Source organism: Panthera onca, chromosome B4 (assembly GCF_046562875.1).
Source record: "Panthera onca isolate mPanOnc1 chromosome B4, mPanOnc1 haplotype 2, whole genome shotgun sequence".
Taxonomy (NCBI): domain Eukaryota; kingdom Metazoa; phylum Chordata; class Mammalia; order Carnivora; family Felidae; genus Panthera; species Panthera onca.
In genome coordinates, this window is record NC_138345.1 from 10427280 (window position 1) to 10715637 (window position 288358).

At 41.7% G+C, this 288358-nt stretch overlaps 1 protein-coding gene, 2 long non-coding RNA genes and 1 other non-coding gene across 9 annotated transcripts; 3 read left to right on the plus strand and 1 right to left on the minus strand.

The window, feature by feature from the left end:
* Positions 1 to 17870: 17870 nt before the first annotated feature.
* Positions 17871 to 198273, minus strand: USP6NL (USP6 N-terminal like). Of its 6 annotated transcripts, none has more exons than XM_060659332.3 (15): positions 198160 to 198273; positions 180175 to 180261; positions 97403 to 97470; positions 95326 to 95408; positions 84409 to 84448; positions 71751 to 71831; positions 64249 to 64356; positions 58762 to 58871; positions 56525 to 56573; positions 54879 to 54999; positions 51669 to 51763; positions 50727 to 50792; positions 50533 to 50632; positions 47452 to 47604; positions 17871 to 23027 (listed from the first exon to the last, which is right to left on the minus strand). In XM_060659332.3, exons 2-15 carry the CDS (start codon positions 180176 to 180178, stop codon positions 21646 to 21648), a joined length of 2460 nt encoding a protein of 819 aa, XP_060515315.1. In that variant the 5' UTR covers positions 180179 to 180261; positions 198160 to 198273; the 3' UTR covers positions 17871 to 21645. The 6 variants fall into 6 exon arrangements, with proteins under 6 accessions (XP_060515315.1, XP_060515318.1, XP_060515313.1 ...); XM_060659335.3 differs by lacking the exons at positions 180175 to 180261; positions 198160 to 198273 and adding exons at positions 106615 to 106679; positions 112776 to 113262; XM_060659330.3 differs by lacking the exons at positions 180175 to 180261; positions 198160 to 198273 and adding an exon at positions 153524 to 155960.
* On the plus strand, positions 72239 to 89105 carry LOC132695096 (uncharacterized). The gene is made up of 3 exons (XR_009617718.3): positions 72239 to 72584; positions 73271 to 73370; positions 88820 to 89105. It is a non-coding gene; the product is annotated as an uncharacterized LOC132695096 (long non-coding RNA).
* LOC132660466 (U6 spliceosomal RNA) lies at positions 108642 to 108748 on the plus strand. Its single transcript, XR_009601811.2, has one exon. It is a non-coding gene; the product is annotated as a U6 spliceosomal RNA (small nuclear RNA).
* LOC132695097 (uncharacterized) lies at positions 147819 to 153544 on the plus strand. The gene is made up of 3 exons (XR_009617720.3): positions 147819 to 148512; positions 152201 to 152284; positions 153453 to 153544. It is a non-coding gene; the product is annotated as an uncharacterized LOC132695097 (long non-coding RNA).
* Positions 198274 to 288358: the final 90085 nt, after the last annotated feature.

The window sequence follows — 288358 nt, forward strand, 5'->3', positions numbered from 1 at the left end:
ATGAAAACCACAGAAGGCAAATCACTTGCTTTGCTCCCCACGATCCAGAAGGAGTTGCAGAGGCAGAGTTCAAGGCTTCCCGGGCTTCCTCTGCCCCAGGTGTGTGTGATGGAGACATATCAAAGCAGTTGCACCCAACACCAACCAGGAGGTCACAATGCAACATGAACCAGAAGTCTGAGAGCCACAGGGTCGGCCCATTCCTGTCCGGTAGGTCACAGGAAAGGCGTTATGCAGGGGAAGTCATCCAGAAGAGGCCTGAGGGAAGCTGGACATTGCTAGTGTCACCATAGCCATGGGGTTCCTTCAGGACGGTGCCTCTGCCCTTCACCCGCTTCCTACAGAACAGGAAGGGTATGATATTTGGCCTGCTTCCTGAGGGCATATCAAGCAGCCCACACAACTATTCTAAAGAATGTGGCTATTTGGGGATAAAAGTCCCTACGTAGGGCTAACTAATGTCACTGCATAACCACACAAGGCCTCCGGAAACATGTCAGCCAAGTAGAGCAGGAGAGGGCTTTTGTGACCAAATGGAACCCCATGGGGCGTTAAGAGTTCTAATCTTCTGTGAAAGGCCTAACTAGGGGAGCCCAGCCATATGCAATGTGTGTATTTTTCTACACATAAAGCTGATTATCTACCATTACCTGGAAACAAGGAGAAATTACTTGTAATTATTCTAGACTAAAAAATAGCAAGTTTTGGAAGTTTCTTTGACTCCCCCCCCCCCCCCCCCCCCCCCCCGCCACACCATGCCCTTTAATAGGTCTGAAGAGGAAATAATACCGCGTTGACTTGGAGTGACGCAATGGATGACAGCGTGCCTCACATCTTAAGACGAGGTGGGCGAGAAGGATCTACCTTTAAAGAACTCCAATTAAAGTAATTACCACTGTTACCAAAATTACTGTTTTTAAAAGACCGGAGTCCTCTATCGGAGAACACTTCAGAAAGCTGTGGAAAAAACCCACATGACCAGCACGATTAGGGAGAACAAAAGCCAAACATTGTTTAAAGCCAGCTGCTTAAATCCTCCCATGCCTCCTGTTCCATGGTGGGAAGTCACTGTTCCTGAAAGCCTGTCATACTTTCTTAAGTTTTCAAAGAGCTGTCAGCAGTATTCCCGGGGTGGGAGGGTGACACACACGTGAGCGGGGCTGCATGTGGCGGGTCACGCAGGGTGACGGCTGTCGCCTTCTGTCCCCTCAACTTCTCTCCAGACAAGGCACAACCTGTGGTTCCTTGTTCTGGGCCGAGGGGTGGATGGACCACTCTGGGCACCTGGGCCTGAGACTCCAAAATTGCAGGGGTGTGAGGAAATGATACCAGGCAGGGACGGCCACCCTGCAGTGGCAGAGGGTGCCAGAAGGTAGTCCAGAGCCCATCTGGGCTAACCTTTGTGCTCTTGAACTGATGCTAGAAAGACCTAGATGTTGGTAGGGATGCTCTCAGATTATGAGGGTAAGGACTGATATTTTCTGTAAAATACCCTAAAAATGAACTAGTAGGAACATAAAATTAATAAAACAAAGAAATGCAAAAAGTAAACCCCACAACATTGTTATTAGGCTCAACAGACAATAAAAATTACTCACTGCACTTGCTATAAAAGTTTCTAAAAGCTTGCTCTCAATTTCTGTACTTCCCCTACTGCAGTCCGGGCCCATCCTTTCATCAGCTCTGGTCCAGGACAGCATATCCCAAAGTCGTCGCTGGAATATTGTGTCACCCAAGGTGATCTCAGGAAGACAGTTCCACTGGTCAAATAAGGTGTGGAAAATACTACATCTCCTTTTGGACAGTCACAATGGGCATATTAAAGCCTCTGAGAAATCCTGTTTCTTTTTTAATGTGTATTGACATATTTTGAGTGGGGGAGGGTGAGGGGCAGAGAGAGAGGCCCACCTGGTCACTGTCAGTGCAGCCCAATGTGAGACTCAAACCTACAAACTGAGATCGTGACCTGAGCTGAAATCAAGTGTCGGATGCTTAACTGACTGAGCCACCCAGGTGCCCCTATCCTGTTTCAAAAGAAGCAAAAACAACTTGCATTGAGCCCAGTTTTCCAAGTTTATTTGCTTACTTTCTTTCTCTCTCCTTTTATTTGTCTACCGATTAACTCATTTTCGCATAACACACGCAATATTTGCCTAACAACATCCTACCAATCACATGCTAAGAAATACTTGCCTGGGGGTCCGGCCTCAGCAACGGCCCAGCCTCGGGCAAGTGGGTCAGGAATGCCGGACTCCAAAGTGGAAGATCCCAGGGGTCAGCAAGTCTTTATCTCAGCCCAAGGGGACTCCACAGTGGTGACGTCTGGACCCATTTGCAAACGATGCCAAACTGTCCAACGAATTGCTCTTGGTGAAACTCAGGTTCCTCTTAATTGTTCAGCGGAGGCAGATAAGAAGCCTGGCTGTTACTGCTACTGCACTTTGGAAATTGCCTGACATATTGGGACAGGGCGGCCTTTAGCGAAAGTCTGTGCACAGAATAAGCTCGATCAAGTGTAAAGGGACTGTGGGTTACGCTGGGGACCTGCAACGCACCAGCTACAGCGACACTGTTTATCCTTCCCTGGGTTCACTCAAGCTAGGCCCAGGATGGGTTTTCCTAATTAGCTGGCATCAGGCAAACATCGCATGGTGCAATCAGTGTCCTTACAGGAGGCTTTCGAACACCGCTTGGAAACACACTGGAATGCGCTCAGCCTCCCAGCCCCCCTCTAACAAATCAATTATCTACAGTCCAGTTTCCGCACACGGAACCCCAAGTGCCACTCACACCGGGGTCAGTGGCACGAGAGTCTGGTGGTGCCGGGACTCGACTGCTATCGGTTTTAGCAGTCACAGAGACAACTGGTGGCCAGCATTCTAGTACCCAGACCGCCGTCTTTCAAAGACAGGACTTCTCCGCTGTGGCATTACACATCAAAGGCACACCAAAGTCAAGTCCCCTTGCTGGTCTCCTGCTCAATCTCTTCAGTTTCCTGCTCCCCTAACACTGTCTTGTACCCCTGTGGCATCACCACTTTACCATCTACTCTCATATAAGCCATCCCGAGTCACAGAAAAGTGTTTCTAGGCACGGAAGGTTTCCTGGTAACCACACAGGCGTAGTATTTAGTCTCAGAACATTGAGCCACCTGTCCGCGTGTCACATCACCCCTCCACACATGAACGGCCAGCCACTGCACACAGCAAGAGACTTCTCGTTGACGCTGGCGTGATTGGGAAGACCCCAGATGACGTCGCAGGCTCCTGCGTGGTTATGAAACATGCCAGAAGATTCTTAGCTATGCCTCCCAGCAAAAGGTGGATGCCGACTCCCTCCCTGTGAATGAGGGCCAGGTGGGGGCACTCGCTCCTGACAGACTGCAGCAGGAGAGACGGCTCAGAAAAGGGGTACAGCTTCCTCCTGGCTGTCCCTGTCTCTGGGGACACCTGAGCTGCCACATGGGCAGTCCCACTAACTGGAAGACACCATGCTGGACAGACCGTGAGTGGAGACCACATAGAGAAATGCCTGAGGAGACAGAGCTCCCCTGTGCCACACGTGGGAGTGAAGATGCCCTCTGAGATGCCCTCAGCGGTTCCTAAACTGTGTGAGATAATACACGTTCATGGTTGTTTTAAGCCATGAAGTTTGGGGTGATTTGCTACTCGGCCATAGATAACTGACACACTCCTCGACTGGGCCACAACCGGTGCCCTTTCTACTTCTCTTTTCGCACCACACACTGTTGGCCTGTTGAAGACTCCCCCAGATGGAGGAGCCCAGGGACAAAGGAACATCTGAGCACACCTGGTCTCACAGACTTAGCCTTGAACTGCTCCTCCCCACTGCACACACTCTCTTCATGCTGCTCCCCTCCTCAGTGCTCACTCCTATTTTCTACTTGAGACACCTGTAATTATGAAGCCTCTCTACTTGAGACACCTGTAATTATGGTCACTTGCTTGCTAACTTTAACACTATGTTCCCCTGACCCGTCAAGCTTCGCTCTCTCACGCGCCTGCCATGCACCTGCTGGACTGATGTACCCCGTCCCGCACAAGCGAGGAGCACTGGCCGGTCCAGGCGTGGCTGGCTGGTGCCTACAGGGTCCACATGCTTCCTTGCTCGCTCAGTCTGGTGTTTCTGCAGCATCCACGAGCCTCCAGGAGCAGAACAAAGCTGATAATCTCTCACTGTTCAGTACAAGCAAGGAGAGAAAACTCTTATCTTCATTAACGGGGTGATGAGCCGATACCAACCAGGACGTCGTGCAGTTGAGACAGAAAGTATAAACAGAAAAGATCTGCTTTGTTGTGGTGGTGGTTGCACGAGGTCTTGTAAGGCTGTGAATGGGCACGGTTACCAATTTTCTTCTCTCTAAGATAGAGATGATAATAGTGCTGTCGTAAGGAGTAAACCAGACCATGTGTGTGAGATGCTTCGCCCAGTGCCTGACACACAGGAAGAGTTCAATAAATGTAGGCTTCTCTTACTCTCATTACATATGATCTCGAGTTTAACATGCCCAGTACTGAGCTCTTCACACTCCCTCAGCACCTCCCACGTCTTCCCCAACTTTCAACTTAGGCAAAAAAAACCCCCAAACCCTAGGTTTCATCCTGTCCCCTTTCCTTCTTTCAAATTCCGCACGCAGCCAAATGGCAGTGCATTTTGGTTCTATCTCCAAAATAGATTCACAACTGACCACTTCTCACCACTGCATGCTCTTACCTCATCCAAGCTCTCGTCACCTCCCCTTAGTTCATGGCCAAGATGTGCTGCCACCCCCTCACCCCCCTCAGCACCCGCCTGACTGGCTTTTTGACCAGCTGCAGGGAGAAGCGTGTTTCAACAGAAGTCACATCAACATTTTTTCCCCCTCAAAATCCACTGGTTTCTGATCATTCTCAGATTAAAACCAAGTCCTAACAACCTTAGGATCTAATTATAATTATCTGGCCCCTGTTCTGGACTTCTCTAGCCCATCTACCTCTCACCCCCTCCAACATTGTTGGATTTGAAGCCTCCAACATTGAAGGCTTTACTGGCCTTCCTTTGGTTCCTCAAACATGCCGTGCCCGCTCCTTCTTCAGAACATACAAACTCACTGTTGCTTCTGTCTGAGACTCTTAAAGAATATCTCAGTAGCTTCCTTCCTCAGCTTCTTTCAGTCAACTTCTCCCGGAGGTCTTTGCCAACCATCCTGATTACTATTGTAACCCCTCCCAATGCTCTCTATCCCTCCCCCGTGCTTTCATTTTCACCGTAGCCTTCCTCACTCTCTACCATACTATGTATTGACTTTGCCTTGTTTCCCTCCTGGGATGGAATGTAAGCTCCCGGAGGGTGTGTGGTCTGTGGTACACTGCTGCGTTCCCAGCACCTAGAAACACCGCCTAACACATGGCAAATGCTCAATTAATGTTCAATGGAGGAGGTGTGGGGAGGGAATACAGCATACCATTTCTCAAGTGATCTAGACAAAATCCAAGCTGATCATGTGGATCCTCGCGTGGTTTCTAAACTAAAATAGAAAGACCTTTTGTACTTCTTCGGTAGGCAAGGGAAAGTTGGTGGCCCCTTGGGTACCTTTCTCTTCATCTTTCACTTGGTGCAGGTACAGTGGAGTCACCATTAGTGTGTGGCTCCCACTCCTGCTGGTCTTAGGCATCATGCTCATTTGCATATGGGGCAGAGTTAACCTCTGTAGGTAAAGACGTTCACTCAAGGTGAAGAACAGAGGTAGAGGTCAGGTCTTACTACTGGGATTCCAGTGCTTAGGGAGGCCCTTTGGCAGATCAGTGGAAGGTCTCGGAGTTAAGGACTGCTACTACTCACGGTGGAGTAAACATTTCCTGCGTGTGTCAACAGATCGATAAATCAGAAAGCTTGTTGAGTTGGGGGTCACAGCTTATGGGTTTTAGTCCAGGCTCTGATAGGGACCAGATCCAGAAGCTCTATGACCTGAAGGAGACCCTACAGCTGAGGGACTTGCCAAGACCCCATGAACCGAGCTATGATTGTTCCCTTCTCAGGAGGAGACATCCGCACATGTCTCAGAGGCCCCCTGCTATTTAGGACAAGAGCCATACACGTAACTGGTGGGAAAACAGGAAAACCACCGTGCTTCATGCACAACAGCCTTTTCATTCTTGCTTTTATTTTCACCCACTTATTCTCTCAGCAAATGCCCATTTAACATCAAGGTTACAGAAGTTTGCAATGGATCTTACCTTCAGAGGACCCTCATTTTCTCTGTGTCTTTGACTCTTTTTTTTCCCTCCTGAATTGTATTCTCCATCCCTTTCCCTGGGGTGAAGCTCAGGGCCTCTACGGCGAGAAAGGTGATTGGCTCCCTGCCAAGGGGTCAACAGAAAGGTTGCAGAAGCTATAGCCTTCAAAAGGCCCAGCTGAAACCTGCTGGCAAAGTTCAACATTCTGCAATCCCATATGCGTGACAAATGGGTTGGGCAACCTACCTCAAGGTGAGCTTCCAAAACCACTTCAGGAAAAAGCAATGGGGGAAGGCAGGAGAGCAACGACTAAAGATTTCCCGGGAACGAACATGTCAGGAGTTCTGGGTTCTGTAGGGATGGGTCTGTCGGAGTTGGCATCCACCACATGGCACGAGGCCCAGGCATAGCAGGTGGCATAGACACAGATTTAATTGATAGCTTAATTAAGGAATTAGGTAGGTTAGAACTTGCAACCATAGCTCAGTTTAGCTAAATTTTATCATCTTCCTTTTCCATAGAAACACAAGTATAGAAGTGAGGGGTGGCTGCCGCATACCCAAGAACTTGTGCTCAAATGGTCTGGCCTATCTGTATGTATGAAAGGAAGAAAACATATGTGGAAGGGAGGAAATGTCAACAGGCACTTCCTCCACATGCTGGAAGCTCCTCCAGGAAACCCCAAGAGGCAACGGTTTCCCCCTTCTCCTCAAGAACTTGCCGAGTTGCCTTCTATTGATGAGAAGCAACATCTCCAACAGCCAGACCAGAACCTCCAAGGGGTTTGCTCTGTAAAATGAATGAAGTTTGCAAAGACGTGCACAGAGAAGACATAAAGTCATCTTGTTTACGTCCATTAGCTCTTCAGAGGCAAACGACTACGTACTTTAAGAGCCACACTGGCCAGCTGCCTCTGGTCCCGGGAAAATGCTGGGCCCTCCAGGGTGGGTGTGTTGGGGCTCAGGAACTTGAACGTCTTCCTGACTGCTTTTCAAGCCTTGATCCTTACAGTGTGGTCCCCAGTCTAGCTGCATCAACATCCGGGAGTTCACTGGGGATAGAGAACCTCGGAGCAAATTGCAGAAGTGTAGAACCAAGTCTGCATTTGGCAAGATTCCTACGTGATTTCTACGCACGTGAAAATTAAAAATTTAAGAAGCAGTGGCTTGGGCAATAGATGGTGTGGTCCAACTTCCAGTTAAAACTAATTCTTTCCTAAAAAGTTTCTAACTTGGGGGCACCTGGGTGGCTCAGTCGGTTGAACGTCCGACTTCGGCCCAGGTCATGATCTCGTGGTCCGTGAGTTCGAGCCCCGCATCGGGCTCTGTGCTGGCAGCTCAGAGCCTGGAGCCTGCTTTCGATTCTGTGTCTCCCTCTCTCTCTGCCCCTCCCCTGCTCATGCTCTGTCTCTCTCTGTCAAAAATAAATAAACATTAAAAAAAAATTAAAAAAAAAAAGTTTCTAACTTGAAACTGTAAGAAAAGCAAGGTCTATGAAAAATCTAAGCCACCGGCTAGATACCCATGACTGAGAGATGTGACACCCTTATTTGAACATAAATACGATAAAGTTTGCAGGAGAAGTGATACCAGGTGGTGAGAGTCTTTGACGTGGGAAGGGGGTACAAAGCACTAGAAAATAGACAGGAAGTGTGCGGAGGACATGAAAGGCAGACCATGCTTTGTAATTTCGCCAATAGCCTGGTGGGTGTTGGGCACCGTGGAAGGTGGCCTTCCCACTACAGGGTGCTGTGGAGTTTGGCGCATTGACCAACCAGCAATCCACGAAGCTAAGAGCCCGGCTGTGTACCTCCTCGCTGATCTTATGCCAACCAGGCCCCTTGCTTCTTCTCACACAAACATCCAACTTTGCTTTCCCCAAACCCACCACTGTGTGAATCCTGTCCAGGAAGGTCTGGGGATCCAGAAGGCACAGACAGGAAAACCCTGCTGAAAGGAAGCCGACAGCACGTCATGGACCACCATGAAGGCCAGGCTGAGGGACGCATATTCAGGGCGATGGTCATGGGGAGCCTCTTAAAGCAGGAGGACATAATCCAAGTGGGCTTGAAAGATACCATTTGAGATCGTGCGGTTGAGTAGACAGTTATTACAATAATCCAGTCAAATGTACTGAAGACTTCAAATAGGGTGTTACTGTTTTTGTTTTTTTAATTGGAAGTGCAGTAAACAAAATGTAACTTTATTCTAATGGACACTCATTTATTCCAAGGGACACACAGCAGCATCCGATAACATTGTATTGAATGAATGTAGAGTGACTTAGGACATGATTACACAGACCAATCTACATAGTAATGCAGTTAAGCTTTAAATGTTAAGATCTTTTCACCCAGATTCAATGGGCCAAAATACCGTCCCTTGAATATTTGTGCCCGGACTTATTGGTTGGTTTTACACATGACTGGGTTTCCTTCCTCTTCGTGGTCGGCCTGAGGCCTCTCTGGCAGCAGGCAAGGCACGCACAGCCCACCTTTGAGTGGTGCCGGCTTCCCTCTGCTGTGGGACGGAGCTGGATTGGGGAAAGGCGAGTTCCGGTCTTTTGCCCAAGGTCAAACCACTGGACGATTCTGGGCTCGTTTCTTCAGCTGTAAACTGCCCAACGCAAAATAGGAAGAGCTTTAGGGGTTGCCTGGCTTGAGCCTGCTGGGGATAAACAGGCCTCCCGGGCACTGGGGTGGTCCATCATCCTGAGAGGTGCCCTGACAGGCACAGGGGTTCAGCCTTGTCACTCAAAATGGGGGACATCTGCTTGCTGAGGCCAGGTTCCTGTTGGCCTCTTGTGCTCAGGTAAAGCTGCCAGGTGACCAGATTCTAGGTACCTTGTCCCCGCTTGTCACCAACATACTTCATTGTAAAAGAACACCTGCTTTTCTTTGCATGAGTTATAATTTCCGGTATCAGCTTCAATTAGGTTCTACTTTTCTATGCTTCTCTCAGCATATCTCAGACTTAACTCCTAGATCACAGTGGATTTTTAAAACACACTGTGCAGACCCCTTTTCAGGACTCTGATTAGACTTGCATACTCCATCTGGTGTTCCCAAAGCTGTTTCAAGCCTGGATTCCTTCTCTGAGGTTATTTGCCAACAACCTATCCATAAATTAATAGTTATGGTATGTTTATTAGTTTCCGGGACTTCTAATAGCATATTGATTCTGGGCAGAAGCTTAGCATCTGGTTTGGCTAAAGAATTTAATTTTCTACCAACCACACAATCTAATCATATCATCTGGGACTGAAACAAACACTAATTCAGTGGCCTTTAAATGCTGGTGTGTGCACCAGAGCTGAGCCACTGAGTTTTCACCCGCCTGCAATGAGGTGTTAAAAAAAAAAAGTCAATATATTAAAAGGGTAAGTATATTCAACGTGAAGAACTGTCGTTTTTTCTGAGTTTATACTTTATCATGTGCGTTACAATATTAACATGTTTTTAATAAACGTATTTGAAAAATACAATGGACAACTCTATGGCAGTGCCTCAAATCATGGGGAAGATTTTACTGATCCCCTGGAAGCCAAAGGAATAGCCTACCCTGGACTAATGCAGCATCCAGGGATATTTTAAAATATGGGACACATCCAGGCTGAAAACCCTCTCCACATCCTCCTGAGACACTTGCCATGGTTTCCATCAGGGATGAAAAGACGGGCTTTTAAATAGAAGCCTTTAAACCCAACATTGGCTTATGCAGCAGGAAGAGGAGAGGAGACATCTGACTCTCTCCCTATTTCCAGGTCTTCTTACTTCTAAGATTTCTGCCTTTTGCTCACTGGGCATCACTTCAGCTTTGAAGGCAGAAACAAGAGGGCACCCTTTCATCCCCAGGCCATACCAGCCTCAGCCAGTTAGGGTGCGGCTTCTACTTAGTGTTCTGGTTGCAGGCTTCCTGGCCTGGGACCACCTGTGCCTTTCAGGGCTACCCCCAGGGACCTGTCTTCTCCCCCCTCCTTCTCCCCTTCCTCACCCCTCCCCCAGTGAAAGACCAGTACGGGAGCGAACAGTGTTCAAAGGGAAGGATCGGCAGTCTGAGAGCCTCTCTGTTGAGGACAGGCACTTAGTATATTCCACCCAAAGCCCTGTCATGTTCATTTTTGGTGAAGGCTGAAACGGTGACCCCAGCTGGGAGTGTATGTTCTGCTTTGCTCCCATCTCCTATTCCCACCTACCTGGGATGAACCCCTCCCCCTCTCAGGGGTGTCTGCCCGCCTCACCTCCCTGTCTTGCTTCCACGTGGCTGATTTCTTACATCCGAGGTGCCTGCTCATTAGTTCTTCCCTGTTTGTCCTAAAAGTCCCCGAAGGCTTCATGCAAACCAAACCTCCATGGCCCTCCCAAAGAGCCCACCGTCCTAGACTGACAGGGAACAGCCCCCACTGCCAACGTACCACGGCCTTCAACACCGCCAGGCTGATCTGAGGCGAAGCCAGAAGCTGGAAAGCCAACCAAGGTACGTGAACACTGTCTGTAGCTTTTTTCAATGAGCAATAAACACGTGTCCATGTCGATGCATGTAAAGCTGCAGCAGAGATACCTGTCTATGTCCGTAGATGGGTGAACAACGTTCTTTCATATGGTCACACCACAATTTAACCTCTCCCTTATTAATGGACATTCAAGTTATTTCCAATTTTTCTCTATTGCAAATACTGTGAAATCCTTTCACATATATGTTTTCCACTTGTATTTCTGCTCATAGAAGTAGAATTGCTGGACCAAAGAATACAACATAGAAATGCAGGTACTGGAAAGCGGCCTATTTGGGGGCTGCAACTTTCCTGTCACTAGCAGGGCACGGGCATTCTTCCTGCTGTCCTTGCCAATCTCTCTTTCAGGTTCGATTTCCCTCATTAATGGGGATACAGAACATGTTTAAAAGCTTTGGACTTCTTTATCTGTACGTGCTCTTTTAATACTCTTTGCCCATATTCCATTTGGGGCTACTTTACAAGTCTAAAAGGAAAGAAAAGCTCTTTATAAGTAAGAGTATCAGCCCTTTCCCTATACTAATGCTTACAGTCATCACAGAGCCTTATAAAGCATCTATGTTCCAGGCACTGTGTGACGCGTGCCTTATCGGAATGACTCCTTGGAACAACCTTGTAGGGAACGCCTCATTTTTCCTATTTTGTTCACGAGACGGGTCCAGCAAGGCTGGTGGAAACACTGACACGGCTCCACGTGTGTTGTTGAGCCATCGCACCATTCAAAGCCTCTAAATAAAAACGCCTCAATGTAATTTTCAGGGGGGTTTTCTGGTAGCAGTAGAATGACATGCGAGCTAGAAGAATGAAGAAACACGGGGCGAGGGAGTGGGCTCTCCTTTCTCTGTGGTCAAACTTCACACGTCTTGTTGTGTATCCTCGGCAGTCATGTTGTGGAGCTGCAGGCGTTCAACCCTGAGCCCTGGGCCCCGCCCGGACACTGCTCTGGGGCTGGGACGCAATGGCTCTGGGCCGGAGGGCCTGGGGCTCATTTTCTTGCAGCTTCCCTGTCATTCTTACGTGCGGCCATGGCTGGGCTCCACGGTCTCGGGCCACCTCCACTCACCTTTCTAGCGTTCCTGCCCCCATTTTCTAGCTGAGGGAAGCGAGGCCCAGAAAGGGAATAGGACTCACCTAAGATCACGCTGCTGATGAGCAGCAAGCTCAGACTGCGGTGCAGACTTGGTGGCCTCCGGTCCTTTCTGCCACACTGCGAATGTACAGGGTCCCCGTCGTCCCTCCTTCTCAAAGGTAACTCCACAGAGGGTGTTATTAATGGGTGCAGACATGGCTGATAAAACTGTCCTCACGTTAGTGGCTGTTTCAGTATTTGCTGCTCTGCTTTCCCTACTCCCAGGCTGCACCGCGAGAACAGGGGCACGGTCCACGGCAGTGTGCCGGCATTCCTCCACGTGTCCAACTCAAGCCACGGTTCCTCGTGGCCATCATCTTTATGCCTTCGTGACCACAGGCCCTCAGTGCACTGGGGTCTCCTTCCTGGTCGTTGCCACACAGGGGGTCATCACCACATAATGAACGTGGGTCTTCCCCCCAAGACCATGGGCTCCGTGAGTAGTGGTCTCCGGGCCTTGATCACTGTCACTGTGCCCAGCATGAAGCAGGCAGGTGGGCCTTGGGTCGGGCACTCTCCCCTTAGAGTTCGGGGCAGGACCTTTTTCAAACTCCCCTTCCCCACCTCCAGGGTCTACAGATCAGAAAACCGAGTCCCAGAGAGGACCCGTGACCTTCCCAAATTTCCCACACCGTGAATTTACGGCAGAGCTTATGAGCCCGTTCAACAGTGACGTGGTTTTGGAGAAGCCACGTTCACTGCTGACTCACACTGAGCTTACAAGGAGGCGAACCTCTCCATCTTCGGCAGGTGCCCACCCCTGCATCGCGTCTCCTGTTACGACACAGCGCAACATACACATGAGCTCTACCAAGTCACCGATCTTCATGGGCAGTGCTCGAGCTTTCTCGATACAGCCTGCCTCATATGGAGTATGCTGATTTTCCTCCAAATTCAAGTGACAACTCTGAGTTACAGGAAGTTTAAGGGCTGGGATTTCAATACGCATGAACACATTACGTAGCAAGCTGGAATAAAACCAAGGGCCGCCTTGGAGAAGTACTGGACTGAGTCTGAATGGTCAGAACTGATTTCCAATTAGCTTATTTTTTCCCTGTAAAGACATTTCCCCCCGCCCCCCAGCCCCTACCTTTCCCACCAGTCCCCCTGGCTCTGATTCAGCAACCACCCTTCCCTTATGTGAGCTCCGCCGAGAGCCGCATCGCCTCTCATTCCCGCTCCAGGAGTGACAGCAGGGGGACAGCAGGGAACTCCTCGGTGTCAGATCCAAGTTCTCTTCATTCCCGATCACAGGGCCGTCCTGCCGACGGTTTCCTTCTGGGAACCCCGCTCCCAGCTGTGGCCGTTCCTCACACCTCCCTTTGTGCGTTCCCCCTTCTATGTCACCTGTAACCTCTGAGCTCCTCACCGAACTCTCAGCTCCGGGACCTCAAAGCCCACGCTCTCCTGTCACTAAACCTTGCACAGTGGTGGCACGTGAGTCCAGGGGACATTCGAAATTATTACTGTGTGACGAGGCCGTGCTGATCGATCACTTTACACAAAGCAACCCATTCAACTCACAGCTCCATGAAATAAATACCAGTCTTCATTTACAGAGGAGGGACTGGATCGGAACAGCGGCTCCACGACATCGAGGACTTGGTTGCTTCATTACGTCAGAATTTCTGATGCAAAGTCCAAACTCGAGCCAGTCCGGCTCCAAAGCTCCACAGCCAGTCCCTGGGCATTCAGCTCCCGCAGAACCAGACCACGGCTGCTCGGAGTCCTTCGCGCACTCCTGTCTTGCTGGCAACCCTTAAATGTCAGCGACCCCCCGGGTCTCCCCATCCTTCGCTTGCTCATCTTCTCCCTAGACAAGTACTCTCTCACAGCTTTACCTCCTACGTGCTGGCAAGCAAGCCCCAAGTCTCTCTGGAACGGTCAGCTGTCTGTCAGACAACACCATCTGTCAACCCCCTATTCCTCCAATTCTACATGTCAAAACATGTCATTTTCTCACTCAACCTAAGCCTGCTCCAGCTTCTGAATTCTATCAGATGGCGGCCCCACCAGCCACCCTACCACCCATTTCTGCACTGCAGAATCAACCTTCTCACTTGCTCTCCCCTCAACAGTACAGAATGAGGTGAAAACACACAGGGTCTGAAGAAAACCCATTCACAAGAGCAAGAAAAATAAAACATGTAGGAAAAATTTTAACAAAAATAGTGCAAAATGTCACCAAAGAGAAATTAAAGAAGATCAAAATAAATGTAGAGACGATCTAGGTTTATGGACTGGTGACTCAACATTGTTAAGATGGCATTTCTTCCCAAACTGATCCATAGATTCAAAGTAACACCTATCAAAAATCCTAGGTCTTGGGGCGCCTGGGTGGCGTAGTCGGTTAAGCGTCCGACTTCAGCCAGGTCACGATCTCGCGGTCCGTGAGTTCGAGCCCCGCGTCGGGCTCTGGGCTGATGGCTCGGAGCCTGGAGCCTGTTTCCGATTCTGTGTCTCCCTCTCTCTCTGCCCCTCCCCCGTCCATGCTCTGTCTCTCTCTGTCCCAAAAAATAAAAAAATCCTAGGTCTTGTTTAAAAAAAAAAAACAAGTGTCTTCTGCAGACACTGACAAGCTGATCTTAAAATATATGTAGAAATGCAAAGGACCCAGGATAGCCAAAAGCATTTGAACAAGAACAAAGTTGAAGGATGTACACTTTCTGATTTCAAAACTTAAACACACACACACACACACAGTCAGTTGAGTTCTAACAGAGGTGCCAAGGTCCCCAATTCAGCTGGAGAAAGCAGTCTTTTTAACATGTAGTGCTAAGACCACTGGATAGCCACGTGAATTTAGCTCCTTACCTCACACCATACTCAAAACTTAATTCAAAATGGCTCATACACTCACATGCAAAAGCTGCAACTATAAAACTTCTAGAATAAAACAAAGGAGAAAATCCTTTGTGACCTTGGGTTAGGCAGACAGATAAAATTCTAAAAGCATGATTCATAAAGAAAAAAAAAAAAAACAGAAAAAATGGAACTTCATTCGAATTAAAAGCATTTGTAACACAAAAGACACCATAAGACAGACTGGGAAAAAATACTGCAAATCATGTCTTATAAAGGACTTGTATCCAGAATATATTAAGAATTCCTACTATTCAATAATATGAAAATAACCCAATCAAAAAGTGAGCAAAAGATCTGGACAGACACTCCACCCAAGAAGATATATGAATGGCCCAGAAGCACAAGAAAAGGTGTTCACCATCATTGGCTATTATAGAAATGCAAATCAAAGCCACAATGAGATATCACTAGAATGGCTACAATAAAAAAAAAAAAAATACAAAACAACAAGTGTTGGTGAGGATGTGGAGAAATTTGAACCCTCACACAATGCTGATGCTAATCTAAAATGGTGTAAACACTTTGGAAGAGAGTCTGGCACTTTCTTAGAAAGTTAACCATAAATTTGCCACAAAGGTCAGCAATAGCACTCCCAAGGGAAATGGAAACTTATTCACACAAAGATTTGCACACAAATGCTCATAGCAGCATATGAAAACAATGCAAATGTCTACACCTGGTGAGTAAACAAAATGTGATAGAGTCACACAATGGGCTACTGTTCAGCAATAAAAAGGAATCACTAATACATGCTATGACATGGGTGAAACTCCACATCATTATGCAAAAAGCCACATATTGTCTGATCCCATTTATATGACAAACCAGAAAGTGGATTAGTGGTTGCCTGAGGCGGGGGGGGGGGGGGGGGGGGGGGGCAGGAATGGAGACTGACTGCAAATGGGTACAAGAGATCTTTTTGAGGTAATGGAAATGTTCTAAAATTGTGTTTGTTTCAGTGGTTGTGTAACTGTGTAAATTTACTAAAAAAAACCCTTTGATGTGTACATTTATATGGGTGAATTCTATGGCAGGTAAAATACACCTTCTTGGGGTACCTGCGTGGCTCGGTCAGTTGAATGGCCAACTCTTGATTTCAGCTTACGTCATGATGCCAACAGTTCTTGAGTTTGAATCCCACATTTGGGATTCTTTCTCTCTGCTCCTCCCCCATTCATGTGCGCACATGCTCTCTCTCTCTCTCTCTCTCAAAATACACACACTTAAAAAAAAAAGTGACACCTTCTTAAAACTGTTCAGTTGGGGTACGCACAGGCTCTAGATTCAGTCTGCGTGGATTCATGTCCTGGCTCTGTGACTTGAACCGGCCGTCACTTGGAGCAAAGTTACATCAACTCCCTGTGCCTTCATTTTCCCATCTGTAAACAGGGACTTAGAGGGAACACACTTCACAGAGTTATTGTGAGAAGTATATAGGTTAACACAGGTTGAATTCGTAAGCACAGGGCCAGACACACAGCAAGCGTTCAGGAAAGTGCGCTAGTTTTCTTACGATTATTATAATTACATTCAGACAATTATTAAGTCTGGCCAACTTTACTTGGTAGTTAGCTCTCAGATCAATCACCTTTTCTTTGAAAGTGCTTCCCTGGTCTTACACTGTACTACTTTTAGACTGACCATTTGGGGCAGTCTTCCTAACCTTCTCCAGGCTCGCTTGCTCACTGCCACGTAGCCTCTAGAGACCACACAGGAAATATGAATATGCCCAAGGCAAAACTGGCTTCCAGGATCCAGTTCAATGGCATAGAAGGCCCCCATCATCTGGTCTCTCTGTGGAACACTCCACCCCACCCCCCACATCACCAAGGCGTCAGACGCCCCCCAAGTAACCCTCATGCCATATCCCCTCTGCAAAGTCTACTCTACTAGTCCTCAGGTTCAGCAATGGAGGCAACCCCACCCCCATTAGCCTCCCCTGACCCTCCTGAGCCGTGCGTGGCCTTTCTACGTCTGTATTAATCACCTGTGCACATCTCCCACACTGGATGGAGGCACAGAGATTAAAAACCATGTCTCCTACCTTGCAGCGTGAGCCTAGCATGGTCCCAAGGACAATACTACACTGTAGGCGCTCAATAAAATATTGACTGGCCAAGCGAATGACCAGACTGTGCACATTTTCTCAGCTCCTCACATAGGGAAAATGCACTTAGGTTTGCAAATGCAGCTTAGGCCTATTTTTAGCATGTCCACTTAAGGAAAACGACAGAGGTTGTCCAGGAAAATGGAAACCTTACTATGACTCTACCTATTTTGAAGAACTACTGTAAAGTATAATGAGAGAAGGTCCAGGGTCATGCCGCCTTCCATTTGAAGCCATTTATACTTTCCACAACTGCCAGTAGTTCATCAAAATTTACAGAGATGGCTGGAAAGTTAATCCTTCCAGTAGAATTTTTCCTAACTTACCTGAAATCAGAGTTTCTAAACCCTAAAACCGATCTGTTAAGAACTTTTGAGACAGTTCATGGTGAGAATATAAGACAATCAAATTTAGAGAGATTTTTATTTATTTTTATTATTAGTATTAATTAATTAATTAAGTTATTTATTTATTTATTGATTGATTGATTGATTAAGAGCTTAGCTGAGGAGTGCCTGGGTGGCTCAGTCGGTTAAGCACCCGACTTCGGCTCAGGTCATGATCTCAAGGTTCATGGGTTCGAGCCCCACATTGGGCTCTGTGCTGACAGCTCAGAGCCTGAAGCCTGTTTCAGATTCTGTGTCTCTCTCTCTCTCTGCCCCTCCCCAACTCGCGCCCTGTTTCCCTCGGTCTCACAAATAAATAAACATTTAAAAAAAAAAAAAAAAAGAGCTTAGCTGACTGAACGGGTGAAAAATACCATTACCTGATCCCTGGGTTTCACCCCAGGTTCTGATTGAAGTGGCCTAGGGTAGAAACCAAGAAGAACATTTTTTTGTTAAGTTCCCCCAGATAATTCTAAAGAGTAGCAAGGGTCAAGATACACTCCTATGAAATCTAAAATTTGTTCCTTTATGCCTCAGTGCTCTTATGGATAAAATGGTGGCAATTAGGCTTAGATTTTCAGATAAATGAAAATCCTTCTGAAAGAACAATTCATAACTAAATGTTAAGTGGAATTCTTTCTTTTTAGTCTCACTACCTTGGGTCACTGAAAAAATAAAGTTTAGCTTATTAAAACCGCTTGATCAATAAGCATTAATATCCGTATTACAGAGGGACATATAAAATCCATTAAAGGACAATCAAACAAAGATCCCCAAACTGAAATTATAATTAATCCACAATCAAATGCATACTAAAAGGGGTGAATCAAAAGACAACTTAGAATGATAACATTCCCAGAAGACGGAGCTGTATGTCCTCTGTGAATAAATCCCTATTTGTGGGCAGAGCATGTGTTTCTCCAGAAAGCAATCCCAGCAAAGTACTGAAAAGTCACTGTTTCTGTGCTCGCACCTCAATGGGCCCTGAGGGAGAGACCCGAAATGACACAAAGGAAACCTCGCTGTTAAGATTACACGGAGTATGACATAAACTTTAGTATTAGAATCTCCTTAAAGTGAAAAAGGCGAAAGCAGTCACACCACCATCTATTTTTCTTCTCCAGAAACGTCCTGTTCTATCTCTTTTCGTTCTTTCAGGAGACACTCTATCATGGCCACTGAGGGGGATCAGGACACGTCACCCCAAAAGACACCACTCTCGCAAAAGAAGGACTCTGAGCCAGAGGCATCTCAGTTCCTGCAGTCGCTTATCTGCCCGAGAGTCTCCCCAAAAGTCTCAACTGTCACAACTCCCATCTCCAGGCCACTCTGCTCTCTCCAGCACCACACCCCGACACCACCGCGCACTTCCCATCACCCATCACTTCTCTCAGGGCCACTTGTCTTCCCGGGAGTATCTTTCTTTCCTCCCTCTCCCTGCTAAGTTAGCTGCACACACCCCAAGTCCAGCCCTCCGTTGAGTGACTCAGGACTGGGCACCGTGTGAACGCACGATGCACCTGTGAGAACGCTTCTGTCTTTCTCTTGTTGATCTGCTTCTGTCAGACCAAGGTATAGGCTGTGGCTGGAGAACCCGGCAGGGTGGAAGAAAAAATAACTTTTCTTCCCCTTTAGTACTTTGAAATCTGACTTTACATTTATGTATACACATCTCTCTCAGCTTTAAAAAGCTGTCTATTTTTTAAAAATCCAATAAAAAGTGTAAGTAACTGAAAGAGTCAAAGTTTTAAAACCCTTTGAGACTCCGGGTCCAGTCTCTTTAACTTTTCAAACTAGATATTGAAACAATATACCAAAGTGCTTATTGTGAGGCAAGACTGCTGTAAGGAAAAGAGTGGATAATGGCAAGATATTTACAGCGTGTGCAGCTGTAAGGATCAGCCTCTGCTCTGTGAGGACCCTCACCAAATACAGTTTCACGATTATATTTAACCCACTTTACTAATATTACTTCATCTTTTATCATTATTCCATTATTTATCTTTTATTACAAGATAAATATGAAAGACTAAAATGCTACGGTAGCAAAATAACTTCAAATTAAAGTTTACTACTTGAAAAACTAATGGAGAGAGAGCTACATTTTATAGTGGGGAAGACTGGAAATACCTTATTGCTATTAATAATGGCAGACAAAGTAAAGCAAAGGTGATGTAGTTCTAAATACAGTACTCCTGGAAATTAATAAAGTATTTAACATACGACTGTGATATATATATACATATATATATATATATATATATATATATATATATATATAGTCATGTAGGCAAACACTGAGTAGTATATCTCCTCAATGAAAAGAAAATTAGCTTCAGAAGCATCAGAGACGCAGCACTTTTATCATATGAAAAAAGCACGTGAAAGACACAAAACAAAATATACTTATTACTTTTAGCATGTTAAAAACAATCACATCAAAAAAAGTATACAGATAAAAATGTCATAGATGACATAAGAAAATAGTGTATATATATATTCTGCATATATATATATATGTATATATATATATATATATATATAAATCTACAGTATTTACCACTGTTGACATATATATTTTGGAACAGCTCAGATGCTGCCATCATACCCTAAATTGTACAGCTTGGTTTATTACAAGTCACAGAATCATGGTTTAAAAATTCGAACTAATATCCTTAGCTGCATTTCGTTATATACATGTCTTTCTAAGCCTCCACATGATCCGAATCAAGAGCCCAGGGACAGCAGGGTTTTGTCTGTGCTCCAGCGTAGTGCTTAGCTGCTAACACACTGCATTTGTTTTGCCATTTAATAACATCATTACTGAGTTGATTAAAATTACATTAGACTCATTATATACATAAAAAATATTGTCACATTCACTAGCTAAACAAATGGTACTCTCATTTGAAAAGATATACTTCGGTACCTTGAAAGTTTAAAGCTCCAACTTGGGACAAGAAGAGCCACGGACGTTAGGTTTATCCTACTCTCTTCATTATTCAAACACCAGGCAAGTATGCTGAAAACGAGCTCTCCCGTTAAACACAAAGTCATACTTTCTGGGAGTGCCCAAAACTTTGCCAGCATTTTGGTAATTGTAGTGTAATAGAGTATTTTAAAAGACATTGCTCATTTTTAAACCATGAACCTGAATTTTTTTCACTGAGAAAGAAAAAAAGGAGATTTTTGAAAGTATGAAAGTCACACTCGTTTTTAAAAAAGACTAAAATCTTAAGACTCCTATTAATAATTAGGACCATTGTTTACAATTTTACACAGTGATAATTTAGTGGCCCAAGGGCAGTGATACCCACTAGAGCCTTTAAAGAAAGAGTGCCAGGAAAAGATCGTGTAAATGAAAGGCCTGGGCCTGCAGGAATCGAAGGGGCAGAAGTGAGAAGTCACCATACTGCTGATCAGCTTTCGCATGAACTCCACAGGAGGCTGCTCTGCTGCCCCACGTGAGCGCGCACTCATCAGTAACTCCTCCTGCTGGCATCCACTGGAGAGCAGGACCTCGGCACTTCCTTTGCGTCTGGCAAGGAGCATTCTGCTCTGAGCTTTGCAAGAGTCAGACCAGAACAAAGGGCGCCGAACGCACTAAAGCTGCTCTGACACTGATCTCAGGGTGCGTGGATGCAACGGGCAGCGCGGCCGCGCCTTTGGCCATAAACTTACTTTGAGTGCCCCGATGTTTAAGCACCATTAAGTGGTGAGCCTTGCTCTCCAGTGTCTTTAATTTTCAGATGGAAAGAAAATGGCTGCAATGGCAGAGAAGCTGAATCAAGTCGGGGCAGACCCTTACATCACTTTAGGACCTGGGTGAAAAACAGATTGGGGGGGGGGTGGGGGAGGAACTTGAGTGGAAGATAAGTTAAGGAAAGGAAGAACAGTAAATTATCCCATGGCTATATATTAAAATTAGTTTTTTTAACGTTTCTTTAGTTTTGTGTTCAAATGTGTGTGCACGGAGCCTTTTGGTATCTATTAAAAGATACGTACACTACATCTAGCCTTCAAAATGTCTATTCTATGCAGTTTTTCAGTGCTTTATAATGTTTCTCAAAATAGCATAGGCTAATGGAGTAAAAATGCTCAGGTTTTGGAGAAAGATATAAATGAAACTGAGTGATGAATTATCATCATGTGTGCATCCCTCAACACCACTGCTATGTTTCCATGTTAAATTCTTTTGAGCAGATTCAGTGATGATGCAATTTAAAAACTCATCTTAAGCAGCATCTACATGGGGATGAAACGTTTCTACATATTCTTATTACTAGCATACACTGGAATTGTGCGAGATGTTTACAGTAGTAGGAAATACTGCTTTGGCAATTATAAACATAGCAATGTAGGTTTCAAATGGTTTCTATTCTCTTGTCTTTACCAAGTATAGATAAATTCTCACAGCAATACTGATTCTTGAATAGAAAGTCCATCCCGATTTCTGTAGTGATATCCTGGAGGCGAGGGCCCTGAATATTGATACCCAGAGGAACCGGCATCTTCTAAACCTGGTGAAGTTCTGTATCGCACTGGACTATCTACTGAGACTGCTGGGAGGCTATGGTCCTGAAAGGGAACATGCTGAAAGGCGGAATATTTTGGTAACTTGCTCAAGTGGCTACGGTTAGCATCTTGAGTCCACAGCTGTCCGTGAGTCTCAGGTCTGTATGTGTAACTAACTTCTGACCATTTTCTGTTATCCGGCAGATAATCCACTGGAGGAATGATGAATTTCCCATTCTTTGGTGACTCTGAATTGCCTGAATACCCCCCGGCACCGGTCTCCACAGGAAGAACTTCTATTCGGCTGGATGGCAGGACAAGAGGAAGAGGGCGGCTGTAAGATTTCTCTGGAGAAATATCGACTGAAAGAGTAGAGCCATAAGGTCTCCTGGAAGGATTCCCTGGAGTCCCATGGGTAAACTGTGGAGATGCAAAGCTGCTGTCGGCAGCAGGGATGTGTTTGGGAGAATTTCCGTGGTACACAGGGGGGTTACTGTAGGAGGGTGGGTGCACTGTCCTGCGATCTTCCCCGTCTAACGGAGACGGGTATTTTGTGTAACCTGCAGGCTGCACTTTAAAAGTAAACTTGTTTGAGGCTCTTGATGGACTAGACCCTGGCTCCACGTGCTTCCTGGGACTGTGACAGTAAGCTCTTTCTAGCGCCTCTTCAATCGACGCGCTGTTATCATTCTCAGGCACGTTATCGTACTGGGATGCATTGGAGCCCCGTTTCCCTTCATCGACATCCCAAACCTTCATCTTTTGCCTCACGTTCGACATCCGAGTATCAGCAGAACTTGGGACGGTGGCTGTGAGCGAGGGGTGTGCTGACCTACTTTTGCCTTCGATGGCATATTTGGCAGTTTTTTCAATAGCTGAAGTATCTGACGGTTTATTCCACTTGGGCACAAATTCCTTCCTGACAGTTGAAGTGGCATTGCTGTTCTGGTTAGCAGCTGCGTGATTATATTGCCTCGAACTGTCTTGTGGGCCCGACGGAAGTTTTCTTTGCAAATCTGCTTCGTCTTTAAGCTTTTTACTGTCTTCGTCCACGGATTTCTTTCTCAGCGCCCTTACTCTTTCTGGTGTGCCAACTCGACCTTGATGGTGAGGGGAATGCTCATGCTTTTTGTGGGGTGAAGAGTTGCTCTCTCTTCTGCTGTTCAGGGGGGGACTTGACCTGCCCATGCTTCTTTGTCCGTTGCTCAGGTGACTGATGCCAGCAGATTCAGGTGGAAGCTGTCCCAAAGGTTTCCGTGGGTATTCATCCTCTTTACCTAAAGGGAAAGACAGATCCATAAATAACATAAATACAGCAGTAAATAATATCAAATATAAAACCACATGATGAACAACGGTATACTTTTCATCTGAGCACTCATACACATAAACCACAGAATCTGGGGGGTTTAGGAGAAGCAGTTTTTAGGGAGACTGATACTAAAACATACCACAAGTCAAAATCTTATTAGACAATGTGCAGGTGGGAATATTTTATGAACTTATGAGGAAGGGTGATACAATTATGTAACAGGTGATTCTTATGTTTTCTTAAGCTATACTGTTATGTGTCTTCAAGGACACACAGCTGATACTCTCATTCTCATTATTACAACCCTTATGCAGGTCAGTAGTTCAAGGTCCTACTGTTACTTTCGCTTTAGTTGGCCTCAACTACAGTGGTTTCAAAATCTCAGTCAAATTTCTATCAACTTACAGCAAGTCTACCAAATTGAAAAGGCAGGTGATGACCAAGCGTGGTCTCAAAGTTGTTCCCAAACAGCTTACGATTATTATTATCTTAAGTACTTGCCACAGTATAACTTCATGATAGAAAGAAATAGTATTCTATCTCACAGTTAACACCTCTAAAAGGATCCTACTTCAAATGCAAAAGAGAAAAAAAAATTTAAAAAGAAAGAAAATTATATTGGATACTTTCAGTTTTTTATTTTACATAATTAACACCAAAAAATTAATCAAGAATTAAAGGAAGGTGCAATAAATTGGGCATTTAGTAAACAGTTTAGTACATCCACTCTCACCACCGTTATTCACCAGTTATTCAACACAGTGCTGGAAGTCCCAGCCACAGCAGCCAGACAACAAAAGGAAATAAAAGGCAAAGGCAAAATAACAAAAGCAAAAATAACTGTTGGGACTACATCAAAACAAAAAGCTTCTGCACAGTGAAGGAAAAAAATCAACAAAACTAAAAGGCAATGTACTGAATGACAAAAAATATTTGCAAATAACATATCAGATAAAGGGTTAGTACCCAAAAATATATAAAGAACTTCTACAACTCAACACTCAAAAAAAAAAACAAATAATCTCATTAAAAATGGACAGAAGACATGAACAGACATTTCTCCAAAGAAGATATACAGATGGCCAACAGACACATCAAAAAATGCTCAACATCACTCATCGTCAGGGACATGCAAATCACAACACAATGAGATATCACCTCACGCCTGTCAGAATGGTGAAAATGAAACACAACAAGCAGTAAGTGTTGGCTAGAATTTGGGGAAAAAAGGAACCCTCACAGACCATTGGTGGGAATGCAAACTGGTGCAGCCACTGTGGAAAACAGTACGGAGGTTCCTCAAAAAGTTAAAGTAGAACTACCCTAAGATCCAGTAACTGAACTACTGGGTATTTACCCAAACAATATAAAAACACTGATTCAAAGGGATACATGGACTCATATGTTTATAGCAGCATTATTTAAAATAGCCAAACTATGGAAGCAGCCCAAGTGTCCACTGATATATAGAGAAGATGTGCTATACATATACAATGGGATATCATTCAGCCATAAAAAAGGATGATATCTTGCCATTTGCTACAACACGGATGGGGCCAAATAGTACAATGGTAAGTGAAATAAGTCAGAGAAAGACAAATACTACATGATTTCACTCCTATGTGGAATTTAAGAAAACAAATGAGCACAGGGGAAAAAAAAAAAAGGAGAGACAAACCAAAACAAACTGTTGGTAACCAGAGGGGATGTGGGTTGGGGGCTGCGTGAAGGGGATCAACTGTACACTTATCCTGATGAGCACAGAGTAATGTATATACTCGACACCTGAAACCAACCTAACGCTACGTTAACTCTACTGGAACTAAAATACAAAACTTAAATATAAAACATTAAAAAAAATGAAAAACCGAAAATGATCATAATGTAGATATCCAATAAATATCATCTTGAAAAAAAGACAACAGACTTCTCTTGTACAAATTCCATGGTTTAAAATGTGACTTTCATGAGGTGCCTGTTTGGCTCAGTTGGCGGGACATGGGGTTCCTGATCTGGGGGTTGTAACTTTGAGCCCCTATGTTGGGTGTAGAGATTACTTAAAAAAAAAATCTTTAAAATAAAATTTTCACAGATTGAAAAATAATACTCTCACTTACGAATATGTGGTTGCTCTTCAGGTATCTTCCTGCCCATCCATCTACAAGACTTACTGAGTGAGCTCTGCTCTGGGCTAAGCAATGTGTCACCAGAGGCGAGTGCGCAGACCCCGTTTTCACGTAGCTCACACTCCGGGTGATGATGACTTTGTTCTTCACCCACATATGGGACTTTTGAGATATTAAAAAAATATATTCAGTGAGCTTTTCTTTGGGGGGGAGGTAGCAGAGAGTGATAGAGAAACGAGATCCTTTAAAGAGTTAAGCTATGCCGCAATTGGAATTAAGCCAAAAATAACCTTTGTGATCTTGGAATCCAGGAGTTTTTAAACGTTTTAAGACCAGGCTCTTTTTCTTCAAACCAAATTTCATATGAGGCCCCAATATATAAGGAAAATATAAACACAGCTGCTCTGATAAAAGTGGAAAGTCACCCCTTTTCCTCTTCCCTCAACTGGGCAGCTGCTCAGAGCCCGAGGGTTCAAGGTCTAGTTCTGCCTGCACTGGACAGATGGGAACAGAGCTTCAGAGAAGCCATGTGATCAATCTCTCATGGCAGACACAGAATGGGATCCAGGACCCCATGTTTTCACGGCCAGCTCACTGCTTTCTGCCACTGTGGCACATTCATTAAACTCCAGAGACACTGCGGATGGTTCAGCGGACTCTACTGTGACAATCCTTGTGCAAGCTCTTCATTTTGCACATTTGAAAGCACACAAATCACTAGAATTGGCAATCAGGGTTTGTTCCATTCATTTATCCATTCAACAAATACATATGTATCAAGCAAATACTATGGCCCAGGCACTGCCCAGGGAGCTGGCAATCCAGAAAGGACACCAAGGAAGAAGTTCCCACCCTCACGGAGCACACACGCTAGTTGTGCAGAGCCAGGAAGACAGCACCAGAGAAGGCAGTGGAAGCGAGTGGGGGTGGGGCAGGACCGTGCAGGGCAGAGCTCTGGCGAGGACAGAGGCGCTCTGTGCCTGGAGCAGGAGACAAGCAGAGACCAGCTGGGGACGAGGCCTGAGGAAGAGCAGTCACATCACACAGGGCCTTGAAGATTATAGTAAAGGCTCTAAAATTCTTTGAGTTAACTGCCAACTCCTGGGGCCTTTTCAGTAGGAGGATAACATCATCTGATACTATCTAACCAAGTTCACGTTGGTGGGTTAGACTTAGAGTATGTAATACTTAATGATGGTAACAGTAACAGCTAATATTCATTAAGCACTTAACGTGCACCAGATACTACTCAAAAAATACATATGGCATTTAGGAACAGGCGTATAACTAAGGTCACTACTCTGACCTCTCACTGTAGAGGAGGAAACCCAGGCAGAAATGGCATTGTTCTCATATCTTTTTACCATAATAATGACATTTTACGGTACATGGACACAGTATTTTAAGTGATAACCCAAACGGTGAAATGCTTGTCGATGACAAAAGTTGCCCTTGTCTTTGAATGCTGTATGTAAAAGCATCTGAGGCAATTCCAGTGCAGCATCTGACTAGTCTCACAGGAACTAGCTGGAATCAAGGTAAGAGAGGGGACTCACATGCAGCCCGAGTCAAGAATATTCACAAGTAGTTCCTTAGCCTATTGAGTTAAAAACTAACCATACAAATAAAACTAAAATCAATCCGAGTCGCCCAAAAGCTTTCACCCGCTCTACAAATAGGTATCCATTTAGTCCCAGATAAATGTAGGAATTCCTTCTTCCCTATAGACAGATAACACCAACAAGCAAATTATTGAGAAGATATATAGACCTATGTAATTGAAAAACTGAACTTAAGACTCTTCTTTGACAATTTTCTGAGGGCACAGCATAGGAACCTGAATGGCTAATTCGGTGGCTGGCTGATATGCCATCAGAAAAAAATATCAGCCAATCATCACAACACCCTTTGCAGGTTGGTGAGTAGGAACCTGATGAAAAACATAACCACTAAAAGGGACAGGAAAACGCACACCCAGAGAATGGTGAATTCATGCCTGCAAAATGTGCTGTCACAGGGACAAAAGCAGATTAGTTGTAGAGACTCTTACACTGAGCCCTTTAAGCTGCCCCCTTCTCCACCACTTGAGTGGCTTCCGGCAGCCTGCAGAGAGAGAGCCACCAACATTTCAGTTCATATGAAATCATTTAAAATGTTTAAAAAACTCTCCATGGCAGTGTTAAACACCACCATCACCACATTTCAAAATGAACCGTGGCTGCAACGTGCACGTAGGTGGATGCCCTAGAACATCAATCTAGGGGTGAAAGCTTCAAACGTTTCTCTTTGCCTGGACTGGGAATGCTCACATCCTGCTTTCTGTGTTTCAATCTGTATCAATTCACAACCTAGGAAAACTTAATTCACTTGTAATTAGGTCTTTCCAAGGTTGGCTAACTGCTATGGACTGAATGCTTGTGCCCCCCCAGAATTCATATGCTGGAACCCCCGAGTGTAACGGTACTCGGAGATGGGGTTTGGGAGGAAATTAGGTCATGAGGGTGACCTGATGGGATTAGTGCCCCCACTGTCTTCAGAGCAGAGCAGTGGACGGGGCCACAAAGGGAGGTGTGATCTGCCCTGTTTTTAGCCCCACCTCCCTCTGTAAAGGCTTCTAAAAGGAAAGGAACCGCATCGCGCCACAAAGAGTGCAGCTCATGGGTTCCTCCCAGTTGTGGTCAACAGTGAAGAGTGGCCCCTGGCAGAGCGGGGAGGTACACCCTATTAGAGGAGCAGTGGTCAGGCGGGGAGCTCTGGACCAGGTAGGGGACAGCACTTCTCCCTCTGTCATCACACCCTCCCAACACGACCAGACTGGTGCCCCTTAGAGGGAGGGAAAGGCCGACCCTGATTCCCGTGTGAAGCGCTGGGCAGTGCCTGGCACGCGGCAGCCCCGGTGAGGAGTTGCACACTCCACGTCCCCTGAGGTGAACCGGGTACTCGAGCCAGGTTTCACTGACCACAGGACAGGCCTGTGCTTGTTCTTGCCTTCAGCAAAGTCTGTGCCTAGAAGCTACCTCACTGCTATGGGCTGAATTGTGTCCCCTCAAGATTCATGTGTTGAACTAACCCCTAAATCCCTCAGAATGTGACATTTGGATAGAAGGACTTTATAGAGGTAATTAAGGTTAAATGAGGTCACTGGAGTGGGCCTCTCAAACAATATGACTGACCTCCTTATAAGAAGAGACGTACGGACACAGACAGGGAGACTGTGTAGGGAAGACCATGCAGGAAGACGCCCAGCGAAAGCCAAGGAGAGAAGAAACCAACTTTGCCAATGCTTTAACCTTGGACTTCCCAGCCTCCAGAATTATGAGAAAATATTTCTCTGTTGTTAAAGCCACTTTGTCTGTGGTATTTCTATTATAGCAGCCCGAGCTAAGATACTACCCTTAAGTCTACATCCTCAATCTCCAAACTGACTTGCTGTACTAAACACAAATTGTATGGATTGCCTTTTTCTGCTAGTTAAAAATCACATATTTCATGATAATGAAATTATAATTTATAATTATGCTTTTATGGTCCTAGCATATTTTCAATGTCGACAAAATGTAATGAAACCAATGATAGTAATTAAAATTTATTTTACATAACCACGTCAAAAAGACAACTGAGCAAATGTGGAAGGCAGACACCGGCAATAACAGATCCATTAAGGGTAATGAGAGTTCCATTACTTTGCAGATTCTCATATGCCATTCTCTATGTCTTGTGGTCACCAATGTATTGACCAGGGATGGTGAATGTAGGGTTGGCTTCCATAGCATTTTCCATAGACGTTTAGCTATATTGACTTATGGACAATCATGGACACGAAAGGGCATCTTTGTAAATGTGCTAACCAGAATTTAAGCAAGATTCCAGATCTGGACTAACTGAACCGGAGTGGAAAGGCGTTAATAAGGGACCAGTTCAGTGGAAAGATTTAAAAACAAACAAAAAACCAAAACAAGACAAAACAAAACAAAACAAACAAACAAACAAAACTTGGGGAGGTGGAAGGAAGAAAGTGGGGAGAAAAGACTATGAGAGAAAATGGAACACCTGTGGGGAAATAAGGCAGTGTCACACAGCGGTCCGCTATTCTACTATCTACAGACTTTCATTCTGAAATCCTTTAGATACATAAAAGGCACATATTGGTAAAGACTAACAGGACACACAGTAAAAATGTAGGATCATGGATATAAGGCATGTTTTTCTCAGGAGAAGGAATAAGAAGATTGAGACAAAAGTAAGGGGGAGACCAAGGTGGTAATTCCTGCATGAAACAAAATGGAAAGGTATGTGTCTTACATACATACGTCAGAGATTTAATTTTTCAATATAAAGGGTAAGAAAAGTATTCACCTTACATTTAACACTACTTTATATTCAAGTCAGTACAGAAAGTTTTCTAAGGAAGGGACATTAATATTCTGCATATCTACACATCATAGAAGTAAAAGAAAACTTTAACATGTTCCATTTCCTGAATGGGCAAGAGACCCAGTGGAGAAAAAATTCTGCAACTGTTCTAAAATGTCAAAAAACTAGCATCTCTAAGTTCTTTCATGGTAGCCCACGACACATTTCCCTTTCCCCTAGTAGACAATAACCTAATTAAAGTAACTTCTCCTTTTGTATTCATACCTCTAGTATCTAAGATAGTAAGGGAATCACAAGTAAGGTGTTGACAAAATGTCCATTCCTTCATATGTAATAAATATGAATTAGAGTAATGACATACTGTTCATATAAATAGTACAGACACATAATGGTTAATTCATTCATACATTCATTCATTCGTTCATTCATGGCTTAAAACATCAGAACCTTATTCTCTCACAGTTCTGGAGGCCAGAAGAGCTTACCCAGTATCACTGGGCCAAAATCCAAGTGTTGACAGAGCCACATTCCCTTCAGAGGCTCTAGAGTAGAACCAGTTCTTCGATTCTCCCAACTTCTGGCGGTTACTGGCATTCATTGACTTGTGGCCACATCAGTCTTCAAGGCCAGCATCTTCCACCAGCTCTCTGCCATCTCTTCACATCACCTCCTCCTCTATGTGTGTCAGACCTTCTAATGCCTCCTTCTCACAAGGATACATGTAATTGCATTTAAGGTACACCTGGATAATTCAGAATAATGTCCCCATCTCAAGGTCAAAATTTAACCTCTTAGAGACATTGACTTCCAGGCTTTGGTTTACCCACTTGTACTTTCAAGTTAAGGCTTCTTTAGAGACACTTTTTTTTTTGTCTTCCAATAAAACTTTATTTAAAAGACAGGTGATGGGGGGTGGGAGGGAGGGGAAAGTGGGTGATGGGCATTGAGGAGGGTACCTGTTAGGATGAGCACTGGGTGTTGTATGGAAACCAATATGACAATAAATTTCATGTAAAAAAAAAAAAAAAAAAACAGGGTATGGACCAACTATGTCAATAAAAAGTAAAAATTAAATAAATAAATAAATAAATAAATAAATAAATAAAAAAGACAGGTGGCCGGCCAGATTTGTCCTTTGGGTTAGAGTTATTCAACCTCCAATCTAAAGAGTAGGACTCATTCTAAATTTATCAGTTGAGCTTGGTAAGTTCTTTATAGACTTTGGGTGCTCTATATCAGCTATGTCATTTGCAAATATCTTCTCCGAGTCCATCAGCTGCCTTTTAGTTTTGCTGATTGTTTCCTTTGCCGTGCAGAAGCCTTTTTAGATTGACGAGGTCCCAATACTTCATTTTTGCTTTTGTTTCCCTTACCTCTGGAGACGTGTTGAGTAAGAAGTTGCTACAGCCGAGGTCAAAGAAGTCTTTGCCTGCTTTCTCCTCTAGGATTTTGATGGTTTCCTGTCTTACGTTTAGGTCTTTCATCCACTTTGAGTTTATTTTTGTGTATGGTGTAAGAAAGTGGTCCATATTCAATTTTCTGCATGTCACTGTCCAGTTTTCCCAGCACCACTTGCTGAAGAGACTCTTTATTCCATTGGATATTCTTTCCTGCTTTGTTCAAGATTAGTTGGCCATATGTTTGTGGGTCCATTTCTGGGCTTTCTATTCTGTTCCATTGATCTGAGTGTCTGTTTTTGTGCCGGTACCATACTGTCTTGATGATTACAGCTTTGTAATACATCTTGAAGTCCGGGATTGTGATACTTCCAGCTTTGGTTTTCTTTTTCAGGATTGCTTTGGCTATTCGGGGTCTCTTCTGGTTCCATACAAATGTTAGGATTGTTTGTTCTAGCTCTGTGAAGAATGGTAGTGTTATTTTGATAGGGATTGCACTGAATATGTAGATTGCTTTGGGTAGTATCGACATTTTAACAATATTTGTTCTTCCTATCCAGGAGCATGGAGTATTCTTCCATTTTTTTGTGCCTTCTTCAATTTCTTTCATGAGCTTTCTATAGTTTTCAGTGTATAGATTTTTCACCTCTTTGGTTAGGTTTATTCCTAGGTATTTTACGGTTTTTGGTGCACATAATGGTTATTAATACCCAAGATCTACCAGCTAAGAAATTAGACGTAGCAGGGTTTAGAGAGAAAAAAAATCTGGTGCAGACAAAATGACACTGTATCTAATTAATTCCTAAGTGGTAATTTCTCAATAGGTACTAGGGCCTTGTAGCAGGTAGAGGGTGAATGCTTCAAATGTACAAAGACATTTAGAGGACAGAGCCTCTTTGCCCCCTGCAGAGATCAGAGATTTCCAGTAAGCACAGAAGAAGGTACAACAATGGGAAAGAGGAAGTAGACGATATAAGAAGGAGCCTTCCAAAGTGTAGGCACTTGAAAAACCCAATTCCTTCCAATTTTAAAGACAATAACACATGCAAGACTAGGGAAGATAAGGATATTCACCGGTGCCGGGCTCAACAGCAGGCTAGGATATGTTTAATTTAAAACAGTGTCCGGTCACACCTCCTTTCCGTAGTGATCTGTGACCTGGGGGCAGGAAAGACTAACAGGTGGAGGTAATACATGGCGCCTGATCCTGGCATCAACATCTACCTTCCATAATAAATACCTGCTGACTGATGACACTGTGGGACTGGGCCACGTTCAAGTTATTCCCATAACTGACCAAACACTCTGACCAGTGTATAATTCTCAGTAACCCAACGATGCTCAAATGTACACACGCGGTCTGCATTTCAGTGCAGGTCCTTGGCCCTCGGGGCGACACTGGCTATGGAGGAGGGCTGTGTCTCAAGAGAGGAGCCGGAATGAGAAGGGGCAGGAAGAAGTGACTGAAAAGAAAAGAGGGAAAGAAAGCAGGAGAGAGGGGGGAGGTGGGGTGCCGTGAGGCAGAATTACGGAGAGGGCCACAAAGAGAAGGAAGCGGAGCAGAGGGGCAGAAGGTGGAGACGGTTCCACAGGGAACCGAGGCGCCGAGAAGCGGCTCCCTTCCTGGGGCTGCTCCAGTCTGGGCGGGGATTTGCTCGTGTGTCACAAAAAGTGGGCAGGGCAGAGGCCTCTCCATTCCAACGGCAATGCCAAAACTCAAGGACTTTGTGCCAGGGCGACCCGACCTCGGTAATTATGGAGTCTGGAAGAAAGCTCTACTGAACACTGCTGTAAAGGCAATTCTTTTCTGAAGATGAACTGTTCCACTTTCACTGAGCTGAAGATATCTCTGTAGACCCGTCAGGAAGGACAAATGCCATCACCAAGAATATTTGCATATCCTAATAAATACGCTTGCCCTTTTCCCACAAAAGTCGATTCAAATAAGCATTAAACATTCTCGCACAAGCTCTCCTTAGATCCATCTGAACCGACTTGAACCCTGCCACACACATACGCACTAACACTGCTGTACTTGGCTTTGCTTGGTTTACCTGTCTCCTTTCACCCCTACCCAATGGAGTGTAACTACAAGATTCAAGCATAACTGATGTCAACGCAGATGGCTATACACAGGCAATATGTATTAATATTTATTATCCATACTTTCGTTCTGAACTTCTTTTCAGTAGCCACAATACTGTGTGTGCTCATCCCACTAGAGCTGCCTGCCTAGAATTTAAATTCTTCTCTTCTTAAAAACATAGGTGTTTAAAAGAATTACTGCCCTATTCTTAAAGGGTAGGAAAGCACCACAGTTCCTATCATATATAACAGTGAGACAGCTTTATGAAAATACCACATTAATAACATTTTTCACCAGCATTTCATCAAAAATGGTATTTTCATGCCAGTACCAACTTGATATATTTCAGAGTAAAGGCAAAAAAGTTTATTAGTTGCTTTTTTTTTTTTTAACTCTTAAAAAAAAAAAAAAGTAAGTAAAAAGAATACTCTAGCCATCCCTAAAAAAAAAAAAAATACAGAAGAGTCCCTCAAATACCCTCAGGTTTGTTCACTGTTGATTTTACTCAGGTCTGTGCCGCCACCCAGTGGACACCACACTCAACTACAAGCCTTACAGATTAATTGTCTAAGAGGCATTATAGGCTCCTATGCACCCAAGTGCTCTCTCTCTTGTAAACAATATCCTACTTACAAATTTCAACAACAGAATATATGTAGTCTGACTGTTCTAACAGTTTTCAGTAAGAAATGGTAGGGGCTGTTGTCAGGAAAATTATTCTGGGGAAGAGTCATCTTACTCCTCTCCAGATCAAATATTGAGTCCAACCGAGTTTGAAAATATGGTCACAAAATCAGTGATTTCAAAATATACCTGAAAATTCAAATGGCTTTATATCTGTTTAATGTACCCTTAGCCAGAAAAATATGCAATTCCAGCGTTATTTATTACAGGCTTCAACCCTTCTATACCCCCTTCTATAAGTGACCAAAGAAATACAGGAAAACCTTGGATTGCGAGTAATTTGTTCTGTGAGTGTTTTGCAAGACAAGCAAACATTTCTAATAAATTTTAACTTGATAAGTAAGCTATGTCTTACAATACAAGTAGTACATGACCCTGAATGTCACATGATCACAGCTGAGCCAATAGTTCTCTCTCTCTCTCTCTCTCTCTCTCTCTCTGGGATTGTGGGTGATCGTCTCCTGTGCTTGGATGCTTGGCCTCAGGCTGCAGCATTTGGCAGAAATCAGTGATTTTTCAGAATGTTGGAAGGTGCCCACAATTGGCACTAGCATATTTCTTGTCACTTCCAAGCACCTATGGACAGTCTTTTGCTTTTCCAGACAAGAGTGAGCTCAGGAATGCTTTGCTCCATTCCAGGTTAGGCTGCCTGCCTCTGCTGCCTTATTACCGGTTCCAGTCATTCCAGTGTATGACAGGCTTGTTACTACTGTGCAGTGGGGAGAATCTGTGCAAGTGCACAGAATGACTCCCATGCAGAAAAAGGTTCCACTGAGCCAACGAGAGCAGGGACTCCATTGGTGACAGTGGAAGTCATCCCCCTCCTCTCTTGCCCCCCTCACACTGGCCACGAAGGTTTTCCAAGTGCGGGTTCATTTATTTTTCTTTAGAGTTTGTATTTTCTATATTATTTTGTATTATATGACAGTACTGTAATCATTTTCATATGAGTATTTTGGGGTGGTGGAACGAATCCTCTGAGTTTCCGTTATTTCTTATGGGGAAATTCGCTTTGATACCCAAGTGCTTTGGATTACAAACATGTTTCCCAAATTATGCTCGCAAACCAAGGTTTTACTGTATTTTGCTTTCTAATTTATAGCTGAGAATTTTTTTTTAATATTTTTTTAATTATGGTAATTAGGATCATAGGCTTGACTTTTTGCTCATCAGACAAAATTTGAAAGAGAGGTGAGGCAGAGAATTACTTAAACACATTTGTCATTATAAACGTATTTAATGACACACACATTCCATAGATCTTTGTGAAATAATTTTTGTTTCCTAGTGTTTCAATTCATATATACACAGTAAAAAATGGCGTAATATCAGTTTCTATTATATAAACAAAAGTGAAAACCCATCTAAACGCTCAAAAAGCAGGAAAGAGTTTCTTACTTTTTTAATTGACAAACAATACAGTTGGACCTGTTTGTGTATGTCTATGTAATGAGAATACGAAATAGTTCCAGGACCTCAAAAAACTGCCTCATGCTAGCCTTTTGTAGATGACAGGCTTTTATTATCTAAAAAATAGATTGAAGCTTCATTTGTTCATTAAAAATTATTGGCCAAATGCCTATTATATATATGCCGGGCACTGAAATGTGTGCTGGTGACACGAAGACGTGGTCACTGTCCTCTAGAACTCACTGTCCAACACACATGTCAGAGGAACAGGAGAAGCACAGCTCTGCAAGCATACGCAGGGGGGTGGAGTGCGGGGCGGGGAGGTGCTCCTGGCACAAAATCCCGCTGATCCGGCTGTGCGGTTTGGGAGGCTGGGGGTAGCTGGGAAGGCTTCTGGAGGAGACGATGCTTAAGCCAAGTCGTGAAAACTGAACGGAATGGATGTGGGCACAGGGACCTGGGGAAGCGTCCCGGGCGTTCTTGGGGAGTAGCACGTCCTAAGGCACAGAACTGTGGGCGCACAACACAGCGGCGTGACTGTCAGCCGCAGCGTCTGCTGTGATGTCTGGTGCTGGCTTTGGAGTCAGGCTGGTCACCAGCTATGTGACCCTGGGCAATACTTCGCCCCGTAGCCCGTTTCCTCACCTCTAGGTTACTACTACTGACGCTGATGGCAGAATGACCATGAAAGCTTTTCAAAATTAAAACAAGTGCCACTTAATGTAAGAATTATGGCCCTTCCAGATAAAAACCAAAAGAACACAGGGGGGGTTCTATCATGTTCAGAGACCTTTGCAAGGTACAAGGTGAAAGTAAAAGACCAAAAAAACGCAAAGTCCAATCCTCCTGGGTGGAAAGGCAGACTTCCTCAGGGAGAAGAAAGAACGAGGTTGTGCGCAAGGGGCACCCACGGTGTCTGGACTACGTGGCCAAGGACCTGATGGGTGTGGACCCAGCAGTAAGAAAAAGTGGTTCGGCCTGCGAGTTCGGTCACTGACGAGAATTCAGTTGGAGTCCTGGCTTACATTCCAACTAACAAAGTACCTTCCAAATTTATCTGACATACATTTTTTAATTCCCAAAGATCTAGAACTAACTACAGAAAAACTGAAGAGAATTAAACACAGGATTAATTCTGTATTTTTGCATTAAGGAATCTGTTCATATTTAGTATTGCCTTTTCATGCCAATTGAAAGTCACTGATTCGAACTTACGATTTGAAATGTATAAACAGGAGTGTGACAAATTTTTAAGGGACTCAAGGTTCAGCAAATTCTTAAATTTATCAGATGTAGAAGTTATTTAAGAACTAGGGAAGATTTTGTTTTTAATTTAAAAGTTGACATGTTTAAGGGATTGTACATATTAAATTTATAAATGCAATTTAAAACGTTTGTAGAAGTTTATTTGTACCAAACATTAACATTAACCAAACATTAACATTCCCTTTAAAAGAGAATGGTAATTTGGGGTGCCTGGGTGGCTCAGTCGGTTAAGCGTCCGACGTCGGCTCAGGTCACGATCTCACAGTTCGTGGGTTCAAGCTCCGTGTCGGGCTCTGTGCTGACAGGCCTGGAGCCTGCTTCAGATTCTGTGTCTCCCTCTCTCTCTTCCCCTCCCCTGCTCACACTGTCTCTCTCTCTCTCTCAAAAATAAATAAACATAAAAAAATTTAAAAAAAGAGAGAGCATGGTAATTTTTCCCACGTCTACTAACTTTTGTAAGCTGAATTAACAAACTAAAGAAGAACCAGGTTTCTGGATTTGTAACTGTAAGAAATTAAATACTAATTTTAGGAACCTAAATAATTCTGTGCACCAAAAGTTATCCTGAAGGATACTAATAAATTTGCATCAATAAGTACCTTATCGCAACGGGCTGTTGAAAAAAAATTGACATGTGTATGTAAAGAAAGCATACTGCAAGGCGTCTATCATGTGGGACTCCAAAGTCCGCTCTTGTTGTTACTATGTCAGAAGTGTCTGGGGGTAAGAGGGGGGAGGAAGGATAGAAGTAGGAAAAACAAGCAGACTGGGAGAGTATCTTGGGTCAAACTAAGGAGTCTGGATCTTCTTCCTTCAGCACGGAAGTGTCCCCTGAACAGCTGGCCATTTCACAAAGTCACTCTGGCAAGACAAGGAGGTGAGCAACACGGGAGTCAGGGCTTCCAGGGCGGGCGACACAGCCCTGCTAGTGAGGCTGGAGAGGAGGGGGACGCTAGAGAGAGACGAGGAATCAAAAGAAACACAGAACTTGGTGTCTGAACAGACAGTGAATGGACTGCTAGTAAGCTGGGGTAATGCAGAGAAGATTTTGGAAGAGGGGTAAAGGGCGCCCAGGTGGCTCGGTCAGTTAAGCGTCAGACTTCGGCTCAGGCCATGATCTCACAGCTCGTGGGTTCAAGTCCCATGCTGGGCTCTGTGCTGACAGCTCAGAGCCTGGAGCCTGCTTCAGATTCAGTGTCTCCCTCTCTCTGCCCTTCCCCCACTCGCACTCTGTCTCTCTCTCTCTCTCTCTCTCTCAAAAATAAATAAACATTAAAAAAAATAAAAAAAAGAAGAAGATGGGGTAAAGTTGAATGTTTTACCATGATCAGAAATACACAGGAGAAATGGGAAAAATAAACATCTCCTTCCTACATTCCAGCCCAAAATTTTGATTACCATTACAAAATAACATACAAAAGAGAAATGGCAATTCTGAAACTGGCAAAGTTTTGCTATAAACAAAATAAAGAATCCAAATTGCCCTAGGACAGAAAAGGACATGTACCACAGCTAAAAGCAACAAAATGCTTTCCTTTCTTAAAAAGGTTCCTTAAGTTTCATGTTTTCTGATACCTAAAATAGAAGTGGTTCTCTCAATTATTCTAAGAAAAACGTGCTCTTGATTCTTCTAGGTCGTATGGTCATAAGCTATAGCCGGGCCACAGGGGCAGTCACAGTGGATCAACACAGGCTTTCCACCCAGAGCAACCTCCCTAAGTGAGAGAATCCTAGCCAATGCGAACAGAAGACAGGTAGCTGAGGAGATCCAAGGGATAATTCCACCTCAAGATGGCAAGCCAATGGGGTATGCCAGAAGCGATGCATGTCATTTCAGTACTGTGTCAACTAAATGTACTTTTATTTAAATTGGGTCTTCAGAGTTGATTCACATGAAGGGATGGAGAGCTGAAACTTTCCAACTACTTTATACACGTTTACTACTAGCAGTGGTCAACAAGAAAGGCATGATAGAATTAACAACGTAAGATAGGACACAAATGGCCGGAAAGCAGATGAGCGACGTAAAAGGCTTGAAATACTCATAACAAATGAAGACTACAGCACCAACAAGGACACACGATAAACGGTGTCTGCAAATTAGGAAGAGAAGGAAATGTCTGACGATAAAAGACAGCCACAAAAAAGCTGTGCACGTTTATGTAAATATATGCGCTTTAAACACAAGTTTTATATGTAAAAGCAAAGGAAAAGGACTTGAATATTCCCCAAACTGAAGTAATGGAAAGCCTTCATACTTCACTCAATATACCGCAAAGATTACCTAGAGTTCTTATGAGGATACATTTGTAAATCGGGTAATAAAACTGAGGAATAAGGGATTTTTTAGGGTAAGATAGAAATATCTTGTTGCACATAAAAGCAAAGAAGTATTCAAAGACTAATAGTGTTGAGTCAGAAGAACACAGGACCAGTTTAAGGGAGATCCCACTGGCCAAACTGAGAACAATGTGAACATTAAACCAATAATAATTATATCTCATTGAAACATTAAGAATATATCAAATTCCATGGATTCACAACGAGAAAGCCAAAACAAAAGCTCATTTTCTGCCACTGGAGATAATCAAGAACATCAACTCCTAACTCTGAAAACTGGTAAAAGAAAACAGCTAAGCATTTATTCTGTTTTTTCAGGAGAAAATATATCTTAAGGTAACTAAAGAGCCCCAGCTGATAAAGGAGAAAAAATGCTTTGTTACAGAAGAAAATCTGCTGATAAATATAAAAGAAAGAATGGAATTTGAAAATTCCTACTTTACGACATGTAATAAAATATTTGTTTTCGGCAAGGATTATTAATGGAAGCTGAAACCATCGGGGAAAGATCAAAAGGAAAGTGGATATCTGTATAATTGCAAAACATTATGCCACAGATCACTTGCTAATTAAAAAGTTTTTGCAATTAAAAAAAATTCTTTTTTTTTTAAGTTTATTTATTTATTTTGAGAGAGAGCAGCATGAGCAGAGGAGATAGAGAAAGAGAGGAGAGAGAATCCCAAAGAGACTCCGTGTTCTCAGCACAAGGACACTTAACTGACCGAGCCACCCACGTACCCTACAACTAAAAACTTTTTTTTTAATGTTTTTATTTATTTTTGAGAGAGAGAAAGAGAGAGACAGAGAGAGAGAGCAGGGAGGAGCAGAGAGAGAGGGAGACACAGAATCCGAAGCAGGCTCCAGGCTCTGAGCTGACAGCACAGAGCTCAACGTGGGGCTCAAACTCATGAACCATGAGATCATGACCTGAGCCGAAGTCTGACGCTTAACTGACTAAGCCGCCAACTGGAAACTTTTAATATGGAATTGATATTAGATGATATTTGAGAATTATATTGTTAATTTAATTAGATTTGATAATGGCACTATGCTTAGACAGGAGAAAGTCCTTGTTTCTGAGACACAGAGACTAAACTATTTAGGGTGAAATACCATGAGGTCTTTATTTTCACTAAAAAATTATTCAGGGGTGACTGGGTAGCTCAGTCGGTTTAAGCGTCCCAACTCTTGACTTTAGCTCAGGTCATGATCTCATGGTTTGGGAGTTTGAGACCCGTGTCAGCCTCTGCACTGACAACGCGGAGCCTGTTCGGGATTCTCTCTCTGCCCTTCTCCCGCTCATGCTCTCTCTCAAAATAAATAATAAACTTTAAAATCAAATTATTCAATAAGCTGTGTGATAGATACATGGGGGTGGGAAGGGTCTTCAGCACTTTTTCTTTTGTACATGTTTGAAAAGCTTTTGTGAAACTTTACACAAATACATTTAGAAACTGAAGTGAACGATTTTCTAAGAAAATATAAAGGATGCACACTGGCCTGAGAAGACAAAATGAGTAACAAAACAATAACCAATAACCAGGCAAACAAAGTTATCAAAGAGTGATTCCCCACAAAACAAGCATATCGGACTTTTTAAAACGGTTTCATAAGTATATTTTGAGCTCTTAAGGAACAATTTTAATACTACATAAAATTTTCCAAAACACAGAGGAAGAAGGAAACTTTTCATACTATGATACTAGCATAACCTGGTAACACAAAGAAGTTTCAGTTCATTGCTATGCAATCCCACATAGGAATAACAACAAAAAAGTTAAGTAAGATATCAGCAAGTATAAAACATCAGAGCTTTAACAGGATAATTTATCACAACCAAGTGAAATTTATCCAAGGAGTGTAATGATGGTTCACAATTAGAAAATACATTAATAAAATTCACCATATAAGAAGGTCTTAAAAAGAGAAAAACACAGAGATTTGTTCATTTGTGCCTAAAAAGCATTAAGAAAAAAAAAAACCCTCAACATCTACTTTTTTTCTTAATTTGGAAAAACAGTAATAGTTTGATACCCTCGGGTGAAAAATAAATAAAAAGTATTTAAGAGGAAGAAAAATACTATTATTGGATGATAACTGTGTATCTAGAATCTTGGAAAATGTGAGGGAATCCATTTTGCTCTACAACATTAGAAATACAGAGACAGGGAAAAGCTGCTGGGAGGGTGACAGAATAAGCACCAGGAATCCGTCCCCCCACCTGGACAACAACCGCACCGGCAGAACGTGTCTGACAGAACTGTCTTGGAACTCTGGTGCCCACTGCAGGCCTGCAACTGCCAGGAGAAGGCTGGGAAGGTAACGGCAGTGAATGTTGTTCACTTTCAGTTCTGGGCACTGCAGAAATACCCCATACTCTACCCCGCCCCGGCCACAGGGCAGGCAGCTTTACCTTGTTCCTAGAGCAGTTTGCACCAGGCTCAGGGAGCCAGGGTGGGCAAGAAAACGTGTCCTCCAGATACTGGAGGTCTGGCTCTGACTGCTGATAGCTGCCTCCATCAGAGAGGTGCAGAAAAGAGGGAGAGGCCACTTTCCTTGCACCTCCCCCTCACCCCACTGTTGCAAGCACCCTGAGGTGATTTTCAGGGGCTTTAAAGGGCCAATCCCTTTTTTCTCCCCTTATTTATATATTTTTTCCTTTCTATGAGGCCAGACATTGAAGACTAGGATATTCAAAAACTGCAACATATTAAGGGCAAAATTAGAAAGTCCAGAGAAAGGCTCAGAAAAGACCTGAAAAGACCTCAAGTTTACTCTTCTGGCTGACCCTTAGCAGAGAGATAGCTTACACAATAAAACAAACAAACAACCAAAACAACAACAACAGCAAACCCTGGGGGAAGGGAAGAAAGCTCCAGAGTTACATTATTAGATTCAAATGCCCAGTTTTCAACAAAAAAATCACAAGAGACACAAAGAAACAGGAAAATATGGCTTATTCAAAGGAAACAACTAAACCAACAGAAAATGTCCCTGAAAAAGACCAATGGCAAATAAAATGGACAAAGACTTTGTCTTAAAGAAACTCAAAGAACTAAAGGAAGATGTGAAGAAAGTCAAGAAAATCATGTATGAACAGAATGGAAATATAAATAAAGAGAATACATAAAAAGAAATCAGAAAGAAATTCTGAAGCTGAAAAGTACAATAAATGAAATGATCACCAGAGATATTCAAAGGCAGATTTAAGCAGGTAGAAGAAAGAATCAGCAAACTTGAAGACAGGATGATGATGATGATGATGACGACGACAACGACGACGATAATAATAATAATAATAATAATAATAATAATAATAATAATAATACAAAAAGGAGAGCCTGGGTGGCTCAGTCGGTTGAGCATCTGACTTTGGTTCAGGTCATGATCTCACGGTTTGTGAGTTCGAGCCCCATGTCGGACTCTGTGCTGACAGCTCAGAGCCTGGAGCCTGCTTCGGATTCTGTGTCTCCCTCTCTCTCTGCCCCTCCCCCACTTGCACTCTGTCTCTCTCTTGCTCTCTCTCAACAATAAATAAATATTTTAAAAAAACAAACTTGAAGACAGGGCAATGGAAATTATGAAGTCTAAGGAGAAATCCAAGGGACTGTGGAGACCATCAAGCACACAAACATGCATTGTGGGAGAAAGAGAGGGAGACAAGGGCAGAATAAATATTTGACAAAATAATGGCTGAAAACTTCCCAAATCTGAGTAAAGACATGAAAATAAACAAGCAAGAAGCTTAAAGAACTCCGAATAAAATGAACTCTAAGAAACCCACACCGAGACACGTTACAATCAAACTTTCAAAAGACAAAGAGAGAATCTTGAAGCAGTAACAGAGAAGCAACTTGTCACATACAAGTTATCCCTATAAGGTTATAAGCAGGTGTTTTATCAGAAACTTTGGAGGCCAGAAGGCAGGAGGCCGATATATTCAAAGCATTAAAGGAAAACAAAAAACAAACAAAAAACTATCAACCAGGAGTCCTGTATCTGGCAAAACTGTCCTTCAAAAGTGAGGGAAAAATTAAGACATTCCCAGATAAGCAAAAGTGGAGGGAACGCTTTCTGGGACTTGCCCAGAAAGAAATGCTCAAGGGCACGTGGTGAAACGAAAGGGCACTACACAGAAATTCCAAGCCATGAAAGAAAATCAAGATCTCAATACAGGCAAATATAGGGGCAAGTATAAAAACTACTATCATTGTAAAAATCATTTGTAACTCCACATTCTGTTTTTCTACATAATTTAAGAGCATAATACTTGAAAAAACACATTTGTTTGTCTAAAAGCTAGTATTGTTTAACTTCGGTTTGTAACTCCACATTTTGTTTTCTCCATGACTGAAGAGACTAATGCACTTAAAAGAATTACTACTTTACGTTTTGCGGCACAGAGCGTATACAGATGCAATGTGGAAAAGGTCAACTGGAAGGGCTGGGGGTGGGCCAAAAGGGCTGGGGGTGGACCAGAAGGGCTGGGGGTGGACCGAATGGGCTGGGGGTGGGGCTGCAAAGGAGCAGAGCTTTTGTAGGTTATTAAAGTTGTCCCAAGTCCAAATTAAGGCATTATAACTTCAGGATGGTAAATGTAATCCCTTTGCCACCCCCCCCCCCAACACACACACACGCACACACGAGCTATAGAACATACACAAAAGAAAGTAAGTAATTTAAACATTTCACAATTAAAAAAATCCATCAAATGGGAAGTAAGACAGTAATCCAAGAAATGAGGGACAAAATTCTATAAAGTATACAGAAAACAAATGGCAAAATGGCAGAAGTCCTTCCTTATCAGTAATTAAATGGTTTAAACTCCTAAATCAAAAGACAGAGACTTCAGAATGGATAAAGACACACGATCCAGGTATATGTTACCCTCAGGAGACTTCACTTTAGATCAAAAGACACCAACAGACTGAACGTGAAAGGATGCAAAAACATACTCCATGCAAACAGTAACAAAAGGGAATAGGGGTAGATATACTCAATCGGACAAAATAGACTATAAATCTAAAAAAGGTTACAATAGACAAAAAAGGACACTGCATGTGAATAACAGGTTCAATACAGCAAGCAGATCCAATAATTGCAAATACGTATGCACCTAATAATGGACCATCAAAATATATGATACACAAACGGACAGAACAGAAGGGAGGAAGAGTTGCACAGTAACAGCTGGAGATTTCAATACGTGGCCCACAATAATAGACAGAACAACCAGAGAGAAGGTAAGCACACAGGGGACGAAAACAACACAGTAAACCAACTAGATCTAACAGATATTTACGGAACACTCCACCCAACAACTACAGAATCCACATTCTTCTCAAGTGTATGAGTCCTTCTCTAGGAGACAGGGTATGCTACGTCACAAATTAAGTCTCAACAGATTTTAAAAGACAGATGCTGTACAGAGTATCTTATCTGACCACAACAGCATGAAGAAAGAATTCAATTAACAGAAGCAAAATTGGAAAATTCATAAATCTGTGGAAATTAAAAACACACCTTAAAACACTTCCTTTAAACCACAAGTAATTCTAGATGGGCTAAAGATTTAATCAGAAAAAAAATAAAGACATAAAAGTCATAGGAGAAAATACAGGTAACAAAAACCTTTTCATTCAGCATGTGGAACACAGAAGTGGGATGCCATAAAGAAAAGGGCTGATGGGGCACCTGGTGGCTCAGCTGGTGAAGCATCCGGGCTTCATCCATGACCTGGGCCCAGGTTGTGATCTTGCGGTTTGTGGGTTCGAGCCCCACATCAGGCTCTGTGCTGACAGCTCAGAGCCTGGAACCCACTTCGGATTCTGCCTCTCTTTCTCTCTCGGCCCCTTCCCTGCTCGCTCTCTCTCTCTCTCTCTCTCTCTCAAAAATAAATAAACATTAAAAAAATTGTTAAAAGAAAAAGACTGATTAAATTTTTAAAAATTGTATATGAAAAGTATCCACAATAACAATAAACTGGCCCATTTCCTTTACTTACGAAGAATTTGCACAAACACACCAATAGAAAAGGGAGCAGAAGATGAGCAGGGAAGTTTACAGAAAAAGAAATTAAAATGTCCAATAAAAATAAGACAATCAAAATTAAAGAAATGCAAGTCAAAACAATGGAAAACTCTATTCAGCTAGAAAGATAAACTAACAATTTAAAATGCCGCATGTTGTGTGGGTCTGGGAAAACAACTTACAAATGGAGGCAGCACAAAAGGAGCCACCAAGAAATAACACGCTCATGTGTCCTTTTAAGATGACAGAGAGGAGATTAAAATTTCCTGCCAGAGTGATCACTGAACCATCTTCATGCTCCATATAGAGCTTGAAGTAATTTCAAGAGGATTAACACTGGGCAGGCTGCAGGGCACAAATTCCAGTAAAATTTACTAAATTTTACATTTAGTAAAATGTCTTTTACTAAAACTTGTCTTAACTCTTTTTAAAAGAATGCAAGATATTTTATTGTAAAAAATTTTTTTAATGTTTATTTTTGAGAGAGAGAGAGAGAGAGAGAGAGAGAGAGAGAGCGCGCGCGGGCATGAGCAGGGGCGGGGCAGAGATAGAGAAGGAGACATAGAATCTGAAGCAGGCTCCAGGCTCCAAGCTGTCAGCTCAGGGCCTGACAAGGGCTCGTACCCATGAACCGCAGGATCATGACCTGGGCCCAAGTTGGATGCTTAACCTACTGAACCACCCAGGCACCCCTAATGCAAGATATTTTAAAATAAATGTTAGGGGCTCCTGGGTGGTTCAGTCGGTTAAGCGTCTGACTCTTGGACCTGATTCAGGTCATGATCTCACAATTAATGAGTTGTGAGCTGATCTCTGTGCTGATAGTGCAGAGCCTGCTTGGGATTCTCTCTCTTCCTCTCTCTCTCTCTCTCTCTCTCTCTCTCTCTCTCTCTCTCTGCCCCTCTCCTGCTCACTCTCTCACTCTCGAAATAAATAAACATTAAAAAACTAACAAAATAAAATAAATGTTAAAGTGGCAAGAATACAGTTAGTCATTGCCGTTCCAGGTAAAGAATTAGTGGGGAATGGACATTATTGCACTGAACACAAGGTAACCTCACTTAGCAAAGGTGATCGTTTCACAAGGCTGCTGACCACAATCAATCATTGCTGTGACGTTTTGTTTTCTAGAGAATCTGGATGACCCAGAACGAACCTTGGAGAAATGCTGATAGGACCCCTCAAAATTAAGTAACTAAAAGCAGAGCATCTTGGTTTTCACCAAACGAAGGATGTGCCTTCCATGAATGTATGTCTGCCTGATCCGTACAGACATATCCAGAAGACCCCAAAATATGTGCCCCAGAGACTGGGAAATGTTCCATCTGACTCTACCTGAGGGCATAACCCCTGACCCCAGTTAACTCCTCAACCTCTCACGCAGGCTCTTCAGCTTCCCTCCTCCCTTACCACACCCTCCAGTGCAACAAAGGCAAGAAAGGAAATGGGCGAAAAATGCCTTTTTCTCAGGAAATCATTCGCTGTCAAGTAATACTCTGAGTTACTCTTGCTGCCATCCTATTTCCACATTTTCTTTTCTCTTGCCTCCCATCCTATCCTTCCTTTCATCCTTCCCCAATTATCCTATTTATTTACACTTCATTTGTTATCAGTTATATAAATTCTGTCTCTCCTGTGTGCACCTTGACACAAGGACCACGTCCTTCTCTTCAGTTGTTGGGTCTCTGCCACAGCACCCTGCAGATAATCTAATAGGAGGTGCTGAAAGCTATACTGAAATAAGCAAATAAGGGGAGCCTGGGTGGCTCGGTCGGTTGTGCATCTGACTTTGGCTCAGGTCATAATCTCATGGCATGGGTTTGAGCCCTGCATTGGGCTCTGTGCTGACAGCTTGGAGCCTGGAGCCTGCTTCGGATTCTGTGTCTACCTCTCCCTCCCCCTCTACCCCTCCCCCACTTGTGCTCAGTCTCTCTCGCTCTCAAAAATAAATAAAGGGGCATTTCAGTCGGTGAAGCGTCTGACTCTTGATTTTGGCTCAGGTCATGATCTCACTGTTCCTGAGTCAGAGCCCCGCATGGGGCTCTGCACTGACAGGGCCGAGTCTGCTTGGGATTCTGCCTCCCCCTCTCTCTGTCCCTCCCCTGCTTGCTGTCTCTCTCTCTCAAAATAAATAAAAATAAACTTGTAAAAAAATTAAAAAAGAAAGAAGCAAATAAAATATATTATCCACACAGCAATGTAATGCAAGGAATCCTGGATCAGCAGTCAGAAAACTTGGACTCCAGGGTCAATAATGCCATCTGCTGGTTCTGTAGCTCTGTACATAAGCATTTCAGTATCAATTTCCTCTTCTACAAAATGGATCTTCTACTTTCTCTGTTATTACTTATGGTTTTACAACATGACGTGATGAAAGTAAAGGTCATTGTTTATGTTCAGTTAAAGCACCATGATTACTACTCTTGATCAGTATTATTTGCCACCCAAACCTTCTAAATTTAACTAGGGACAGTACAGTTATTTTACTAGGAGGGGCGGATTTCATTAATGCGTTTATTTGCTTTTTCTTAAAATAAGCATAATGCCATAAGTAGCTTGCCATCCACAAGTATGCATAATGCTTATGTTCGGAAACAGAAACGGCTTGTGTTCATTGCGCCGTGTTTCCCAACTTTAATTATGATTTAGATATAAAGTGTTTTGAGTATTTCTTACCAGGTTCTGGGAGGTCTAATTTGGCGCGCTTCAGTTCTACCATAGAAATCTGAAGTTGCTCTATTACAAAGTCATCTTCAAAGAAAAAATCCTTTGCCAGGGTCTCCTGAAGAAATTCTACAAGTTCTTCCATGGACAGTTTCATTAGGTGTTCTAAGAAAGAATGAGAGAAACACGAATGCTGCATCAACAGCTGTTTCAGGTTGAGAAGATAATGCATTCTATTCTGGGGTTGTAGTTTTCAAAAAGGGCACAGCATACAGCTTATACATAGCGTTGTAAGAATCACTGAAACTCTGTAAGATAAAAATATTTTCTGGGGCACCTGGGTGGCTCAGTAAGTTAAGCATTTGGCTCCTGATTTTGGCTCAGGTAATGATCTCATGTTCATGAGATCAAGCCCTGCATCTGGCTCTGTGCTGACAGTGCAGTACCTGTTTGGGATTCTCTCTCTCCCTCCCTCTGTCCCTCCCCTTACTCACAGGCTCCCACACATGCTCTCTTTCTCTATAAACAAACAAACAAACAAACAAACAAACAGACAGACAAACAAACACTTTTCTTTTACTGACATTAAAGCAGTCACAGAGAAAAGCAGGTACTCTGGGGAGACAGCAGGAGGTAAATTCTGCTAAATACCTTTTCGTTGGTTTATTTAAGACTACCCATACCTTAGACGTTAATATTAACCCAGAGCAAGTACTCGTTAGAGACACAGACCAACTAGGATGCCATGAGGGCTTTCTGTTTTATTGTTATGGAGCTCTACCTACCATACACAAACCCATTTCAAGTCTCTATTTTTACTATATCAGAATTTCCAAAAAATCTAGATGATTAATCTTATTTGTATTTCTACGTAAGAAACCAGTTTTGTTAAAAAAAAATTCAAATTTCAGATACAAAGTAGAAAGCAAAAATCAGCTAGGATCCCAAGAGCCACTGCCCTACAAGCAGATGTGTATACACATGTATCAATTTAAAAAACTGATCATACTTTTGAGTCCATTGGATATAAGTACTATATAATTAGTGTTCTAACACTGGACAGTTAGGTTATTACATTTTTTTTTTACTATTTAAAACCACTGTGTGATAAACCTCCCATAATCCCATAACAATGTCTCTAAATATTATTAAGGAAATCAAGAAAAAAACAAGAACAAAATCTCAGGGGAGCTGTCACTGAATTCAGGTGCTCGGACACAGTTTTTGAAGTTTTCTGGTGAAGCAACTTCACATGAATCCTGGAGCTTCTGTCTTCCTAACTAATAAAAAACTATAAAGCAGCAGACACGTTTTTTCCAATAGCTATTTAGTCTAATGATAGGATAGGATATAAAGTAATTATTATGCTTCCAGTTTACTTGCCAAGGGTAAAGAAACTTCTCACTTGCCAAAACGAAGCAAGAGTCAAATAAATAAGAGGCGCCTGGGTGGCTCAGTTGGTTAAGCGTCTGACATCGGCTCAGGTCACGATTTAACAGCTCGTGAATTCAAGCCCCGTGTCAGGCTCTACACTGACAGCGTGGAGCCTGGAGCCTGCTTCGGATTCTCTATCTCCTTTTCTCTTTCTACCCCTCGCCTGCTTGTGCTCTCTCTCTCTCTCTCAAAAACACACACACATTAAAAAAAAAAAAGTCATACAAATAAAACATAATTTAAGGTGGTGAACAGAGCTATGGAGAAATATAACATCACGTTTCTATTTTCTTGCTGTTTAATGAACATTAAACTAATACATATAAATTTTAATGAGAAGTATACTTTTGTTCCACATCTTAGTTCATGATCCAGAGAGAGAGAAAGGACACAGAGAGGAGAGGAGGGGAGGGAATGAGACGGGGAGGGGTGGATGGGGCAGGAGAGACTGATTTCCTGGGGCTTTCTGCCAGACCCTGAGTCTCGGGACACAGTTCTCTCAGTGCAGCAGTGTGTGAGCTGGAGGAGTGAGGTCTGGGTTTAAGGGAAAGGAACCACAGCGCTTCTGAACCCCTATCTTTCAGAGTAAACAATACGAACTTGATTTCATTGGGACTTCTCATTTGTATCTAAACTTTGGATAATCCGAAGTCATGTTTTTCAAGTAAGCAATCAAACAATTTTATATTCAAATACCTAACGTGTACTTAGAACAATGCCAAGCACAACAGGGGGGAAAAACTTACAAAACATGACCCCAAGTACTCAATTAGCTTATAGTTTAGGTGGGAGGCTGAACAGATGAATCTTTCAGAAATAACCTAAGAGGGTAGAAGGACCAAAACAGGTGAAACTATGCATGTTTAAGACCTAGGCTTGAGGCACTCTAGGAAGTTCTAAAGCTTCCAGTGACTCTCTTCTCTGCAGTTGCAAGAGAAGTTACTACGAGGAGTTATAACTATAAAGGTTGAACAGAGGCTTAAAGATGAATAAGGTTCTTTATATCCATGAAGAAAACTCTCATTTCTCGATTTCTAAAGTAAGGCATAGCATGCCAAATTTATACAGCCCTTGAAATACTGCAACTGAAGACTTTTTAAAGCCTTGTTGCATGTGTGCAACTAGAGACAGTGACTGTACTTGCCCCAGAGACAATGTGGTCAAGTAGAGAGATAAGCAGAAGGTTCCCCATCTTTGGTCTACAGCTTAGAGTTGGAGGCTTTTTTCCTGGATGAAAGAAACAGTGATGGAAAATGTCCTCTCTCTAGACCTTTGAACTAAGGGCCTGGTCTCTTTGGTCTCTCTCGTCTCTGATTACAAACCTGAGATTCAGACTGATGAAAGGAATAAGGGAACAAAACTTGGTTGGAATAATATTAATAGTGAAATCGGGACACTGTGTTCCACTGCTTCAGTGTGAAAATGAAACTGAAACAGAAAAACAAATCAAAGACCTCTGTAATGTAATCAGCTACTAGTCATGTGACAGAACCAAGGAAAGCCAATTACCAACCAAACATGACTTCTTCATGAACTTTCAAGAAATGTTTTAATCCACCACAAAAAGAAAAGGAATTTGAAACTGGGTGGGGAATGAGAAATCAGAGTTAAATCAAGCCTTGATTTTCGTGAAATCCTTATACTTAAACATTTTCTTACTTTTGTGTAATTTTAAGATTGTATAAGACATAGCGGTAAGAACTCGTTCTCCTTCAAAGATGTAGATATCCCATATTCTGAGGTTTAGTGTAAAGGGAGTCTATAATTAAAAACAAAACAGAGATAAGATTAACAGCTCACCCCTCATCTGGTATTTATAATTTTATGATTGGGTTTTGTAAACAAATACTCACACGATCAAGGAAACATTGAAAAAACCATTTCATTGTGTAAAAACTTGTGTAGATTTCTTGAGAATCCTGAAAAAAACAAAGACTTCAAATTTCTGGATTGCAGCAAATGAAATATGACAATCTAATACTAAAAGTTAGGAAGGCTGTTGGGAGGTAGCTGTCAAAACTAAACATAAAACCGTTTCATTCCAAATCTTTTTCATGCTAGAGTATTTCTAGTTTTTTTCTCTTCTTGCTTCCTCTCTTTCTCCCTCAATTTCACTTTTGGAAATCACCTTAAGAATAAATCCTTCGCATACAGGATTGTAACACATTTTGATTCTCTAGAACACATTTTACCGTGAACTATCTCTGCTTCACTAACTCATCGTGTTTTATAGTAGAGTATATATATGGCTCACTAAGGATGTCTGTATGAGCCTTAAAGTAAAAAGCCTCCAAAGTTACAGAGAAATCATATATCTTTAAAAACTATGTTATTTGTATATATCATCTGCAAAGAAGTGGTTTGATTCTATGAGTTAGGGCTGTGATGGTTCATCAGTACTCAATTTCACAAATGTTGGGCGTTTGGGTGGCTCAAGTCAGTTGAGTGTCTGACTTTGGCTCAGGTCATGATCTCGCGGCTCGTGAGTTCAAGGCCCGTGTCGGGCTCTGTGATGAAAGCTTGGAGCCTGGAGCCTGCTTCAGATTCTGGGTCTCCCTCTCTTTCTTCCCCTCCCCCACTCACACTCTGTCTCTCTCTCCTTCAAAAATAAACATAAACAACAATTAAATTTCACAAATCTCATGCTCTTCAAACACCTGGCAATGACAAGTGCATAGGAAAGGAACTGGACAACACTGCAAATCAATCAAGTAATTGGGACCAAAGGCTGCACTCAATTCCTCTAGCTTCATTCCTGGTATAAGTGGGTGTAAGTCAAAGTCATATCTACCTACCAAGTGTTGCTTAAGCTTGGATAGAAATTTATTCAGTATTTTTTCATGATGTTCTTGAAATCTCAAGAGTTTAGGAAAACCTTGAACAAAAAAGCCTAGAATACAAACATAAAAACAGTTTTTCATAAACAGTAACAACAAAAACCCTCTTTTAAAATACAACACATTGTTTTCATTTTTAACTGTCAGCAAGAACAAAAATCCAGGAGTTAGTGAGATATTTGTCCTCCCCACCAAGGAAATAATCGTGTATGAGCTCTGGGTAATGAAACTTGTGGTCTAGTAGTTGTTTGCCAGAGATCTCTTATAACCTTGTAAAAATATAAAAGAGGCCAATATTTCTGAATTAAAAGGGAAACTTAGAAATTAAGAAAAAATGAAAAATGAACTGAAGCCATTTATCAGGATTATCTGTTCTCTTAAAGTATCTTAAAGCATATCTTAAATGTGCAAATTTTTTAAAATTTCTTTTTTTTTAATTTTACGTAAAATCAAGTTAGTTAACATATGGTGTAACAACAGTTTCAGGAGTAGAATTTAGTGATTCATCACTTACATACAACACCCAGTGCTCATCCCAACAAGTGCCTCATTACAGCCCCTCACCCACATAGCCCATCAACCACCCGATACCCCTCGAGGAACCCTTAGTTTGCTCTCTGGATTTAAGCATCCCTTGGGGTTTAAATGTTCAAACTTTTTATAGGTTATTCTAGTCTTAAGGACTTATCATTTTATTTTACTGTCAATATCCTACATAACAAACATTACTTTTTTCAGTCTTACTCTAACAACTTCATTAATATTGTGCTTCCAAAGTTTTTATCATTTTTAATCCTTTCTGTAAGTGATATTTGACATCATCTAAGACATTCTGGCACTATATGATCAACATTCTATCTAACGTTGTAGTTCATCCCATCTGATTATACAATATAATCTGTAAGATTTCTAGGAAGTAACAAATCGTAAATGGTGAATTAGTACTGATTTTGTGTATTTATCTCCTGGAACCCTACATGTATGTTTATTAACAAGTTTCCTTTCAGATATTCTACACAACGCATTAGAAAGGAAGTATCCTCAACAGATGCATCATTTCTCCCATTAGTTATTTCCAGTCTGGGCTTTCTGTAACTTTGAAGGATGTTAATAGCTGTGCTCTGTTTTTAAAAAAGAATCCAGAGAAAGGACCTTGTGTTATAGGAACGCTTGTTGCATATTCATGATACATAAGAGCTTCCTAATGCTACCAACATGTTTTATAAACTAAAGAAACTTTGTTTAGCTCTGTCTGCCAGACTTAGTTGATCTTAGAGTCCACCTTTTTTTTTCCCCCCAGAGAACATCTGTTTCCAAAAATTAAAACTGTGTTCCTCCAAGAACGCAAGAGACATGCTTTTGGGAAACACTGCTTTATAATCTTTGGGGAAGGACTATTTCTTAACTAATTTTCAGTTTTCTGAGGTATTTGTAAAAATTTCCAGAGATAGAGATTCTATGCCTCCCATAGTAACATTTTCCAGGGAAATTAGGTCATAAAAAAAAAAAAAAAAAAAATCTATATCTGTGCCACTTTCCTGGTCAATTTGATAAGAATGGGAATTGGAAGAATTTCAAGAAAAGGTCTCATTTTGAAAAAGGCAATGCCCCTCAGTAATAAACACTAGCTCAAGGATGCTAAGATAGCTAACATTTCTTCACTTATTAGTGATATCCCGCATTTGGTGTTTTAAAATCTCATATTCTTCAGCCCTCACTTTATTCTATACATTTCTAAGTGACATCACTATCATACAGGATTTGCAAAGAACCGAGGCAACCTTTAGTTATAAAATTCCATCTGCAGACCTGGAAGCAAATATCTCTAAGTATAAACTTACCCACGATAATGACCTAAGCTGCACAATAAATGCAAACGTTAGGATAGTAAGAATGTTACTTTACAGATTAGACTGGTGACAACTGCTGAAAGTAAGCTATCGGGTATGTTTGAAAGAAAGGACTTCCCTGAACTTGGGCAGTCTTCCACGTGATTACATACTCCTGAGTATGCCTCTGCACATGCCTCTGCACTTCAGCACAGAGGAGCAACGCCAGTCAAAATAAAGATGGATAAGGGACAGTTGTTTCTCTTCTAGATGCCTTTTCAAATGACTGTGTGTTGGATGGCAGTTCAAAATGCTGTATCTTACCTCTTACTTTTGGAGTCTACTGATGGGATACAAAGTGTCCAGAAACAGTTATCAGCAGTAGAAGTAGTAATAGTAGTCATTAAAAAAAAAAAAAAAAAATTCCCTAGGAAAACTGAGGGAGATGGCCGCATGCACACGCGTGCACACACACACACACCACAAAATACCTCCATAGAAACCACATGGTAAGAACGTGAGATTTAATAAGCTATACTCATAATTCTGAAAATGTTAAAATATCACTTTCAACATGTGGCAGGTTCCTCACCACATCAAGCTTACTCACAAATGGAACTTAGATGATCCATTTCTTAGAGGGATTCAGGTCAAAAATGTTTTTAATTTGGTATTATCATGGATGGCACTGGGAACATAATTTTGCATTATATGGGCAAATGGCACTTTTACTTCCAAGAGAAGTTGCAATCCAAACTCTCCAAAATCTCTTGTATATGCTTGGCAGATTTAGGAAAAAGGTTATTAAAAACAATCTTCTAACCTGGGAACCAAAAACTCATGCAAGTTTTGAGGTATTAAATAACAAAGTACCCGCAGCATGTCATCAGCAGCCTTTTACTGTAAAATGGAATCAATTTTATGGCTACAAGAAGCAAAGCACACATCTCACTGAAATGAGACCTGCGTGACAGTCTGAAAGTTCTGGTCAAAAGGCATCTTTTATTTCTCCCGGTAACACAGCTCTTCCTAAACTCCTCCAAACCTAAATTAGCTTCTTCTGACTGGGGGCAAGTGAGGAGAGAATTTCAGAATGCCAACAGTATACCTTGAGGCAAACACAACAGAGATAAACGTGAACAGAAATGTTTAGCAAAGTTCAATAAAGAAGGAGGAAATAAGAAATGACTCACAAACACTAATCACCTGAACAAACTTCCACACATTAATTTTTTGTCCTTAACCCTAACAAGCATTTCCCAAAGTTTGAGTTTGTTTTAATTTACCTTTTTCTCCCTTCCCTGTTTATTGTTTTGTGTAAACTCTGGGGTTTTCTTACCATGCATGGCATGTTTGGGGCCTGAGAATAGTTTGACCAGGGCCCAGAAGGCATCTTCTTCATTCATATACATAAGGAGCAAAGCTGTGATCTGGCTCATCCCCTGACAGTATCCAACTTCCTGAAGACAAATGAGAACAAAGAAACTGGGGGTTTTAAGATCAAATCACATGGATATACACATATAAAAACCTGCCCTACAAAATAATCAGAAAATGCTTAAACACATTAAAGAATCGGCAATTCTACAGATAAAGACTACAATTTTTACAACACTGAACTATATGCTATAAAAGAATAAATTTGTATTCAAGAATGAATGTAGAAGTGTGGACAAAGTCTAAAGCTGCATGTATTTTTATTATCTCCTATTCAATACCATTATACCTTCTGTAAAGAGTGCTAGGTTTATTTTTCCTTTGTATGTATGATTCTCAGTTCAATACTCCCCCTCTTTGTTCAAATGCTGGCAAATTTCTCTCCTCCTACAGTTTCCAGATTGCTGTCTCTTTTCCTCTGGGTTTCCAGGCCTTTATATAGACACATTTTGGGATACCCAACCAGTCTCTGTCCCTTCTCTGAGAATTGCCTACTCTCCCCATACTCCCTGCTTACGATGGGGCCTTAGGGCTTCATGTTTGTGCCACATGAACCAAAGCTGCTGGAGTAGAAGAGGTCACCTGACCCCAGGGGAACAGTTAATTGGCTGCACTGACTAATCCCATACTCTCTCCAGGAGATCTGTAATCAGATGGTGGAATGCAATTTGAAAGAATGGTCATGTTGACCATTCTGTGGGTGCTATTTTAGCCATGGGAAAAGTGAAAAGTAGGCAAAGAAAGGAATCTGGACAGAGACAGTGGGACAAACAGTTTACAGAGATAATCAGAGTTACCACATGGCCTCAGAGTGGAAAAGACAGAGAGTATAGCTCTTTTCTCAGTGAAGTCTTCTCACTCTCACTGTCCAGCTCCAAATTCCATGAGGCCCAACCATTGCTTCATTTCTATGAAATGGCCTTTAATAAACTCTTTAACTTGTCCTAGCTTGAATTTTCTCATGACTGAAACGCTTTACTATAATAGAAATTACACACTCAAGGTTCAAGGTTGTCCTCCTTAGAACCCAGTCAACAAGCATTTATTTAACATCCACATTAGGTTCAACACTAATTTATCTTTCCCCAAATTATTATCTTCCCCTGAGTTATAAATACGTTAAGAACAACATGTTCCATTACCAAAAAGTTTACTTTTAGCCTGCTCCTGGGCTTGGCAAGTAGGTCCATACCCTGAAAGGCAACCTCGGTCCCAGGGGTGGTGAGGAATGTTCAAGGGTCAAGCAAAAATTAATCTGCCAACTGACTCCCTAAACTTCTAGCCCTGCTCATTCTCAGCGCTACTGTGTAAAATAAAAACAAGACAAACAACATCACAAAACAACAAAACAATTCAGAGAAAGAGGGGAAAACGAGAGATTCACTGGCATGCGGTGGTTTTTCCCACTTCAAAGTGGCTCTGTTCTAAGACCCCAGGGTCACCAGAGGAGCCTTGAAAAGACCCACAGAGGCAGGGAGAGCCCCAAGAGTTCCTCCAGTTCCTCAGAATACAGCCCAAAGAGCTGTGGGTGGGTGTGCTCCAACTTACCGTGTTATAAATAGAATATGCAGCAAGAACATGGAATAGGGATTGTTGCCTAGAGAAAAGAGAATTTATATTAAACACAATTTACTTATTTCACCTATTTTTAAAACACAAACTTAAACAAATAAACAGTTTGCCTCAAAACAGATAATCCAGACAAAATCACTGTTGTAATAAAGAAATGACCCCCAGCTCAAATGTGAACGATAATCTATACAGTCTAAATTCAAGGTTAGAGGACATTCATTCTGATAAAATTGACACCAAAAATCACAAAGGGCTTCACAATCTCTCAAACTTGTTGCCATCCTTCACTGAACTATTCTCACTACAAAATCAACCACATGGGAGCAGCCAGCTTCACAGAACTATGGAGGCCTTGCGAAGCCTGTTACAGTGCCAGCTCAGTACAATACCGTGCAGGGCTGGGGCCACATCACGTGGGAAGCTGTATGTGCTCTCAATAAGCCCCCACTACATGGTGCTGTCTGTCCCACAGCCAGGAACTGGGTTCCAAGATTCAAGCGGCAGAAATGGGGATGGCTCAACCCACTATGATCCCTAGTAGTCCACTAGCAAAATGTTTGCTTCCCATCCCATCAGCCTTACGCGCTGCTGGTCTAGGAGTGATCCCACTGAACTGGTAGTTGAGATTGCCACCCAGCCACTTTGGGCTCCTCAAGCCTCTGAATCACCAGGCGAAGGAGGCTGACTGTACTGGTTGGAGGGGTTGATCCTGGTTACTAAGGAGAAACTGAGTTGCTACTACATAATGGATGTAAGGAAGACTATGTCCAGAACACAGGAGAATACTTAGGGGGTCTCTTAGTATAACCAAACCTTGCGATTGAAGTCAATGGAAAAATACAGCAATCTAATTCAGGCAGGACGGCTAATGGTCCAGAATTAACAGTTAGGTCATCCCACCAGGTAGAGAACCACTACCAGCTGAGGTACTTGCAGAGGACAAAGGGAATATGAAATGTGTAGTGGCACCCAGCCACCACCACGTGCCCAGCCACAGAAATGACGGTTATCACTGTTCTGAGCATTTCTTATTTTGGCATGAATATATGTGTGTGTGTGTGTGTGTGTGTGTGTGTGTGTGTGTGTGTATACATAAATATATACATTTTAAAATATTTTTGTTTTCCTCCTTCCTTTTCCCTTTTCACCTAATGTATTAGCTATATTAGATATATTAATAATAATTAACTTTGTATTGCAGTATTTAGGTTTTAGAATATCAAAGCAGAAGAGTAACCATCACCGAAGACTTTGCATCCTCTTGTGGGGTAAGGACTAGCATAGTTTCAGTCCTAGGCAAAATCGCGTTAGGCAAAAGTATGGCCTTGTATTTATCTGTATTCGGAAACTGAGTCGACAAGGATACACGGTCACAGTCAGCTTTATGTGTCACCTTGGTTAGGCTACAACTCCCAGTTATTCAAAAGCTAACCTAGGTGTTATTGAAAGAAGGTATTTGGTAGATGCGATTACAATCTATAATCAGCTGACTTTAAGTAGGGGCAATTGTCCTAGATAGTCTGGCTGGGCCTGATTCAATCGGTTGAAAGGTTTTAAGAGCGATGTGAGGCTTCCCTGGAGCAGCTCTTTCTGTGGAAAGCAGCCCAGCTTGTGCTCACGAGTGCCAGCCTGTCCTTTCTGATGGCCTGCCTCCCCATCAGGGGACGTGCCTTGCCAGCCCCCGCTACGGTATAAACCAACTCCTCTCAATAAATCTCTGAATACACACCTCTCACCAGGTTTCTGTTTCTTTTGTTGAACTCTACCTGATCCTGAGGTCAACAAAACTATCCCTCTCGTTCATAAACGGTAGTACTCATTCATTCATCCATTCCTCTTTTTTTGTTTCAGCTATGCTTTGGGGTCAAATTTATAGGGATCTATTTGTCACTGACATGGTTCTCAAAAAGTAACACAATCTCAAATTTCTTTACTAAGATTGTAATAAAAGTAGCTACTGTATTTTTAACCCTTCTTGGATCATAAAATGATTCCTTACCAACTGTATGGCATCTACTATATCAAAGGTTAAAAAATTTCAGTTAACCTAGATCCTAAGTTTCATACAACACAGACCAAACGAGCTTAAACTTTTAGGACATACATCAAAATTATAGTTCATATAAGACATTCTATTTACTCATGTTTTAAGTTAATGAAGACTTTAATAAACACTATTTATAAATGCCATTTATATTTCAAACTTTACTTACTTAACACCATATCGGTCTCTAAACATAATATGGTCCCTAAATGTGCGGTTGACGTCAAGGTCTATTTGTCTGATGTCAGGTGAACAGCCCCGTGCTCTGTGCTTTAATTTCTGAAGAGAAAAAAGAGGGGAAGAAAGCATGTTTTTATGGAAATCAGTTGTTGAAAATAATTCTCATTAAAATAATAAATCAAAACATAATTCTCATTTAAAAGCTGTTTTCGTTTAGGAAGACCACGCCCATGGCTCACCAATGAAGCCCATGGCTCACCAATGAATATGAAAAGGCACACAATGAAGAGCGTCCCTCCCACCCATCCCCCCCACCCTCTCCCGACTCGGGTCTCCCTCACACCCATCCTCTCCTCTTCCCACCACCTTCTCTCATTCATCTTAACCATACAGATTTTAATTCTGAAGGAAGAACTTCTCCGAGTTTGCACTGCTCAGACTACGCAAAAGCACTTCACAGCTGGGCCACGCAGTCCATTATGAGTTCTTGTTGCTTTCCAGCACAGTGTTTTTGTTTTCCTTCAAGCTAATCACTGCCTTCTTTCTTGAGTTGCTTCATTTTCTGTTTGCTTGCTGCTAATCCAATCCCAAACTCACTCGAAGGCGCACTGATCTCCTCTGGTGCTGTTGCCGGGGAAAAGGTACTCTCCCATTTCCACTTCTTGCGGGTGTTCTGCCACAGCCTCCTGTCCAGCTCCAGCCTTGGGCTCCCGGACCTCAGGATGTGCTGCACAGCCGGGGTGTGGGGTGTCCCTTTCACCCTCAGCTGGGCCATCCTTCGCTTGGGTCCCCTGTTTCCTGGGTCTCACATCTTCTTCTTTCTTGGTTTATTCCCTTGTCCTGGAGGGGCACATCCTCCAGTAGCTCCTGTGGAGGGTGTACGGAAGGTAAATTTTTTTGAAACTCTGAATGTCTGATAATTCTACCTCCTTAACTGTCTGGCTGTTTTAGAATTCTAAGCTGGAAACTACTTCTGCTCAAAAGGCACTGCCTTTACTGTCTTCTAGAGCTTCCGGTGTTGCAACTCTAATTCTGGTGTCTTTGTATGAAATCTTTTTCTCTCTAGAAGCTTGTAAGCAGTTTTCTCTCCACATTCTGAAACTTTACATTTCTGTGCTTGATTTGTATCTATTTTTATCCACGGGGTTGGGCACTTGACAGATCTTTTCAATCTTAACAACTCGGACTCCCATCTCTCAGTTCTGAGTAATTTCTTCAGTAACTCCTGTGTCGATTTCCTCAAACCTTCCTGCCGCATTCCCATTTTCTCTTTCTGGAACTCTTGCTATCACAGTGTGGGATCTCCTGGGCTGTCATTTAATTTTCTTATATTTTCTCTATTACTTTCCATCTCTTTGACTTTATCATCTTTCTGGAAAACTCCTTCAATTGTTATTCTCAAACTTCCCTAAAATCTTTCAGTTCTATTTTGATTTTTTGTAATTAATAACTCTCTGTTGTTCTCAAAGGTTCCTTTTAATAGCATCCTGTACTTGCTTTATGGATGTAACATCTATTTCAATCCCTCTGAAGATATCTGTGATGGGTTGTTTTTTTTTTTTAAGTTTTCTTCTTGCTGTATAGTCTGTTTCTTACAAGTTTTTTTTTCCATTTGTTCTCGTTTGTCTTTCATGTTAGCTCCTTTCCCCAAATGAACAGAGGTATTTTGTCGTCTGCTTCTATTTAAAAGTACAATGCTAGAAGCTGATGGAAAGCTCTGTGTGCGGAGGTGGGGCTTCACCACCGTGTCCTCACTGTAGAGTGACGTGGCTGGGCAGCTCCACTGGGGGGTCCCCCTGAAGCCAGTACGTCTGGGTGTATTTTCTGGGGCTGGGCAGGTCCCCCAGAGAAGTGTCTTCTGGGCTCCTGCCGGGAAGCCAAGCACGTGGCTGCCAACGTTCAGGGAGTACAGGGGGAGAGGCTGGGACGCCCCCAGTGCAGGACATGTACTCTTCCGTGCCCTGGTCACAGCGGCCCCACCTTCCGCAACGTGTGTGTCCTCTCCAGTCCAGAGGCCTCTGGTTCACTCTCTCCAAACAGTAGACCTCAGCCTTGAGCCAGGGCTGCAGAGGGACCTCGGGGGTCTCACTGCTTCTGCCACCGGACTCTGAACCGCTTCCACTGTTTTCAGCTTCCCTTCCACTCCCAGAGGTACCTGGAGTTGGCAACTACCAAGCCTTCTGGAGACTCTGAGATATAAATCAGGTTGCGTCTCCCATCTCCCACAGCCAGCCTAGGATTTCATTTTCCCGGGTCTGCTAAGTTTATTAAATGTTTGTCTGAATTCTGGTTTCCAAAAATTGGCAGCATTCTCTCTTCCATTTTCATATTCCTTGCGGGCTTGCTTTTTCAAAAACTGCTGTCAATTTAGTGGCATTTCAGGGAGGAAGGGAGCTACGTGAATATATTTAATCTCCCAAGTTTAACTAGATAAGAGATTAAAATTTATACTAATCTATACTTAACCACGCTTAAGTATAATTAAGCATCTACATACGCTATTATAACTGACTCATTTACCATGTACTGGTGTATATATCTATATCTATCTATATCTGTCTTAACTCCAACGAACACATATAAAAACACAACTGCTAATTCTCGACTTCAGCTAAAAGTAGAAAGAAGTAGGCTATCCGGAATATGAGTGTATGTGTTAAGTGTTTCATGACTATGTGTACTCTTGGGTTCTGAGGCAGGAGCTTGGAGAATGGCAGTTTCTGTAGCTTTTAAAATCATGATGAGTAACCATGGTCTACTTCAAAGTCCTAAATACAGAGGAAGATATTTACAGTACTGTATTAGAGTCACATGACCACTAAAATGTTATTGTATACTATCACTGATAAAAGTTGATACCAAAATTTAGTTCAAAAATGATAATCTGTTCATATTTGTTCTTTAATTTTTTTTAAGGTAATGGGCAAGTAAAGAGGTTTCAACATCATTCTACAGGCCTCCTGGCAAAAACTGAGAAGTCTAAAGACAGAAAGAAATGTTTGATAGGACATGATAAAATAGTTCAAAGGCAGAAAAACACCCAAATATGTCTGTAGTATTACTTTCTCTATAGGACAAGGAAATGCAACATAAAAAGGCCTCAAGACAGAAGCAAATCCCAGTTAAGTAGTAAAAAAAAAGTAACAGGTCAGAAAGATGATGTCATTGCCTGTTTACACACAAGAGTACAGAATACAGGAAATCAAGCATATTTCTTACCTCAGTGCAAGGAGGGAAAGCAGCTTCTTGGTTATCTCTGGGATTGGGTGGCTGAGACCCAGGAGTGTCAACAATAATACAAAACACACATTTCATTTCAAAGAAATCGGATCTAATGACCCTATAAACCTGAAGGTGGAAGAACGGCAGAAAGCATTTATGTGCAAACTCGGGATATCCCTGTGTGTTGGGCCAACAAGATTATGACGCCTGTAGGTGAGGCTGAGAAGGCCCTAGGTGAGGCAGTTAACCGCGACGGACTGAACCGCCGGCCGTGAGACTGATCACGGACACAAGAGAGGCGGATGACACTGAGGTGCAACTAAAAGAATAGGAGGAAGTGGTAGACAAGAGCGCCAGCTCAGGAGCCAGGGACCATCTCACCCACCTGAGAAAAATCTCAGCAGTTCGACTCCTAGTGAAGTTCCAACCTGAAGAGGGCAGTTCACACCATCTTTGGAGAAGGGAGAGTAGGAAGGAATGGGAAAGGAAGAAGATCAAGTAATGATGCCGGGAAAACTCAGAGTCAAAAGAGGAACTGATGGCAGTGTTCGAAAGGGATGGAAGTACTGACGGGCCAGTCATTTCCTCTGTGGTTGCTATCGTACAACTGGCACATACTGAATGGATCTCTCGTGTGAACCAGTGCCTGGATCATTTTATGCCACAGAGAAAACATCTAAAAGCACTGAAAGCACCGTGCTGCTACCAGTACCTGTGCAGGGTCGAACAGGGCCCCCTCCCCAAATTCACATCTATCCAGAACCTGGAAATGTGACCTGATTTGGGGACTAGGGTCTTTGCAAATGTCATCAAGTTAAGATGAGACCATCCTGGATTAGGATGGACCCCAATTCCAGTACCTGGCGTCCTTATCAGGTGGGACACACAGATGTGCACAGGGAGAAGGCCACGTGAAGACGAGGCGGAGACGAGGGATGTGGCTGCGGGCCCAGGTGTGCCCGGGGGGCACCGGCAATCCCCGCAGCGAGGAGGGGGAAGGAAGGAGTGTCCCCGAGCCTGAAGAGAAACCCTGGGCCCACCAACACCCTGACGTCAGACTTCTCTCCTCCCAAAGTGAGACAGAAGACACTGCCGCTGTGCTGAGCCACTCAGTTTGTGGCACTCTGTGGCAGCCCAAGGAAACGAATGGAGCAGGAGAAGGAAGAGGAACTGTGTTCTCTCATTAACTCAACCAAAATTTAATGAGCACTACTACGTAGCCAGGCACACTGTTCTAGGGGCTGGGGTTACATTCTGTATGTTTTCTCAGACATCACTTTCAATACTGGCTCTAAAACTATGGTACTAAAAGCAAATTATCTTATCAACAGGCTAAAATAATTTGAAACTCTAAAATCCTAAGACATAAACCCATAATCCGGGTAGGGCCCAAATAGCAAATTTAAAAAATGTTTCAGACACACAAAATAAGTAACTCTTTAAAATTAACCATTTTTTTTTCTTTCATCTTGATAAAATTTTACACACACACACACACACACACACACACACACACACACACACTATATGAAAAAGAAAAGAAAGTATCAAGAGTATTCCAAAGCTCCCTTTATGATTGGTACTGGGTTTAAATTATAAATAATTTTTCTGTTAGCCATTGTATTCTACTTTAATTTATTCCATTTATTTACATTTTCTGAGGAATATATTTCAGAATGATTTTTAGGTATGTTTCCTATTCCTTTCAAACACTGATATAAAAGGTAGGTTTAGAAAGGGTATTGAAGGAATGACTAGACAAATTTAACACATTAGCTAGTTTAAGGGAAGTGTTACTCATCACGGAGTCAAAAGTTGGACTTTTTATTAATAAATAACAAAACTGGGAAATACCTACTAATCTTGGGAGGCAAACTTTTTTCTCATGCCCAGAAGCAAACAGTCAAGCACACACAGGCAGCTGTTGAATAACGGTAGTCCCACAGCCGTCTTCCCACCATGTCCATGAGGGGAACCGTAGATCTCTTTAGTGACACCACACTGCCAGAGGGCAGCTGCGATGAGGGGTTAGTCCGTTTTCCTCACGAATATGCCCCAACACTGATCATTTCAAGTACACGAAAAGCACTTGATACTGACCGACTGATATAGAAAATGACATTTTCTTAGAAAACTCAATGTACTGTAATTTTAACATAACTTCAAATGACATGAATATCTTACATCACCTTGAAAGCGAAGGGAAATGGGTTTTACTTTTCAATTTCAAAACAAGTTAGCTATAGATACTCACACTATAAAGGTCTCTTGTTTCTTCTTTCATTTTAGGGATCTCCAGAAGTAGAGCCCAGACTTCACCTCTGAGCTGGAGTGGGATTCCTTTGTAAATTCTCCTATGAAACTTATTAAAAGAAACATAAATTGAAGGTTACAAATGACCAAATCTTAGATTGATCCCTCAAATCAAACTAATTAGTATCTGTCAGTCCTTCGTTTTCAAAGTATCCATGACAAATGATACATTTTGACATGGCACACTTGGATCCTATCATCTCTCCTCTTTGGATAGTGATGGAGACATACACAGAAAGAAGTCACAAGTAAGAAGGTGGTAATATGACTAGTACATTTCAGTATTTTCATGCCATTACAAAGGCACCCCTCATACAAAATGAAAGCATAATCAGTGCTCTTTTTTAAGGTGTGAACACGATTTACACATTCCCTGTTGATATAATTAACTAGTTATGTACTTTCTTCCTTTTCCCCCGTTCGTCTAAAAGGCTCCAAATAACAAAAAGGTCGCCTTGTCCCACAAGTGTTTTCATGGCGTGTAAATACTGGAACCCCCAATATCTTTTCCTGCAGCAACCCCTCTCTGGGGCTCTCCAGAATGTGTCAACATAACATATCCTGTTATCTTCGGCTAACTCCACCCTCAATCTTCAGTTCTCTCCCTGACTCCTGGCCTCCCTGTCTCTCCCCTCCAACCCACCACCCCCCCTCCCTGCCTCTCCCTTTTCCCTCTCCTCTTTTCAATTTTGGTAGCTCTTCAGGAATACCTTGCCATCACCTTTGAACGAAATGAAGAATAAATCATCAGCTTCATCAACTCTTTGGGTCCTTGTACACTTCTATCACTCTACGAATCTTAAGACTGTATACACTTCTCCATCTTCTTGAGATTGTCTCTTTTTTTTCCTCAAGGCTAATTATTCAAAATAACATACAAATCTATTGTGGTCATTACAAAGTTGTGCATAATAAAACCTGAAACTTTAAAGTAAATGTCCAAACAAGGAAATGATTAAACAAATTGTGGCAGAAATCTTAAGGAGTAAGGTAAGAATAGGTACATAATTACCTTTACGATCAAAATAATCTATGTTAATAGTATGGCTAAGAAAATAAGATGTAAGTTCTAACTGAAATGCTGACAAGTTATGAACTAATAAGCAGAGTTTCAACTCCTACTACATACTACCTAGTTTTGGGAAACTAATGCTCTAGTAACAAAGTCATGATGTAGCTTTATGAAACCGATTGCATGGTTTAAAATGAGTAACACTGTAGAACTTTTATTGTGAAACAGCGAATGTTATGAAGTTGATTCATTAGGCAAATTCCGTATGTAATTTCAGCTTTGTTCTCCTGGTATGAACACGCTACGCCTCAAATGTGAAATTTCAGCAGATAGTGACTAGAATCATCCATGTGCTAACTCACACAGTCACTCTAACCGCAAGCATATACATATGGAAAGATTTTGTGTAAACTAGACTCTGCTACTTGGAGCTTTCCCAGGTACTGAACATTAACCACCATTAACTGTAAACTGGGTGTGGTTTAAAAGAACAGTGAATTTAAGATTTACTTTCCTAAAGAAAGTGTGCCATCTACATTCATTCCAAAGCTGTAATATGTATTATTACACTTTTTAAAGGAGTACCACCCACTAAAAGTATTTTCAAATTATCTGCTACATTTGTGAAGATGCTGTACTGTAAGCATCAGGTATGAATATCAGAAGGTGTGGAAATTACTGCAAATGTGAAAAGGAAAATTTCAATAGTCAAGTGGAAGATGATGGCAGGTAAACAGTAACTTCGGTGGACTCGAATCTCCATTAGGCTGATGTTTTCAATGAATAAAAAAATAAGAGTTCCTACATGTATTTCTCAAACTACATGACCTGAAAAGACTTTAGACATTATTTTACTGTTTTCATTCAATTCTGTATTCAACAACTATATATAAATGTCCCTTTTTCGTCTTACAGTAAATCTAAAATTAAAACAAAAAAGACAGTTTGATTTCTTCCTTTCAAGACAGATGGCTTTTCTCTCTTATTGTACTGATCACATTCTCCAGTATAATGTTAAACAGCAAGGGATGAGAGTAAATATCATGTCTTCTTACTGATCTTGGGGGAAAAAAATTTACTCTTTCACCATGACAGTCTGATGTCGGCAACAGTTTTGTAGACGCCCTTGATCGTGTCAGAGAAGTTTCCTTGCATTCTGACTTAACTGAGAGTTTTTATCAGGAATGGATGTTTGATTTGTTAAATGCCTTTTCTACACCTATTCAGATGAAGTGTTTTTTCTTTTTTTTTAGTTTTTTAATATATGTTGAATTACTTGAACTGATGTTCAGATGCTAAACTAACTTTGTATTCCTCAGATAAACCCCATTTGGTCATGATTTGATGTGCTAAAAAAAAAAAAAAAAATCAAGGGATGATTATATCAAGAAGAAATAAGAGAGACACTTCAGGTTAGAAAGAAAAAAATTAATGATCCCAATGCTACTCCAGAATTAAAATGAAAAACGAGGCATAACTTTTACTGAGCATTTACTATGTCCAGGAAACTATTTTAAGTTATTTATAGATGTTTCTCCCATTTAATCACATCAACAACTGTTATTATCCCAATTTTCTAGGTGGTGATAGTGAATCACAAAGAAGATAAATAATATGCCCAAGACACACACAAGATATCACCGCCTTTTAGCAAAAGATAATGATTTTACATTTTATAAAAAACAAAGACCATCTTTCCAAGACCACAATGCATGTAGCTAGTAGCCACCGTTCCGCTCAAGTGAATTTACTAAGATACATGGATCAGAAAATATTAAAGAAATCCAAGAGCAGAAAGCATTAAAATGATGAAGTGAAACTGTACTTAAAAGGTAAGCATAACATACAGAGTTCTCACCTCGCCATGTTATACACCTGAAACGAACCTAACATTGTATGTCAGCTACACTTCAATTAAAAAGCTCAAAAGAAATATAAAAAGGGATGCACCTGGAATTCAAGCTTTAGGAGGTAATGAAGTAAAGCATGTAAACAAAGTCACATATATCAGGAAAAATTACATTATGAAACCCTAAAATAAATAAACTGTGCTTATTGTTTTTCAAATACTTGCACTGTTACATCACAGACTGACATTATGGCAACATATTTTTTTCATCACAAATTTTCAACTATCATAGAAATTTTGGAAATTTTGTAAAACAAAGTAGGAATTATATCAAGTACAACAGTTACTAATAAAATTTGCTTATTCTCCAGAACGGTAGCCCAGTTCACATTTGTTGAGAATCTTTTAACTGGCAAAGTAGTATCTCGTACTGGCTCTAACAGTCTGTAAAGGAGGCAAAGCAAGTGCATCTCCCCTTTAAATGCTGGGAGACCAGGGCCCAGAGAAATGGGTGCTGAGGTCAAAGAACTTCATCTTCTTACTCCTACTTCAGGCCACTTCTGGCAAATCACACTGCCTCGTAAGAGATCACAGCTTTCAATTAAGTAGTAGACTTCAGCACAAGGTGATAGCTGTGCGTTCCAATTCATAAATGAGTATCGTTCATTCTAAAAAGAAACTTTGTAGTGACTGCCTGCTTTGTGGCCAACACTCACTAGGTACTATGGCTATGAACGTGAAAAAGTTCCTCGGAACTCAGTGGGTAGCAGTGAAAATAATCATGTAAACAGATAATTATAGCATCAGCTGGCACTCCTTTATTATCGAATAAAGTCACATCTAGTACTTGCTACAGAGCTGTCACACCCTGATGGGAGATGTTGTGACAGAGACAGACTCAGAGGGGGCCAGGGTGGGAAAAGGAGAATGGTAGGCATGCAGGGGTGGTTAGTCGTCATGTCAAAGGGAAAACCAGAAAAAGTTTAGGAATAAAGGTGTTGAGGTGAGGGCAGTGAATCTGCTGTGGTGGTCACTTCTTATCGGTCCCGCAACAGTGGCTCTCATCTTGAGATTGTATCAGAGATACCGTAACAGAGGAAGGGAGGCATGAACTGTACATGACAGAGTTAGGAAGATCAATACTGAAGGACACACAGAGATGTGCCAGGAAGGGGAAATGTGGGTGGAGATGACGGGGAGGAGTATAATCAATCAAATAACAATAACAACTTTAATAATAAAAGTTACGCTACCATTTTCAGATTATTTATTAGGAGGCAGCATATGTGTTTCTATATCAACTTATTTCTTACAATATTATCACGTTCCTAAAGAGGGAGGTACTATTATCATCCCCGTTTCATGGATGAGAAAATTAAGGTGCAGAAAAGTAAAGTAACTAACTCTAAGTCCTAAAACTAATAAACTAATCAACTAAAGAACTGAAATTCAGTTAGTCCAACTTCAGAAACCACAGTTTTAACAACCACGATTTAGAGTGTCTATATGTTGGATGTAAACAACATTTTAATATTCCAATTTGAAAAGTACTACCTTTAAAACTGTTAGAAATTTATTTAATGGATATGATACATCAAACCTTAAAGAAAAAATAAAGTAAGGTTCCCTGAAATCTACTTTGCTTCCAGTATCTTTGTTTCCTTGCCAACACAATCAAGTAGGCTATTTCAGTCACACAAATCCTTTTAAAAATCCATCAACTGAAAAACAACCCATCAACTGACTTAACATGTTCAATACTTCTTTCTAACCTTAGTGGTTTGAAAATAGTGATGAATGTGCCGATCCACATCATCATGGCGGCCAGTGAGTCAACTTTTCAGCCCACCAAACATGGCTCAGTTTGGGGGACGTGCAAAACCGCAAGTGTATACCATGAAACCGAAGCTCACTCTGCTTGTCTCTTTACTGCCTCTCCATTTTCTTTCAGCTTCCCTGCTCCATTAGCGCCTTCATCTCTGCCTCCAGAGAGGCAGGAGTCCCTCAGGTCCGGATCTAAAAATGTTATTTGTTTTTCTTTTAAGTTTATTCACTGATTTTGAGAGGGACAGAGGGAGGGGTAGATAGAGGGAGAGAGAGAATCCGAAGCAGGTTCTATGCTGTCAGTGCGGCGCGATCCGTGATACCACGACCCGAGCTGAGATCAAGAGTCAAGCGCTTACACGACTGAGTCACCCAGGAGCCCCTGGATCTAAAACAGCTTTAAACCATACACAAGGCCCTACTGCATCTTATAACCGTGTTCTACTTCCTCTGACCTTTTGCTGACAAACACCAATAGGAAAAGCCAACATAGAAGATGATACAACAAATGAACCCTTGAGTCTGGACGTGGTATCTCCTGCTTGCGACTAACAAGCTGTGTGACCTTGAGGAATTTATTTATAAACTTTGTGCCTCCATTTTCCCATTGTACAATAAAATGCTAATGTAAGGTCCATTCAATTATTTGACTTTAAAAAAATAACAAGTGTATCTTTCGTAGGTACTCAGCTGTGACACAACTTAGACACAATTACATCACAACTAATTACATCGTAATGTCTCCACTTAACAGAGATAACTTTGGGGCACCTGGGTGGCTCAGTCGTCGTCCGACTCTTGATACGGGCTCAGGGCTGATCTTGCGGTTGTGGGATTGAGCCCCATGTCAGACTCCCTGCTCAGCTTGGGATTCTCTCTCTCTCTCACTCTCTCCCTCCCCTGCTCATGCTCACTTGCTCTCTCTCAAAACAAATAAACTTAAAAAAAAAAAAAAAAAAAAACAGAGATAACTGCATTTAGTAGACTATATTTTTAAAACCCAATACTATTTAACACTGGCGCAGTGAAAACGGAGAGACAGTGTTCACGCTGAGAACACACAAGCAACACAAACAACCTGAATGGAAAGTCTTCCATTAAAGCTTGGATTCTTAACAACTCCATCCAATATTCTCTATCACAACTGTACTTTTCCTTCAACATATTTTTAGAAATTTCTTCGTATTACCATTACATAAGTAAGGAATCTGTGGAGAGAAAACGTATACCTCCTCTTGGAAGAGAAGAAAAATACGTGGTTTTTTTTTTTTTTTTTTTTTTTTGCCTCAGTACAATTTAAAACTAGGTATGAACTGAAAGCAGCGATTCTTTTAAGAAGGTACATTTTGTTTCACATCAAATTGGACCATATATATCATCAAATAGTTCCAGCATTATAGCTGTGGGAAAGGGCTTTAAAATTACACATCAAAGGAAACAGTTCTGTTAAAATCTCTCTTCCTGGGAACTACATTAGCCAGAGTTGCTGTCAGAATAATAGCCTAGTAGAATTGCTTATTTTTACACAGGCTTACATACTTTCATAGATACATGTATACTAAAGAAGAACATTAAGCCGTATAATTCTACAAATATTTTGCAGGACTGAATGGGAGATGAAAGGTAGGTGCCGTGTGTCAACATGTACCCTGTCATCACCACTTGAGCAATCTTTCCACAAGGACATGAGGTAAAGTAGGTGCCAACTTTGGGCCAGTATGAGCGACAGCATGATAAGGAACAAGGGCACAGATGTTATACCTCACATTCTACTCTAAGCTGATTCCTCTCAGAAAACATCTTTGAGTTCCAACCTAATACTAAAGCAACAGTTAATAAAATCAACAATCCCAAAATGAACTTACACCTGATGAAAATAAAATAATAAAAGAGTCTAAGAGACTTTAAATAAGGGTATTTAGGATGCTCAAAAAGAAAAGGGACATTAGTCCTGTGAGATGCCCTATGACAAAAAGATTTCCACCATCTAATAAGTTTCACTCAATTTAAGGTCCCTCAAGGTGTGGTCCCCTACCACATGTTATAATAAAGACTCTGAGGAGTCCTGTAATAAAGGACTTAACTTTGCTTAACTTTGGCTCGTTCTGATATTCCCAACTTTATTTAACCAGAGAGCCCTTTTCTCATTAAAAAACCAGAGAGCCCTTTTCTCTACCACCATGAATTTCACAGCTTCCCAATGCATAAAGACTTTTGTGAGGAGACTGGGGGTGATACTAAATAGATGTGTGTGTTGTTTTAATTGGTTTAAAACTTAGCACCAACCGTACAGGGCAAAAAGATTTCAGGGGAGATTTGCTAGAAGCTTTTGAAAAGGAGATTGCTCCTGCTTCAGGGAAAGCTTTGAGAGGCCAGCCCTCTTCCTGAGCAGTGTGACATGTGGATATGAAGCCTGGAACTACTGCAATGATTTTGATCACACAGGGGAGCCAACCTCAAGATAAAGCTGACAGTGCAGAAGTCAGAGAAGAGAGAGGGAAAGAAACTAAGTCATAGGCAACGCAATGGAGAGTCTGAAGCAAATCACTCCTGAAACCATCCTACCTCTACACTGTCCAGTACATTCTCTTAACTAGACATTCTGTTACAACATAAATACTCCTAATTTACTAAATTAAGTTATAGTGAAATTTTTAACAAGAATATGAATACTCCTATCATTTAAGAAAAGCTTTTATTAGGAAAATCCACATTCAATTTGTATAGTATCAGATAGAAATAACATTATTTTAATTACCTTTTCAGTGTTCTTATATTTTTCCCATCCTTTTAGCATTTTCAACCACTTAGTCGTTCTTTCAATTTCCAGTTGTTTTTGCTAAAATGAAATTGAAATCCAATGTTACTGTACTTACAAATTACCAAAAAAATTACAAGATAAAAAAAATGCTGCTTAACAATGACAAAAACTACCAAAAAAGTTAAACTCTTAGATAGCAAATATACTTTCTAACTCTAAGAAGTTAGATAATTGATTATAGTTGTAGCAATAGTATCCCATAGCTAAAGACAGGTAAAGAGAAAGGAATCGTTTAAATTTTCCAATGCTTTTAAATTAATTGCTGAAAATACTATGTATTCTACAAAACTAAACCAAAAGGACATTTTTAGTTACTTTGCAATATGTTTTATGCAGCCACAACAACAACTACAACAAAAAGACCTTCAAAATTCAATTCTCCTCTGTTACATTTTACTGAATTCTAACTAATGTTTTCAGTGACCAAGATGATTCTTTAAAGGAGAACCGGGTATTTATGTGTGGAGAGATTAACATATAACTAGCAATATGCTAGTGAAAAATTTGTCCAAAAGTAAGTAAAGTTGCTCCCCTGAAGGTCAGCGTCTGCTCGGGGCAACTGTCACGGACATGGGAGAGTGCTGTGACTTGTGTGACAACATAAGGTCAGAAAAGGTGACAGCAAGGTCACAATGGAAGGGGCAGTCAAATCCACCTAGGGATGCTAAAGAAGATAAGCCCTAAATGAAGAACTGAAACATTATTAGGATTTTTATCAAGCACAACGTGGGAATGAATATTCTAAGAAGCATGGATAGATGTAGCTCTGAGGTAATTCAGCCCGTGGTGCCTGACAGTAGTTCTAAAGAGCTAAAGAAAGAAGCATGAGGGGTGAGGCCGAAAACGTAGGCAGGGGTCTTAGATGTCACACCAAATTGGGATTTGGAGCAAAGCTGGGGGATGGGGAGGGTGGTACAGAAAATGCTTCTTCCTTCCTTCTCTGGTCTCCAGGATAAGGGACGTTTCTTCCTAATTATTTGGGCCTGTTGTCCAACCTCTTATCAACTCCTAAGGTGGTAAAGTGACTTACGTGATTAGCAAATTTAGACAAAGAACTAGGCATGTACAGCTCATCCGTCCCTTTTCTTCAGAAGCCTGACACAAATGTGGAAGGCGCTTTTGTACCCCATCCTTTCAGACAGAGAAAAATACCCTCCTCAGCCAAAAAGTCTGTGGGGACCTCTTTGTGTAACCGGGTCAGACCGTCTCCTGCCGGGCTTCAGAGTCAGGGAGCCCACTGCTGCTGCGCACCTAACGTGCATTCTCCCCTAACGACTCCGCACCCCATGAAGGCAGACGTGTCTGCAGTCTCCCCAGTCCCCAGAACAGTGCCGGACACAGAGGAGGTCCCAAACTATTTCATTCTCACGAAACGAATCCAAAGTAATCCTTTCTGGTGAGCTGAGATTCCGCCATTTTGTCAATTCTCCTCAATCCCCACATTTTCTTTTCTGGAGGCCTCTGTCAGTGTCATAGGTGGATGAAGCAAAAGCAAAGGAAAGGAAAGCCCATACGGGAAAGAAAACGGTTCCGAAGACATACTTTATGCTCTAAACGGTAAGCTTATGACAACCCTGTGAGGTAAGTATAATCGTCCCTGTTTTACAAATAAGGTACAGGGGGTTAAAGGACTTTCAAATTCCCCCATCTGGTAAAGTCAAGTTTGAAGAGAGGTCCAAAGCCGGGCAGCTTGGCTTCAGGACCTACACGCTTAGCCACCACATCTATGTCTCTTGCTTCCCACGTGTCCTCGGTTCAGGTAATTATAGTTTAGATGAAAGCAATGGCTCTTCCTGACGGTCTTCAGTGCAGTCTCACAGGCAGATGGCATATGCCCACCATCAATATTTTTAGATTTAAAAGAAGCATAAAATCCCAAAGAAAATCCTGATTTTGGGGAAAGATTCTCAATTTCTAAAAACGCAAATATTTTTAGAGAATTTTATTTTTAGGCATATTTTTAAAACCCTTTAATTACTTAACTCTTACTAGAAATTGTGATGGGCTGTTCATAATAAAAGATGATCACTCGTGAGCAAAACGTACTGTTATAATTCCCATTTTTCAAAAGACTGAGCATATTCTTCATTATATTATTAGTGATAAAATGTTACAGATGGTTCCAGAAATATGTTTAATTTTAAAGCTCAGTGGGGCACTGAAATCTAATTAATGTTTCTGCTAAATGTGACTTTAGAGAAGGCCAAGCTGTGAAAAATTAAGATTGATCGAAGTTTAGTATTTTTTTGTTCTCCGGCACTTCCTCCCCTGACTTCTTCAAACACAACCCCTTTCTCCACCAACAGGAAAACACCAAATAATTCAAGCCAACCCTAGAGTATAATAACATACACTTTGCCAGGAACAACCCTGCTGAGACCTAGCAGGTCTCTTGCTCTGTTTCATTTTTATGACTATGAATTATCAATGAATCACTTTAAGAAGTAGTTATTCTTTTTTTAAGGCATACCTTGTACTCTCATATTTATCATATATGTAATTTTAAATGCTACACACTAACACGGAAGGACAAAACACACAAACACAATTTTAAAAACCATTAAGTATGCTTTTCTTTCCCCAACAGTGGGGAAAAAAAAGACACACCTTGGGAAAAGCTCCCATGCTGCAGGATTTAAAAATTATGTATTAGTAGTTCCATCTCGTTTAAATGTTAACTCCGTGATGCCATCAATTCAGCTACACCTGAGCTGAACGCAGTGAATGTCTTCCCCCCCACTCATGAATCTACAACTCGTGGATAAAATATACTCTATCGCCAAACATGCTACAACTAACTATTCCAGAACTTATTCTGAAATAAGAAGTAACTGAAACCACAGGTGACAGATGTGAACCTGAATGCTCCAGAAAAACAGGCTAACGAACACCATTCTTGCCGTGGACTCAGTAACACCAAGACAAACTAGACAGAATATAACATCAAGTGAGAATCTCGACCTAGAAGCTCAGCAGATACTCAATCTCAACATATCCCAAACTATTCCCTGACCATGCTATTCCCCTTCTCTTCTCCAACGTGAATTCACAGCATCACTACCTACTAAGCCTGTCAAACTAAAACCGTTCCCTTCCTTCCCACTCCCCAATCCACATTCTGCCGGTCCATCCATGTCTCTTGCTTCCATCATGTCTCCTGTCCTGGTTCAGCAATCCTAACTCCTAGATGAAGGCACTAACTCCTCACTGGTAGCTGGGGTGGTCTTCAACTCCACCTCCACCGCTACCACATCTTTTTAAATGCATCACAGTTAAAAACCCCTCAATGGCTACCCACTATCTACAAATAAAGTTCAAACTTCTACATGGATGGCTCTTCACCACATGGCCCCGTTCACCTTCCAGTTTCATTCCCTGCTACTTGTATGATCTGGCCACTCTGAACTATTCGTCATTCCCAGCACCTAAGAGATTTTCATGACTCTTTAAGCAAAGTTTGCTATTTGTCTGCCTATGATGCTCTTCCCCAACATCATCTGGTAAAATATATCCGTTCAGTTAAATGTCAAAGGTCTGGAACCTTTCTCAAATGCCTTCATGGTCCAAGCAAAATTAACTGTTTCCTCAGCATTTTATGGCATGGACTGAGGACCCAGCTGGCCTGGGTTTAAATTTGAATTTTGCCCCTTCCTACCTGTTTCATTTGGGGCAAGTTTCTTAATCTCTCTGTATCTTAGTTGTCTTGTCTACAAAGTAAGAATTATTAGGATTATTATAATACCAAACAGCTGTGTTTTAGTTGCCCTAAATGGCCAAATCATATCATTATTATTACCATAGAAACTCCTTGACAATAGGAACCATGTCATATATTCCTGTTCTAATTTCATCACCTAGAAGAGTGGTTGTTATATTTAAAGAGTTAAATATTTTTAAGTTAAACACAATTTATATACAGAAAAATGAGTGAATAGCACTGTGAAACAATTAATAGCATTCTACCAGAGGTAGAGGGGTATGAAAGAGAAAAAATATGAATGGGTGAACCAAGATCATAAATACTTCCGAAAGTAATTCAATCATTGTAATATAGAAATAACCAGAAATAAATCATAATAGTATCTCTTACATAATGGTAAAAACGGTTATCATTCCATCATGTTGGCAACACCTTTCAAAGTATCGCCAAAAGGCAGAACTACTGATATTAGAAGTCTACACAAAATTGCTACCAGAAGCTCTGTTGACTTCATACACAGACATCTGACTTCTCCCAACTTTTATTCTGAAATATTTTGAGCACGCAAAAAGTTAGAACACTGCACCATGTATTTATACAGCTCACCCTTAAATGACATATGGGTTTGAACTGTGCGAGTCCACTTATATGTGGATTTTTTTCTGATACAGCATAGTACTCTAAATGTATTTTCTCTTTCTTACAATTTTCTTAACATCATTTTTTCTCCAGCTTACTTCATTGTAAGAATACAGTATCTAGGGGCGCCTGGGTGGCTTGGTCGGTTAAGCGCCCGACTTCGGCTCAGGTCATGATCTCACGGTCTGTGAGTTCGAGCCCCGCATCGGGCTCTGTGCTGACAGCTCAGAGCCTGGAGCCTGTTTCAGATTCTGTGTCTCCCTCTCTCTCTGCCCCTCCCCTGTTCATGCTCTGTCTCTCTCTGTCTCAAAAATAAATAAATGTTAAAAAAAAAAAAAAAATTTTAAAAAAGAATACAGTATCTAATACATATAGCATTCAAAATATGTTAATTGACTGTTCACGTTATCTGTAAGGCTTTTAGTCAATAGCAGGCTATTAGTAATTAAGATTAGGGGAACTCAAAAGTTCTATGTGGATTTTCGACTGCACGAGGGGTCAGCACCCCTGCCCCCACTGTATGGTCAATGGTCAACTGTAATCTGTGTGGTAGGCTTTGAGGGAGAGTGGACGTCCTGTTCCTTCACAATTCTATCCAGTGGTCTTATTACCCTCAAATAACCCCTGCCTGAACAGATTCTGATTCTGGTGGTTCTACAATGATGTGGAGGGTTTTTTTCTAGGACTCCTTCTCTATTATTGACACTTTTCTATTGAAAAATCTTTCTCTTCTAGCCCCTCTTCCCTTTGAAATAACACTATGGTATAAAGAACTATTTTTTTTTTCAAATGTTTATATATTTGTTTTGAGAGAGAACAAGAGTATGGGGGAGGCACAGAGGGAGGGAGAGAGAGAGAGAGAGAGAGAGAGAGAGAGAGAGAGAGAGAGAGAATCCCAAGCAGGCTCTACACTGTCAGGGTAGAACCTGACGTGGGGCTCAAACTCATGAACTGTGAGGTCATGACCTGAGCCGAATATGGAATCGGAGGTTTAACTGACTAAGACACTCAGGCACCCCAAAGAAATATTTTATTCTATGTGTTATAATCCACTCTCATCATTATTCTTTTGAAGCTCAAACTGTCCCAAATTTGGCAGGACTGCCTCTTATCTGGTTGGAGATCTGCCCCTTCAAATGCATCCTTGAGACATGCCCTATCTGGCACAAGATAATCAGGTTCATTTTACTTTACACTTTTTCTACCCCAAACCTAGATCAGCCACTTCTTTAAGAAACAGTGGTTCTTTTTAATGGGGAATGGTTTTCAAAAGCTAAAAATCGGGTACTAGGTGAGCTCAACGTTGTAACTGCTAAAATCATATAGGAGACCCTAGTATAAGAAAATTATATTCCCCTGAGAACTTCAAAACGACATCTATCCAAAGGAAAATAACGCCAAAATCTTTAAGTCTACTACTAGCTCTCTATTACCTCACTGACTATGAAAACCATCCATGTTGTGCACTTTTCTTCCCATGAGCTGTTTTCAGAAAAGGACTAAACCTTTCGTTTGAAGTTTGCAATCTGATGCCCAGTTGTCTTAAGGTGATTAACATGATTAATAATCCTGACAGCAATGGCCCTACATATACATAATGCATGGACGGATATTAAATGGACTTCTCTTCTAGAATAAGAAATCTTGGAACTCTTCTGAAGTTCAAATCTTCAGATGCTTTTCTGTCTCTCCTATTTGAGTATTGGAATGGGTGACTGAGGATAGTGGACTGGAGTCCCACACACCTAGACCTCACCAGCAGAGGTCAGGAGAGGACAAGAAGTACAGGGAGGAAAGAGCCCTGTTTAGACAGAATAATGGCACTGAAAAGTCTATTGGTCATGTATTTTGAGGAAGATTTCACACCACATAAAATTAAGATACAGTTTTTAAAGATACGAATAGATTCCAATATTCCATAAGCTATTCAAAATGTCGCGTTACATAAAGAAACAGCTGAATTCGTGAAAATTCATAGCTTTACATATCCTTTTCTCCTTATTAAAAACATCAATAAGCTCGAAGAAACAATATAATCCATTATTAAGATTGTTCTCTGCCAAATAAATATAATAAGTGTGACTGTTTATTTGTTTAAATGCCTGTTCAGGGGAATCCAAAGCACTCTGCAAATATCAACACTAATTCTCTTAAGAGAGACTGCCTACTACTACCCCTGTTTTAAGCAGAGAACTGCTTCCTGTACAATAACACATGGGCAAAGCTGGAACTAAAACCATGATTACACGACTATGCATTAGTGTACAAGTCTCCCAAAGGGCAGTAAGTGCACACTTCGAGTGTATGCTTTGTAAAGATTAACACACACGTGCAGAATTCGGCATGGTACTGTTTCCACTGAGGTTGTTCGATGAAGCCATATGTGCACTATTGTTTAGTAGTTTCCTGGAAACTGCAGGGCTTGGCCATTAGGACTAGGCAGTCACTAAGAATACCTGAACTGAACTGAAACCAGAAAAACTGCGGGAAATTCTGATAAACTAAAAAGGTTACAGTCCCCGACTGCTCGTCTGCATGTGTCTGAAGTTCTCATTCCACGAAAAAGAAACCAAAAGTACAAAGGGCAGGTCATACAATACACTTGCCGTTTTATAGAAAACTCATACAAAAGGCAGAAGTGGAATCTCAATGAGCAGCCTCAGTATCCTTCCTCTCGCTTCATAAAAGATTGGCAGATGAATATAAAATTATGTCTTATGTTAAATTATTAAGGTATGCATAGATTTTTTGAGTGACTTCCTATTAAACACTTTAAAGTAAATAACCAATTAATTATAAGTATAAATGCACTGGGTAGGTCTTTTATTGCATAGGCAAGACTCTGAAAAAATAAAAATGTAAAAACAACCTCCCTCAAGCATGCATCTTCCACTAGTTTCTGTCTTGTATTTCTTCTTTCGTTCGCTGCCACCTTTCTTGAATCATCTATATCACCAGTTCCCAGACTTGTGGACTTTCTGGACCAGAAAATTATAACAAAGAAAAAGAGAGGTGGGGGCACTGAAGGCAGAAGTCTATACCGAGTTACCAGATTTTATTCTGCCAATTATGGGTATCTTTTGTTAAACGATACCTTCCAATTCTTCTCTCCCTAATTTTTTAAATAAAGGCGACTGTAACATTCCAAGTGTTTAAGTCACCGTATTTAGTGTTATAAAGCAGCCATTACATTCATTTGATTATCCATTCAGCCACCACTTGCTCAGCCTAGACTATGTGCAATGCTCTGTGTTCTGGGGATAGAGGACAAAGTAGATCCCCCCCCCCCCCCAAATTACATCCTGGAGAGCAAACACACACACACACACACACACACACACACACACACACACACACACAAAGAAGTGAGTAACATATTTATAGAATGTGAAATAGTGTTAAGTGTTAAGGAGAAAAATAAAGGAAGGAGGGGGATAATTAGGATGTGGTGGGGGGAGGGAGTTTGCAATTTTAGGTATCATGCCAGGGAAGGTCTTATTCTGAAGGTGAAGGTGACATTTGAGTAAATAGGAAAGGAAACGGAATGGGTCCTATAGCTATGGGGACAAAGGGGGGAAAGCACCCCAGGAGAGGAAGCAGCCAAAGAAGGAATATGGCAGGCGCGCTCTGGATCCATGAAGGAGCACAGTGAGTAAAGAAGAGAAGGCACTGAAATGAAACAAGAGACTTAACGGAAACAAGGTCATAAAGGGCAATGAAGGTCACTCTGAGGACTTATCCTTTTACTGTGGATACAACTGAAAGCCAAAACGATGTTCCAATCAGAGTGTCACAATCTTACGTGACAGGCTCAATCTATCTCTTTCGGTGAACAGAAAGACTGTGGGGAGAGAGGGGTACAACAGCAGAAGCAGGAAGACAGAAAGCTCCAGAAGAGACATTAACAGTGGACAGGGGGGCAAAAGTGGTGATGATAAGTCATCAGATTCTGAATCCATTTTGAAGGCAGAGCTCATAGGATTGCTGACAGACGAAATGTGGGGTATGAACGAAAGTCAAAGATAACTTACAAGTTTTAGCTGAACAACTAGAAGAGTAGAGTTCCCATTTACTGACAAGGGGAAGTCTGTTGACAGAATGCATTTAAAGAGAATAACAGAAGCTCCAGTTTGGACATTCATTAGACACCTAAGTGTAGACATTTAAATGAATGTACCAGGGTACACAAGCCTGGGATTTGGGGAGCCAAGTCATCAACACACAGTTGGCATTTAGAGCCAAAGACAAGATGAGATGACCAAGGAAAAAATACGGATAGGAAAGAGAAGTTCAAGGCCTCGCTCTGGGGCACATCAAAGTACAGAGATCAAGGAGATGAGAAGGTACAAGCAGAGAAACTTTGAAAGAGCAGCCAGTGAGGAAAGAACACGCGGAACGCATGAGGGTTTGAGGGCCAGGAAGAGAGAACGTGTAGGAAGGAGGCGGCAGCCTACCGCTTCAAACACACGCTGCAGGCAGACCAAGAGTCAGACTGGGAACTGACGGCTGCATCACAGCATAAAGGGAATTAGGGAACTTAATACAGGCCAGAAGGAGGTGGGGATAAGGGGAAAAGCGAAAAATCTGATTGGAATGGATGCAAGAAGGAAATGCAGGAAAGAAATGGAGAAGAAAGAGTAGAGACACCTCTTTCAAGAAGCGTTGCTCTAAGAGCAAAAGAGAATCAGGGCAGTTCTGGAGGTTCTGAGGAGGAAATGGGGCAAAAGAAGATTGGTGGTCTTCAAATGTATGGCCAACTAATCTTTGACAAAGCAGGAAAGAATATCCAGTGGAAAAAAGTCAGTCTCTTTAACAAATGGTGCTGAGAGAACAGGGCAGCAACATGCAGAAGGATGAAACTAGACCACTTTCTTACTCCCAGTCACAAAGATAAACTCAAAATGGATGAAGGACCTGAATGTGAGACAGGAAACCATCAAAACCCTAAAGGAGAAAGCAGGAAAAAACCTCTCTGACCTCAGGCGCAGCAATTTCTTACTTGACACATCTCCAAAGGCAAGGGAATTAAAAGCAAAAATGAACTATTGAACCCTCATCAAGATAAAAAGCTTCTGCACTGCAAAGGAAACAATCAACAAAATTAAAAGGTAACCGATGGAATGGGAAGATATTTGCAAATGACATATCAGATAAAGGGCTAGTATCCAAAATCTATAAAGAGCTCACCAAACTCCACACCCGAAAAACAAATAACCCAGTGAAGAAATGGGCAGAAAACATGAATAGACACTTCTCTAAAGAAGACATCCGGATGGCCAACAGGCACATGAAAAGATGCTCAACGTCGCTCCTCATCAGGGAAACACAAATCAAAACCACACTCAGATACCACCTCACGTCAGTCAGAGTGGCCATAATGAACAAATCAGGAGACTATAGATGCTGGCGAGGACGTGGAGAAACAGAACGCTCTTGCACTGTTGGTGGGAATGCAAACTGGTGCAGCCGCTCTGGAAAACAGTGTGGAGGTTCCTCAAAAAATTAAAAATAGATCTACCTTATGACCCAGGAATAGCACTGCTAGGAATTTACCCAAGGGATACAGGAGTGCTGATGCATAGGAGCACTTGTACCCCAATGTTGATAGCAGCACTTTCAACAATAGCCAAATTATGGAAAGAGCCTAAATGTCCATCAACTGATGAATGGATAAAGAAATTGTGGTTTATATGTACAACGGAATACTACTTGGCAATGAGAAAGAATGAAATCTGGCCATTTGTAGCAACGTGGATGGAAATGGAGAGTATTATGCTAAGTAAAATAAGTCAGGCAGAGAAAGACAGATACCATGTTTTCACTCATATGTGGATCCTGAGAAACTCAAACAGAAGACCACGGGGGAGGGGAAGGGGGGGGAAGTTACAGAGAGGGAAGGAGGCAAACCATAAGAGACTCTTAAATACTGAGAATAAACTGAGGGTTGCTGAGGGTTGGGGGGAGGGGAAAGTGGGTGATGGGTACTGAGGAGGGCACCTGTTGGGATGAGCACTGGGTGTTGTATGGAAACCAATTTGACAATAAATTTCATATATAAAAAAAAATAAAGAAAAAGAAGATTGGTGGTCTTGTTGTTGTTTTCTGAGAGAGATAATACATTTTACATTGATGGGAAACATCAAGCAGAAAGAGAATGAATTCAGGTGGGAGAGGGAAGAAGAGACTGAGTGATGTCCCTGAACAAGCAACAGTGATCAGAGCCCGTAAGCATAGATGAAAACAGGTAGGTAGGTAGGTATGGTTATAGGCGTTTGTGGAAGTTCTTCTCTGATTGCTTCTATTTTCTTGTAAGAAGTAAGAACATGAACTGAGAGCATGGATGAGGTACTGGAAATCTAAGCAGGAAAGAATGTTCCAGTGGCTAAAATGGAGCAAAAATTCACTAGGAACAGCATGATCTCTAGGCAGCATTAACATTCGACTGAAGTTTGTGATCATGACTTTAAAGTGAAACCAGTCAGCATGGTTGTGAGTCTTTTCCCAGTTACACTGAGCCAGACAGGAGCAGGCACTGCAGAGGCAGAAAGCTGGCCTCAACGTGGCCTGGAGTTTAGTCCAGAGGAAGCAAGAGAGGCAAGGAGGGGAAAGGTATGTGCGAGTGACTGTAGTGACCTAGAGTAGGATTTCAGCTGGGAAGAGAGGGGAATGAAGACAAGAGTATGGTGAGAGATAATGTCACAGTGGTTCTAGCAGTGGACTCCAAGGATCAGTGAAGTCAGGACACTAGACAAGAGAGTGGGAACAAGCCCTCAGGTTCCCTTTTCAAGGTGGACTGATAGAAGTCATCAATAATCTCCTATCTATTGTCTCACTTGACCTTCCTCTAGTCATTGGATGGACAGTGAGTGTCTCAAAGCAGAAACTATGTCTTATCTGACCCTAGTATTCTAGGCAGTACCTACCCCAGGGCTTGATACACAGTTGCTACTCAATAACGTATCTACTAAGAAACTCATTTGCTAAAACATCAAGGTTATGGTACTGGGAGAGAATGAGGCAGTCACATGACAATTCAACTGCAGGAAGTACCTCTAATGATCTTCATATATATCAATGGCAATTTTGTCTACATCTTAAAGGTATGCTTCATTTTTTTTCAGAATTTTTTGATTTTAGAGAGATTTTCTAAAGTATTTTTCAAATTCTCATTACAATATTTTTACCTCTATTATCTGAAACCCAGCCTCCTTCCCACATCAAACATACACAAACTGAAGATAATCCCAATAAATAGCCTGCCTTTCATTCTGCAATTCACTTTTTGGTACAGAAAAAAACAGAGAAGGGGAGGGAACATCTGATGAACCTTAAAACACTGAATCTTGGGGCACCTGGGTGGCTCAGTCGGTTAAGTGTCGACTTCCGCTCAGGTCATGATCTCACAATTTGTGGGGTCAAGCCCCATGTCGGGCTCTGTACTGACAGTTCAGAGCCTGAAGCCTGCTTTGGATTCTGTGCCTCCTCCCCCCCACCCCTCCCCCTGCTCGCTCTCTCTCTCTCTCTCTCTCTCTCAAAAATAAATAGATAGTAAAAAATTTAAAAAGAAAAAAACCACTCAATCTCTAGTTCTCATGCACATGCACCTATGGAACCAACGCCCTAGCCAACCAAGTACAATGAAGAAAGGCAGAAACACTAAGCTTAAAAACAGTGACAGGTTTACTATACATAAGATTTCTCTAAGTCCTTAAAAGCTAAAAGACTTACTTGAATAAGGCAAAGTTTTATTGTTGTTGTTTGTAGGAAATTTGATTACAGCCTCATGGAACAGTTCTGAAACAAAAAACTATGGGTCTAGAATGGTGCTTTATTAGCCAAAGAGTGCCTGAGAATCGCTTCAGAAGCTTTCCGCAGATGCCCTGAGTTCCTGCCCAGAGAGTCTGACCTAACAGACAGAAGAAGGTCCCAGCAACCGTGCTCTGAAAGGGCTCTGCATTCAAAGCATGAATGAGAAGTGGACTGAGTCCTAGACTGAGAGCTAACTGTCTAGCATACAAGTCTCTGATGACTGCTACCTTTCTTTTTTTCTCAACTATCTATCAGAAGTTCCAAAAACCTCCTAAAATTATTTCACCATTAATTACTTCCTTACTGTGGTATACTCTGGGTCAAACTCGACAATGCCTGTACCATTTACATATAAGCCGGCACTCAAAATCACAGAGGTGGTGGATTTTATCCCTCTGATAAACATAACTCACTAGAAACGATAAATAAATGTGGAGCTGGACTCACCCGTTCCATAGCCGCATTATGATATGGAAGCTCCTCCTCGCTGCAAAGGAAGAACAGTATATGTGAAATAGTGGAGATCACAGTAGCTTTTTATTTTTATTTATTTATTTTTTAAGCTTATTTGAGAGAGAGAGAGCGAGCAAGAGAGAGAGTGCTTGCACGGGTGAGCGGGGGGGGGGGGGGGAGGGGGGGCAGAGAGAGAGGCAAAGAGAGAATTCCAAGCAGTTTCCATGCTGTTACTGCAGAGCCTGATGTGGGGTTTGAACCCATGAACTGTGAGATCGTGAACTAAGCTGAAATCAAATTGGACACTTACCCAACTGAGCCACCCAGGACCCTCCACAGTGAACTTTTTAAAAATTATATACCTACAGGTATCTATGATATACGACCATTTATCTGTCATCACAAGAACGGATCAAACTACATAAGCTTCCACTCTACCAAATTCAGTATAAAACAACTGGCTATTTTGTAACCACAATGGCCCCTCTCTTTAAATCTCTAGACGTACACTGTCCAAGACAGTCATTTCTAGCCACATGTAGCTATTTAATCTTAAATTCAGCCACAGTACAAGTGCAAGACCGTCATGTTGACAGAGGCTACTGTTTTGAATAGTGTGTATATAGGAAGAATGGTCTTAAAATTGCCAAAAAGTCCTACTGGACAACACTGCTGTAGACAGGAGGGCAGGAACCTTCTTCTGTGAAGGTAACCATTTAAACGGCAAATATATTAGGCTTTGCAGACCATACAGTCTTTTTCATGACTATTAAACTCTGGTGCTGTAACGTGCGAGCAGACATAGACAATATGAAGACGGCATGCAGTTTTAGTCCCGCAAAATGTTTACAGAAACAGGTAGTGAGCTGAAGGTGACCCCCCTACTCTATACCATCTCCTCAACTCTCTGGTTCAAACCATGGCCTATAACAAATGATTGGCAAAAAAAAAAAAAAAAAAAAATGGTATAAGGAAACAAAACTACCTCCGATAGATTGATGAATTAAAAAGAAAAACCTAGGGGCACCTGGGCGGCTCAGTCGGTCAAGTGTCCGACTTCAGCTCAGGTCATGATCTCACAGTTTGAGGGTTCCAGCCCTGCGTTGGGCTCTGTGCTGATAGCTCAGAGCCTGGAGCCTGCTTCGGATTCTGTGTCTCCATCTTTCTCTGACCCTCCCCCGCTCGCACTTTGTCTCCCTCTACCAAAATAAAGAAGCATTAAAAAAAAAAAAATTAAATGAAAAGAAAAATCTAACTCTATAAATCAGGAAAGCTTCACTTGTCAAAACTTCAATGGGGATGAGATTTTTAAATGTACAACAAAAGATCAAATTCACTTTTCTGATACTGTAATTCTGTGATACCACCCCTAACCTAAAACATGCTAAGACTCTTGTATTAACTGCCCAAAGTATAAAGACAATGCACTGTCTATAACAAAGTTATGTGCTTTCAATTGCTACCTCAGCAGTATTGATGTCTTGGCAACGATACATAGATTCTTGTCTTCATTTCTCTTGAACCACAAAATCCCATTTTTAAGAGCGCAACACATTAGTATTCAAGAGTCTAGTATTTCCAAAGGCAGGCTTGCTACTCTGAAGAGTCCTTAGGTGAACCACAAACCAATATGTAGCAATGGAACTGACGAAAAGTGTAATAGCTGAAACAGGTGGTAGAGAGACAGTCCAAACCCCTCATTTCAGAGATAAGAAAACCAGCATTTTCACTAAGTCACAGTCACTCAGCCTAATACAGAGATACTCAAAACTATCGAACCCTGTGGTTCAAACGAAGATGGACAAGACCTTCAGATTATGCAGGAGAAGATGAGGAAGAGGCTGAGAAACCAACTCTCGAGAAAAGAAAAAACACCTCTGAGGATTTAATAGAAAAGTCTTTTTTTAAAAAAGTGTCAAGTGTCCACACCTTGGGTTTTTTTATGTCTTCCATTGTGCTCACAGTCTACACGTCCCTGATCCCTGCAGCCATTGAGGTATGAATGGCACAGCATGTAACTTCTGGTTTAAAAGCGCATCCATCCGTTCCTCAACTGTTGGCAGAAAAGGGCTTATCAACGCCGCTAGAATCTACTTCTTAGGTGAAGGGGTCAGCAGAGATGTCCCGAAAGCACAGGAACGTCTGGCACCCTTTGAGCACACCACGACAGGTGTTTCTGAAGCGAGCGGGCTGCCCTGGGCAACAGCAGTTTCTCGTGCAGCTGATGTGAGCAGATCCTGGTAACTGCCTATTTGAACCTTCCTGACTGCAAATGAAGTGCCAACTCCGACTGCCTACCAAAGGACGAGCTCTCTGAAGGTGCCGGGTACATTTCTGTGGCGTTCTTCTATTTACTAAACAAGACCCACATATTTTGCTGTGCCTATTCTAAACATTGAATCAGAACCAAGTTTTGTATTTGTCTGCAGAATGGTGTGGACCATGTATGGGCTCAGGCTACGTGGCCTATGTTGGGCAGGTCCTACAGAATGCACTGGTGAAATTCAAGATGAGACAGGACTGCCCTCAGCATCCCACTCCATCTTAACATCAAACCATACTACTGAAACCCCTGGGACAGAGACATGCAGGAATGAGTGTGTGTGTGTGTGTGTGTGTGTGTGTAAGTATATGTATATATACACATGGATATACACACACGTATATATAATCCAAATATATATATACACACACGCATGCGGATATATACACATATATATATTTGGATATATACATATATATTTGGGTTATATATATATGTGGATATAAATACATGTATATATATATTTGGATATATATACGTATATATATACATTTGGATATATATACATATATCCAAAGTAAGTCTTAGGCAAACTCCAAAAGTAGACACACTTGGTCTAGGATCTCCCTCCACCTCAATGTTTTACATTGTTTCCTTTTGCCCTGTCACAACCCCACCAGGATCTGATTGTCTATGCAGCACCTCCATCATATCCCCAAATAGTTATTGAACTCCTACTAACCAAGCCTTTATTTATATGCATTTTTAAAATTTATTCCTTAAATTTTTTGTTTGAGACATAACTGACCATAACATTACACTAGTTTTAGGTGTACAACATAGTGATTTTTTTTAATTTTCTTTTTTTAATGTTTATTTTTGAGAACGAGACAGACACAAGTAGGAAAAGGGCAGAAGAGAGCGGGAGACACAGAATCTGAAGCCAGCTCCAGGGTCTGAGTTGTAAGCACAGAGGCTGATGCGGGGCTCGAACTCATGCACAACAATTTGACATATGCATATATTACAAAATGATTACTATATTAAGTTAACATCTATCACCACACACGGTTACAAGTTTTTGGCTTTCTTCCTTGTGATGAAAACTTTTAAGATCTACTCCCTTAGCAATTCTAAAATATACAAATATTAACTATCATCACCATGCTGTGCACTACATTCCCAGGACTTACCTACCTTATAACTGGAAATTTGTACCTTTCGATCACATTCACTCATTTGCCTACCTCCCACAGCCACCATCCCCCATCTGGCCTCTGGCAACCACCAACCTGTTCTCTGTATTTGTAAGTTCATTTGTTTGTTGCTTGTTTGTTTCAAATTCCACATATAAATGATAACATACAGTATTTGTCTTTCTCGATCTGATTTATTTCACTTAATGTCCTCAAGGTCCATCCATGTCATCATAAATGATAAAATTCCATTCTTTTTTGTGGCTGAATAATATGCCTGTGTGTGTGTGTGTGTGTGTGTGTGTGTACACACATTTTCTTTATCCATTCATCTATCAATGAACACTAAGGTTGTTTCCATGTTTTGGCTATTGCAAATAATGTTTCAGTGAACACAGGAAACAAAAATCCTTTTGAGACTGTGATTTCCCTTTGGATAAATACCCAGAAGTAGAATTGGTGGATCACACTGTAGTTCTATTTTTAATTTTTTGAGGAACCTCCCTACTGTTTTCCACAGTAGCCGCACCAATTTACGTTCCTACCAGCAGTACACAAGGGTCCCTTTTTTTCCACATCCTTGCCAACACTTGTTACTTCTTGTCTTTTTGATAATAGCTATTCTAACTGAGGTGTGAGGTGTGAGGTGTGAGGTGATATCTCATTATCTCATTGTGATTTTAATTTGCATTTCCTTGATGATTGGTGATGTTAACCATCTTTTCATGCACCTGTTAGCCATCTGTATGTCTTCTTTGGGAAGATGTCTATTCAGGGTCTTTGACCATTATTTAATTTGACTGTGTTTTGATACTTAGTTGTAGGAGTTCTTTATATATTTTGGATATTAACCCCTTATCAGATACCTAATTTGAAAATACTTTCTCCCATTTGGTGCACTGCCTTTTTTTAAATTTTTTTTTTAAGGTTTATTTATTTTTGACAGAGAGAGAGACAGACCATGAGCGGTGGAGGGGCAGACAGAGAGGGAGACACAGAATCCGAAGCAGGCGCCAGGCTCCGAGCTGTCAGCACAGAGCCCAACGCGGGGTTCGAACTCACCAACCGCAAGATCACGACCTGAGCCAAAGTCGGACGCTCAACCGACTGAGCTTCCCAGGCGTCCCAGGTGCGCTGCCTTTTTATATGCCGTACAAAAGCTTTTTGGTGTGATGTAGTCCCATTTGTTTATTTTTGCTTTTGTTGCCTCTGCTATTTGTATCAGATCCACAAAATCACAGCCAAAACCAATGTCAAGGAGCTTTGTGCCTATGTTTTCTTCTAGAAGCTTTATGGTTTCAGGTCTTACATTCAAGCCTTTAATCCACTCATTCTGCTGCCTGTGGCTGCCCAGTGCCCCCACTGCCACTTATTAAAGAAATTGTCCTTTCCCTACTGTAGTAAATTAAATGACCATACACGCGTAGGTTTCTTTCTGGACTCTCATGTCTGTTCCAATGCTCTATGTCTCTATTTTTGTGGCTATACCATAATGTTTTGACTACTAGAGCTTTGTAATATACTTTGAAATCATGAAGTGTGATGCCTCCAGCTTTGCTCTTCTTTCTCAAGACTGCTTTAGCTATTTCGGTCTTTTGTGGCTCCATACACGTTTTAGGATTGTCCACGTACTATTTCTGTGAAACATGCCACTGGAATTTTGATAGACAGTATACTGAATCTGTAGATAGCTTTGGTTAGTATGGATATTTCAACAAAATTAATTCTTCCAATCCATGAGTACGGAACTTCTTTCCATTTATTTGTGTCATCTTCCATTTCGTTCACAACATCTTAGAGTTTTCAGAGTGTAATTCTTTTTCTCCTTGGTTAAACTGATTCCTAGATCTTCTATCTTATTTTTTTATGCACTTATAAACAGGATTATTTTCTTCTCTTTTTGATAGTTTTTACTAGTATATAAAAACTAGTTGCATTTGCATTCATCTGGCACTCATATATAAAAATGCAACTAGGGGTGCCTGGGTGGCTCAGTCGGTTAAGTGGCCGACTTCGACTTCAGGTCATGATCTCTCGGTCCGTGAGTTCGAGCCCCGCGTCGGGCTCTGCGCTGACAGCTCAGAGCCTGGAGCCTGTTTCAGATTCTGTGTCTCCCTGTCTCTGACCCTCCCCTGTTCATGCTCTGTCTCTCCCTGTCTCAAAAATAAATAAAACGTTAAAAAAAATTTTTTTTAAATAAAAATAAAAATGCAACTAATTTATATATTGATTTTGTATCCTGCAACTTTACTGAATTCACTTATCAGTTTCAACAATTCTTTGGTGGAGTCTCAGGTTTTCTATATATAAGATCCTATCATCTGCAAAAAGAGATAGCTTTACTTCTTCTGTTCCAGGTTGGATGCCTTTTATTTCTCTTTCTCGTCTAACTGTGCTCACTAGAACTTCCAGTACTATGTGAATAAAAGTGGCAAAAGTGGGCATCTCTGTCTTGTTTCTGCAGGAAAAGCCTCAGCTGCTAACCACCGGGTATGATATTAGCTGTGGGTTTGTCATATGTGGCTTTATTTATGATGAGGTCCATTCCCCCCATACCTGCTGTACGCTGAATTGTGAAAACAGTCTTGAAACTCCTTAGATGGACGAAAGAGCAAGAATGTGGTCAAGTTTTCCTACAATGGATTTTCTTGCGCTATTACTCCATACCTGACACTTTTTATACGAAATCTGCTGTGTGCACAGCACTGATCTCCACAGAACTTTTCCTCTTCAAATCTCTGTGACGGCAAGCATTAATTTTCACAGCCTTCCAAGGAAAAGGCAAGGAGGGGATTGCTGCCGAACCGAAAGCTACACACAATGTCTAGGATACAGATGTGAGTCACGGCACCAGCCTCAGGCACAGCAGCTGGCAGGTGTAAGGAAGGAGTACACTACACGCTGCTGAGTCAGTGTACGAAAAAACGGTGACCCCATGTTGCATGCATCTGTGCATCTTTATCTGGCACCTAAATATCCATCAAGTAGAAGAAAGACCAAAATCTGCATGAGGGCAGAGTATTCCTTCAGTCAGCAAACTACAGCCCCAGGATCAAATCTGGTCCACGGCCTGCTCTCGTGAGTAAAGAAAGGTTCAACGGAACATCGCCATGCTCATTCATGTATTGTCTGTGCTTGTTTTCATGCCACGACAGTAGAGTTGAAGAGTTATGACAAAGATCATGCGGTCCACAAAGCCAAAAATATTTACTATCTGGCTCCTCACAGAAAATGTTTGCCTACCCCTACTTTAAAAAACAAAGGTTTGGGGGCACCTAGTTGGCTCAGTCAGTCGAGCGTCTGACTCTTGATATCAGCTCAGGTCATGATCTCACAGCTGTGGGACTGAACTCCGCATCTCGGTGGGCATCTCGGTGGGTGCAGAGGGTGTAATCTGCTTGGAATTCTCTCTCCCTTTCCGTCTGCCCCTCCCCTGCTCGCCTGTGCTCTCTCTCCCCCTCTCTCAAAATAAGTAGACAAACTTAAAAACAAAGCAAAACAAAGGTTTGTCCTCTATGAATGAGACACACAGAAGTTGCTTAAAGAAAACACCAAGCTGACAGCAAGAAGCTATGCCTCATAGAAACACAGCAAATAAAAAACAACACAGTCATCCCTGGAAAGAGAGGGGCCTTAACTGCATCTATTTTCATCTGTTTTAAACTTAAAAGAATTATTAACTAGAGTGTATGTGACTGTAATTTTTGGCATATTTCTGTGAGATAAACTTTCATTTGGCAACTTAACACTTGTTAAAATCTGTAAGTTAAATATATTGACTAAATTTTGTTTTGAAGTAAATTTTGTCTAAATTTCGATTTACTCTAATCAAAAGGATCGGACGGGTAGAAAAGTTCTCAAGCTCTTGTCATCAAAACAGATGTCCTATGAAAACAAAAACACCTTTATTTTGGTTTCCAAATATTTATGTAGTCATAGTAAACTACAGACAATCTGCTAAACTTTATATACACATTTTGATTAGTTAAAAATCTAAAGCTTCACATTAATTTTATCTTTATTTTTGATACAATTTCCTTCTAATTCTATTAATAACTATGACCTAAAAGCTCGATCTATCATGTCCAAATTCCAAGCATTCTTCACTAAACAGAGGAATGGTGACTACTTTTGATACAAATGTTGCAAGTTCTCTAACTCTTCACTAAGCTTGATTTCTCCATTCTCTGGATGTAACCCTGTCGCAGGGATGCAGACCAGGGCTAACCCCCATCTCTGAATACTAAACAAAGACCTTCCTGTTGCAGCATCGAGCCAGGCTGGTTTGGCAACAGTTCTTATATTTATTGTGAAATCTATTATAAAACCACGTTAGTCCTATACTGTACTTGTGAATACAAATACATGCCTTCTTCACATATCATAGCAAGTAATTTAAGTCACTAAAACTGTAATTAGATATGAAGTCAGCAGCCTTCAAAGAAGATTACAAAGTGACTTCTGGCTATTGTACTGTATTGACACTGACACAACCTGAATTCACCGCAGAACCAATCAAAATTGCAAAGAACTGAAACAGCAGAAAGAAATGCTCTTTGATCAAGGTGTGACAGAACGCAGTGTCTAAATACCTAGACCAAGGGACTTTATTCAATAGTGCAAAAACACTTCTTCAGGCTACAGTGATAAGCAATGAAAGGCACCAGCAGCAACCTCTAGAGAAAGCGTCTTACTTAAATTAGGCGTTGTAACAAAAAATCTATGACTTTGGTGAAATGTAATAAAGCCTAACATTACACTAAAATCCATTTCTATGCTTCATTATTTTCATTTGCACTGGATGCTTCAAAACTGCATCACAGTATAAATTTAAAAAGTGAGCGTGATCGTATGAGAACCGGTACCAGTTGGCTTCATTTTCCAAGGAGTGGTGAACTGAGCTATCCAACTATACCTTCACACAAGCGGTCACTTTCAACGGTGTCCTCTTTAGGCCCTTCTTTTCCCCGTTCGATTTTCTTTCTAGGCATCTCAAGGCACTTCTGTGTTTCTCTTACTGAACACACAGGAGGGTGGTGATGCACAATCCGGAAGACAGGCCCTGCTGCAAAACTACATCCCTCATCGGACACCTACTGTCAACACAACGTGGGCCAGTTGGCCGACTTCTTTCTGCTTCAGTTTCATCTAAAAAAAGGATAAATAAGGGGCGCCTGGGTGGCTCAGTCGGTTAAGCAGCTGACTTCGGCTCAGGTCATGATCTCACGGTCCGTGAGTTCAAGCCCCGCGTCGGGCTCTGGGCTGACAGCTCGGAGCCTGGAGCCTGTTTCGGATTCTGTGTCTCCCACTCTCTGACCCTCCCCCGTTCATGCTCTGTCTCTCTCTGTCTCAAAAATAAATAAACGTTAAAAAAAAAAAAATTAAAAAAAAAAAAAAAAGGATAAATAAGAGCGCCTATCCCAAGGAGTTTTTGAAAGGAATCAAAGAGTTATCCATGTAAAAGGCTTAAAACAGTGCCTGGCACACAGTAAGTGCTCAATGAATACTGGCTAATATTATTAAGATAAATTATTGACTGACTAAACATGTTGTTTCAAGCAATGAGAAATGAGGTTTTAGGTAATTATTAGATCCTTTTGGAATGCAGTTTCTTTCATATGTAGTTAGTATTACATTAGACCATTTTATGATACAAACATCTCTTACAGTGGTTCACTTCCAATATATTGTATATGCAATATGCAAAATATACAAAGGAGGTCAAAATCAGCTGAGTTATATTTCACCTTCTGAATCAAAATCTGGGATAGAGCCCAGAAATTTATTTATTTTTAATTCCCAGCTGATTCTAACGTGCAGGCAATTTTGGGACCTACTGATCCCGACAGGGCTAAATGTGCAAATTATCCTTCAGTCACATACCTCGGTTCTGCACACTAACCCACACAAACATGCAATCATTTCCTGACACATTTGTGGCTAAGTTTGATTTATTAAAAAAAAAAAAAAAAAAGTGGAAGTGAGGGTTTAATTTGAGAACAGTATTTCATCATAGTTAAACATTGCTCTGTCAGTCTGTTGAAGTTCAGAGTCTTCTAATTATAACTACTCAGGAGAACACTCTGGTTATGCTAATGTCATTAGGTATAATAATAACACCTTAAATTTGTCCACACCTTTATATAGTACTCTATCATTTCACTTCTTCAAAGCTTCAACTATACTCTAGGTACGCAGAGCAGTTACTGATTCTGCTTTATAGATGAGGCACTAAAGTGTTATCTGAGAGGGGCGCCTGGGTGGCGCAGTCGGTTAAGCGTCCGACTTCAGCCAGGTCACGATCTCGCGATCCGTGAGTTCGAGCCCCACGTCAGGCTCTGGGCTGATGGCTCGGGGCCTGGAGCCTGTTTCCGATTCCGTGTCTCCCTCTCTCTCTGCCCCTCCCCCGTTCATGCTCTGTCTCTCTCTGTCCCAAAAATAAATAAAAAACGTTGAAAAAAAAAATTTTTTAAAAGTGTTATCTGAGAGCAGCAAAGCCACAAGAAAGGGCACATTCTCCAACTCCCAGAACTGTTTCTGTTAATTTGTTTGCTTGCTCAACCTAAAGAAAAACATGATACAAAAAAATACTTTCTAAATGCAAGAAAACTCAACAGAAGGAGAAAACAAAGTCTGAGGACTACAAGTTGCTCCTATGAACTATCAAGAAATTACATTTTTTTTCTCCAAAATGTAATCATGTACCATAAATTGAAAAACCCTGGCTCTTCCTCTTTATAATAAATCAGAGTGGGAAAAAAACAAATTTGAACGAGAAATTAATCACTAAATTGGATGGAACCAAACAAACTGTAGAGATGATGAGGAGTCTCCAGCCTGTAGGAATCTGCCTAAACAATGCCAGAACCAGAACAGGCAGATTCTCATCATTAGCGAGATGTTTCCAAGAGTCAAAACCACTTCAGCCACTTTACTTTATAGTAGTCTAGACCTCCCTCAACTGTTTACATAACATACTCAGGATAAATGGAATTAATTTTGAGAAGCAATAACATGGAGACATTTATAACTATAGGAAAGATCAACAGCATTTCTTTTCATTGCTCATATTTAGGCTGCATAACACTAAAGTTCTAATTGCTAATTATTTTTAAAACGCATTTACATAAAATGAAATGTTTTGTAATTATTTCTGAAATACAAAGTGTTATTCATTTCCATTTAATTCTGCTAAATTATTGATACAACTCATTTATTGCACTTTATGTCCCTACTAAAATACAACAAATATTAAAAATTGTATTCTTAACTGTAGTTCAATTTTAATCATAGAGGTTAAAAATGCTAGGAATTTAATAACAAAAAGCACACTGCAGGACCAGTCCAGGCATCTCCTTCATAGCAGGGCTATTAAAAATAAAGAAAATCAATATAATGGGTCACCATAGAAACATCATAATAAAAAGTTAACTTTCAATCGATACAACTTACTGTAAAAAGCCAAATCTGTCCGTGACTTTGTAAACAAGGTAATCAGCATCCTCCCAAGGTTCAATCTCTGCACCTTCTCGTCCCTGTAATAGGGAACAAAGAAGGGTATTACTGGGAATTTATAAAACTGAATAATTATTCAGAATAAAAAGGCCACAAGAGTTATTTTTTATAAAGAGCTAGAAATGAGGCATTATCACCCTAAATTAACTTTAAAAAAAAACGACTTTTGGTAATAGAATCACCATTTCCTAGGTACAGGCTTCAGAAGGTCCCATATGTCAGCAAGAGCTGACATGAAGCTAAGCCCTGACTTATCAGACCTGGGTTCCTGTGAGAAGCCAACTGGGGACGTGGGAGCAACGAAGGGCAAGAAAGCCACTCGGGAAGGAACTGCCAAACTTCAATGTTTTTGAATCGACCTATCTTGGAAAAAAACTCGTTCTTGCCTTCTCATCCAAACTTCTCAGAACAGTAAGCTATCCACCTTGTCTCTCTACTTCTTTACTTCATAGATACATCAGCCTGGACATGATTCTTGCCAAGGTCAAAAATGATCTTCCATTGTCCAATCCAGTGGACACAGCTCGGTTCTTATCTAGAGGACTCTGCTCGGTGTGCCCGTCAGTGTTGCACATTCCCCATGCCTCAACCTCCATGACACCAGCCTGTCTTGGCTCTCCCCATACCATCCAACTCTTCTTTTGATGGGTCTTCACAGATCCCTCTCAGTGTGCCCAGAGCCCCGCCCTCAGCCCACTGCTCTTCTCACTGTACTTGTGAGGCCGTGAACTAGCACTGATTAGTAGGAACCCCAAATGTCTACACCAACCCATCACATTTCAGACTCAATACCCAACTGTCTTGTGGACCCCTCCATCTGCATATATTTTATCAATGACTGTACAACGGCTAGCCCAGTCACTAAGTGTTAACTGCATGGAAAAAAAATTCATACAAACATGAATGAATGACAGTTCTACTGATTTTAAGTTAGTTAAGCAGTTAAATAAATTAATTGGGTTTTTCATAGATCACACTAAAATCTATTCACAATAATGGGAATTTGTGTCAGGTTGTTCCAAACAACCAATTTAAAAACGAACTGTGGGAACATAGCTGTTAAGTTGAGCACCGCCTGTATGCCTCCCTGGGGGCAGGGCACAGTCCAGATGACTTTCTATAATTTGATGCTCCTGTTATTCTCACAAATAATCAAAAGCAACAGATATGAAATTACGTGCAAGTGATATAAATATAAAACATGACGTTTATAAATCACTGCCTACAACCCATTACAGATCTCAAGAGGTAAAGTAATAATGAGAAGACATGTGAACTGTCAACAACTGTGATTTTCTAAAGTATCAAAAACCAGATTTCATAACTAACAAAGAGATAAAATGCTAATGGAGATTATATATAATGTATAAGTTCAAATTTTCAGATCCGTGTTAAAATTTTAATACCACACATAAATTATAAATAAAATGGGTATTTAATTTTATATACTAACATATTCAAATATTTATTGAATACCTAGCATGAGTCAGAAACTATTCTAGATATTTAGAATATAAGAGTAAATCAAACAAAAGGTATTCTTACCCTCCATTTACATTCTAGGAGTGAGAGTAGACAAAAAAACAAAGTAAGTGTAATATAAAGTATGCTGACATAAGTGCTGTGGTGAAAGAGAAAGGAGAGAACAGGGACCCAGATAGCTGGGGAAGGAGGGGGTATTTGCTATTACACAGTGTGGTCAGAGAAGATCTCACTAAGAAGGTAGCATCTGGGTAAAGATCGGAAAAAGGTGAGGCAATGAGGTCTGAGACTATCTAGGATACAATGTTCTGGGCAGAAAAAATGGCCAGCGCAAAGCTCAGTGTGTAGGGAGAAGAGCAAGAGACCAGGGTGGGTGGAGCAGAGGGAAGAAGAGAGAATAAAGATGACTTCAAAGGTCACATGAAATAAATAAACTGCTTCTGTAATTCAAGCTCTCCAAAAAACAAATCCATTTCTATTTATATGTTTTTTTCTGATAAAACAGACTCAAAGAGTAAATCTGAATACTTACTCTGTCATATTTAGCAACTATTTCGGCTCGCTCCTGGGCAAGTTTGAGGGCTACATCCTGGTCCGAATCTGCGGAGAGAACAAGTTTAGATGAACTGTTATTTAAAAAACCATAAAGTTAATTAATTAGAAACCTAAGATAAAACAAAAAATAAACAATAAATCAATATTGCCTAAAAGGACAAACTAGCAAAATCAAATAAACTTAAAAGGCTGAGTTAATTATCTATAACTACGGCTTTGAAATATCAACATATCTACCATTTCAGTAGTATATATGATATTCAAAAGAAAGTAAATTTATTAACATGGCATTAACTTAGAGGAGATGATAAATCTTATCCCTCAAGAATCAATTTTGGATCTAATTTTGGAGAAACAAGTGTTGAAGTTGAAACAAACCGAAAGCTCAGAGTTTTCAGATGAAACCCATCTGGGTATATGATGAGAAGAACATTCAAGAATGCTTTTACAAATTGAGGTAATCTGTCCACAAAATAAACAGTGTTAAGGGGCGCCTGGGTGGCTCAGTCGGTTAAGCGTCCGACTTCGGCTCAGGTCATGATCTCGCGGTCCATGAGTTCGAGCCCCGCGTTGGGCTCTGTGCAGACAGCTCGGAGCCTGGAGCCTGTTTCGGATTCTGTGTCTCCCTCTCTCTGACCCTCCCCATTCAAGCTCTGTCTCTCTCTGTCTCAAAAATAAATAAACGTTAAAAAAAAAAAAATTAAAAAAAAAATAAATAAACAGTGTTAAGATACACTTCAGGAGTTAGAAAAATTATTTCTCCTACATGATGAAAATAATCACTCCTTCATTTGGCCCCTGAGGTCCTCCCTCATCAAATGCCCCAATTACTATGCTAATCTCCAATTCTGCTGCACACATACCCTTTTTTCTTACCACCACCAGGTACCCCTGAAAAATACAAATCTGATAAGAGTGGTAGAGATCACGACATGAAATAGCATGCATATGATGACACATCCCAAGTACCATAAAGAAAAACAAAAGACTAGGGACAGGCTATGTCAAAGGAACCTCTTCTCACGAAGGAAAAGACAAGCACTCCACTGGAAATGTGGGCAATGGCCATGAGCAAGAAATTCACAAGAGTAACAATAACAGCCACAACCACATCTGTGTTCTCACTAACTCCCTGGCAGACAGGACGATACTGCCTGGCAGCAGGTACTGTGAAAAGCTCTTTACATCCCTTATCCCGTTTACGTCTCACCACGACACCCTACCATAGGTAGCATATGAGGCCTGGAGATTTAGCCCACTGTCTAAGGTCACAAAACTACTAAAGAGCAAAACTGGGACTCAAATCCAGACAGTCATGACTCCATAGCCCATAATTTTAAGGATAATTTTATAAAAATGACCGCTAAAGACACAAGAAAGAAAAATAGTAATAAAGACACAAGAAAGGACTTGCAGTGAAAGATGGCGCACACAACACACACTTTCATATTCATTCCTCTGGAAACACTGAAGTGACTCTACAGGGATTCTTCAAACCCCCTCCCTCAAAGGCCCAGCAAATGGTGGCTCCTGAGGAGAGGGAAGGGTGGGGTTGGACCCAAGAAAGGTGATGATGAAAGGAGTCAACTCCCTGAGACCGAAGGGGATGCGCATGCATACAGAAGAGGTTAGGTGTGGGGAAGAAAAGCACATCTTCGCCCTCCAGAGCAGGAAACCAACACATACTGCCTGCGACTGTGGAAGCAGGAAGTGGCAATCCAGGCTTGCTCTCTAGCACTATGGAAGAAAACAGAAAACGAATCAGCCTGGGAGAGAAAGGTGGTTACTTCTGTGAGGTGGGCTGTGGGGAGGGAGGAGTATGGAAGTCAGCTATTTTTCAAAATAAGTCATACAGACTGCTGAATCTTTAAACCAAGTATAGCTCTGATAAAAATAAAATCTAAATTTAAAAGCCAAGGAATGGAAAAAAAATCAAACTTATTAGAAACTCAAGAAATACAAGTTTTAAAATATCTTTGTACTTATCTCAGACTGACAAAAAATGCACTGATGTTACTCAATGTTGACAAAGAGTGTGGGGAAATCTGCAGTAGCTTACTCTGGGGGAGACTTACCTTTCTGGAAAGCAATTTGATAATATGTCCCCAGAATCTTAAAAACAGGCATGTCCTTTACCTAACAATTTCACCTCTGGGGATTTAGGCCAATGAGATCATCAATATAATAGGAAAAATTGGAAAAAAATGGGAATTTGTCAATTTTTAAAACTTTATTTGGGAAAAAATGTTTATGTCACTGCTTTTCTCAGACTGTCAATACGCTCTCCTCTGGGGGAAATGTGAATAAATAATAGAATGGTTCAATAAAATAACAAAAATGCAGACTAGATCTTCACAGTGAACTAATGCAGTCAAAAGTCTGCGATAATCAACTCAATTATATATTCATTACCCTAGTCTAGACTTAGGGACCTCTGTCAATTCCTTTTCCCTCTTCTGTTGCCCAGTTTTACAACATTACACTCACATTTCTCCAAAAAGGTAGGGAAAGCAAATTTAAAAAAATTAAACTCAAACTAGGAAAGTTGACCACTTACTAAATTCCACTTCCATTATCAGAACAACGAAGCATGAATATCTACGGTGATCAGGCCAAATTCAATGGATGAGTGCTTTCTTTGAATGTATTCTATATCAGACCTTCATTGCTGCTACAGTCATAGGAGTCTCAACCGTCTTTCCTACTTAACAATGAAAGGCTTAAAAGTATAAAGGCAAGAACTGAAAACAGTACAGAGTTGAGAAGATGCAAAGTATCCCAAGAACCCATCATTGTGGCAAATTATAAAATATAAAGCTTTCCAGGGATCATCTCCAGTCTAGAGATTTCCAAAAAGGAAAAAACCTAACCACGTAATAGAGGTCATATTGAAATTGGATGAAATTGTATCCTAATTTCAGGAGAGAAAAATCATGTACTTTAAACATGGTTAGAGTAGTTGACTTGGCTCTAAACCAAATAAAGTAAGTTCTAAATCTTTAAATTCCTTTAGAACTTTCTTGTCCTTGTATTTCCTTGTGGAGAGAAAATTCTGTAATGCTGACAAATGTGTTCTAAAAAAAGCGTGAATTTAAAGGCATACTAATTTTATAAAATATAGCCAAACCTGCTTCCTAGAAGAGACTAAATGTAAATGCCAATTGTTCCCAACATGGAGTGCAAAGACATTATTTAATAATCCACCTTGTGAGGTAACCATCTTTAGAGTAGGAAGTTAATATCCCTCTGCAGAATTCACTATAGTTGAATTATGCATCATAGTGTCTGATCTATAGTTGAGAAGTTTATGAAGAATTGCACTAGAATCCTCCCTTTGATTTCATTCTGAAAGCTTATTTAGAAATTCCATTGCAAGAACAAAGAATTTGCCCTAAAACATTGAAGACAAAGGGTTATCAACAGCTGCCTTGTGTCTGTGTGCAAGTGTACACAAAGTTCCAGGCACCTATTAAACAATGACAGTTGTGTTATTCGGCACCTACATCACATGTCATTACTTAATTTAAAAAACCTCTATTACATTATTCAAGCCAGATGAAATAAAATTATTTTTATTGACTTCACATCTAAGGCAGCAATGTTGCAAAGAAAAAAGGCATGTTTTAAGCAGTAAAAATAGAGAGCCACTGGATTAAACACGCAAGTATACAGTAAAACCTATCTGGGCACAAATTTGTGGAAGATAATGACAGCTATCGCATCTTATGAAGCATTTCAAAAAGTGACAACTCTAACATTTCCAGAAGCCTTCTAATTCCCTTTAAACACAAGAACTTCTAAGAACCAAGCATCCTCCTGAAAGACATTTTTTAAAAGCAGGCAATGTAGCTGAGTATCTCTCACTCAATTAACCCCACGTTGTAATGAACAAGTCATTCACAGTCATTAAATTTCAAATTCAGTCCAACAGAACAAACCTCAAAGCGGACATTCTTCCTAGTGTACATTCTGACAGGACTACTATATACAAATCACCTATTCCAACTTAAGAAGTACTTTACCATTTGTTAGACAGTTAGTCCGGCCCTGGGAATTAACGGCGGCTTCAGTCCTCATAGATTAAACTTATCTACTCCAAGATTTCATTATTATTTTACAGTTCTCAAGCACACCAGGCGAGTTAGGTGGTGCCTCATACATTCTTGCAACAAACTGAAACAGAAAAGTGGAAGGCAGCTCTACTTTAAACTATTTGTGAAACAAGCACAAGAAAGAAAACGTTTCTAAGGGAGAAGAAAAGACCTTTCTGTGGCTACACGGACTCCAGATATTCTAACAAAGATGATGTTTGTTGAGGGTAAAAACACGTCTTTCAGGCCAGATCCCAAGTATGAGCCACAGCAGCCTACACCCGGCATTTCCATCTGACAACAAACAGGGGCTTGAGACAAGCCACTTTAGAACACGCCTTCACCTCCTGCCGCAAAGTTAACCACATGCTTACTACTCGCCCTAAATTTTGTCATAAAGCAACGAAGAAAATTGTTATTGAAAACATTAAACTAAAACTAGGTAGGAATGTTCCCCTCAAACACATTTCATTCTTAACATAATTTTTAATGTGAGAACGTCAGCCTCTATTTCAGACACTAAATGAATACAAGCTAAATTTTGGAAGGTTTTGGAAAGTTTTAACACAACACACATATACAAGTGAAACACGTTTTGGGGAACAATGTGTATAACTACTGTAGGACGGCTCTGTGAAATTTTCTGTCCTATTCTATTTATTCCTTCTTACTCCTCTTCAGGGACCTACAATTTGGAAACCACTTTGCAAACGTTAACAGTCATGTTGGAGGCATGCTTGCGGACATTAATCACACTTAACTGGACACTTCACACATTAAGTTTACACTCAGTTTAAGCCATTTGTAGTATTTAATATAAGCGAAAGATCTCAGAAGCTTAGAGAGAGGGAAAATTTCAAGTCATACACCAAGGAATAAGAATCAGATTGGTATCAAACTTCTTTCCAGCTAAAAGATAATGAAACTCTATTTCCAAAGTTCTGAGAAAAAAAAATGATCATGAACTTAGAATTCTATACCAAGCCCGACTATCAATGAAGCATGGAGAAAAAATAAAAACATTTTTAGCTATTATCAGGTCTGCTAAAGCTCAAGAAATGACCCTCACCCCTAAAAGATGTCCACATCCTCATCTCTGGAGCCTGTGAGTGTACCTTATATGGCAAAGGTATCTGCAGATGTAGTAAGTTAGGATCCTGAGATGGGGAGATTATCCTGCATCGTGCAGATGGGCCCAACGGAATCATAAAGCACCTTATAAAATTGTTTAATGTTTATTTATTTTTGAGACAGATGGAGTGTGAGTTGGGAAGGGGCAGAGAGAGAGAGAGAGAGAGAGAGAGACAGACAGACAGACAGACAGACAGACAGAATCTGAAGCAGTCCCTAAGCTCTGAGCTGTCAGCACAGAGCCCAATGTGGGGCTAGAACTCACGAATCGTGAGATCATGACCTGAGCCGAAGTCAGACGCTTAACCGACTGAGCCACCCAGGCGCCCCATAAGAGACTTTATAGAAGGGAAACAAGAAAGTATGACGATGGAAGAGGTTGGAGCGCTTGTGAGGAAGGAAGGGGTTGGCAGGCAAAGAACAAAGGTGGTCTCCAGAAGTCAGAACTGGCTAAGAAACGGCTCCAGAAGGAACCAACTAAGCTGACACGTTGACTATGGTCCAGTGAAACTGAGCTCAGACTCTGGCCTCCAGAAATATAAAAGAATAAATCTATGTTGTTTTAAGCCACTAAGTTTGTGGAATTCGTTACAGCAGGGACAGAAAACCAATACATGATTCAAAGTTCACTGCCTACCCAATGTTTCTTTTAAAAAGAATATGAGAACACACTACAGAAAAACGAAACAACAATAAAAAGAACTGACAAAGACTCTCTCCTTTTCCAAACTTCAGTCAGGCTCCTCCTAGCCTTGTCCTATCTTCGGCCTGCCTAGCCTGGCCTGGCCCAGCCACAGCAAGAATCCTGCTAAGTCAGTTTAGCAGGAGTGCCCCCACACCCTGATAGCTAGTCACCCTGGCGTGCCTTTATCCAGAATCCTGTTCGGTCAGCGTAGCAAGGACCACCCCCTCCGCGCCATGCACTGAAACCTTCAGTCTGCCTGGTGGCTATGAACTCCACCTGTCCTTCCTGTGTTTGGAGTGGAGCCTGATCTCTCTCCCCTACTGCCAACAGTCTTGACCCCAACTGCAATTCTCGTGTACAACGTCTTTGCCGTTTTAACAAGAGCCAGAATAATTTTTCTGTAACAGAATAAAAAAGAAGGCAGACACGGGATCCATGAAATCTCAGAAGGCTAAAATTAGACATTTCCAGATGCCAAATGTGTAGTTGCCTAGAGAGCAGCCAGCCTACATTAGAATAGGGAATACAAGGTGTCTTCAGGAAGAAAATAGATTTTATCAGTGACACAGTAAAAGCTTACACAGAAAAGACTCCAAAAAGAGGGCGAGAGGACTGTTTGAAATCTCAGAACTAGCAAAGCAGAAAGTGATAAAGCCACAGGCAATCGTGAAGAAATGTACAAAGGCCATTTGTACACGTATGGCATGTAGGAGAAACGCATCCATGTGATCTTGACACTTTCAACATTAGGATTATTACACTTATTTTTACACACCTCATAATATTCGAGACTTAGATAAATGACACTGACACTATTTTGACTATATGATACCGACACTATTCTGATTATGTAAGAATTTTATTGGCTTTTGGTGTTCATAATCAACTACAAAGTGTCCAAAACTGAACTCTGATCTGCACACACACACACCACACTCCAAACCTAAATGCCCTTCCTAAAAGCAGCCACCAATACCTGCAAAAAACATTCTCCACACTATACAAGAATCTACATGCATGCATGCACACACAGATTTCAGTCTCCCTTTTCTACTCAGAAACTAGAATTGTTCTATAAATAGCTCTACACCTCACTCTTTTTCATTTAACAGTGCATCTTGGAGCTTGTGCATATCCACATCTGCAGACCTACCCAGTGGTGTGCCAATAAAGGCTTAGCGACCCATTCTTATAGGGAGGAAGCAGGGGCTCCAAGCCCCGGTTGTGGCACCTCCGAACCTCCATGCCACTTCTTCTCCCACCACGGCGGCTAATCGCCAAACTACAACATGCCGTCATGGAACAGACAGTTCAGTCTGGCTCCAATACATCCACAGATCTACCTTAACCTTTTCCGTAGCTGGAAAGCTTCCTACCTAATACATTAATATAATTTATTCAACCAGTCTTCTCTAAGGAATGTGAACTAGGATAAAAACGAGAGTCCATTTTTAATGGGAGTTAAAGAGAAAACATCCTAAGGTAAAGAGCTTACTAGGCAGTGGTGACCAAAGGCAACAGAACAACAGAGGAAGCAGAAACGACCAGTAAGCTGAGAAAAAGCAGCTGTTGCAAAGAGGAACGCAGGACCTGAGAGAGCAGAGTGAGTCACCATCGTAGAGACCTTTCAGCCTAAAAGAACACAGACAGAAGCTGCTTCATGCTTCAGCTCCTGGTGGCTTACACTTCCTGCTCAATACAAATAATGTTTTTCCTTGAAATAATTTGAATAAGTTATTCTGGTCTATAATCAGAGTTCCTTCATTCAACCTCATCTTTCAACCAAAAGAGGCCCCAAGTACCAGTGGTGCCTAAGCAATGGTTTCAGCTACTTGTGATCACTTTCTTAGTGCACTATGGGCTAAGATATATCAAAAATAAGAGTTCTTTTAATGGTAAAATCTTAATTAGGCACCACTGCTGAAAACTTCAGCAGTTATTTTCTCATGTTCTAGATTCAAGGCTGGAAGAAACACTCAGAGGAGAAATACACAGAGTTAAGCAGATCAACATTAAAACACAACTAAAAACAAACGAATAAAATAAAGGCAGGTGCACCAGTCACAAAAGAGCCTGAAATACCACGGATTTTAACTGGGTGTTTCGTATGAGATGATGTTAAATGCAGGCACCTACAAGGTACATATCCCTGCCTGCCTCCCCCTACTGGCCCCTATAAAGCTGATTCTGAAACAGCATGCCAGGATCCCGGGGGAGTCTAGGCCAAAAGCACCACCTGGTGGTCCTGGGAGAAGACTAACCCAGGGTCTCTTCCCTCCACAGGGAGGTCATCTATCATCCAATATTCCCTCGCGCCCCAGCCCCGTCCTATTTCCCCCTCTCCTAACTCACTCAATTCCATGTTAAACAATGTCCTCAAAAACTGCACAACCCCCAACACCTACTAATCTCCTTCTTCCTCCCCCAACTGAGTAATAATCTTAGAAAAATCATTGGTTTCCTTCTCTCTTTCCCATGTTCACTGGGAAAACTACGACAAATAATGGTGATCAAGGAAGAGACAGCCAAAGGCTAAAAGCAAACTACATGAAAGAACCCAAAAGTCCCCAGAAACGCCCAGATTTCCTCTCAAAACAGTCACACGAGTATCCACATAATAGGTTCATATTTCTCTGGCTTAATCCACATGGTCTGATACCATAAAAACATTCAAAATAAGTAAGCTTAAATGCTCTTCAGGATTTACAAACAGGATTTGTATCTTTTCATTCAAAATATTTATATTCTATCACGATCAGCATGACATTGATATTTCCTATTATATATCATACTTTAAATGAATAGTTTTTAAATTTGCCATTCAATGTGCAGAACACATTTCTTCCCGAAAATCCTTATACAGAAGCCCAACTGCCAAGCCAGGCAGGCAGGTCGGGTAGAGGAGAGAGGGAGCAAAGTTCCCCTGGCCTGCTCTCCCTCTTTCCTCCAAGTGACCCACATGACCCACGCAGACCTGCAAGGCTATCCTGGCCAAGCAAGCAAGAACAGGGCACATCTCTCATATTTTAAACACGGAGCACCCAGTATCAGCTAGGTATTTAATATTTCCATAACTAAGAAAATGCTTAAAATTATAGTCATAGCAATAATTCCTGAGCAGCCTTCTATTACTTGCTTCCTATTTTCTAGAAAGAGGAGAAACAAAATAATATTTAAAGTCCTAAAGCCAATTACTGGCAAAGATTTATTGTAATTGAGAAGGTAAGTTTTTCTCAAATGCAATCAGGAATGACAGTCTGCTTCCAGGTGAACCACCCATACCTGCTGGCATAAAGGGAGAACCAGCCACTGCTTCTTTTGTTTGAGTTCTCTTTGAAACAGGAACCCGTAACATTTTATTGACATGTGATTTACTGACGTGTTATTTAATTGTAAGCTCCATGAACAAAACACAGTTCTCTCATTCACCCTGTGGTCACTGTATCTAATCATAGGGTCTAGCACACGGTCGCTGCTCACCAAGTATTTCTTAAAAGGATGAAACTAATTCCTCAGAATTATTACTATTGTCAACTATTCAACCAGCTCAACACTTAACATATCAATTTATTTTTAACAATTAGATTTTAAGCTATTTTTCAGAAATACTTTCCCTGCAAAAAGTACACCTTTACAAAAGATTCTAAGTTTTTTTTAATTCTATTTCAAGGTAGCATTTAAAATTTTATTAAGATTCTAAAATTCAGAAATGAGAAGTCACCATCTATTTCTGATTAGCACTTCTGCATATTTACAAGTACTTCATATCCAGGAAGGAAGGGAGGGAGGGAGGGAGGGAGGAAAGGAGGGAAGGAGAGGAGGGAAGGAGAGAAGGGAAGGAATTTTTTTTAAAAAAAGGCAAAAAAAGGCGAAGAAAGACGAAGCCCACTCCTCTCCCCACATCTTCCTGATTTAGCTACCTGTCTACTCCCAGAAACTACTCCCAAAATCGTAGTCTCACATTCTTGACAGGAAGGTCCTGCCCACTTGGCTGAATGTACTAGATCATGCTTTTAAATCCATGTATGAACACTCCAGAACTCTCCCCATACTCTTCCCCTCTTATAGGGGCAGAAGGACTTTTGAGGTCGGCTCGGCTCAGCTCCTTGCGCTCTCTCTCTCTCTCTCTCTCTCTCAGCCACCCTGGGGGGCAAGCCATCTGGTCTGTTCTCCATGCATGAAGGCACCTGTCCTGAGGGGAGGTCTGTGGTTGCTCAGCTATGCTAGTCACCCAGTGGGGAAGTCTAAGTCAAGATGGGCTGATAAGGCCCATTGGACCTAATGGATCTAATGTCACATCCTTAGATCAACCAATACAGAAGCCATTTTGATCTCCATCTGTCAGTCTCTTGTGTCTTACTTCTCAAGGAGAAGAAACAGTATCGCTATTGGTTCCCTAGAACTCCCCAAATCACACTAGTAACTCCTACGTTTATGTGTAAGGTGATTCAGAGAGAAAAAGGATATGGAGTGATGTAACAGTATTTAAATACCATTACTACTGATGAGAAGCATAATTACTAGTTGTTGAGTATGAGTGTAACTCCCACATTTGGGGGCAGGGTTGAGTGACAAAATTGCCAACAACACATACTTAGAACCAAGACAAGCCTATGAGTCACTTTACTCATTTAAATCCGCCTACAGTTGCTGGCAAATTCAGGATTATACCTTAGCTGCTTTACCAGCAATATGATTGTTTGAATAGATGACACAGACTCATTGGTAATGACTCCCTGTTTGTGGATACTTTATAACCTGTCTAGTGAGCGTTTACTATGTGCCAGACCTGTGTTGAGCATTTACTATGTGTAATCTCATATAATCCTCACGACAACCTACTCTGATAGTTGTGTGTCTATTCTCAGTTTACATAAGGAGAGCCTGATGTGTGGAGAGGTTAAGTCATTCTGGTCCTATGGGAAGTAAGTGGCAGAGCAGGACTTCAAAGTCAGGCTGTCTGACTTCAAAGCCTTGTTTCTAATACCAAGCTATTTTGCTAAAGCACAAATGGATCATCTTTATATTTCTTCTTATTTCTGCTAGTCCTTATATTTATTTTCTTAGAAACAAATCTATTTGTGATTCCTGTGGATTCTTAACAGTCGCTTTCTGCTTTCTAGTAGCCTTCTAAACTTACGAAACTGACTTTGTCTACTATTTGTGCAAAATGGAGTCCAATGATATAGAGAATCCAAGAACCACTTCTACGAACAGTCTTTGTGACCCCTCTAAGCAACTGTACTCCTCTATTATATTTTAAGCTGTATGCTTTAGGATAATAATAGGAAACGATCAAGAAACATGCAGTGTTCGCTTTGGCAGCATGTAGACTAAAAGTTGGAACAATACAGAGAAGATTTAGCATGGCCCCTGGACAAGGATGCATGAAACTCATGAAGCGTTCCAAAAGAGAAAAGAAAAAACCTGCACAAATATTTGACAGACGAATCACCAAGTGGATACTAAAGTTAACTCTGCTAAAATACTTCAGGTGTTTCGTAGATACTAACTCAAAGGCCCTCACAATTAATTTCCATGTTTATGGGAAGAATTCTGTTGAATCTAATGCATTTACTTGACCTTCACAACTCTTCCGGCTCATTCAGAACTGTAAGCATGCAGTTATGTTCACTACAAGTTCATGCTGAATTCAGCCCAATGGAAGCTAACAAGAAATGATGCAATTACAGCAGATTCTCGTAGATCACATACCCAACAAAGGCGACGGAAGAGGGTTCAGAGAATGCCCACCCTAATAGTACATAACTAATTCCACAGATAATTTGGCAAACCCTCTTCTCGACCCAATGGTAACTTTTCTACTATTTAAATCAAAAATGATGTGCAAAAAACAAACCAAACCCAGCATGGCATACAAAAACAAGTATCACCTAGAACAAGTATCACCTAGAACAACAGAGTAACACACAGAAAGAATTACCTTAATACATGTTTTAAAAGTATTAACAATGCAAGCATTATTTGGTCCCTGAATGGCCCTTAGGTCCAAATCAGAATATAAGGCCACTGAAAGCCAGCAACTTGGAAAATAATAAATATAAGTGTTCATATCATGCTGAAGCTGTCATTCATTCAATTATTTAACAAAAAAAAAAAAAAAAAAAAAAGAGTGCCATAATCTCCAAGCCCAGCACCATGGAATTCTCATGATTATAGCTGCACTCACCACATCTCACCTGACAACTCCTGAGAACATCATGTAAGAGTATCTCACAGGTGCACGTATGTTTAATGAAGCACACATTCTTCACGTGGTTACCATTATTGTGCCAATAATTTTGTGTTGGGGAGCCTTGTGTAAGACTTATTTTACCTAACAAATATCAAAAGTGCTATCTATACACATATGAAAGTCACTGATGATGAGGAGACTAAATAACCTAAGTACCAACGGAGAGCCTGGCTCATAACAACAGCTAGCATTTATTCTGTACAATCTAAACACCTCCTGTATGTTATTTTGTCGAATGACCTCACATCAAAACTATAAGGTAGGTATCATTATTGTTCGTTTAGCAGACAAGAAAATTGTTAGGTTAATTAACTTGAAAAGATCACACAGCACTGAAGTTACAGAAGTGGCATTCAGACCAAGGCAAGAAGGCCCCAGCGCGCTCTTAATCACTCCACATAATCTTTGGATACATCAAATGGCAAGCGAATGAACAAAGGTTTGTCAAGTGACTCTGCTAACAGGGATCCTCAAAATAGCATTAAATCAGGGCAAGAGACCAAGGAAGTGCCCTTCAGTCAACAGGAAGCCACGGAGGTGTTTTTGAAGAGAAAACTGGCCAGAAGCTGTGGAGAAAACCAAGACTGCTGGGGAAGGAAGAAGAATTTGCTTATTAAGACCTCACACTGTTGAGCTCTCATTACCCATCGGGCACTGTGCTAGGCACACACAATATCTCAATGAATGTTCAAATAGCCCTATTACCGTTCAGTTTATAGGTGAGAAAAATGAAACTTGTCCAAGGCTACATTCTGGAAGGCTCCAAAGCCTGTCTCTTGCCCATTATGTTACAAAAGAGAAGAGAGAGACAGAATATATCTGTGTATCTGTAAATTAATAAGGTATAAGCTACCAAGAAACTAATGCACCATAACCAGGAAGTGGTTACCGGAGTCAGTGTGATCAGCCCTCCATGTGTTGGCTGTGTTTCCACAAGTGAATCTCCTCCTCCAATAAAGACAAAACTCTTCCAAGATCCGAAAATGATGACTTCCCAAAATTACTTATTTCCGTGCACTTTCACATACCCAAGTTTCCAAAGTTTCAATCCACTGATACTACAAAGCTGCCAAAATGTAATTACCTAGGAACTGATTTATACTTATAAGCAAGCAAATAAAAATTTCCAAATGTTACATTGGAGCAGCTAAAATACTGATAAAATTAAACCTATTTTTTTAATGCTTTACTAGGTAACAATCACCAGACCCGAGCAGGGAACAGGGAAACATGGGCTCCCCACCAATGTTTGTTAGTTGCCTTTGATCCATACCCTCTATTCAATATAACCCGGTCCTACATTTATTATTTTTCAAACCCTTTTGACCATATCTTTTTTTCTCCTACATATAACTCATAAGTTCTTCAGAGTGAAGATTCATTAATTCTAAAGTAATCAAACTTTAAAAAACAGTATTTTCAACACATCTACTACGGGCAACTTGTAGTATATAATGTTGTACCAACACTCCAGCTCTCACCCTTGGCATCTGAAAAATTTTAATGTTTCATCAGTTTCAACATGCCCAAGGGCCATCACATGTAACAATTGGCAGTTTTCCTCAGGCATGAATCTGAGTCATGGACTATGGGCACGAAAGTGAGTTACCTGGTCAATGAGGGCACCTAGATGCCTCCCTAGTGCCTTTCAAAGTAGCTTTGTTTTTCTCTAGTCATTTCACAAACACCAAATCCCTATGTGGGAGTGAAATAAAACCAAAGCAAAACACAAAATTTAATGGCCTCAAAAAGAAAGCGAGTAATATTTTGGAAGCATTTCTGATTTGCTAAGGTAACACAATATCAACCCCTTAGATGTGATCTACAGAGGTCTTAAATGATTCGTTTCACCAGAAGTGTGCCACGTGAAGACTAAAGTTACTTCAATGCCAAACAAGAAAACAATAAATCATCAACTGCCGTGAAAAACTAAACAAACAAACAAAAAAATCCATGAACAGAAAAAAGACAACAATGAGGGGCACCTGGCTGGCTCGGTTGATGGAGCATGCAATTACTGACCTTGGGGTTGTGTCTACACTGGGTGTGGAGATCAGCTGAAACTAAAATCTTAAAAAAAAAAAAAAAAAAAAAAAAAAGATAAGAACGAAATGCACCAAATGTTAACAAATGTTTTCATTTCTGAGAGTCTGACAGGAGGAACTGCATATAATTATATTTTCTTCTTATACTTTTACATTTTTTTCTGAATGGTCATTAACTAAAGCTTAAGTTACTTTTATTACAAAATACATATGTATTTTTTAAATGTTCATTTATTCTGAGAGAGTGCATGCATGTGTATGTGCATGAGAGTGGGAGAGGGGCAGAAAGAGAGGGAGAGAGAGCAGGCTCCACGCTCAGCACAGAGCCCAATGCAGGGCTCGATCCCACAACCATGAGACCATGACTGTGAGAACATGACCCAAGCTGAAATCAAGAGTCAGACGCTCAAACAACTGAGCCACCCAAGCAACCCTAAAATATTTTTTTAACATAAGAACTCTTTTTTAATGTAAAGAGGACATTAAAAAGTTAGAAAGTTAAAAAAAACATTTTTCCCAAACACATCTTAAGCTTTTTAATAAAAGAGTACAATGCCTGGAAAACAAACTTGCTCCCCAGTTCTCTTATGAGGTTTTAGATGGAAAGCTATAAAACAATTTTTGAAGAAAGTTATCTAGCCATCAAAATAATCCTCCCCTATCTCTATGAACACGTAAAACTTCCACTTGGAATACCAAATAATAAGTCATGTAAGTGAGTAAAGGTCAGAGTAAGAATATAAAGACCAGCTTTCCCTCAGAAAAAATGAGATGGATTAAGTTTTCTTATATTCATTAATTCAAAAATTACTGAACGCCATTTACTGCCACTGTGAATATAAATAGGGACAAAATGCAATTCTTCATACAGATCACAGTCCCCTAAGGGGATCAGACACATAAAGAATCCACTGTTAAATATGTAATAAACTCCCCTTAATAGATGTCTTTTTAAAATCCACAGAGACGTTAATAGGAAAAAAGCAAAGTCAGAAAAAGACTTCACCTACAAAGCAACATTTTAGCCAGGCCTCAAAAGAACGGTAGAAACTTACCATTTGGACAAGGACAGAAAGCCACAGAATGTTAATAAAAAGCCATAGTCCACAGCACCAGGTACACCTATTTCAAGAGCACATACCTCAACAGTCACATTCACTGTTGGGGTAAAAAAGACAGGTCTTCCAACTTGTATCATTTCTCCTTCTCCTTCTTCTTTTTCATAATATCCCACCCACACAACTGGAGCAGAAGGCAATCTCCGTGGGCAAAACTTAGGTGTGTGCAGGAAAATAACAAAAGGAGACATTAGTTTGAGGCCATAAGAAAGCAAAATAAACATAGTACAAATTAGTATCTTCCGTTCTGATACTACTAACATAACATCATTACTTGGGTATTCATTCATCAAGACCTGAGTCATTCAGAATTAAGTGACTAAGATAATGGCAACTGTAAACCTTTTTTTAATGATGCAAATTCTGCTCAAAAAGCCAATTTTAAAAACAAATCTAAGCACATCCGAATACACATCCCTTCAATATGTATATATTCCACCATCTACATTATTTTCCCAGAACGGAATATATTTAAGAAAAATAGCCGTGGAATGTAGATCTCCAAAGAAAACAGCACCATTATAGTCAGAATTTTTAAAAAAAAACAGTAACTTAGATGCAACTGACCCAAGAAAGAAAGGGATGGGCTGCCACTGAGCTGCAGATAATACCTTGTCTAGATATCTTGAAAATTCCTACCTACTGTAACCTAAACATCCCACCCCCATCCCAACGTCACTTGACTGCCTGGCCCAAAACTTATAGGCAGGTTCAATCAGACTCTATACGAATTTTTTATATACAGCAGTTAAAGAGTAAAACTCAAAGACACGAGTAAGGGGGCGGGGGGAGCCTCTTCAAGAATACTGTACTTGATGAGTTATACCAATCTCCACATGAAATATCACCATTCTCCAAGGAGACTGATTATAAAGGACCTGCCACCCTTCTCATTGAGGAAAACATTTCTTAGAGAGCACTGTCTCCTTCATACTCATTGAGTATACCATCTGAAGTTACAGAATACATTTCTAACAGCAACCCAAATTCCTCTTTTACAAGTAAATAAGCATGACCAACTTCATAATCTACTTAAAAAGACTGGAAACAATATAAATGTCCATAAATTTGGCTATTAAAAATCACATGGCAAAATTACACACTGATTTGGATTCATTTCCAAGATATATTGTAAGTAGGGGGAAAAAAGCAAGGTTCAGAATAGTGAATATAACACCCTGCCGGGGGTTAGGGATACACAGAAATACACAAAATTAACAGTAGCTGCCCTGGGGAACTTAAAACTAGGTAGGTGAATGGAAAGGACACTTATTTTTCAATCCATAACCTTTAGTGCATCTTGAATTGTTTACTATGTACATGTACCACCTTATCAAAACATAAAAGTAAAAATCTGAGGGGTACCTGGGTGGCTCAGTCAATTAAGTGCCCAACTCTTGATTTCAGCTAGGGTCTTGATCTCAGGGTCGTGAGTTCAAGCCCCATATTGGGCTCCATACCCAACTTTAAATACATACATGCATACAGACAGACAGACAGGCATAAAATTCTTAACAACTGTAAAGATAATTAATGTTAGGAGAAAAACCCCTCCTCAAGAGACTGAAGATTAAATTCTACTCCAGCACAGCTCCCTTGACAGCAAAAGTTCCCTTCTCTACCACACCCTCATTCTAGCCTGCAGGGACCTGAAACATGAAGAGAGTCAAGTACAAGGCCACCTCAGCTTTTACGATAAAATGAATGCCTTCATTTCTTCCAGTTTTCTTTACTGCTCTAAAGAAAGGAAAGGAAGAATGTAAATTCAAAGAGATGAAAACTGTGCCAAGTGCATAACTATTTCTTTCCCATAATCACAAGAAAACCAATTAGCACTTTCTCCTCTAGCAGGCCATCCAGGCAGAGGGGCTGTGATGGTGCAGAAAGGGGAAATTAAGAATATATATCCCACCTTCTCAATATATGAATAGAAAACCAGGTCCAGAGAAACATGTCTTTAACCATCACAATGATTTGTAAAGGAGTCAGTATTTTACTGAGAACTGTAAAAATTAAAGGATAATATGAATGCTAAAGTCATTAAATTTTAGGCTGTTATAGACTAGTTCAAACACTTTAAAATAAATACAAGAGGGGGTGGGCTGCCCAAGTTGGTCGAGTGTGCAACTCTTGACTTCAGGATCATGAGTTCAAGCCCTATGTTGGGCAGAAAGCTTACTTAAAAAAAAAAAAAAAAAAAAAAAAAGGAAGAAAGAAAGAAAGAAAAGAAAAGCATACAAGCCAAATAAAATTTACAGGAAAATCTGCCTCAGCAGATCACACTACAACTTTTCTAATCAATTGACTTACTTACTCAATGTGATTTTTACTGCTGACAAATCTAGGTTGTTTTTGAAATAGATGTCTCATAGAACTCTCATTTACAGTGTTCTTGGAATGCCTTTAAAGCCTTTTAGAGAGTATTTTTTTCCTTTAAACTCTTATTTTCCACATGACACTGATTTGTCAAATGCAGTTTTGCCTACAGCAGTTCTTTTAAAGAACATAACTTTAATAAACTTGCTGACAAATGGCTTATATTACTTTAACCGACTATTTGTAATACAGCCAATCTAATGAGTTCTTAGGTTTCCAATAAAACCATTAATGCTTTGACAATTTCACAAACTCACTATAGACAAAGGCTCTTCGCAAGTACTGAGAAACATAGATTATTAAGACACAATATCTGCCCTCAAGATGTTTACAACCTTGTAAATGAATAAAAGAATCATTACCATAAGAGATGTGTTCCCCACAGGACCTTGCCAGCCAAGGAGAGAAAGGCAAAAGTGATAATCTTTCTTAAAGCACATCATACAATCTGCAGAGGACAACTATGTTACTATACCATGTAAACTGTCTCTCACAGGACTAGAAAACTACAGAGCATTTAATAAATTATTATAAGAGGTGATTAAAGATAGAACAGTTTTAGTGAGATCATTTTTGTTTATTTCAACCCTATAAATAAGAGACAATTTGGACTTTTCTTCTAGGAGATGCCTTCAGTTTGACTTATATCCCTCTAGAAATCTTAACAGCACATCTAGAAATAAGAAGCTCAAATTGCTTAGCAAGTATACTGGAATGCCAACACAAACCAAAGTTAACTATTTCCTTTTAAATGCTATCAAGCACCATAAATCTTTTGGAAAGTGTAGTTTTCTTTATTTACAATATGCTTTAGAAAGCATTTTCTTACTGTATTATGTCTGGAATGTGTGTATATATGTAAACATATGCAAACCAGAGCTTTCCCCAAAATCTATAGTAATAGATTCACAACAGTCTGATGATTCATTTAACAAATTAAAATGAAATCAATACTGTTATACAAATTAGTACAAAATTAGTCCATATATCGGTAATCTTACTCCGTTTCTGATTTTGTTTTTGTTCAGTTCAGCAGAATTCTTTCCTTTAAATGTTTATTTATTTTTGAGAGAAAGGGAAAGAGTGCAAGTGGAGGAGGGGCAGAGAGAGAGAGGGAGACACAGAATCCAGAGCACGTTCCAGGCTCCGAGCTATCAGCACAGAGCCTGATGTGGGGCTCAAACCCACAAACCGTATAAGATCATGACCTGGGCCGAAGTCAAATGCTTCAGTCGGTTAAGCACCTAGGTGCCCCCCAACAGAGTTCTTAATAATTCTACCACTTATTATTGACGTAAACTTGGGCAAGTTACAACCTGCGTGAGCACCAGTTTCCTCACCTGTAAAATAGAAAAAATGACAAGAGGACTAGCTAACATTTACTAAATGTCTCCTGCATGTCAGATACTGTTCCAAGCATATCATAATGTTCTAAGCATATATTCTCAAGCATATGATCATATGATCATAAACTCAAACAATCCTATGGTGTAGGCACCATATATATAGAATAATGCATCACCAAACCCCAGATGAGGAAAGAGGGGCACATATTTCCAAAGGTCTTATGGCAGGTGGCAGAGCCCAGATGCTCGGGGATCCAGAAGCCACACGCTCAATCACTAAGATATAGCTGCTTAAAAACTGCAAGACATCTCCTGCCCAACTCGTAGAATTCTTGTGAACCTCACATTTAACTGGGTTCAAAAAAGCATTACTTTAAGGGCCATGTAAAATAGGGTATTTATTATTAATAAAGTTTTAAGGACAAGATTGATAAAAACTGACTGTGGAGGTATCAAAGCAAAATTTTATGTAAAAAAAACAACACACACATTAAAGGAATTGTAAAGGATCTTCAAGGGTATCTAGCTCAGCTTCCCACAAATGTTAACATCCCCTTGATAGCATTCTTAATAAGTTGTCACAGAATTTCTCCTTTAATGCCTCCAGAGACGAAAATCTCCCAAGCTCACAAGTCAGCTCATTCCATCTTGAAATGTTCTAATTATTATTAGAAATGTCTTCCTTTCAGCTCTAAAAAAAATTAGACTTTTCCACATGATAAGCCTATAAATACAAACCACTGAGATATTCACACTGTTCAACACATGACATTTTATTAAAGTCCCCCTTGAAATGTGACACCCAAATATCCAAGAACAGGTCTGATGTGAGGAAAATAACAGCTCTGTTACCCTTCTTGATCTGCAACTAAATCATTCACTTTTCTTTCCTGGCTGGTAGTCCATTTAATAGACTTGTATTTAGCACACACTTCATTGAAATCCCTCAGTCCTCTCTTAGGGGCTATCTTGATCACAGTGTAGAACATGACATTTTATCATTTTTAATCTAGTCTTCACTTTGGTCTATCATTCTAGCCTCAAAAGATCTTGACAAAACTTAATTTCATAACCTTACTTTTGCTATCTCTATCAACATTGTACCCTCTTTCTTCCTTCACAAACCCAATGATTACAATGAAAATTTCACCCTGGCCACTGAAAAACTGCTGCATAAGTTAAGATCCTAGGACATATTAGCAAAGACCTTGACTCTGACATAAATGAATTAATTTAAATATGATCCATCAATCAAATATAAATCCTTACAAAACCTATTTTTTTCTTGTAGTCTGTGGGGACATCCAATAAGACTTTATCAAATACATTTCTAACACCCAAATAAAACCTATCTTCTGGTAGGCTGGCTCAAGACAGCAGCATATTAAGATCCTGAACTCCCTCCCTTCCATGGATACAGCAAATATATAACTACTTATGGAATAATTTCCTCTGATAAAGACCAGAAAACTGGATGAAAAGAGCCTTCACAACAAAGAACAAAATGACAGCATCAAGGACTGGAAAGGCAGGAAAGGAGAAGAGAGAAAGAGGGAGAGGAGGAGGGGGGCGGGGGAGGGGAGGGGGCAAAGCAAAGAAAAACCACACTCAGAAGGGATTTCAAGAATACAGAACTTTTCCCTGACAAGTGAGGGACTTGTGCTCCACATCAGGCACTCAACCCTTAGATCCTGAATGAAAGAAGATACACTAATCACTGGGCTTTGAAAACCAACAGGGATTATATCCAGGAAAGCAATAAAACTATAGGGAATGGAGAACCCACTCTTAAGGAGCTCTTATATAGACTCATTCACCGCAGGACCCAGTGCAAACACACCAGTTTGAAAAGTGCCTAAATCATATGTGGAGACCCACTTGTCAATTTTAAAGCACCTGCCAGACAGGCAGGAAACCACTGTGATTTTCTTCAGGGATGGAGACACTAGTGGGTGCCATATTTGCAACCCCATCCTACCTTGCTAATGTCAGCACCAGCAGGCTCCATCTTGGAACTATCTCTCTAACCTGTTAGAGCCGGTGAGGCACCCAAATGAAAACCCATCCACCCGTACAGCACATCCAGCAAATCACAGCTGGGCCAGGTGCCAGCCGTGTCCACCCCTATGCCACATGAGATGAGTGCATGCAGCCCACACAGGGAACACCCCTTGGGTGTCCAGCTTGGCTGGTGAGACAGGGTTGCGCTTCTGGGTTCCACCATCAAATCTCCTACACAAGGTCATTCCTTCAAGACTGGGAAAAGCAGTTGATTTGTCTAATACATAAAAACAAGCACAAAGAAGCAAAATGAAAAGACAGAGGAATATATCCCAAAGAAAGAACAAGAAAAAAACATCAGGCAAAGACATTAATGAAATGGAGATAAGCAATCTACCCAAAAGGATTTCAAAGTAATGGTCATAAAGATGCTTACCGTACTCAGGAGAAGAATGGATGAACACAGTGAGATCCTCAAAAAAGAGATAAAAAATATAATAAAGTTCCAAACAGAAGTTACATAGCTGAAGAATACAATAACTGAACTGAAAAAAACTAGAGGAATTCAAGAGCAGACAGGATGGAGCAAAGATCGAGTCAGTGAGCCAGAAAACAAAGCAACAGAACTCATCCAGAAAGAACAGCAAGAAGAAAAAGAATTTCTATAAAACAAAGATAACTTATGGGACTTTTGTGACAACATCAAGTAGACTAACAATCACATTATAGAGATCCCAGAAGGAGAGGAGCAAGAAAAAGGGCCAGAAAACCTATTTCAAGAAATAGCTGAAAACTTTCCTAATCTGAAGAATGAAACAGACATACAGACATACAGGTCCAGGAAGCCCAGAGAGTTCCAAAAAAGATGAACACAAAGTGATCTACATTAAGACACATTATAATTAAAATGGTAAAAGTTAGGGACGCCTAGGTGGCTCAGTAGGTTAAGTGTCCAACTTCAGCTCAGGTCATGATCTCACAGTTTGTGGGTTTCAAGCCGGTGTTGGGCTCTGTGCTGACAGCATTGGATTCTGTATCTCCCTCTCTCTCTACTCCTCCCCTGTTCACACTATCTCTCTCTCTCTCTCTCTCTCTCTCTCTCTCTCTCTCTCAAAAAAAAAAAAAATAATAATTTAAAAAAATAATAAAGGGGCGCCTGGGTGGCTCAGTCAGTTGAGCATCCGACTTTGGCTCAGGTCATGATCTCATGGTCTGTGGGTTCGAGCCCCGCGTCGGGCTCTGTGCTGACAGCTCAGAGCCTGGAGCCTGCTTGGGATTCTGTGTCTCCCTCTCTCTCTGCCCCTCCCCCACTTGTACTCTGTCTCTCTGTCAAAAATAAATAAACATTAAAAAAAATTTTTTTAATAAAAATAAATAAATAAATAAATAAAATGGTAAAAGTTAAAAGATAAAGAGAGAATCTTAATTACACACAAAGGAAATCCCATGAGGCTAAAGGAGATTTTTCAGCAGAAACTCAGAAGGCCAGAAGAGAGTGGCATGACATATTCAAAGGCTAAAATGAAAAAACTTCCAATTTCCAAGAATTCTCTACCTGGCAAGACTTATCCTTCAGAATTGAAGGAGAGATCACGCATTTTCCACATAAACAAAAACTAAAGGAGTATTACCACTAAACTGGTCTTACAAGAAATGTTAAAGAGAGTTCCCTAAACCAAAAAGAAATGGCACTGATTAATAACAAGAAAACATCCAAAAGTAAAAACCTTACTAGAATAGAATAGGTAAATATATAGTAAAGGTAGTAGACCAGTAACTTATAGAGCAAATATGGAGGTTAAAAGACAAAAATAGCAAAAGCAACTAAAACTACAGTAATTAGTTAAGAGATACATAAAAAGATGTAAAATAGGACAAAAAAATAGAAGATGTGCAGGGCATGGAGAAAACCATGTAAAGTTTTGGAATGTACTCAAATTTAACTAAAATCAGATCATATATACGGAAGAAGATATATGTGAACCTCACAGTAACCACAAAGCAAAAACTTACGGTAAATACACAAAAGAAAGTAACAAAGGAATCTAAACATAACACTAAAGAAAGCCATCAAACCACAGGTCAAGAGAGAAAGAGAAAAAGAAAGGAACAGACAAGAGGTATGAAAACAGCCAAAACACAGTGAACAAAATGGCAAGAAGTATATCTCTATCAATAATTACTTTAAATTATCAATAATTACTTTGAATATAAATAGATTAAACTCTCCAATAAAAAGACATGGAATGGCTGAGTGAATTAAAAAAATATCTATATGCTATCTACAAGAGACTCACATCAGAAGAACACACACAGACTGAAAAAGAAGGATATTCCATGCAAATGGAAATGAAAAGAAAGCTGGAGTAGCTATATTCATAGCAGAAAAAATAGACTTTAAAACAAAGACTGTAATAGTAGATAAAGAAGGCCATTACATAATGATAAAGGAATCAACCCAACAAGAAGACATACCATATATAAGTATGTAGGCATGCAACACACATACATGCAACCAAGATATATAAAGCAAATATTAACAGACCTAAAAGGAGAAATTGACATCAATCTGATAAAGTAGCAAACTTTAACACCTCACTCACATTAATGGATAAATCAAAACAAAAAATTAGAAGAGAAACATCAGTCTTAAGTGACACATTAGACCAGATGGACTTTATAGACATATACAGAACATTCCTTCCCAAAGCAACAGAATACACATTCTTCTCAAGTGCCATGGGACATTCTCCAAAACAGATCAATATGTAGGGCTACAAAACAAGTCTCCAAAAATTCAAGGAGACTCAAATCATATCAAGCATCTTCTTCAACGACAGTGGTATAAAATTAGAAATCAATTGCGAAAATAAAACTGGAAAAAACACAAAAATGTAGAAATTAAACATGTTATGAACAACCAATGGGTCATCAAAGAAATAAAAAATACACCTAGAGACAAATTAAAACAGAAATATGACACACTAAAATATATGGAATGCAACAAAAGTGATTCTAAGAAGAAAGATTGTAGTGATACAGACCTACCTCAAGAAACAAGAAAAATCTCAAATTAACAACCTAACTTAACACGTAAAGGAGCTAGTAGGGGGAAAAAGCCCAAAGTCAGTAAAAGGAATAAAATGATAAGGATTAAAGCAGAAATAAATACAAGAGAAACTTAAAAAAAAAATCAATGAATCAATGAAACTAATTAATTAATTAGAGCCCTCTCTAACAAATGTTTGTTTGAAAGAGAACTTACAAGTAACACCACAAAAACTCAAAGGATCAATAAGAGACTATTGGAACAATTATACAGACAAACTGGACACTATAGAAGAAATGGATAAATTCCTAGAAACATAATCTTTCAAGACTGAATCCTGAAGAAAGAGAAAACCTAAACAGACCAATTACTAGTAAGGAGATTGCATCAGTAATCAAAAGCCTCCCACCAAACAAAAGTCCAAGACCAGATGGCCTCACTGGTAAATTCTACCAAACATTCAAAGAAGATTTAATACTTATCCTTCTCAAACTCTTCCAAAAAAAAAAAACCGAAGAGAAGGGAATACTTTCTCGTTTTATGAGGCAACCATTACCCCGATACCCAAACTAGATAAGGACACAACAAAACAAAATTACAGGCCAAGAGCATTGATGAACATTGATGCAAAAATCCACAACAAAATGAGCAAATCAAATTCAACAATACATTAAAAGGATCATACACCATGATCAAGCAGAATTTATTCCAAGGATGCAAGGATGGTTTAACATCTACAAATCAATCAGCATAATACACCACCTTAACAAAATGAAGTATAACAACCATATAATCACTTCAGTGATTTCACAGGGGTGCCTGGGTGGTTCAGTCACTTGAACATCTGATTCTTGATTTTGCCTCAGGTCATGAGTCAGGGTTGTGGGATAGAGCTCTGCTTCAGGCTCCACACGGTGGAGCCTGCTTGGGATTCTCTCTCTCCCTCTCCCTCTGCCTCTGCCCCTCCCCTGCTCATGCTCTCTCTCCCACAAAATAAATGAATAAAGCTAAACAAAAACAAAAACACCTCTCAACAAAATGGATATAGAGGGAATGGACCTCAATAAAATAAAGGATATATGACAAACCCACAGCTAACATCATACTCAATGGTGAAAAGCTAAAAGCTTTTCCCCTACAATCAAAAACAAGACAAGCAGGTCCACTCTCACCACTTTTACTCAAAAGAGTACTGGAAGTCCTACCCACAACAATCAGGCAAGAAAAAGAAATAAAAGGTATCCAAGTAGGAACAGAAGAAGCACAACTATCACTATGTTCAGATGACCTAAGACTATATATAGAAAACCCTAAAGGTGACATCAAAAAACTCACAGAATAAATAAATTCAGTAAAGTAACATGATACAAAATAAACATACAGAAATCTATGGCATTCCTATACACTAATAATAAATTATCAGAAAGTGATATTAAGAAAACAATCCCATTTATAACTGCATCAAAAAGAAAAAAATACCTAGGAATAAATTTAACCAAGGTGGTGAAATTTTTTTTAATATTTATTTACTTTACACACACACACACACACACACACAGAGTCAAGCAGGGGAGGGGCAGAGAGATGGAGACACAGAATCCGAAGCAGGCTCCTGGCAGGCTCCAGGCTCTGAGCCGTCAGCACAGAGCTCGACGTGGGGCTCAAACCCACAAACTATGAGATCATGACCTGAAGTCAGACGCTTAACCGACTGAGGTAAAATCAGTCCCAGGAGGTAAAATCTAGCCTGTACATTGAAAACAATGAGCACTGATGAAAGTAACTGAAGAAGACGCAAATAATTGAAAAGATATTCTTGCTCATGGATTAGAAGAGTTAATATTGTTTAAATATCCACACTACCCAATGCAATCTACAGGTTCAATGCAACACCTCTCAAAATTCCAATGTCATCTTTCATGGAATTAGATCAAATAATTCTAAAATTTGTGTGCAGCCACCTGAAGCCAAACAATCTTGACGTAGAAGAACAAAGCTAGAAGTATGCTCCCTGATTTCAAACTACACTACAAAGTTACAGTTATCAAAACAGTATGGTATTTGTATAAAAGCAGATACACAGATCAATGGAACATAATCGAGAGCCCAAAATTAAGCCTGCACATACATGGACAATTAATTTACGACAAAGGACCCAAGAACATACAGTGAATAAAGGACAGTCTCTTCAAGAAATGGTGTTGAGAATACTGGACAACCACGTGCAAAAGAATGATAAACTAGACCACTCTTATACTACACACAAAAATTCTGTCAAAATGAATTAAAGACTTGAATGCAAGACCTGTAACCATAAAATTCCTAGAAGAAAATTAACAGTAAGCTCCTTGGCACTGGTCTTAGCAATATTTTTGTGGAGGTGACTCCAAAGGCAAGGGAAACAAAAGCAATAATAAACAAATGGAATTACCTCAAACTAAAAAGCTTCTGCACAGTAAAAGAAAACAATCATCAAAATGAAAAGGAACCTATTGAACGGGAGAAAATTTTTGCAAATCAGATATCCAATAAGGGATTAATATCCAAAATATATTAAGAACTCATATAACTGAATAGCTTAAACACAAATAATCCAATTTAAAAATGGGAAGAAGGTCTGAACAGACATTTTTCCAAAGAAGACATACAAATGGCCAATACATACATGCGATGATGATCAACATCACTAATTATTAGGAAAATACAAACCAAAACCTCAATGAGATATTAGATCACACTGGAAAGAATGCTATTATCAAAAAGACAAGAAATAACAAGTAACAGAGAAGATGTGTAGAAAAGGGAACCCTTATCCACTGCTGATGGCAATGTAAACTGGTGCAGCCACTATGGAAAACAGTAGGGAGTTTGCTCAAAAAATTAAGAAAAGAACTACCATACGATCCAGCTATTCATCCAGCTATTCCACTTCTGGGAGATTATCTGAAGAATACAAAAACACTGATTCAGAAAGATATATGCACCACTGATTTCAATGCATTATTTACAATAGCTGAGAAATGAGAACAGGCTAAGCGTCCTTCGATGGACAAACAGATAAAGAAGATGTGGCATACAGACACAATGGACTACTACTCAGCCCTTAAAAAGAATAAAATCCTGCCATTTGCAACAACATAGGGATGACTCTTGAAGGTATTATGCTAAGTGAAGTAAGTCAGATAAAGAAAAATACATATATTTGCACTCATATGTGGAATCTATTAACAAACAAAACAAAACACAAACTCATAGTGAACAGCTTGACAGATTGATAGCCACCAGAGAAGAAGGAGGATGGAGGGGTGGTGAGTGAAATGGGGGAGAGGGGTCATATGTATGGTGAGAGATGGTAACTAGAGTTTTAGTGTTGATCACTGTGCGGGGCATAAAGATGTCAAATTACAATGTTGTACACCTGAAATTTACATAACGTTACATACCAATTTTTCCCCCAAAATAATTTTAAAAAAGAAGAAGAAATGTAAAACCAAAAACAAAAACCTATTTGCAACATTTCCTTGGGATGTCTATTCAGTGACAGCAAGGAATTTACATTAATTTGTTCTTCTTACACCCAGAAAAGCTCCTAGAGATCATCATTTCCTTTTAAATCTATTCATGAGCCATTATTAATAAAACCATGCTAGCATTCTGATTACAATTATCATGAAATTCAATAGTTTCTAGTTACCAGAATCTACCATTGCTCCTTTGAGTCCAGTCTTCAGATATATTCTCTGTATTTTACTACTCTTACTATTCACAATTATTCCAAAAAAGTCTGAGTCTGTAACTCATTTAATCCTAAAGACCTGAATTTAAAGGGTGTTATCCCCTAACCTACCCTGGGCTTCAAATACCTCTCATTTTTGACTAATTCTCTTTTCTGTTTGAAGATAATTCTGATTTGACAAAAACAAAACAAAAAACCAAAAAACCAACCAAGCAAAAAGGAGATAGAAGTGAAAGTCTGGAACGCAGTCTTCCTCTTTCATGTTTGCATTACATGATGTGTTCTGAATGGCAGGCCTATGTGATCATTACTGATTTCCAGGAATCAAGCTATGCCTTTTAAAGTGTTTTTATTATACTGTTCACAGATGTCAATTCATTTACACTTGATTCTTCCTGACACTATTTTTAAAAGTACTTACTACTCTTTTTCATTCATTATAGGTTACAAGTCTTTTCTTACACCTTTCATTCAAACCCTCAAACTCAAAAGACATCTTAAACAGCTTTTATGTGAATATGTATATGTACATGTGTATACATATAAATGTTCATTTATTTATTTTGAGAGAGTGACAGAGGTCCCAAGCAGGGGAGGGGCAGATGAAGAAGGAGAGAATCTGTGCTCTGTCAGCACAGAGCCCAATGTGGGACTGGAACCCATGAACAACGAGATCACAACCTGAGCCCAAAACAAGACTGAGCCACCCAGGCACTAATTTTATATATTTTTTTATTTATTTAATTTAAATTCCTTTATCTTGTCTTTCTTCTTAGAATCAGTGGCCACTGTAGAATTCTTTTTCTCCCCCTTGTTTTTTTAATTGATCCAGGTCTCCTTTAAATGTCTGCAAATGTAAGGAAGTCCCCCTTTAATATTCTTCTAATTCACTTTCTTAAAGAAATCTTATAGATAATCATGTATCACTAACTAGGCACAGAATTTCAACCCTTAGAATTTTACAAATTCTCAGAAGTTACCAGCACTTGAAACTTACCAACAAGCACTTTCTTATTAGCTTGAATTAGCCCTAAAAAGCAGTTCCTTTTATCATTCCCACAGCCTCCTAAAATATATACTTACATATACAAGATGGATTTCTTTATATTTGAATACGCTCTATTGTCAGGCTTAAGTTCTTATTGAAAGAAAATGGTTACAAATGACAGCAAGATCTCAGAGTTTCAAGGTTTCAAAATAATTCATGGAGAAAACATCTTTTCAATAAATAATGCTGGAATAACTAGATAGCTAGCTACACGGGGGGAAAAAAAACTTTGACCCTTACCTAACACAGTACACAAAACTTAGCTTGAGGGGCTCCTGGATGGCTTAGTCAGTTAAGTGTCTGACTCTTGATTTCGGCCCAGGTCTGATCTCACAGCAGTGAGATGGGGCCCTCCATCAGGCTGTGCGCTGACAGCACAGAGTCTACTTGGGGTTCTGTCTCTCCCTGCCCCTTCCCAGCTCATGCTCACTTGCATGGGTTCCCTCTCCCTCCCTCCCTCCCTCTCTCTCTCTTTCTGTCTCTCTCTCTCAAAGTAAATAAATAAACTTAAAAAAATTAATTTGAAATAAGTCATAGTGTTGGCAGGTGAACTGGGCGAGACCCTGGGCCCCAGGGTCTTGACTGGGTTCATCCTGAAGGCGTCACCGAAGGCACTTGGGTCTTGTCATGAGACAGAATTCAAGGATAGACAAGCAACGCAAAAGACAAGGGACACAAGCAGGAAGGTTTATTAAAGTGAAAAGTATACCCTTGTGATGTGAGACTGGGCAAGGGGGGGGGGGGGGGAGGATGGATGGGAGGAGAAAGAGAAAGAGCACACACCCTGGGGGCTAGGTTTCTATCTTTTATTGACAGTTGTTAACTAGGGAGTAGAATATTCATTACAGGGGAGGGGAGGCAGGATGGGTTTCCAATCATTTTCTTTCTTATTTGGCCAGGGGTTTGTGGTCATGGCACCCGCCATCTTGGGCCTGTCTGGTGCAAGCAGGCTTCTTTTGGAGTGCTACCAGGACAGGCCTCTGACTTTCCTTATAGCTGGCCAAGACTTCCTCTATGTGGCCTCCAGGTAGGCTGTTAGAAACTAAGTGCCTACTCTAACAAGAGATTTGTATGTATGAGCAAAAACTATAGAACTTCTAAAAGAAAATACAGGAGAAAATCTTTATTACACTGGGTGCCCAAAAATGAAAACATGTTCATAAAGATTTTTATGTGAATGTTAATGTAAGTATTGTTCATAATAGATAAGACAAAACCTAAATGGCCATAAACTGGCAAATAAACAAATATTTAATCTCTACACTGAATACCATTCAGTAACACAAACAAATTTACTAATACATGAAGCAACATAAATAAAACACAAAAAGCCTCATAATGCCTAACTCCATTTATATCAAATTGTAGAAAACACAAAATTATAGTGACAGAAAACAGGTTAGGGGCTGCCTGAGGCCAGTGACCAGGGTAAAGAGATACAAGAAAACAAGAATTTTTAGGATTCTTGATGGAACTTTTCTACATCAAGATGTGGTAGTAATGATGTGACTTTATAAAACTATCAAAATTCATCAAGCTCAGTGCTTCAAATGGATGAATTTCACTGTGTGCAAATTATATCTCAATAAATGTTTTTGGTTTTTTGGATTTTTTTTTTTTTTTTTTTTTTTTTTTTTGAGAAAGAGAGAGGGAGGGAGGAAGAGGCAGACAGAGAGGGAGAGCATCCCAAGCAGGCTTCATGCTGTCAGTGTAGAGTCCAATGCGGTGCTTGAAATCACAAACCGTGAGATCATGACCTGAGCCAACTCCAAGAGTTGGACGCTTAGCCAAGTGAACCACAAAGGCACCCCTTCAATAAATCTTTTTAAAAAAATATTTCATAATCTCGTGTTTTTAACAATCACTAACCACTTTAAGTTTTATTTTTATTATTGAAATGTTTTGCTGTTTTTGGAGAATCTCAATTTGCCACTTCTAGGCTGTTATAAAAATCAAATAATCAAATTTACGTGAATATGAAAAATAATCACCAATGGGCTCTGAGTGTGGGCCTAATGGTCTCTCTAAACAGCAAACACAAGTTTCAGTGCACTGACTTTGTTGCATCTACTTTGGAAACGATTTGCTTCAAGTTTTTAAATGACCTCTAAATAAAGAAAGAAATCATTCAGCGTAAGAATGGTCACAACTAACATCAAGTACCAGGTCTAGGCACCACACAGACCACAAATAACTATTCATTCTACTCTTCACCATTTGCAAATAATACTTGAACCACACAAGCCTTATTTATAGTTCTTAACAGCACTGCATCCCGTTTTCCTTTTCTTTCAGGCCATCCCACATTCTATTCCTTCTGTCTGGAATTCTCTCCACTCTTTATATGGCTGACTCCCACCACTCTTCTCATCTCGACCTGAGAGCTACCTCTTCAGGGAGGTCTTCTCCAGTTCTCTTCAGGGTACCTTGATAACTTCTTCACAGAAAATACCACAATTTGTAATATTTTCTTTGTTTACTTGTTTGCTTTCTGCCTTCTCTACTGGACCCACAAATCAGTCTGGATCATATTGTTTACCACTCTACACCAGGGTCTGGCACAGTGCCTGACCTATAACAGTGGTTCAGTAAACTTACTGTATGATTACATGAACGGATAAGAATTTTCTAATTTAATCCCAATCACAACTCTAGTGACACAAGTACCTTTGTAGAGATGAGAAAACTAAGACTTGGAGAGGTTAATATCAGAGGGTAATTGTATAGCCATTAAGCAGTGGTACCGCAACAGGCATCTATGTCTCCAAATCTCAAGCATGTAACCAAGTGGTAATGTGTATATGCAGTGTAGCAGAATTCACTGAATTTCTACAGTGGACTATTTAGGTCTGTTCACCTAGCATCAAGTTATTGGTTGGATCCTATCATAAACTCTAAGGACTATTCAAATTATTTGCCTGGAATTTTGTTTGATCACATCTTCTTTGAAACAATTGGGCCAGCTCAATTATGAAACAGAAATATTTCCTGAGCTTGATGATACTTTCTGGACTAGGCTTTAATTGGGTACAACTAAATTTATAAACATTCCTAAACGAGAGATGCATACTTTCAGTAAATTATGTAGTGTTTATACATTTGTTCTATTAACGAGTGAGCTTGCTGTCTCCCTATTCTTACACACTACTAGCTCTCACTATTTACACTTCCTGCCAAGACCCAACAGCAAAATGCCAGCTGTCATAAGTAAAAGCTTTGAATATGCCTAGAGGCGCGGCACATACGCACCAATTAAGAAAAAACAAAGGTTATATTCAGCAATGTGAGACTTACTACAATAATTCTATTCACTGGGGGAGAAAGAAAAGCCAGAAAAAGAAAAGCAGAATGAAAGAGCTTTTGAATGACAGTGAACTTCAACAAGTGAGTCAGGGTAGTGAGTCATTCTTAAGTGTATACCTCAAAAATGCAAACAGATACTACCATAAGTCCTAAGACGCTAATTATAATCTCTGTCATAAGAGGGAAATAATGCTGCTCTATGCTGAATTCCTGTTTTCAAGGAAGTCATAGTTCTTCCCCTTACATTAGTTAGACCGTAAATGGTTGGAAGACTAGTTCCTGAAATACTGTCTGTGGATAGAAGCAGCTTTGGAATATATGAGGGTAAAGCTGCAACTTTAGGTTTAGGTAAAGTCCTGCAATGTCCTTTAGGGTGGGAATAAGATAAAGAAAATTCTTTTATGTTGGTGTAATACAATCCACATCATGCAAAGAGTTCACATATACCAAGAGGAAGAACTGTTTCTTAAATTAAACATATTCTTAACTTTAAGTAATGAAACATTTATTTCCTTCCAAGGAACCCTCCCCTAATTTGCTTATTTCTACCAATGGCATTACTATGCCAGACTTTAAGTTCAAAAGTTTAGCATCATTTTTAACATATTTTTCTTTGACCCTCTACATGTAATTTCTTGCTAATTTCTGAATATTTTTTCAATCACCCCTTGCTTCATTTCCCCCACTGTCACACTAGTCTACAACCATATTGTAGAAAACACTGTGTTATGACAGTAACTGTACTGTAATCCCTGTGTGTGGTCTACTGGGATAATGTGGTAGGTATGTCATAAGTAATCTGCCAATAACAATAACTAACAAAACTTGAATTTGTCAAGTCTTTCTCTATAGTAACATTCCTCGCACGAACTTGAATTTTCATGTTTCCAGCTATGGGAATTAAAGTGACAGACAGCATTTGGGCAAGTACGCCAGACATATTGAAGAATGTGTCCGTAAGAGTATTCACTCAGGTACATGTCACTTGTTATATATGCCACAACTAAATAAAAGGCTGGAAATTGGTGACCCTTAGTACGTTATGTGAATATATACTTATATTGATTCAAGAAACCCTCGCTCTGTTAATTGGTATTAGATTTGCCTGGATATAACACAAAACTTAAAATCACAAGGCTAACACAAGAGATGTTGATTTCTCTCCTGATGTCTAGGAACTTTAGAACTAAGTCATTAGGTCTGATATGAGGATGCTACATAGAGTCAACAGGAATTCAGGCTCCTCAATCTTTCTTCTCCATATCCTCTTTAAGGCTTATATCCTCAAAGTCACCTCATGATGCAAAGATAGTTGCCAGATCTCCAGACATCATATTTGTCTTACAGAGAGCAAGAATGAAGGAAGACAGGGGACTGGGTGTGTAGCGGGAGGAGGGTGCACCAGAGGAACGGAGTAAAAATACTGCCTGCCCCAAATAAAAACTGCTAGTAGGCAGAAAATCACCATTTCTCAGTCTCACACTGGAGTTCAGGGTACCTAGGACAGTCAGGGCCTGAGGGCCAAGATCCTACAAAAAAAACATAGGGAAGTCAACCTAAAATTTCAGCTGCTTAATTCCTCAAGGCATTTGTCCATTCATAAGCAGCACAGACTGTGAGAAGCCAAGCAGAGAGTAGCAACAGCAGTTAAAAAGCTAAACAGCTGTTGTCAGTCTCAAAGTCTTAAGAAGACAAAGACTGGAGTTCAGGACTCATTGATGAGGCAGGAACCTGGTAGGCACCCCAGACTTCCAAACGAAGTCACTGAATGACCATACCCTAGGATTCATGAAGAACTAGAAACAGACAAGGCCTTATAACTCCTAAAATTCAGACTTACAACACCTCAAATATGATGGACTAAGTTGCTCTGCCTCTTCTCTAATTGCCTGTCAGGAGCTACAAGTTTATCCAAAATCTCTACAGATTTTTCATATATAATAGCTACCACTTAATAAAAACTTTGCAGGCATCTGAATGGTAGCCCCTCTAAAAAAGGGGGGGGGGGGCTAAAAGATAAGACAGATACTGCAGTATCAGACATATTTTTTTTTTAAATTCTATAACTAATATGTTCAGTAAGACTGGTAACAAGATGGAGAATTTCGCCAAAGATTTGGAATCTTTTCCTTTTTTTAAGAATCATGAGAATTCTAGGCCTGAAAAATACAATCACTGAAATTAAAAACTCAACAGACAGGCTTGACAGTAGATTAGACATAGCTAAAGAGAGGATTAATCATCTAGAAGACAAATCAGTAGAAAATATATCATCTGAAACAAAAAGAGGAAAAAAAAATGGAAAATACATGAAAGAGCAGGGGAAACACTGGAGACATAAGGAAATGTTCTAACATACATGTAATCGGAGTCCCAAAAGGGAAGATATAGATAATGGAGCAGAAACAGTTTTAAAGAGCTAATAAGCAAGAATGGTAACCCACATATTCAAAAGGCAACATGAACTCCAAGCAAAATGCATACAAAGGAAAAAACACCTGGACATATCAGAGTAAAACCTGTGAAATCTAAAGACAAAATGAAATCTTCAAAGAAGCAAGAGACAAAAAGAAACAGATAACCTTCAAAGAAAGGAGCAGCAATAATTTAAAATTTAGCAAATTTCTAAATTGAAACTCTGAAAGAAAATAACCAGCAACTTAGAATCTCAAGCAGTTTTTAAAACATCCTTCAAAACTGAATCCAAAAATAAAGACATTTACAGACAAACAACAGACATACTTAATGATCAGCATACATATACTAAAATAATAAAGGGAGTTTTTCAAGTGGAAAAATATGAGCCCTGGTGGAAGAACAGACATCAAGGAAGAAATAAAGAGCAACAGGAAAGGTAAATACATGGATATTAAGAATATAGGGCTTAAATATATAGAGAGAATTAAAATATACATGAATAATGCCTAAAGGCAGATGAGATATAAATGAAGCTAAAGTATTTTAAAGTTGTTAGATTTTTCTGGGAATTGGGGAACAGCTGTAACTTATTATATATTCTAGTAAGTCAAGGATGAATAATGCAATCTAGAATAACACCAAAGAGCAGCAAAAGAATTTATAACTAACAAATTAATAGGTGTCAGACTTGATAATAAAATTTATTTGAATAATGTAAAATATGGTAAGAAATGACAGAAAAATAATTTAAAATAGGTGGAAAAATAGAAAGTCAGATTTGGACCCAAACATGACTGTAATATATGTAAACAGACTGAGCCATTCCAATTAAAAGATTTAAATAATCAGATATTTTTAAAAAAAACATACAGATATATACTACTTAGGAGAAACACATCTTAAATGTAGAGGCAGGAAGTTTGAAAGTAAAAAGAATGGGGAGAGAAATACCATGCAAACACAAATCAAAAGAAAGTATCACTGTATGCATACTTGACGAAGCAGACTTAGGAAGAATCATTACTACAGATAAAAAGGAACATTTCACAGCAACAAAAGAACCGATCTATGAGGAAGACATAAGGATGAACCTAATAACATAAGTTCAAAATATATACAGCAAAAATTGGCAGAATTAATAAGAAAGACCAATTCACAGAGTGGGGAATTTTACTGTCCAGAAAGGTCAGGAAGAGTCTTAGACCTCTCTAGATCTCTCCTTAACAACAAATCAACTACACTCAATATTTTCAGTCAATTACTCTTGCTCTCAACTTCAGGGGTACCACCAACTGATAACCTGGATATTTTATATTCCTTTTGTGAAAGAAAGAAAGCCCATTGACTACTTTCTTTCAAGTCATAACCAGAGGATTTTAGAAGAATTCTAAAACAACTCCATATCCTCAAAAGAGTTTTAACAGATGACTAAAAGCCAAACATGCAACTCATTATCAGTTATGGATATCATTAATTATACATCAGATTAACTTTGCTGAATATTTTGCTTTCTGTACTAAACCTCCTTCATGTTAATTATTTTCATGCTCACTCAGCTCAGTTATTCATTTATAACTTCATTCAACATTATTAAAGAGAAACCTGAAACCATCTGCTTGGTCAAAGCTAGACAACTTCTCAGTAGTAGGAAGATTTAAAGAATAGTCACAAGAAGAGACATATGGAGTCCAATATCACAAAGCCAACGGTATGATCCCAATACAACAGCAATGAAAATTAGTTTCCACTTTCCCTCTTTATGATACAACCATAGCAACTATACATGGATGGTAAAGTCTACACATTTCCCTAAATTTATTCTCCTTAACACAGGAATTTAAACTGGTGTGAATACTCTAGTTCAAAGAAGACTTGTGATTTTAAAAGCAAATTTTAAATTGGATTATCACCAAGGTGAAATTGGAGTCATGGGGCTGAAAGTCTGGCTAAAGTGGATTAAAAGAAAATGGAAGTTGGGGCGCCTGGGTGGCTTAGTTGGTTGAGCATCCAACTTCAGCTCAGGTCATGATCTCACGGTTCGTGGGTTCGAGCCCCGTCTCAGGCTCTGTGCTCACAGCTTAGAGCCTGGAGCCTGCTTCGGATTCTGTCTGTCTCTGTCTGTCTGTCTGTCTGTCTGTCTCTCTCTCTCTCTCTCTCTGTTCTTCCCATGCTCATTCTCTGTCTCTGTCTCTCAAAAATAAATAAACATTTAAAAAATAAATAAATAAATAAAAAGAAAATGGAAGAGGAGAAACTGAGTACAAACAACTCCTTGGAGGAGCTTTACTGCAAAGGGAAACAAAGAAATGGAATAGCTGCTGGCAAGGGAGCAAAGTCAAAGGAAGTCACTTTTCATTGGACAAGAGAAATAACAACACATGGCACAACGATGGCAAGAACCCGTCAGAGGAGGGACACTGATGACACAGAGAAAGAACAGACAGCTGAGTGAGCTTCGTTTCCGGGCGTATGACAGGGCAGAGAATTCAGCGCACTAGGAGAGGGGCCCCATTACAAAGGAGCTAGAGTTCACCTAGAGTAGGAAGAGGCACAGCACAGGGGTCCAGCGGATGGGATGTGGGTAACTCTGACCACGTTAGTTAGTCCTCTGAAGCAATAAGCTTCAACTTTCTCAGTAAAGAAGAACAATAACCAGCTGAGAACTGGGTACGGGGAAGAGATGGTGAAGGTCTGAGAAAAGGGAAAAGCCCACTTAAAGTTCATGATAATGAATTTAAATTACAACTAGTCAGAATGTTGTGATGTGTTCTCTAGCCACAACCAGCTGCCCAGGTACAAAGTGGAGGCAAAGTTGACAAGAGCCTGTCGTAAAGCACCCAGTCCGTTTCACTACCAAAAAGACTCTGAAGCCTTGCCCTCTTCTTCCCCACGTCCCCCTGCTCCCTGACTCAATCCCCTTGATTCAATCCTTCTACAAGAATACGCACTAAGGTCCCTGCACAGGAGAACATCGTCATGTCCAGGATCTGTCTCCTCAGGTTCTCTCACCTTGTTTCTTCCCCATGAGTGAGTCCCAAGATGATGAATCCTGTATCTGTGTCCCTCCACCCTATACCACCTGAATGCTAGACGCATCCTGCTGCTTACAGGATGTCTACACCCGGATATCTATAGGATAAATCCCAGGGTGTCAAAAATAACCCCTGACAGCCTGCTCCCAGTTTGTGGTTGTGGAATTCCCAACACACATCACACACCCCCATCCACGGAACCCACCATCAAGACACACTACACCTCCCCAAACACGCCCGTCCTTTCACAACCTCACAGCTCTACAGATTATTATATCTAACTCACTTCATTAACTTTATATAAACTATACCCACTTAATCCTGGTCATATTGAAAGTCACATCAAACTGAAGTTCCTAAAGAACTCAAACAGATCCAGCCCTCCTCTGCTACACACATGAAACAAATAAATACAGCAATTTTTTCTGGAGTTTTCGTGATAGTATCTAAGTTCAAAGTATAATTTCTACAACTAACCATAGCTTATTTTGTTTAATATTAGTTCATGTTTTGTAATTGCCTAGATGAACACATTCCAATCAACATTATTTAAAAACAGAACAAAACAAAAAACCTACTTCTGAATTTAAAAAATCATAAAAAACCAATGCAAGCCATCAAGTCAAGCTTGGTCACATACTTCTATAATAATGACAGTACAATCTTCAAACTACTGGAAATAAGAGACTGCCAAATTCTCTAAGCTAAAGGTCCAAGTGCAGCAATGAAGGGAAGTCCCCAGTGAAGCAGATTTGTGTGTGTATGAGTGTGTGCACCTCAAGTACCATGCAGGCAGTACATACAACATAGTATACTAACCAGCAGGATTTCTGAATATTATAAATGTGTGCAAATGCTTTAGGCTGTTTAAATTAAAGGCAATATTTACTAGTCCAAATAATAATTTCTACTTCTTACCTTGAAGACACATGAACAGGAAAATCAGAAATTCAAAACAACATAAAAATAAGAATATAGCTTAGTCATTTTTTGAGTACAATAAAACATCAATTTTAAAATCATTTTTGAGGGGCACCTGGGTGGCTCAGTTGGTTAAGTGCCCAACTCTTGATTTCAGCTCAGGTCATGATCTCATGGTTCATGAGATTGAGCCCCGAATTGGGTTCCAATGTGACAGCATGGAGGATTCTCTCTCTCTCTCTCTCTCTCTCTCTCTCTCTCTCTCTCTCTCTTTCTCTGCTCCTCCTCCATGCTCACGTGCTCTCTCACAAAATAAACTTTAAAAAAATAAATCAGAAAAAGATCATTTTCCAAACCATTCAGTAATTCAACATCTAAAAGTGTATACATAGTGCATCCCAAGCACGTAGTATAAGACTTTCTACAGCCTAGAGAGTTATAATCACTTTGCGGTAGTACAAAGTCTCATTTTTTTTTTTTTTTTTTTTTTTTTTTTTTTTTTATTTATTTTTGGGACAGAGAGAGACAGAGCATGAACGGGGGAGGGGCAGAGAGAGAGGGAGACACAGAATCGGAAACAGGCTCCAGGCTCCGAGCCATCAGCCCAGAGCCCGACGCGGGGCTCGAACTCACGGACCGCGAGATCGTGACCTGGCTGAAGTCGGACGCTTAACCGACTGCGCCACCCAGGCGCCCCACAAAGTCTCATTTTTACCTCCATTACTACAGCTTAACATTTATGGAGCTCCAAATATGCATATCCTCTAAGCAACATTACAATAATATATGGAAAAATAATGCATTAAGCTCAAAGCTACTTTGATTTCTTGAGCAATCATAAAGTACATCCTAAACATCTTATAAACACAAACCTATGTAAACTGATTACAGAGAGAGATGATGGCTTTCAGTTAGGTGGGGAGGAGAGCCCCGTGTCGCTCCCGTGACGAATTCTTCTTGATTGTGAACAGCAGCTCTACCGCTTATCAGCAATTTGATCTTAACCTCCCTCAGCTTCATTTCCCTTATTTGTAAAATTGAGATACCACCATACCATGCAAGGTTGTTTTAAGGATTTCGGATCTAGTCTATAAAGCCAGTAGCAGTTGCACATGGGAAAAGACCGGAATGGTAGACAATAAATTGTAACAGAGATCTTTCCTAAGGAAATTAGAGGACGTCCAAAAAAATCTTTCCGAGCGTTCTGTGTTGTCCAAGTTTTCTTGGACACGAAGGATAATAATTCTATAAAAATGAAATAAAAAAATAAAAAGTCTTGTTTTGTTCCCCAAAAGCACAATGTATTATGCAAATCTCAAATTTCCTATTATCCCACAGAAGAACAGTCACTATCTGAGTTCTCACCGTGTGCCAGATACATCCCATAAACTATCTCCACTTGATGTTCACAGCTACCTCTGAGTATGTCATCTAGGCAACTGTAAAATATGTACTAATGTTAAGCAAAATAGGCTTTTAAATGTAAGAAAACGGAGGATCAGAAAAGTCACTCAGCTAGTACATGACAGTGCCGGGATTCAAACCCCAGTCCCACTTATCCACTCTAGACACATTACAATGGTTAATCATGAATATGGCAACAAAGGCAAGAACTATCTTATCATCAAAGAACAAAAAGCAAAATTGTTTTTGTTTTTTTTTCTTCTTATACAACCCTGCCCTAAAACATCCTGTGTCCTTTCTTTACTACTGTAATAAATTTCTCTAAAAGAAAGAGGACACTATCGGCTTATCTAGATCCCTAGAGGTTTAGCAAACTTCACACATCAAGCCCCAGCAAATAACTGAAATACAGCTAACCAAAGAAGAAGAAAAGACCTCTAAAAAAATCAGTGTGCCAACAATAATAAAGTTCATGTACATTCTTAAAACATCTCTTACAACTTTCATTCAGAACTAATTTATCCCATCTTTATTCAGAACTACTTTTAGATGTAGTTTAAAAAGCAGGTTGATAGTTGCTTCACTTCCAAGTCAAAGAATATTAAAGCAAAAAATGAGACTAGGAAAGACTATTAGAGGCAGATGCACTGATAACGTACAAGTAACTGCCCGCCCAAAGAACCAGAAAGTTAAAAAATTTATAAGGAAGATTTAAATAGCATTTAATCTAAATCTACCTGGAGTATATTCAGCAGTGCTAAGTATCTCCCTAGGCCCTGAGTTACTCAGAAAAAAGTATCTAGTATAGTCTACGGCATAAAATGACAAAATAAAATTCTAAGTAGTTTCATCCAGAAAGTTGATACATCAAAGTCTGTGCTTCAAGCATCCAAAAAAATTACACTATAGAATACTTCATTTCCTAACTGAACAGTTATCACACACTCGTAAACTATTCAAACAATACAGATGTGTATAAAGGAAGTGAAATCTCTTTCCCCCATACTGCCTTCCCAAACCCATTTCCCAGTGTTAACTGTTCTTCAGTGTGTTTCCATCCAGTCTTTTTCATCTGCATATTCCAAAACAGATAAAATCACACCAAATACATACACACACGCACTCATGCAGAAGAACACATATATCCACACGTACATACGTATGTACGAGAGGGCAGCAAAGAGAACCATACTATGCATACTGTTCTGCAATTTTCTCCTCACATATATTTCACGGCTGTTTTCCAGATCTGTTCGTATCAATCAAGCTTATTATCTTTAATGGCCGGCTGTACTGTGCTCCACTGAATGGACAGATCACTGTGTACTAATCTTTCTCCTACTGACAGTTATCCAAGTAATTTCAGGTGGTTTCATAATATGTGAATAACGCTGCACACAGACCTTTATGCACATAAGCAGGAACAGTGTGTTCTACAAAACAGAATCACAGCTTTGAAATGATGGGCCAGATAAAACACGACTTTTAATTTTGATAAAGAATACGAAACTGCCCACCAAAAAACATACCAAACGATGTGTTAGTACCTCTTTCATCACACTGAATATTATCCATATTTTTGAATTTTAGCTAGTCTTAGGCACACATGATATTTCATTACCGTTTATATCTGCATTCTCCAACAAACACTGCTGGCTGTGTATCCCATATTCCTACATCTCCCTTACTGCTAGAACCCCAGTTTTTCAGCAAGAATGTTTCAAGTTAAAAAATACTTGCTTCTCAGGCCACCTTGCAGCCATGTGATACAGTTCTGGCTGGTGGTTTAAGGAAGTGTTGCTGCTTTCTTTATCCAGGTGACACCCATTCTGGAGTTCCCCTCCTCCTTTTCCTCCTGGCTCTTGGACCTAAAGATGGAGACGAAGCAGCTCTCTTGCAAACATCAGGACAAAGACTGAATGTGACTGAGGAGAAGAATGCAAAGCACTGGCTTACTTAAGGCCCTTACTCCACCACTGTAACTGCCCTACAGAGTGTGCCCACCCTGGACTTCCAGGCACTCTGCCTGATTTTAAGCACAGTGGTTACACAAATCTATGCATGTGCTAACTGCATAAACTACACACACACACACACACACACACACACACACACACACACACACTGCATATAAAACTGGTGAAATCTGAATAAAGTCTGTAAGTTGCCAATATGTCAATATCCTGGTTTTCATATTTAACTATAGTTCTGTAACACGTTGCCATAGGGGGAACTGGTGAAGGGTACATGTGACCTCTCAGTACTATGTTTTGCAACCCGCTGTGACTCTGAAATTGTTTCAAAATTTTAAAAATACTTGGTCCTATTTGAAAACCCATAATCAATATACTCTTTCTCACTCTTCAAATTTCTCCCAGCAGAATCTGAATGAACTTTTCCCTTCCTTTCAACTCTACTCCAAACCCCACATTTCCAATCAAGGTTTCAGAGGATAATCAATGCATAAGAAAGTCACTGCTTCCCCCCACCCAATTCTGCACAGACAATTAATTCCTAGACACCAAGAAATCAGCCCACAGGATGCCAAGATTATCAAGTATAACCATTCCAAAGGTTTTCATTCACATGTGTGATTGTTTACAGAAAGATAAGGGCTTTCCCACAATTACTTAAAATGTAAAGGAATATTAAAATGTTCTTAAATAGCAATTTAGATGAGCCCAAGTCAGATTTCCAAAGTACCGCATCTATATTGTGTTGGATGTTTTTGGTAACCATAGTGATGTAACTAGCAGTTGTTCAGGTAACAGTCATTAAAAGCTCACATGACTAGGTAGCAAAATGACCTTTATTAACTACTGCATCTGTGTCTGCCAAATAGAAGAGAAACAATAGTCAAGTAGCCTGTTTTTTAAAGGGCAACAAGTTCTGTGACCACAGACACTGCAGTACTTTTAAATTACACTCCAATTATATCAAGATAGTGGGTACAAATAAACATTTAATTCCAAGTGGCATTCTAAGTAAAACAACTCACTGCAAACCTAATTGTTCTCTAGAGAATGTTTATAAAATCTACTGGGCAGTCTGTTTCAGTAATAAAATAATATAGAGTGAGAATCAAATCCTCTCAGTCATTAGGTAACTGATTAAATATACCAATTATCTATTATCCAGGTGCATTCATCTCTTTGCTGATAAAGAGATTTGTTTGGAGAAACAAATACCGGGCAAGCTCATGAACCACTGCATTCTTCAGAATTAACTTTTCTTCAAAATAAAAAATTAAAAAAAAGAATTAACTTTTCTTCAAAATAATGAATGAGCGAATGAGGTCCTTGCCCTCAAGAAGGTCACAGCTTAATAAAGGCACAACACTTTTAAAAAGTAAGCATAAGTACATGTGTTATAGGGGAATAAGCAGAGATCGATGCAAAGCGTTACTCTAAATCACTGTCAGGTAGAACTCAGTACACCTCTGTCCTACCAGTTCCCAACTATCCCCCCACACCATCTCTAAGAAAACTAAGAAAGCAAGAAAGGATGTTGATCAATGTCTTAGAGAGGCTGTCTGAGGATCCCTACTTACACTGCAAGCCCATGTATAAATCTGACTCACATTACCGGTTTATAATACCCACTCTTTTCCCCATCATATAATATATAATACAAGGTAACCTGCACCACATATATTTGTGACAGGACACGTAACCCAAAATGCAGCTGTCCACAGATAATTATGGATCTGTCACTGCTATTCTTTTCCATTAAGCAAAATGTAGTAACAGACATTCCGTAAGATCTTATACCACAGGCACACACCATCTACAGAAGTTTACACTCAAGTTTTTACACGTTTTTCCTCATATTGAGACAGTAACTTGTTTAAAGTGAAAAATAACCTAAATTATACCCAGATGTCATTACTATAAAAAAATAAAAACATTTTGCTTTTTTTAATGTTTATTCATTTTTGAGAGAGAGACAGAATGTGAGTGGGGGAGGGGCAGAGAGAGAAGGAGACACAGAATCTGAAGTAGGCTCCAGGCTCTGAGCTGTCAGCACAGAGCCCAACGCGGGGCTCGAACCCATGAACCACAAGATCATGACCCGAGCAGAAGTTGAACGCTTAACCAACTAAGCCACCCAGGTGCCCTACTTGTTCTGTTAGGTGGTACTTTTTTTCCTTTTGACTTTTTTTCCCCTTTTTTATCCCCATGTGATAAATCCTTGAGTATAATCAGGAAAGACACAGAAAGAAGCAACAAATGACAGACCAAAGAGTGTGCAAGACAATTTAGAGAAGTGAGGAAACCAAGATAAAATCAGCATCCTTTAAGAATGTATCATCCAGGAGCCCCTGAGTGACTCAGTCAGTTAAGTGTCTGACTCTTGATTTTGGCTCAGGTCATGATCTCAGGGTCGTGAGATAGAGTCTCACTCTCAGGGTCAGGAAATGGAGCCTGCTTGGGATTCCCTCTCTCTTCTCTCTCTCTTTCCTCCTCCCCAACCACACACTCACTCAGTCTCACTCTCCTCACTCTCTCACGCTTTCTCTCAAGAAGGAAGGAAGGAAGGAAGGAAGGAAGGAAGGAAGGAAGGAAAGAAAAGAGAGAAGAATGCACCACTCAGAAAATCAACAAATGTGTCACCAAAGGGTGCTCCACATGTCACCATGTTGTAGGGTTGTGACCTCCAGTGACAAGAACTATTACCCAGATCCTCCCCACTGAGACAAATATAGACAGAGTCTTGAGACATGGGGCACATTTCTGATACTGACATCACAGATGGGAGAATGGGTTTTGAATTCGCTTTACTTCAGAAATTACTTGAACAAATGTGTTTTGATATTAATAGAAATACTGATTGCATTTCAAAATCTGAAGATTTTTTTATTCATCAAGCATACTCTGAGCATTTACTAAATGCACACATCCTAACACTACACATTCTGGGAGAGCTCCTACACCATTTCAAGAGGGAAACCATCACCATTAAATATTTTTTTTTTTTTTAAATTTTTTTTTTTTTTTTTAACGTTTATTTATTTTTGAGACAGAGAGAGACAGAGCATGAACGGGGGAGGGTCAGAGAGAGGGAGACACAGAATCTGAAACAGGCTCCAGGCTCTGAGCTGTCAGCACAGAGCCCGACGCGGGGCTCGAACCCACAGACAGTGAGATCGTGACCTGAGCCGAAGTCGGAGGCTTAGCCGACTGAGCCACCCAGGCGCCCCCATTAAATATTTTTAACAACTAAGGCAGTGATTTAAAAAAAATGGAACAAAGGGCTAGAAGTGACGGTAGTGGAAAGTGAGTTGGGATGGGTAGGACGGAACTCCCAAAATGCCCATCAAAGAAGACCATGCTTCACCCTGAGAGCAGTGAGGACTCACAATGAATTATTAAGCTCAAATGCATGACAGAAACATTGTTCTAAATGGTGATCCAATATAAAAATGAAAAATGCATCCAAACAGGTTGGTATACATAAATTTTTTTCTCAAATGGGCAATGAAAAATACATTAAAGGCAAAAATATCATTACACATTACTAACTATAAAGTGTAATAAATCTGAACACACAACACACATTTGTTTACTTAACAAACACACAGATACTATGTGCCAGGTGCTGTTCTAAGCACTTTACAAATGTTGATTCATTTCATCCCCATTAACAACCTTATGAGAACGTCTGTGTGCTGTTATTAATCCAAATGTACATAGGAGGAGACCGAGGCACAGAGAAATTAAATAACTTGCCCAAGTTCACAAGACTAGATGGTTGTGGATTCAAGATATGAATCCAGGCAGTCTGGATAGACAGTCTGCCCAGTAGGGTCCAACAGAACTTTCTGCAACGTGGCTACTGGGCACTTACCATGTGGCTAGTATGACTAAGAAACTGAATTTTTTTATTTTTTATTTTTTTAATGGTTATTTATTTTTAAGAGAGAGAGAAAGAGCACGAGCAGGGCAGAGAGAAAGGGAGACACAATCTGGAGCAGGCTCCAGGCTCTGAGCTGTCAGCACAGAGCCTGATGCGGGGCTCGAACCCACAAACCATGAGATGGTGACCTGAGCCAAAGTCAGACACTTAACCAACTGAGCCATCCAGGCGCTCTGGAACTGAATTGTTTCATTTTCCTTAATATTAATTATTTAAGTTATTAAGTTACTTAAGTTTATTTTTTTAAGTTGTTTAAGTGTAAATAACCATGCGTTAGTGGCTAGTGTACCATGAGGGACAGAGTTCAGACGATGCTCTTAATTACCATGGAGTACGACCTTACTGACAAGCAAGAAAGGAAGGTTACTCAGGATGTCCACTGCATTCAATTTTAAGTTTATACAATCCAAAGAAAACTTTTCAAAGAATTTAGACTTTCAAGCAATAACTGATTGCAAAATTTACTGCCTTACTTCCATAATTCTTTATCATAGTTGAGACAATGACACACTGGACCAATGAGCTAAATAACATGGACCCATTTTTCTTTAAAATAATGTATTTTAGGGGCGCCTGGGTGGCTCGGTCGGTTGAGTGTCTGACTTCGGCTCAGGTCATGATCTCGCGGTCTGTGAGTTCGAGCCCCGCATCGGGCTCTGTGCTGACAGCTCAGAGCCTGGAGCCTGTTTCGGATTCTCTGTCTCCCTCTCTCTCTGCCCCTCCCCTGTTCACATGCTGTCTCTCTCTGTCTCAAAAATAAATAAACGTTAAAAAAAATTAAAAAAAAAAAATAATAATAATGTATTTTAAAACAGCTTGCTAATTAAAATCTATACACAGAAATATACTTCCTTAACACAATGTTCTGATAAAACTGTTATCAATTATCTTTGCCCATAACACATACACAATTTCAAATATCACATTTCTCAATTTAAAGAATAAATGCACTGCTTAAAGTTTTCCAAGTGTAAGTGAAATGAAACTGTTCAAAAGACTACCCATCACTATACTGAGTCTGACCACTGTGCACAGAGAGCCCTGTCTTCTCTCCTGGACACAAACGCTTATCAGCAAGTTTAGCAGTCATCGAACATATCAGGAGTGCAATATCAGTGGCAATAACAATAAAAATAACAGAACCAAGGAAAACATTAACAGCAGCTAACGCTGAGCTCTTACTACATGCCAGCCACCGTGCAGGCCCTTTATATGCCTGATCTCAATCCTCACGACACTCTTGCAAAGTACGTCCCATGGTCATCCCTACTCCAGGAAAAGAATCTGATGCACAGGGACGTAAGTAACTCGCCAAAGGTCACACAGCTAAAAAGTGAGAAACAGATACAGGGTTGAGACCCCAGTCTGCCTGAATATAGTCCATGATTTCAATTAGCCTCTTCTGTGCTGCCTTTCTCTTGATTAAGTCACATTACTGTATATCGACATAGCAGTAAACTGTAAAAACTCTCTGAAAGTTTTTATATTTAAGCTTATACTTTCTAAGACTTCTGAAACCCAATTTACTATGTGTGTGTGTGTGTAGAAAACAGTGAAGACAGCCAGGTGAGCATTATGAATCTGATATTTTAATCTAAGAGGTCATCACAAAAAAACAAAAATGGCTTTAAGAAAAATAACAGAATATGAACGTCAGTGCTGAGATCTTAGAGAACACCTCATCATAGAACAAATGGAAAACACCATGACACGCAGAGATTTACTGACTTGCCACATGATGGTAGAACTAGATCATAGGTCTTCTGATTCCCTAACCATCAATGTCCCTCCCATCCTATTGTAACAGCCACATCTGTGTTTTAACTCAGGATTAAGACTATTCCTCATTAAGACTACCCAACCCCAACAATAACAAAATATACTGTAACAGGGCTTGAGTTGCATGCTAAGAGATTCTGCTATTTAAAAGATATACTTTTGGATACACATTAGTGAGGACTGCTTTGACCATAAGTAATAAACCAAGAAGTGTAGAGGGAAGTGAGGTGGTGCAATGCTCACTGGTCCCAGTGCTTTCACCAAAGACCAGACTTCTACATTTCTCTTCCACCATATCGCTTCTGTCCTCAGGGTCACATCATGGCTGCTACAACTTCAGGAATTACATTCACATTCCAGATAAGAAAAAAAGATGTAACAAGGAAGCAGAGATGACCAACTATCTCAGAAAGCAAAACTTTCCCAGAAATCTCTAGCTGACTTTTACTTCCATCGCAGAAAAATATCGTTTAATTGGTTTGTTTTTTAACAAACAGTATCACTCCAAACAAAATCAAAATCCTGTTATTAGTAAAGATTTGAAGGAGATAGGATACTGAGTGGGCAATGAACGGTGTATGCCACAAGTAGTCATTTCTCAACTTCTCGTTAGTTCTTTTTTGGTCAAAAGCTTGAAACTTTTTGGGGCGCCTGGGTGGCTCAGTCGGCTGAGCATCCGACTTCAGCTCAGGTTATGATCTCACACTCCATGAGGACGAGCCCCGCGTCAGGCTCTGTGCTGACAGCTCAGAGCCTGGAGCCTGCTTCAGATTCTGCGTCTCCCTCTCTCTCTCTCTGCCCCTCCCCTGCTCATGCTCTGTCTCCCTCTGTCTCAAAAGTAAATAGAAACATTAAAAAAAAAAAAAAAGCTTGAAACTTTTTGTAAATCATAAAAAAAAAAACTTCAAAGAAACTAAATCAAGAATACTACCTGCTGTAACTTCAGTTTCTCAAACTTAGTCAATGTGTGCAGCAAAATACATCCACTTTAAATATAAGCTGGAAACCATGATCTTTCAGCTGGAAACCATGATCTATCAGACACTACAAAATATCTCAAAAGGAATCCCACCTTTCTCTGTCCACTGTTACGTTATTAGCTACAATATTTCATTTAACTAAAGATCAGTTTCTGACAATCTTAACTCTTCCAAAGCACAGCTAAAAGAATGGAAGCAAAATTGTTCAGAGCCAAGGGTACCGTTGACCCTTGAACGACATGGGTTTGAGTTGTACAGGTCCTACACAGATGTTTTTCAGTAAACACAGTGGAAAACTTTTTGGAGATTTGAGACAATCTGGAAAAACTCACAGGCAAATCGCATAGCCTAGAAATATCAAAAAAATTAAGTAAAAGGTCTGTCATGAATGTGTAAAATGTATGTAGACATTAGTCTATTTTATCACCTGTTACCATAAAATATACACAAATCTATTATAAAAAGTTAAAATGTATCAAAACTTATGTACACACTTACAGACCATGCATGCCACCACTCACAGTCAAATGTCAACAAAGGTAGAGATTAAATCACAACTGTATAAAATTAACCAGAAGGGGAAAGGCAATCTGTGAAGCCATCGCCACAGCCATGCCAGCAGATGTGAAAACCTTACACTTTTCATGAAATACCTTTTATCTCATGTTGAAAATGCTGTACTTATGTGGGTACAGGATTGCTGTAAGAAAGAAATACCTACAGAATCTAGTATGACTGGAGAAAAAGCGAAGTCATGATGTGACAACTAAAAGCAAAAAGAGGATGAAGGATCTAAAGCCAGAGAATTTAATGTCAGCACAGGATGGTTTGATAATTCTAGAAAGAGGTTTGGCTTAAAAAACATCAAGATAACAGGAGAAGCAGCCTCTGCCAGCCAAGAGGCAGCAGACGAGTTCCCAGATGCCATTAAGAAAATCACTAAAACAAGGTATCTGCCTGACCAGGTTTTTAATGCAGATGAAGTGCCCTATTCTGGAGGAAAAAGAAAAAAAAAAAAAAAAAAAAAAAAAAAGAATGCCACAAAGGACATTAGTAAGGAAGAGAAATAAGCAGGAGGATTTAAGGCAAGAAGGGACAGGCTAACTTTACCGTTTTGTGCAAATGCAGTCAGGTTTATGACCAGACTGTCCTTATCTAGAAAGCCTGGGCTTTGAAGGGAAAAGATAAACACCAGCTGTCAGCCTTTTGGTTGTACAACAAGAAGGCCTGGACAACCAGGACCCTTTTCTTGGATCGGCTCCATCAATGTTTTGTCCCTGAAGTCAAGAAGTATCTTGCCAGTATGAGACTACTTTTCAAAGTTGTTTTGATATTGGACAGTGTCCCTGGCCACAGAGCCCCATGAGTTCAACATTGAAGGCGTCAAAGTGGCCCACATGCCCCAAAATACAACGTCTCTAATTCAGCCTTCGGATTGGGGACATAAGGACCTTTAAGGCTCATTACTTGGCACTCTACAGAAAGGATTGTTAACGTTACAGAAGAGAACTCTGCCAGTGAGAACATTCTGAAAGTCTGAAAATATTACACTACTAAAGATGCCATGTTGTTACGGAAAAAGTCATGAAAGCCATCAAGGCCAAAACGATAAACTCCTGCTGGGGAAAAGTGTGTCCAGATGTTATGCCTGACTTCATAGGATTTACAACACAGCCAACCAAGGAAACCAGGAAAGAGATTGTGGATATGGCAAAGAAAAGATGGGGGGGGGGGGGGGGGGGGCGGGGCTTGAAGGGTTTCAAGATATGGATCTTAGAGAAATTCAAGAGATAACAGATACCACACGAGAGGAGTTAACAGATGACCTGATGGAAATGAACGCTTCCGAACCAGTGCCGGACGATGAGGAAGACACAGAAGCAGCAGAGCCAGAAAACAAATTGAAATCAGATAATCTGGCGGAAGGGGTGCCATCATTCAAAACTGCTTCTGACTTCTTTAACAACATGGACCCTTCTACGGTACAGGCACTGAAACTAAAGCAAATGGTGGAAGAAGGATTGGTAAAGTATGGGAATGTTTTTGGAAAAATGAAAAAGCAAAAGAGTCAGACAGAAACCATGATGTATTTCCATAGAGTTTCACCTACTGTGCCCGCCTCACCTGCCTCTCCTTCCTCCTCCTCCACGTCCGCTGCCCCTGAGAAGGCGCCACCACCCCCGCTTCCTCCTCCTCTGCAGCCTAGGCAACGTGAAGACAACAAGGATGAGGATCCCATTTCCACTTAATAAACAGTAAACAATCATCATGCCACACAGTTAATACATGTTGGCTGCGTACATGTGTGTCTTTGTGCAAACATCTAACAACTGTAGGCATGAACTGTAGCAGATGCTTTTGCGTCATCAGTGTCACTTAAGTATTTGTCATGGAGAACGTCCTGTGCAAGACCTACATGGAAGCAGATAGCCTATCCTCAGATAAGCATAAGGTGAGTGGCATTTAATATAAAATCAATAATGTGTTAGTTTTCTTACTGTTTATAACTTCGCTTTCAAAGAATTACACCACCGTACATTATGCTTGGAGGAGCTTTGTATCAGCCTATCATCAAAAGTAAGTGTCTTTTCTAAAACAAAACAAACAAACAAAAAAAGTGTAACAGTGTTTCCTATATGCTATCATGAATATGACTGTGACACTGTATAGCATAAAAATTTTATATGATTTATTCATTAGTATACAGGCTAGGCTCCCGTGAAGCCATCGAATTGATTACACTAGGCTACCGTAAGGCAATCTTATTGCTGCTTTCTCATTATCAATGCCTGAATCATGAGACCCGGTATGAATTTCTTTTTCACATTACCTTTTCATTTTTGATGTCTAGTGTTAGTAAGAAATTTGACAGCTACAATGTTTTGTATCATGTAAGACAATACTGATAATGGTACTGACAGACTATTCATCTTGTAAACTGATGACATACACTTACAGTGTCGATACAGTGCTATCCTGTAAATGTATTTTCTCTCCCTTATGATTTTCTTAACAACATTTTCTTTTCTCTAGCTTTAGTGTAAGAACACAGAATATAATACACATGACACACAAAATATGTCTCAATCGACAGTTTATATTATCAGTTAGGCTTCCACTCAACAGTAGGTTGTTAGTAAAGTTTGGGGGAGTCAAGTTATACGTGGATTTTAAACTGTGTGGGGATTGGCACCCTTAACCCCCACATTATTCAAGAGCCAACTATTTCAGTTAACATTTATTGACCAATTTAACAAATATAACCATAATATACAGAATATTAAAGGCATAGTAACAGGCAAAAGTAAACTGCTGAGGACATACAAAGGAATGCCTAATTCTGCCCTCGAAGGCTGAGAGGAGAAAGTTAGGGAATGCTCCCTGGAGGGCTGGCACTGCTCCCTGGAGACTGACCTGATGAGAGGAAGGACCTGCCATCCTGATGGGGCAGCACGTCTGAGACACAGAAAGCACTCTGCTGAGCCTCCACAGACAGCACACAGAGAGATCTAGTAATACCACTAGAAACACAGGTTAAATCCCAATCGAGGTTGCATGACAGACTGTTTCACAAAGTGATCTCAGAGAGCAACGGAAGGATGGAATACAGTTAAATGACAGAATGTCGCATGACTAGTCTTCTCACCTTCTCCCACTATCATCTAAAGGTTTCTAAACTTCTTCTCACGGTATGTAGGTCTCTTCATGTTTGGCTACCTGGCTCCCGTCCACTGTTTATTTGGCTTAGGATGCTTTTACACGCTCTCCCCCCACACCCCCAGCCAGCTAGGTTTTTATACATCCTCTGACACCTAGCTCAAGTGAAAGCATCTGTCACTTCGCCAACGAGTCTAATTCCTTTGCTCTCCTAATTACCACACTGGGGCCAGTTCCCCATGGGGTTCCCATGACACCTTGTCTACTACAACACCTATCATACTATTGTAATTATTAGCTTTTGTCTCTTACCACCTGCATATGTGTTCCCTGAGAAACTCTGCATCTAAGAAGTCACAAATGTTCAGTGAGTGTTTATCAAATAAAATAAATGAGGAAGCTACTTTAATGATCTCGGGGAGAGAGGTTAAGGCTTAAAAGTGGGAATAAAAAGGTTAGGACAGATACCAAAGCTCATAGGCTTTATTAACAGGAGGGATTTTCAAGGTCTCACTCTAAATCTACTCTTACTTTAAGAATAATTTTAATAAACATGGTCATCAGGTTTTGCAACCTACAAAAAATATTTTGAATAAAGAACCTGAATCATATTTATATTTATCAGACTTCTGTTTAACAAGATAGGGAAACATGTACTATTTTTTAAATATTGTTATCCAAATAAACATGAAGCTTTTAAAGAAGAAAACCAGGCTGCTCAGTGACACACAGCCACAGTGATTACACGTGTGCCTTCTGTACATGTGAACAGATTGTACAGTTTTACTTCCAGTCTGCTCGACAGTGTGGAGCCTCCCCAACCTCCTTCATCAATTTGGCCCTAGAGACGGAGGCTTACCAGGATATTCGAGAGGAAAACTGTGACAGTTTGTGTTTCCATTTAGCATAAAATCACTCATTCCATCCCTTTCCTTGGTCTACAAGATCACATTGCTCTAACTCTTAGACTAGTTTACCTTGACAAATGTATATTTTCTTTCTTTTCTTTCATTCATTCATTCATTCACTCATTCATTCATTCAACAAATAGCTGATTGCCCACTATATCCCAGACACTGGCAAGGATCTTATCTTTGTATCCTCAGTGACTAACACAGTGACTGGCATATAGTGGGCACTTGACAAGGGCTTTATGTATAAATAAATGGGAGAATGATGAATGGACAAATGAACATATACATGTGTATCTGACCCTCTTTCCCAGAAGACAAGGATACTTTTCCAAAGACCAATTATCCTTTGCTTAATCTTCCTTTATTTTGCCCGAGGGTGTATTACAAAACATCTATGCCTATTCATTTTGACCACCTTACAAATGTCAATCATTTCTATCAGCTCCCCACTGCATTATTAAAATATAAAATACAGATCCACTAAAATCATACTTCAAATAACACTAGTTCTCTCCCTTTCTAACAATGCTAACCGCTGCAAAATTCTAAGTTCCGCGCAAAGCATTAACATGAACTCTTAGTAATTTCACCAAGTGCTACGTAGGTTGGGATACTTGATTAATACTTCAACTAAATGACAAAGCAGTGATTTGGCAGATATTTTGAAAATTTTAAAGAAAATATTTATGAATATTGCACAATTTCCCTCCTTCCTCAAAATAATCCTTCACCATACCCTTGAGTCCTACCTATAACAAGATACATTAAGTTTGCTTACTGCTTCATACCCAGGAAAACTAAGTTATGACAATTTCTCAAAACACTTATCATAATGGTTTCATCTCCAACTTTGATACTTCCCCTCACAAATCAATTCTTCCATACAATTTACTAAAATTAATGTGAATATAATACTTTGGAATGTGGCTCTCTCTACATTCATCCAAATTCATGTTATATTTAAAGAACTGAGTTTTAAAATTCTTTTTATAGGTCATTGTTTTATATTTATCTATAGAGCTTTTTCTCAGTTTATCAATATTATAAATTGGTAAAATGTAATAATATTTTAAGAAAGGATAAAACTAATAATAAACATATTAGCTACATGATTAAAAACACTATTAGATTAGGTATGAAAAAAAGAAGTGTCTATGAAAAACAATGTGCCTACAACATGCCTCTGTTTTTCCTGGTCATAGAAAATTGTGCCTGAAAATCATAAGAATCAAAGAAGAAAAGCTGTTCTACTACTTTAGTATACAGAATCTCTTAGTACTATATTTTCTATATTCATATGGCATTTCCTGTCAAATATGATTAGGCTGTGGACATGTGTGCATTTTAAAAAACAAGAAAAATATTACTACTCTTTTCCCTGGGTATATTCCAAGTAATTATGATTGTGACTGAAAACATATAAACTAGCAGAAACATTCCAATAAAAAAATCCCATCTGTAAAGGTTAAACTGTATGAATCTGACATTTTCAAACAGATTGAGATTAAATTAACTAATTTATATTCTCCTGAAATAGCAAAAGCAGTAAGCTTTTTATTTTTTTCTTAGTTAGAATCCTGCCATCCAGAGATAGGAATTCAGTCCTTCTTATTACAGAAGAAAAAGAAGAGGAAATAAAGTAGCAAAAAGGAGGTGAGTAAAGTGTCCTAAATACTATCACATTTTCAAAGGTAAGTAACAATAGTTTCTCTGCTTTTTGACATGCATTTTTGCCCATTTAAATACCATGTTATTCCATAAAATGAGAACAGACAAGATAATCTAAGGTTTCTTTCAGCTGTACTATTTTATATGTGGCTGAATATACTATGTGTCACAATACTATTTCGTATCACCACTCTAGATAATTTTGCACAGGATTTAAGGAATCTTATAAGCTTTACTTAAATAGAGATCAGAACAAGTTTTTTAAAAATCCATAATAATCTATATTTTATATCATCTGAAATATATTTATGCTATTCAAATCATACAAAAATAAATGCTGTATGATATCTTACATGTGAAAAGCTGATATACAAATTTTATCACCTGACTGATTTTAAACCACAGATTAAATTAATGACATTGCCAGCATTATAAACTAAGTTTATAAACTTACATGTTTTTAATCAATTCCTTAATGTCATTTTGGAGATTTATGGTTTCAAATGTTTAAAAAAGCAAAAAACACGAATATTTCTTCAAAGGTGTATCTGCATTAGTTCATTTTAAGATCTGCAAGTCAGGGATGCAATTTAGAAAAATTCTGAAAACGTATTTCAACATATCTGAAATTGACACAGACTATAAAGGACTATTTTAAATATAAACAGCATTAATTAAGCATATAATCACAAATAGAAACAAGTAATTAATCACTGAAAAAGGACAGAAAACTACCATTCAGTTGCTGAATTCACATTTGTAACTATTAATTGATCAGCTGGCCATACAAATAGGAACCATCTAGTTATTCTGCCCTGGTACAGGCAGAATCCTAGCTTGTTCCTTTCTGATTTCTGCCATGAACATTTGTATTTTAAAACTAAAAGAGGATTATATAAATTATTCTGCTATCTCCAAAATACATGACACAAGAGGATCTTTCCAGTGTGAAAAAAACTGTTGCAATAGCTATGTCATAACCTCTCCTTACTCTTCATACCTTTTCCTAAGATGATATGCTTCTAATTTGTCATTTAAAAACAGTAACAATAAGACATGTTAACAATTATGCCATTACCTGATCCTTCTCAGTTACCATAATCTATCAGAAGAGCAAAAGCATATGTGATAACTCAAAACTCCTTTTTTATAGCTGTTCTTTTAGGTCGATATTTGTAAAAAACCTCTACGTGCTCCGATTGTTCATTCTGACGATGTTCCTACCTTCCTTGACTTTGGCTGCTTTTTGCCTCGATGGTGTCACCAGATCCTTTACAATCTGCAAGACCTGAATCATTGCTAGTTAACAAGCCAGAGACTACGCTGCTTCCTCCAGAAATCCAACAGGTTTCATCACCGAGAGCTCACTGCTGTTTCTGCTTTCGGGAAGCTCGGCACGAACACCGTTCAACTACAGAGAGATACATGCTTTGCTTAGCTATCCAGGAAGGCTCTGAAGCAGTTAATAAGAAACAACGAAAGGATAGGCTGTATCTTCTTGATACAAAGTGACTTCAGCACTTGTGAAAACCACCATCCTCAAAGTCCAAATGTATCACTTCACAAAGCATTAACCAGTTATAAACAAAACAAAACAAAACAAAACTCAATGTGGGCAATCTTCTGCAAATCACTAAGCACAGTGAAAACATTTTCTCACAAAAGTCATGACAGGAAAAATAAAGTGCTATGCTGTAAATTCTCATATAGCGGATCACAGATGCTATGTGCAAGTTTTTAAAAACACTCAGAAGCAGTCAACCAAAATACCCTGCGCTGCAAAGCCTTAATACTTTTTTTCCCAATTTCTCAAAAATCTCATATTTGAAACACAGAAGATAAAATGAGGATAAAAATAATACTCTTGCAAACTCCAAGCTCCCAGGTCTGTATAACAGATAGGAACCTCCAAAAATGATCCTGTAAATTCCTTGCCCGCCTCCTCATGCAGACACCTCTGACATCCTAGTACATGAAAAGAAGTCTAAATTCACACTTCCCGCTAGAAATCCCTGAAGGGTTGAAATTCGTTGGCCTCACCACTAAGAGGCATGAGCCAGAGACTGTGCAAATCAGGTATAACCACCATTTTTGCCTCACAGTTTTCAACACCTAAGCTGCAACAACGCCCAATTAATATTGAATACCTTTGTTACATATTCTATTTACCATACACATCCCCTTTTCAAAGGGCTACAGAGTTAATGAAAAGAGAAAACTGACATTTGGTGCTAATGTGGTTAAACGTTGTATTTACTGAATGATTCTCCACCGGCAATGTGTTCTCCTTACTGTACCTCCCAATTGTCCCCTCAGTTTTTCTTCTTTCCCATTTGTTACTTTTGATATCCTTAATGTATCATTAAATAATGGATCTCAGGGCCAATCAAAGGCAGTTCCCTTGTCCTCACACTTAAAGGCTTATTTGTCACTTTCCCATTTTTCAATTGGACAACTAAGGTGCACGATCAACCAGGGCTGGAAGTAAAACACAGGATCCAAAACTCAAAGGCTTCTGGTTTCTCTGACATCACGCCTTTTCTGTAAAAATGTATAGTTTTAAAATTCAGGGTGAAGTTTTCAGCTCTTCAGAGAAGAGGTGCTATAACATGTGCATATATATCCACCCATAATGTATTCTCCATATGGGTGGTAATTTAAGACATTAGTGTTACAAATCCATGACAGCGAGAAACTACTTGCAAATGGAGGACAAAACATGACAATTATCCTAACTACCTGTTCTCTTTAAAGAGAATATCTATACTTGCAAACTAAATTAAAAAGTTCAGATGAGTCAAAGACCAAGTTTTCAACCTCCCATCAAAACCGTGCCCTTTAACAATTCCCTCTGAAGACTTGATAGAGACACATCAATATCTAAATCGAACTCCTCAAATCAAGTTCCCCCACCCAGTTCTTTCAATCCCTGGCCCCATTTCCTAGGGCAGTTCGGAGCACAAAATAGGTATTAGGTATATACTGAGTTTATTTCCAATTCTTTGCATTTCCAGCTCCTGAGAAACCATTTCCACTCTTCTGGAAAAAAAAATTATGTTTTTGAAAGGTACTTGCTGTTAGCTTTGCTCTCTCCCAGTATTTTTCTCTTTCCATACAAGGAAGGGGATCTACAGGGCATTATCTTCAGTCAGCTCTATCTTCCATATCTGATCAGTGAAGAGAAGACTTTCTATATTCATGTTTCCATAAAATTCAATCTGCATCGTCCCCCATCTCACTGATAACAGTATTGGTTTTGAAAATGAAAATCGGAGCAATCAGTTTGACTTACTACCGTCAGTCCTTAACTTCTGCAAAGCAACCAACAGCTTTTTCTTGTTTCTCTCATTCTCTTCGCATTTTTATCACATATGGCATCAGTAAACCTATCAGACCACATACTCCAATATAGTATATATAAGGGAGCTGTACTGTAAAATGGGAAGATCATGAAAGACAGAGGAACTATTATATTACAGATCAGAGGAGAGTCCAGAGTCAGGTTAACTAGAATGTAACGCATGATGTCAGGTTACACACTGGGCCAGAAAGAGATGAGGGGAAATACATGATATTTGGGAACAACACCATCTATAGGTTATTAGTGTTAATTTCCTAACTATGACCACTATACTGCAGTTACATAATAGAACATCCTGGATTTTAGTAATACACCCTGAAGTATTTAGGGGTAAATACTTCACTGTACCCTTTACTGGTCCAGGGGGGGAAAAATATGAATACAGAATGAGAAACTAAATGTGGTACAACGCTAGCATTTGGGAAATCCAGGTAGAAGAATATGAGAATTGTCTGTGTTATTCTTGCAACACTTTCCTGAGTCCGAAATTATTTCAAAATAAACTTAAATTCTGACTACACAGGGGTGCCCGCATGGTTCAGTTGGTTAAGCGTCTGACTCTTGATTCGGGCTCAGGACATCATCTCACAGTTCCTGAGATCAAGCCCCCCCACTCCCCACCGCCGTTGGGCTCCACACTCAGCATGGAGCCTGCCTGGAATTCTCTCTTGCCCTCTGGCTCTGCCTCTCCCCTGCTCGCTCGCTAGCTCTCTCTCAAAATAAATAAACTTAAAAAAAATTCTGACTACATAGCCCAATACATGTGTATTTATTTGTTTATAAAGGTTATATACGTATTGGTACTTATGTATGTTTCAATCACATAAAGCAAAGGATTTTAAAGGACCAGACTAACAATGTAAAAAAGAATTCCACACTTGTGAATATGCTGTGTGCCAGTTGTCTGTGTATGTGTACACATACATACACACATTTATACGCATTCTCACATTTGCTTCCTCTCCCCAAAGATCATTCTGAATCCTGGAACGCACATTGTGAAAGTACACATACCTGTGGGGTTACTCTGGCACGGGCAGTCTTAAAAGAATTAATTTCCAGACCCTTAACTTCCATATGTACTTGTCGCTAAAGCTGACCTGCCTGAGAAGATGCCTGCAGCAGGGGTTCTCCACTTCCGCGTCCCTTTACTCAATCACCTCTACCCCACGTTACAAAACAGAAAACAAAAAATAAAAACAAGGTCCGCCCTGATCCATCTTACTACAGCACAGTGCTCAAGGGCTGAAAACATGAGAGATGGCAGAGGAATACAACCCAACAACTCCTTTCATCAGGGCAAAGTAACATCAGCCCATTCCACTTATTAAGATAGGAATTTCTAATAAAAGACTCATTTAAAGTGAATAATTATTCACCAAAATTTATCATATATCTGTTATTTTGACAAATGGCACAGGATAAGCCTCTGTGAGGAGAGCAGAGTGGATGTATGATTTCAGAAAAACAAGTAGATACAATCTCTGGCTACTCAGGAATGGCCTGTTCATTTTTTAAATGGATGACTTTGGGTATCAAACCACCGTTATTCAAACCTCACTAGATACACTTATAAGAGGGATGTAATCGTTTTCTTTAATACTTGTCCTCATTGGGCCCCTGGCACAAAGAACTGCTTTAATCTCAGACCTCAGTTCTTATCATTGGTCCATGCCATGGCCCACTTTTATTTATTCACTCAATATTTCTTTTTAATAATAAACACCACAAAGCACCACTCAAACAAAAACTAGGGCCTTAACAATAATCTACATTTAACTACAGTCCCCCCCAACCACCAACCCATTCCCCTGCTTCATCCCAAACTAACAAACATCCTTAATCCAGTAGTTAACCATTCCCTTGATTTCCTTTATATCTCTCTATCCATCTATCATTACCTCCCCCTCTCTCTCTCTCTCTCACACACACACACACACACACACACACACACACACACACGCCACACATCTTTGTGTTGCTGTTTGGGGTATCACATATTTTGTGTTATCTTTGAGGAATTATATTTTTTCTTACATATTGACACCAGTGGTTCTCAATCTTCACTATACATTGAAATTAAAAGTTTTAAAGGGGTGCCTGGGTGGCTCAGTCAGTTGAGTGTCCAACTTCGGCTTAGGTCATGATCTTGCATTCATGGGTTCGAGCCCTGCCTCAGGCTCTGTGCTGACAGCTCAGAGCCGTGAGCCTACTTTGGATCCTGTGCCTCCCTCTCTCTCTCTGCCTCTCCCCTGCTCACACTCTGCCTCTTAAATCAATCAATCAATCAATCAATAAATCAACAAAACGTTAAAAAGATTTAAAAAAATAAATAAAAGTTTTAAAAAATTTTAAAAATCTGGTTTCTGAGTCCATCTACAGGGATTTGGACTTCACTGTACAGGGGTGTAGCATAAGCATCACAAATTTTAAAGGTTCCCTCAAACAATCCTAACATTCAAGGACCACTGCTATAGAAGAATGACCTAGGAAAAGTTAATGTGTACAAGTACACATGAAACGTACAAAAATCATGATTCCACTATTTCAGTGTGTTTATCACATGCATACACACACACACGGAGAAAGACGTATATGCACAAAGAAAAAAACATCAAAATGTTACCAGCAATTTTTCCTCTGAAAAGTGACGCTACATATTAATTTTTATTATCTCCTTTTTGCTATACTTTTCTGAGATACATTTAACTATTTAAAGAAAGGAATTGGGGCGCCTGGGTGGCTCAGTAGGTTGAGCATCTGACTCTTGATTTGGATTAGGTCATGATCCCAGGGTCATGGGATTGAGCCCCGCATCAGGCTCCGTACTGAGCATGGAGGCTTCTTAGGATTCTCTGCCTCCCTCCCTCTGCCCCTTTCCAATGTGCATGTGTGTGCACACGCATGTGCACTCTCACTCATATATAAAAAAAAAGAAAAGAATTATATTTTGGTTTTTAAATATTCCATATCACCTCACCAGAAAGGATACACAGATGGTACATTAGCACGTGAAAAGAGGTTCAACATCATATGTCCTCAGGCAATTTCAAGTTAAGATAACAAGACACCCCTACACACCTATTAGAATGGCTAAAAGGCAGAACGCTGACAACACCAAATGCTGGCAAGGATGTATGGACGGAGCAACAGGAACTCTCATTAACTGCCAGTGGGAACACAAGGTGGGAATGCAAAATGGTACAGCCACCTTGGAAAAAACAATCTGGTGGTTTGTTACAAAACTAAACAAGCCCTTACCATTTTATGCTGCAATTGTATTATTCCTTGTTATTCACCCAAATGAGTTAAAAACTTACAAAAACCTGTACATGAACGTTTACAGTTTTATTTGCAATTGCCAAAGCCTGGAAGCAATCCTTTGTTTTTCAGTGCATGAATGGATAGACAAATTGCTCCGATCCAGGTTACAGAATATTGTTCAGCAATAAAAGGAAATGAGCTATCAAGCCACCAAAAAAAAAAAAAAAAAAAGGAGGCACCTTAAATCCTTAAATGTTAAGTAAAGGAAGCCAATCTGAAAAGGCTACATAGTATAAGATTCTAATCATATGCCATTCTGGAAAAGGCAAACCTATGGAGACAGCAGAGTGATCCTTTGCTGCCTCAAATCCTTTGATTTGAGAAGAGAGGGGGAAGGATGAATAGGCAGTCGCACAGGGAACTTCTAAGGCAGTGAAACTACTCTATACGCTACTGTAACAGTAGATACATGTCATTATACATTTGTCAAAACCCATAATATGTACAACACAAAGAGTGATCCTTAATGTAAACTTTAGTTAACAATAATGCATTGATATTGGCTCATCAACTGCAGTAAGTGAACCACAAAAATGCAAGATGTTAATAACAGGAAACCAGGAAGGTGGGAGTATTCTAAGGGGGCTTAAGGGAACTCCCAGGACTTTCCACTCAACTTTTCTGTAAATCTAAAAGTGTTCTAAAAGAGTCTTTTAGGAAAGACTGGGTGGTTCAGCTGGTTGAGCATCTGACTCTTGAGTTTGGCTCAGGTCATGATCCTGGGGTCATGGGATTGAGGCCCCTGAGTGTGGAACCTGTTTAAGAGTCTATCTCCCCATCTGCCCCCCTCACCCATTCGTGCTCTCCCACTCTCTCTAAAAAAATAAATAGAAGACAGGCTTTTAAAATAAAGAAAATCTGTATTTAATATATACTTCATCTATATCCTACTCTTTAGACTTTATCTGAAATAATACAAAAATAGGGCACGTGGGTGGCTCAGTCGGTTGAGCGTCCGACTTCGGCTCAGGTTATGATCTCACAGTCTGTGAGTTCGAGCCCCATATCGGGCTCTGTGCTGATGGCTCAGAGCCTGGAGCCTGCTTCCGATTCTGTGTCTCCCTCTCTCTCTGCCCCTTCCCTGCTCATGCTCTGTCTCTCTCTCTGTCTCAAAAATAAATAAAAACATTAAGAAAAAAAAATTTTTTTTTTTAAAGAAATAATACAAAAATAAATCCAAAAAGTAAAGAGTTTAACTGAAGAGAGTGCTTAAAACAAAAACAGTAATTGTCTATATGTGGGAGATCCAATGTGGTTTGGTAGACCACAAATGGAACAGGTGCCCTTACAATGGACTGCCTGCATGAGGATGTGGAGAAAGAGGATCTCTTTTGCACTGCTGGAGGGAATGCAAACTGGTGCAGCCACTCTGGAAAACAGTATGGAGGTTCCTCAAAAAATTAAAAATAGAACTACCCTACGACCCAGCAATTGCACTACTAGATGTCTATCCAAGGGATACAGGGATGCTGTTTCAAAGGGGCTCATGCACCCCAATGTTTATAGCAGTACTATCAACAATAGCTAAAATATGGAAAGAGCGCAAATGTCCAGATGGATGAATGGATAAAGAAGATGTGGTATGTATGTATACACACACACACACACACACACACACACACACACAATGGAGTATTACTTGGTAATCAAAAAGAATGAAATCTTGCCATTTGCAACTACGTGGATGGAACTGGAGGGTATTATGCTAAGTGAAATTAGTCATTTAGAGAAAGACAAAAATCATATGACTTCACTCATAGGAGGACTTTAAGAGACAAAACAGATGAACATCAGGGAAGGGAAACAAAAATAATATAAAAATAGGGAGGGGGACAAAGCATAAAAGATTCTTAAATACAGAGAACAGGGTTGCAGGAGGAGGCATGGGCTAAATGGGGTAGGGGCATTAAGGAATCTACTCCTGAAATCACTGCTGCACTATAGGCTAACTAACTTGGATGACAGATAGATAGATAGATAGATAGATAGATAGATAGATAGATAGATAGATAGATAGATAGATAGAGTAACTTGGATGATAGATAGATAGATAGATAGATAGATAGATAGATAGATAAATACTTTAAAAAATAAACACTTAAAAAAAAACAAAACAAGGGACTGCCTGCACACACCTGTGTGCTAGTTCTTTTCAAGAGAAAAATTCTTACTTTATTCTTGTTTTCTTTGTTTGTATTTTTGTTATCGACGGCCAAACTCACTAATCTCACTCTTCTTCCCCATTACTTCCCAATCAAGCATTCCCAGAGTACGGCACAGGGAGGAAGCCTGGGAGAAAACAGAGCAAGATAACACCAAAGCAGCGCGATGGGCTGTCGCGCTCTACCGCACACCTACTGGGACACTCCAATTTACACCATTTTCCTTTCTCCACATCAAAATACAAAGTGAGGGGCACCCGGGTGGCTCAGTCAGTTAAGCATTCAACTCTTGATTTAAACTCAGGTCATGATCTCACAGTTCATGAGTGTGAACCCCACATCAGGCTCTGCGATGACGGCGTGGAGCCTGCTTGGGATTCTTGCTCTCTGTCCCTCCCCTGCTCTCACGTACGTGCACACGCTCTCTCTCTCTCAAAAATAAATTAACATTTAAAAAATAAAGAAAAATAAAAAAACTTTCTTAAGTCTCTATTTCCTTCCCTTTATCAATATACATCTTTAACAGTTTTCTTATTACAAAAATAATGCATGGTCACTGTAGAAAATAAGTATATGAAAATAAGCCGAGAGAAAATAAAATCTTAGGCCTACCACACAGAGATGAGCATTGCTAACAACCTTTTAGACCTACCCGTGCACTTTTTTGATTTTACAAAAATGAGGTAACATACATACATTTTTGGAATGGAGATGTTTACACACTTTAAAATACTTCATCAACATCTTTTTTATAAAATAAATACAGACAAGGATATTTGTACTGTGCTTTGTCCAAAAATTTTTTTGATCATATGAATAACAGGCCAGCATCTTTTCATTCTTGGCAATGATTTAGATTTTTTTCTATGCACTTTTCAGAAAACTGTTTTGGCTTTCCTGGAAATATATTTTAGAATAAAGCTACTGTCAGTTTTTTCAGAACATGTAGATAAATGAGAAAAAAAAAAACATGTGAGAGGCCACGCTTGTTGTGACAAAAACAATCTGTAAATATTCAAGATGTCAACTGGCCACAAACAGAAAACAGCTTCTGAATATTAAACTATAAACCCATTTCTGACTGGTCTCCTCTTGGGTTAATCAACTTAAGATACTTCACTTCTCTGTTATTCTATTTAGATTTTATGGGCCGGGGGGGGGATATAAACACTGTGTTTTACAATTTTGAAAAGGAAGCTCAACAAACTCATCAATATGGAATAAAATGTATGTCAATTATAAAAATAAAAGTTGTTGGCTTTTGTCCACATACCTTTTCCTGTACCAAATATTGATAATATTTTCTGTCCAAATAGTGCTCAGGTGTTTATAGTAATTCCTAATAATTCATACGGGGTATTTACAAATGAACAATGTCGAGCTCATCACCGATCTTTGCAGATTTCTTTCACAGAAAAAGTTAGACAAAATAAAAAAGACAGAAAGGTAAAGTGTCCTGAATTTGCAGAATGTGGAAAGAGCCAACAGAATATGTGTCCTTCTTCCACATAACGCAAAGCACAGTAGATGGTAGTAATTGTTTACAAACAGAAGTACCTGTGATGTAATTAAGTTAGCAGTTCTTTTAAACCCAGTTTTAAAGCTATTTTATCAAAAGGCAATTCACTTTGCTTGTAACAGGCAGCCAAGAAACTTCTGTAGCTTGCTGGAAGCTTCTGTACTTTCTGTGGCTCAGCAGAAACTGCCATAAATATGTGCAAAGTACAATTCACAAACATGGGGAATGAAAATACATTACCCCAGCTTATCTTCACAACACTAGAAATTCTTACCGTACTGACTTACATCATAAGTTCACTTTAAAGGCAGTAAAATTTTGCTCATCCATACAGAGTATTAAACACCTCGTACATTCTACTAGGTACAATGCCAGGTGCTGGTATTATAAGAGTGATCATCTCCTTCAGTTCTACCAAAAGAAATTAACATTAAACACATAATTACACAATTAATTACTGAATTACAACTGAAATAACCCCTGCAAGTAGTTACAGGATGACAGGAGAGTGTCCTTAAGTGGAAAAATGGTAGGAATTAAAGGCTATACACAACACATTATAACTGAACGCTGTATTCCAATTTCTGAATTACATTTTGAATTTTTTTTTAATGTTTTACTTATTTTTTTTTTGACAGAAAGAGAGAGAGTATGAGCAGAGGAGGGGCAGAGAGAGGCGGGGGACAGAAGATCCAAAGCTGGCTCTGAGCCGACAGCAGGAAGCCGGAGACAGGGCTTGAACCCACGAACCGTGAGATCATGACCTGAGCCAAAGTCAGATACTCAACCAACTGAGCCACCCAGTGCCCCAACATTGTGATTTTTAAAGAAAGCTTCCCTTTATGGAGAAATGACTCTTCTGGCTTTCCAAAGCCACATGCAGATGGACACACAAAAAGAGAAAGCAAAGACACTTTCTAGTCATAATGAGGAAACTTAAATATGAATCTACTTCTAAAACCAAGGACTCAAAGAAAACACAGCATCCAAGCAATCTGACCCACTCCAGATTCTATCTAACAAAGCTGTCAAATAACATTAGTTTTTAAAATTTCATTACCATAAAAAATACATTAAAAAGCAGTTAAATCTTGGAGTAAGTCAATTCAATTTGGATGAATCACAATTCAATAGATATTCACATTTAAGATCAAATGTCCATATGCACACATACGAATATATACAAAATATAAAGACATAGACATTTCCATAAAATTCACAAAAGTGCTTATGTATATAAACATAGAAGTAAGTCCCTCTAACATTCAAAAAGATCTTTCTGGAGTTTCCATAATACAAAACCTGTAATTCACCATAACACATTAATTTTAACAGAAAGTAAGACCAACAGAGTCCCTGACAGACTAATATATCAGGCAAAATTGATCTTTGATACCTTTTATTCTCCATTCTTCCTCTTTCTGAAACCTTTTTCTCCCTCTGCCTTTTTTTTAAATTTTTTTTAATGTTTATTTATTTTTGAGACAGAGAGAGACAGAGTGCAAGTGGGGGAGGGGCAGAGAGAGAGGGAGACACAGAATCTGAAACAGGCTCCAGGCTCTGAGCTGTCAGCACAGAGCCCAACGCGGGGCTCGAACCCACAAACCGTGAGATCATGACCTGAGCCGAAGTCAGACGCTCAACCGACTGAGCCACCCAGGCGCCCTCTCCCTCTGCCTTTTATGTATACTATGTATTATCTCTCTGCTACCCATAACAAAATGACCCATGTCCCAAAAGAAACATATAAAATTTCTGTATATACATTAAAAAACTACATCCCTTCATAATACATTTTTGGAGATGCAAAAGCGTCATCCAAAGTTAAAATCTGTGGTTTTCCAATAAGCATTTTGGAAGAAAGGACTATTTTAAAAGGATATGATACAAGAAAAAATGTAAACAGTGAAAAAAGTTACCCTAATAACGAGATAGCACCTCAACACCCATTAGAATGGCTTGGCTGCTATCAAAAAAAAAAAAAACAAAAAAACCCACCCAAACAGAAAATAACAAGTGTGGACCGGGACGTGGGGAGGCACTGGAGCCCTTGAGCAATGTAAAACGGTGCAGCCGCTGTGGAAAACCACAGGCAGTTCCTCAGAAGATTAAGCACAGAACAGAATTACCCTACGATCCAGCAATTCCACTTCTGGGCATCTGCTCAAGAGAACCGAAAGGTGAGCCTCGGACAGATACTCCAACACCTGTGTTCGCAGCAGCGCTGCTCACCCTGGCCAAAAGGTGGCAGCAACCCAAGCTGGCCAGTACCGTCCAAACAACGAAACAGTACTCAGTCTTTTAAAGGAAATTCTGGGACACCTGGGTGGCTCAGTTGGTTGAACATCCAATTTTGGCTCAGGTCATGATCTCACAGGTCGTGAGTTTGAGCCCCAGTCAGGCTCATTGCTGTCAGCGCAGAGCCCGCTTCAGATCCTCTGTCCCCCTCTCTCTAGCTCTCCCCTGCTCACATTCGTCCTCTCGCTCGCTGTCCCCTTTTCTCTCCCTTTCTCAAACCTAAACAAATGTTAAAAATATGTAAATTACATATTGTTATATATTATCATATATTATATATCACCATATATATTATATTTTATACACATTTAGATAGATATATATATATATATATTTTTTTTTTTTTTTTTTTTTTAAGGAAGGAAATTCTGGCACTTGCTAGAGCATGGGTGAACTGTGACGACATTATGCTGAGTGAAATGGACCAGTCACAAATACACAAACACTGCATGAACCCAATTACATGAGGCACCTAGAGAAGTTAAATTCATAGAAGCAGAAAACAGAGTGGTGGGTGCCCAGGGCTAGAGGAAGAGAAATGAGAAGTTGCTTAATAAGTACAGAGTGTGAATTTTTCAACATAAAGGTTCTGGAGACTGGTTGCATAACAATGAACATATACTTAAAGCTACTGAACTGGACACTCAAAAATGGTTTAGGATGGTAAATCTTACGTTATCTGTATTTTACCACAATCTGGGGGAAAAAGCTATCCTGTCAAAAAATTAAATATATGCAACTAAAAGCAACCTTTTTTTAATGTTTATTTTTGAGGGGGGGTGGGGAGAGAGAGAGAGAGAGAGAGAGAGAGAGAGAGAGCAGGAGTTGAGGCAGGGCAGAGAGAGAGGGAGACACAGAATCCGAAGCAGGCTCCAGGCTCTGAGCTGTCAGCACAGAGCCTGAAGTGGGGGCTTGAACCCACGAACTGTGAGATCATGACCTGAGCCAAAGTCGGATGCTTAACCAACTGAGCCACCCAGGCACCCCTAAAAGCAACTTATAATGCTATTTTGAGCCTACTAAACTGGCCACAGTGAAATATATTCCTGTATACCAACTACCAGAGTAACCGTAAGTTAGTTAAGTACAGTCTTTTAAGAAAGACAGGCAGACCATGTGGATGGAACTGGAGAGTGTGATGCTAAGTGAAGTAAGTCCTACAGAGAAAGACAGATACCATATGTTTTCACTTTTATGTGGATCCCAAGAAACTTAACAGAAGACCATGGGGGAGGGGAAGGGGGGAAAAGAAAGGTTACAGAGAGGGAAGGAGGCAAACCATAAGACACTCTTAAAAAGTGAGAATAAACTGAGGGCTGATGGGCATTGAGGAGGGCACCTGTTGGGATGAGTTCTAGGTGTTGTATGGAAACCAATTTGACAAAAAATTTCATGCAAAAAAAAAAAAAAAAAGATAGGCAGACATAGGCAAAAAGATTTCAGTCTATGAATCTAGCCTAAGGAATTCATTCTACTTCCCTTTATTAAAGAAAAGGGTCAAATTCACCAGTGATATTCATTCTGCAAATGTTTTTAAAAAACTGAACCATCCTAAAAATAGGAAAATGGTTAAATAAGTTACTATGCATCATTACCTTTAAGGAATATGATAATTATAAATTTGAATTATGAAAAACAATTACAGAAATAGGATAACTGCCTAAACACAACTCAACGTTAGAAATCCAAATATAAAACTGCATATACATTATGAATCAAGTTATATAAAAACATACATTTTTAGAAGTTTATTTATTTATTTTTAAAATAATCTCTACACCCAACATGCGGCTTAAACCCACAACCCTGAGATCAGAGTCACACACTTCTGACTGAGCCAGCCAGGTGCCCCAAGAATGTATATTATGTGGACAAGAGTACAGGGTCATATGCAAAAACGCAAATGGCTGCTTTAATGTAATGGGGTTACCACGACTTTTTCTCCCCATTTCCAAAATGTATGCATTTTAACGTTATGATTATACTTTAAAAATAAGGAAAAAGGGACTGGAAAGATTAAAAAGACAGACCAGTTTTGATGAAATTAGGTAAAATAAAAAATAAAATGGAGGCAACACTGGGGTGTTTATCTAAGCTAAAACTACAAATTTAACCTCCTCCCACCACTTATTTATACCAATGCTGAATTTTCCTTCATTTCTTAATCTTAATCTCCACCTCTCAACTCCAGGCCTTCATCCATTTTGTTCCTTCTGTTTAGAAACCCCTCCCTCCCCCTCTTCACTTAGCCAGACCTCAGCTGGAAGCCAGACCTCAGCTGGAACGTGATCTCCTAACTGCAGTCTTCCCGCCCTCCCAGCAGCTCGGTCCCCTTGTTCCTGCAGACTCCCACATTTCCCTTTTTGTATTAAAAACACTGCTACATCTGTCTTTCCCACTAGTTCTGTGCTCCGAGAGGCCAAGGGCCATGCTTGTCTTGTTCTGATCTATGTGCCCAAAGACCAACCTAGCAGCAGTATACTTGGAGGTACTCATCAGTATCTGTTAATACTAAAGACATAATGATTATTCAAAATAATACATTCCCTTCCTTAAAATTTGTTTTACAATCAGATTCAAACACCCTAACTTTTAAAATACTTGAAGAAATCAACTTATAGCATCATGTGTCTCAAAGTTGCCTAAAAAGTGAGATTTGAGTCTCTTATACTTTGCAATATTCCAAATTAATTTTCTAGCTTTCACTACACCTTGCAATTATTAAACTTTTAAGAGACATTACTATAGATGGTAAGTATCCTGACATTTCACATTAAAATCTAATAAAACCCATAAATCTCTAAAACCTAACAAGAATCCGTCTTGATATGTTCATTTATTCTATTTTTGGCTAAAAAAAGTTTATTAGGACAAAGACAAAGAGGCACCAGCTTTTAAGAAAAGCTAATCCTTAGTGAAGCAATCTCAACTAATACATAAAGAGCTACAGCTGGTTGATTGCTAGGAAACAAATCCAATAGTGCTATACCTCATCCCTTAAAAACACTTGTTCGGGGCGCCTGGGTGGCTCAGTCGGTTGAGCGTCCGACTTCAGCCCGGGTCACGATCTCGCGGTCCGTGAGTTCGAGCCCCGCGTCGGGCTCTGGGCTGATGGCTCAGAGCCTGGAGCCTGCTTCCGATTCTGTGTCTCCCTCTCTCTCTGCCCCTCCCCCATTCATGCTCTCTCTGTCTCAAAAATAAATAAACGTTAAAAAAAAATTAAAAAAAAAAAAAAATTTGTTCAACAGCACCTTGAGATTTTGTCAACATAATTTAAAATGGGAATTGGGCAGAAAGAAATCTCTCCTGATAAAAGCTGAATGTTGTCTCCTTTCAAGGTCACCTCATTCTAGAAAATATCTCATGCCATTTTTCCCTCAAGCCTACGTAATAAAAGCCAAACAGAAACCAGTAAACCAGAGCAATAAATCCTGTTCTTATGCAAGAGATATGAATCCTATTTCAATTAAGGAAGAAACGGGAAATTTTCCTGTTGAAAAGCTAAATAGGAAAAAGTAAAGAGATCACCATGCAGTCTTCCTTTCTCTTGCAGACAAGCTTCCTGGAGGAATGTCCCCAAACCACCACACCCGTTAGGAGGGACTCCACTACTGGAACCCACCGACAACCTGAATCTGGGGGCTACTCTACAAAACAGTGGGGCTGCAGTTTTTCAAGACACCAATCTCATGAAAGATAAAGAACACCTGAGGCCCCGGGTTCAAGGAGACCTCGGAGACCTGATAACTGAACGCAGCTGGTGGGTAACGCCTGGATGGACCCTGCAACTGGGGGCAAATCTGCACTCCGGGACATTACTGGGAAACAGAACCGTGGAACAAGAACTTTAGACTAGATAAACATAATTTACCTACTTGGTAATTTCACTGTGGTTATGAAAGAAAATATTCTTATTCTTCGCAACTGCACACTGAAGACAAATGTGTGGAGGAGTGTGAGATACATGCAACTACTCTCAAATGGTTCCAAAACAAATAAACAGTATGTATTTTATAAAACATATTTTCAGAAATAAAAAAAAAATAAAGGATTGAACTTAATGAAAAAATAAAGTTGGGCTAGTCGGGAAGCAGAGGTAGAATTTCACCTCTTGAGAAGATACACACGCTAATCAAAGGAAGAAATCAGAAGGAAAACTTTGCCGATCTCAACACTGTTATTTTCCACCAGAATCCAGCTCAGCACTGAGTCAGAAAAGCACATCTCTTCAGTGAGACCAAAACTTCTGATGGCTAACAATTCTGACAACACATTTTAGGGGAAAAGAATAAAGACTCCACTTTTGTAATACAAATCAAACACTTTAAAGTGATTTAAGTACAGAGTTACTTCTACTAAGGAATCCTTTGAGATCTAAGTTCCTCTCAACAAAGTCAGTTTGGGTACTGAGAAAGTTGGAGTAGGGTCTTTCTCCTGTCCTGGACAGAATTCCCCACACACATCAGTAAACACACCTACAGGTACATGTAAGTACAAAGTTCCCATAAACCGTTTAAGGCTGATTTGGGCAAAAAACAAACAAACAAAAACAAAATCACAGTGGCCCTACTGACTCCATGTGGGGCAACCTGGACCAAGACCACGGCAATGGAAAAGCACGTTTCCTTAGGAGAGTCTAAGTGACGAGATTTCCCCTTAGTTAGCAGTAAAGAAACCCTCTTTTAAATAGCTTCTAGGCTATTCTGATGGTAGCATCAAAAACAACATTTTTGATAATAAAGCATGCCAATGAAATGCATCTTAGTGATCATGATTTAACAGCCTGTATCAATCATTTAGCATATAAAGCCGTGTTGATGCAGTCAAAGCAACAAACTGAAGGTTTGAAAATCAAATTCAAAATCTGTGGTACCATAACTGTCACAAGTAAACAAGTCTGCAATGTTCCTCCAATGCTGTAAGACCTAGCCCCTCCTTTCCTAATCTAGAACACTTCACACTTCATCTACATAAAGAAAATAACAGGGGCACCTGGGTGGCTGGCTCAGTCGGTTAAGCATCCGACTTAGGGCTCAGGTCACATCTCCCAGTTTGCAAGTTCGAGCCCCGCATCGGGCTCTCTGCTGACATCTCAGAGCCTGGAGCCTGCTTTGGATTCTGTGTCTCCCTCTCTCTGCTCCTCCCCCACTCATGCCCGCGCGCTCTCTCTCTCTCTCTCTCTCTCAGAAACAAAGAAACTTAAAAAAAAAAAGAGAATAACAAAAAGTTATTACCTAAAGAAAATAAACAAGACCAATTACTGTGAATTTATATAAAAACTTAATGTGTACCTGTTTGTTTTCTCAAATTTCTTTTAAGTTACAATCAATCAAACCTATTCCACGTCACTCCGCATGAGAACATAACACGGTTAACCAGGGAGAACATCAAACACAGTGCTTTACTGGAGAGTGCTGAAATCTTTACTGACACATCCTTGTAACTTCCATTACTATTCCATTCTTCTAGAATCTGAGACAGGCAACTATTTTTTAAAAGACACTGTGACTGCCAATACTCCACAATTTAATACAAACGTGTAGGAGTGTAGATTAGTGTCTTACTGAAATCTTTTCACGTTCCATTGTTTAAAGCTTAATTAACACATGAATATTCCAAATGTGTGAGTGGGAAAGAAAACCGGTCTGATTCCAGGGTACCTAGGTGATGCCAGCAGAAGTCAGCTTCTGAATTCAGGGCAAAAAATAGCACTCTACAATCAAGTGCCTGCACATGACCACTATCTCTGAACATGAATTTAATAACTAACCTATGACTCAGTGTGCTTGAAGTAGGAGAGGGGAGACTGGGGAAAGGGGAAGACCTGGGAAGATATTCTCACTCTGTTCCTGACCATTTCTAACCAACAGCTTTAAAGAGAGGCTAGAAAGAATTACTTTCATAGTCACCTTGTCCATCTCGAAAAGAGAAAAAGGCATTGTAATATTAAAACACTATTTTAGATCAATTTTGAGGGAGAAAGATAGAGGCCTGGAAATTTTTAATATCAATTTCACACTTGTGGAAAATGAGGAGACAACTGTATAATGACATCCATCATACAAACTGACAGGCTCAAATTCCCTTAATAGAAAATGTCTATTTGTGTTTGAGCCAAAATGTGATAATACATAGCTGTCCAGACACTATCAAAAAAAAACCAAAAAACTGAATGTTAATATATGCAGATTTATTAGTCAGACTACATAACAAGTATCACTTGCTTGTGTTAATTACAGTCAAAGTAAGACACTTTGCCATCTTTCCTCCATATAGAATTCACCTGTATCTCCAAATTTTAAAATTCAGACTTCAGCCTTTACACTCAGGGGAGTTTTGCACCAGCATGAGCTCTTGTATTCTATACAGATCTAATTTATACAGCAAGTCAAGAAGAATAAATGATCCAACATAGCCTTTCTTTTCCTTTTTCCTCTCCTTTGAAGTGAGCTGAGTTCTCAGTAAAGGTTTACAACATAGCCATTTCCTAGCTGTAAAGTTATGCCTTCAGAAGTGCATTGTTGTAAGGTGTTGTTTTCCTAGACCTTCCCTGAGGCAGTTCTACCTTTGTTGAATTTGTATAAACAACTTTACAAAAAAAAAAAAAAAAAAAATGAAAATCACTAAGATGTGCTTTCCACTGTGTGTCTTTTAACAAATGAGAAATACTAAGTCATCCATATAATATTTTCAGGTAGACATTCATTTTTAGAGAAGTTAATGTAAAAAAGATATGGAACCAGTACATCACTTCGAATAACATGGATTCAAGGATAAACTGTATAAATCAATCTATTTTCTGAAATTAATGAGAGGTAACAAGATGAATATTTAAGGCTATTAATTTTAAATATACACTCCCCTCTGTCTCTGCTTGCCTAGAGAAGCAGCAGAATGAACAGAGAACACGTGCCTACACTTGCAACAAAAGAACCCCTGAAATAACCAGAACACAAATGCCAACATGAAGCAACACGAGGAGCCCCAAACCCTGAAAACTGCATGTTTCCGTTGTCTTAATTTAGCTTAATAGACACAAATCTCATTTTATCCAATAGTTACGTTCCTACAGGCAAAAGTGGAAATGCACATTTTCTCACTAATAGAATCATACATTCCAGAACTAGAAGGCTTCCAGACAACGCAGCGCAGTCCCCACGCTGACAAACAAGGAAAGGGCAGGGGCACAGGGGAGGCAGGGGTAGGGAGGATGGAGGCGCCGTGAGTGGCCGGCGGGTCAACAGCAAAGCCAACCCAGGTCTCTGCGACTCTTGAAAGAAGACTGCCGCCGGAAAACTTACTCTCTCAGAATGGGATTTCAAAGAGTTTCTCTTCAGAATAGAGTACCTTAAAACTATTATAAAGAGGTGGTTTGGAGCATCCTGCTTGGTGCTATACTGAAGAATTTTCATTCAAGTTGACCTATATACCAAGGTTATCTATATTATGCACTAACCTAATGACACAGGTTACAAAACCCATGTAAATAATGCAGTGTTTAAACAATGAGAGTGTGACAGCAGTTGGTAAATGGTTTGCAATTTTAAGATTTAACTAGCAAAAGTAATTCAGAAGCTTTACTGAGATCATATTGTAACATTATAATAAGTGACATTTATGCTAAGAATTTAAATGACTTTTAATAAAAGGAAACGATTTTCACAGAAAATGTTTTAACTACAAATCAATTTCTTCTATATATGTATGTATAGATGTATGTATAGATATGTGTGTGTGTGTGTGTGTGTGTGTGTGTGTGTGTGTGTGTGAGACAGAGAGAGGGAGTGCAAGAAAGAGAATCAAATGGACAAAATGTAAACAACTGGTACATCAGATAAAGGTATGTGAAGAATTTGGGTTCTATGTTTACGTTTCTTGTTACAAGTTTGAAAAAATATCAAAACAAGATACAAAATAATGTAAATCACCTCCTAACAAAAACCTAATACTATATTGTACTTCTACTACACTTCTTTTTCTTTTTAATTTGGGAGTGAGCAAGAGAGCGTGCGTACACATAAACGGGGGGAGAGGGGCAGAGGGAGAGAGAGAGAGAGAGAGAAAGAGAATCCCAAGCAGCCTCCACACTCAGCACAGAGCCTAGCGCGTAGCTCAATCCCACGACCCCGGCATCATGACCTGAGCCAAAATCAAGATGCTCCAGTGACAGAGCCATTCAGGCGTCCCCTTCTACTGTATTTGAATACTGTAACTGAATATACTCTATAAGAAATACTACATTAAACTCATGTTCAATGTCGCATAGTATCAAACTAAGAATTACTCACTTTTCTGTAGCAGTCAAAAAGATGACAAATTGCTAAAAGTAAAGTATATTCCATTTTTGATGGTTCGTCTTAACACAATGAAGCGCCTTAAACCAAGAAACTGAACTAACGAATTTCCTGAGAAGCAATTTTTGTTGGCATCCTCCATCACCTCACCTACACTGTACGGCTGCCACACGTCAGACAGGTGACACACGGTATCTCTCAACAGGGTCTACTGCACTCCGTACACGGCCCCTGCCCACTCAACGCCAGTAGGTCTCCCCAGTAACTAGAACGACCAAAAGTCTCCATACACTCCCAAATTCAGCCCCCTCCCCCGAATTAAAAATCAATGATTATACAGTTGACCCTGGAACAAGGGGGGAGTTAGAGACACCAAACCCCCACACAATTGAAAATCCGCCTATAACTTCTGACTCCCCCAAAACTTAACTACTAATAATGTACTCTTGAATAGAAGCCTTACAGATAAAGAGTCGATTAACACATATTTCATGTCATGTGAGACATACATATGCTGTGTTCCTACGATAAAGTAACCAGAGAAACGAAGTATTAAAAAATCATAAGGAAACTACATTTAGAGTACTGCACTGTACTCTTTTTAAGTATAGTTGACACACAATGTTACATTAGTTTCAAGTGTACAATACAGGGATCCGACAACCCTAGAGCTCTATACGTTGTGCTGTACTCACAAGTGTACCTACCATCTGTCACCACACAGTACTGTACTGTATTTACCAAAAAAATCCATGTATTCAAGTGGGCTCACCATGCAAACCCACATTGTTCGAGGATCAACTTGTATTCATTTTAAGAACGGTTAACATTTAAAACTTCACTTCCAAAATCCAAACTTATCAAACATAAATGAGTCTTAGTATAACAAATAGACACTCGTTATACTTTACAAAAGGATTTCTTTCACGATTCCATTAAATGCAGATAACCCACTATTCAAAATACAATTCAACTTAAATTTTCTTTTCTTTAACCTCTACCCAGCTTCTCAGGTACATAGCTATTCCATAAAACAGGATATATATGTATCTAGATAATTATCCTAGACAGAAACTTTAGCCAATACTTAGGGAAAGCCTTCTATTATCTGTTGCATGATTTTTCTATTCAATAAGACTTGGAAGAATCCTCATGCCAAGACTGAGGGACTCAGTAATCTACTCACTTATTTATAACATTACCTGTTCCAACAAATGTTAAAACAAAGTGTTTTCACTTCAGCATGAACTCTTATGTCTACTGCTCCAGAGGAATAAAGATATATGCTCTATTAGAAAGCCATAAATATATACTACATCTCAAATTACTCACTGACATTACTTTTTCCTCAGTTAAATGAGAAATGTTTCAGATCCAGAAGTGATCTCAAAAACCCCACTCCTTTATTTAGGTCAAAGGGCAGGATCAAACACTCCAACATAACACAATCACTCCTGGATTGCCAAGTCAGAAGAGAATTAACACAGAAATCCTCTCTTAAAAAACAAACAAACAAAACATATAATTAGTTATAGAGCAAAAGTTTTCTGAAGAAAGTTAAATAAAATATGTAAGACTAAAATTTTAATAACAGAGTAGATAAGCTTTATTTTTTCAAGTTAAAACATGGGCAAATAAAATTAAGTAGTACCCTAAATAATCACTTCTGGGATTTGATGTTTTTTGGCTTATTTTTTTTAACACATTCCTCCAAAATCATCATCTTTAGAAATTTTCAGCAATGCTTTTTACAAGAACTACTCCTATTGTTACAATCTCCTTTAAAGCTCTAAGAGGTTCATTTCAAACTACAGCTACAGTTTAAATATAATGACTTTCATATAAATATTTCATCTTTGGCACCATCTGATAAGACAGAATTTTGGGGAAAAAAATCTTGATAAATGTTTAACATTGCAAAATATGCAAATACAGAAAAACAAAAACAATTTCAGTACTGAAAATCAAAAGGCTTTTTGTGGATTGTGATAAAGTTAACAATCCACAATGTAATGCACATCGCAGAAGCATCACATTTTCCACAAGGTACATATCTAACCTCAGAATTCGACAGAATATATAAAGATCTAGACTAAAAGCTGAAAAACACCTCAAACATGTAACAAATTCTCTAGGCTCTGGAGCTGGGAACCCCCAACGAGTGTGCCAGGCTGTGCGGCGAAAGCGGTCCATCAGCAGCTGGGCACGAAGAACAGCCTGGTGAGAGCCAGTCACCTCCAAGCCCCCAACAGTTCACCCCACATGCTGTACAACTCCTACCACGTCCCGCGTGGTCCATGACATGGCAAGGGTTAGCAAATGCTTCACAGATAAATCCGCCCAGATGTAACAAGTACCAACCTTCCTCTTAATCGCTAGAGCCATACTGAAAAAAACTTTAGTCACCCATCATTCTCACCCAAACCCAGGTTTGGAAATTCTATCTAGACTTTAATGACACATCTTCCTATTTTGTAACCTATACCATGATTCTCCACTATTTTTTCAAAAACAGGAACTCTGATATACTCAGTTCCCACCTTTTTGAAAACTTACAACCCCCGGCAACCGCATCATAACACTGACATTGTAACACTCTCTAACCTATGGTTACAGTGGTCTGCTCAAAAACGGCATCCATCAGGAGAGAAGATCACCAAACTGGCAAGCATAAGAAACGTAATTCACAGTCTATTTCAAAGGAAGCCTAGTATGAGCTTAAAACTAAGAAAAAAGCCAGAAAAAGGCAAATACTGCCTGTAACTGATTCTTTTCAATTACATCTAACAAAAATGTCTATTTGTCAGAGTAATTTTTCCAGAATGAAATCTTCAGTTGCTCCCCTAACTGAACTTCTTTTTTTTTTTAATGTTTACTTGTTTATATTTGAGAGAGAGCGCGCGTGGGGCAGAGAGGCAGGGAGAGAGGGAGACAGAGGATCCCAAGCAGACTCTGCACTGAGACCAAAGAGCCGACGTGGCAGTTCGAACTCACGAACTGCAAGATCATGCCCTGAGCCGAAGTCAGACAAGACACCCGGGCGCCCCTCCCCTAACTGCCCTTCTTTAACAGCTCCTCAAGCCCTACAGGATGAAGTCCAAACTTCCCGGAGCGTCTGGGACCCAGACCCCGTTAGCGTCTCCGCCAGCTTTCCCTCTCTCTCGGTCTCCATTCCCCATCTCCATGCTCCCAAATGCTCAACTACGTGGCAACACCTATGTGTACTCACACCTCCATGCCTTTCTCACACTGCTCCACTGCCTTGGAATGCTCTGTCCTATGCCACACTCCCCCCCACCCACACGTACACACTACCCCCCCGCCCCACCCTCAATCTTCCTTCATGTAGGATCGGCTTAAATTTCACCTAAAAGTAGTAACTCCCGGAACAGCTACTCCATACTAAAACAAGTTACTTAGGAACACCCCATCCACACACTGCTTATCAAACACCTATTAGGAGCCAGGAAAAGTGCTCAGCACGTAGTAAAAACTTTTGCCCTCAAGGATCTTACAGTGTACATGGTGTAAGAGTGAAGAGCTGAGTGGCAGGAACTAGAATGAGGCAAGCAGACCACTACAGGGAAGCAGCATATTGGGGCCACCTAGCAAGCAAAGCAAAGAGAGGAACACTAGGAACCAGGGAACTAAGCAGAAACTGGTTTTCTTTTCTTCAATGTGAAACAGTCAGTTTGGACTTTATGGTAATACCAGTGGCATGTTCGTTCTTTGTGGCTGCTTGTCTTCACAACAAACAGAGAAATTACAGATAAAATACAAAAACAAATCACTAAAATGACATACCTATGCCCCAAAACATATTAAACATCTCCAGATTAAAAATCTAACAGGGGGGCACCGGGGTGGCTCAGTTGGTTAAGCCGGCGACTCCTGCCTTCCACTCAGGTCATGATCTCACGGTTTGCGAGATCCAGCCCCTGGGCTTTGCGCCGAGAGCACACGGCCTGCTTGGGACTCTCTCTCTCCCTCCCTCTCTCTCTCTCTCTCTCTCTCTCTGTCTGAAAATAAACAAACATTAAAAATAAAACAAAATCTAACAGGAACACAAAGTATGAGCCAAACTAAAACCAGGAGGTCTGCTGGGCTGTGGGCCCCAAAGCAGGAAAAGGCAGCAGGAAGTAAATCCCAGGGGGGAACTGTATATAAGAGTTCACGTGAAGCAGGGTCAGTAGCCAGGCTCCTCGCTTAAAACCAGGGACGGGGGAGGGGGGACACTCCTCCTTGATGATAAAATGGGACTGAAAAAGGCCTTTGCTAACTTGCTGAAGCTACAGCTTAGGAAGCTGCTGACCTAATGCCAGCTGACTCCGTGACAGAATCTGTGATATCACCAACATCACCATGCGGCTGGTGCTCTGATCCACTAACACAAGACCTGATTCTGATCTGGGAACTCCAAAGGCACGCAGAGACAACTGCAAATCTGCTACACCAGCAGGAAAATCACAAAAGGAGACAGCCATAGGAGAAAGAGAAAGAATTTTTATCAGAGTGCGCCTGCAAAACTACAGAATATGATGAAACACCAACAACAGCAACAACTACAATATAAATTCACTGGAGACAAAATTAAAAAATAATCAAGTGATCTGAGAAACACTTCAAAACAAGCACATGAAAGTTCCACGAAGAAATAAAAGAATAATAAATCAAATCTTTAAAATAAAAACAAGCAGAAATAAGAAAAGAATTAAAGGGCATAAAAAACAACCGATTTGGGGCACGTGGGTGGCTCAGTCGATTAAGTGTCCAACCTGGGCTCAGGTCATGATCTCGCAGTTCATAGTTTGAGCCCCATGTCGGGCTCTGTGTTCACAGCTCGGAGCCCGGAGCCTGCTTCGGATTCTGTGTCTCCCTCTCTCTTTGCCCCTGCCCCGCCTCAAAAATAAATAAATATTTTTAATAAATAAACATTTTTATAAAGTGTAATTTATAATTAAAAAAAAGAACCAATTAAAAACATTAGAAATGAAATATAGCCACTGTAATTCACAAATAAAAAGTTGTATGTCTTTCAGATAATTTATTAGTTGCCTAAAGGTACCCCCACCCTCTCTGCCTTTGTCCCCAGAGGGCTCTGAATTTTTAGAGGCAGCAGGTATACAAGACCCTGTTAGACACTGCGATTCAAAAATGAAAGACCTTAAAAAAGAGGTTAGAGAGGGAGGGAGCCAAAACATAAGAGACTCTTAAAAACTGAGAACAAACTGAGGGTGGATGGGGGGTGGGAGGGAGAGGAAAGTGGGTGATGGGCATTGAGGAGGGTACCTGTTGGGATGAGCACTGGGTGTCGTATGGAAACCAATTTGACAATAAATTTCATATTTAAAAAAAGAAAAAAAAAATGAAAGACCCTGGGTACCTGTCCTCAAAGAACTCTGTAATGGGGACGCTAACAGAACACTAAGATTACAAAGTAGAACAGAATGTAAATTGCCCAAAATGTAAGCATTTTTAAGTTAAAATGCTGGACATTTCTTAGTTTTCATAAAGTCATATGGTCATCTTTACTAGAGTTGGCACTTTACATTAGATAAATGTTCTCACAAAATTTCATCTGAATGGAGCCGAAATAATAAAAGCTGCTTCTTCTTGAATCTGTATTTGAACTCGTGTAGCAACTATGCTGGTTTACTCAAAGGACACCACTGAAAAAGTGCCCCACTGAAAACCCTCGAAAATCAAAGCGTACTTCTTGCGATATTATTCTTAGTAGAAAGCACTCAAAGATTTCACAGCAACAACAGCCTTGTTTTCATTTAACGACTGCTTAATTATTGCAATCAATGGTAAGAAAAACTATCCAGGGTGACTGGGTGGCTCAGTCAGTTAAGTATCTGACTGGATTGCGGCTCAAGTCATGATCTCAAGGTTCATGGATTCGAGCCCTGCGGAGGCTGCTTAAGATTCTCTCTCTCTCTCTCTCTCTCTCTCTCTCTCTGCTCCTCCCCTGCTCACGCACACACGCATGCTCTCTCTCTCTCAAAATAAATAAACTTAAAAAAAATCTTTTAAAAAAGTAAATTAAATTTAAAAACACTCTATCCATATTAAGATAATCAATATGAATTACATGTGAAAATGTTTAAACTCTCTAACATTATACTCCAGCAGGAAATGCTCACTCTATTCCAAAGTTTCCATAATCAAAAAATCTGTACTTTTTAAAAAATACATCAAAATTGTTATATGATCACAGTCAAGGCAAAACTCGTAATTCTTTCCTCACTCCCTAAAATAAACAGTTAATACAAAGTCGTAAAACCCAGCTCTCCTAGTCACAGCCGGAAGCAGACTGGAATGGCAGAAAATACTATGTACAGAACCACTACGGGAGAAAATAAAACCTGTATCAAATTTGGAAAGTCTACAGGATAGATGTGGTTTTCATTCCATCAAAGACATTAATAGATTTTTTTTTTTTTTGCTTATATACTCACCCATGTTACCCAATGATCAAACCTCATACAATTAAACTTCTGCTAATTACAATCAATTTAAATTTTCCCTCTTAATATTTCTTTCTTTTTCCCCCACCCACTTCTCCTCTGGCAACCACTAGACTATCCTCTATATTTGAGTGTTTCCCTCTTCATATTTTTCACAAGTCACTTCCCAATGAGTAGTCAACAGAAAATTTTAGATAACAGAATTAAATCAGCCAAGAAACTAATGACACAGATTTCCTCACCATATCTAACTTTTCAGAATAAACCAAGCATCAAAAAGTATCTCCTTGTTTAAATACAGATAGGTACACAGTACTGGGCTGACCAGAGTATCCAGTCTCTGATGAAGTAACATAATTCCAGTTTGTCCAATAATAAACTTTTTCTATTTTTTCAGTACACTGCAAATGCTGCCCAGGCCTCTGAAATGAAACACAGGGCACTTACTCATGACTGGAAATATCTCTGTAGGCTGTCCCAATCAGATAGTAAACCAAAATCTGCTGTCCAAGGTTTCTCAGAAGAATACATGTCCTAGTAAGAAAACAGAGAGAAAGAAATCATCTTTTTAAAGGTCAGCATTTAAAATAAAATTTTTTTTTAATTTTTTTTAACGTTTATTTATTTTTGAGAGACAGAGACAGAGTGCGAGTGGGGAAGGGGCAGAGAGAGGGAGACACAGAATCTGAATCAGGCTCCAGGCTCTGAGCTGTCAGCACAGGGCCCGACGCGGGGCTCGAACTCACAAACCGTGAGATCATGACCTGAGCCGAAGTCGGACACTTAACCGACTGAGCCACCCAGGCGCCCCTAAAATAAAATTTTCTAAAAAGAAATGAAAATAATTTGGTTTCAACAATTTTCTATTTCCAAAAGAACCTTCTGAATATAAAACCTTCATCTAAAAATATAAAAAATTACCAATCTTTAAAACATCATGATTCCACTTGTATTTTCCTTTGTCTATAAGAAGTTACCCCCAAAGCAAATAGTACATACAAAGTAATTATCACACAGAAACTTATTATCACACAGAAACAGGTGTCCTTGGTTTCCACTTACTAAAAACTTATTCCCTCCCCCTTTCCTAAATAAATAAGTCCTAGAAAGAAAGTACTCCATCTAGGATAAAGACAGCATATCGCATCTGCTAAATTGATTTTTGATTACACATAAATAATTTATACACTATCAAATGAAGACCACTAAAGGTATTGCTATAGACTTTCTCTAATAATGGGCATCTTCCTCATTATAAAATATGGTTTCATTGTTTAAAAAAATTGGAAACAACAGCAAAATAGAAAGAAAAATTCTCTTACCACAAAATGCCACTACACCTACCCAATTACGTGGGGCACGTTCCTTTCAAGGGATTTTTTTTGTAAGTATTTCTTCAAAATACACTTTATAAGGGTGCCTGGGCGGCTCAGTCGGTTAAGCATCCAACTTCGGCTCCGGTCATGATCTCGTGTTTCATGGGTTCGAGCCCCATGTCTGTGTTGACAGCTCAGAGCCTGGAACCTGCTTTGAATTCTGTGTCTCCTTCTCTCTGCCCCTCCCCTGCTCACATCTGTCTCTCAGTCTCACAAAAATAAATACACATTTAAAAAAATTAAAATATACTTTATAAATACTACATACAAAATTTTGTATTTGGTTCTTTTCACTTCAGTATAACATAAAGCATCACCCTGCATTAGTATAAATACAAACTAAATCTGCCTTACTTGATTAATATATTAAAGAAAACGAGGCATAAAGTAAGACTAATACTATATTTCAACATAATTACGGATGCACAGTGCCTCCCCAAATCTAACACATAAAATCCCATAGGTAGATTAAGGTTTGATATAACATTTACACTGTGCTTCCTCATTTACAGCTTTGTTCATAAACTGATAAACTACTTTTTGCAATCACAAAAAGTGACGGTTACTTTATTTTCTAAATCAATTAAGAACATAGCATAGTACTAAGGACCACTGACTCTGCAACAGATTAAAGTTAGGGTAACATTTTTTGAAGAAATAATGTTGGTCTCATTTATATACTTTACTCATGTCATGTAAAATACATGAGAAATACAAATTTACAAAATGAAAATCTGTATGCACAGCATGATTTGTAGACTGTAATTAGCAATGGCATATAATCATAGTACTGCCACGTAATCACCTGACCCCCATCCCACAGGCTTTCTTCTTTATCTATACAGTAAATGCTATGATTTTCATTTCCAGATAACCCAATTATCCCAAGGGAAATGAGAAGTTGTATGAAAAATCTAAAATAACACATAATCTACATGTTAGTTTCAGAATATGTGACAAGAAGTTTCTCACTATAAATATAAAGTTTTTTGATGGTGTTTCACTCAGGCTATTAGATCTGTTTTCCCTCCCAGGGAACTAGGAGGTCAAACATGCTGAGCCCTGGAGCATGGTGAATGACGACACAGGAAGGCAATCCCATGTTACAGATACACAGGGTAGATTAAACATTCACAGATGATCTAGGAGTTTACTCATAGTTCACTTACGCTGGTAGAGTCTAGTCTCTTTGGTCAGGGACTTTTCTCTTTGTTGCTGTTTATAACAAAGTTTTTGATCTTAAATTTAAAATTCCTAAATGGTGGGGCACCTGGGTGGCTCAGTCGGTTGAGCATCTGAACTTCTGCCTAGGTCATGATCTCGCAATTCGTTGAGTTCAAGCCCCGCTTCAGGCTCTGTGCTGATAGCTCAGAGCCTGGAGCGTGCTACGGATTCTGGGTCTCCCTCTCTCTCTGCCCCTCCCCTGCTCACGCTCTCTGTCTCTCAAAAATAAATAAATGTTCTAAAAAAAAGTTTTAATTCCTAAATGGCAACATGAAAGCATTTTATACTAAGTAGCACCTCCTACCCATAATTGTAAAATGCTGAACAAATACTTATTCAAGAACTGAACTTCCTAACATATCAAGTTTTCTTATTGCTAAAAATAGTAACCTCAAAAATACCAGGATAATAAAACTTATCAACAGTGGATTTATGACCTTACCATCTAAGGTGATAAATATACTTGACAAATATGAAACAATGCATGAATTGGAATTACTGTAAAATGTCACGGAGTAGTTCTTAGAAAAACATACTTGGAAATTACTCGTAACTGAACTCACTGGTTCAAACTCTTTAGCATAATCACAACTTTGAAATGTAGACCCTCCTGTCTACTTTCAAAGTAGGTCGCATGCAAATTCTTTTAAGCAGCAAGGCAGTTCAGAAGCATGTAAGATAAAATGGGCACAGGGGAGCCCATGTGGCTCAGCTGGTTAAGTGTCTGACTCTTGATTTCAGCTCATAATCTCAGGTCATAATCTCAAGGTTAGTGAGGTCGAGCCCCACATCAGGCTCTGTCCTGACAGCATAGAGCTTGCTAGGGATTCTCCCTCCCAATCTCTCTCTTTGCCCCAACCCCGCTCACACTCGTGCTTTCTCTCTCAAAATAAATAATGTGCACACTCTCTTTCTCCTCCTCTAAATGCTATCCCCTCCCAATGGACACAGAAAAAAGAGAAGAAAAAAATCTAACTTTGTTTTTCACACCATCCAAGAGGGAAAAAAAATAATTTGTTTTAAATCCACAGTTTCACATAGTAGGTATACTGGGGTATTTCTGTAAAATCTGGCCTTTAAAGTCATTTTCTAGTAACATGAGCTATGCTATTTATCCTCCACATGGGAATGTGTACTCACACTAACCTAATATAGATTCTTTCAAGTGACACCTCCAACTTTTTGTGACAAAACTTGATCTGCACGAATGGTAAGCAGGGCTACGGATAACCCATCTTGACAGGGAACTCAGGGGAAACGCAGGGCACGTGGGTGGCTTAAGTGTCCAACTCTTGATTTCAGCTCAGGTCATGATCTTATAGTTCACGAGATCAAGCCCTGCATCAGGCTCCACGCTGACAGCGCACAGCCTACTTGGGATTCTCTCTCTCCCGCTCTCTCTGCCCCTCCCTCACATGTGCACACAAAGTACATAAACATTTAAAATAAATAAATAATAATGTTTTTTTTTAAAGTAAAACAAACTCCACCATATCCTCTTTTTTACTGCAGGCACTAGGCAGCCTAAAATAATTTCTGATGCTTTTAGACAGTTTAAACCTCTAGAAGTACTGGAAAGGATTTCTGGGTTTTATAACACCAGATAATATATTTTAGAACAAGCTCAGCAGGCCCAATTTTAATGATTTTAAAACTTAAATTTAACAGAATTATAAACCACAACATATGGTATCACATTCTATTGTTTCTTATAATATTCTTTCAGGAGATCAAATTAACAGTAATTCACTTCACTGTATATGATCTTCTATGGAAAGAAGTACATGAGAATGCCAATCTCCACTACCAGCCGATGGGATCTCCATTCTTTTACTCTTAGCACAAATTACAATTTCAGAAAATTAAATTTAATCTTGAGAACATTATGGTAAGTGAAATAAGCAAGTCATATATAAGACAAACACCCTATGATTCCACTTACATGAATGAAGTACGTAGAGAAGTCAAATTCAGGGACAGAAAGTAGAATGGTGGGTACCAGAAGCTGGGGGGTGGGGCGGGGGAGGACAGGAAGTTAATGTTTAATGGGGACAGAGTTTCAGTTTGGGAGGATGAAAAAAGTTCTGGAGATGAATGGTGATGGTCCTACGTTAATGTAAATGTAGTTAATGCCACTGAACTGGACACTTAAAAAAGGTTAAAATGGTGGTCTTATGTGTATTTAACCACAATACAAAAATACAAGTAACAAAAAAAGAATCCAATGTACCTACGGCTCCAAAAGAGCAAGCAAATCGTAAAGTAACAGAAATTTATTACAAGGTGTCTTAAGTGTTTTTATTAATAAATATCCAAAACCAACCACACGTTTCTAAAATATTTGGCTTTGAAGGAAAAAGAAGCGTATACCTGAGAAATAGCTAGGACTCATTATTTATATATTTTTAAATCCCTCCAATTAAATAACACAGGCCCTGTTAAAGCCAGAAGCAAAACACATACTTTCAGCACTGAATGTCAAAGTCCTTTCCTATCCCTCCACCACCACAGTTCCCTATGATCTCTCAAGTTCATTTTGTTTTTTCTGTCCATCTGCAAAATATTTCTCTCTAAATAAATATATATACCTTTTCATTCAAGTGCTCTTGTATTGGTAAAACACTCACACCAAGCAGCTGAAGACCATGTGTTAAGACTTTAAAAACTTTAGTTACAGCTCCATTTTTATCTTTTAGCATCCTTCAATGTTTTGTAGAGTAAGAACGATGGCAAAGAAAGTATTTAATTAATTCTTCCTCATAATTTCTAACTTCGTGGTCAGTTTCTGAAGAACATCCACTACTTCACTGTGAACTTTCCAATTTTTACCGTTCAAGATAAGTATCTCTCCAACTAAAAATACAGCTGTCAGGTAATTCCGTTTCTGAGATTCTTGTGCCCAAAGAGCTTGCGAACCCTCTTGCTACATGACATCAAAAATACTTGATAAAATACAATAATTACCCTATTAAATGCACAGCAAAGCTCATAAGCAACTAAGAGAAATCCTCAGAGACCGAAAAAACGCACAGGAGCACAAAGAGAGGGTGATAAGTAAGCACTGATGCCAGCAACGGGCCTTCCAGGCAATTGCCAATCTCCCATAACCACGCTGCACCGTCCAATACTGCAGCCACCAGCCCGTAGCTATTTAAATTTAAATTAATTAAAACCATGTAAAATTTAAAATTCCATTGCTTTGTCATACCTCATACATTTTAAATGTGGCTAGTGGCTGCTGTATTAGCAGAGGTGTGTGACATTTCCATGATCCCCGAAAATTCTACCAGACAATGCTGAAGGGCTTTCAGTGCTGACAGTCATGCTTGGGACAAAACTAGAGCTTTACACGATACAACATGGAAAGTCAGACTACAGATAAGTACAGAGAGCCTGGCACCTGAAACACTACATCTTCAACAAAAATAATTAACTAAGTAAGGGGGGAAAAAAAATCTACCCCAAAGGAAGATTGAAGGAAAATTCTCTCCTGAGTCTAGGTTTATTTGTGTTTGGGGAGGGGGAGGGGAGTATTCACTGGAAATCTGTAACCAAAACCAACCTTCACCCAGGTTTCAAGTTCAAATCCATACACTTGTATATTATAAAAATCTCAAACCTAGAAATTAAGTTGCCCTGGTTTGACATTGTCCTCAATTGCAAATTCCCTCTGGGAGAAAGCACTCTTAAGCCAAGTCTCATAAGCATTTCCACAAAGTTACAGGAAAAATTAGCTCAAAATTTAAAACTATGCATAAGCAAGATTCGACAGAAATAAGCAGACTCATCACAAATACATCAAAAAGGAAAGGACAATAATGTTTTGAAAAACAACAGGAAATGAAAAATATGAGCAAAAAAGAAGGCAACAAATTTGGAAAAGAATCAAGTGAAAAACAGGATAACTAAAATTAAAGCTCAACAGACAAGTTCAGCAAAGTGGATGTTGCTAAAGAGAGAATTAATGAACCAGATGACAGATCTGAAATCATCCAGGATGCAACAAAGACAGATTAAAAAATATAAAGGGGGGCGCCTGGGTGGCGCAGTCGGTTAAGCGTCCGACTTCAGCCAGGTCACGATCTCGCGGTCCGTGAGTTCGAGCCCCGCGTCAGGCTCTGGGCTGATGGCTCGGAGCCTGGAGCCTGTTTCCGATTCTGTGTCTCCCTCTCTCTCTGCCCCTCCCCCGTTCATGCTCTGTCTCTCTCTGTCCCAAAAATAAATAAAAACGTTGAAAAAAAAAAAAAATTAAAAAAAAAAAAAAAAAAAATATAAAGGAAGATTAAGAGATATGAAAAGTAGATTAAAACATCTATTTTACATATATATATATATCTAATTGGGAGTTTTCGAAAGAGAACATCAAGAATGAGGGAGAGACAATCTGCAAAAAGACAATAGCCAAGAATTTTCCTGAACTGATGAAAGACACTAAAGTACAGACTCAGGTTCAGCAAATTCCACAAAGTATAAATAAAATGGAAACTGACACCTAGAGATATCGTGAAACTGTGAAACATCAATGACAGAGAGTTCTTAAAAGCAACCAGAAACCAAAGGCAGATTGCTCACAGAAGGAACAATTAGACTTGACATCTGACTTACCAACTGCAACAATGGGAGCCAGAAGACACTAGAATAATGTCTTCAAAGCTAAAATAAAGAAACTGTTAACTATAATTATATACTCAACACAGTTAAAACTAACTTTTCAAGAAAAATGACAAAATAATGAAAATTTCAGACACAAACGGCGAGAATATAAACAGATCCTCATTAAAGATGCTTCCAAAACTGTAGTTCACAAATATGGAAAATGATGCCAAAGAGAATATCTGAAATACAGGAAAGAATGGTGAGATAAAAGTTGTAAACATGAGTAAACACAAACAAATATTAGAGGTATGATTTCTAAATCAGGAGTTACAAAAAAGAGAGAGAGAGAGAAAGTACTGAACAACAGCATGTAATCTAGAAGGGAAGTAATAAGAAAGGAAATATTCCAAGTTTCTTATGCTGTTATTCAAGAGGAAGATATGGCAGATACTATCTTTTGTTCACATGCCTTCCTTCACTCACTGCTCTCACTGTGACTTCCCTAGGGGTGGGACATACTCCCCACCTCATGGATGTGGGGGCCTGATCACATGACATGTTGGACTCTGGACACAACCGACACTATCCCATTTGTAAGTGGAGGGTTTAAGAGCCCTGAGCTTGGCGTGTCTCTTGTACCCCAACAGCTGCTGGTCCCAGAATGAGTAGACACCCAGCACATAACTGAACCCAACCCAAGGCTTATAGACAAGCCCAGCCAAACCCAGCAGAGACTGCTAAACCTATGAGCTAGACATAAATGTCTGTCCTTTCACAGCCCTGAAATGTTGCAGTGGTTTGTTACACAGCATAATTACTGCAAAAGATGACTAATGCAGAGAGCAAGGACATTAACTTTAAATGCAAATGAAATGTGTGAGTTTTAGTTTTACTAAAAAGCTTTACTCACTAAATTTGTGAGTACACACACACACACACACACACACACACACACACACAATGATACTATTAACATAAAGTTCCAAAATATGTAAAATTCACAATAAGTTGTTCAGGGACATATACATATGCAATGTAACTATACAGAAAAGCAAGAGAATGCTAGAGCCTAAAGTTGAACCTGACAGTTCCCCCGGACAAGTAATGGACAGAGGAGGAGGAACAATGAGATGTGATCCAAGAGGATACCGATAATGTTCTATTGCTTAAGTTGAGGGAGGGGACACTATAGACACCATTATATTAGACCCTATGTAACACACATTACACAGAGCTTTTTGTAGAATAAGTTTTATAATACTTTAATATGAAAGAGCAAAATTTTTCCCAAGCCATTCAGAAGTGAAATGATGATAAATGAGAATAACAGAATACGTGTACCCATCCGTATGAAGGAGTTAAATGCATTTAGAATGTTTAAACTATAATTAAGAGGCAGAAATATTTGTAGTGACTCATTCATTCTTTAAAAGTAAAAGACAAAGTCAAGTGATAGGCAGTTCCACTACAAATTGCAAGAGAGCTTTCACGTGCAAAGACTGAGGATTAGACATTATCCACATGTGTAAGAGCAGCAGGCCTACTCAGAGCTGTATCATTGGTGCTACCTGATCTCAGACGTCTGATCACTAAAGCTTCTGATCTCACCCTCAGAGTTGCACAAGCCAAGTTCATTTTCTAGGAGAAATTCCTAGAGCCTGTTTTACAACATTGCTATGTGTTGAACTACCAGCCCAAGAAAGAGCTTAAGAAAATTTCCTTTGTTGAAGCTTGATTCATGACAGCAAAAAAATTTATAAACAACTCAAATGTCCAACAAGAATTATCAGAAATGATGCCTCAAACAATTTATTTCCCAAAGGATTATAAAGCAATATTTAAATGATTAATGTTGGGTTTTTAAATTTAAAACAAACAGATAATATACAAATTGACTATCCATTCAATAAATATTTACTGAGCAGCTATTATGAGCCAGGGAGTGTTCTAGGCCCTGCAGACACAGCCAAGAACAAAACAAAGATCCTGGCCCCGTGGAACTTACATTAGAGGATTTCTAGTATCTTTCTTTCTTAATTCAGATTCATAGTTCATTGGTTCAAAGACATATGCTGGGCACACATATACGTACTGGGTAATGTCTTCTCATTCCAGATAAACAACTTCAGTTAATATTAGAGTCACTATTCATTGACACAGGAAGTCTCACCACTATACTTTCCTAACTCTTGGGCTTTCTATAAAGAATGCTCTTTCTGCAATTTATACCCCCTGAAATACAATGCTAAATTTGAACAACTTTCAATATTTTCCCAGCTCAGGAGAAGTGAAGCAAATCTTCCGTCAGTGCTAGAGTGAAAGGTCTATTTCTCCTACCCACTATTTACTACATCAACACAGCACTTCCTGCTAATAAGGTCAGAGAATGAGATGGGCAAAATGTGAAATCATTGGATTTCCTCGGTTTGTTTACATGTGTATGTTAATGAAGCATCAGATAAGAATGAGGTCTAATTTCCCCTTCTACAGGTAGAATCTGAGCTAGGTTTCCAGAAGGACTTATCGAATTCCAGCAGCTTTACGCTGGTGAACATGCTAACTTTTATGTATTTAGAAAAACAAATGTCCTTTCCCAAGCTTCTTTACCTACAGCTATAGAGGCAGGGCCTTTCAAAAGCAGCTTATATGGAAACCAATTTGACATTAAACTTCATATATTGAAAAAAAAAAAAAAAAGAATAAATAAACATTTAAAACATTTAAAAAAAAAAATCGGCTTATAATTTGTTCAGGTTATATTTGCCTAACGCACTTGATACATACTATCAGAGAAGTGCACCTAATGCGAGCTCTGCAGATCAAAGCTAAAACGAAGGATACAAGACATCTGACTTTAAGAGGCCTGGCATCATTTTAAAAGTCAGCTAAAAACTCCAGATTCTAAAGACAAGAATCCATCCATGCCTTCAGTAAATACTTATCCAGCTAGACAATATGCAAAAACTTCTCAAGGGGCTTGGTATAAAAAATCAAGACAAACCTGGTCCCAGCCATCCTGCCACTAACCAAACAAATTCAGGACAAAAGTACTATCAGCTCATGCAAAGGCCCTGCAGTGAATGAAAATGAGTAAACGTACTGGCCATAAGATGCAAATATATCAAGTTGAAGAGAGGAAAATTCATGTAGTCAATAAGATTGGAATTCAGCAAATTGATGGTAGGTTGTGGGCCCTGAAGGAAGATCACTCAACATACAAGGAGTCCTAGATGCAAGAGGCACAGCTGAGACTCACGTTCTTTACCTGTAAAATGAGAGTTAAACTTTTCAACGCACCTACCACTCAAGACTGTCAAGTGATTATGCCAGAAAAAATGCTTCGGTAATCTAAATATCTTCTATACTCCAGCACTGATTCAGTTTTGGTTGTTGTTGTTGTTGTTGTTGTTGTTGTTGTTGTTTTCAGGTCTCATTTTTAAATAAGTTGAAATGATTTTTAAGTTCTCTTTCTAGCACTGTTAGATTTAGGACCTAAAAACTAATCTTAAGTCAATGAGTAAGAGAATTCTAACTTCCCAAGCATTATTAGTAGGATCAATCAATAAATTATTGCAGAAAACCAGGTATGAGCTGAAACAAACTGGTCTAAAATGCTGGTTACAAAAAGGGGGTGTGGGAGGGGGCCAGATTCAAATGACACTTAGAAGAAAGTTAAAATGACTATCAGTAGTGAAGTAATCAAAAGAGCAACCCTGAAAGTTTAAGGGAAGAACCTGGAGCATTCTTCTGGCAACCCCTGGTGACGGCAAATTACCAGCTTTGTAGGAAAAAGATTTTGTAATAGAAAAATATTTCCCAAGCAAGTCTGGTGAATGAGCTTTAGAATTCAAACTCATGATAAGCATTGATGAGAAACAAAATGTGATATAAATTGAGGGATGGAGCTCAATATTTCCAAAAAGCAAGTTCTAAAAAGAAATTTCAGAAATTTCTCTTCAGCAATTAATGCAGATAGTCTGCTAATGGTAACTATACTTAGCACCAATTTGAATACACGTTCAAATACAACTTACATTTCCAATAAAACTAGACCACAGATTACACACCAAGCCTCTTGTTTTAAATACAATCAAAAAGCTAGACAAATATATGTATTTCTTTAATTCTTAAAAATATCAGAGGATATAAATTGGTACAACCACACTGACAAAATTGGTAGTAACTAGTAGGGCAAAATATGTATCTGCCTATATTACTCAATAGTTCCGTGCCCAGGGGTATTTCCAAAAGAAAGGACTGCATAAACCCAACAAAGTACACGCACAAAAATGTCCACAGCAGCTTTATTACAATAGCCCCAAACTGGAAATAATTCACATGTGTATTAAAAGAATGGATAAATTGTGATAGGCTTGTGTATGAGGCTGCTACTATGGCACACTATATTTTCCAATAATGGCGACCACAACATTTCTGGTCTCACATGCTCTTCTAGAATCTGATCTCTCCCATTGCTTCTCGGCCTTTTGGCTAAGATCAAGGGCAGAATTCTTCTCTCTCCCCATCAAGAGGCAGAGTCTGTTCCCCCGCTCTTCAAACCTAGGCAGGCTCATAACTGCCTCAAAGAATACAATGCAGTGGAAGTAAAACTGCATTAAGTTTCCAAGCCAAGTCATAAGAGGAATACAGCATGTGTCTGGCTCACAGGATCTCCACCGCTCTCCCCACTGCATGTGTGTGGAGGACGCTAGCACTTGGAACACTGCCACGAGGCTGTGAGCACACTCAGGCCACATTTAAGTGCTGGTCCGCAAACGGCAGACACGTGGGCAAAACTTCCAACACTATTAGGCCCAGCCTTCAAGCAGCCCTTCTTGACACCAAATGCAGCTGTAACAAGCAATGCTCAAATTACAGTTTTGTACGGAAATCAAGGTCATTGTTTAAGTCACTGAGTTTTGAGGCAATTTTTTAGGTGCCCCAGTAACTAGAACAAGTACAGGGCAATGAAAAAGAAACACTACGCTACACGCAACAACATAGCTGAATCTCGTTGACAGACTACAGTATTGAATGAAACAAGCCAGATCAGACACAGAGGAATGTACACTGTATGATACTATTTCGACAAAAACAAAAAACAAGCAATGCAAAACTAGGGGCACCTGGGTGGCTCAAGTCGGTTGAGTGCAGGACTCGTGATTTCACCTCAGGTCATGATCTCACGGGAGATGGGATCGAGCCCCATGTCAGGCTCTGTGCTGACAGCACGGAATCTGCTTGGGATTCGTTCTCTTCCTCTTCCTCTGCCCCTCCCCATCCCCCCCACCCCCCACCCCCGCTTGGTCACTCCCTCTCTCTCTCAAAATAAATGAGTTTTTTTTAACGTAAAACTAGTCTATGGTGCTAGAAAACTGAGTAATTGTTACCCAAGGCAAGGAAGATAGGTAGCATGGATTGGGAAGGAGTGTGACACAGGCTTTCTGGGGTGGCGAAAGTGTTCTATATATTGATCTGAGTATGATTATACATTTACAAAAACTCCTCAGGATATACATTTAAGATTAGTGCACATTACTATATGTATATTATACCTTAATTTAAAAAGTAGGGAAGGATGGTGATCAAAGAACTAACAAGGAATCAGGAGGACAGGGCAGAGCATGCGTGGCACATTGGGGTTTCTTCCCTCCTGGAAATATTTGCCTAATCAAGAGATGCCTGAGAGGCTAAACTGCATGGAGGCGGCCTTGGAGACTCAGAAGCCAAAGTGTCAGAGTACAAGATCCTCCAAGGGAGCCATCCCCTACTTTGGAATAAGACCGCATAAGGCTGAATCCCAGAAGGTATAACACAGAAGTAAACTAAACCGATCCTTGCATAGATTCAAAAAAACTTAATTTGAATAAAGTTAAGACCAAGTGCCTGGCAAAAGCAACAGAAAAAGCCTTACCTAAATCGGTAATTACTTCTAGACCTATTTTTTCAAATAGAATGAACAGTATACAATCAAAGACAGGCAGGAACATTAGGAGATAAGACCCCTCGAGAAATAAAAGACTACAGAAAAAATCTGCACCACCAGGGGATAGTTGCCATGCTCACCCTGTTCAAAGAGGTATGTACAGAGCTTGAAATTTTTGATAGGGAATTAGAAACTATGAAAGTGACATGACCACTTAAAAGGAACCAAACTGAAATTCTAGAATGAAAAATACAATTAACCAAAATTAAGAACCCAGAGAATAACATTTAAGAGCATACTAGACAGTGGGGTGCCTGGATGGTTCAGTTAAGAGTCCAACTCTTGACTTCGCTTCAGGTCATCTCACAGGTCACGAGACTGAGCCCTAACACCGGGCTCTGCGCTGAAGGTGCAGAGCCTGCTTGGAATTCTCTCTCTCTGCCCCACCTTCCTCCTAAGGGCGTGCAGCCTCGCACTCTCTCTCTCAAAATAAATCAACTTAGAAAAAAGAGCATATTAGATGAAGACTAACTTAGTAAACTGGAAGACAGAACACACACACACACACACACACACACACACACAAATATCCAGCACAGAAAAGAAATAAAAGAATGGAAAATACAGAAGGCAAGTGAAATGCACAGAGGATTTGGTGAGTCTAACACTGTGGAACTGAAGTCGCAGAAAGATCAAGAAGCAGAATGGGGAAGAAGCAATATTGGAAGAGATGATGGCTGAGAGCTATCCAAAACTGATGAAAGACATCGGAAGGTATACTCCCCAAGCAAGAAAGGGAGGATTCTTTGAAATCCAAAAAGAAAATCTCAAAAATAGCCTGAGAAAGAAACCAATTACCAAGACAGAAGCAATAAACTATGACTGACTTCTCAATAGAAACAAAGCCAAAGAGGGGCACCTGGGTGGCTCAGTCAGCTAAGCGTGTGACTTCGGCTAGGTCATGATCTCAGAGTCCATGAGTTTGAGCCCCGCGTCGGGCTCTGTGCTGACAGCTCAGAGCCTGGAGCCTGGTTTGGATTCTGTGTCTCCCTCTCTCTCTGCTCCTCCCCAGCTCGCACAATAGAAATATATCTTTGGGGTTTAAAATATATATGCGTTTTAAAACATGGTGACAACGAAATGGGTTTAAAAAAGAAGAAAGAAAGAAAATTAACTTAAATGTTTTTAAAGGCCTTTCACAATCTCAGGAAAAAGAGTGGAAGTCTCAATATTATACTCTGGTAAGTTGAGAAAACATTATCAGAATTTCGTAGGCCAACACTAAAGGAACAGCAAAAGAACACATGATCCCACGCTAATAAAAAAGGAGTAAATGGAATAATTATTTTTACAAAGAGAATCCAAAACAAAGGTAGAATGAGGGGAAAAAATATGGAAAACAAGGAATTCAAGTAGATTTTTTTAATTTTTAAATATTTATGTCAATGTAAAGTTATTAAGTGCCAATTCATTTTTGTAATAGTCATCAGCAAAATACACAAAAATATCTGGCACACATACCTAACTTTTATAAATTTTGACCAATCTTTTCTACTGCGACTGACTTTTTGAAATCTTATTTCACTTTCTCTTTTCTCACCACAGATATGCTACCAAGCATTAAAATGTCCAAAAACCAAATAAGAAGAAACAAGAACAAAAAAGCTCAGAGAGCTAACTAGCTTATAAATACTGCATTAGTTCCATAATAAAATATTAATTTGCCATTACTGATCTATGTAAAGTTATTGAAATTAATATATTAAGAAACTCAAAAACAATATTTTTTCACTTCTTTCATGAAAAACATTACTCTAATATTTTTAATTCATTGCTAATTTAGTGAAAGGAAAATTCCAGCATAAAATTATAACTTTTTCTACACTGACATCAATGTCGGCAAGACACAGGTGCAACATGTACCTCTGTCAGAGAATAATCAAATATCTATTTCGAGCCAAAAACACTTAAGCAAACGAGATATGAAACTCCAGAGTCAACTCCTGACCTTCCTATAGGCAAATGAAACTACCCGCCCCTTAATAAATATTTTTTGATTTTACGGTAGATTGCTACTACCATTTTGTGAGAGGTAGGTATCTTAAGGTAGCCTAAGCTCTCGCAAAGAAACAATGCTACCAAAATTATATCAAAATACTATATTCGTATCGTATAGCCTCTCTCTGTAAAGAAATCAAAGAATCTTTTTATTTCATTCCCGCCTTTCAGATTTAAAAACTGAGAGTGAACAGCGCCAGAATTAAAAAACGAGACCCCAAAGCGTACAGAGAGGCATGTCCAGGTCTACTGCGTTAGAGTCAACGACACGGACTCCCTTTCCACGAGGGCTGAGGAGCAAGACCAAGCCCTCCGTTCAGGGGGCTCGAACGCGGTGCCAAGAGCCTTCTCCACACACCAAACGCGGCTGCCGACGGGCCGTGTGGGGAGCTAACTCCTACCCAAGCGTTCTTCTCTAACCTTCACAGCAGTCTCTTCAGGCGCCCTGGCCGTGCGCATGCTCTGGTCTTATCCTCACAGCGTCCCACCCGCTCACCTCCCCTCTGCACCTGCTATCTCCTCCTATTCCTTCAGGTCTTAGGAGTCCCTGGCTCAGGGAAGCTTGCCCAACCACCCCCAAGTCAGGTTAGGCTCCTTGCTCCTGGGTTTTATAGCTCCCAGTACTTCAAAGAACCTATCTCCCTGTCATCGTTGAAAACAAGGTAGCTAACCTGAGGCACGGAAGGCACTGGAGAAACACTTGCTGGATGAACAAACAAATCTGAATTTACGATTCTCCCCAGTTTTGCAAAGAAAACAGCCCTCAAAAATTAAGTTATTTGCATGAAATGATATAGCCTGGAAATGGCATAGATCGGTTGAGAATCCAAGTGTCTGCAATTCTAATTCCCAAGCTGTGACCCCCAGGTACTATAATGAAATGTGCCAGAAGACAGATTTCTTTCAAATTGGTAGTACTTTTGTTGACTTCCACTGTAAAAAGTGAGATACTTTTTAATGGGGGGCGGAGGGGAGAGAGACTCTAAATACCAGCGAATCCCACCTAAATGCTGCCAATATGCCTTTCAAAAATCACCCTGAAGGGACAAACTGAAACTTTCCGGGAATAAACGGTCAGAACACTGTTGATAACAATGTCATTGCACTAAAGCAAAACAAGCACGGTTAAAGTGCAATTGCAAACATAAACCAGAATGCAATCACCTGTCTCTTTCTCTCGAACTGAAGCACCAATTCCCCAGGTTTTAGTATTGTGGCTAAGTCTTCTGCCAGCTTCCAACTGCCTTAACTAACATGCCTAGTGCACGTTAACCGAAGTTAACTGTGTTTTCAATCTGCCACTAGCTTTCATTTACTGGCCTCCTTCTCAGTCACGTTCACCGGCTGCAAAACGTAACAGGAACTTGAGATAGATGTGCACGTGGCGGCCACGGCGGACCGGTACAACCTCTGCCAGGCACTGGAGGCCCACATTGAATCCGCCATGCCAGGAAGTTGTATTCGATCCCCACAACTCCAAGGATGGCCAGCCAGTTGACAGATGGTGGCAAAGCTGACACTTCCACTTACTGGCTTGTATAACCAGTGGCAGTTGTCCTCACTAGGAGGTATTTCACGTCGAAGCACTGTCATAACTGGAAATGGGCTACCCTCATCAGAAACAAGTGCACCGGGGAGTCTGACCGCTAGCTAAAAACAGTAAGTAGGCACAAACACCAAGACTCGGGCCCAAATTCTTCATGTTTGGCAAACGATGCTTCTTCAAATGCCTTTGAGACAACTCACTAATTCTTTAATCAGCAAAGGAATCTGTTAACTCGGGATACCTGTTTTCCTTTAAAAATTAATTTATACTTCTATTAGCATAATTTTTTTCTGTTATATTTTGACCTATGTACGTTTGACATATGTCAATTGCGTGGGTAGAATCCCACACAGGATCTACATCCACTCTAAGTAAAAACCTAAACTATGTTTACAAACTTTATTATCAGAAACAGCAAACTCATAAATATTTTTTCTTAATTTGAGGGTCTGATAGAGAAATACAAGTAAATACACCACTGTTCATGTGATGCTGGCGAACTGAATTCTTATTAAAATGACTTTACAAAAGGAAAAAGTACCCTGACTTCCCTCCATTAGAACTTCCCAGAGATTCAACACATAGAGGGAGTTGGCCACGGTGATCTCTAAAGTTCTGTCCAACTTTTCGGAGCTACAAAATGTTCAGTGTGTATCCCAGAGACTTGATTCCATTTATAAATGGATTAGTATAGGATTAAAGTCACTTTCTTCCAGCAAGCAAAATATTTAAGATCGTGTCCCCACTCTCTTTCCCCCCATTTGTGTCACATTATTTCCCGTGACTGGGTAGTGCCCCAATTCAAACATCCTCCCCAGTCCCATAAGGGACCATTTAACTCCTATCAAAGTCTACTGACGAAAAAGCAACTGTGGATTAAAATGCGGGGAAAGGGGAGGAGGCGGGGAGAGTGCAATTCTCAATTTATAGAAATGTCTTCCAATTTACAGAAATGTGGATTCGCAGACTCCTCGCATTTCCTGGCATTAAAATACCTGCGAGCAACCATTCTCACGCATTAGATCTGCCGCACCGTCACTCGGCTGTTAGCTGCAAACTACTTTGCAAACTTTGCAAAGGCGCACAGATTTCCAGGCTCTCCGATTCCCTCATTCACCCCATCCTCCGCTTGCGGAGCCGAAAGAAAGTTCCGCGGCACGAAGGCAGTAATTTAAAAGAACGAAGTTCGCCTCAGTCCTGCCCACTTGGGCTCCGCAGGACGCAAGTGAAACTTGCAGGGGAGACAGACACGTCTCCCGGGGACCGAAGCTTGCTCCGGGGGGGAGGGGGAGGCGGCGGGGCTCCCCTCCCCCAGGATCTGAGGACCCGGGTCCTTTCCACCGGGCCCCTTCACCCGCCACCAGGTCCCCTCGCGCGGCGTCCGCCGCAGACCCTCCCCGCACGCCCCCTGCATCCCAGCGCCCCCCCACCCCACCCGGCGCCCGCCAACCTGCCAATCACTCCCGCAGAGCCCCACGATCGAGGTTCCAGGGGGCACTCGGACGGCCCCGCACAGGTTCCCCGAGCCTGACCCCCCCCAAGAGCTGAGGCGGGGAGCCGCAGCTCCGTCCACCTCCCCGGGGCCGGGAATGGCGGCGTCCGGCTCCCCGGGGCCAACCCGAGTCCCTGCCCGGAGGAAACCCCGGAGACCGGCACCGCCGCCGCCGGCCGGCCGCCTGCGGTGGGAGATGAAGAAATGAAGTTACCTCCGGACGGTCCCGTCGGCGGAGGCTGTGGCGGGGCGCAGAGCGGGGAGTCGGGGCAGCCGAGCAGGTCCCGGCGCGGCGGCGGCGGCTACCGCAGTGCCCTCCGCCCCATTGTTTCCTTTCCAAGAGGCTCCCGGCGAAGCCGAGCCCGGGAACCAGGAAGTTCCCCGGCGCGACACCTCCTGCCGCCGCTATGGAAACGGCCCCCGCCTCCCAGGGCGGCTCGCCCGGGACCCCGCCTCCGCGCCGCCGGCCCCGCCCGCCTCACGGGCCGCCGCCAACCGTCGCCGCTGCGGCCGCGGCCGCCGCCATCTTGGCGCGGCCGGGCGGCCCTTTCCCGGCGGCACGTGCGCGCCGCTCCCGCGTTCCCGCCGGCCGCGGGGGCGCGCTTCCAGGGCTGCGGGGTGCGGACGCAGCTCGCCGGGATCCCGGGCGGGAAGCGGCGCCTCTGACCCCGGGCCGGCAAGGGAGGGAGGACCCGCGCCGCACTGCAGACCCCGGACCTGGAGCGAGGCTTCGAGGCACGGCGCGGAAACGACCCACTTAAGCCGTCCAATTGGAAAGGTCAAGGGATGGGCGAGCTCAGGGCTGAAGTCAGTAGAGTAGTGGCCTAGAGCGCGTTCTCTGCTGCCACATTGCCGCGCGTTTCGTTTCGGGCCCATCTTACCAGCTGTCAGAGCTAGGGCACTCTAATTTTCTCTGTGCCTCAGTTTCTTCATCTGTAAAGTGACAGAATCCTAGTACCTGCCTCGTAAGGTTATCACTTGGAACAATCAAGTGCCTGGTAGTAAGTGCAAAATGATCGTTCAATAAAAAGGTATTGCTTCTAACAAAAATCACATTTCTGTCATTTTCCAGGAACTTTAGGTCTTCCAATCAGCACTGCTTTAAATAGGCTACTGTCTCAGATCCCATTGCTACTTAAAACTTCCCAAATGTTCATCTTTTGTCCCATCTTTCTCTAGGTCAGCTTTCCTTTTTTATATCATGGAAACTGTCAAGAGTTTTAATCTCCAGAGTCTTCCATTAAGAGGTGCCATAAAAAGGTGAATGATGTAAACTTTCCAACACTGTAATTAGCTGACAGTTAAATGATTTATTCAATAGAAGCTAGAAGAGTTAGGGTGTGCAAATAACAAAGGCTTCCTGTCCTTGATTCCAGGAACTAGAATTACTAAAGCTGGCAACTCTGCACCATTGTTATTATCTCTTTTCCAGCTGGTGAAAACAGACACCAAAAAACTGGGTGCTGTGTGCAATATGGAAACAGAGGGATGGACAGAGGAGGTGGGGTCACAGACTCTGCTGAAGGATGCAGACTTTAATAACTGTGCGTAAGACCGGGTCTTGGATAGTCTCCAAGGTTCCTTGTAGCTTACAAGTATTGTGATCTTATTCGTACACTCTTTAAGTTTATACTTCCCTTTGGCTATTCACTTAAACCAGGTTTGTGAAGACAGGTGTTTAATAAGCCTGATCCAAAACTGGCATAAATAGTTGGATATATGAATTGCGGTACAAACAGGTCAAGAGTTGGCAGGATGCAGGAAACTTTTTCAATACCCAAACACTTCTCCAAAAGTTCTGGAATGCTCTGATTAGCGATTACCCAAACTGAGATACCTGAATTTCTGAAAGGCAGGAGCCCTGCTGCTCATATAGCTTTGTAGCCCGTATTGGACCAGCAGTTTGCACATGGTAGGCCCTCAATAAATGTTTATTGAATTAAATTGCCATGTTTATGGCTGAGTGCTCATCATTTAAGGAGACCTTGGGAACCACAGAGATACACAAGAGATGTTACTCAAGGGACATCACTGCAAATCAACAGGAACCCCACGTCACTAGTAAATGTGATTTGGGAATGAACAACCCTGGCCTCAGGCATATTTGGCAAAATAAAGTGGAAATTTCAGATAGGTTTTTCCACAACTTATATGGGTAAGTTTTTTTAACTTTATTTTGGACCTAATTATGAGCACCACTGATTGAATTTTATGCTTCAATAATAGCCCTCTGACTCTATATAGTACAATTCAAGTTCAGAAATCCCCACATTTTTCCCCAAGTCAGAGTGTCACCAGTGAGTTCTGTCACTTCAGTATAAAACTAGTATTTGTTCTTAGGGATAATTTCAGGGAATTGCTATAGTTTTTTGTATATTTAAGCATCTCGGAGGTATTGTTAAACGACAAACACAGATTTTTGTCTTTAGATCCCCTGTGTAGGGCTTCACACTGGGGTAGGCGTGCAGATTCACTTATCTGTGGCATGTGATAAACGTGGAATTTACATCAGTGATTATCAAGGAAATAAAGATAGAATCATTTTTCCTCTAAACCAGGGATGCGCAAACTTTTTCATACAGAGGAAACGTAGTAAACATGAGGGCAAAAGTAGACAATATACAACAGGATGAATGTGCCTGTGTTCCACTAAAAACTCACGGAAATAGGTGGATTTGACCCGCAAGGCCATATTTTGCTGACCCCTAAAGAATTCTGTCAGATGCACTCCATTTTTCTATTCACTCCAATGTGAAATGCCAGATATTAAAATACAAAGGGTAAAAGCTCGATATCAATAAAGCACCAAAAAGTCAAAAAAAAAAGTATGGAATCAGTTCACGTTACCAATTAAAATATTTCACAAACACCAAAGGTTTAGAACTACATTTTGTGTACTATAATGAAATAAGATAGATGGATATTGGCCTTTGGTTTTTTTCAAAAGCTAGGAGTTAGGACAATGGGAATACGTAAAATGTTGACAAAGGTATGAGTGCACCCACGGAATGCCATAATAACTTCTGGAAAGCCAGAAGTACAATTGGAGGTGAGAACATAAGAACATAGAACATAGAAGAAAAAAAAAAATTCTCCAAAGCAAATCATCCTTCACTGCCATCTTTACAATGTGGATGAAAGTATAGGTCCTTTGAGTCTCCTGTAAGTTGAGAATTCAAATGTGAATCCGTGGCTATTTGATCCATTCAATTTCTTTTTAATAGGGGTAACAGATAGGTCCCTAAGGAGGGACGGGAGGAAGAAGGGGACAAAAAAGCTGAGGCAAACTCTGCTGTGCACATTCTCATCCTCACTAGCAGCAATACTTTCTGAAATTTCCTAAGGAAGCAATGCTCTCCTATTGGTTAGGAAAGTCACCTCCAGTGAGACTGCATATAATTGTTCTTCACTATTGGGGAAAAAGCCAGCCCAGTCAGTATCTGTGCACCCAGTGTAAGTACACAAGCAATGGGGGATCAACAACCACGTCCACACTGCTCATACGAAAAAGTTATCCTTTGGTTCAAAAGGTAACTTACTGATGCAGAGCAAGGAAAAAGTTCACGGAAGGGTTGTGAACCCCATAAAACTGTATGCAAGGTGTTGTGTACACAATTTGTTACTTACAACTATCTGGGGTTGTCTTGTCCGTTTATCGGTATACTTGGGGGTTGTTTCTGTCTGTCTTAAGAACGTCCATGCCACAGATTGGGGAACTCCTCTGTCTTCTTCCCTGTTCTATCTCTTGGTCCAGATCAGTGTCTGGTACAAGACCAGCTCTCTATAAACACTTGTAGAAGGAATGAAGAAAGAGGAGGAGGGAAGGAGAGAGGAAGGAACAAAGGTACACAGATACCCATTTTCTCTGGGCAGAAGTCTTCTAACTTTCATCGTATGCTCAGAAGGGTCTGTGACACATACACACAAGTAAGTAAGAAAGACCAGTTTTCAACTACAAAGGCCACCTCTCATTATCTCCTCTGCCCTTTTGCTCACCAGCCACCCTACTCACAGAACAAAATGGTTATCATGGTTTGCCAGAAGCCTACGATGATGTCATACCATTTGGAGAGTGTCTCATTATGTTTTTATAGCTTTAGAGAATTGCTTCTGCCTGCTCAACTTTAAAGTCTCATTTGACCACATCTTAGATGGCATGCCCTTAATTTTTTTTAATCTCATCAAACAGAGTTGTATTAAAAAGAACTGTAAGGGGCGCCTGGGTGGCTCAGTCAGTTAAGCGTCCGACTTCGGCTCAGGTCATGATCTCACGGTCCGTGAGTTCGAGCCCCGCGTCGGGCTCTGTGCTGACGGCTCAGAGCCTGGAGCCTGTTTCAGATTCTGTGTCTCCCTCTCTCTCTGACCCTCCCCCGTTCATGCTCTGTCTCTCTCTGTCTCAAAAATAAATAAACATTAAAAAAAAAATTAAAAAAAAAAAAAAGAACTGTAAGATATTGAAATAAATGAGGTATGATTGCAAGGCATTTTTGTCCCCAATTTAGGGTGATAAAACTTTTGCCTCTATATGTATGGGTTTCTAATTAACTTTTAAACCCTTGTGTACACAAATCTGTATAAGTTGTGTGGTAGCTAATTTTCAAAGATGGTCCCCCAGTGAACCATGACTCCAGTGTTCACATCTTTGTATATCGTCCTCCTCTTGAATCTGAGCTGGCCAAAAGAATAGGGCATAAGTGACACTGAATATTTTCTAAGACCAGATGATGAGAAGTCTTACAGCTTTTGTCTGGATCTCTGAAATACTTACCCTTAGCACACCCCCTCCCAGAACTCAGCTTCCAGGGTTTGTTCTTTTTTTTAATAAATTTTTAATGTTTTTATTTATTTGTGAGAGAGAGCAAGCAAGCAGGGAGGGGCAGAGAGAGAGGGAGACCCAGAGTCCGAAGCAGGCTCCAGGCTCTGAACTGTCAGCACAGAGCCCGACGTGGGGCTCGAACTCCTGGACAGTGAGATCATGATCTGACCCGAAGTCAGACGCTTCACCGACTGAAACACCCAGCGTCCCCTCAGCTTCCACGTTGAGGCCACAATAGTGGCAACGTTCACTGAGCCCCAGCCAATAGCCAGCTTCCACCGCTAGGCACGCAGGTGAGACAATCCTGCACATCCAGCACAGATGAGCCCTCAGATGCCTTGACCCCCAACTCTGCGACCCCGTGAGAAACCCCAAATGAGGACGTCTTAGGTGAGCGCAGTCAACCCGTGGAACCACAAGAGCAAACATTAATTGTTGTTGTAAGTCACTGAAACAGGCTGCTTTGTTATCCACATGTTGATAACTGGGATATGTTGATTAAAAATAAAGTTGCTAAAAAATAAAATAAAAAATAAAAAAATAAAAATAAAGTTGCTTAGAGGTACCTAGGTGGCTCAGTCGGTTAAGCGTCCGACTTCAGCTCAGGTCACGATCTCGCAGTTCATGATATTCGATCCCCACGTCAGGCCCTGTGCTGACAGCTCGGAGCCTGGAGCCTGTTTTGGATTCTGTGTCTTCCTCTCTCTCCGCAACCCGCCCCCGACCCCCCACTCCTGCTGTCTCTCTCGAAAATAAACAAACATATAAAATAATAAAAAATAAATAAATAAATAAATAAATATAAAGTTGATAAAGCCAAATTTAGCTATATGTACGCTAAGACCTTAATAAATAACTTCATCAAAATTACAGAAATGCTGCATAAGAAGGTCAAGTTCAAGAAGAACAAGGTGAGCTGTAAAGGATCCTGAGGTATCCCATGGCCTGTTCTTGGCTGATGTTGTCTGGCTTCTTCCCTTGAGTGGGGGGTGGCTCTCTGGACACCATGAAACAACATAACAACCTTAACCTTTCTGTGTCTGCAAAGTAATACACTTGCAATTACATGTGACTTACACAGACATGAAGTAAGTCCCCACCCACATGCTTTGGCTAAAAAAGGAAAGGAGCGGTCACAAGTAACCAGACTAAAGGTTCAATTAAAATGAGACAATAGATGGAAAAAAAAATTTTTTTTAATCTACTCAGCTTCTCTTTTCTATTTGCTAATGCTTTATGAAGATTGCAGGCCCATAATTCCTAATCAGCACTTATGAAATCTAAAAAGCTCTGGAAACAAAAAGGGTTTTGTTTTTTTTTTTTCCCACCTAAGTTTGGCACCTAGATTCATTTGGTAGCAACTGGACTTTCCTTTGGCTGTTTATGGTCTTTATTTTATTTGATATGAACACTCGTCCTATTACAGAACCATCAGCGTGTTGATGACAAGGCCCTGGCCCAGCTCCCACCTATGCTGCCCTCAAGTAATATGCAGTGTATGTGCTATGTCACCCTTCTAGAAACCGAAACTTCTGAATTCCAAAACAGTTTTAGCTTCAGACCTGAAGTAGACTTTATTAGAGACCCGAAGTAACATTTTTTTTTTTTTTTTGCACAGGGGTGGGGCGATATTAACGTGGGGTCATTGAACACTCGATTCAGACAGCCTGAGTTCAAATCCCCTCTCCACTGTTTGCCACCTCTGACACCTAGAGAAACCCTCTGCCTCAGTTTTCCCCTCTGCAAAATGAAGACAGTAATAAAAATTACCTCATAGGGTTCTTAGAGAACTAAATGGGGCCACACATGCAAAGGGCTTATCCCAATGACCAGCAGTTAGTAAACACTCAACAAATGTCAAGTCTTATTGTGTTATTATTACATATAAGCTTTTTTTCATGTTCAACAAAACTAATATCTCTCTTGGGGCTCCGTGAGAAAAAAAGAAACTGCTCAAGGTATTACCAGCAGGAAGATATTTAACACAGGGAATCAGAGGTAAAAAATCTTGGGAAAGGGTGAGTGGGGGGGAAGGGGACCAGCACTGACTCCTGAGTTATTCCACAGCAGTTGTGGACCTGATCGGTGTCAGGAAGCTGCTGAACTCAGAATTTGGAGTCACAGGAAATGACACGAAATCATTGCCAATGCCACAGCTGCCTTGCAGCTTAGAAGCTGGTAACTGCCAGGGGTACTCTCTGGAGTCTAGCTTCACGGCACATATGCATGTCTGTCAAACCCTTATGTCAGCCACTGCTGTCAGAGGAACAATGTCAGGCTCCCTATGCCATTCAGATCCCAGGCGTGCCTCTCACTGGCAGAACACCTTATCAGAACAGTGCTAGCAAAGGACTCTGGGAAACGCAGCCCCTGTGATACAGATGATACCCAACACAAATAATTTAATAATAGTGATTTACATTTGTAAAGCATCTGCCGTAAGGTTCTGCGAGGCAAGCAGGAACTGAGCACAGAGACGTGACGTGTCCAGAGTTGGCTGAGTAGTGAGACACTCGGATGCTCATATTCCAAATCTAGAGTGTGATGCTTTATCCCAATGCTCATCCGAGTCCTATTTTTTCCCCCAAGTCCTCATACCATTTGTATTATTTACATACTGTCTCTCTTTAAGGTGGCTCACATTTCTACTTAAGTCAATTTAAATAGGAAAATTTGCATCGCTATCTAAAGTATAATGCAAATCACTGAAGTGGAAAGCAGATGTCATGTACCATAAATGGAAGATAAAAGTAAAAATGAACACACAGGGGGCGCCTGGGTGGCTCAGTAGGTTTAGCGACCACTTGGGCTCAGGTCAGGACCGTCGTGGCTCAGCTCGTGAGTTGGAACCTCTCACTGTCTCTGCTGTCAGTGCAGAACCCACTTCAGATCCTTTGTCTCCCTCTCTGCCCCTCCCTCACTTGAGTTTTCTCTCTCTCTCAAAAATAAACGTTAAAAAAAAATGAACACACAGAAAACCACACAATAGTATGAAGACCACTTCAATAGCATTGCCCACAGAGGGCACTGAGCCTGAAGCCTGCTCTGTGTTGAAAATGGAGACTGGGGTGTGTTAGATGTCAGACATACGAACAGCAAACACCTAAGACCAAACTGAAACTCTCTCACTGATACATTCACAAGGTCTAAAAGATGACTAAAATCCTTGAAAAGAAATTAAATTTCTCACTACGTGAGGCAATGTTATTTAAAGCCTTAGCCATCTTACCTTCTAAATACATCCTACACTTCAGGTAACAATGCTTCCTGCCGTATCAATTTTGAAAGTTGAGCTCACAATCAGAGGATTTATTAGTTCAATTTTGGAAAGTACTTGGTAGCTCAGTGTTAAATATACATCAGTGTGTTTTGCTCCTACTGACTCATTCATGGTAAGATTTGTTTGATGCAGAAGTAAAATTCACATCATATACAATACACCATTTCAAAGTGAACAATTCAGTAGCATTTAATACATTCACAAGGTTGTTCAACTACCACCTCTATGTTATCCCAAAACATACGCATCTCCCCAAAAAGAAACTCTATACCCAGTAACCAGTTAACTTTCTATTTCCTCTCTCCCCAGCCCCTGGCAGGCACCATCCTGCTTTCTGCCTCTATAGATTCACCCTGGATGTTTCATGTAAATGGAATTATATAATATGTGACATTTTGTGTCCATCTTTCACTCAGCCTAAGGTTTTTGCAGTTCATACACATTGTAGCATGTCCCTGTACTTCATTCCATTTTAGGACTGAATAACATTGCACTGAATGGATATACCACATTTGGTTACTCATCCGTCCATGCATGAACATCTGGGTTGCCTCCAACTTCAGGCTATCGGGAATAGTGCTATGAACACGCGTGTACACGTATCTGCCTCAGTGCCTGCTTTCCAGTTATTTTGGAAGTAGGCTTCGGATTGGAATTGTGGGATTGTATGGTGATTACGTTTAACTTCTTGAGGAACTACCAAACCGTTTTCATCAGGGAGGAACCATTTTCCATTCCCGACCAGCAGTGCACAAGGGTTACAATTTCTCCATATCCTTGCCAACACTACTTATTTTCTGCTTTTTGTGATTACGGCCATCCTTGTGGGTGTGAAGTGGTGTCCCGAGGTTTTGATTTGCATTTCGTTAATTACTAATGATGCTGAGCATCTTGTCATGTGTTTATTGGCCATTCGTGTATCATGAAATGTTTATTCATGCTTTTTGCTCACTTTAAAAACTGGGTTGTTTGTCTTCTTATTGTGGAACTGTAAGAGTTCTTTATGTATTCTTGACCCTTCTCGGATAAGAGATTTGCAAATACTTTCTCCCATTCTGTAGGTTTCCTGTTTACTTTATTGGTAATGTTCTCTGATAAGCAGAAGTTTTCAACTTGATGAAGTCCATTTACCTTCTTTTTTTTTTTTTAATTCTGTTTTTCTGCTTTTAGTGTCATATCTATGAATCCATTGCCAAATCCAAGGTCAGGGGTATTTGCCCTTATGCTTTCTTCTAAGAGTTTTATGTTTTAGCTTTTATGTGTATACATGATTTTTAAATCACAGTATAAAATTTTCATAGAAATAAGGTAAATCCACTGACCTAGATTAATTCTATAACTGAAATTTACTCACCCTTGAAAGACTCATTTGTTTCTTTAGTAAATGGGTTTATTTAGCCATGACTATGAACAAATCTCTACTAGATTGTATGTAACTGTAGACTATATATATATATACACACACTTATTAGTATATGTATTGTTTATTAGTATAGTATATTATTCTTACATACTAATAGAAGGTTACAGAAGTGCTAAGAAGAAAGACTGGACTGCCATTTATGAGGAGTAATATGTTGCAAATCAAAAACAAACAAACAAACAAACAAACTCATGGGTTCCTGGGTGGCTCAGTCAGTTGAGCATCCTACTTTGGCTCAGGTCATCATCTCATGATTCATGGGTTCGAGCCCCACGTTGGGCTCTGTGCTGACAGCTCAGAGTCTGGAGCCTGCTTCAGATTCTGTGTCTTCCTCTCTCTCTGCCCCTCCCCTGCTCACGCTCTGTTTCTCTCTCTCTCTCAAAAATAAATAAACATTTAAAAAAAATTTTTTAACTCAAACTGGATTAAATAATACAGATGAGTTATTGGCTTATGTCACTGAAAGCCAACTAGAAGATGGGCTTTGTGGAATTCAATGATATCGTCAAGGACCAGCTTCTTTCTCTACCTCCCATCATGTCTGCTCCATCCAACTAAGATGGCTGCCAACAATCTCCAGGGCTCCATGCCTCCTCACCTCAGTCCGAGAAAATGAGCAACCCCTAGCTAACACCTGTCTCTGCCTCAGGCTCTGGTATGAACTGAATCACATACCCCTTCCTGAATCAACATTTACTGCCAGGATGTATGATTATGTTAATTGCTCTCACTGCTGTTTAGCACGTAATGGAGTTGGGCTTCTTCCCACATGAAGATATGGCCCTCAAGTGGAAATTGGGCAAGTGATAAAGAAAAGAGGAAGGGATATGGGGAAGCCATCACAATGTTCACCACAGGTAATCTCAGAGAAGTCTTAGCAGAAGAGATGGGATTTGACCTGGTCAGGGGGAATCAAACACCAGGACAGTGTGAAGGCTCATTTTTTTAAAACAGGGAATAATCGTCCATTTTAGCTGGACCACTGGTGTCAGGTGAAAGCTCCTAATCCTAGGAGGATAACTTGAGAGCATATCATAATGGAGGACTTCAAATGCCTAATGAGTTTAGACTTAATTCCCCAAGCAACAAAAAGAAAATGACCTTACTCATAGAAAAAAAAAAAAAAAAAAGAAAACATTCTCTAATTAGAACTGTATGGGAGGAGATGCCTGGGTGGCTCAGTTGGTTGAGCCACTAATTTGATTTCAGCTCAGGTCATGATCCCAGGGTCATGGGATTGAGTCCCGCATCAGGCTCCATGCTGAGCATGGAGCCTGCTTAAGATTCTCCCTCTCTCTCTCTCTCTCTCTCTCTCTCTCTCTCTCTCTCTCTGCCCTGGCTCTCCCTCTCTCCCTCCCTCCCTCACTTACCCCTCTCTTCCCCTCTCTCACTCTCTAAAAAATTAAAATAAAATTTAAAAACCTGTATAGATATGTAAGAACTTTAGAAGGATTCATTTTAATGCTAGACCTTGGTATTTGATAGGATATATTCACTTTTGGAAATTCATTCATTCACTCATTCAATCAGCAAATACTGATTGAGTGCCTAATGTGTGTCCAGCACTATACTGGTGATAGCTGGTGGTTCAATCGTGAAAAATAGTAATGTTGTTGGCCCTGTGAAGGTTATAGGCCAATGGAAAGCCTATCATCTATGTCATCATGGCCTCAGATTCTAATGTCTCATCTGCCTTTGGAAAGTTTTGCATCCTGGGTTACAAACCAGACGGAAATCTCCGTGTGTCTTGCAATGTAATCCGTTCCTCTTCTGAACCTTCCAAGTCTAGTTCATACTTCACTTCAGAGAAGTCACTCTTTCACCCAAAGATTTTATTTACCTCAAGCTCAACACACCCATCTTCAAAATGGATGACTTTTGCTTACCTCAATTGTAGACCTAAATATTGTCAAGTTAAAATCAAGGCAGAGACTAGATAATGAAGTTACCCTTAATGTACTGTACTTGAAGTGTCCCTCTTTCCTCTCCCCCCTCCCCCTCCCCCTCCCCCTCCCCCATCCTATTCTTTTAGTAGACCTCTACCTTGTACTTTTGAAGAGGCAAGGCTGGAGAAGAACAGCTATAAAGCCTCTTACCTGCCCAAGTCCATAACTTTTGTTCTGAGTCACTCCTTTCCTCCCTGTGTTACCTGAGCTCAGAAGGATGCATTTGAGATGAGAACAGTTCTTATCACCAACCCAGAAAATGTAGTTTCATGTTGGTCTGAGAAGTGAAACAGCCTAACTTACACCTGGCAATAAGAAGGCAGGCTTATCCTTAAAGAAAACTCCTTAAAACAAACCAAAACAAAACAAAACAAACAATAACAAAAAACAATGAAAAACCACACACCGTATGATTCCAGCTCTGTGACATCCTGGAAAAGGCAAAACAATGCAAACAGTAAAGGATCAGTGGTTGCCAGGGGTTGGGGAGTGGGAGGGATAAGTAGAGAATGCAGGAGTTATAGGGTTTTTAAAGGATTTTTACCAAGTGTGGATACGCGCCATTCTACATTCAAACCCATGGAAGGTATGACCTGAAAGTGAGCCCTAATGTCAACTCTGGGCTTTGGGCGATGATGATAATGATGTGCCAGCCTAGGTTCATCAGTTGTGAACCTGATGGGGTTCTGGTGGGGATACTGATAATGAAGGCGGCTGTGCGTGTTCAGGGGCAGGGGTGGGGGGGGGGGGTGGATACAGGAAATCTCTCTACCGTCCACTCAGCTTTGCTGTGGACTTAAACCTGCTCTAACATATAAAGTCCATTTTAAAAGGCAATGAACAAAAGGGGGATTTATTAGTGCAAATAACACTTACTACGCCCCAGATATGCCACACTGCATGACGCCCTATAGTATCAACAAGGCACAAGACACATACGGTTCCTGCCCTCACAGAACTTACATTAATGCTTTCATCAGATGAAGTCATTGTGCTCAATGAGTTGCCCTTCCCAGATAGTATGATACAATTCTCTTTTCCAACCGAGAGCCCCAGGCCTCCTCCAGCAGGTTGCTGATGGGTAGGTAATTCCAACCAGTTTACAGGGGCCAGGCCTCGCAGCCCCTGGGAGAAAACATCCCCAAATCCAGTAATCATCACCTGAAACTTTTGAAAAACGCTGTTTCTGGGTGTCATCCCCAGAGCCTCCAATTCTGTGAGATTAAGGATTTGCCCAGATGCCACACTTTGTCAAGCACGTCAAGTGGTTCTGGTGCAGGAGATTTGAGAACCAGTCATTCAGCAGTTGATTTCACTCTAAATAATAACAGTAACCACCATTGTCCTGTTTTGACGTATTGAGTCTTAATATGAACACTCCGATAGAAAACTAGGAAACCGCCAAGGCCCGTGGCAAGGAAGTTTATGAGAAATAGAAACACAGATGATCAATACACACCTGTTCAACCCCATAAATAACCAAATAAATCTGAATTGAGGTCAATAGAATGTAGTTATTCATCTACCGTATTGGTGGAAATTTTAAACCACCCAGAATATGTAAAAAATAGGGTGATGCGGGCACTCTCATACATTGCTGGTGGGCGTGTAAATTGGTAGAATTTAAGTAAAGGGAATTTTGGCAATATATATTAGATTTTATAGTATAAATAGTTTGATCTAGTGATTTACTTTCTAGGAATATTTCCTAAGGAAATAACTCACATACATATACACAAAGAAAACCCACAGAAATCTATGTATAAGGCCATTCAGCATAGCCTAGTTTATAATACAAAGAATTGGAAGCTAACTACCTGTCAGGAAGGGACTGGTTAAAATAGAGTAACCCCCACCCCCCCCCCCCAGCAAAGTGCAATTCCATTAAAAATCATTTCATCTGTATTTGTTAATAACAGAAACACACCTTTAACTGATTTTTAATTTATTTACCATTACTTTTTTTAATGTTTACTTATTTTGAGAGAGAGAAAATGAATACACAAGCAGGGGAGGGGCAGAGAGAGAGGGAGAAGAAGAGAATCCCGAGCAGGCTCCACACTGATAACACAGGGCTCAAACTCACCAACCATGAGATCATGACCTGAGCTGAAATCAAGAGTCCAAAGCTTAACCAACTGAGCCACCCAGGTGCCCTTTAAATGACTTTTTTAAACTACATATATAAAAATACCTACAAATATAGTATAATCTTATTTTTAAATAAAATAAATGTGAGATACAGAGAGGGAAGGAAATTACTGAAAATGTTAACAGTGATAATTTCTGGAAAATTATATTAGAAATTTTTATTCATAATAAAAATTTTTATACCTTCTGAATGATTTCTACAGCAAGCATGTGTTACACCTTTAAAATCTCCTCCCCTCTAAAACCCTTTATATTTTGTGAAATACACATTCAGATGTGTTACAACTATTTGCAAGGGAATTTTCATTGAAGGCATAGCCTCTAAGGCAGTTTGTGTACCGCTCTGTCATCCGGGGGAGATGAGCTCACAGAAGGGTCCGGAAAGAGGAGGAAGAGGACACCAGGGTCCAACCTACAGCTCAGGCCCCCAGACTAGGTCTGAACCTAATAGCAAGATAGGCTGCAAGCAAGGACTGAAGAAATATTTTCCCAGGAGTCACTGTGAGACACAGAGCCTGGGTGGCTCAGTCGGCTGAGCATCCGACTTCGGCTCAGGTCATGATCTTGCGGTTTGTGAGTCCAAGCCCTCATCGGGCTCTGTGCTAACAGCTCAGAGCCTGGAGCCTGCTTCAGATTCTGTGTTCCCCTTTCCCTCTGCCCCACCCCTGCTTGTGTTCTCTCTCTTTCAAAAATGAATAAACATTAAAAAAAAAAAAAAAAAAACAGTGTCACTACGTTACTCAAGTAGGGTATGTGGCAGGTGACACAGAGTAGGACAAAGAGTGACTCTCAATTCAGGGCAGCAGGAAGGAGCAGTGAGGGTCTATGGGAATGCTTCCCCATCCTGGCATTGCGAGCCCACAACACTTGCATTCTTCTCACATTGTGGCGGCCTAGAAAGAAATCCCTGCTGTCTTAGCAAAATCAGGCTCAGAGCAGTGGCCAAGCCAGATTGGAGAGGGCTGGATGGGGAAAAGTAATGGAGGAGATGACAGGTACAGGGAAGGTTTTTCAAGGTGGGAAATATGAGAGAGCATATTTCACTGCTGATAGAAGCATCCAGTAGTGGGACAGAGGAGAGGGAGCTCTTCTCATTCCACCCATAGTCCTGATTGATTTCATCCACACTGTGGTTTTAACTACCACTTTCATGGAATCGCCACGCTTACAGCCAGAGCCCAGGCACACAATAAAAATTTATTAAATAGATGAAGCTTTCCCCAGGCTTCTAGACCCAAATAATTAACTCATCATATCTCTCTCAGAAACTCCTCTGTTACTAACACACACACACACACACACCATTCTTCTTTTGGTGTTCACTCTCACTGACTGGTACCACCATGCTCCTAGTTGCCAAGCTCAGTACCTGGGCACCCACCTTAGTGCTCCTTCTCATCTCTCCCCACATCCAGCAAGTCAACAAGTGTAGATTCTCTCTTTGGAGAGCTCCTAAATCCATTCTCTCATTATTCCTGCCACCACTGTTTTAATTCAATCTCTCATCGCTTTGTGTTTGAGTAACTACAACTCTTATTTCTAATCTCCTCCTCACTCTGTTGTACACAGCTATGCTTCAAACTGTTAACAGCACAGTTTTCCTAAAATTCAAATCTGGCCATGGCATGCTCTCACCCATTCTGAGCTTCAAAATAAAATGCAAGGTAAATATTCAATAAATGACCAACTGACTTACCACCTAAAGGGAGGACTTATCTTGGAACAAGATTGCCAGCGCCCTTCCCAATCTGGGGTAACTTTGGGCTAATCATCCTTTGTTATAATAATCTAATACCATCCGGTCTCTGGACAGACTCAAAACAGGTGTTCCCAAGTTTTGTTACATGTTACTCATTCATATTTTCACTATGCCACAAGAAGAAGTTCAAGGGGGAGCACTTTACACATTACAAGGTCACAACAATTTTTTTGTGTATATAACAGAGTGCCTAAAATTGGAAAAAGGCACTTTTAACATGGAAAAATAAAAGATACCTTTGGTAATTACATATGCATTTAGCCTTGCTACCGGGAAAATGCTAAGATAAACTATGAAATAATTCATTTCCAAATAAGAGGGGTGGGGGGGGGGGGGGAGAAAGGGTTGAAGAACATCTAACAGAACGTGGAAAAGTACAAGCCATGTAATAACAATTTCATTTCTTTCCAGGATGAGGTGGCAGGCTATGCTGATAAGGAGGAAGCAATAGTTATAATCTATATAATCTACTCTCTGCAATAAAGATTCTGATGTGATTTTATCATCAAGAAGCTGGGAAGATGCAGTTCAGCTAAAGAGAGCTAATTGCAGATTTGTATGAGATGCCAACATCAAGTCATTTCTCTAAGAATAATAAATATACTCTTTTTAACAAAGAAAATGTTAAGATCCACCTTCTCCAATGTTGCACAATCTAGGACAAAGAATCAAATCAATCCAGGAATGCTTGCTCATTTTCATTTTATTAAGAGACACTGAAATATAACAAAACCTGCACTTAGTAGACAGGCTCAAAATGGCAGCTGATGTTATTGATAACGGCTGGTGATAACCCTTCTGCATCATGTACTTTTTTGGGTAATGTATGGCCCGTGAGTGTCATTGAGTAAATAGGGAATATACAAAGAAAACGATAAATAAGACATATCTATGCTGAGGTTAAAAGGAAAGTCATCGTTTATTTCAGCAGTATTGAAGCCTGTGGACCTTTGAAGTAATTGCTATCCTTCCTCGAAATATTAATAATAAAAAACATCTGAAAAGGCATTTTAAGCAAAACACTTGGAATACATTTTTTAATGCTTATTTTTGAGACAGAAACAGAGAGAGAGAGAAAGAGAACACATGCTCGTGAGTGGGGGAGGGGCAAATAGGGAGGGAGACAGGGGATTTGAGGCAGGTTCTGCCCAAGAACAGAGAGCCCAACATGGGGCCCAAACTCACGACTCATGAACTGTGAAATCATGACCCAAGCCAAAGTCGAACCCTTAACCGACTGAGCCACCTAGGTGCCCCAAAATACAATTTTTTAAATAAGCAAGGTATACTTTTTTTTTAAGTAAGCTCGATGCCCAATGTGGGGCTTGAACTCATACCTCAGAGATCAAGAGTCAAGTGCTCTACTGACAGAGCCAGTCGGCCCCCCGCCCAGGATATACATTTTTTAAAACACAAATCTAAGGGACTGCTGTCTCTCTCATCTCAGAGAAAAGATGCTCTCTATGAGGACAAGATGTTAACGATGGAGAACTTGCCTCTGTCGCCTGAGTTTCATTTCCCCCTGGGGTTTTCTCAATGAGTGTGATAGTCATTAACAGTGTTCAATGCTATTAATGCTGAACACACAGTAGGACTGCTTCCTGGCCCCATTGGGTTGGGTACAGTCATCCCAGCTAGTGAGCTGTGAACAGAATGTGGCATATGTAACTTCCGTGTGGAACATTTAATTGCTGGTGTGAGACCCTCCAGCGATCCTTCCCTCTGCTACAATAACCAGCAAAGCTCCAGATGGTGGCTGCTCCATGAGCCTACATTACAAAATGCAGAATAGAAACCCCTAGTTGCCCTGCCATAGAAATATGACATTAATAAAAATGAAATCTTATTTTTAGCCACTGAAATTTTGGAATTGTTTTTCAGTGCAGCAAAGTCTAGCCTATCCTAACACAGTAGGATTACTGCTATCACTAACACCCTGATCCTCATTACAAACTTTCCCTTAACCCTGAGATCCCAACATCGACAAAAACTTTCTTAGGTTCCTGTTGACTTCATTGATAAACACTGGAACTTTCAAAACAACGTGAATAAACACAGTGGGAGAAAAGAGGCGGCAGAATACAAAGGCTCAGAGAGTGAGCAGGAGACAGATTAAGTGGGTTCTACCATTTCTACACTGTGTGACCTTGGGCTAGCTACATCACCTCCCCAAGCCTCAGTTTCCTCAACAATGACATAAGAGATGATAACAATAGAATCTCTACCACTGAATTGTTTTAAATGTTCAAAAAATTCCCATTTACGAAGGTATCTTGTCAGTGGGCCCTTCCCTGCCTGTCTTAGCTTGGGTTCCCCCAAAAAAACAGAATCTGAGAAAGACGCTTTTGTGTACTTTATTGGGGATTGTGATTTCAGGGATCAGAAGAGAGAGAGAAGGAGGCAAAGCAGGGCAGATGGGAGAGCCAACACAAGGATGCAAAGTAGCATTACAAAGTTGGCAACTGGTCACTTGGTCCTATAGGACCAACTGAGAAGTCTTTCAACAGGTCCTTCAGGATCCTCCATTTATGTGGGGAGGGGAAAGGAGGAAGCATGTATCCATCAACTCCTGTTCCACATGGGTCAAATGTTAGCCCTATGGGGTGTTGGAGAAAGTAATCTAGAGGATATGACCACTGGTTGAACCTCAAGCTAGACCTAGGCAATCAGAGGCTCCTTACCCCCACCCCTGTCCTTAAAAAATACACTCTGCCCACAGTTCCCACCATCAGAGCTATTCCAAAGATGTAGCCTTGAGAGAGTAAGGTGTTGTGGAAAGTGTCTGACGGTATATGTGACTGAGCCCAGTTAAGGCCTCTGTAGGCTTTTAAAATTTGGTAGGCAGGTGTGGAGATCTACTCATCTCGCCTCCATCCAAGACAGCCACATAGGTAAGTTCCCTTACTTATTAAACCTGCCACCTACCAATCTGGAGTGCCTTGCCTCTTCCTTTGGCCTCTTCTTGCCCTGCATGCATGGGGACGAGTTTGCAAACCAACAAGGAGCATTAAGTAACCTGCACTTCTGCGTCATGCATGCACACGTATGGGCACCGAAAGGTGTGTCCCCGACCTTGTCATTAACAGAGCAGCCCTAGAATGGGAGAGAAGAGGCAGGTGGTGCTACCAGGTTCTACCTGCATCAGGCTGAGCAGAGTGTGCATTGAAGAGATCTGAGGACAGAAGAGACGTCGAACTCACCACCTATTTAAAATTGCAAACATCTCACTCTGGGATTTCTTATCCTCCTATCGTGATTATTTGTCTTCATTTTACTTATCACCTCCCAATATACAACATCATCTACTTCTGTAGTTCGTTCTGTCTCCCCCATTAGGATGTAAACTACTTGATGGCAAGAGGTTTTCTTTGGTTATTATACCTTAATAATTAGAACAACGTCTGGCATAACATAGGTCCTCTATAAAAATTATTTTTTTAACTTTTTGTTTTGATAAAATTTCAAATGTGGTACAGAGAACTTCTACAATGATTTACTCAAATTTAAAATTATTAACATTTTACATTTGCACTCACGTGTGCTCTCTCTCTCTCCCTCCCTTCCTCTCTCTTTCTCTCTCTCTCTCTCACACACCCACCCACCCTCCCACACACATACACACACACACACACACACACACACACACACACACACACACACACACATTCTGAACCTTTTGAGAATAATATGTAAACATCATCCTCCTTTATTTTTAAATGTTTAACCACGTACTTTCCAAGAATAAGGACATGCTATAACATAACCACAGGACAACTACCAAAAACAAGAAACTTAACATGCTGATGAATATACATTTCATATTCAAATTTTGCCGATGATCCCAATAATGTCTTTCATAACAAAATTTTTCCCTACCTGGAGATTCAGTCCATCATCACACACTGCACATAGTAGATGTGTCCCTTAATCTTTTCATTTCGTTTTCTTAAAAATTTTGTTAATTTGAGAGAGAGAGCACATGCACAAGCAGGGAGGGAGGGAGGGAGGGAGGGAATCCTAAACAGGTTCCACGAGTAGTGGGGCTCGATCCCATGACCCTGGAATCATGACCTGAGCTGAAATCAAGAGTCGGATGCTCAACCAGCTGACCCAGCCAAGCACCCCTCCTTACTCTTCTTAATCTGGAATAGTTGCTTTGCCTTCCTTTGCCTTTTGTGACAATGACATTTTGGGAGATTTTAGGCTTGTTATTCTATAGAAAGATCCCTCAATTTGGAATTGTGTGATGCTTTGTCATTAGATTTCCAATGATAAAAAATACATAAATAAATTACTATTATAAAATAAGATTATTTTCAAAGTATAGGCCTCTGATCCCTGTCCTAAGTAGCCCCTCCAGGACGCACAGATCATATTCCACCTCTTCTAATATCTAAACTTTAATCCTGAGATGCCGAAACATTTCCTGGGAGCACCCAAGTTCCTTTTGGCTCTGGGTCTAGCTCCATGTGCAAGGCCAGATCTCTCAACAGCTCTGCCTGTACAATTTTGCACTTCCATGGCACTCTTACCCTTACATCCAGATTTGTCTCTTCCCGGCTTCACAACTCAAAAAGAGCACCTCCTTTTTCTATAGTTCCAGTTAAAAACAAAACTTCTCAGAAAGGACTCAGATTGGCTCAGCTCATGTCTGTGGTCAGAATTTGGGTTCTGGGATTTGAAGCTTCACTAGAGCCATAAAGTTGAAGCGGGATGGGTAGAACAAATGCCCCTAAAGGGAGAGTGCTGTTACTTGAACAAGGGAGAGACAGTAGACACAAAAACCACAGTGAAATTCCCAGAAGATACTTCTCACTGCCCTAAGAAGACTGCTATAAAGACCCATTATGATCGGCCTCTGGTTACACCTCCAGCATCTTATCTATTTCCACCCACTCAATATTGTAACCATACTAAACTAGGAATTCAGTTGCTGTAATTTCTCACATTCTTACCTTACCTCTGTCTGAAACCTACTTCCTCCTCCTCCTCCTCACATGGCTAAGTTGAGCTGATTCTTGTGGTCTCACATTAGATGTCATTTCTTCCATGAAGGCTTCCTTAACTTTCTCAGATCTCCCTGACAAGTTCAAGTTGGGTGCTTCTCTTATGAGACCCCACAGAACCTAGTACATCCTTCTGATAGCACTTATCACACTGTATTCTTATTTTCTATTACATGTTTCTCACTCTATCCTCATCCCCCTCACTGTCATCCAATTTTTGCCCCCACTGGAATGTAAGCACCATCGAGGCAGAATTATGTCTGCCTTGTTCACTGTTGCATCTCCAATACCTCACACAAAATTTGGGTAAATATCAGGAACCCAACAATTTTTCTTAAATGAATGAATGGGTGACTGAATGAGTATAGTGATATGGTAGGTGCAGTATGTAATAGCTCCAAATAACATTTGACTTTATTCCAAAGATCTTGAAACTAATAAGAATAAATACAGGGAGATGTCAGCAGAAGTGGTGGGGTAAGACCTATGAAAATTCTCCCCTTCAAAACTCAATGAGAGAATTGGAAAAACTGACAGAGTCAGCCAGGACTCTGGAGATTAATCAAAGGTTTACAGCAATCTGGGAGCGTTTATTCAAGAAAAATCATTTAATCCGGATAAAAAGAGAGGACCTTGGGTGTTTTAACTTTTCCTATTCCAATCCCCCTCTCTACAGCTTTGTGGTAGCCTTAAAAAAAAAAACACACACACAACAATCCCCAATCACAGTGAAAACCAGCGTCAGAGAGCCACTGGAGCAGGCAGTCTAGCATTGGAAATCCTTCAAAGCCTCATTACCAGAGAACTCTCATTACTTGACCTGTCTGGAAGACTCTGCTTCCAAGGCTGTCTTCAATCTGACTGAGAGCTCACCTAGTAAGAAAAGCCCTTTCCCTGAGGCAATTTGTCAAAAACATTTAGAGGCCATTGTTTAACTTTGCAGTTTCCTGAAGTTGAAGATGAAGATATCAAAAGAAAACAATAGGCTAACGAGAATGCTTAAAAGGAAAACCTAGGAAATGAGATGTCCATAGGGGCTTTGAAAAGCTTCAACATATGGGAATCTAGAAGGTTACATGCATGCATGGGCCTGCATGCACGCTCAAGAAAGAACTGAGAGGACCTAAACAATCACCTGTGGTTAATTTTGAGATTCAGCACAAGAAAGAAATGAACACAAAAGCAGATTAGTCCATTGCCTCACTGAATGTTAAAGGCGTGCCCCAAAACAGAGTCCTTTGGGAAAGACTGGGAGGCTTGTTGGTTCTAGAAGTTTAATGAGATCCCTGTCTAATCATTGGCTAACCACTAAGCTAAGTGAGCAGATACACTGGTGACCACACACGATAAAGAATATAGACTTTCTAGAATTAGTTCAGAAAGGCCACTAGACTAATCAACAACAAAAACAGTAAAAAACAAACAGCACCAACAAACCCTGAGGAAGGGGGAGAATCTGATTTCTGGAATTGCCATACTATTTTAAAATATTAATATATTTATCCAATTATAAGCAAAAATTGCAAAATATGCAAATAATTAAGAAACTATGGCTCACACAGGGGAAAAGGCAATAAATAGAAACTATCACTGAGGAAATCCATACACTGGACTTACTAGACAAAGACTTTACATCATCTATTTTAAATATGTTCAAAAATCATAGGAAATCGTGTCTAAAGAACTAAAGGAAGGCATGAAAACAATGTCTTGCCAAGTATAGAATATCAATAAAAAGGAGATTACAAAGAAGAAGCAAATAGAAGTTCTAGAATTGAAAGTGCAATAACAAATAAAATAATTGACTATGGACAGGCTCAATAGAAGTTTTGATCAGATGGAAGAAAGAATCAATAAACTTGAAGATAGATCAACTGAGAGTATCAAGTCTGAGAAAAAGAAAAAAGAATGAAGAGAATTGAATCTATTCACAACTTCAGAGACCTGTAAGACACCAGCAAGCATACTAACATACTATAATGATAGTCACAGAAAAAGAACAAAAAGAAGAAGAATATTTGAAGAAATAATGACCCCAAACTTCCCAAATGTGAAGAAAAACATTAGTCTATATATCCGAGAAATTATTATCCAAGAAGTCCAAGTAGGATAAATTCAAAGAGATCCCCATCTAGACACCATATAATCAAACTGTTGAAAATACAAAGAGAGGATCTTGAAAGCAGCAAGAGAAAAGTAATTAATCACATACAAGTGATCCTCAATAATCTTAACAGCTAAATTTCATCAGAACCATGGAGGCCAGAAGGTAATTGGATGATATACTCAAAGTTGTTGAAAGACAAAAATATCGACCAAGAATTCTATATCCAGAAAATTATTTTTCAAAAATGAAGAATACATTACTAAATAAATAAAAACAGAGAATCTGTTACTAGCAGACTGAAATACAAGAAATACTAAAGGAAGGCTGAAACAGACACAAGATAGTAAATTAAATCCACATGAATAAAGAATATCAACCCCTAAAATCATTGTTGCACTATATGCTAACTAACTTGGATGTAAATTAAAAAAAAAAAAAAAAGAACATCAATAAAAATCACTAAATGGACAGCATAAATGTGTATTTTGTTTGTACCTCTTTTTCTTCCTATGTAACCTAAAAGGCAACTACATAAACTAATAATTCTAAATCTGTGTTGATGGGAACAGAAAATATAAGGACATAATTTATATGAAAATAATAGTACAAAAAAAGAAAATAATAGCACAAAGGGGGGGGAGGAATAGAAGAGATACATAAGAGTAAAGGTTTTATATACTATTGAAATTAATTTGCTATTTATTTGAACTAGTTTGTTATAAATTAAAAATGTAATTAAAATCCACCAGTCAACTGTTAAGAAAATAACTCAAAAAATATAGTAAAAGAAATGACAAGGGAATTTAAATTCTATACTAGAAAACATCCTAAAAATGAAGGCAGTAATAGAGGCGCCTGAGTGGTTCAGTTGGTTAAGCATCTAACTCTTGAATTTGGCTCAGGTCATGATCTCATAATTGTGAGATCAAGTTCCTTGTCGAGCCCCTCCACTCAGTGTGGGGCCTGTTTAGGATTCTGTCTCCCTCTTTCTCTGCCACTCCCCTGCTTGTGCCCCCCACCTCAAAATAAAGAAATGTTAAAAAAAAAAAAAGAGGGCAGTAATAGAGGAACACAAAAGGCAAAAGACATAGAGAAAGCAAATAGTAAAATGGCAGATATAAATCTTACCTTACCAATAATTACATTAAATGTAAATGGATTAAACATTCCAATTAAAAGGTGGCAAAGACTGGGAGAATGGACAAAAACACATGATCCAACTATATGCTATCTATGAGAGGTACACCTGTTATTTATTTGTTTATTTATATATTTATTAAAAAAATTTTAATGTTTATTTATTTTTGAGAGAGAGAGAAGACAGAGAGGCAAAGTGTGAGCAGGGGAGGTGCAGAGAAAGAGGGAGACACAGAATTCAAAGCAGGCTCCAGGCTCTGAGCTGTCAGCACAGAGCTTGATGTGAGGCTTGGACTCACAGACCATGAGATCATGACCAAAGCCAAAGTAGGACGCTCAACCAACTGAGCCACCAGGCACTCCTATTTATTTTTAAATGTTTATTTATTTTGAGATAGACAGAGCACAAGCAGGGGGAGGGGCAGAGCAAGAGGGAGAGAGAGAATCCTAAACAGACTCCATGCTCAGCACGGAGCTCAACACAGGTTTTGATCCCACAACCTGAGCTGAAATCAAGAGCTGGACGTGTAACTAACTGAGTCACCCAGGCACCCCAATACACACCTTTTAGATACAAAGATACAAATAGGTGTCAAGTGAAAGAATAGAAAAACAGGGGCACCAGTGTGGCTCAGTTTTTAATAAACATTAAATTTTTTTTTTTTTTAAAGAATGGAAAACATACCATGCAAATAGTCACCAAAAGAAAGCTACAGTGGCTATCCTGATATCCCACAAAATAGATTTTAGGTCAGAAATTGTTATTTGTGGGGCACCTGGGTCCCTCAGTTAGTTTAGTGTCGATCATGATTTGATTTCAGCTCAGGTCATGATCTCACAGTTCTGAGATCAAGTCCTGCATCAGCTACACACTGGGCATGGAGCCTACTTAAGATTCTCTCTCTACTTGTCCCTCTTCCCCTCCCCCATTCACATGCACACTCTCTCACTCTCCCTCTAAAAAAAGAAAAAATAGCTACTTGCAGTAAAGGACATTTTATAATGATAAAAGTGCCAAGACATCAAGAAAAGATAATAATTATGAGTATATATGCACCTAACAATGGAGCCCTAAAATACACAAAGCAAAAGCTGTCAGAAATCAGAGAGAAACAGACACTTCAACAATGATAGCTGGAGACTTCAATATGCCCTTTTTAAGTTGATTTATTTATTTTGAGAGAGAATGTGTGTGAGCAAGGGAAGGGCAGATACAGAATCCCAAGTGGGCTCCATGCTACCAGCACAGAGCCTGACACAGGGCTCAAACCCACAAACCGTGAGATCATGACCTGAGCCAAAACCAAGAGTCAGGCACTGAGCCTGAGCCACCCAGGTGTCCCTCAATACTCCATTTTTAATAATTATTAACTAGACATAAGATCCACAAGGAAATAGAAGACTTAATATTATAAATATATATATAAAGAACTCTTACAACTACAATGAGAAAATTTTTAAAGACAATTTAAAAATGGGCAAAAGACTTGGATAGACATTTGTCCTATGGTTAAAATGGCCAAAAAGCGCATGAAAAGATGCTCAAGATCATCAGCCACTAGGGAAATACACATTAAAACCACAATCAAAACTACAAAAATAACAAATGTTGGCGAAGATATGGAGAAAATGGAACTTTTGTGCACTGCTGGTGGAAATGAGAAATCGTGCAGCCACTTTGGAAAACATTCTGATGGTTCCTCAAAAAGTTAAACACAGATTTATCATATGACCCAGCAGTTACACTCTTAGATATGTACTCAAGAGAGCTGAGAAATGTTCACACAAAAATTTGTACATGAATGTTCATAGCGGCATAGTTCATAATAGCCTAGAAGTCAAAACAACCCAAATGTCCATCAACTACTGAGCCAATAATCCAAATGTGGTATATCCATATAATGGAATATTATCCAGCCACAAAGAGGAATGAAGTAATAATGCATGCTACAACATACATAAACCTAAAACATTATGCTAATTGAAAGAAGCCAAGTGCAAAAGGCTACCTATTATAGGATTCCATTCCATATATGAAATATATACAAAATAGGCAAATTCGTAAGGACAGAAAGTAAGTGGCTGCCACAAGCCAGGGGCAGGGGAATGAAGACTGACTGCTAATTGAATGTAGTTTCTCTCTCTCTCTCTCTCTCTCTTTTTAGCATTTATTTATTTTTGAGAGACAGAGCATGAGCAGGAGAGGGGCAGAGAGAAAGGAGGACAGAGAATCCGAAGCAGGCTCCAGGCTCTGAAGCATCAGCACAGATCCTGACACGGCACTCGAACCCATGAACTGTGAGATCATGACCTGGGCCAAAGTCAGATGCTTAACCGGCTGAGCCACCCAGACACCCTGAATGTGGTCTCTCTTTGAAGTGATGAAAATGTTCTAGAATTAGACAGTAGTTGTGACTATACTAAAAAACCTCCAAGTTGTTTAGAAGAGAGGATTTTATATTTTGTAGTTATGACTCAATAAAAAAATTAAAAAGAAAAAATTCATATCTTATCCAAAGCATTATTATGAAATTTAGAGTATGTCCTACATCTCAATTGGACTAAATGTAACCAATAAAAAGTTAACTAAACTTAATACTGTATAGAAAATAAGTGCTCAAAATATAAAGGTAGAAGTCTGCATGAATCTTTGAAAAAAAAAAGATCAAATGGCAAGAATTTGTAATTATTCAACCTTTCCCATCAAAGGGAAATACTACATCTCTGGGAACATTTCTGCAAGAAAAGGGTATACCACATAGTCTTGTGGAAGTGATTTTCCAAATCATATCATAGCCTGGATGAATCATCATGAAAAGCCCTTAAACTCTCTTCATGCAGGTTCTATGTTCTCCAAACAATTATCTCATTGCTGTTAGTCTCCTCAGGTAAATTCTTAACAAGCAAAAAATGTGTAATGAAATGGAAGACAGAAGAGTTTAAACTATTATAATTTTAATATTTTCATTTTAAATTAATACTAGGCATCAAAACTAACAAGGCGATTCATCAGTAATATGTACAAGGGTCAAATATCAAAGAGTAGAGGCAGATCTGGAGTCAGGCCAAACCCAACAGTCCACATTGAGAAGTTATGCTGGTCAAGAGGGGCAGCACTTACAAAAGAGGGTGGGTAGTGAGTAATCCTGCCACTATGTATGACCAGGGACCTCTGGTTTACACACAATACTTTTATTTATTTCCATTTGCCCTCCCTTCAAAATTAGGAAAGTCTTTTTGTTTGTTGTTTTGTTTTTGAAAGAGAGAGTGTGAGTGGAGGAAGAGGGGCAGAGGAGAGAAAGAGAATCCCAAGCAGGCTCCACACTGAGCATGGGGTTCGATCCCACGACCCTGGGATCATGACCTGAGCTGAAATCAAGAGTCAAGAGGCTCAACCGGCTGAGCCAGGCGTCCCTAGCAAAGTCGTTTTGAAAATGTCATCTTGTTCCAACTGTAGGAAGATGGGTTTCGTTTATATTGGGGGGTAGGATGTTCATGAAGACAGTCCCTATGGCCATGATGCTAACAATGGCATCACAGCAGAGAACCCCAAGGGAAAAGTGAAATGCCCATGTTTCATGGGAGATTCTTTGGTCCTGCTGCCTATCACACCTCAACTCCCTAATCTTTCCCCTCTGATACTTCCCAAGCCAAGAATTTAAGGGTTGTGTAATTTACAAGCAGGGATGACTCCCTTCCAGTCTCTATAAGAAACTCTGAGACTTGAATGTATCAGACTGGAAATAGGTTGGGACCGCAGTGTGAGCAGTGTCTTAGACAAGATACCAGTCTAAACTGAGGGTGAGGTCCTGAAAGGCTAAGATATAGGCTAAGGAGGTCATAGTAACGAATGGGCAGAATCACGTGGCAGAGACTAGTGCACATTCATCAGACCCACCTCCTAATGCCATGTGTAGCCACATTGCATTTTCCAGCCCCTTTGCAGTTAAATGTGGTCACGTGGCAGTTCTGCTCAAAGTGGGTAGAGATGACGTCCACCGTTTCCAGTCCTGGCCCACGTAAGCCTCCCACTGGCAATTCCCTACGCTAATTTCCCTCTCCAGGGCAGCTCCGGAAGCCAAGTGTGCAAGATCACGTGGAAAGAATGAGCTTGGGGCCCTGCATCTCTGCCGGAGAACATGACCACCCCGTAGGAATACCCAACTGGGTTTTACCTTCATGAAAAATAAAACTTAATTACCGTGTTAAGCAACTGACATTTGGGAGTTCCTCTTATAGCAGCTCACTTTACCTTACAATCACGTCTATAAATGCCAGTGAAACAACAGAAAGTTGCTCAGAGACAGCTGGACAAGAGCAATGGTCTCCAAGAGTATGTGTTAGAACAATGCTGTCCGTGGCCTCACAGCTGAATCCTCTCCTTCAAATCCTCCTCAAGCTTCTACCCCTTCCCTCACCTTCTATTCAGAACCGACTTTCTCGGAATAGCAGTCTACATGTGTTTTCTCCATGTCCTCACCTCCCACTCCCCACCCCCCACCCCTTGCTGAAACTGCACCTTTGACCTCCTAAGCTGCCAAATCCAACCCAACGCTATTCGCTCCTTATGGAGTGGCTTTTAATATGCAACAGCAGGTGGATTTCAAGGAGTGTGATATTTATGTTTCTGACTCTAAAAATTAATGTTTCTAAGCTCCGTTTCCCACTGGGCAGGGAGGAAACCCGATCGCGGCCATGATTAAGATTCCCAGGTCTTGGGTCATACAAGAGTCAAGAGGGTTTTAGACAGCCCAGAACACTGGGGATGGGGTATTTAGTTCATAAGAGTCCTGAGCGACATACTTCTTGTCCCGCCCAGTCCACCTCCCCTGGGGACAAGTGGCTCCCTTCCTTCTGTTCATGGCTGGACACAGCAGATTCTGTCTAGACTGGAAAATCTGGTTTCTTCTTAGGTAGACACTGTACCTGCATCTGCCTGGGAGTCCTAAGGGGAAAGGCCTTGGGCCCCACTGCTCTCCGAGTCCATGAGCCTGGGTTCATTCCCCTACCCTTTAGAACACTCTTGCTGACTGAGGCACCCCAGTTGCCCTCAATTTTGCAATTGAGGAGCCCCTGGGGGACCAATGGAATCCTTGATCTCCAAACTCAAGATCCCCACTGGGGCAAAGGAAAGATGAAAACATCTCCCATCGACACATGAGTCAAAGCCTCATGAGTCAAAGCCTCAGTTGGTGATGCTTTGGTACCTACCTTGCTTGAGCCTCTCTAAAGGTGAGAACAATTTCCCCTCATTGAAAGTCTCTTCTCCTTTGAATTCTGTGCACATTCTCTCTGAGTTTCCCTTCTTTGTGATTTTCCTTCTAGTTCTCTTTGTTCTGCTCACCCCTAAATCAATGGTTTTCCTTTCTTTTTCTTTCCTTGTTTGTTCTTAAAAGTACCTGAAAAGATTATGTACCCTAAGATTACATACCTGTACATTTTGAAGTTGACATGTTCTCCTAAGTCTAAATGGTTGCAAAGAATGAATTTTCCAGTATATTGTAAATCGTATTATTTTAAAATGAAACTGTTCTAGCATTCTTTTAAATAAATTTAATGGAATCTATAAAGCATGGTATGGTTATAACCCACTATCATCCATATTTTAAAATATTTGAGCAACCTCTTTTTTAACCTTTGGCATTTTATATTTCTTTTTCCCTTTCATATTTCCCCTCCTGCAGAATTTAATCTTAATATTTTTTTAAGTTTTTTAAAAACTTTTTAAAAACATTTATTCATTTTTCAGAGACAGAGACACAGAGTGTGAGTGGGGGAGGGGCAGAGAGAGAGGGAGATGCAGAATCCGAAGCAGGCTCCAGGCTCCGAGCTGTCAGCACAGAGCCTGACATGGGGCTCGAACTCATGAACTACAAGATCATAACCTGAGCTGAGTCGGAGGCTCAACTGACTGAGCCACCCACGTGATCCTAATCTTAATATATTTTATACTTTGCAGCCTTTTATTGATCCCTCTCTTCTCTGGGAAAAAAAGTACCAATTACAATTTGCTGTGTTTCCCATACCCATAAGCCTCTAAATGTTCAAAAATTTCTTCTGTGTTGAGTTGCCATTACAATGATCACTGGTATGTAATTCATCAAAACAGTGTAAATACTATAAAGTTGATAAATAATGATTAAGCAGAAAAGGAAAACTTTGCCCCGGTTTTAATGAGATATAATTTACATCCAAAAAACATTCACCCACTTTAGGTGTACACGCTGATAAATTTGGACAATCATGTTGACTTATGTAACCAACACCACAGTCAAAATTAAGATATAAAACATTTCCTTGACTCCACAAGTTCCCTCTTGGAACTTTGCAGATGGTCCTCAACTCTTGTTCCTGGCTCCAGGCTGCCACAGATCTGCCTTCTGTCACTATAGTCTTTGCCTTAAATATTTATTGGAAACTGCTGTGGTCTGAAGGTTTGTGTCTCCTCCAAATTCATATGCTGAAATCCTAATCCCCCATGTGACAGAATTAGGAGGTGCGGCCCTTAGGGTGATTAGGTCGTGAGGGGATTAGTGGCCTCACAAAGAGAAGCCACCTGGCCCCTTCCACCAGGTGAAGATCCAGGGAAAAGACGCCATCAATGAACTAGGAAGCAAGCTCTTCCCAGACCAGAATCTGCCCACATCTTGATCTCAGACTTCCCAACACCCAGAACAGTGAGAAATAAATTTCTAGTGTTTATAAAACACCCAGCGTGGTATTTTGTTAAAACAGCCTGAATTGACTAAGAAATGCATCTCTTAATTTGTGGCTCTGGAGATACAGATATGGATATAGATACAGATACATCGGTAGATATAGATATCTATCTACATATATTTCCCAGTTTAGTCACCTCTTAGTAAATATTACTGGTCTCTAGAATGAGACAAGGTTCACCATCAATTCTATTCCTATTTTTCATTTTTATAGATGTGAGCCTTGAGAAACCTTACAAATAAATGGATGGAAAAGGAAGAAATTTTGTTTTGTTTTGGTTTGATTTGGTTTGGTTTTTGGAGCAATGGCTCTCAAATCCGAGCTCTTGTTGAGTTATGCCCCAAATCAGAGCAATCTATGATCACAGACCACTCGTGATGGCTTACCGGGGGACAGGTCAGCAAGGTCCAACTTCAATTCTGTCGCATACAGAGCTGGAGACCGCCAGCGGGCAGGCCTGCCCCTTGGCCACCAGAGCCATGTGCTCTCTTAGAACCAGCACCAGTATTTCCAGCTGCCCCTTTGTTTGCTGCCCTGGAGGTTTTTCCCTCCAGCATAATGCAAGTTGCGTGATGAAGGGTGTGTCTTCCTTTTGGAAAGTGGAAGAAAGGTAAGCGTGAGAGGATTAGAGAGGAGACACAGTCCCCCATCCTCTGTCCCATCCCAGGTCAGCTCTGAAATAGAGCAAGTGAGGAAAGATTAGAAATCAAAGCTGAAAGGAGCGCCTGGGTGGCTTGGTTGGTTAAGCATCTGATTTCAGCTCAGGTCATGATCTCCCAGTTCGTGGGTTCGAGCCCCGTGTCAGGCTCTGTGCTGACAGCTCAGAGCCTGGAGCCTGCTTCAAATTCTGTGTCTCCCTCTCTCTCTGCCCCTCCCCTGCTCATTCACTTTTTTTTCTCTCTCTCTCAAAAATAAATAAACATTAAAATATATATAATGAGGAAATCAAAGCTGAGGATCTAGGGGCGCCTGTGTGGCTCAGTTGGTTTTGGCTCAGGTCGTGATCTCAGGATTCACGAGTTCAAGCCCTGCATTGGGCTTTGTGCTGACTGTGCAGAGCCTGCTTGGGATTTGTTCTTACTCCTCTCTCTGTGGCTCCCCTACTTGTGCTCTCTCTCAAAAATAAATAAACCTAAAAAAAAAAAAAAAAGGAAAGAAAGAAAAGAAATTGAAGCTGAAAATCTAGAAATGGACTCCCTTAAAACACCTCTACAGACAGAGGCATCTGGGTGGCTCAGTTGGTTGAGCATCTGCCTCTGGATTCCAGCTCGGGTCATGATCTCAGAGTTTGTGAGGTCAAGCCCCACGTCACGTTCTTTGTTGACAGCATGGACCCTGCTTGGGAGTCTCTGTCTCCCTCTTTCTCTGCCCCTCTTCTGCTCACACTTTCTCTCTCAAAATAAACAAATAAACATTAAAAAAAAAAAACAAGCCAACTATGTACGCAAATGCCTTAGAAAGTCTTCACAAGGAGTGTTTTATCCCAGTTAAGGACCTCTGCCTTCAACAGCTGGTATTTGGGTTTAGTCACTGGTCATCTTCACCTCTTTTATTTTTTTTAATGTTTATTTATTTTTTATTGGCGGGGAGGGGTGGGGAGGGGCAGAGAGAGAGGGAAAGCAAGAATCTGAGCAGGCAGGCTCTGCACTGTCAGCACAGAGCCTGAAGCAGGTTTCAAACCCATGAACAGTGAGATCACGACCTGAGCTGAAACCAAGGGTTGGACATTCAACCGACTGAGCCACCCAGACGCCCTCATCCCCACCCTTTTTAGTTCCATACACTTCCCTTGTGGGACCTAACCGTCACCTTTGACTTCACCCACCCCAGACAGGCTGCTCATTCCCCCGTCTGTCATCTCCAGCTTAGACCTCTGACCTGAGCCTAAGAACCACACATTCAACTGTCTTCACTTCCCACTCTCCTGACTTGGGTTTGATATGCTCTCTTAAATGTACAAACTTCTCCTATCTTGGATTTAGGAAAAACTATTCAAGTCCCATAAATTCAATTGGAAACAAAGTAATTAGCGTTTTTCTCTTTACTGTTGGCAAAGTACTTTGATCTATATGCATATGTATATAAAGTATATAAAGTATACACGTGACCCTTTAAAGTAAATGCCTGTATTTTACAGACGAGGAAACTAAGACTCTGAGAGGCAGTGAAGTCAACTACATTCAGAAAAACACAAAAGAAATAAGATTTATTCTCTGCCTTGACTAAGTTGGAGAGAAGTTACTTAAAGATTTGAAAAACCACCACCACCCTGTGCACACTGGCAACCAAAGTAGATGATACAAAGGATATTTTTCCACTACTTTTAATAAAGTAGATTTACAATTGGGGCACCTGGGTGGCTTAGTAAGTAAAGCATCTGACCCTTGATTTCAGCTCAAGTCATGATCTCAGGGTCGTGAGATCAAGCGGGGCATCAGGCTCCGTCCGTGCTGAGCGTGGAGACTGCTTGGGATTCATTCTCTCTCCTCCCCTCCCCTCTTCTCTCTCTCTCTCTCTCTCTCTCTCTCTCCCTCCCTCCCTGCCCCACTTTGCCTCTCAAAATAAATAAAATTTAAATTTTTTAAAAAAAGAATAGATTTGCAATCTATGTAAAGGCACTGTATCTCATTTCCTTATGGAAATACGAAAAAATTAAAATTTGTTGCCTGGAAAATAAATTCAGTAACCCACAGTACCTAAGACCCCAAACAATTTGATGAACAACCACCAATGGCTTAAGGGTTGTTCCACCAGAAACAGGAGGTGAAATGTGTCACTTCCTTGGCTTCCTTCCAACAATTTAATTCCACACAAAAGAAAAAAAGTAAGTTTTACCCATTCTCTTATGGATTGTGTTTTAGACATAGTCATTTGCTGAATGTACATTTCCTGTCCTGAGTGAGGTATTTGTGGACTGTGGGGGAGGGGGGGAAACAACGTCTCACTCTCTTGAAGAAGCCTTGTTTGTAACAAACCCCAGACTAAAGGGCATCGTGGGAGTTTGGGTTCTCATACAACCCAAAATATACAATTTTATATTCTCTTAAGATGACGGTCAAAAAGTGATCAGCCAAATCTTTAAAAACGTTCTTCCTTCACCCTTTTTTTCTTTGTTTCCACATCTCTCGACTTGGCTCTTATCCCTCACTGCTGTGATGTCTGTACTGCTTATCTTTGTTGCCTTATCTTGACACACAAGTCGAAACTTTCAGTTTCCCTTAGACATATTTACTACTCTCGTTTTCATCTTCATTGTGCATTTTTGGACTTGGGAGACATAACTCCAAGCTTTTCTTGGTTGATAATGAACAGGGCCCATTCTATTACCATATGTTTTATCCGGCAAAGACCTGCAAAGGTAAAAATGCAGCCAGCAGGAGCGCCTGGGTGGTTCAGTCGGTGGAGCATCCGCTCTTGATCTCACTGACCTCAGGTCTTGATCTCAGGGCTGTGAGTTCAAGCTCCACGTTGGGTGTGAGCATACTTAAAAACAAACAAACAAACAAAGGCAGCCAGCCAATGAACAAGGGGAGGTGTGCTTTGAGTACAGGAAGGGATGCATTCCAGTCTAAGGAATTTCAAGTCCTGGTTCTTACTTGAAATCTCTGACTTCACTTTTGAGTTGAAAGCACAACCTCCTTTTTAAAGGAGCCAAGGGGAACCCAAGGGTCCGCAGAACGTACTAGGTTCAGGTGTCTCCAATTCCATTTCTGGATTTAGAGCTACTTGTAATGTTCCCAGGCCAGCTAATGATGGGTCCTTTAGGAGGGCAGAGCCCACAGAGCTGAAGGCCTGAGGCCCAGTCAGGAATTATGTTCCACGCTGATTTCCCCATTTCTGGTACTCTACCCTCTACCAACCATCACTTCATTCCTGAGCTCCATCTGATCCAAACCAGAAATATAAGCGACTTCCGCCCATCTTGGAGTATAAAATGAGATTGGAGCAACCTCGATGGCACCAAAAGTAAGCAGGACATTACCCCTATCGCTGAATATAATAATCTAGAGTATTCTGTAACCACAAAAGTAATGCTAATTGTAAAAAATTCAAATACAGAAAGGCACAGAGAATGAAAAGTCAAATTTGAGGTGAATCATTCCATACCTTCTCTATTTCTGTGCATTTATACACATGCACACACACGCATGAAACCCTAATGGTATGGCATTTGTATTATTCTATGATTAGATTTTCATTTAACAATATCCTTTAGAGTCCACTTTATGTCATGACATAATATCCCAGATAAACTATAATTATTTGACTAGTCCTCTAATGATTTAGTTATTTGCAGCATTTGGTTATTGCTAACAAAAGGGCAAGGGTTATTTTTGTACATAATTTTATCCACATCCATACGAGTTTCTGTAAGATAGATTCAAAGAACAATTTGGGGGCTATTGGATACCTACATTAAAAGTTGGATAGAGTCACATAACAATTTATGGTTACCTTTTCTTTTTGATCTTTTGCTTTTAACCCCCCTAATACAATCATACACATTTCAAACTGGGAGGGATCATACCAGTGTTAGGATAGGCCTGATTTCCACATCAAGGGTGTGTCTTAGTCCATTCAAGTGGCTATCATAAAAATACCACAGACTGTGTGAACTGAACAATGAACATCTCTTTCTCACAGTTCTGAGGCTAGGAACTCCAAGATCAAGGCAGTGGCAGATTCAGGGTCTGGTGAAAGCCCATTTCCTGGCCCACAGACAGCTGTCTTCTCACTGTGCCCTCATATGGCAAAAGGGACAAGGGAGTGCTCTAGGGTCCTTTTAAAAGGGCACTAATCCCATTCATGAGGGCTTTCCCACTCATGACCTCATCACTTCACAAAGCCCTCACCTCCAAATACCATCACCTTGGGGATTAGGTTTCAGCATGTGAATTTTGTCAGTGACACAAACATTCAGTCTATAGCAAGGTAGGACAAGTCTTCATTGAGCAGGGCTGTTCCAGGGACGGCCAGACATCTAACATCTTTGACTCTGCTTATTAAAAGCCAGTAGCAACCTGGCTGTACAACAAATTACTTTAAACTTAGCATCTTAATGGGGCACTCAGTTGGTTCAATGTGCAACTCTTGGTTTTGGCTCAGGTCATGATGTCGTGGTTCGTGGTCTCAAGCTCCGCGTCAGGCTCCATGCTGACAGCGCGGAGCCTACTTGGGATTCTCTCTACCTCTCTCTCTGCCCCTCCCCTACTTGCACTGCCTCTGTCTCTCTCAAAATAAAGAAATAAACTTTAAAAATATTATTAAACTTAGCATCTTAAAACAAGGACCATTTATTATCTCCATTTCTATAGGTCGGGAAGCTGGGAGCAGCTTAGCTGGGTCGTCCAGGCTTGGGGTCTTCGCCAGCCTGCAGTCCAGGTGTCAGCTGGGGCTGCCGCCATCTGAGACCTGACTGGGTATGGAGGGTCTGCTTCCAAGTTCACTCACACGGCTGCTTTGCAGCAGGCTTCAGTTGCTCACCACATGGGCATCTCTGTAGGGGTGCTCATGATGAGGCTTTCCACCAAACAAGTGGAGAGAGGGGGAGTCCAAGAGGGAAGCTGCACTGCCTTTTCTAACCTTATCTTGGGAGTAGCAGACCTTCGCTTCTGTGGGAATTCTGTCGATCACACAGACCAATTTTGCTGCAGTATGGGAGGTACGACGAACCGTGACCACCCAAAGCAGGATCGCTGGGGGCCATCTTAGAAGATGGCCACCATATAGGGTAGCTGCTGTGACAACAGAAATGTCCTACATATATTCCCAACTGCCCTCCCCTCCCCAACTAAGGATAATCACCTCACCTATGGTGAGGAAACAGAAGAAAGGTAGAGGCAGTGACTGCTTAGATTGTATGGCTCATTAGCAACTCTCCGGCACTCTCTTGCTCTCAGTAAATGCATTTCTGGGTAATCCGTGGGAATCATTTGTATTTTAGCTATTCTTTTTCCTTGGGAAAAAGGAAACTCTGATAATAATCACATATTTTGGTTAATGGCAGATATTTTTCCCTTGCCTGGGAATTTTAATATGTCTTCATCTTGGATAAAGTAAGCTTACAGTTAGAAACTCTAATTTTTCTCAAATGTGGTAAGACTCAGGCTGGTACTATAGTTTTTAATATTTTCCCAACATGAATTAAAGATCATGGGGAGGAGGGAAGGGTGCCTGGCTGGCTCAGTCAGTAGAGTGTGTGACTCTTGCTCTTGGGGCTGTGAGTTTGAACCCCACGTTGGGTATAGAGATTACAAAATAAATAAAATAAAATAAAATAAAATATTTTTTCATATGCCAAAGCACTGCTAATCTTGCAAATATTCCACTTTAACTGGAGTGGGAGGAGTTGGGAGGATGTGGACAATGGTACTAAGGTTACTAGTGCTGCTGCTGAGCTCAGAGTTTTCAAGCCATCGTCTAATTTAATCCTAACAATCCAGAGGAAGTGGGTATTATTTTTCCTTATCTGCCAGGTTAGGAAGCTCGTGCTCAAGATCAAATAATATCTAAGTGACAGCCAGCATGGAAGCCAGGTCTGCTTGAACCGAACCTTTGCTACGACATGATCAGGACTGAAGTCTTTAACAAAAACAGAAAAGAATAGAAATTAGTTCTTGAAGAAAGACTAAAAAGAGAAGCTCCAAAGAAGACCAAAAGCATTGTAACCCTCAAAGACAAAAGAAATAATCATTTTTAATCCCCAGGAATGGACTGTGTACAAAAGATTTTCCCAAATTGATAATAAACTTACTTAAAAATGTGGTGAACGCCGGGATTTGTGCAATCTGGGACAGGTGCAACTATCTTGCCACAAGTACAGTGAGACATTAACTTCAGGTCAAACATCAGAACTGGCAATGATCTGGATGCATAAAATCTGTGTAGATCCAGGTGCCAACACCCGCCCTTTGCTCAGTTGGTCTGACTGGACACAGCCCTCTCTATGGTCAAGCCCATCATACCTCTGAGTCTTACCTCATCAGCCAGCATTGTGAGTTCCACATTTATTCTAGTCTTACTAAATGTCTAAACTCAAGGTGCACCTGGGTGGCTCAGTTGGTTAAGCATCTGGCTCTTGATTTTGGCTCAGGTCATGGTCTCACAGTTGTGAGTTCGAGCCCCGAGTCAGGCTCTGAGCTGACACTGTGGAGCCTTCTTGGGATTCTCTCTTCCTCTCCCTTTACCCCTCCCCCAATTGCGTGTGCGCTCTCTCTCTCTCTCTCAAAATAAATAAATTTTAATAAATAAATAAATGTCTAAACTTGATAATTACTATCACTGAACAACAATTGTGTACCAGGCACAGCTTTAGGCATGTTAGCTACAAGATATCATTTGATCATTGTAACATGACTCTACAGATGAGGAAACCAAGTAATTAAATAGCTCACCTAAGCCTTTGACAAGGAAAAATTGGCATACACATTCTTTTTTTTTTTTTTTTAATATTTATTTATTTTTGAGAGAGCGAGCGAGAGGGGGAGGGGCAAAGAGAGAAGGGGACAGAGTATCCAAAGCGGGCTCTGCGTTGACAGTAGTGAGCCCAACGCTGGGCTTGAACTGAGGCTGGAACTCACAAACTGTGAGGTCATGATCTGAGCCAAAGTCAGACGCTCAACCAACCGAGCCAGCCAGGCGCCCTGCCAGATACATTCTTTCCACCATAGTGACACCGTACTTAGAATAATGGTGAATTAGTGGATCCTTCCTCTCCCTCCTTCCTTGCTTCCCTCCACCACCCAATTTTAGTTAACTATATATCTTTAGTTCTTTTATTTATATGGTTAAGTATTTGCAGGCCATTTGAAGCCAGGTGATTGAGATGAAGGTATTATAGTAGCTTGAATGGAGAAAAACGGGGGGGAGAATTGAATCCTCAAAATATGCATGATGGTAAAAGCACACAGAACCCAGAAGTGTGGGTCCCAGTATCCAGCTCCACGGCGAGCCATGTGGAGTAAGGATCCGGTGATGAGGACCCACACCAGCTTTACCACAGATCATCAATGTGCACAGTGAACAATCAATGAATAAACTTCGGTAAATGATACTATTGTCATCACGTTTGAGAGGCACTGTTAGACTGTCCCATCTTTATTGTATTATATCGCATTGTGTTATTTATTATTTGAGAGAGGGAGAGACAGAGAACACACACAAACAGGGAAAGGGGCAGAGTGAGAGAGAGAAAAAAAAAGAGACACTCCCAGGCAGGCTCCATGCTCAGCGCGGTCACAGCCTAATGCAGGCTCAGTCCCACGAGCCTGGGATCATGACCTGAGCCAAAATCAAGACTCAGACACTCAAACAACCGAGACAGCCAGGCGCCCCTAGACTGTCCATTCTAAATAATAGGTAGGGGATGTAAAACCCACTTTGTTAAGGAGATAATAAAAAATAAATTTTAAAAGGAGAAAAAATATCAACATAGATCATGACAGTCACTCCAATGATGGGCAGTGTGCTCAAAATCAAAATAACTAGGGGACACCTGGCTGGCTCGGTCAGTTAAGTGTCGGACTCTTGATCTCAGCTCAGGTCATGATCTCATGGTTTGTGAGTTTGTCCCACGTCCGCCTCTTTGCTGACAGCACAGAGCCTGCTTGGGATTCTCGCTCTCTGCCCCTCCCCCACTGTGCTTGCTCGCTCTCTTTCAAAATAAATATTTTTTTTAAATCAAAATAACCAAACCAACAAGTGAAATTTCAACCATATAGATTTTTCTACTATTACCATCACTAGCAGTGACTTTATTTCAGCAAGACAATTCCATCTGTCATACTGAACTTTAATTTTTACTTTATGAGTTTGTAGTTTTGCTAGTATGTTTTGATTTTATAATTGTATAAGACTATCAGCCTACATTTACATCTTCTTTTAAATATTTAAATGTGTATATTATCAAAAATCTTTTCATTTAAAAAAAAAACAAAACCCTTTTCATTGTAAATGACAATAATCCAAACCGACCTGGTTGTGCTCATCTTTCACAGCCCTCTTATCCTGGCTGCAAACAGCATTTTGGCCCAAGACTTTATAGCGGTCTCCTCACCTACACCTGACAACAGAATATAGGCATCACCCAACATTCTGCCCTTGGTTAACTTCTCTTCTTCTACACACTTTCTTTCGGGGGGAGCTCATCCACTTACGCAGCCATATTGATTGTGAATGACTCCATAGTCTCTACACTGCCATCCATCAGCTCTTTAAACCTGCATTTCTGACTGCCCCCTCAGACATCTCTACCTCCCATATAACATAAAAAACACTCATGAACTTTCTCCCTGTCTCTGTCTCTTGCTCTCCTCTTTTTTTTTAAGATATTTTAACTATAATTGGTTGATACCATTGTCTCTTTCCTCTTGGGATTTTTCTCTCCATCACACCTCCCCTTGCACAGATACCACTGAAATGGCCACGACATTTTGGACTCTGGTTAAGGAGAAGTTGAGTCAGGGATGCCAGGGCTTGGCGGGGTAGATCTGCATGGCTCACAATCACTTGGGTGTATGGTGATTGCTAGCCATCTCGGGGTGGGGTTGGCTTCCAGAAATATCCCTGCTGCCCATTAGGCTGATTCACCCAGAAGGCATGTCATGATATGAACATGTCCTATTATACCCAGCCCTGAAACGATACAGGTAGTGAAAGAAAAACAAGCTTGAAGTGTGCAGCTGGAAGCCCGCTCAGAACAGAAATCCTCTCCTGTCAGGAGTGCTCAGGAATGTAGCAGAGACAATTTTACTATTTTAGATACGCTGCCTTGGTTTTTTTTGCCCCCATTTTTTGATGGTAATCATATGAAATAGAATGATCATGAATTCTGTATTTATAGGACACAAATTATTACAAGACTACAAACAGCAAGAACATCTGTAACAGCTCCTAAACAATCTGTATTTCCAGAATAAAATCTATAAAACATGGGATCATCTACAAAATAGATCTGGGAAATAAGAACGTTTTGTCTCATACATTATCTTCTTCAATCTCTGTTGCGTTAACAGAGCAGGCATATTGTCGCCAATGTTCAAATAAGACCCAAAACGGCTGTCTGAGCCTGTACTGGCACCTGAATGCAGAAGGAACCGTAGCCCCCGGCTCGCTGGTCTACCAACTCGAGTTTCGGCTCTTGCTAGTCCTCAGGAGACAGGTGCCCATCACTGCCGTCTGCCGTCAGCTCTGTCCTGCTCACCATGACTCATCGTGCGGGCATACAGATCGGGGACACACGTGAATTATGTTGATGGGCCTGGTGGCAGGTCTGCTGCTTCAGGGGAACTGCCAATCAAGCTAGAGAGCCTTTGTGCCCCTGATGTGCCAGGAACTGTGTTCCTCCTTGATATGTGACTTTAGCGAGGAAACCTTTCTTTCCTTAGCTTATTTTTTATAATGTCTATCCTATTGCAAAGTGAAAAAACAGTACAATTGCTACATACTCTTCACCCGTATTCAAACCATTATTAACATTTTGCCACATTTGCCCTCTCTATCCCTCTCCCCATCACTGTCTCTGAATCTCTCTCACTTCCTCTCTTCCTTTCCCCTTCCTTCCCTCCAGCCTCCCTTTCCATTTGAAACTAAGTTGAAGATGCCAAGGCATTTCAGTCTAAAATCCTTTGCATGTATCATCAAAAAACAAGGACGTTCTTCTACATGACCATAACCAATACCACCATCACATCCAAGAAACTTAACACTGAGGTAATGGTATTACTATCTGCAGTTCAAAATCCCGACGCCCAGAGTCGTCCCTGGAAGTTTTCCGTGGCTCCTTTTCCTTCTAGGTCATCAAACGTCATACGATTCACTTGGTTCTCATGTTTCTTTATCCTTTATCCTCCTTTTATCCAGAACAGCTCTGGGTTTGTTGTTTTTATTTTCTTTCTTTCTTTCATTTTTTAAGGGTTCAGGCCAGTTGCCTTGTTTGTTTCCTCATGGTCAGATTCAAATTAAACATCTTGGGCAAAATACTACCTGGTGTACTTTTCACTGCTTCCTATCAGGAGGCACGTGATATATTGTCTCATTGTCAATCGTGCAAAGTTGGTCATTTGGTTAAGGGTGCTTTCTATCAGATTTATTGCGAAAACATCTTTTCCAACTTGTAATTAATAAGTAATAAAGGCAGACATCAATTGTTTGCATAACCTTGTCCTCTACAATCTTAAACACAATGGGTTTAGCATCATTATTGCATTGGTGACTGCCAAAAAAATGGTAATTTTCCTAATTCTGTAATTCCGTCTACATTAGCTGACATTCTTCATAAAATTTTCCCTCCCTTGCAATACACAGTTTTTGTATCACTATAAACTCATGGATTCTTTTCTAATTTCATGTTTTATAGCCCATTGCCATTTTTATTGGTTTTCAGTGGTCACATTGTCCCAAAATTAACCAGCAGGAGCCCCTTCAAGCTCCCCTGAACTTTTCACACATCTTCCACGATCAGGCTCAGGATCGCAGGCGGGTGACCTGGGCAGTTGCACAAGACCTTGTTCTTAGGAAAGCCACCTGTGTGATTCACTGCTCTGCGATTGCTATTTTGACATTCCCGGTAATTTTTCAGCAAGGGGCCTGAATTTTCATTTTGCACTGGGCCCTGCAAATTACGTAGCTGGTCCTGCCCATTGGTCTTGGAGCACCTTCTTGCTTTCGGGCACAAGAAGTTCCAAACACATTGCATTTTCCCTGTCCTTAATCTGGAATCAGCCAATTTATCCAAGGTGTTCCTTGTAGAGGGAATGGTTATTTAGAAACCAAGATCTGAGGACGAATGTGTCCCTTGATCCTGGAGTGGCATTGCTTCAAATGGGGAAGAGCTGAACATAATGACCACATCCAAACCTCTACACTAAGAGACCCCAAACTCCAGCATGGCTTCAAGCAGCAGGAGGCTGTGTCCCTACGAGGACTCCAGCCCCTCCCCAAATGCCTGCCTGGAAAGCTCAAGCCTCCAGGTCAGGCTTCTGACCACCCTGTCTCAGAGCTTTTCACTAAAACAGGCATATAATTGTGAATCCTTCCTCTGACCCTTTGAGATGTAGATGTACCTCCTAAACTCAGGAATGCCTTCCCTGGGGCTCTGAAAGTCATGCCTTTGGAAGGCAGTCAGCAGGAAGGACAGGACCTCGGTCTCCCAGTCTCCCTGGGAGGAAGAATCCTGACTTCCTCCACTGCCAGCCAGCAGACGCAGCTGACCTAAGTGACACTGACCAATCTTTTGTAATTTATCGCTTGAGCACCGCTCTGTCCCCCTCCCAACTGCCTTATTCTCCCTTTAAAACACCAGTTACTCTGTGCAAATCAGAACGGAACTCAGTTCCTGTCCCTGCTGTCAGTAGCTCCTGAATAAAATCTGCTTTCACCGCGTTAACTAACGCGTCGCTTTGTCTTTGGCGGTGACTAGAGGTGGGAAATGGTGAATTCATAGAGATCCTTCCAGTTCTCATCCAGAAGCAGAGCATTTCTCCATGCACGTTACCTCCTTCCTCAGATCTTGAGAGCCTGAGGCTTCCGCACACAGTGTGTTAACTCAGATGCTGTACCTTACAACACACACAGAGGAGCGTCAGTATGATGACGCTAATGTTGCTACTAGCTCTCACTGGGATGCATAAGCCTCCTGCAAGTCTTTTTTCCCTTCGAGTATGTCCCAGTAGTCAGAGCAGAGGGTTCAAAAGTTACTGACAATCCTCCTCTATGGGGTGTTATGCCATCAGCTTGCTGCAAACCACTTAGCTTCCTTTGTTTGTGTTTATGTTCGACTTTCCCCCCCAATTCTCTTTAATTTTTTAAATACTTAAAACATTTCCGTGGCTCAAAATTCAAAGCTGCACAAAAAGATCCTCAGAGGAGTGTCACTGTCCCTCTCACCCCTCCTCTTTCCACGCTATTTCCCCTTGTTTCTGGTTTATCTTTCCAGTGATTCTTGTGAAAACGAGCAAACGCACACACAATTCTTACCCGACCATTTTGTACAGAAATGGTAACATGCTTTATATATTCTTTTCCACTTTACTTTCTTCACTTAACAATATAGCTTGGATGGGCTGCCTGAGTGGTTCAGTCGGCTGAGTGTCCGGCTTTGGCTTAGGTCATGATCGCACAGTTCGTGAGTTCAAGCCCAGCATCGGGCTCTGTGCTGACAGCACAGAACCCACTTCAGATCCTCTGTCCCCCTCTCTCTCTATGCCCTTCCCCTGTTCTCTCTCTTTAAAAAATATATATAGCTTGGACATCCTTTTCTATCCCTTCGGAGAGTCCCCAGTCTTTTTTATGGCTGTGTGATACTCCATCCCTTGGCTGTGCCATGACTGATTCAACCAGTCTCTGATGGACAGGAGCTCTGGTTGTGTTTTCAATATTTGCTATTGTAACAAAATCCCACAGTCAGTAACCCTTTTTCATATGTTGCTTTGCATTCTGCAGCATGTTTCTTCAGAATAAAATGATCTAAGCTGGACTGCTGGGCCAGAGGGAACGCAGCCCTGCCGACACGTTGATTCGAGCCCAGCAAGACCCATTCGACGTTGTTTTATTAAATCCTGCTCCATTCTCATCTTTAATTGTTTATCTGCTCTGTACTCTTGCCACCAGTGCCCGAAAGAGCCTCTGTCAGCTGTGGAGGCACTGATGTCGAGAAGCATAGCTGTTTCAGGAACGGGAGATCGGAGGGTTTACTCTGCAGGTACTGTCTACTGCCAGAGAGCCAGTCTCTTAATCCTTTCCACCATGAGTTTGCTGTATTTGTATGTCTAACAGATTGCAATGAGAGTTCGTGTGGGCAGAAAAAAGGGCTCCCCAAACCAGCAAAACCTCTGCATGATGGACTGGACAGGGAGAGCTCTAAAACTAAAGTGTGGGGCTCAGAAAGGGGCCACAGCCCTGGGCTCTCAAAGGAGACTGATGAAGGTGCAAAATGAAAACCACAGACCCCGCGCTGATTAACGAATCAGGTTGAGAACAGCTACACCAGAACCCAGGTGACGAGAACAACACAAGTCCTGCAGCATTGGAAGCAGGAGTGATGCTTTAGCCAGGACGAGGGAGTCTAGTAGTGAATGACAACCTTCGCTGGTAAAGTTTACAAGTTCAGCTATCAATACAGTACTTATGGTAATTATAAACAGCTCCATATGTAAAAAAAAATTTTTTAATGTTTATTTATTTTTAAGAGAGAGAGAGAGAGAGTAGGGTAGGGGTAGAGAGAGAGGGAAACACAGAATCCGAAGCAGGCTCCAGGCTCCGAGCTGTCAGCAAAAGAGCCCGACATAGGGCTTGAACCCACAAACCGTGAGATCATGACCTGAGCCACAAACGCTTAATGAACTGAGCCACCCAGGAACCCCCAACAGCTCCGTATTTTTATCCCTAATTTAGTTAACTTTGCCCAAAACTCATAAAACCCAGCGTATCAGTCTCCTATCGCTGTTGTAACAAGTTACGACACGCTTCGCGGCTTAAACAGCACCAGTATATTATCTTGCAGTTCTAGAGGGAGGAAGTCTGAAAGGGGTCATACTGGCTTAAATTCAGGGTTTTGCGAGGGCTTCTCCAGCTTCCAGAGGCTTGGAATCCCCGGCTGGTGGCCTGCTCGCATCTTGTAAGCCAGCAGCAGCTGGTTGAGTCATTCTGACCCCACTCAACTCAGAGTCATGTGACACTGACTCTTGAGCCCACCCAGACGACCAGGATAATCTTAGTTCAAGGTCAGCTGACTAGCAACCTTAATTCCATCTGCAAACGCAACTCCCCATTTCCATGTAAGCTGACATTCATAGGTTCCAGGATTGGGACGTGGACGTGTTTGGGGGCCAGTTACTCTGTCTACCGTCAAGTACCACTGGACTTCCTTGTTCCCAACATGGCGCTACATTCACAATTCTATAAACGCCTGGACAGTAAAGTGTATCTTTACTGAAGATGCCTTGAGGACACTGAGAAGGGAGTTTGAGGTCATCACCTAGTAAGTTCTCCTTAGATATCTCTTGTTCCTGAGGTTTCTACCCAGCATTCCTCATGGGAACTGTTGACTCCACTTTCTCCTCATTCTCGCCCTTCCCCCACTCCTTCCAGACCTATTTTCCTTCTGAGTATATGCCACATCCTTTCTCTTCTTCAAGAAACCCAGCTCACTTCTGTTCTCAGATTCCCTGGCCTCGCATCCCTCTTGCTCACCCCCCACTCAACCCCTTGCAGAAGGTGGGTGTGCAGGGGTAAATCATTTGCTCCTCCAGATCCCATCTCCAGCCTTTGGCACCTGTGCCCAGAAAGGTCAATCTTGCCCTCTGGCTCCTGGTTGGGCTGCATACTATAAAGCTTGAGGAATGGGGGGGGGGGGGGGGGCGTCTATTCTTCTCTCTTCCCAAGGCTTATCTCCAGCTATCTGGTGGCCTTATCTCCAGCTACAATTCTCCCTCCAGGTTCTGGCAATCATTGCCTCCCCTGGCCCCTCCAAGGCCTTGGAATGGTAACAGCCCCCCACTGTTGCTCGTTCTGAGGGGCTTCACCACCCAAGGTTGGCTTCCTTAAACCCACACTCTTATAAATGGTCCCTTTGTTAAATTCTGTTCAATATCCATGTCAATATCTAAAATCATTCCTGCAGGGACCCTGAAAATATAGTGGGGAAGGGGCCTTGTAAGTGCTTAGAATTTAACATACACGTGCAAGTTTTTGACATCCGCTACAACATGGATGAACCATGAAGACATTACACTAAGTGCAATAAGCCAGACACAGAAGGACAAATTCTGTTACGATCCCACTGACACGAGGCACTAAGAATAGTCAAAGAGAAAGTAGAATGGTGTTGCCAGGGGCTGAGGGGAGGGGTACAGAGTTTCAGTTTGGAAAGATGGAAAAGGTCTGGAGATAGCCTTGGAAATAGTTAAGATGGTGACTTTTATGTTATCTAGATTTTCTACCATGATAAAAAAAAAAAAAAAAAAGGAAAAAGAGGTAACTTTTAAAATCCCTGTCACACACACAAAGGGATCTCAGCCTGACTTCTATGACCGTGTCCTATGATGGGATATACTTGGGCAGGTCTGGAAAAACAGTGGGCTAGCCTGAGAGAAGCTTATTTGCAAGTTTATTGGCTGAGAATTTAGTTTAAATGCAGAAAGATCCAGGTACCTGACCCAGAAACACAGTCAGACTCATCGTGAGGGGCAAGAGCAGATTTCCAGTTCAGGTAGGATTCCCGGTAATACGTGCTCTCCTTTAGTCTTTACAGCATTTCCTGCAATTACCACAGATGCTGTGTTGTTTTTTGTTTTTGTTTTTTTTTGATGTTTATTTATTTTGAGAGAGAGACTGAGACAGAGCACAAGTGGGGTAGAGGCAGAGAGAGGGAGACAGAATCCGAAGCAGGCTCCAGGCTCTGAGCGGTCAGCACAGTGCCCGACATGGGGCTCGAACTCATGGATAGTGAGATCATGACCTGAGCTGAAGTCAGATGCTTAACTAACTGAGCCACCCAGGTGCCCCACCATGGACCATGTTTTAATGCCTCTGCATGGACACCTCCACGAGCAGGCTGTCTCTGTTTGTCCAGGCTTCTGTAACAGAACCACAGACTGGGTGACTTATGGACAACGGGCATTTATTCCTCACAGCTCTGAGGGCTGGAAGTCCAAGATCAAGATGCCCATAGAACCAGTGTCTGGTGAAGACCTGCTTCCTGATTCACAGCTGGTGTCTTCTCTCTGCATCCTTACGTGGGGAAGAGGTGAAGGAGCTCTCTGGAGTCTCTTTTGGAAGGGCACTAACCCCATTTACAGGGCTTCCCTCTCATGACCTAGTCACCCCCAGAGTCCTGACCTCCAAATACCATTGCAGTAGGGGATAGGACTTCAACATATGAATTTGGGGTGCGTGTATGTGTGTGTGTGTGTGTGTCTGTGTCTGTGTGTGGAGGGGATATATTCAGTGTGTAGCCAGGGCTATGAATATTTTATTCATCCCCAGCACCCTGTTTAATCACCCTGGCAGTATATATGTTTAAATAAATGAATGAATTCGGAATACAGAATAGTGTGGCTAGCATGATCGGTTCCTTCCTAGCTCTGCAGATGCTTGCTGGAGTCACAGAAGATTGTAAATGAAGTTAACTGTGGCCTGAACTCTGTAATACCCCAGGATCATTAAGCAACGCCACATAGCACCTTCAGGAAAAGGACAGACAGATGAGAGCTATCCAGAATGAGCCCGAGTGTCAGATTTTCAGAATTCACAGCAGCATTATCACCTGACGGTGAGGCGGGGTAAATCATACTCTGACTTTTCTTCTTTCTTTCCAATCCAAACTCAAAATATCTTAGATTTCAGCCATCCCAGAGCTTTCACACGGCCTTTCTCTCTTCCTCTATTAACGTTTTGGAGCCACATCAGTCAAGTTAATTATACTTAACTTTAATGGATTTTGTAGCTATGAATATAATTTTTGAGACACTTTTGCAAGAGGAGAACTTTCCCATCCTGCTCATACCTTCCTTTCTTAGCTTATGGTGTACATTAATGCCAACGGCTTGTAATTCTTGACTTTAAACGCGGCCAGCTGTTTTTGTTTCTGAGTGAGACACCGGAGGCTCTGGGAAGGTTTCTGACTTCTGCCAGGATAATGAAGGAAATCTAAGACACCCTTTCCTCGACTCCCTCACCACACGTACCTACCAAAGTTGACTCCCAGGTGCCGACCCAGCTGGCGGTCACGGCCAGAGTTGGGTTCAATGCCAGTTGGTCTCCAGCTCTCTCCTTCCAGGGTCTTGGGCCTTTTTTCATCTCCTCTTGACTTGATAGCATCTTTTTTATTTTTCAGTCTAGCTATGCTTCCTTATTTGGGCCCTTTCAAATTCTCAAGAAATTGCCTCCCCCCTTCTTGACCAAGACTAGAACGGAGACACCCAGGCATGCCTACAACCTCACGGGCATATCGTTCCAAACAGGACACTGCTGTGCCTTTCCCCAGAAAGACTAGAGGGAGGAAAGGAGAAAGGAACAAGCGGAGGGTGTTGGGTGCATTGAGATTTGCATGGAAAGAATTTTCTGGACCGAGCGCCTCCTCCATTTCAGAGATATTGTCATATCTTCTGCCAGGGCATATTTAACGGTCCTCGATATGATTTTGGCACAAGATGATTGCCAATGCGCTGGCAAATCCTCCACACTGGGTTTCAACAATCTATCACTTTGCATTCTTTTCCACGTGATGTATGTTCCTGTTCATCACATCTGATTCTTGGCCCCGCCCTAACCCGTGCCATACAGACACAAAGCACCTCTGAGGTCAGCAATAAAAACAAGGTACCTCCACAGCGTGGAGGAACCTTAAAAACAAGGGCTAAGTGAAAGAAGCCAGGCACAATAGACAAATGCTATATGATGATTCCATGTATGTGAAATGTCTAGAGCAGGCAAGTCCGTAGAGACAGAAAATAGAACAGCGGTTGCCAAGGGGCTGGGGGAGGGGAATGGGGAGTGACTGTCAATGGACACGGTATTTCTTTTCGAGGTGATGAAAACGATTTCAATCATGCGCCTATACAACTCTATGACTATACCAAAAACCAATGAATTGTACCCTTTAAATGGATGAAGTCTACAGTATGTGAATTCTATCTCAATAAAGCTGTTACCAGAAAAGCAACTCACGGTGAGGGTAAGGGGGTAAAGGAGGAAGTCGATGTAGGAGGAAATGAACAACGAGACTTTAGAAATCAGAGGGAGATAAAGAGAGGGTTTTTTTGTTTGTTTGTTTGTTTTAGAGAAAGGAAAAAATATGCTCTTATAAAAAATAGGACTTTTCACCTAATGCCTGAGAGGAATGTTGTCTCTCAAGCATGTTCTGGAAACTGCAGGAACCAGCAGGAGGGGAAGAAAAAAAAAAGCCTGGATCAATGCAGCAAAAGTGGAAAACAAAAGGCCGAGCTTACAACGGAATCAGGCACACCAAAGCGAAGGGTCAGAACTCACGAGACAGAGCAAAGGAGACAGCTGAGAACAAAGCGGCAGGAAAAGCATTTTGCATTTTGAATTTTGAAATAAAAATTAAGTTACATGAGACCAGAGAGCCCACTCTCTTTCTCGTGGCCTCTTCTATTTTCTCACACACACACACACACACACACACACACACACACACACACACACACCCCTCCCTCTGTCTCTGTCTCCCATGCAGAAGCTGACCCCCACCCCCCCACCCCGTCCCCCAGAGCTGTTCTGGCCAGGGAACCTGCCTCGGTCTGATGAAGGAGCCCAGGATGCGCGGGCCTTGGGAACACACCGAGGGCAGCAGAGGCGAAGGCCTTGGTGACCTTCCCCCGGCACCCATCTCCCGAGCGGCAGCGGCCGGGGTCCTCACCAGGTTACTGGCAGAGCCAGGAGGAACCATCTTCACAAAGTGCCCCGGGAAAGTCCCTTGGTGTCCCACCAGTCGGCAGCCTCAAGAGCTCACACGTGCTTGGAGCTGGTTCCCTCCGCTTCCTCTCCCTCCAAACTTCTGGCCCCGGCACCAGATCACGAGGCAGGAAGTCCTGGGCTCTTTTTTTTTTTTTTTTAAAGATCTGCCAAGCCATCTGGGGACAAACCCTTTAAACATGGGCTCACTATATATATATATATATATATATATATATATATATATATATATATATGTATTTTTTTTTTTTTTACTATTTTTGAGAGAGAGAGAGAGAGAGCATGTATGACGCAGAGGAGGTGCAGAGAGGAGGAGACAGGGGATCCGAACTGGGCTCTGCCCTGACAGCAGAGAGCCCCACGCGGGGTTCGAACTCACCAACCCACAAACCATGAGGTCATGACCTGAGCCCAAATCAGACGCTTAACCGACTGAGCCACCCCCATGGCTCACTTTCTATTCCGCACTCACGCAGCAACTCTTTTCCCGGTTGCCTAGGGTGGCAGGCGTCATCCTTGCTGGTGTTACGGTTCCCAGCCTTACAACTCACACTTACACAGAGAGATTAACGGTCTCCACGTCACAAAGTGAGACAGGGGGTTGGACCGGGAAGATAACACCCCAGTTCCCAGACGCAGAGTATCCGGGCGGTGCTCTGCTAATGCCTCGTGGGAAAGAACAAACAGCTACAAGAGGCAGTGTATGAGTCTACTCACACCTTCTAAATGTTATTACATGTGTTCCGCTGTGACAAGTCTGGAGCCCAGGAGGGTTCGGTTTCATAAACTAAAGCAAACAACCCAAAATAAAAACTGATAGCTTTCTCTGATTCCACATCCTACCTACCTCCTCTAAAACATTTATTTAGCCTTTGGATAAAACAATATATATGCATGTCCACATCCTTTCCGCCAAAATGTCATACTTTTCAAAAAATTCTTTAAATTGTGTCAATTTGAACAATTCCTTAAATTGTAGAAATTTACCGTTAAAAAGAAGAATGGGACATAAAGCAGGATCTCCTGGCCACGGAAAACTTCCTTGAGGGAGTCTAGGAGGCACGGGATGGGCCAAGATGCCTTCTCCTGCCCATTTTATTTGGTTTGGGACGACGGGTCTGCAAGGCAGAACAGCAGTAATTGAATGCCAAGAAAGGGACGGCCCTCACTCACGTTTGTTCAGATCTGTGCACGGCAGCTCCTTGTGGGACTAAATGTGACCTGGCTTTGTAAATATGATTTACATCTCCAGAGCTATGCATGAAATCAGACCTTCTAAGGAATATATGCAAATGAGACATTGAATCCCTGGAAAAAGTTTTCAGAAATAATTACCACCACTCTACCCCTCAGCCACCCACCTTCCACCCAATACAAGAGAGAAGTCCAAGAAATACATAATTAAAGAAATAACTTCCTGTAGTATTATACCACCAGGAAGCGTTTAGTAAGTACCTAATTGCTTATAGCTTTGGGCTAAGCACTGTATAAAAGGAACTGCATTGAACTTGTCTGTCTGTCTGTCCCGTTTTCAAAGACCTTATCACATAAAGGTAGTTAGCACTCACCTGGACAAAGAGGTTCGGGACACAACAACAGCAGATGGTAAATTGGAAGCATACCATGGACTGGACACTGAAGCATCCTCCCGGTCAATGTCAGAGCATTTGTGGGCAGGGGGCCAGGAAAGAGCGTCCGGGGTGAGCAGCTGTCGGGTTTCCAGGGACGCACAGGTGCAATTGCAGACACTGCCCACGTGTTGTAGAAGATACCAGGTCAGTCTCCCGGAGTGCAGCGAAGGCTGTGGGGTTGGCTCGTCGGCAGGCGGGAGGAAGTTGGGGTGCAGCTGGGCCGGAGCAGGAGGCGCAGAGGGCAGGCAGCAAGGGTGTGGCTCGCAGAGAGCGGAGAGGCTGGGATGGCTGTGGAGAGGACCCCGGCAAGCGAAACAAAACACAGAGCAGCTGTTGCTGATGACCCCACCCACGCCTCCAGGCCCACGGGTTGCTCAAGACCCAAGGTAGATTCTGGAATGCTTCCTGGTGGAAATGGAGAAGAGGAGGGTCTAGGTAAAGCTTAAAACACATGATTGGAAGTCAAGGAGAGAAGGCTATGAAACACGTCCTGCCCAGAGGAAATGCTGATAAATGACGAGGTCAACGTCCCCGGAGAACAACATCCTTAGATCTGCTCCTGTCGATGAGAAGACCCCGGCAAGGGGCCGGGCGTTTCTGCGGGGGAATGAAAACCACACACAAGGGCATGAACGGGAGCCATACGGTTACAGCTGACCAGCTGACCAGAGTTAGAATCAGACCCTGTAAAAGGGATATGGATAAGTAGTAAAACCTGACTCGACATCAGCAGCCTCAAAAGTACGAGAGAATTCTGTCATTAAAAGCTACCACGTCGGGGCGCCTGGGTGGCTCAGTGGTTAAGCGACTGACTTCAGCTCAGGTCATGATCTCACGGCTCGTGGGTTCCAGCCCAGTGTCGGCCTCTGTGCTGATGGTGTGGTGCCTGCCTGTGATTCTCTCTCTGCCCCTCTCCTATTCTCTCTCTCCAAAAATAAATAAACTTAAAAAAAAAAAAAAAAGCCATCATGTTTACTAAGTAATAACGGTAAGCTTTCAAAACTATTTTAGGTCAATGGCAGGACCCCTGGTCCCACCACAGCCCAGATGCCAAACCCAAATTCCAAAAACAGTGAGAGGGGCCAGGTCCAAGATGAACAGAATCCGCATTCCACCCCTTTCAAATAACACACTTCTTTCTGTAATTATACGTGCGTGTATTGGTTGAAAGAAATATCTAAGGCCTCTTAATGAGAAAAAAATAAAAGATGAAAGGTATGTGGGTAATAAGTTTGCTCAACTCCCCCCTGCCCCCACTGAGTCTCATGGAAATACAAATTATAATAGACAGTGAGAGACTACATTCTTGCAAAACGGAGTGATACAAATTCAAGGTTATCCATTGTCGAGGTGGAGAAAAATAGATTCTCTTATATGCTGCTTTTTGGGGATGGCAAGTTGGCAGTGTCTATCTTAATGAAATTTCCAGATCCTTCAACCAACAGTTCACTTCTGGGTATCTCCTAAAGACATCTATCCTAGAGAATTAGTCAAGTGTATGCACGAAAAAGCAAAGCATGTTTATTACAGCAGTGTTTACACATTGTTTAAAACAGAAACTAATTTGAATGGCCATCATTAGGATTATTGGATACATTTTGGCACATCCATGGAGTATAATGTAGCAATAAAAAGAGAATGAAGTAAATTTATATGGAAAAGACCACATAAATGATCTTATGGAAAGACCTCAAAGACATAATGTTCACTGAAAGCTACAAGTTGCATAACACGACAGGAATCGTGACATTATTCATGTAAATGCATACATAAAACTACACATTTCTCTATGTAAATACAGTCATGCAAATGCAAACAAGAAAATCTGGACAGATTTATACCAAACTGATAACAGTGATTACTTCTGAGGAAGGAAGATGGTTGGGAATTGGGGGAATTAAGAGGGTTTTTTATCTATCTGTATAGAAGTTTCTTTTACAATGAGAATGTACTTGTGTGTTGTACAAATAAAAATAAACTTTAAAAGAATGAGTGAAAAGAATCATGAAGATAGAGCACCTGTCTTCATGAGGCAGACATATAAATAGAGTTGACCACTCAGAAGGATGGAGCTTTTTCCTGAGGAGCTAAACAACAGTGTCTCCATTTTCTCCCTCATGCTGATTGGATGTTTGACATATGGAGTGCATCAACCTCTAATTGCTGGACAGCCCAGCAATCTATTCTAAAGCAGTATAGCACCCCAGATTGCTACTCCACCCCCTCAGAATGAGGGATTCACAGGCCTGAAGATGATCGTCAAAGGAACTCAACAGCTAGGAACCTCACCTCAGTGAAATGTGATCATCTATAGCTCCCAAGTGAACATCAGATCGTGTCTCTTGGCTCTCCCCCCAGCAGAGTTTCATCACATAAGGAATTCAAAGGACCTCATCATCGCACTAGTCAGCCTTAGGGACTCCAAGGCATCTATGGTTTGAAAACAGAGAGGCTGGGGCACCTGGGTGGCTATGGTTTGAAAACAGAGAGGCTGGGGCACCTGGGTGGCTTAAGCGTCCAACTCTTGCTTTCGGCTTAGGTCATGATCTCACAGTTCTTGAGTTCAAGCCCCACATCAGGCTCTGTGCTGGCAGCAAGGAGCTCGCTGAGATCCTCTCTCTCTCTCTCTCTCTCTCTCTCTCTCTCTGCTCCTTCCTTGTTCATGCTCTCTCTCTCTCGCTCTTTCTCTCAAAATAAATACATAAACTTTAGAAACTAAAATAAAAGAGACGCTGGTACAGTTTGCATTTACGGAATCGGCATTTTAACAGGTGGCACACATCTCTGTGGCCTAAGAACTGATACACCTAGAAAAACACCAGGTCAGACTGAAAAAAAAAAAAAAAAAAAAAGCAGCAATCTAAACAACCTGAAACAGGGGACTGGGGAAAGGAAGGCATCCGGAAATAAAAAAAAAAATACTACAGACAGTCCCTGACTTACGATGGTCTAACTTACGGTTTTTCTATTTCGTGATGGTGCAAAACTGCAGGCATTCAATAGAAACCATACTTGGGATTTGGAACTTGGATCTTGTCCCCGGCTAGCGACACGCGGTCGATCCTCTCTCGGATGCTGAGGTAAGTGGCAGCTCCCAGACAGCCAGTGTCGGAGGGCTTGTGCTGTTTTTCCCTTTCAGGCCAGCCCTCAACACATTACACGGGACCGTCAGCACCTTCCCATCCAATAGGTTTTGTGCGAGATGCCTTTGCCCACGTGGAAGCTGCTGTGGGTGCTGTGGGCACGTTGAAGGCTGGCCAGGCTACGTAAGCTACGTCGTGTGGTGGGTCAGATGCGTTACATACATGCTTCTCCCTTAGAACATTTGCAACTTCTGTTCAGTCTCTTGGGACTTAACCCCCTCGTAAGTCGCGGAAGGTCTGCATGCGGCAGGCCGATAAGCCTCATTTTCCTCCAAGTTTTCACCTTCACATTTCAGTCTTTTACTTTTTTTTTTCCACATGAGAAAAAAAAAATGGTGAAGCTTGAATGAGTGCTTCATCCTCGGAGAATGTTTCACATAAAATCTTAACCACACAAGCTAGAGAGGGACAAAACACTATTTTCCATCGTGACCCAGCTAACGTGAACGTTTCAAAACTATTTTGCTGGCAGAGATAACAATCACGGTGGCATCACGGTGCCTTCCTCGATAACTTAGGGAGATGCGGCTTCGTATAGAAGTTCGTGTTCAAGGACTACATACGCTGAAAACAGCGTTCTCGTCTTGACTGTTGAAAGTGCGATGAGAAGATATGATCAGGTGCTGCATCTGAATCTGTTACACTGTTTCCTAGTGTAACAAGTGGAAAAGTGTTCTCCTGTCTACAGAATGTATTACTTACTGTAAACCAGTTTTAGGTTCTTGGTGAGATAAGATCCAATTAAAATTCTGTTGTTTCAGTTGTTGAACCGAGGCTGTGTGTGTGTGTGTGTGTGTGTGCCCGTCTGTATGTGTAACGATTAGTTATATCTTCCCTCTTTCTGTATGTTTGAAATTTTTCATAATAAAAATGAGAAAAGCTTCTGTTGTTTCTTTCAAAATCTCTTTCACATTAGCCTGTCCTAGTACCTTGTTCAGACCTTCTTTGCTTGGGGGTGACGATGGCACATTTGGTTTCTCTGACTTTCTCTGACCCCACTTTGCCGGCTGGCCCGCGTAGCACAGCCACATGACTCTGTTTACCACAAAATGCCCCAGGTCCTCTGCCCGGCTTCTCCAGTTCTCGGCATCTCCTCCTTGCCCCCTCCTGCTTCAGGTTAGCTCTCTGTGATCCTTGGGCTGGTTTTCTCTGCACCTCGGCTGGCGGGGCACGCTGCCTGGAGTGGAAACATCCAGAAAGAGCACACGCCTGCCACGGTGATGCAAATTTCACATTTCCATTAGCAAGAAGATTACCACCTCAGTGATTGCCTCTCAGCCACTTAAAAACCAGGAAACAAAGGGAACAGATGTTGGTGGGTAAATTATTTATCGTTTTCAATGTAATGATGCCTCTAAAGGTAAACACAAGTAAATTCATTAAAACTATGGGATCATGCGTGGGGCGCCTGGGTGGCTCAGTTGGTTGAGCCACCGACTTCGGCTCAGGTCACGATCTCGCGGTCTGTGGGTTCGCGCCCCTCATTGGGCTCTGTGCTGACAGCTCAGAGCCTGGAACCTGCTTCGGATTCTGTGTCTCCCTCTCTCTCTGCCCCTCCCCCCACTGACGCTCTGTCTCTCTCAAAAATAAACATTAAAAAAAACTTAAAAAGAAACTATGTGACCATGCATGTATTCAACACATACTCAGTGAGCATCTACAGACACCTTTGTAGGCACTTAAGATGCGCCAATGAATAAAAACAGAGAGCTCTCATAGAACATACATCCTGGGGTAGAACATACATTCTGGGAACAAACATAACTAATGTACAAAATAAACAAGTGTGTTACATAGTGTATTGGGAGATGATAAATGCTATTAAAAGGAAGAAAAAGCTGGAAAAGTTAAAAGGAATTTGAGTGCAAGGCAGGGAATGTTCTAGAGGAGGTGAGATGCTGCAGTTGTAAACAGCATTAATAGCACGGAGAGTGTCTCGGTCTGTTTGAGCTGCTATAACAGAATATCACAGACTGGGTGGCTTATAAATAACAGAAGTTTATTTCTCACAGATCTGGAAGCCGGGAAGTCCAGGATCAAGTCACGGGCAGATCCAGTGCCTGGTGAGAACATAGTTTCATGTTCCCAGATGGCCATCTTCTCTCTATGTCCTCACATGGTACAAGGGGTAAGGGAGCTTTCTGGGGCCTGTATTATAAGGGCACTAATCCCATTCCTGAGGGCTTCCCCCCTCATGACCTAATTACCTCCCAAAGGCTTCACCTCCACATACCGTTACACTGGGGTACGGGCTCCAACACAGGGAGTCTGGGAGAGACACAAAATCCAGAATGTCAACAAAGAGGCTTTGTTGACAAAATGACACTTGCAGAAAGACTTGAAGAAGGCGAGGGCTACCATGAAGGTATTTGGGGGAACAACATTCCAGGCAGGTTACAGAGGGAACCTATACAGGAAGAAGCCCAGTGGGTGTGATCTCTCAGCATGGACCCCATACCAGAGAACACCAAGTTCCCTAAACTTTAAAAAAAATTTTTAGGGGCGTCTGGGTGGCTCAGTCGGTTAAGCGTCTGACTTCAGCTCAGGTCATGATCTCGCGGTTTGTGGGTTTGAGCCCCGCGTCAGGCTCTGTGCTGACAGCTCAGAGCCTGGAGCCTGCTTCCGATTCTGTGTCTCCCTCTCTCTCTCTGCCCCTCCTCATTCATGCTGTCTCTGTCTCAAAAATAAATAAACATTAAAAAAAATTTAAAAAAATTTTTTAACATTTATTTTTGACAGAGAGAGAGAGCGCGTGCACACATAAGTAGGGGAGGGGCAGAGAGAGGGAGACACAGAATCAGAAGCAGGCTCCAGGCTCTGAACTGTCAGCACAGAGCCCGACGCGGGCTCGAACCCACAAACTGTGAGATCATGACCTGACCTGAAGTCGGATGCTCGACCGACTGAGCCACCCAGGCACCTCTCCTTCTTTTCTTTCTTTTCTCTTTAGTGCTGGCTGTCCAACTTCAACACCATCTTCTGCACTGCGTGTGACAATTATCCAATGCATATGGATTAAGTAGGGAACAAATAGATAATGCTACATTCTCGTAACTCCCAATCATTTACTAGAGCACAATCTCAAAGTAGGTTCTCAAAACACATACATGTGTTAACCAATCACGAGTTGGTGGCCTCCTATGTCACCAACGTCTTCACTACTATTTTGAAACCCTTTTCTTCAGTTGATTTCATGTTGTTCCCTTTGGGGAATTGTAAAGAGAACGTAGTACATGATAAAGGAACCAATCACTCCAAACCCCCAGTGGAAACCAGCCAAGTCCGTGTTGTGAGAGGAAGGAGGGAGGCAAGAGGCAGAAGAGGTGGGAGACGGAGGGACAGTGTGTGACCGTTTAGAGCAGTGGTGTGACCCACCTGTGGGAACCCCAGAGTCAGTGAGCTCGGCCTCCCTTTGCCCGGCATCCAGGGAGACCTCGGTGCTCCAGGAGAACGTGACTTAACAGGAAGTCTCTGCTAAGAGAAGGAAGGTAGTGAGGCATACCAGAGAGCTGCACTGTATGCATTTTCACTTAAAAGCACGAGTTATGAATCATGTTTATCCCCATATGGAAGTCATTATGGAAAGTAGAAGATGGATACAGTGAAGACGTGAAAATTGGGACTTCATCTGTCCTGACTCCTAGTCATTTCTTATCATCCAGCTAAAGAACCACAACAAGAAAAATCACCCGACTGGAAAACACCTTGTTGCCTTAATTCGACTGAGTTTTGTCTCAGCCATGACAGAGAAATAGTGATTTTTCTAACTAGCAGAAAAAACCAACACCTTCCTCTTCAGGACTGACACTTCTTGACACAGATTAAGGCAGGCAGGCTATTTATGTCTTCACCTTGCCCCGTCACTTTGTTGTCCTTCCATGGAACTTAATCACTTCCAGTATAACACCAGCCACAGACCCTGGGGTCCACGTGATCGCTCGACCACCCGTGCATGGTCCTGTGCCGCAAGCTGGGACCACAGTGTCGGAAAGACAACTGTGGTTCCCTGCCTTCAGGCAGCATGTTATCCTGGAAGGGGCATAGACATTAAGTCAGATTCACAGATAAACATTTAAATTACAGTTATGGTAGGTGTTCGGAAAGAAGTTTAAAGGGACTTAGTCCAGATAGTGGGGGTGAGGTGCAGTGGTGGGGTCAGCTTTTCTTAAGGAAGCAACGCTTGAGCTGAGACTTGAGGTGGGGCAGGCTTTAGCCAGGACACAAAGTCAGGGCCGTAGAGGGTTGCTACAGATGACTGGAAGGAGAAAGGATTGCATTAGTCATGGTTCTCTAGAAAAACAGAACCAATAGGATGTGTACAGAGAGAAAGAGATTCCTTTTTCTTTTAATTTTTTAAAAATTTATTTATTTTGAGAGATAGGTAGCCAGCGAGTAGGGGAGGGGCAAAGAGAGGCAGAGAGAGAATCCCAAGCAGGCTCTGCCCTGTCAGCACAGAGCCTGATGCAGGGCTCGAGCCTACAAACCATGAGATCATGACCTAGGCCAAGGTCAAGAGCTGGATGCTTAACTGAATGAGCCACCCAGGTGTCCGAGAGAGATTTTTTATAAGAAACAGATTCATGGGTTTATGAAGGCAGGCAAGGCTCAGGACTTGCAGGTGAGTCAGCAAGTTGGAGACCCAGGAGAGCAGAGGGTATATTTCCAGTCTCTCCTCCAACAGATTCAAGACCCAGGGAAGAGCCAATGTTGTAGTTTGAGTCTGAAGGCAGGAGAAAAGCTAGTGTCCCTCTACAGGCTGTCAAGCAGCAGGAAGTGTCCCTGCTCTGGGGAGGTCAGCTTGTTGTTCTATTTAGGCCTTGGACTGATTAGATGAGGCCCACCACACTAGGAAGAACAGGCCATCTGCCTTACTCAGTCTATCAATTCAAGTGTTAATCTCATCCAAAATCACCCTCATAGAAACACCCAGAATAACGTTTGGCCAAATATCTGGGTACCCCATGGCCCAGTCAGGTTGACACATAAAATTAACCATCCCAGGGATGGTGAGGAATGAGGTTGGAATGTTAGATGTAGAGCAGATGTGGGACAGATGTACGGAGGCCTCGTCAACAACGCCGAGACTTTGATCCGTGTTAAATACTCTCGTCTGTTGTCAACAGCACTTCGCAAAAGGCCAGACATTGCGATTCCACAAAATACAACAGCCATCATCTCAGAATAAAGGAGGCTCCTTTAACTGGAATAGGTTTAGGCTTATGAAAACCTCCCTCGATCAGCCTTTTTCTCATTTGGCCGCAAACCCAAGAAACTTGCGTCCTAGTCCTTCTGGTCTGCATTGGCCCAGCCTAGGGCATGAGGGTAGCCCAAACCGTGAGACGTGATAGAATTTAGATGAGGATTTAGAACGCACACACAAGAAGGTGAAACAGGAGAGAATGAAATCTCCGTTGAGGAGGTGGACAGAGAGGCAGAGCAATGAGGGGGGGAAAAAAACACCAGTAGAAAATAAGAATAAAAAAATAGAAAGAAGAATGATCCTTCCCCCTTTCCTCCTACTCTAATCCCTGCATCTGTGAACATGGGATTTTCATCAGGGTGGAAGGAGGAAGTCATGTGCCCCTTGTGGCCAGGAGGAAGATTAGTAAGGAAGCCACAAACCAGAACAGGGTTGGCAACCTCCAGCCCGTGGGCCAGCTCTGTCCTGCCTACCGCCTGTGTTTGTACAACACCTGTTTTTGTACCGCACATGGGCCATTGTACTTTTTTTTTTACATTTTTTTTTAATTAAAAAAAAATTTTTTTTTAACGTTTATTGATTTTTGAGACAGAGAGAGACAGAGCATGAACAGGGGTGGGTCAGAGAGACAGAGGGAGACACAGAATATGAAACAGGCTCCAGGCTCCGAGCTGTCAGCACAGAGCCTGATGCGGGGCTCGAACCCACGAACTGCGAGATCATGACCTGAGCCGAAGTCGGACGCTTAACCGACTGAGCCACCCAGGCGCCCCTTAAATGTTTTTAAAAGATCAAAAGAAGTCTACTGTTGCATGACACGTGAAAATTAGTTGAAATTCAAATTTCAGTGTCCAGAAATAGGTGTTTTGGGGATCACAGCCACCCCTCAGAGATTTGCATGTTGCCTGTGGCTGCTTTCACGGCACGTGACGGAGTGGAACAGTCATAAACGAGATGGTGTGCTCCACAGGGACTAACGTATTTACCATCCAGCCTGTAATGGTCTGAATGCTAGTGTTCGCCCAGAATTCCTATGTTGAGAGTGAATGCTCAATGAGATGGTATGAGGATGTGGGGTCTCTGGGAGGTGATGAGGTCATGAGGGTAGAGCCTTCATGAATGGGGTTTGTGTCCTTATAAAAGAGGCCCCACTGAGCTCCCTCCCACCCTTCTGCCTAGTGAGGTTATATCTAGGAGGCACTGTCTGGGAATGGAGTCCCCACCAAACACTGAATCTGCCATACCTTGGTCTTGAACTTCCCAGTGACCGGTAAGAAATAAATGTCTGTTGTGTACAAGCCACATAGTCCGTGGTATTTTGTTATAGCAGCCTGAACAGGTAAGACATAGCACTTTACAGAAAAAATCGCCGGCCCTTGAGGAAAGGGGATGGGCAAACAGGAACTCTGGAAAGGATCAGGCAGAGCCGCAGGATCCCATCCCTTCCCACCTTCATCTAGGAGGGAGATCATATCAGGGACTTCTCGGTGCAAAGTGTGCTGTTCAGAGGAGGGGAGAGAGACTAACCAATATACCGTGGAGCATGTCAGCACATCACATACAGATCCACGCTTAGCCTGTGGCTGTTCTATTTTAAACCTGGGTGTTTTTATGTTAACTTTGAAAAGTGTTCCTTTAAGTGAAAACGGACTCTGCTTTTAGACATTTGGACTTCCCTCCCCAGCCCTAGGTACTGATTGTTGGGGCAGAGTGACATTTTCCTACAACGCTGGCTCATTATTTTGCTTCTGGAATTGCAAATGCAAGGATCGAATGGCATGGTCTGAATACATCAAGGAGCGGAGGGGATCTCACCAGAGGTGCCCCGAAACAAAGGAAACAAATCACTTCAAAACCACATCATGCAATCTGGACCCGTTACAGGACAGATGGAACTCTGAATTGTTTGATTCTATCAGCAGAACAGAGGAAGGAAATGTTTTAAAATGAGATTATGTTATTTTCCCCAGTTCTTATTATGAAACCTTCCTGCAATGAACTTTAAATACCAGCAGCCCCTTTCATGGGGATGAATGGGATCCAGCCGGCAGGAGGATTGCAGGGAAGTGGTTCCATTATGAAAAATGTGGAGAGGTAGAGGTTGAGATGAATAGTGGATCCCTGTGGGGTCCTTAGGCTCAGTGAAAAATCAGGCTCTAAAACACAGCTGCGCGTCTTAGGAAGGGATGGGTGTCTTTGAAAAAGCTATGTGCCCTATGTAAACATCAATTAAGGGGTCCTTTCCAAAAGACCTCAGTTGTAATGAATAAAAAGTCTTCCGCATTCTTTGCCCTCAAGAGGAAAATGATTGACAACCAGCTATTGTATAAAGAAGAACAAATATCCTGGAAGTTAGGAAAATCTCCCACAAACAAAATCATGCAATAATTCTTTATGATACAAGGCTTTCTGCATAGAATTTTCCAAAGGAGGTTGTCTGTATCATTCAGCCCCAAACCCTGTTGAATAAAAAAAAAAAAAAAAAAAAAAAAAGGTGTTTTGCTCGGTGCTCTCCAGTCTGTGACTGTCCAGGCAGGATTCTATGGACCAGCCAGGGATTTGTTCACTCGTCCCCTTTGCATCTCTACATGTTGGGGTTCCACCAGACCCTCTGAGCACCAGTGCCCACATCTAACAGCTTACATTGCCCCCGAGAAGCCTGGGAGCACCTGAAATGTAATTATCTTCCCCTCATCCTGCCAGCCTTCACCAACTCTGTGAATGGCACCCACATCCACCATTCATCCAGACAGAATTGAGGATTCGTCCCCAATTCTTCTATTTTCATTGTCCAGCCCCCACACCATTCTTTACAGAGTTAAAAAGAATGACGTTGTGAAGGATAAGGAAGACCATTTCAGTGCCCTGCTTAAATCCTTCACTGACTTCCAGCTGCACTTAGAATAAAATTCAAACTCTGTTCCTTAGCCTACAAAGCCTGCCCGATCTGATCTGGTGACTTCTCGAGCCTTTTCTCCATCACTCCTTCCTCAGTCACAATGTTCCAGCAACATCGGTATTTTTCAGTCTTCTTCCCACCCTGAGTTTCTGTATTTTCTCTTGCCTGTGCCCGAGCACTTCACCCCACACACTTCAGAGACTGCCACCTTGGATACAGAGCACACTCCCAATCTCTTTCTTCCTTTTAATTATCGGGGCTTGGGGCTGAGCTGACTGTCACTATTGGAGTTCACCATGGCCCCAAAATAGCACCCTTCCTTTCTGTCCAAGCTCTGAGCCCTTGAGAAATCAGACAAAGAAGCCAGGCAGATGGAGAGTAAAATACCACATTTATGACTGGCAAAATTGGTTTTGGAGAATGTGGCTTATAATATCCACAAACAAATGTCTTCCTAACACCAACCCAGGGTTCACAGGCTGTGCTGTGTCATCGCGGACCTCCCACGTGGGGGGGTCCTGCCCAGGAATACTTACTGCGCTGTCTGAAGACAGGCTGGCTCTCTGCGACCAGAAGAGGACATCTGGACTCTGCAATTCCAGTCTCTCTTTCCAAATGTAAGTCATGCCTCTTCCTCTAGGAACAGATATGGCAGAAGGAGACCAGAAGTGTGATGCTGGCCAAGCTCCCTCTACATGGAAGGAAACACCCGGAGTTTAAAAATGTTCCCTACTGTTCCTCCCATCCCCCGAATTCTCCTCCTCTGAAATGCCCTAACTCCCCTCCTGTGGGCCAAGGGCCTTCACCTGGCTCTCCCGGTGCCCTCAGCTTCCCTGCTTTCACCTGCCCTTCTGCCCTGTGATGATCTATTTCCCCGCCAGCTGTCCCTGCCAGCCCGTGGCCTTCCCTCTAGGGCAGAGACCAGGGAGAATAAAGAACGGAGGGAAGAAACGTGGCTGTGTATGACTTGGAGGTGTTTGCCCTGCCATGTTCCAGGTGAAGGCAGGACGCATGTTGGGAACGGAATACCAGTTGGGAAGGGACTTTCAATGAGACGGGACCACAGCAGGCTGGCCCATGTACAGAAGCCCATGTCCAGAGAGCTCTGTCCGCCTCTCTCCGGCCTCAGCGGGCAGGCATAAAAGGAAGGGAAGTTCTGTGCTCCTCGCACAGTCTGCGGGAGACTATTTTCCTTTAACATTCTGAGGACAGAAAAATTATCCGTCAGACACAGGCTGCCCGCGACCCCGAGGTTAAATGGTTCAATCCATGTCGTGGTGGCTTTGGCCTCTTGCTGACAGAACGGACCTCCAGATGTCAAACTGATCTTGTTTTAGAACCGAGGCAGCTGCATTTGAAACATCTCTTCCGAGGGGACGAAAACAGCCCCCAGAAATGGGGTCTGATACACACGCGGTGCTAATCCCTGAGCTGGCACCTCCGAGAAAGTGGTGAAGTCACCGCTTTTAATCAACAACCTGTTTAGCTCTGCGCTGTCTCACCCTAGCAATTACATTCCTTGTGTAGGGTAGTATTTAAGCCTGGAATACTGCAGAGGACGAGAAAGAATGCACTTACATGTCGGGCACGCAGCCCACAGGGGAAGTCTAACCTACCAGATTGAGGGCAGTGAGGAGTGGAGGTATTAGAGTATGTAAGTCACAACCTAGATGGAGCACGCACGGCCAGGACAGAGCGAGGCGTAGCCCTGCTCTGGCCCCCACGCCAGGGGACCCCGGGCACTCATCAGGGACGCGGTGCTATTCATTGCTCCTGAGACAGCCCCAAGACTCCTGTGGAGCGAGGTCCACACCTACAGACATGCACCGAGATCTATGCACGTAGATTTGTACAACAAATCCTTAAAGAGCCACGCCGCCCCCTCCCATATTCCAATCCAACTTCTAATCGTGCGGTGTCCTTGAGTGGCTTCTTCAAAAGGAAGAAGGTGCCTAGGTGGCTCAGTCGGTTGAGCATCTGACTCTTGATTTTGGCTCAGGTCGTATTCCCAGGGTTGTGGGATCGAGCCCCACCATGGGCTCCACACTGAGCGTGGAGGCTGCTGAAGATTCTCTCCCTCTCTCCTTCTCTCAAATAAAATAAAAATTAAAAAAAAAAAAAAAAAAAAGAAGCCTCGGTGTTTCTGTTAACCCTCTCCAACACTACATAGCTGTCCAACTGAGGAGGGGACGGATGCCCGGTGGGGCTCACCTGAGCCCGGACCTTCATGGGCACGAGCGCCTCTGAAACAGTATGAAAATAGTGTGTTCGTTTCACCTGGAGAGAGACCCCTGGCCATACCCTTCTCCTGCTTATTCAACAGACATTTCTGAGTCCTACTTTGCCAGGCCACACAACAAAGGTTTTCTGGAGGAACAGATCCCTGAGCTGAGTCTTACAGGATAAATCAGATCAGGTAAACATTAGAGGCATGGGTTTGGGGGCGGCAGGTGGACGGCATTCAGAGGGGACAGCAGAGAAGCCAGAGAAAGAGCGAAACTATGAGTAACGATAGTGTAAATTGTAAGAGGTGGGGAGGCATGGCCAGGCCCCGCTCCAGAGCTCAGCTTGTACCCCAAAGGCAGTGGGAAGTGACAGGGTCACACCTGTATCACATCTAGATGAGTCTGGGGCCAATGAGAAAGATGGATTTGCAGGAATTGGGACAGATGGCATAGACACAGGTTAGAAGATGGTCACTACAGCCCGTGCCACAGGGAAGCCTTGTAAGGTGAGGGGGGTAGGCTGATCCATAAATGTCCCAGGGGCCTAGGGAAATTAAAAGTCGCTTTGGGAGAGAGTGAGGACCCCCCCTGCCCCACAGGAACAGGAGCCAGGTGGGCTGATGGCCTCATCTGTGGGCCTTGAGCTGGGCAAAGTGAGAGTGTTACAGACAACAGCTGGCAGACTGCCCCTTCCATTATGTCTATTAATGTTCTTGAAAGACAGATTTGCTACAGGTGTTTCAAAAGAGAAAGGACCCACTTCTGGGTATAGACATAAAACATTGAAAGCAGGGATTATAACAGATGGTTGTTTGTGCCCCCACATTCACTGCAATGCTGTCCGCAACAGCCAAGAGGTGGAAACAACCCAAGTGTCCGTCGATGGATGAACGGATAAACAAAGCACGATATACACGCACAAGGGAATATTACGCAGCCTTGAAGAGGAAGGAAATTCCAGGGACACCTGGGTGGCTCACTCGGGTAAGCAATACACTTCGGCCCAGGTCATAACCTCACCATCGGTGACTTCAAGCCCCGCGATGGGCTTGGTGCTGACAGCTCGGAGCCTGGAACTTGCTTCAGGTTCTGTGTCTCCCTCTCTCTCTGCCCCTCCTCCACTCACACTCTGTCTCTCAAAAATGAATAAACATTATAAAATAATGTTTAAAAAAGGAAGGAAATTCTCACACGTGCTACAACATGGATGAGCCTTGAGTATGTCGTATGAGGTGAAATACGCCAGTCACAAAAGGTCAAATGTTGTATGATCCCACTTACGTGAAGTATCTAGAGTAGCCAAAAGCATGGAGAACAGAAAGTAGAATGAAGACTGCCAGGACCTGGGGTATGGGGAATGGGGAGTTATTCCTTAATGAGTGCAGAGTTTCAGTTCAAGAAGCTTCTGGAGAAGGACGGTGGTGATGGTTGTACATTAGTGTGAATGTACTTAAGGCTGCTGAACTATATTGTTAAAAATGGTTAATAGGGTAAGTTTCATGTTGTATATATTTGATCACATTTTTTTTGAAAAGAGACAGCGAAAGTGATGTAACATTCATTGAGTACCTAATATATATCAGCGCTGCCCTAAGTGCTGTAAAGGCTTCAGTTTGTTTAATCCCAAACAAAATCTCCAGGGTTCTGTGCAAGGTGGCCAGCAGCCACACCTGGTCACGTGTCCAGAGGAGCCTCCCCTGTCCCCCCCCCCCCCCCCGCCCCGATTCTGGACTTCAGGCCTGGCTCTCTCTGGAAGGGAATGAACACAGCATTCTCTAAGCTCCTGTCCCCAGGCAATGATCAAATCAACTGCCCCAACCTGCCAGAGATTCACCAGAGGAAGCCCCCCATCTGGCTGCTGGCTCAGCTTTCCAGGTTCTGCTCCTCCCTGCCTCGCAGCCCAGACGTGGCTGTGTTCATAGAGAAAGGGGTCCCGAGCACCCTGGAATCAGAGCTCGGGTGACCGGGATCACATGTGTGGCAGGGGTGAGGAAAGATGAACACAGCCTCCTCATGAGCTCAGCAGCCCGCTGTGCACGAACCTCTTGGGCCTCCTGACAGCCTCAGTGAAACCTGAAAGTTCGTGAACATGGAGACTCAGAATTCTTCTTAACCCAGCCCCCTGGGGGCCATGATCGGTCAGAGATAGGGCGCGTGGTGATGGCCATCCCTTGTTCTGTGGCTGGCCTGGCCTTGGCTTTTGCTTTAGCTTCTCCCAAAAAGGCTGCCTGGGCCCCATGCCCCACTGCATACCCAATCCAGGCATTTGAGACACCACACCCAGCCTGCTTCCCAGGGAGGGCACTGAGCAAATACATCTGTACGTCCTAAGAAGGCACAAAACTGCGAGATTAGCTCTGCCCTCATCCCATCTCCACTGCTCCCAGGTGCACATCTCCGCTTCTTCTCTGCCCAGGAACACTCAGCCAAGTGAAACAGAATGGCTTTTATGTGCTGTTCCTTCTAGAATCTCTGCCTCCTGTCACAGAGGCCTGCACGAATCTGCTTCAGGGTCTGGTCTAAGCTTCTTTCTTTGCTGGTGGGATAACATCGACCTCGGCCTCTCGCACTGCCCTGCTCGACAGGAGTGAAACAGAGAGGGCTGGGGGACGGGAACGGTGGGTTATTACTTAAAGGGTGCAGAGTTTCAGTTCTGGAAGATTCTGGAGAAGGCCTGGGTTGGGAGACCTGTTCTGTCCCCTGCAGACGCCTCCCCCTTCTTGTGCGTTGTACACACACACGACTGGAACCACGAAAAAAAGAATCCAGCTCTGAGATTCCAGGCCTACCTGATCATGAAGATAAGCACACCCTTGCTGGCTACCAGCCTCACCTCCGAGCACAGGCCACCGTGGACCGCCTGGCTTCGAGAGGGCTGGGCCGAGAGGTGCGGGGGCGGCCTGCCCGGCTACTTGCACAAGCAGCCTCCAAACCAGATTGGCAGGCCGAGTGTCCTTTGTTCTTTCTGGCACCCGAGGCCCCTGTTAAACCAGGGCTATGGCTACTCCTTCTCGGAGGGGAGAGGAGATGACTCCACGTCATTTAAAGGAGCCACTGTCTCACACCTTAACATCATAACTAATCCTGTGAGTCACCTCTTCTTCCCCATCAAGTCATTCAGGACTCTGGCTCCTGCTGCCCTTGGGGCCTGATGGGATCTAGAATCCCGAGAACTCTAGGCTTGGGAAGAACCAGGAGCCACAGGTGAAGACCCCACTCTGTGCACCTGCTTCTGGACAGGGGGCGCTGGTTTTCAAGGCCAAGTTTTAAAGCTGCGTAGGGAAGTAATTTCCACAGCGCTGTGGGCTGGGGCTGGGGACGGTTGTTGTGTCATTTCTTGTGGGCTGGAAACAAAGGGGCAGTTCAACCTGTTCTCGCTGAGCCAGTGGCTTTAACAAGCATCTCAGACTGTAATTACCTTTTGCCAGTTGGACCGGTTGAGGAAATGGACGGCTTCTCCCAGAGTCGGGGGCACTGCCAGCCCGGGGTTCTTGGGACTGGCCCTGGGTGTCTTGGTCTGGCTTCTAATGCACTTGATTCATTATGTGAGTCATAGTCCGAATAAAATAAAAGTGGCCGAGGAAAAAGGAAAAAGCCAGAACTACACAGAGAGCACAAGGCAAGAAGCGTTTATGTTAGTGGCCCGACTGTGGAAAACACCAACCCGAATCTCAATTTACGGTACTTCCATTGTGTAGTATACAGCCAATAACACTCATTACAGAATGTGATTATTTCATTTTGCCAACAACAAAAAATGCCTTCAAGTTTCCCTTTGGTCGCTTCTCTAGTGAATTTAAAACACTACTAAATTGTTAGAAATCCGATTGATGTACAAAACTTTTTCAGACCCCCCTATGGTGTAAAGCAAGACATTCTTGGATTCTGAAGCTAGCTGCCTACGCTTGGAAAACACCAAATGCTTTTGTAATTCTAGATAATAATAAGTACTCACTTGGCATGAAAGAACATGAAGTATAAACACCAGCTCATCAAAGGACTTCAAACGTCTTAAAAATACAATCCAGGAGCCAAACGCGATAACAAACCCAGCTCATAGGACTGGTCTTCAGAGGTTAGGCAGGGTCCGTGGGGCAGGAAATGGGAGCCATGTTCCTGTTCTTCCTCCCTTGTAACTGGACGGGTTGGAGAGGTGGGGTTGGCTACCAGACAGTCCCCTGGAACTCACCACGGCTGACTGTTGCATCGATTTTTTTATTTTTTTATTTTTATTATTATTATTTTTAATGTTTCTTTGTTTTTGAGAGAGAGAGAGAGACAGAGTGCAAGAGACAGAGGGAGACACAGAATCCAAAGCAGACTCCAGGCTCCAAGCTGTCAGCACAGAGCCCGATATGGGGCTCAAACTCAGGGACTGTAAGATCACGACCTGAGCCAAAGTCGGACACGTAACCGACTGAGCCACCAGGGTGCCCCACATCAATCTTTTTTTAAAATAAATGTTTTATTTATTTACTTTGAGAGAGAGAGAGAGAGAGTCCAAGCAGGGGAGGGGCAGAGAGAGAAGGATAGAGAATCCCAAGCAGGCTCCATGCCACCAGTGCAGAGCTCGATGTGGGGCTCAAACCCACGATCCGTGAGACCGTGAACTGAGCCAAAATCAAGAGTCAGACGCTTAACAGACTGAGCCACCCAGGCACCACTGCATTGATCTTATTTGCAAAGCAAGGTTTAGGTTTGGTGTGGGCGCAGTGAGGTAGGGTCCTCATGGGTCCCTCCTCCTGGTGACCCTCTTTCTCACATCTGGCCCAAAGCTGGACCTGCCCAGAGTCAAACTGCTAGAAGGTAAAATAAATCTTTAGCTTCCTCAGCCTGACCACTCAAGTATCTGTAGCTCCCTTCCTTCTCCTGGCTGCCCCAGCCCAGTCTTATGTTCTCCTGACACTAAAGCTCTGAGGAAACTCCCATGGCCGTTCTTTGAGACACAAGTGGCTGATCTTTGGCAGATGCGCCTCCCTGAGCAGCAAAGGTTTTCTTGACAAAACCTGAAGGAAAAGTGTGGTGGTTAATTGTATGCATCAACTTGACTGGGTCACGGGATGCCCAGGTAGCTGGTAAAACCTTATTTTTGGGTCGTCTGGGAGGGTGTTTCTGGAAGAGATTAGCATTGGAATCAATAGACCGAGTAAAGCAAGACCAGCCTCCCCAGTGTAGGTGGGTGTCATCCACTCTGCTGAGGGCCTGAGTGGGACAAAAAGGCAGAGGAAAGGTGAATTTGCTCAATGCTTGCTTGAACGAGGATGTCCAGCTTCTTCTATCCCTGGACATCGACACTCCTTAGCCTTGGTTCTCACTTCCTTAGCCTTGGACTGTGACATATAGCCTCAACCCCAGTTCTGGTTCTTGGGCCTCTTGACTTGAACTAAGACATTCACCATTGGCCCTCCTGGCTCTCAGGCCTTTGGGATTGTTCTAGAAATACATCACCCACTTTCCTGGGCCTCCAGCTCACAGACAACAGCTTGTGAGGCTTCTTAGCTTCCATAATTGCATGAACCAACCCCTTAAACAAATCTCCTCGTGTCTATCTATCTATGATCTATCTCCTGTTGAACTGTTTCTCCAGGGAAGACTAATACAAAAAGGAATATGGTCTAACTGGAATTTCGGATGTCAGGAGGAAAGGGAGGTACAGCCAAGTGTGAGGCTTAGGGAGGAACGCAGCAGAGAAGCCCTTAAAGTTCACTGAGGAGGTGTCACCAATGTGAGCCACACACAAGAGCAGGCCAGGTACTGTGGGGTAGACCAGTTGTTCAAGAGAAACCACTGCACAGTGCTGCAGACCTTTCTCTTTAATCACCTTTGATTATTCCCTTAGCCAGGGAACAAGGGTGACCCAACTGCTGCTGGCTGTGTCTGACGTGGCCTCAGTAGAGCTCTCTGATGGGGGATGGGAACTCTGAGTCCCAGAAGATAAGACCTTCCCTACAAAGGGGCTTCACACACAGGACTGAGGGAAGGATCTGGAAACAGAAAATGGCGTTGCCAAGAGTCAAACCGGCCCCAGGAGTGTCCCCTGCTCATCACCCCAGGAGAAATGCAGGTATTCTGGGCTTGTGCCATTTAAACACACAGGAAGGGGAGCGCCTGGGTGGCTCAGTCGGTTAAGCGTCCGACTTCAGCTCAGGTCATGATCTCACAGTTCGTGGGTTCGAGCCCCGCGTTGGTCTCTGTGCTGACAGCTCAGAGCCTGGAGCCTGCTTTGGATTCTGTGTCTCCCTCTCTCTCTGCCCCTTCCCTGCTCACACTGTCTCTGTCTCTCAAAAATAAATGTAAAAAAAAAAAATTAAACACACACACACACACACACACACACACACACAGGAAGGATGTCTCCCTGGTGACCTCATTACTGTCGTTGTCCAGAGAACCAGTTACACCTGCTCACCACCCACAGCCTGCTGATGCTGGGCTCAGATGGCAGGCCCAGGAAGGCTTAATGAGACTCAGTTCCTAGGCAGAAATGCCTCTCTTCGCAGCCACATCAAGGGCTTAGAAATACTTCTCCTCGGGTGGAGAAGTAAGCAGGAAAGAATAAGACTGTGTGTTCATCAAAACACGGATGACCCATGACTCCCAGGTATGAACAGCGTCTTTCATACGCTCTTCTAGCACTGCCCAACAAAGTTGTTGGTAAAGTTGTGGGCCCCACACGTTAGCGCTGTGGAGCCTGAGCCACATCACAGGGGCAGTCCCACCCTCAGGCGAGGCGGCCAGCCTTTTGTCAGTCGGCGGTCACCGGCTTGTAGTTGTCCTGTCCATGGGGCAGGCTGCATACCATCCTGGGCAAAGGGGCAGCCAGGCAGTGATGGCAGCCCACAGGGCCAGTGAGAGGCGGGGGGAGACCACCCGCGTCTATCCCAGCATGAAACACGTAGGGGGTCTGCATTTACTTCTGTTCCTTTGATTGGTTTTTTTTTCCAGCCAGGTTTCTCCATCCGTCATTGGTATGTGTGTTTCTGTGTTCCTTTGTTTCCTTTCTTATTTTTGCGTGGTTGCTGTTCCAGCCTTCTGTTTCTCTCATGTAGAGTGAGGTGGAATGCTCCATGTCATTTGTCACTCCTTCTCTGACGGCTTTTACGTCCCCTCTTCTGAGGTGCAATTTGGCATGTGGGGGGGGGAGGGGGGAAGGGGCGCGGTTTGCAGCCACAGCCACATTTCAGTGCCTGGTGACTTGGCAGGGACGACACAGGAGAGTTTCTGGGGCTTCTGCACAGACTTTGTTCGCAAAGCTGCCTTCTCTTCTGAGATTATGTGAAATGTCCTGCTCCGGGTTTCATCCCACTTCATTAAGAGTGTTTCTAACTACTGTATGGATCCCCCAGGCTCTTTTGGTCATTCTTTCCAGTTTTGTGAAGCTCTGGAAAAGGACTAACATCCCGAGAGCCTGGAGGTGGGGAAGGGGGTGAGTAAGAGCTTTTACCTTCATGAGATTTCCCTATCAGTGTTGTCTAGACTCCTTCATTTACTAGAGCGTGTTCCTGAGAACTCCAGGGATTTTACTGATCAGCCTTCCCTTTTATATCCTGTTTTGGGGTTCAGGGGGAGAAGGCAGGGCGGCGGGGAGGTGAAGGTAAAGTTAAGAGCTACTTCAGGTATCATGCTTCCTTCCCCAGTGTCCACTTTTCAGAGTTTACAATGTGGAATTGTATTCTCTTCTGTATTTGATTGCCAACAGTGTTTGTGGGTTGTTTTGTTTTGTTTTGTTGGCATGACCACGTTCTCTGATTTCATTAGGCTTTGGGGAGAGAAAGAGAGTTGTGATCTAACTTTTACTTATTCTTCAGAAAATGCAAGTCCACGGAATTAGAAACCAGCGTCCGCCAAGCAGGCTGCGGGCAGCAAAGAAAACAACAGGATACCAGGCTGTGGGGTTGACTCGTCGTTCCGAAACGGTGGCCCAGCGTCGCCCACGCAACACCTCTGCGAGCCTTTAGTCCCGGAGACAACTTCCTCTTGGCCTCACCCAGAGCCAAAGAAACAGAGACCTGCTTTCAACTCAACTGACATCTGAGAAAAAGAAATCCTTTCATTTCTGTTAGAAGCCTCCACCCTCAAAACTAATCTGTCTACTCACACTCAAGTCACAAAGGTGACTTCCCTGGCTGTCACCTCAGCAAGACCTTGCAAAGGTCCCACATCCTCTGATTTCTCTGCCTATTCCTTCGACAGGTGCACAGCAGTCTATCTTTCCCTGCAAAAGAAACTTTTCCCAACGCAGTAACCAGCAATTTTGGCATTTGGGGCTAGGAATATGAAGAGTGTCCTTTGCAAAGTGAAAAGTGGGAGGAGAGTGGCCCCCACGCAGGCAAAGCCCCCTCCGTGCACCATGACATCGGTGGTAGCTGACACAGCCAGAGGGTCACCTTGCCACCCCAGCCAGAGAGCTGCCTTGGGGAGGGATGACGCATGGTAAAGCATTTCCTCGGGAATTAACAGTTTACAACCTGTACAGTCTTTTATTTATTTATTTCTAAGTTTTATTTTATTTATTTTGGGCGAGCAAAACAGAGTGGGAGAGGAGCAGACGGGGAGAGGGAAAGAGAATCCTAAACAGGCTCCTGCTGTCAGTGCAGAGCCCGATGCGGGGCCCCATCCCATAACCATAAGATCGTGACCTGAGCTGAAATCAAGAGTCAGACGCTTAACCAACCGAGCCACCCAGGCACCCCTTGTACAGTCTTTTAAAAGCATTATTTCAAACGTCCGTATCCTCTGAAATTCGGTGTCCTGTAGCAAAGCACAGCCTCCCTGTCCTGATTTGGGCTTCACACTGTCCAAGAAGGGTTCCCAATGGACTAGGTGGCCTTGGGTCGGTTCCAGCCTCTCCGGCACCAGGTTTCCCGTCTTGGGGCATGATCACACATCCCCTCAACTTACACTCACGCGGTATGACGTGGGCATGGGCGCAGAGAAAACCAAGGAAAACTTTGTCAAACAGAGCAAGAAATCAGGGTGCCCAGAGCCAAGTGCTTTTCTGTAATCTTGGAGCAGGAGAAGGAATATGGCAAGAAGCACAGCCATTAGCTGCCAAACCCACACCCGAGTCTGCCAGGGATGTTAGGGATCCCTCACCTGATCCCTGGCCGCAGACGCTCCTGTAACAACAGGACCGCCTCCACCTGGCAGCGCCAGGAGGCACCTGCCTCTGCACGCGTGGTGGGCACGAATGCAGGTGAGAGCAGGGGGTGGGTGTCAGTGTGGGCGAGGGGCAGGGCCCATCACTGTACTCCTCGGCCCCGCCTCTAGCTTAAATAATAGTAAGTTTTATGGGAAGCATCAGATGCTGCACTGTTTTGAGAAGTGGTCGCAGACATTGAGACGTGCAGAGTCTCCACTTTCAAAAAATTTTTTTTAAATGTTTATTGTTGAGAGAGAGAGAGAGAGAGACAGAGCACGAGCCTGACGCGGAGTCTGACACTTAACTGACTGAGCCACCCAGACGCCCCCAGAGTCTCCACTTTCCAAGGCAGCTCCCGGGACAGGCTACCCGGGCGGGTCCAGCCCCGTATGACCAGTCAGTGTGTACGGATGGTCCCATCCCCCCACCCACAACCTTTCCTGAACCATGAATACTCCGACCCTGTCTAATTCACAAGAAATCCATTCATCTTCATGGGGCCCCCTTCCCCTCCTCACCCCAAGAAGTCCACACCGTCTGAGCAGAGAAAACCCTGAGGTCTAAAGAGTCTTCGCTCCTGGGGCGCCTGGGTGGCTCCGTCGGTTAAGACCAACTCTTGATTTCGGCTCAGGTCATGATCTCGAGGTTGATGATTTCGAGCCCGGCATCGGGCTCTGCTCGAACAGTGCAGAGCCTGCTGGGGATTCTCTCCTTCTCTCTCTCTCCCTCTGCCCTCCCCCACTCATGTGCTCTCTCTGTCTCTCAAATTAAATAGATAAACTTTTAAAAAACCTTAAAAAAATAAATTCATTTAATAAAAAATAAAAAGGCTTTGCCTCCGACTGCCGCACAGCATTACCGCGGGAGGTGGGCCCTACTCGGTGTCCACACCCAGCTGCAATTGTGTGCCACTTGCTTGGGCTCCCGGAGGTGGGGTGAGCCACCTCCCCCCACCAGGGACGCGGTCCAGCCCAGAGGGCCCGAAATGTGTTCTCGGGTGAGCTGTTTCCTAGGGCCACCATTACAAGTGACCGCAAACCGGGTGGCTGAAAACAGTAGGAATTTATTCTGTCACAGTTTCGGGGGCGGAAGTGTGCAAGGTGTTGGGGGAGCTGGTCTTCCCGGGTGCTGTGTGCGAGAAGCATTCAGGCCTCCCTCCCAGCTCGTGCACCCTCAGGGCTCCTGGGCTTGCTCTATCATTCCAGTCTCCCCCTCCTTCACACGGTTTCTCCTCTTGGCTTCTCTGTCTCGGGAGGACATGTGTCGTTGGATTTCGGGCCCACCTGGTCAATCCAGAATGTTCTCATCTTAAGATCCTTAACTTAATTACGTCTGCAGAGATACTTTTTCCAAATAAGGCAACCTTCCCAGGTCTGGCGGACAGATCTTAGGGGAGTGCCATTCAGCCCGGGTACCTTAGCTCCAGCGGCCACAGACGGGGGTGCCGAAACAGCACATGTTTATTTCTCACCGTTCTGGGAGCTGGAAGTCCAAGATCAACGCACTGGCAGGTGTGGTTTCTTCCGAGACCAAGATCTTCGGCTTGCAGATGGCAGCCTTCTCACCTGGTCTTTCCCCTGTCTGTGCACCCCTGGTGTCTCTGTGTGTGTCCAAATTTTCTCTTCTTAGAAGGACCCCAGTCAGGTTGGATTAGCCACCCTCCGGTTCCTCAAAGGCCTCATTTTAACTTGATCACCTCGTTAAAGATCCCATCTCCCAATTCACTCACATTCCGAGGTACCAGGGGTAGAGTTCCAACATATGACCTTTGGGAAGACACAAATCAGGCCTTAACACCAGGTAAGTATCTTTCAGACCCTACTCCGGCCTCAGCCAGCTCAGGAGGCCAGAGCTATTTGGGTCGGTTTCCTGTCCGCTCCACAGCCTGGAGCTGAGCCCAGGAGTGAGACAGCCTTTCCTTTCTTTCTTTTTTTTTTTTTTAAATGTTTATTTACTTTTGAGAAGGAGGAAGGGAGAGAGGGAGGGGGAAAGAGAGAGAGAGAGAGAATGAGTAGGGGAGGGGCAGAGAGAGAAGGAGACAACAGCAGAGAATCCAAAGCAGGCTCTGTGCTGTCAGCACAGAGTCCAATATGGCGCTCGAACTCACGAACTGTGAGATCATGACCTGAGCTGAAGTCAGACTGAGACACCCAGGCACCCTAATAGCTTTTTCTTTCAAATTCTCTGAAACAAAACATCTAATCACTTTTCCTTTTCCTGTACAAACGCAGCTGAGAAATGCTACCTGGTCTTCTCCACAGGGAGCCACCTTTAAAGATGCCCACATTTGCCCTTCTTCATTGATGTCAACATGCCTCCCTTCTAAGGGGCTGTTATCACTGAGACCTGCTCGGACGGCCTCACAGTGCGCTCAGTCCCAAGGAGCTCCCCTAACCTCCCAAGACATTGTCCTGTCTTATCATCATAGGGCTTAGCACGCACCAACATCTCCCTTACTCACGTTCTAAATTCACTTCATCAACTCCCTCTTTCCAAATGAGAGGGTGAATTGCACTTGATATGGAGAAAGCACTTGATAAATATTTGCTGCAAGATTAAATAAGTGTATTTGTTTGGAGGGCTGCCATAAAAAAAAAAAAATACACGCAGACTGAATAGTTTAAACAACAGAAATTTATCTTCTCACAATTCTGGAGGCAAAGGTCCAAGACCAAGATGTTGGCACGTTGGTTTCTTCTGCAGGTGTGTGTCCTTGGCTTTAGATGCTGACTTCTGGGGCGCCTGTGTGGCTCAGTCGGGTAAGCGTCCAACTCTTGGTTTTGTCTCCGGTCATCATCTTACGGCTTTGTGAGTTCAAGCCCCATGTAGGGCTCTGCGCTGGCAGCACGGAGCCTGCTGGGGATTCTCTCTCTCTCCCTTTCTCTCTCTGCCCCTCCCCAACTTATGCTGTATCTTTTCTCTCTCAAAATAAATAAATAAGCTAAAAAAAAATGTAGATGCTGACTTCTCCCGGAGTCTGCACATGGCCTACCCTCTGTGTATCTGTGTCCTACGGCCTCTTCTTATAAGGACACAAGACAGACTGGACTGAGACCCACCCCATTTCATTTATCCTCACTTCAGTCAACCTTAACTTCATGTAACCTTAATTACCTCTGAGAAGAAGCTATCTCTAAATGCAGTCACGTTCTTGAGGTATTGGGAGTTAGGGCTTCAACACATGAATCCTGAGGGAACACAATTCAGCCCATAATGGTGAGGTAGCTTCTAGGCTTTGCTGAAGGCAAGAACAAGCGCAGGCCTGTCCTGTGGTCAGTGAAACCTGGCTCGAGTACCCGGTCCACCTCAGGGGACGTGGAGTGTGCAACTCCTCACCGGGGCTGCCGCGTGCCAGGCACTGCCCAGCGCTTCACACGGGAATCAGGGTCGGCCTTTCCCTCCCTCTAAAGGGCACCAGTCTGGTTGTGTTTGGGAGGGTGTGATGACAGAGGGAGAAGCGCTGTCCCCTACCTGGTCCAGAGCTCCCCGCCTGATCATCCCTCCTCCACCAGGGTGTTCCTCCCTGCCCTGGGTGACACATTTACAAAGACACCCTCTCGTGTCCATCGTTGTCAACAAGTCAGTATAGCTGAAAGTCTATGGAAGATGCTCCCAGGGGCCACTCCTCACGCTACTGTTGACACGGGCTGATTCTTCTTGGTGCAATATGGCGACCTTTTAAGAAGCCTTTGCAGGGGTGGGGCAGGGGTAAGAACCAGGCAGATCACACCTCTCTTTGTGGCCCCATCCGTTGTTGCACTCTGGAAAATCGCCACGTTGTTCAACAAGCTGTATCTGTTGGGATGCTTTCGCTGGCAAGTAAGAGCAAACCTAACTCAAAGTGGCTTCGACACGAAGGGGAACTTACTGGTTTCCATAAATGAAAAGCCCCAAGGGGGATTAGGCTTTAGACGAGGACTGACCCAGCAGTTCACAAGTCACCAAAAACCCCATCTTTCTATCTCTTGTCCCTGTTTGTTTTCCTGGGATTGGTTTTATCCAAGGGCCCTCTCCTCTTTGGTTATAAGAAGATCACCACCAGCTCCCGGGATAAGTTGCCTCAGCCCCATAGAGTAGGAAGAAAATATCCTTCCCCCAACTGGAATCGAAGTCCTGAGCATCCTTCCGGTATAGACCGACTTCAATCACATGCTCATCTCTGAATCCACCATGTGCCTGGGGTTCAGGTGGGACTACCCTATAATGCTTAGAAAAACAAGGACGCATTCCTGGAGCTGGACAGAGGGTGGTGGCAGAATACCCACCCCACCCAAACCAGGGAAGCTCGGGGGCTTGAGAAGAGACACACAATGGAAAGGCAGCTCTGAGCAAGAAAGAAACACAGCAACGCAAATGGAAGTTACCTAAAATAACTTGCACCTATTTTGAAATGGTATTACATTATATCATATAAAAATAACAGCTGCTAACCATTTACTGAGTGTCCCGAGCTCACATCATGTATACGTGTACCTACATACATTGCATATGTATCATTGAACATAAAAATAGCAAACATTTATATAGAGCTTGTCCTGTGCCAGGCTGAGCGTTTCACAATTATCCACTCTTCAGACAAAGACAGTGAGACAAAGCATTGATTAAATGCTCCAGTTCACACCGCAGGTCGGTGCAGAAGCTGTTGGTGTAACCCTAGGGTGAGTGGTTCTCAACACTACCCGAACCCCGGGTCGGGGGTTCTTCAACACTGGTTCCTAGGTCTCCCTCTAGAACAGCAAAAACAAACAGAACATCCAGGGGGGAGGTCTGGGCACCAGTATTTGCTCTTTGAGCTTCTTGGGTGATTCTGATGTGCAGCTGGGGTTGTAAACCAGCGTTTTACACAAACACATCCCTAAAGGACAAGTATTAATTCTCAGAAAGAGTATATTATAAACACACAGTGAGGGAAAGTTGTAGAGGTTGCTTTTAGACAATAGGCTTGAGCAATGAAGACTTGATCAAGGCAAAAGGGCCCAAAGCGACCCCCTGGATGAATACAGACAGGCTCATCGGGCGACTCACCTCAAAATATCCATAGGACCTAACTAACCAATGGGCTACTGGCAACCAGGCCCAGTTACCAAAAAAGGGAAAACTCTGTCAGTCTCCATACCTCCTGAGCTCCCCTCTTTAAATACAGCCCCCACCCACCACTTTGTTGCAGACAGCCTCCCCCCTGCTGTCCTGCCCACTGCTCCCTTGCTCCCTTGTAGTCAATAAGCTCCTATCTCCTTTGTTCTGCCTCAGGTGAATTCTTCCACCCCCTGAGCCACCTGCCCCCCCCCCACCGGATTGTGTCCCCCCACATTTGAGGGCCCCCCATCTGATTGGAGAGACCATAAAAGTGACATTTCTCTGTTACCCTCACAATTGGCAACATTGCCTCTTTCACAATGGAGTGAGACTTCCCGTGTTATCTTCCAGAGCCGAAAAATTCCCCTCCTCCCCTCTCCATTTCAGTCAGGCTCCTTGTAGCCTGCTAAAAATAAAGAACAGGACTCATGGCTCCTGGATTAATTGTAGCAAGATTGGAATATTCTGCAAACACCTTAAAAGTACACTTGTTTGTAAGGGTCAGATTAACTTGTGGGTCAATGACCATCTTCTACCCAGGCCTCTGTCCATAAGGAGAGTTGTGGGGAGGTAGTTTTGTTCTTGTTAAAACAACTCTACACGGTAGGTGTTATCATCCCAATTTGCCATGGGAGAGGAAGCTTGGAGAGGGAAATTTGCCAGGGCCATATTGCTAGGAAGCCCTGGGAACAGAGGTGCTAACTCAGACCTTGGATTTCCTGAGCTTGCTATCTGCTCACTACCTCGCCCTAGACACTGGGCAGCAGATGACAGGGGAATGAGTTGCCAGGAGCCAAAGCTGAGCAGGATAAATGCTCCCAGTGGCCAGAAGCAGGATGAACCGTATGGCTCAATCCACATTAAACAGAAAACCACTGGCCCAAAATGGTGCCACTTAGGTTGAGTCCCCAAAATGGGGCTTGATATCTCATCTAGTTGCAATTTCAACCTCCCCCAGAAACGTAGTCTTAACCGGTCAGTCAGGAATTTGCCGATCAGCACCAGTGAAGTCATCTGCCACATGAGCCTTCTCCCGGCCACCCCCCCCCCCCCCCCCCCCGGGGAAGATGAGATTATCTGCAGGATAAGACCCCCAGCTCCGCCCACCGAGGGAAAGCAACCGGTCTGGAACAATCCTGCCTTTCCTTTTGCTGATAACTTTCTTGCCCCACCCTCCCTCCTATAAAAACCTTCCACTTCTGTACAATTCCTCTGAGCTCCCCTCTACTTGCTAGATGGATGCTTCCTGTTTCAGGAATCGCTTAATAAAGCCAATTCGATCTTCAAATACGCTTGGTTGGATTTTGTTTTGTAGTATCTCTCACGTCCTAGAACTCTTTGTGTGTAGACAAGTGTAAGCCCTGTCCCAGGGGGCACAGAGAGCCAAGGGGGGGATACAGGTGTCCTTACAAGAAGAGGAAATTTGAACACACAAAGAGACACAGGGCGCACACGCCCGGAGAGAAGGGATGTGAGGGCACACAGAGAAGCCTGCGTCTGCGAGCTCAGGAGAAACCAAACACGCTGACACCTTGATCTCGGATGTCCAGCCCCCAGAACTGTGAGGAAATGTGCCTTGTTTCAGACCCGCAGTCTGTGGCATCTTGTTATGGCCGCCTGAGCCGACCAAGACAGGGAACGAGCTGGCGACATCGGATCCTGTTTCTTCAGACACGGGGGCGTGATGCTTGGGCAGGCCCACCAGATTTCAAGGCCCAGGCTGGGTGGGTCCGTCTGCAGGATAAGGAAATCTCAGGTGCCACTTCTTGAGAATAGTTTTCTGCTGCCATTGGCCAACAGGGAACAAAAGACAAGGGTCCTCTTCCCAAGATTGACTCCTTTCATTTCGACCGCAGACGTAGGCCCGTGCTCCAGAGTGCACAGAGTGCTGTGTTAATGCCGCCCCCCACACCCCTCCCCCCACCACCCCAGGGCACCAGCTGTGGCCAGCTATGGGGTCTTGCAGGCACAGGGTGCCCAGGGCCTCAGGTGACTGCATGCAGGTTGAACGCCGTAGACAAGGCCGAGGACTACCTTGAACCAGGGGCCCCCACCACCATTTTTATTCCCTTTTCATTTCTTGAGTAACTGCCCTTTCTTCACAGTTCCAAGAGCTTGTATCGCCCAAGGTGAGACAGCTCTTTTCTTTTTGTTCCTCTTGGTCACTGGAAGAATAATGCCCTCACCTCTTACAGCCTCCTGTTTCGACTATTCTCTTGTCCACACCTGACTCATCCCTCCACTTTTCCTCCGTGCTGTTGGTAAATGACCCCCTGTCCAGCGTTCCTGGTTTAGGTTTCCAACTTCAATTTGAAATTCTTTTGTTCCTTAGAGAACCCTACTCTCTCCTCCTAGACCACAGAAGTTCTAGAAAGCTCTCAAGTAAAGGTTCTGGTCACCAATTCCAATGTGTGTATGGGAAGGAGTTTCCTCACACCAAGCAATTCTCGGACACCAAACCAGGTGTCCTACAATTCAGCTCAATTCTGACACCATCTACCCAGAGATAGCACCAGATCCCACAGGTTGAGGGCTCAGTCTTACAAGACTGCTCCCCACACGTATGCAAACACTTTAGATGTCATCACAAGTCCTTGTCACCTGTGCTTCTGACCAGCCGGCTCTACATTGGGGGTTCCAATGACACCCTCCTTGGATTTGCTTCATTTGCTAGAGCAGCTCACACAATTCAGGGAAACATTTCACTTGCTAGATCACCAGTTTATAAAGGGATAGAGCAGAGTGGCGCAGAGGGAGCCTGCTGGGCCCATAAAGGGATAGGACTCGGGAACAGCCAGATAGGAGAGATGCGTAAGACAGGGCGTGGCGAAATGGCGTGGAGTTTCCACGCATTCTGAGCATGCCACTCTCCCCGAACCCTCACCTGTGCACCGACCCGGCAGCAATCCGAACCCTGTCTTTTGGGTTTTTAATGGAGGCTTTATTACCTAAGCATGATTGGCAATGGAGTCAACTTCCAGCCCCTCTCCCCTCCTCGGAGGTCAGGGGGGTAGGATTACAAGTTCCCACTTTCTTATCACAAGTTAGTTCCCAGGGCAACTGCCCCCACGCTTAGGTGTGGGCCAAAAGATTTTATTAACATAACAAAAGACACCTTTGTCATTCTCAACTCTTGGGAAATTGCAAGGCTTTCAGAAGCTCTGTGCCAGAAATGACGAGGAAGACCAAAAATATATTTGTTACTATACCATCAAGTAGGTAAGTGTACTAGTCAAGGTTTCCCAAAGAAACAGAACCAAGAGGACATACAGTTGGTCCTTGAACAACAAGGGGTTGAACTGTACAGGTCCACGTAGTGAGGATTTTTTTTAAGCTTATTTATTTATTCTGAGAGAGACAGAACTCGCACAAGCTGGAGAGTGGGGAAGGAGTAGAGAAAGAGGGAGAGAGAGGATTCCAAGCAGCTGCACTGTCAGCGTGGACCCGATACGAGGCCTGAACCCATGAACCATGAGAATCACAAGCTGAGCCGAAACCAAGAGCCGGATGCTAAACTGACTGAGCCACCCAGGCACCCTCGATTTTTTTTATAGCACAGCACCATACATGTATTTTTCTTATGATTTTCTTTTTTTTTCTTTTTTATTAAAAAAATGTTTTTAATGTTTATTTTTGACAGAGGGAGACACAGCATGACTGGGGGAGGGGCAGATAGAGAGGGAGACATAGAATCTGAAGCAGGCTCCAGGCTCTGAGCTGTCAACACAGAACTTGACCTGGGGCTTGAACTCACAGACTGCTGGATCATGACCTGAGCGGAAACCAAGAGTCAGACGCTTAACCAATTGAGCCCCCCAGATGCCCCTGGTGCCTCCGTTCTTAACAAGCTCCCAGGTAAGCAGTAGGTACACTGAAGTTTAAGCCTTTTTAGCCCTTATAGGTTGAGTTGCATCTCCTTAAAATTCATATGTTGGGGTCCTAACTCCCAGGACCTCCGGATGGGCTCTAATTTGGAGATGGGATCTTGAAAGAGGTAATCAAGTTAAAATGAGGTCATTAGAGTGGGCTCTAATCCAATACGACTTGTGTCCTTTTAAGAAGGGGAGATTTGGACCCAAAGATGTGCCCCGAGGGAAGAGCCCATGAGGACGCAGGGAGAAAGCAGCCCTCTACAAACCAAGGGGAGAGGCCTGGAGCAGACTCTTCCCTCACAGCCTCAGAGCGAGCCGACACTCCCCACGCCTTGATCACAGACTCGCCGCCTCCAGAACCGGGCGACCATCAATGTCTGTTGTTGAAGCCACTGGGTTTGTGGTACTTTGTTAGGGCAGCACTAACAACAACGAAATAATGATACGCTGGTTTCACGGAGAGAGGGACCTTTACAACAGTATCGTACATCCGCAGTGGGGTGGGGGTGGGGGCACCTAGAATGTTCTGAGCCACAACCCGAAGACCGGCTTAGCACTCCATTTCCTTCAAGCAGAGAGGAGCTTCTCACACGAAGTGAAGTAACCTGACAGCAGCAGGAAAACCAGTGTTTATTTTCTGGGGCAGGTGGGGAGACGTGGAACAGAAGGATCTGGACCAAGGAGCAAAAAAAAAAAAAAACGTGGGCAGGAGAGAGTAACTTTTTAAAAGTTGAAAAAGTGAGAAATAGGGATCCTGAGAGAGAATAGTTTTCATTTGTTACTTGTTCTTAATTTCTAGGCCGATGCTGTGCGGGGCGGGGTGGGGGGAGTCTTCTCTTCTCCACCTGCAGAAACTTAAAAATAGGACTTTGTTGGCATCCCGAGCAAGCATGTTACTTTATAAAATAAATGCTCTTCTGAAAGTCTCCTGGGTGGCAGTGAGCATCCACTGGGTTCTCCAGGGTCCTAGGTGCCATCTGGCCTCCCCAGTGTCCCTCAGAGCCCCTTTTCCCCAACTGAGTTTAGTTTTCATGCTCCCCTGGAAATCCCATCTTTGAAAGAAGAGAGCACATAGGATCTTAGGAACTATGTTGTCTGCTCCTAACTTTATTTGTTTTTTTAATTGTTAATGTTTATTTATTTTTGAGAGAGAGAGACAGAGACAGAGCATGAATGGGGGAGGGGCAGAAAGAGAGAGAGAGAGAGAGAGAGAGAGAGAGTCTAAAGCACAGATCTTGATGTGGGGCTCTAACTCACGGACCCTGAGATCACGACCTGAGCTGAAGTCAGAAGCTCAACCGACTGAGCTATCCAGGTGCCCTGCCCCTAACTTTATTGATAAGAAATACGAGGCTCAAAGAAATTAGGGACATTGTCTCTGGGACAATTAACAGCAACCACAGCCTGAGTCTCCCGGATCCCAGCCAGGGGTCTGTCTACACCAGAAAAGCTGAATTCTAATCCCACAATACACTGCAGGGTGGGAAGGGGTGTGGAGGAGTGCTCCCTGAAAACAAATCTTTGTTTTCAAAACCTTGTAGAGACACCCAGCCCTTTCCCACTTAGGACCTTTCCATAAACCATCTTCCTGCCTAAAATGCTCCTTGCCCACACCCTTTCCACCTGGTACATACCGTTCTCTTCTTCAGATCTTAACTTGAACATCATTTCCCCAGATGAGCCATTCCTGATTCCCCAGACTCTATTAGGTCCTAATGACAAATGCTCCCTCACCCCCCTGCTTTTCCCCCTCGGTGCGCTTATTAGTATAATTGCATCCTTAGCCGGTAGTTGGTTATTTCCTGCTTGCTGGCTGCTACCATATAAACTTCACAAGGACACGTTCCCTCATCCCTACCTTCCCTGCACCTCCATACAATCCCACATACACAGTGGGCAGTCTACAGACAGGTGCTGATGTGATGACTGAATTAGCAATAAGGACTCTGGGAAATTCTGCAATAAAGTAGCCGATATAAACTTGCTTTCATTCAGCATTTCCCTGTTGGACCATGGAAACTTCTCTTGAGAAAGGAATCTGAGGAATTAGACTTACCCATATAACGGGGGCACACTTGGGGAAATAATATGCTGTGTTACACACAAACTGCCCCAAATAACAAGGTTCTGATGCTCCCTGCACCCCTGTTCCAGAGAGAATGGAACATGGCTTCTTTATTAGAGATGGAAGCAAGTTTGAAGCACAGTCCCCACTGCCATCAGAGAAAAGAAGTGGATGGCCACCATGCCCAAATTTCATTCTCAGGTCGTATGGATCTTCAGCATCTAGAACTTTTTAAAGTCAGAAGTGCCATCATTTGGTTCTTCCAGTAGTAAAGAAAGAGATGTTAAATGCCTTTTGAGCTATAGCTCTTCCAAAGAAGTTGGAATTCTTTCAGAAGCAAGTGAAATTAGCATCAACTGTGAGTTCTCGGCCAGAGCAGGGCCTGACTCTCAACCAACATGGAGGAGAAAGGCAGATATTCCAAGTGTGATGGTTAATCTTATATGTCAACTTGACGGGGCCAAGGGATACCCAGATGGCTGATTAAACATTAGTTCTAGGTATGTCTGTGAGGGTGTTTCTGGAAGAGGTTGGCATTTGGATTGGTAGACTGAGTAAAGAAGATGTGTCCTCACTGTGTGGATGGGCCTCACCCAGTCTATGGAGAGACTCAACAGAACAAAAAGGCGGAAGAAAGGCAAATTCACACTCAGCCTGATTGTCTGAGCTTGCATATTGGTCTTCTCCTGCTTGTGGACATTGGCATTCCTGGTTCTCTAAATCTACAGTCTTGAACGGGAATTAAACCACTGGCTTCCCTGGGGCCTCCAGCTTGCAGATAGCAGAACATTGGACTTTCTCAGCCTTCATAATTGTGTGAGCCAATTCTTCATAATAAGCCTCTTATAGACGGATGGATGGATGGATGGATGGATAGGTAGGTAGATAGATAGATAGATAGATAGATGATAGATAGATCCTATTGGTTCTGTTTCTCTGGAGAATCTTGACTAATACACCAAGTGATAACTATTGCATGAGGAATCCAAGTGCCTATTAAGGGGTACCAGCCCCTCTTGCCTGGGAACTGGGTCTGGAACAAAACAGAGGGAGCAGGGCTCAGTGGTGGGGCCAGCCCACAACAACGTGAAACCAGGAGGAACAAGGACAGAGACCAGGGGGAGGGAGAAGAGCCAGAACTAATGACTGTCTCCTGGGAATCTCCCGGGAGATCAGAGCTGGCTGGAGGGCCATGGGTGCACAAGGCAACACCAAGCGCTCTCGGCCCTTGGTGGCTTACATCTTGATCCAGGAGACAATGACTTCATGTATGGCAGCAGCAGCTGGAGAAGGAGCAGAGGATGAAGGAAACCAAAGGACTACAAGATACACAAGAGGAAGCTCATTGAGGAGAGCCATCTAAGCCAGAGTGATGAGTAGGTCAAGGGGAACCCAAAGCTCAGAGGGAGGGACATGGAGAAAGATGTTTGGCTCCTTAAAGATGTCATCAGTGACCTTTGGAAAGAGAAGCTTTGCTGCTGAGCGGAGACAGGAGGAACACTGGAGGCAATGTGAAGGCAGGACAGAGCAGACACGAGCGTGGCCGATATCAGCCATTCCGTCTGGAAGGAAAAGCTCACAGGAAAAGGAAGTGTGGAAGCCAGAGAAGCAGAGGTTCAGGCTTAGTTTGTTTCAATGTAGGGAGAAGTTCATTGTTGTCCACCCAAATGACCGTGAACCAATCAGGTTTTTTTGTGGGTCCTGCTATCCTAACCAAATGGGATGGGGAGGGGGGGCCTAAAAAATAACGTTAAGGTTTATTAATAATAATATTTACATAATATTTTATTGTTTCATAATATTTTAAATCTGAGGTTGCCTTATGGTGTTCTTTCTATGAAGGGGGAAATAAGGGTGACTGGGAGGCTCAGTCGGTTAAGCATCCCACTTCAGCTCAGGTCATGATCTCGGGGTTCGTGGGTTCGAGCCCCACGTCAGGCTCTGTGCTGACAGCTCAGAGCCTGGGGCCTGGTTCAGATTCTGTGTCTCCCTCTCTCTCTCTGCCCCTCCCCCACTCGTGCTCTGTCTCTGTCTCTGTCTCTGTCTCTCTCTCTCTCTCAAAAAATAAAGAAACATAAAAAAATTATAAAGGGGGAAATAATTCCTAGGATTTAATAATGCAGATAACCTTACAGCCCACGTGAGAGTTCCATATTCCGTTCATGCAAAAACCTTTCCTGTCCCAATATTTACCAGGAACTATTCTAGGCACCTGGGATACAGCACAAAAATAGGTGCCCCCGTGAAGCTCATGTTCTAGTGGTTGCTGTGACTAACTAGTAGTTAGTCTAGTGGTTAGCTGTTCTGAGAGGAAACAGCTGTCGTGTGACCCAGAAGGTGATTCAAGGTGGGTTTGTTCACTAAAGGACCAGCTGCAAAGGTCTGGGTGAGGGTCCAGAGAAGAGCCACCGTGGGGACCAAAAGGCAGAGGAGAGAGACCGCGCCCCCCATTCCGGGAGGAGATAATCAGAAGAGCGTTGATCTCCGGCTGAGGGACCAGCCTCGCCGCGGTGACCCAGCAGAGGCCCCCTGACCTCACCCTCCTTGCCCTCACCTGGAAGCCAAGGGCAGGAGAGCTCATGGATCCGTCCCTACAGGCCAGCATCCTATGCAGACAGCAGGGTGGAGAAGGCAGAGAGTGATCCGGCGGGGCAGACAGAAGGCAGGTGGCGTGGGGCTATTTCAGTCCATCTACCCGCAGCTTGAATTCTGGGGCCTCTGCAAGTTTAGGAAGTAGGCGAAGGGGAGGAGGCTCGCTATGTATGGAAGGGAGTAAGGGACTAGGCAGGGCGTTCCCACAAAATAGCTCTTTTCTCTCCTGTATGAACTCCATCACACAGAAAGCCTCCTACCCTCATGGAGGACCTCTCTTCTGACCCACTCTCATGGAAAGAACATGGGGCTAGATGTCATGGCATCTGGGTCCTGCCTCTTGGAGCTTCTGAGCTGTATTCCTCTGCTAAGGCTGACATAACAGATCCCCGCACGCTGGGGGGCTCAAAGCAACAGAAATTTACTTCTCACAGTCATGGAGACCAGAAGTCTGAAATCAAGCTATGAGCAGGGCCACATCCCTCCAAAGGCTCCAGGGAGGGGTCTTCCTTGCCCGTTCCAGCGACAGGTGGCTCACAGCATCGTGTGGCTTTGGCAGCTTGCCTCTCCGTTCACATGTCCTTCCTCCCCGTGCTTCTCAGTGTCTCAAATCTCCCTGTCCTTTGTCTTCTGGGGGACATCGTGGTTAGTCGTAGAGCTCGCTCGAAAGACAGAATGATCTCGTCTCGAGACCCATAACTGGATCACATCTGCAAGGACCTTATTTCCAAATCAGGTCACAGGTACCAGGAGATAGAACTTGGTCGTATCTTTTGGGGGACACGATTCAACCCACTAGCTGCGTGGCCCTGAGAAATAGCTTAATCCTTCCGAGCCTCAATTTTCTCATATGCCAAACATAGAACCCCAACCAGAGGTTTACAAAAGATTAGGGTCACATGCTACGATGTGGATGAAACTGGAGGGCGTGGTACTAAGTGAAATAAAAGGCAAGTCACAAAAGGACAAATCCTGCATGATTCCACTTATACGCAGTCCCTAGGGGAGTCAGATTCACAGAAGTAGGATGGTGTTGCCCGGGGCTGGGGGAGGAGGTAAGGAGACTTACTGTTTAATGGGAATGAGTTTCAGTTTTGCAAGATGAAAAGGTTCCGGAGATCCATTTCACAACAACGTGAGGATACCTAATACCCCTGAATTGTACACTTAAAAATAATAATGTCTTTTAGCGCCATTAAAGAAAATGCACAAAGAAAACAGGAAGATGAGGTGAGTGAACCAAAAGCTCTTTGTAAATAGTAAAGCACTAGATACATGGAAGGTTTTATGAGGCATATCCCTGGTCATAGAACACCGCCTAGTATATAGTAGGTGCTCAGTAGATATTCACTGAGTGGATGATCTTTGCAATCACTTACTGCTCACAGTGGGAAAGAAAAGGACCTCAAGGAGGGGGATAGAAGCAGCAGAATCTCACTCTGGTGAACAGACAGAGGCTTTTCAGGAACGGAAGAGATGCTCACCGTGAGATGAGTTCCGGAAGCATGGCCCACTCCTAACAGAGACCCTCGGAAGTCTGCAGTCAATACCCTCCCCTTTTCTGCAGGGACGAGGGGTAGTAAGTAGGAGGGATCCTGAGACCCCAAGGAAGAAAGGCAAGGGCTGGGTGGGAGGGGCTGCCGTGCAAGCATGCACCTGTTCTGGAACACCAGGCTGCATTCTGCACCATGACTGGAGGGACCCTCGAGAACACCTTCGGGACATCTCTGAACATATAAAAACTAGAATCCAGAGTGCACTTTTTAAAAAATGTTGATTTATTTAGTTTGAGAGAGAGAGAGAGAGAGCATAAGCAGGTGAGGGGAAGAGAGAGGAGGAGGAGAGAGAGAGAGAATCCCAAGCAGGCTCCACGCTGTCAGCACAGAGCCCTACGTGGGCTCGATCCCACAATCCCACAAACTGACATCATGACCTGAGCCCAAATCAAGAGTCAGAGGCTAAACCGATGGAGCTACCCCCGAGACCCTGAGTGCGCTGTCTTCTCGCATCCGGCAGCCAATGGAACCACAGACGCCTGTACAGCCCGAGCAGAATAACCAGCACGCGAAGCTTTCCTCTGGATGCCCATTGGTGGTCTGTCGATTTCTTGTGCACTTGGTGTCGCTCCAAGGATATACAGGACACAGTCACGCCTGGGTATTTTTTTCAGTTCACCTCGAGGCATCTCTGGCCTCAAATCACTATAAACAGCTTATATTTTCTCTCCTGGTTAAAAGGCCCCTGAACAATCACAAAACCCTTGCTGTATGTGTCCACTTTGAGAATTATCTGCTGTTTCAGGTGTCCCAAGGCGCCCAGCTGCCCTCAGAGACGTTGATTGCTGTGAAGGTGTCTGTGGGCCCAGAAAAGTCTGGTAAAGAGCTGGTGCAGGAGCAGGCATGGAATCTGCATGAAGCCTGAACCAGCATTGAGTTTGTTTCAACTGTTACCCCTCCGGGTATGCAAACACTAGTGGAGGAAAGCACGGCAGACGTGGTGATCCAGACGAAGGGCTGCCCGCGCATTCACACACACTAGCAAACACACACACGCCCATGACAGTGAGATGTGCAGGGTGTTCTCAAAGGGGGTCGGCGTGGACTAAGGCTTGGGCACCTCCTACCTGCCCCTCACCCTTCCAGACCTTCTGTACCCTCAACTGGAACTTGTTAAAAAAAAATGTTTAGGGGCGCCTGGGTGGCTCAGTCGGTTGAGCGTCCGACTTCAGCTCAGGCCATGATCTCACAGTCCGTGAGTTCGAGCCCCGCGTCGGGCTCTGTGCTGACAGC

What these genes read in the sequence shown, in the direction of transcription:
- USP6NL (XM_060659335.3), bottom strand. Translation starts at nt 113,056, where the DNA reads ATGACTCAGGTCTTGATGAATGAATACCCAAGTAATGATGTTATGTTA. An exon ending in ATAATGCGGCTATGGAACGG is followed by an intron (nt 71,832 to 84,408) that starts GTGAGTCCAGCT and finishes ATTTCATTTTAG; the next exon opens with CAAAAACAACTGGAAATTGA. An exon ending in CCAAGCTTAAGCAACACTTG is followed by an intron (nt 50,793 to 51,668) that starts GTAGGTAGATAT and finishes TGTTTTTTTCAG; the next exon opens with GATTCTCAAGAAATCTACAC.